Raw genomic sequence first — 288,358 nt, 5'->3', positions numbered from 1 at the left:
TAAAATAGATTTTAAAAGGATAAACTAATGTAAGCATTAGGTGTTATTGATTAATCAAAGCAGCAGCAGCAATAGCAGAACTTTCTGAGCAAAGTTTTGCCTTCTAAAGGAACAAGACATCCTTTTGGAAAATGACTGAAAGTACAGATAAATTAGGAGTTAGAGAAGATGAGGATAAAGAAGGTTGCTTCCCTATGCAAGATCACACACCCACACCCACGCATACGCCCCCCATTTTGGTTACTACACATAGTAACTACTTTTATTGTAGCTTACTGATGAATGAATAACAAATTTAAATGTCTTTTTTTCTAGTAAGAATTTTGTAGCAAAACATGAAGAGATATAGTAATATAAAAAGAAAACCTGCACGATTGTACACAAATATCTTAATTTAGTAACAAGCTTTCTTCAGCTAAACATTTGTGGAGAGGTGTTTGAGCCTCATACTTGAATTAAAGTGTTGAAGTAAACGTACCCGTAACTAAATAGGAGTCAGAGTGAATATTTATTTCCTGCATAGTATGTGACTAAATGAAGGAGGCTGTTTTGTTTTTTTCTTTTAGCAACCCTTATTTTGAAAGCCAGAGACCTAGTTCGCCATGTGCCATGACTCAAAATGATTTTGGAACTTCTTGTTTGGAAGTATCTTCAGAGCTCTTTTTACAAATAAAGTGACTAACCATCTCAGTTTGCCCAGGAGTGAAGGGTTTCCCAGGATGTGGGACTTTCAGTTTTAAACCTGAGACAGCCTTGGGTAGACTTGCCTGGTTTACCTGATACTCAGGGAGAATTTCAGTCCTAAAAGTGGGAGAGTTTCAGGCAAAATGGGTTGAGTTTGGTCACCCTATTTATAAACTACACATGAACGATGAAAAGCTCATTGCTTTACAGTCATAACCATATTATTCAATTTGATCCCCTCCTAATTTTTAATACGTGGCCCTAAATATCTTTTGGCTATTTCAAAAGACCAAATTTATCCTCTCCAAACAAATATGTGATGGCACTCAGAATAGTCTGAGTTCAGAAGGCAACTTTACAAACCTTTCCTTCCTTCATCCCTCCCTCCCTCCCTCCCTCCCTCCCTCCTTCCTTCCTTCCTTCCCTCCCATTCTTACCTTTTCATACCTGGGTCACTGTATGTAAAAGTACGTAGTACTAGTGGTAGACTAAGTTACAGACCGTCTTCTTGACCAAACTTTAGTCGGGCTTATTTGAGCCCTCTTTTTGACTAGGCCTCGACCTTGGCCCTCATCCTGTCTTTGGCCTGCCTAGCCCAGTTTTAGCAAGAATCCCCCCACCCTTGATATCTTTTTTTTTTTATGATTTTATTTATTTATTTATTTTTTCCCCCAAAGCCCCAGTAGATAGTTGTATGTCATAGCTGCACATCCTTCTAGTTGCTGTATGTGGGACGCGGCCTCAGCATGGCCAGAGAAGCGGTGAGTCGGTGCGCGCCTGGGATCCAAACCCGGGCCGCCAGCAGCGGAGCACACGCACTTAACCACTAAGCCACGGGGCCAGCCAAACCACCCTTGATATCTGATCACCCTCAATATGTGACTAAATTCCTCATCCTCCACTCTTGATATCTGAACACGCTGGCTGACCTACAGCAAGAATCCTATTAAGTTGGTTTAGTAAGAATCCCCCTACCCTTGATGTCTCTTCTTAGTAATTTTCCATCCACTGACCGCCTCGCTCTGCCCATTGGCTATAAATCCCCAGCTGTCTTTGCTGTAATCTCTCCCCTGCTGCAATGGTCTTACTGCAGTAGTCCTGAATAAAGTCTTCTTCACTGTTTTAATAAGTGTCTGAATAATTTTTTCTTTAACAGTTATGGTGCCATCACTCGGACAGAGTCAAATTCATCATTGGATCCCTGGACCTCTCATCCAGGACCCCAGGTGTGCACTTTTGAAAACTTTGTCTCACTCCTGACTGATTGATCAGGGATCCATTGGTGATTCTGACTGCTGAGCCAGTGTTCTGAATGACAGTCTGTTGAAGCAGGGTAAGGACAGATTTGATTCTTAAGATTCTGAGTATACCCTCTAAGGCTGAGTTAGAGTCGCAGGATTCTTTTGTTGAATGGTTCCTGTTTGAGCAAGAGTCTTCCTGAATGGAAGTCTTCTTGGCTCTTTTTGAGTGGGGATTTACTCCCTGACTCTTGCATGACAAATTCCTGGCTCTTTTGTGAGGCCTCTACCCTGTTTAGAATCTGAGGCTTCTCTGTTTGTGAGAAGCTGGGTCAGAATCCCAGGCAAACAGAGGTTGAGTTAGAGTCCCAGGTTTCTTTATTTGTAAGGAACAGAGACTAGGTTAGAGTCCCAGGCTTCCTTGTTTGAGAGGTACCATGAGTTAAGAACATGGGAGCTTCTCAGTGGAATGAAACCCCCTTCTCAAACCCCTGCTGACCATATACTCCGCCACCATAGCACTAACTCGGTCCGCTTCCTTTCTTGTTGGAATGATTTGACTAAGAATAATTTAGAACTCAATGATTTCTTCAAACTGGTGTTTCTAAGACCTTTCCCTTACCATTGCTTCTCTTCCTCATTCCTTTTATATATACACAGTGTGTGTGTGAACATTTAAGTTCTACTCTCTTAGCAAACTTCAATAATACAATACAGTGTTATCAACTATAGTCAACACGTTATACACTAGATCTTCAGACCTTATTCATCTCATAGCCGAAAGTTTGTACCCTTTTATCAACCCTATTTCCCTCATCCCCAGCTGCTAGCAGCTGCTTTTCTACTCTCTGTTTCTATGAGTTTGACTTTTTGTTTTTTAGATTACACATATAAGTGATGCCATGCAGTATTTGTCTTTCTCTATCTGGCTTATTTTACTTAGGATATTGTCCTTAAGGCCCATCCAAGTTGTTGCAAATGGTGGGATTTCCTTCTTTCTCATGGATGAATAATACTCCTATCTATCTATCATCTCTCTCTCTCTCTCTATCTCACTCTCACTCACATCGTCTTTATCCATTCATCCATTGACTGATACTTTGGTCATTTCCATATCTTGGCTATGTGAACAATGCAATGAACACGGGAGTGCAGATACCTCCTCAATATCTTGTTTTCATTTTCTTTGGTTATCTACCTAGTGGTGGATCATATGGTAGTTCTATTTTTAATTTTTTGAGGAACCTCCATACTGTTTTCCATAGTGACTGAACCAATTCACGTTCCCACCAAGAGTGCACAAGTGTTCCCTTTTCTCCACATCTTTGCCAACACTTGTTGTTGCTTGTCTTTTTGATGATAGTCATTCTAACAGTTGTGAGGTAATATCTCACTATGGTTTTGATTTGCATTTCCCTGATGATTAGTGATATCGAGCACCTTTTCATGTATCTATTGGCCATTTGGATGTCTTCTTTGGAAAAATGTCTGTTCAGATCCTCTGCCCATTTTTTTATTTGGATTGTTTGTTTTTTTCCTATTGAATTATGTGAGTTTTTAAATATATGTTGGATATTAAATCCTTACCAGATATATGATTTGCAAATATTTTCTCCCATTCTGTAGGTTGCCTGTCCATTTTGTTGGTCATTTCTTTTGCTGTGCTGAAGCTTTTAAGTTTGACGTAGTAGTCCCACATGTTTATTTTTGCTTTTGTTGCTTGTGCTTTAGGTGTCATATCCAAAAAATTATTGCTAAGATCTATGTCAAAGAACTTCTTCCTTATGTTTTCTTTTAGGAGTTTTATGGTTTCAGGTGTTACATTTAAGTTTTTAATTTTTTTTGAGTTAATTTTTTGAATGGTGTAAGATAAGGATCTAGTTTTATTCTTTTGTATGTGAATATCCAATTTTCTCAGCACCATTTATTGAAGAGTATCTTTTCTTCATTGAGTATTCTTGGCTCCCTTGTCAAATATTAGTTGACTGTATATGCATGGGTTTATTTCTGGGCTCTTGATTCTGTCCCATTGGTCTATATGTTTTTATGCCAGTACCATACTGTTTAGATTACTGTACTGTACTATAGATTACTTACCTTGCAGTATAGATTAAAATCAGGAAGTGTGATGCCTCTGGCTTCATTCTCCTTTCTTAGGATTTCTTTGTCTATTCAGGGTCTTTTGGGGTTTCATGCAAATTTTAGGATTTTTTTTCTGTTTCTGTGAAAAATGCCAGTAGAGTTTTAATAGGGAGTGCATTGAAACTGTAGATTGCTTTGGATAGTATGGACATTTTAAGAGTGTTAATTCTTCCAGTCCATGAGCATGGAATACCTTTTCATTTGTTTGTGTCTGCTTCAATTTCTTTCATCAATGTTTTGTAGTCTTCAGTGTACAGATCTTTTATCTCCTTGGTTAAATTTATTCCTAAGTTTTTTATTCTTTTTGATGCACTTGTAAATGGGATTGTGTTCTTCATTTCCCTTTCTGATAGTTGGTTGCTAGTGTATAGAAACACTTCTGATTTTTGTCTACTGATTTTGTATCCTGCAACTTTACTGAATTTGTTTATTAGTTCGAGCAGTTTTTTTTTTGTAGCATCTTTAGTGTTTTCTACATACAATATCGTGTCATCTGCAAATAGAGACAGTTTTACTTTTTCTTTTCCAAATCTGATGCCTTTTATTTCTTTTTCTTGCCTAACTGCTCTGGCTAGGACTTCCAATACTACACTGAATAAAAGTGGTGAGAGTGGGCACCTTTGTCTTATTCTTAGTCTTAAAGATTTCAGCTTTTCACTGTTGAGTATGATTTTAGGTATGGGCTTGTCATATATGGCCTTTATTATGTTGAGGTGCATTCCCTCTATATCCAGTTTATTGAGAGTTTTTATCATGAATGGATGTTGAATTTTGTCAAATGCTTTTTCTGCATCTATTGAGATGATCATATGCTTTTGGTCCTTCATTTTGTTAATGTGGTGTATCACATTAATTGATTTGCAGATGTTGAACCATTCTTGTCTCCTTCCTCCATTTATCATCTTCAATCTTCCCTTCAGCTCCCTTGAATCCTTTGATATGACCCTCTTCAAGCTCTTTGCTCTTCTTCTGTCTCTCTTCACTCTTGCCAGACTTTTCCATTCCCCTTCCAGCTCCTCAACTCCCTATAGTCACTTGAACTTTAGGCCCCTTGTCCTTCATTGGGGTTGCTGAAGAGACTCGGGAACTCCCAAAAGAAACTATATGTCAGAAGAAAAGAAAATCTTAAAGTCTTCTTCACAAATATTAGTAAAAAGCATTAGCCCTCACATAGAGCCGGTAACCTTAACTTGTTCCATCTGTCAGAAACACAGTTCGGATAAAAACATAAACTGGAGCAAAGACAAGAGCCAGCTATCTTATATAAACCAGTGAGTTTTGTATTATTATGTTTATCTGACTCATGGCTAAAATTTTAGAATGAAAACTATAAAGTCTCTACTTGCATGTGTCTGTATGTTTATGTATGTATGTTTGTATACGTATGTTATGTCTATGTGATATTTTCTACCTCTAGATGGTATTACCAAATTAATTTATAAACTCTCATAAAGGAGCTCCATTCTGATTGGCTTATATATTAATAAGTGCGTAAATAAGTTGTAAAAGGTTTATGGGAAAGGAATCTCGGAAAAGGAATCTTATCTCATGTGGTCAAAGTTGGCTAAGGTTGGATAGATTTGTTCACAAGGTTTGAAAAAAGAAATTTAATATCATACATACACTTATGCAAAACTAGAATTTGATTTTCTTTCTGTTAAAATAACAAAGATTTCTTGGATTATTGGCCTGCTCTTAATAAGAGATTGTAAAAGATTTTTCTTTACCTTTTAAGTAATCCTCCTAGGAAAAAAAGATTCTGTGTCTTATCAGAATAATTTCCTGTGCTTTGTGTTAATCTTTCTCATGTTCTTGATTATTTAAGAGAACTGAGTCATCTCACTTTTAAAAGAGCTACAGGATTCTTACAGTCATGTTATCTCCTATATTTACTTTTGAATTCTTTTATTGTCACTTTGGTTGAATAGGTAAAGTATTGTTTCACAGTGACCTGGGATCCTATTTAGTCAAATATTCAAACCTTTAACATTTTTTACAATTTTCTCTTCCCAGAATCAAATACTAAATGAAATCTTGATGTTGAATTGACCTTGAGATTTCTCAGAGGTCTCCTGGAAAATCTCAAAGGATTTTTTCTTTCATTTTTTAGAAAGAGAAAAGTAAAAAAATAATTAGGTTTATTCAATATATTCAATTGCTTGAAAAACATTGTTAAATAAGAGATGCTAAACTTTCCCTCAGTTATATTTGTATGGATAAAAAGTTATTGACATAAATATTGCAAAAATTGTATGAAATTTGTCAATACTCTTGCTGTCTATGATATGTCCTGGTATAATATTATCAGTCTTAATTCCAGTCATTGTTTTAAACATTGTTTGCCACAGAAATAACCAAATTCCCTTGTCAATTGCATCATTTTTATAATGAACCCTCATTAGAACTTTAACCGTGGTCATTTTAGGTCTTTTGTCATCAACAGATCGTTTTTGTTTTACTCTGATTCTTCTCTGAAAGGCCTTGCAATCAGCTATAAGCCAGAGTGTTTCATCTTCAGTGAAAAGGGACTATCTCAGAGACTCATGAAAAGGGTTATGATGAGTCTCTGGGTTACAGGCTTCTGATGGCTTTGCTTAAATAACATTGAAACCATACCATTCAACTGAATAAAGATTTCCCATACTCTAGTAGAGAAGCTGATGGGTTTATAAAACTGCAAACCCAAGAGCAAGAAGAACAAGAATTAATTACACAAGACTGAATGAACTGATGAAGGATGATTATGGCTTTTGTTTGGAATATTGATGCTGGATTTAAGGAATCTCTTTCCCTTTTCTCCTAAGTTATAACTCACAGCAAGTTAGTAGATTATATATATATATATATTTTTTGTGAGGAAGACCAGCCCTGAGCTAACATCTGATGCCCATCTTCCTGTTTTTGCTGAGGAAGACTGGCCCTGGGCTAACATCCGTGCCCATCTTCCTCCACTTTACATGAGACGCCACCACAGCATGGCTTAACAAGCAAACCGGCAAACCCCGGGCCGCTGCAGCGGAGCGCGTGCACTTAACCGCTTGCGCCACTGGGCCGGCCCCAGTAGATTATACTTCTGTAAACAAAAATGAAACATTTATCTTTTCTCCCTGCCTGATCCTTCAAGAATTCAGAAACTTTTATTGAGTGTTCCCATTTTCATGGCAACATAATTATTTGCATAAGTTCAATGAGAATCTGTTCTCCTTGAACAGGACATAATTGGAAACATTGGTTATATAACCAAGGCTTTGACTGGAATGTCATATTTGAGAATGATGTACATAGAATCAGATATGACTAGATAGTTTTAAGGAACTAAGGTTGACTTTATGGAACCAATGCTTATAGAGCCCTTTTGGGAAAACTGGGGCTGGTACCTGGCTTACAGGGTTCCCAGCCTTATAGGTGAGCAAGAAAAGTCACTTCCTGGCAGGCCCAGGAACCTTAGATATTTTGGAGAACTAGAGAAGAGAGAAATTCAACCAAATCTACAGGTTCTGCAAGTGAAATCTGGTGGCAAGTTCTTGGCTTGTCTTCCTAGCCTTGAGAGGCCTCTAAAAGTCTAACTTGAGAATCCCTATGAAAAGCTCCAGCAAAGAAAACTTTCAAAAATCTATGTGGTCAATTAGTATTCTTGCTGCACTTATATAAATAATAGGACATATCTAATGAGACCAGACTTATTTTGTAAACAAGAGTAATCTTACTTTGGTTAACTTTGATAAAAAAGCATGAGTATAGAGAGAAATTTTTTGTTTCCATGAAAAACTATAGCACAACCTTGTGGGTTATCAGACTCTAGTCCTGTTCATTGTCTTTGAGATTTTATTGTCTACTTGTAAATTGGACTGAATCCTGCCATCTTGCACATTTTGTCAGTCCTTACCAAATGCTCAATTCTTCTAGTTTCCTCCAATATCTAGCTACAACTCTCCAAATTAACGGTTCCAATTTTTCTCCCAATTACCTAACTTGGCGTCACTGAGAACTATAATCTGACTTCCCAAATCCCTATGGGGATCCTGGGTTGTCTCGCAAGCTAAAGCTGGATGATGGGTAACCTTCATGCCTGGAGCTGCTGCTGTGTAGGCCACTCAGGAAGTTTACCGAAAATTCCACATCTTCCATGCTCTGCTCTGGGAAATAACCATGACTGTGACACTGATGTCTATGCCATCACCAGACATCCAAACTGCAAACCAAGAAATCTGTTGGATTGCCACTACTGTCCTCACTCTACTGTCTAAAGATGTTTCAAGCCCAACATCTATAAATCTTCTCAACTGGCTGCCTTCTGGACTCAGAAACTGGATTTATAGTCTGTTCCAACCGTTAGTCTTTGTTTTTCTTTTTATTTTCATAGAAATTCTCCTCATTAAATGCCTGATTATTTGCACTATCCAGCAAATATCCTCTACTACCAAGTCCCAACAGATGCTTCAGCTGGTCCTTAGTGAACAAAAGGAAATTGAATGAGAAATGGATTTATATTGTTCAGAGGAAAGAAGAGTGTCTCTTCTTTCCCTTGAACAAGAAGAAGGACTGACAAATACCCTCAGGCCTTCATCTTGGCCTCGTCCTGTCTTTGGCATGCCTACCCCAGTTTTAACAAGAATCCTGCTAAGTAAGTTTAGCGAGAGTCCCTCCACTATTGATATCTTACCACCCTCGATATCTGATCAAGTCCCTCATCCTCCACCTTTGATGTATAAGTCCTTGACTTTCCTTTAGTAAGAATCCTGTTAAAAAAGACTCCCTCTACTCTTGATGTCTCCTCTTAGTAATTTTCCATCCACTGACCCCCTCACTTTGCTTGTTGGCTATAAATCCCTACTTCTCCTATTATATTGGGAGTTGAGCCTGATCTTTCTCTCCTATTGCAATAGAGTCAGCTTCTATTGCAATAGTCTTGAGTAAAGTCTTCTTTACCACTCTAACAAATGTCAGAATAATTTTTTCTTCAACATCAGATAAAAGGGGTTCCTTAATCAGTAAATAAGCCATGGGAAACATTAGAATCAGCATCTCCTCCTTAGAGGTCATTTTGTCCTATCTCCCACCCAATTTTGGAATCCCTCAAACCTCAACTTGTAGTTCAGTACATCATTCCTTTCCCTTACTTTTGGCTGCTTAACAAATTTTATGGTAATCACTAATTCATCACATGGAACTGAATAAGAACCATTTAATATGATTATTTTCTCCATTAAAGCTGTCATCATAATTAGAGCTGCAGTGAACTGTTTGCCAGGAATTACAACTTCTGCCAAGAAAAACTTGGGTGTCATTTTAGAAAAATTCTTAGGTGGGGGAGGAGGAGATCAGGACCATCTGTGTTGGGATCCAAAGCTGAATAATGAGGAATAAAGGCCCTTGCCTCTGCTATCTGCCAAACTCTGGCCAGCCCTCCAACTAGAATTTACCAAAGACTTTAGAATGAACCAGGTTTCAAGGTAGTCCAAGGAGCACACCCTCTCAGGGAATGATAGCCTTGGAAAAGTCACCCTTTAAGAAGAGAAAAAGGCAGCAGCAAATAAAAATTAGGCCTTGATGTATAAGGCTTCCTAAAAGTTCTTCCAAACGATTTTGTTTGCTACCCCACTGTTTCCAGGGCAACCACCTAAGCCAGGACAGAAGTAGGAGACATGAGGCTAGAATGAGACCACCCACTGCAATTCTCATTTTATCCTGATGGCAAGAACCTTTATAGGGACACAAAGTTTTTGTCAGGCCTCTCGCTGTGAATCACTGGAATAACAGTTTGCCCTGATGGAAGTGTGTCACAGGCTCTGCTCCCACATCCCCCATACTGAGGTGTTTTTAAATGGAACCAAACAACCCAGGGGACTTTCTCTGCACTACTAGCATTGCTTTGTTGCATATTTTTAGATTACATGCTGTAAATTATAGATAAAATACATTATGCTAATTTTCTCCTACAGATCTTTTAGCTATTTTTAGGAAAAGTGTCTTTGAAATTCAGCTCCTCAGGTAAATGTTTAAAGTGAAGAGAAAAATAAAACCAAGACAGAGGGATGCTTAAGACTGAGACATATTACAGTCAGGCACTTTGTAATGAGCACACCTTCTGTCCAGCATGGATTTTAGCTGCAGATAGTGGAAGAAGCCCTGTACTGGGCATCATTAGACTTGGGTGTGCAGTCTGGTTCTGCGACTTTTTGGATATGTGACTTTGGAGTAATTTATTTCACTTCCCTAAGTCTTAGTTTCCTCATCTATGAAATAAGAAATGTTCAGTGAGGTGCCTTCTACTTTTCACACTGTATGACACTCTGTACAACACTGAGTAAGATGCCCTCAATCACATTGAGCAGGTTATATTGACTATCTTTAAAATGAATGAATAGGGGCCAGCCCTGTGGCTTAGTGGTTAAGTTTGGCGTGCTTTGCTTCAGTAGCCAGAGTTCAGTTACCAGGCGTGGACCTTCCCCACTTGTCAGCGGCCATGCTGTGGCAGAGACCCACGTACAAAACAGAGGAAGATTGCCACAGATGTTAGCTCAGGGTGAATCTTCCTCAGCAAAAAAGAAAAAAAAAAAAAGAATGAATAAACTTAAACTGTGAGCATTAAAAAATTCAGCAGCACTAAAACACTTCAACCTGCATTCTTTATGATCTCTTACTGTACTGGAGTTGTTGATTTTTTTCACTAGCTGTCCTGGATATCTTCCATTTGCTCCTCAGATCTACTCTCCATTGTTCTTCACCCTGGGAGGTTGTCCAGTAAGGAATACAACACAGGATCTTGTCCTCTGACTTCCATGTGGGTACAGCAAATTGGCAGGAGATTGAAAGGAGGGCATAGTGTGAAGTGCTCCCTCCCTGTAAGGTTGCTATGAGCTAGCGATTTCCCTCAGCCAAAGGTCACAGCTCCTGGAAGGCTCCCTCTCTACATAGCTGTCTTCAGGTTTCCATAATGGCTCTGTCTTAGTCAGTTCAGGCTGCTATTAAGTACCATAGACTAGATGGCTTATAACAACAGAAATTTATTTCTCACAGTTCTGGAGGCTAGAAGTCTGAGATGAAGGGGCCAGCAGATTCAGTGTCTGATGAGAGACTGCTTCCTGGTTGCAGACTGCCAACTTCTTGCCATGTCCTCACATGGTGGAGAAAAGGCTGGAGAGCTCTCTGATGTCTGTTTTGTAAGGGCGCTAATCTCATTCATGAGGGCTGCACCCTCAGGACCTAATTATCTCCCAAAGGCCCCACCTCCTAATACCATCACTTTGGGAGTTTGAATTTCAACATATGAAATTTGGGGGGACACAAACATTCAGTCAATAACAACCTCCCTCCTCTTGCTGCTTCAGGTCTAGGGGCACTGCATAACCCCTGTGGTTCTCTACGCCCTGTGAATATCTTTGAAAATTAGGCTTTATGCAAGTATCCCCAAATTATCCAGTTTGACTGAGCCGTGTATTGCTTGCCTGTACCCTGACTGATGCACTCAGCTTCTTGAGATACAAGTGTGGCAAGATTGGAAAGGCCATGGTGCTTATTACTGAAATATATCAATTTACTTTAAATATATACTTTTTTTTTTTTCTTAATTATGACTCTGGGAAAAGATGAGAATATCTTTGTAGTGCTGCTAGGTCACACAGTGCTTGAACTGTACACGTGCTTTAATAGACAGATTTCAGGAACAGATAATAGAATCCAGTCTAGTAGTGTAAGCAGAAAAGGACCGGATGCAGGGAATTGGATGCTCGCAGTTAGAAGGGCTGGAGAAATGGGCTCTAGTCTGGGCCTCCAGAACATACCACAGAGCTGACTTGTCCAGAGAACTGTCACTGCAACAATCAGGAAGCTGGGAATCAAGAAGCCACTGTGCCACCTGCCAGCTCCAGGATCACACTACCTTGTGTCTTGACATGAGTACAGCCATGTTTGGCCATTCCACTGACCTACAGCCACCAGCAAACAAAGAAATATAAAGCTGCTTTCTCTATGGTGGGAACTGGCCCTTCTCCCACGGAGAGAGTTGCAAGTTGTAACATTTCTTTTCTTGTTTTTTTTTTTTGAGGAAGATCAGCCCTGAGCTAACATCCATGCCAATCCTCCTCTTTTTGCTGAGGAAGACCAGCTCTGAGCTAACATCTAGTGCCAGTCCTCCTCCTTTTTCTCCCCAAAGCCCCAGTAGATAGCTGTATGTCATAGTTGCACATCCTTCTGCTGTATGTGGGACGTGGCCTCAGCATGGCTGGACAAGCGGTGCGTCGGTGCATGCCCAGGATCTGAACCCGGGCCGTCAGTAGCAGAGCGCGCGCACTTAACCGCTAAGCCACTGGGCCGGCCCAGTTGTAGCATTTCAAGGCCCTTGGGGCATCATAGCTCTGGATGGACTGGCCATCTGTGCCATGCTGGGATGATAACCAGAGAGGACAACGCACGTACACAACCGCTGGGCTGGGACGATAGCCAGGGGGCTCAATGCACGTACGCCACTGATAACTATTTGTGCATGGGAACACTAAATGCTTGCTCTGAAAAACTCTGTAACTGCTTATATAAACTGCCGGCAACCGAGGCCTGGTGAGAGTCTCACCTGTGGAGGGGATGCCCGGCCCAGGACCTCTGATGATCGGATTCCCGCCCAGCCATGTCAGTTGAAGGGACCCTCCCTGGCAGTGGGGCGTGGAGGTTGTGAGTAACTGATCTGAGATGTTCTCTTTTTGCTCAACCTGGTGTTTCTCTTTCCAGTTGATTTGTATCATTTCCCTTTAGTCGATGTGGATGTTTTCCCTTTCCAGTCAATCTGATGTTTTTCCCTCTCATTATATGATCTATTCGAATCTGCTGCTATCTCAGTCGATGTGGGTGTTTTCCCTTTCCAGTCGAGGTGATGTTTTTCCCTCTTAATATTTGACCTATTTGGATCTGTTTGTGGACTATCGCCTTTACTATCCTCTATATAATAAAATATACCTTCAGTCCATTTGTTTGGAGTGGAAAGTTTCCTTTACATCTCCAATCGAATCCCCAAACCTCTCATAATACCTTGCCACAATTCAGATATCAGAAAGTTGTAGCCTCACTTGTGGTACCTGATTTGGACCATCAAATTGAAGGCTGTTATGCTGCCTTCCTCCCTGCTTGACTTGGTTCTAAATGCAATTTTCACACAAGTGTGTCTAATTGGTGGAGCCAAAATCATATTCCTAGTTGCAAATGAGCCTGGGAAATGTCAATTTTAGCTTTCCAGCCTCTGTAGTAGGGGAAGGCACACTAGAAGGAGATCGGGATGAATTCTGAGCAAGCCAATCTACTCTATCTGTCACAAGATTATTTCTGAAAGCATGTTTCAGATGTCATGCTAAAAAACATGAATTTTGGAGATTAAAAAAAGAGAGAGACCAGAATTCAAATCTCTGCTCCAGGAGTTACTAGCTGCATGACCTTGGGCAGGATGCACTTAATATTACTGAGCCTATTTTTCATCTGCACAATGGGAATAATAATGCCTACCTCACAGAATTGTCATTCTTTTATCCATCTATGTAACAGATTTTTACAGATTGTTACATTAGTACCAGAAGTTTTATTTGAAAGTGACAGAAATCTGATTGGTTAAGCCAAAAAGAAATTTGTTAAAGGATATTTCGTAGGTCACAGAATTGCCAGGAGGGCTAGAGAGCCAGGCTCAATGCTGAACTTCCAGGACACCAGCTGGAACAGGCATCAGAACTAGCCTGAGGACACTGCTACTGCCTCCACCACTCCCTCCCAGCTCTCATTGCTACATTTTCCCTTGCCAGCTTTACTGATGCAAGTGCTACTGCCAGCTCTGTAACCAGAAACTCAACAGTGCCACCTCTGAAGGCCAAGTGGCAGCAGTGTCACTCTCACTGGCAAAAATGGATTTCACTTGGCATTTATTCCTCACTTTGGTCTCTTCTCAAAGGAAGTCTCACAAGGGTGTCTGGTGGGGCCTGGGTCACGTGCTTGTGCCCAGCTGCAAGGGGGGCCAGGGAAGCGCGATTTCTGACTTTTAACTTGGGGAGGAAAGAAACTCCCTAACCAACGGGAGAGAGGTCATAGAGTGCTGGGCTCCAGACAAATGTCCACCACACCACCTCCAAATGGCTAAGCCAAAGGGACATGTATTGTCTCTTGTTCTCAGTATGCTTTCCTCTGCCCAAACACCATTCTCCTCCAAATGGTGGCATGTGTCCCTGAGAGCTGCAAATTTACATTCTATTAGCCAAGCAGTCCCCGTATAAAGAGTGTGTCTCTTTCCCAACGGTTCCGTCAAAAATCTGTGGCTGAGTTTGTTGATCTGACTTCGATTGTGTAAGCTATCCTAAATCCTTCACTGAGCCAGGGAGATGAATAAATTAATGCACCAGGTCTGGGTTACATGCCAACTGAGCTAGAGAACTATAGGTTCAGCCTTTCTAAAACTGTTTGGTTCAAACATGGGAGAAGAAAGGTTTTATAAAGGAAAATTGGGATGCTGGGCAGGCATAAACAATAGTTTTCCACTATAATCTTCCTGACAGTTGAATATCTACACACACTCTTCCTCTCTTGCATACCATGTCATAAGTGATCCCACCCACAATGGTGCTGCTCTTCTGTGTATACCCCAGAACTCCCTCCCTCCCCAGGCTCTAAGCCAATTATTGAATCCAGCTCTAGGGTCTCTCACCAACATGCTGTTGGTTAATTTTATGTGTCAACCTCACTGGGCTGAGGTGTGCCCAGAGAGCTGGTCAATCATTATTTCTGGGTGTGTCTATGAGAGTGTTTCTGGAAGACATTAATATTTGAATCAGTAGACTGAACAAAGAAGATCTCCCTTACCAGTGCAGGTGGGCACCAGCCAGCCCATTGAGGGCCTGAATAGAACAAAAAGGCAGAGGAAGGGCAAATTTGCTCTTTCTGCTTGAGCTGAGACATCCATCTTCTGTCCTTGGACATCAGCGCTCTTGGTTCTCTGGCCTTTTTTTCAGACTAGAACTACACCACTGGCTTTCCTGGGCCTCCAGCTTGCAGACAGCAGATCATGGGACTTCTCGGCCTCCATAGTCGTGTGAGCCAATCCCTCATAATAAATCTCCTTCTACATATCTATGTATACCCTAGTGGTTCTGTTTCTCTGGAGAGTCCTGACTAATACAGTGTATTACTCTCAGGCTGATTGAGACTATTTCTTTGTGTATTGTCAACCTATGGCTAAATGATAAATTTAACCTAATCTACAATGGTGCAAGGAGATCAGGATACCTTAATTAAAAAAAAAAAAAATCCCAGGTGGAAAAGAGAAGAGGAAGAAACAGCTTAGAATGGTCGCTGTTCAACAGCATTTATCACATCCTGCTTCCCAGAAATAAAAAGTACTGCCTGCTCCAGTGATGGAGTAAATTCCTTGGTCAGCCAAAGTTACTGACTCTGGCTTTCTCCTCTGGGAGTAGAGCCAATGTTTGGTATCCTCTGTGGTCACATCTGAGAAGGACAATGGAGAGGACTCACTTGTGGGGACTAAACTAATTTTGGAGCCTAATTTCTATTGAGAAGAGATCAGGGCCTGGAGATTGCTTTGGATTGGTCAATGTTTCTTTGGATTACAATTTACTTGGAAACCTGATGGGCTTTCCATCTATATCCAACAGTAGGATGTCCTCTCTCATAACAACAGGCCTTAGAGCTCTACCTTTTTCTCTAGCCCTCAGCCATAGGCTTCCATTTTGTCCATTTCCCGGGCGCAATGACAAGCAATAGCTTGAGTTGGGACAGACAAAACCAATCTGGCTCCCTCATTCCATGTATTTCAGTGCTTGGGCTCTAAAGTGGGGCTAAGTGAAGCCTTTATCAGACAAGGAAGACCCAGAAAGCGGTGCTTAGGAAGGCTTTCCCCGGGTCCCTTCTTATCTCCTCTTAATTTTCCAGCATCCTGGACTTTGCTTCCATTAACTTTATCTTAAGGGAGAGAATTCTGCTTTGCCAAATGAGCAAAACTCAAGATTATCTGGCTACTAAGTCTCTTTGATGACAGGCCACAGGCAGAAAGGGCTTCCCTTAGCTGTGTCTATTCTCTCTCTGCTTTCTGGTGAGCCAGTTGTCTCTTACTTATAGTAACTAATCTGAGGCTGAAAAAAATATCCAACCTGATCTAACCAGATGACATTTTTCTACCAACTTTCCCAAATCTCCAGCCTGGGTAGACACATTCCCTGAGTCTCCAGATACAACATGTTTGTGAAGGTAGCCATCTTCCCACCAGAGAAGGGGAAATCCACACTGTCTCCTGCCTCACCATGACCCTTCCAGCTTCACCTTGTCATTCCAAGTGTCAGTTGTAACAGGTACTTCCAGCAAACAATTTCTATTTATGTCCATAAACAAAAGAAACTGGCTATCTTAAGCAAAAACAAAGAACGTGCTCAAGGATGTGGAGTAGCACAAAGAATTAAAAGAAAATGTAGGCACCAGGCTGTAAAAAGGACAGGAATCAAAACAACTCTAAGTATCCAGGTAGCAGGAACTAATGGTTAGTCTCTTTTATGGTACTATTGTCAGGATAAGTGATCACAGACATTTTTTATCTCTTTGTTACTTGAGATATAATTTTTGGGATACAGAGTCTGAATAGCATCCTTGGATCATCCATCTACTCACCTCTTGTTCAGGGAGGGCAGGGCATTTTGAATGAACACCTCACCAAGACTGGCAAGAGAATTGTTTCAAGGCGTTCTTACCAGAAAAAGATGAAGTGAATGCCAGGCAGGCAAAGCCCAGAGATATTCACTATTTGCTCACCATGTGCTAAGCACTGTGCTACTCCCTTTGGATCTGAAGGTAAATAACGATGCTGGCCAACATTTATTAATCATTCACTAGGAGTCTGGAACTTCCTATGCATTATTTCAGATATTCTTTACAATAAGTTCTGTAAAGTATGTACTTTTATGTCTTAGGTCAGTATTATGGGTTTAACTGCATCTCCTTCAAATTCATATGTTGAAGCCCTAATCCCCAGAACTCAGAATATGACCTTAGACATTCTGGTTAGAAAAAACAATTATAGACTGGCATAAAGATAAGATATAGAATAGAATTGGGAGCCCAGAAATAAACTCCTACATTCATGGGCAATTGATTTTTGACAAAGGTGCCAAAACAATTTAATAGGGGTAAGAATAGTCTCTTCAAGAAATGGTGCTGGCCATACCACTCATATGGGATGCAGCAAAAGCAGTCCTGAGAGGGAAACTCATAGCAATACAGGACCACCTTAACAAATAAGAAAAAACCCAAATAAGCAACCTCAAACTACGCCTAACAGAGTTAGAAAAAGAAGAACAAAAAAAGCCTAAAGTCATCAGCAGGAGGGAAATAATAAAAATCAGAGCAGAAATAAATTAAATTGAAATTAAAAAAAAACAGTGGAAAGGATCAATGAAACAAAGAGCTGGGTCTTTGAGAAGATAAACAAAATTGACAAACCCTTAGCCAGACTCACCAAGAAAAAAAGAAAGAAGGCTCAAATAAATAAAATTAGAAATGAAAAAGGAGAAATTATAACATATACCACAGAAATATGAAAGATTATGAGAGAATACTATGAGAAACTATATGCCAACAAATTGGACAATCTAGAAGAAATAGATAAATTCCTAGACTCATACAACCTCCCAAAACTGAATCAAGAAGAAATAGAGAACCTGAATAGACCAATCACAAGTAAAGAGGTTGAAACAGAAATCAAAAATCTCCCCAAAAATAAAAGTTCAGGACCAGATGGCTTCTCTGGAGAATTTTACCAAACATTCAAAGAAGACTTAATACCTATCCTTCTCAAACTATTCCAAAAAATAGGGGAAGATGGAACACTTTCCAACACATTCTATGAGGCCAACATCACCCTGATACCAAAGCCAGGCAAAGACAATACTAAGAAGGAAAACTACAGACGGATATCCCTGATGAACATAGATGCAAAAATTCTCAACAAAATATTGGCAAACCAAATACAGCAATACATTAAAAAGATCATACGCCATGATCAAGCGGGATTTATAGCAGGGACACAGGGATGGTTTGACATCTGCAAATCAATCAATGTGATACACATTAACAAAACGAGGAATAAAAACCATGTGATCATCTCGATAGATGCAGAGAAGGCTTTTGACAAGATTCAACATCCATTTATGATAAAAACTCTCAACAAAATGGGTATAGAAGGAAAGTACCTTAACATAATAAAGGCCATATATGACAAACCCACAGCCAACATCATACTCAATGGGGAAAAACTGAAAGCCATCCCTCTGAAAACAGGGACGAGACAAGGGTGCCCACTCTCACCACTCTTATTCAACACAGTACTGGAGGTTCTGGCCAGAGCAATTAGGTAAGAAAAAGGAATAAAAGGAATCCAAATAGGCAATGAAGAAGTGAAACTCTCACTGTTCGCAGATGACATGATCTTATATACAGAAAACCCTAAAGAATCCATTGGAAAACTATTAGAAATAATCAACAACTACAGCCCAGTGGCAGGGTACAAAATCAACTTACAGAAATCAGTTGCATTTCTATATACCAACAACGAACTAACAGAAAGAGAACTCAAGAAGACAATCCCATTTACAATTGTGACAAAATGAATAAAATATCTAGGAGTAAATTTAACCAAGGAAGTGAAAGACCTATACAATGAAAACTATAAGACATTATTGAGTGAAATCAATGATGACATAAACAAATGGAAAAATATTCCATGCACTTGGATTGGAAGAATAAACATAGTTAAAATGTCCATACTACCTAAAGCAATCTATAGATTCAATGCAATCTGAATCAGAATCCCAAGGACATTCTTCACAGAAATAGAACAAAGAATACTAACATTCATATGGGGCAACAAAAGACCCCATATAGCTAAAGCAATCCTGAAAAAGAAGAACAAGGCTGGAGGCATCACAATCCCTGACTTCAAAACATACTACAAGGTGATAGTAATTAAAACAGCATGGTACTGGTACAAAAACAGACACACAGATCAATGGAACAGAATTGAAAGTCCAGAAATAAAACCTCATATCTGTGGGCAGCTAAACTTTGACAAAGGAGCTAAGGACATACAGTGGAGAAAGGAAAGTCTCTTCAATAAATGGTGCCGGGAAAACTGGACAGCCACTTGCAAAAGAATGAAAGTAGACCATCTTCTTTCACCATACACAAAAATTAACTCAAAATGGATCAGAGACCCGAAGGTGAGACCTGAAAATATAAAACTTCTGGAGGAAAGTATAGGTAGTACACTACTCACCATCAGCCATAAAGGCATCTTTTTGAATTCCATGTCTACTCAGACAAGCGAAACAAAAGAAAAAATAAACAAGTGAGACTTCATCAGATTAAAGAGCTTCTACAAGGCAAATGAAACCAGGATCAAAATGAATAGGGAACCCACCAGCTGGGAAAAAATATTTGCTAACCATATATCTGACAAGAGATTAATCTCCATAATCTATAAAGAACACACACAACTGAATAACAATAAAACAAACAACCCAATCAAAAAATGGGCAGAGGAAATGAACAGACACTTCTCCGAAGAAGATATACAGATGGCCAATAGGCACATGAAAAGATGCTCGACATCACTAATCATCAGGGAAATGCAAATCAAAACCACACTATGATGTCACCTTACACCCGTTAGAATGGCTATAATCACCAAGACAAAAAGCAACAAATGCTGGAGAGTTTGTGGAGAAACGGGAACCCTAATCCACTGCTGGTGGGAATGCAAACTGGTGCAGCCTCTATAGAAAACAGTATGGAGATTCCTCAAAAAATTAAAAATAGAAATACCTTATGATCCAGCTATCCCACTACTGGGTATCTACCCAACGAACCTGAAATCAACAATCCAAAGAGGCTTATGCACCCCCATGTTCATCACAGCATTATTCACTATAGCGAAGACATGGAAGAAACCCAAATGTCCCTCGACTGATGACTGGATAAAGAAGATGTGGTATATATATACCATAGAATACTACTCAACCATACAAAAAGACAAAATTGTCCCATTTGCAACAACATGGATGGACCTGGAGGATATTATGTTAAGTGAAATAAGCCAGAAAGAGAAAGACAAACAGTGCGTGATTTCACTCATATGTGGAAGATAAACTAACAGATGGACAGATAGAACTGTTTGGTGGTTACCAGTGGCCAGGGGGGTGAGGGGTGGGCACAAGGGGTGGAGGGGTGCACATATATGGTGGCTGATAAACAATAATGTACAATAAAGATTTCACAATAAGAAAAAAAAAAGAAAAGAAATGGTGCTGCGAGAACTGGATCTCCATAGGCAAAGGAATGAAGTTGTACCCCTACCTCATACTGTATACAAAAATTAACTCAAAATGGATCAAAGACCTAAATGTAAGAGTTAAAACTATAAAACTCTTAGAAGACAACATCAGTACAGATCTTTGTGACCTTGGATCAGATAACAGTTTCTTAGATATGATACTAAAAGCAGAAGCAACCAAGGAAAAATAGAAAAATTAGACTTCATTAAAATTAAAAATTTTTATGCCTCATAGGACACTATCAAGATAGTGAAAAGACAACTCAAAGAATGAGAGAAAATATTTGCCACAGCTGGCTGTCCTCCACAACACCTCCTCTACTATCCATTCTAAATTCCCCTTATGCTTATCTATTTCCTCTACTTGTTTCGGTGGCTAACCTGATGGTATGAACAAAACTCACATTCTTGAGGGATCTGAGTCACATCTTTGGCTTTGATTACTAGCCCATGAAGGTGACAAAATGTAAAATATGTGAGTAATATACTAAGGCCTTTTAAGGGCTTACATCATGAGATAAGGCAAGGGTTGGCAATTTATGGCCCACAGGACAAACAGCCTACCACATGTTTTTGCAAGTGAAGTTTTATTGGAAACAGCCACAGTCATTCATTTACATATTTTCTATGGATATTTTCATGCAATCACAGCAGAGTTGAGTGGTTGACAGAGAGACCCTATCGCCTGCAAAGCCTAAAATATTTACTATCTGGATCTTTCTGAAAAAGTTTGCTGACCCCTGCTCTAAGGCAATCCTTGTTAATAGGAAGCGGGATATTAAAGGGGTGAAACCCTCAGAGGGATATCATCCCAAATGCTTCCTTTACCTTGCTCCTTAGCCTCTTCTTATTAATTCCATGCTTTGAGAGACCTCTCAGCCTTCAAATGATTTAAAATATGCTGGGAAAATAATTGTGGCAGAGTCTGATAGTTCTCCTCCAGTATCCATTCTTTTTCAGTAAGAGAACCATTGAATTTTAGCTAGGCACATGTCTGCCAAGAATAAAGATTGCATTTCCCAGCTTCCCTTGCAGCTATGCATGACCATATGACTAAGTTATTGTCAGTGAGATGTCACTTCTAGAGAATATCCCTAAAGTAAAGGTTGTCCTATGGGTTGTATTTTCTCCTTCTTACTGGTGGGAATACGGATGCAATGACCAGCCATCCAGCAGCCACCTTTGACCATGCCTATATGGTCGTACCCTAGTGTTGATAAAGGAGAAAGCTAGAAGGAACATGGATCCCTGCAAAATAGATATTTCATATGAGAAAATAACATCTTGAGTGTTCAAGCCTCTGGGAAATTGGGCTTTCTGTCTCATGCTACACCACCTAATTCTTACATAGACAGTAGAATTATGGTTCTCTGAGAGCAGGGACCTTGTCTGCCTGAGTCATGGCTATTTCTCCAGCATCTAGAATGATGCCTGATGCATGGCAGAAAAAGGAATGTATAAATAAAATGTTATGATAATGAAGAATGAAGAACCAAAACAAATGACTGAGACCAGCATTTCCCACATCTGGAGAATTTTTTAAATTGTGGTTAAATGTACTTAGCATAAAGTTAACCATATTAACTATTTTTAAGTGTACGGGTCAGTGGCATTAAGTACATTCACATTGTTGTATAAATATCACCACCATCTGTCTCCAAAATTTTTATCTTCCAAAACTAAAACTTTATACCCATTAAACAATAACTCCCTGTTCCCCCACTCCCCAGGCCCTGGGAACCACCATTCTACTTTCTCTGTGTATGGATATAACTACTCTACATACCTCATATACTAGGTGGAATTATACAATATTTGTCTTTTTGTGACTGACATTTGCTTATGATGTCCTCAATGTTCATCCACGTTGTAGCATGTGTCAGAATTTCATTCCTTTTTGAGATTAAATAATATTCCATTGTATGTATGTACCACATTTGGTTTAGCCATTCATTGTCGATGGACGCTTGGGTGGATTCCACCTTTCAGCTATTGTAAGTAATGCCGCTATGAATGTGGATGTGCAGAGAATATTTTTAAAATTTTCAGATTCCTTAGATTTTCTAATTTACTGAGTCAAAATCTTAGAAGTGGGAGAAGAGGAGTGGGGAGAAGATTGGAAGATGTATTTTAAAATGTTGTTCAGGTGATTTCAGATATAGACGATGTAGTCCTGAGATTGACAATTGGGAGCCACTGATCCCACAAGCCACTGATCCCACACAATAAGTGTGCTAACTAGAAGTACAAAAAATCCAGAATAATAAGATTGCGAGGCGTGAATTCAGTGTGTTTTTAAAAACCAAGGAGAACTTGCATTAGGCAGAAATGAGAAGGGAAGGCATTTTAGGTTGAAGAAAAAATAAATTTAGAGACATAAGCATTGTGATTTTACTTTTCGAGGTGCCCTTAATCATGGAATCATACCTCATTCAAAGTCCAAATTGACTCAGTGTATTTTCAATCAACTATTATTAAAAACAACAACAACAAAATATTTTTCCACTAAATATATAATAAATTTTGTTGTATTTATGAAACTCTCATTAGAGCAACAATATTGTCAGTTTAACCTTCCCAAACACATCTGTTGTTTCTCTGGTGTGAGGATGGAACACTAGGAAAGGAAAATTGATGCAGAAATATGACCTCTTAAAACTGAAATTCATCTAAAATTGTCTTTTGACCATGATGAAGTACTGTGTAACTTGTAGTATAATAAAATCGCTCCAAACTCTTTTTCCAATAGCTGATAGTCTGTGTGTTGAGATTTGATCCAACATTGAAATGGAATTGCAAACATTTATCAGTTTCTTTGTTGCAGCTCTAAACTAGAGGAGGAACTTTGCCAGAAATTCTGCTTTTCCCCAAGTCATTCCATCTACTTCTAAATCAATGGTCGTATTCTGCCCCCTTTGGTTAGTTATATTAAAAACAAATTTAATCCTTCAACCTTTTACCCTACAAGGACGTTAACTATTTAATTTATTCTCTAGATAAAATAGTATGTGTTTCTGATATATCTATTTTTAAAATTTCTCATTTTTATAAATTGCTTGGATTTGACCAGGAAAATTCCTCCCACCATGGCTTTAAAATAAATTTTACTAACCTATTTTCATTTTGTAAGTGAACCAAAGATATTCACTGTGACTTTCTGCTTCTTTTCAAATGCAGTTCAAGTTGTTAATTGATAAAGTGTGATGTTAACTGAAACTTATTATGCTAAGAGAATGTCTTCCTCTTACTGACTTCTTTAGTTCATTAATTCTTTAAACAACAAAAAAATAATAAAGCACTTAATGTGCATCAGGAACTGTAATTAGTGAGCAAAAAGACAGTTTCTCACGTGTAGCTTATAGTTAAGTGAGAGAGACAGACTTTTATGAAAGAATCTCACAAATAAATGTAAAATTCCTGTACTTACAAGGAGCAAAACTGAATTGTGCTTTGAGAGTGAATAACAAGGATCTGGTCTATTTGAGGGCTCATGGAAGGCATTTGAGCTGAGAGCTAAAGGATAAGTAGGATAAGAAGCATAACACTGGGTGAGTGGGAGGCTAAGAGGGTTTCAAGGAGAGGGAATGGCATGAACAGAGGTTAAAGCTAGGCCTCTGTGGCTTGAACCCAGAGACCAAATGCAAATGTGTTTCAAGTTGTATTAAGGACTTTTGCCTTTATTCCATGTGCAATGGTACATTAGCTTGAATGGATATTAGCTAAGAATCTTTCAGTTGCAAGTGATGGAAAACCCAATACAACCTGCTTTAAGCCAAAAAAAAAAAGAATCATTGGCTTATGTAAAGGTGAAGTTCAGAGTTAAGACCCCACCCAAGCACGGTTTTATCCATAGGAGGATAATGTCTTCATGCCCTAGCTCTGGCTCTCTGGGATCCCTTGATTCTGTTCTCATCTTTGTGCTAGCTTAATCTTCAGGCTGGTTCCCATGATGGTCGCAAGAGCTAGTCAATGTCTCTGATTGGACTTGCTTAAATCACATGCCGACCTTGAACCAATTCCTTTGGCTTGGGGAATGCAGTACTTCAAGTGGTTTAGGTATGGGTTAAGTGCCCTTCTCTAAAACAATCTCTGTGGCTGGGGGAGATGATGCACGTTAGGGCAGCCATAACTCTGGAGCTGGAGGTGGGGTAATCTCAAACTACTGGGGGGAGGGGTGGTTTCCTAAAAGAAATTTAGGATGTTATTACCCTAAGGAGGGTGGAAATTTTCTGGACAGAAATCATCAGATGTCCACTATACCTTTGACGAGTTTTAAGCAGGATGAAAATAGAGGAAGTAACATAAACAGATCTGCATTCACACACACACACACACAAAGATGTCCTTCAGAGTAGAAAATGGATTGAAATGGATTGGAGGGGAGCAAGAGTACACACAGGGAAGACCAATTAGTAGGTTAGAAGAGTAGTCCAGTATGATGACAGCTTGGACAGAGGAAGTGGCAGCAGAGTTGGGACTAAGTAGAGAGATTCAAGAGACATTTAGAAGATAAAACGAATACAATTTGGTGATTAATTAGATATGGAAGAAGTGAAGGCAAAGAAGTTTTAAAGATAACTCCAAGGTTTCTGGCTTACAGATAAATTGGATAAATGGTTATGTGTTATATCGATAAGAAGTATGAAAAGAAGACCAGCTTTGGGAGATACAGTCTCAGTTTCAGATTAATTTTAGTTCCTTTTGAGACATCCAAGTGGAACTGTGCAGAAGACACTTAGATTGTTTTGATTTACTCAGATACATTTATTAAAGGCTTTGGGACAAATCACCTTTCACGCTTGGCTAAATTTCCCTAAACTCCTTCCTATTAGGAAAAAAATATCTTTCCACTCTATCTAACCCCTGCAAAAAATATTAACATTCCTCCCATAATCTTCCCTTTATGTATTACATAAGAATCTTCTCTTTTCTTTTGAAATCCCCTTCCACTCTTTTGAAATCCACTTCCTAATCTCTATTAAAGAATCCTCTGGTGCACAATGGCCCCTGCTGCAGGCTCCCAGATCAAGCACACAAGGCAATGGGAGACACAGAATCACGGCCTTCTGCTCATGCTGTATCACGTTCTAAGGACTGAGGCTTAGAGTGTTTGTAGGGGTTGTGTTAAAATGTATTCCTGTCAGAGTTTTAGAGTAAGTTTTCCAACTTTTGTATATATATAGTATTTTATTTGGTTGCAATAATAAAAACCCATCTCAAAATAACTAAAAAGGTAAAAGGAAATTTATTGGCTCTTATAAAAGAGAAATACAAGGTGAAGCTGGCTTGTAGGACTCTGGAGACTCAGAAAACATTGCTGGATCTTCCTCTCCCTCCTCATCTCTCTCTCTCACTGGGCTGCATTTCCTTATGTGTTTCTTTCAGCCACTTCTACTGAGATGGACTTTCCTTCTTGTGGATTGGTGGCAATGGGATGTGAGGGGTAGGCACAAACAAATTCAAGCTTACATTACCACAGCTTGGAAAACTCAGGAGATGAAAAGAGTTTCTCTCCCCATAGTCCATTTGTAAAATCCAAGTGTAGAAGTTTGATCTGGCTTTAGGTCATATGCAAACCCCCTAGAATACAGGGGATAACGATTGACCAGTTGTGAAGTATATACCTTCTTGGAGGCAGGGACAGAACCTCATGATTTGAGGAACAGCTAATTGTCTAAAGGAAGTGTGTATGTATGTGGAGAAGGGGACTGTGGAGGAGGGGGGACAGTTACCAGAAGAGAGCAGAAAAAGATGCTGAGCATACAAAAACAATAATTGGTCCTTCCAGTTACAATGTATTTGTTCAAGTGTTTGCTCCACAGGGCAAAAAATAGAGAAATTATTTTTGTTGCTTTTCATAGCTAAGACTTAGAGAGTAGTTTTGAACCTAGGTAAATTCGCATATACCTTTTAAATAATTCAGTGTCAAGAGAGTGACACTAAACTGAGATTCTCAATGTAAACTCAGGTAAGTAGGGGTGGGAGTGCTGATGTTCATTATTCTTAGGGCACATATAAAGCTATAGAGTGAAAGAATCTCATGGAAATCCAAGAGGAGCTGTAATAGGGCACAGGCTAATCCAGATTAGAAGTGGAGGGTGGTTTTGGATCCAAAGGGTGATGCCTCGAGGCAGGGATTTTTATATCCTCTCTATACTCTACCATTTATGTGGTTCAAATATTGTTTATATATCTCTTTCTCTCTATCCAACTAAAAACAGTTTTTAAAAAAATATATATACTTCCAATTTAAATACCTGAGAAAAAAACCATCTGTTTGGCTCTATTAATAACTACTATGACATTTGAGTAGTTTCTTAGGTTGGGTTCCCACAGAAGCTGACTTGGAGGCAGGGATTTGAGAGCTGGTAGTTAACTTGGGAGGTGCTTCCTGGAAGCACTTTTAGGGGAGCAGGGAACTGAGACCAGGAAGGGAAGGAAGCCAATAAAGGATTCATTATTAAGAGGATTCCTGCTATGGGCAACTGGATTTCAGTCCCCAGGGGAAAGTCTGCGAGACAGTGTAGGCTATTCCTCAGAGTTACCCCAGTTGAGAGGCAGAGAAGTTGGGTATTTGTCCTCCAAATACCTATCTGTTGTTGGCTGAGGGTTGATTCCAGGAGTGTTAACTTCCATGTACATCCAGCCTGCCCCGTTACCCTTAGGTAGAAACTGGCAGGTGCTTACAGCAGGCTGCTGTCAGCATAAAGCGATCAGGGAGTGTGGAGGGGATATAGGCAGGGAACTGACAGCATCTGTCATAGGCAGAAACTTATTCTGGTCAAATCATAGGTCGATGGCCTTTGGGTCAGCGTCTAATCAGCTTTGGCTCCTATAAGGATTGTAGTTATGTGATATTAAACAGAGTTTAATAGGCTGCTTTTTCAGGAGGGCTGTGGGCATGGTGAGAACTGTTGATTAACATGTCTAGTACAAGGAAATTAGAAATATGAAGATACTTACAGTGGCAGATCATTTATCTAGAAGTCCAAACACCATAGCATCCAAACAACAGAACTATTAAAAAGAATGATGTAGATTAACCAGTTGTAACAATAATGTAACAACTTTGTTGTTGTTAGCCCCATCGAGTACATTCTGACTCCTAGTGACCCTGTGTACAGCAGAGCAGAACCCTGCCCAGTCTTTTTTGTGCCATCCTTTCACCTTCCGGTGCTGTATCAGACAGTGCTCTGCTGCTATTCATAGGGTTTTCATGGCCAGTTTTTCGGAAGTGGTGGCCACGTCCTTCTTTCTATTCTGTCTAGTCTGGAAGCTCCACTGAAACCTGTCCACCATGGGTGACCCTGCTGGTATCTGAAATGCCAGGGGCATAGCTTTCAGCATCACAGCAACATACAGCCACCACAATATGACAACCGATAGACAAGTGGTGTGGTTCCCTGATGGGGAAATGAACCCGGCCATGGGAGTAAGAGCAGTGAATCTTCACCACTAGACCACCATGGCTGGCTAATGTGACAACTATGTCACTGGTAATGCATGTGCTGTGATAATACTTAGTTATTTGTAGGTTTAGGCACACAAAAACTGTTTCTGAAGCTTTGTATTGCAGTTATGCAGATACATCTTAGATGGGGCCTAATCCACATAGTAGAGAGAAAAAATTGAAGAAACTGCACTCATTATTTCCTTCCTTCATGATTTAGCCCAAAAGTCTGTGTGGGCAGCCAAGGGCAGGGGGGTGAGCAATGGTTGTGGTGGGCTGGCACACAGCGTTGGAACCTGAGCAGCATGAGGAGGGCATCCATGTGGAGAGGTGGCAGTGGCAGCTTGGATGAGGTGTTGGAGCGTGAGTGGAATGAGGAGAGTGTTCACATGGAGGGGCGGCAGCAACAATGGGAAAGTAGTTACATACAGGGTTATTGAACAAATATGTAAATATATTGAGGATAATGGTTGCCCAGAGTCCCATTGTTGGAGGAGGTAAGTACAAATGAGAAAACTAGAATGAACCCTGTGTTTTTGGATTGGCAATATTGGTGAACTCATGGATTTTTTTTTTCTTTTTGTGAGGAAGATCTGCCCTGAGCTAACATCCGATGCCAATCCTCCTCTTTTTGCTGAGGAAGATTGGTGCTGAGCTAACATCTGTGCCCATCTTCTTCTACTTTATATGGGATGTCGCCACAGCATGGCTTGACAAGCAGTGTGTTGGTGCACACCTGGGATCCGAAACTGGGATCCGAACCTGCGATCCCTCGGACCACCGAAGTAGAGCACGCACACTTAAACACTACGCCACCGGGCCTGCCCTGAACTCATGGATTTTAATAGGTGGATAGATAGATAGGTAGAATAGTAAATGTATGTATAAATATATGTATATACATACATTTCTAGCTCTGTTCACATGGGAGCCTGGAAACAGCAATCTCCCAATAGCAATGAGTACATTAGGCATCCAGATCTTAGTTTCTAAATTCCATTCTTCATTAAAAGGAGCAGGGCAGAGTGGAGGCAGGGAATGTACAAGAAGAGCCTGGAACATCTTGTTGTGTCAGAAAGTAAGGATGTAGTCAAAGAATGATGAGGATGTTAAAAGAACAGAAGAGCCAGCTTCCAGAGGCTCCCACTGGCCAAATCTGGGACAATTTGGTTGTCAAAATAAGTAACAATAATATGAATTATAAAATTGAATAAAATAGGAATTCCTGAATCCATATTGATATAAACAAATAAAAAAAATAAATGTAGAGAGGAGAAAACTTTTCCTTATAAGTGCCTATAAATGTAGAAGGAATGATGGAATTTTAGAAAATTACTATTTGACAACCATAGTCATAATAATAATTAATTGAGGAAAAAAACAGTGAATGCTAAAACTAGTGGGTAAAATTTGATGAAGAATGGGATGAAGAACCTCTCAAAAAATACTTATTAGTTAGAAAGTTAACAAGTATAATTTTACAGAGGAGAAGCTTGGCCTTACCTTATTCAAATGTAACTAAAGGCCCATTGAGGGGAGTTTCCTAAAACAAAGGAGTCACTCCAAAAGCAATGATCTCTTCACCTCCAAGGATCAAAATTCTAGCCAGCCTTGTTCACTACCTTCCACATTCTCCCTCACTATCTCCTCCTCAAATGACCCTCTTGACCAAGTACCCTATTAAAAATAAAAATGAGGTGTTCCACTCTGAGTCTTTGAAAGGTATCTTTTACTTTCATAGCTGCTTTCCTTTCACAAAAATTTCGGAATAGTTTGAATGAAAATTTTGATTAATTCTTATTTCTTGTTTAAGTTGTGGCTATGTGATTTATAGTGAGAATTGTGACCACAATTCATGAGGTTTTGACAGGGTTTTCAAAGTAAGAAAGTTGGTAAAAGTCTGACAGGAATTAATACACTGTTTTGATAGAGTTTACTCCCTATAGTGCGTTTAAATTGGCCATTAATTAGTTGCAGTTCTTCCCGTCAAGCGATAGAGTCTATTTTCCCACACCTTGAATCTGGGCCAGCCTTGTGACTTTGACCAATAGAATATGGTGAAGTGACATTGTGTGACTTCCTAGCTGAGGCCTCATGTGAGAAATCCTGAGCTAGCCTACTACAGAGGCCATGTGGAGGCAAACCAAGATACCCAGCCAACAGCCCAGTCAGCTGCCAGACATGTGAGTGAGAATCATTCTGCCCCCAGCCAACTTGCCAACGGACAACAAACACATGAGTCAACCCATCCAACCATGGACAGGTCATCCCTATGGAGATCCCTGCCCAAAATGCCAACTCATAGAATTATGGCCTGTGGGCCAAATCTGGCTCACTGCCTCTCTTTGTAAATAAAGTTTAATTGGAACATAGCCACATCCATTTGTTTACATATTGTCTATGGCTGCTTTTGAGGTAAAACATCAGAGTTGAGCAGTTGTGACAGAGATTGTATGGCCTACAAAGTCTAAAAAATATCTACAATTTGGCCCTTTACAGAAAAAGTTTGCCACGCTTTGTTTTTTTTGTTTTTGTTTTCTTTCCGAGGAGGACTAGCCCTGAGCTAACATCCGATGCCAATCCTCCCCTTTGTTCTTGAGGAAGACTGGCCCTGGGCTAACATCCATGCCCATCTTCCTCTACTTTATATGGGACGCTGCCACAGCATGGCTTGACAAGCGGTACGTTGGTACATGCTGAGGATCCGAACCTGCGAACCCCCAGGCCACCGCAGCGGAGCTCGCGCACTTAACCGCTGCACCACTGGGCCGGCCCTGCAAGCTTTGTTTTAAGCCATTAAATTTTGGAGTGGTTTGTCATGCAGTAGCAGATAACTCAAATACTCCCCATATAGCAGAAGAGCAAGTCAAGTCTTTGCTTGAACTAAAATCCAATATGGCTCTTTTCCACCCTCAGACAATGTTTCATTTAAAAACTATCAATTGGAAACTAGACTTTTAGTGGTGAATGCAATGTAGTGTATACAGAAGTTAAATTATAATGATGTACACCTGAAATCTATATAACATTATAAACCAATAATACTTCAATAAAAAAATAAATAAAAAATAAAAATTATTCATGCTAAAGTGATTTTAACTTGATGTTGGAAACGAGCCTCAGTAGTATATGAAAGTCTTTCCAAGTGTAATAATTCACTGCAGAAAGCAACCTCTAAGTATTGTTACTACATTTTCACAACTTTTGCCTGATAGTTAGCCCTTATCTTTTCTTAAAGAAAAGTAAAATATTAGCCTGTCTTCAACCTTCAAGGAGATGAGCTGTATTTTCTGACTTGAACAAGGTATGTTAAAAAACTAATTTTAGGGATTGGCAGATCTGCTGTGTAATAGGCTTGTTGAAAAGTATGTGAATAGATTTCCACACGAGCTTGGGAAATATGAATAAATATAATGTGTAAAACACTGTCAAACTCAGATATTTATCTGTGTACTGCAGAAGTTTACTGTTCTTTTATGCCTAAATACATGGACAATCAGTTAACGCTGATTAAATGTTACTATTTCTGCAACAAGCTATAAAACAAAATAAAATATAAGCAAAGGAAGTGGGAAATAAAATGTATTTTTCCATGTAGCTGTGAAGAGATATGAAATGTACAGAAGGGCATGAGTGTACATGGTCGGTTATCCTGGGTCAGTTTTGAAGCATATACATACAACTATGAAAGAAAATGCTGGTTGTAAAAACAATATGAAACTGGGAGCCTGAATTGCCCTCAGTAGGAATTATGATGATCCTGAACACCTAACTCTAGGTTAGCAATCAGACCTAAAGGACTTTACTCCAAGATATTTTAGGTTGTCCATTCAAATTTAAAAAAAAACTTACACAATTCCTACCTTGGTCTCTGCCTTTCTTGCATGCCCACTATTTATAACACATATCCAATATTTTAGACTTATATTTAACAACATATTATAGTTTTATTGTCATTGGACCAGAATTGTAGGATTTTAGGAGTGAAAGAGACCTTACAGGTTATCTGGCCCACTTGTTTTATTCTGCAGAAAAGGAAATTGTTTCTTGTCATGTGTCATGTATATAACATATATGTATATGTCATCTCCAAATGACCAACATATATAATACCATTTTGCACATATCTAACAGACTACCAGATTCTAAACATTTTTGAGTGGAATAGAAATAATATGCCTCAATATCAGCCAGGTTAATTTACTACCTTTAACAATAATTTAATGAAGATGTTGAGACTATTCTGGTTGTTTATAAATTACAAGAACTTGGGTAAGAGTCCTGAAAGACCAGCAATAAAATCTGAAGGGACTTAAAAGTGAGAATAAAGATTGAATTTGTCAGTGGCCTTGTGTTATGGTCTGAATTGTATACCCTCATTGAAGTCCTAACCCTCAATACCTCAAAATGTGACAGTATTGGGAGACATGGTCTTTAACACGGGAATTAAATTAAAATGAGGTCATTATAGTGGGCCTTAATCCAATGTGACTAGTGTCCTTATAAAAAGAGGAGACACCACACACACACACACACACACACAGCGGAAGGACCATGTGAAGACATTGGGAGAAGACAGCCAACTACAAACCAAGGAGAGATGCCTCAGAGGAAAACAAGCTGGGCAACACCTTAATTTCGGACTTCTAGCCTTCAGAACTGTGAGAAAACAGCTTTCTGTTGTTTAAGCCATCCAGTCTGTGGTACTTAGTTATGGCAGCCTTAGCAAACTAATACACCTTGTAAAAATGTGTTACCCGGGGCTGAAGATAATAATACAGATGTTGTTTGACCAAATGACATAATTGTCATCTTTATTATGGTGAGCTGTTGATAGTTTTGTTGATGCAACAGAAGATTATATAACCTGCATGCAATTCAGATATTTTGTGGCAGCTTCTCAGCCCAAAGTTCCATCCAAAGACATATATTTCAGACATCCAAAAATAATTGGAAAAAATGTTTAAATTTTACTTGTCTCTTAGAACACACACAAAGTGACACGATATTAATAACACATGACAACACTTCCTTTAAAACCTCTTTCCTCATCTAAAAAGACTCTCTTGCCACAACACAGCAGCTAATCCAATTTCTTTCTCTTTTCTCTCTTTTACGAACTTCCCAAACTCTCTCTCTTAGCCAGTGCATATTGGGTTTTGCCTTTCTTAGTGTCTCCTCTCATCTTCAGCATCTGCCTTTTTTCTTCTGCAACTCTCCAACTTTCCTAACAGATCAATCAAATCTTTTTCCTCTTACCCAATTCACCAACCTCTTAAAAAGGCCAAAGAACTGACCTTGCCAAGAAAGAACTTTCCTTAGCTGAAGGAGGGAGGGGAGAGGCTATGAACAGTCAGACATCAACTTTTTTCCTTAAATATGCATTAAATGTGTTGGCAGCTGTTTCATATTGTTGCTGATATTAAATTTACAGTAAACTAAAATGTTTCAGTGTTTGTTAAGTGAAATCATCCCTATCCTGTACTCAGGTAGTTTTTTTTTTTTTTTTTTTACATTAAATGCAAAACTTTTCATTTCTTCCTGATGAATTTCATCTTCTAGCCCAGTGTTCCAAAATTCCAGGATCTTTTTGAATCTTCTTTTCTTTCATCTAACACATTAGACATTATTTCTAGTTTTATGGATTTGATCGCCTGGGACCACCAGCTGAGAATGAGTCAGCTGTATAGTGTGGCTGTTTTTATAAAGCTAACTGTGATAGTGAAATATATTAATAGGTCTGTGACATCCAAGAGCTAGGAAAGTATCCATCTGCTAAACTTAGAATTGGTCACACCCTTAAAGGATCACGCCAAGTTTGGGCACTAGCATTTTAATGCACATGTGAAATGGCAGGGAAGATTTGAGAGTAGAGTAACAAAAATGAACCAAAAATGAAATGAAATGAAATGTTGTTAAAGTAGTTGGGGTTATTGAAACCAAAGAAGAAAAATGTTTACATATTTATGAAGAGGCTCTATAGACAAGACATTCACCCATTGTTCTTTAGCTTCTCGGGGAGTTCAGGACAAAGGATGTGGCCTTTGGAAAACAGGAAACAATGTAAAAGTCTAATAATAGACGACTGCCTCAATAAATTATGGTGCCTCTATACAATAAAAACCATCATGAAAGACTGATAAAACATAGTGAATATTTTTTTGTTGTCTTGGAGTAAGGAAGGCTTTTCTACGAATCATATAAAACCCAAGCTATAAAGTAAAAAATATATGTAAATTAAAATTTTCCATTAGGAAAAAGTAAAACCAGAAAGAGAGTAAAAAAAAAAAGTCAGACAGAGTAAATAATGAGCAAAGGCCTAATTTCTTTAATGTACAGAAAAATTGAACAATTCAATAAGAAAAAGAGTAATCACTCAATAGAAAAATGTACAATGAATTCAAAGAAAAAGTTTAAAATAAATGAAAACAGTTAATAAAAATAGTCAAAGTTGTTCAACCTCACTAACAATTAAAGAAATGTTTCATATTTGGAACTAGATATATATTTTAAAATCCTGTCAAAATGACAAAGTTGAAAAAGTTTGACAATACCCAGAATTTTCAAGAATGTTAGTAAGCGGGCACTCTTACACACTATTCGTGGTAGTATGAATTGGTACAACCATCTTGAGGAATAATTTAGCAACACTGATAAAAAGTTAAAGTATGAACATCCTTTGATCCAACCATTCCACTTCTACAAATTATTGTACAGATATTTTTGCACAAGAACAGAAAGATATAAGACAATTGCAATGTTGTTTTAGGGGAAGAAAAATACCCAAATGCCCATCAATTAGAAACTATTTAAGTAAATTATGGCTCACATATGATGTGAAATTCTAGGCATCCATTTTGTATTCCTGTACACACAGACATAGGAAGATGTCTTAGATATATTGTTAGATGAAAAACAAATTTTAGAAAACATTATGTATAGTATGATCTCATTTGTGAAAAGAACATTGTGTGCATATATATGTGTGTGTGTGTTTAAGGCTATGTAGTTGGCTGGTAGTTAGGCCTATATCCCCTAAATTAGAGAATGGAGGATTCTCCTCTAGCAAAATTGGTCAGTCTAAGAGAAAGTTCTTGAAGTTAGATTTTGGGGTCTTTCTTCTACAACAGAGAACTCATCAGTCAGCAAGCTTCACTCAGGCACACAGAGCTTCTAATCAAATCAGTTTTTTAGTGATTTCTTTAAATATGAACAGACAAAATTGCCAGACATTTGAGGAATGCTTCCAACAAAGAGATCAAAACAACAAACAACAAAGGAACTAGAAAAAAATGGAAATAATACCTGGAGAAGAGAAAAAATTTTTTAAATCATTAATAGCTTCAGCTTCCACAACACGCAAAAGAATTCTCTTTTATAAAAAAGAAATTAAAAAAAAAGAAGAAGAAAGAAAGAAAAGAAGAGAAACTTTAATGGATAATAAACAGACATGGAAAAATGCAATGGAAGAGTTGGAAGATAAAATTGAGGAAATCCCCCAGGAAACAATACAAAAAGACAAGAGACAGACAAGAGGAAAGACAAGACAAGAAGATAAGATTATCAATCCAAGAGACCCACTATCTGAGTAATAGAAGTTCCAAAAAGAAAAAACAAAAACAAAAGCAAAATGGAGGATGGAAATGATCACAGAAAAACAAAATTTCCCCAGAGCAAAAGGATAAAAGTTTCCAAACCGAAAGACCATAAAGAGCATAAGTGACCAGGACTCTGAATGAAAAAAGACCATAAGAAGGCATACCATTGTGGAATTTCAAATCCCCAGGCATAGAGAATCTTAAAGAGAAAAAAAACCACACAAACAAACCAAATTACATGCAAAGTTTTAAGAATCAGAATGACAGGTGTGTCAACAGCGATCCTGGAAGCTAAAAAACAACAGAGCAGGGCCTTCAAATTTCTGAGAGAATTATTTGCAACATAGAATTCTATACCTAGCCAAACTACCAATCAAGTGAGGGTAATTTACAACAAAGACATTTTCAGTCATTCGTGAGCACAAAACATTTACCTTCTATACAGAGTTTTTCAGGAAGTTACACAAGTATGTGCTTCATCAACAAGGCAGTAAAGCAAGAAAAAAATATTAGGGTTCAGGAAACAAAAGATCCAAGACAGGAAAGAAGTGGAAGTATTTTCCAGGATGGAAACAATCTACGTTCAAGGTGAAATCTTCCAGTTCAGATAGGAGCAGGGTCATGGAGGACTCTGAAAGGGATGTTGTCAAAAAAAAAAAAAGAGAGAGAGAAAAAAAGGGAACTGATGTATTTGGCTGTACTGATTTAGGTTTTATAGTTCTTTGGAAGGTGTGGGGTCAGTTCTGTAAAAACTAAGCAAACAGGAAAAAAAAACAAAAAAAACAAAAGGCAATTACTGATTCTAAGAAAAATAAAAGTTGTACTAGAAATGAAATGTAGTATAGTGTATTAAATGATAACTGTGAACAATGTTGATAGTTGATATTCATCTTTTGCAGCTTTCATTTTTTTTAAAAAACTTGTGGTAAAATATACATAAGATAAAAATTACCATTTCAACCATTTTTAAGTGTACAGTTCAGTGGCATTAAGGAGATTCATATTATTGATATCATTTTAATGTAAACACTAAATGATGATTTAGTAAAAATTTTTATGTATCTCCAAGAGGAGGGGAAATACGTGTGCATTGACGGAAGAGCTCATGAGTTCTAAGTCCTTGTCTTTCATTGTAGGGGACATTTTCAATGTCTAAAATTTAAAACCCAGAAATAATCAGGAAGGTATATTATTTAGAAATACATAGATATATTCTAGAAGAAACAATTAAGACAATTGCAAGTGTCTGAACCCCAAGGGATGAAAATTAAGTCGGGGAGGGGTGGGGCAGGGGTCTGCTTCTATTTTTCATTAAACATCTTATAATACTATTTGATTTTAAAACTATTTTTATATATAGATACATCATCAAATAAGATTAAAATTAAATTTTAAAAATGACTGGAAAAGAAAGCTATTATAGTGCATTTTTAACTAAAAACAGGTTACAAAGCAATATATACAGAATGATACCGTCAAAAAACGTACACAATTATATGCATAACAGAAAAACGAAAGAGCATACACCAAAACATTAATAGTGGGTATTTTGGGATGGTGGGATTATGGATGAATCCCATTTCTTGTTTGATTGATCTGTATTTTTCAACTGTTTTACAATAAACAGGTATTACTTTTGAGAAGAGAAGTAGAATCATCAAAATGTTATTATTTATGTCAACAATATGGCATACAGGTTTAACTTGGTAATAGGAGGGGTTTAGTGAGATACTAGACAGCACTTAAGTCTAAAGGTAACTGAACATTTCCCTAACTTTCCTTATGCAAGAGAGGATGAGAGTGCCCAGGAAAGGAAGGAGCAAGAGGGAGGAGGGGAGAAGCCTAAAAGAGGTTCTTACAAGCCACTGTTGAAAGCACCAGGGTGAGAGCGAGAGGAGTCACAGTGACGTGACAGAATGATGGAAACTTGAAAAGTGTAAAAACAAAATTAAGTCTCAGAAACCTTGGAGCTTAGAAATGCCTGTGCCTGGCTTTCAGTCAAGGGTGTGGAATCTTGTTGAAAACTCATTGTGAGGGAGAAGAAATGGAGTCACTGGGCCACACCCTGGTGTAAACTCAAGGCAAAAAGAAGTAAGGAATAGAAATGTTACTGGCGAGTTGGGTTCTTGTTGTCTCCCAGGATAGAAATCAAGGGAGACAACAAACCGGAGTAGAAAAGTAAAAGTTTATTAGCGTGTGCACAAGGGAGGCACAAGGGAGCTGGTGCAGAAAGGAAAGGGGCAGGTGACCGGTTGGTTAGTGAGGGGGATTGCGGGGCTTTTATTAGGCAAAGGCTGGGGGGGAGTGCCTTGTCATGGCATGCAGAGGCGGGGCTTTTCTTGCACTTACCCTGTTGTTCAGCATGCCACCACATGTGAGGCATGTATTATTAGCATGCTTGCTCTCCACCCTTGGGCGTGATTTTTACTATGGTAATTGAGCTAAGGTCACCTTCAGCCAACTCCTGGGTGCTAGGGGCTCATGTGTAAGCCGGGGAAAGTCCCAAAGCAGCAGAATGTGAATCTTGGTGGTCTCTATCTGATTCTCTTAGCTTGCAGATTGGTGAGGGGCTTATCTTGTTAGGCCAGGGGCCTTGCAGATGACCCTATCTTATTAGGCTGGTTCCTGTCTCAGAGGGACAAAAGAAACATTGCTGGTGGTGACTTTTATCATTAACAAGGCATGGGATAAAAATGGTTCTTAGGCAGCCTATGCAGAACAACCAGTATTTCCTGCTGCAACCCTGCCCTTGGCTACGTTTCTAGGACTTGAGAGGTTTCTGTTCAATTGACTGGTCAAAATGGGATGGGAATAAGGAGCTTTCCTTTCCTACTGCTGCGGCCATAACCAGGCAAATGTTCCTGATAGCCCATTGTGGAACCCTGAATATATTTTCCCATGAAAAAATTGCACAAGTAAACTTTTAGACCTTCCCTTGGCTCGGTTCTGCTTGCATCTACAGCGTCTTTTATCAATCCATCTCTGAAATTCCAATAGCTACATTGACTATTTGCAACCCCATAAAAATGCTAGAGCAGAGCCTGTTAGTTGTCTACACCAAATATATTCTCCTCTTTCTTCCTTTTTAATAGAATTTTGATTTTGTTGGGGTAATTTTGTGTCCAGCTTTAAAATGATAAATAAAAGAAATAATAGAAAGAAATAGAAAATAAAAGAAAACCTCTACGTATTTCCCAGATTCCTTTAAAATATCCAAAAGAATCTCCAAGACCTAGGACCTGACATCCTTGAGTCACTAAATTAATGCCAGCAACTGCCTGCCCCTAGATTTCCTAGTATGTGGGAAAAATAAATCCCACTGCTATTTTTATTTTCAGTTAAATGCAGCCAAATGCAGTCCTTCCCTTCTTTATATTTTTACACACTATTTCCCCTGCCTGGCATGTTCTTCACCTGTGTAGCAGATGAATTACAACACTCCAAGACTCATCTAAAGGGATTACTTCCTTGTGACGCTTTCTAATACCTCTGCAAACTCAACTCGTTACACATTCCTTTGTGCTCCCACAACACTGTATACATTTCTCCTAGCACTTATCGTAAACCTTTTTAATTATTGATATACCTCTGATGCTTGACTTTGAGCTTCTCCAAAGCAGGACTGAGTTGTCTCTACATTTGCTTCTCCTTGCACAGTCACAGACCCATGCAGGGGCTCAATACATATCGGTTAAATGAGTGTTAAATAAATTCAGACTGTCTTGAGAACCCAAAGTACCTGTTAATTTCCTGATTGTAAATTTATTCTCCCTAATGCAAATGTGATGTAATTTTGTCTTCTGTGTCATAGACTTTAGCATCATCTAAAATGCTGAAATGAATTATGAGGTGTTCACTAACTCAAGCTGTATTAACAGATAGTCATAGAAATAAACACCTTTAAATGGGGCTGGCCCGGTGGCGCAAGTGGGTTAAGTGCGCATGCTCTGCAGTGGTGGCCCGGGGTTTGCCGATTCAGATCCTGGGTGCCATTGACACACGCAAGCCATGCTGTGGTGGCGTCCCATGTAAAGTGGAGGAAGATGGGCATGGATGTTAGCCCAGGGCCAGTCTTCCTCAGCAGAAAAAAAAAAAAGAGGAGGATTGGCAGATGTTAGCACATCTGCCAATGTGATCTCCTCACAAAAAAAAAAAAAAAAGAAAGAAACACCTTTAAAATCTGAATTAGAAAAGGAAGGAAACAAACATTTGTTGAGCACTTATTACCTGCAAGGCATTGTGTTCTGAGGCTTATCTCATTTACCAAAGTAATTCTAAAAGATAGGTATTAACTCCACTTAATAGGAAAAGAAACTGAGGATACAGACGTTAAGTAATATCCCCAAGGTCACAGCTAGTAAGGGAGGCAGCCAGAGAATGCTTTCAGATTTCAAGTCCAGTGATTTTTCCACTTTATCAAGCTGCCGCTCATGTAAGAGTGAGGATGTAAATTTTAAAAGGCAATCTAGTGTTGCATTATCCCTGCCTATAATCTTCCCCATTTCAGTTCAACCAACATGTTGAGGTCAAATTCGTCTACCTGCAACAACTCTAATTATGACACTCATCCAGATGGAAACGTTAATGGTTCCCCATAGTCTAGTAAGAAAAGTCCCTAATCTGCGCTTCTTTCTCTAGCTGTTTCACCCAGGAAACTGTGTCACAGCCAGACTCTATCCTTTTGTTAACACTATTCCAGAACCCTAGACAGACCTTCCTATGTGGACATAATTTAAATCTTATCTGCCATCAGAGACATTGCTCAAATTTTGTTTCTACCATCAAGTCTTTTTTGATTTTACAGAGTTGGAGTGGACCTTCCTTTTTATCTCTATTCCCATTATACCTCACTCATATCACTCTTTTTTGCATTTAATTTTACTTTGTCAACTGCTTGTCTCTCTAATACTAGATTGTAAGCTCCTAGAAGGTAAGGCCATGAATTTTCTTTTCTTCTTTTTTTTTTTGTGAGGAAGATCAGCCCTGAGCTAACATCCATGCTAATCCTCCTCTTTTGCTGAGGAAGACCAGCTCTGAGCTAACATCTATTGCCAATCCTCCTCCTTTTTTTTCCCCCAAAGCCCCAGTAGATAGTTGTATGTCATAGTTGCACATCCTTCTAGTTGCTGTATGTGGGACGCGGCCTCAGCATGGCGGGAGAAGCGGTGCGTCGGTGCACGCCCAAGATCCGAACCGGGCCGCCAGTATCGGAGCGCGCGCACTTAACCGCTAAGCCGTGGGGTCGGCCCCAGGCCATGAATTTTCATTTTTGAATCCTTCTCTGTATCTAATATGGACATGGTAGCAGGTGTTCAATAGGTAAGTGAATGATAAAAAGTGTAAATAATTGCACCTTGCTCCTCACTCCTCTTTGTTCTTTGCTTTTCCTTCACATTGCCTCAAACATGAGTCAAAGTAGGCTTACAACTTCAGCATTATACTTTCAAAATTTTAAGTAAGTCAATTTCACCCCTCTATATTACTCGTCATCTTCATCAAGTTATATATTATGATAAAAGAGCATTGAATAAAATTGTGCATCCAGATATTTTAACAGCTAAAAAAATTTAGAATCAGTTTATTATCCTGAAATAGAAAGCTTAAGATTTGCTCATCACTTTTCCCACTATCAGAAATGTAGTGCCTTCTAAAATGCTCAGCCCCATACACATTCTTTAAGTTCATAGTGGCCACTTGACACCTTGTGTTTTGGCACAGGGTGTCAAGTGGCCATGAATGATGTAGAATGACTACTAAAAAGCAAGAGCTTCATCCACCTCTTCAGGCAGGAATATACTGGAGAGGGTGGCTGTGAAGATGCAAATCCAAGTCATTCCAGAAATTTTTTTGAAAAAAGCAAAGCTGAACAGGTTGGGGACCAAACCTTGAGAAATAGGGCAAGATCCAGACAGTGAGCTGGAAAACAGAGCTTGAGTCCCTTACTGCTGTGAACTCCAAGAATGAGAGATAGATGTGGGTAACAACAGAAACTTGAGCAAAAAGGAGCCAAGTACACAGTCAACTGCCCCACTTACAAATTTAGGAAAACTTGCTACCAAAATACCACAGAATGCCACCACCTTGGGCACAGCACAGTCAACAACAATTTCTGAGCCTCAGTGGTACATGGGGCTAGATGTGAGAATGGGTGTATGGACATATAAATCAGAGTTTCTCAACCATAATGCATGTTTTATAATCATGAGATGAAATTTTAAAAGATAACGATGGCTAGGGGGGAGGGGGATGGAGAGTTATTGCTTAATGGGTACAGAGTTTCAGTTTGAGATGATGAAAAATTGTAGAGATGGATGATGGTGGTGGTTGCACAACAATGTGAATGTACTTAGTGCCACTAAACTGTACACTTAAAAATGCTAAATTTTATTTATGTACATTTTACCACAATAGAAAAAAAATGGATGGTTAAAAAAAAGGAAGTGAGAGTAGTCAAATTCACAGAAATAGAAAGTAGAATGGTGGTTGCCTGGGGCTGCAGGGAAGGGGAATGGAGAGTTATTTAATGGGTATAGAATTTCAATTTTACAAGATGAAATAGTTCTGGAGATTGGTTGCACAACAATGTAAATGTATTTAACACTATTGAACTGTACACTTAAAAATGGCTAAGATGGTAAATTTTATGTTATGCATATCATACCACAATTAAAAATTTTTTTTTCTGGGGGCGTGAGGAAGATTTGGCCCTGAGCCAATATCTGTTGCCAAACTTCCTCTTTTTTTTTTTTTTTTTTTGCTTGAGGAAGATTGTCCTTGAGCTAACATCTGTGCCACTCTTCCTCTGGGATGCTGCCACAGCATGGCTTGATGAGCAGTGTGTAGGTCCACACCTAGGATCCAAACCCGCAAACCCTGGGCCACTGAAGCAGAGCACATGAACACAACCACTATGCCACCAGCCCTCCCCCATAATTAAAATTTTTAAAAATTAAAAAAGGAAAAGTGAGACCCAAAAAGATAAAACTCTTTTGAAGTAGCTTAACTACATCCCAGAACAAAGCTCAAGAATGTTTAAAAAAAAAATTTATAGGGAGCATATCTCCCCACTCCTTCAGTGTGGGTTGTCCATACTGACTTCCTTTCAAAGAGGACAGGTAAGGAAAGGAGGGAGGGAGGGGTGATAACTCTACAGTGGAGAAACCTGACAAACACTGCTTCAGCCAGTGATCAAGATCAACATCAACAGGGATAAGTCATGCTGATAGTATGCATCTCAGATATGATGTCATAAAAATGTCACTTTATCTTTGTGGTCTTCCTCCCCAAAAAACATAACCTCAGTCTAATCATGAGAAAAAACATCAGCCAAATCCTAGTTGAGGAACATTCTACAAAACACCTGACAAGTTCTTCTCAAAACTGCCAAAGTCATCAAAAACAAGGAAAGTCTGAGAAACTGTCAGAGCCAAGAGAAGCCTGAGGATACATGACAACTAAATGTAGTGAAAATTAAGCATTCTAGAGCTTAAACAAGTCAGGAGAGATGTATTATTCACCATTGTGATCAAGGAATTCAGGAAAAAATAAAAGACCTGTTCTTTTCTGATCCTTTGTAAGCCTCCTCTTTTCCATCCTTCCCTTTTCTATAACTTATAGAAATGACACCAGTTCTTACCTCTTCATTAGACCAATCAAATATGTCCTCTTAGATCCAGAGGGGAATCTTCCCCCAACCCAAACATCATCATATATCAAGAGGAATCAGTCATCTGCCTCTATCACAATCTCCCACCCCACCCTGCTCCTCTCTTAGTATTCTTATTTAAGTGTATTCGTATGGTCTCCCATGACAGTAACCTTCAAGATATCTTTGAATTCTAACACGCTGACATCGCTGCTAACTTAGAATCCTTAATGATTCCCTTCCAAACTACAGCCTAATTGTGGCATCCTATAAAAATGCCTACAGCAGTGCTCTAGGGGCTCCGGAATTGTCCTGACATTCCCTCCTACTGTTGCCTTTGAGCCTTGTTGTTTTGTCTGATGTATCCCAGCATCTGTCTTGTTGCCATGCGCTTGGATTTTATATTGGTCGGCTAGTATCTTAAGAATGATCTATCAGTCAGATGGACTGCCTGGCATTCTATTTCATTTTTACCTATGGTTGTGTCTATTGAATAGCCCTGGGCTCCTGTATATGAGCTCCAATTCTCCCCTACACTGACTCTCAACCCTGGTGTGATCATCCTCTGCCCACTCTATTCTTTATACCCTCTATCCAATCTCTTGTGTTTTCTTAGAGGCAGCAGGGTATAGTAATAAAATGAACATTGGATTTGGAATCAGAAGACAAAATTTTAACTCTCAGTTCTACTCTAGGGAAACCTTAGAAATTCACTTAAGCTCTTTGAACTTTAGTTTTCTCACCTGTTATGCATATGACACTAATGCCTGCCAATTCGTGGATGGTTGTGAGGATCAAATAAGAAAATGTGTGTTAAATAGCACTGTAAACTACTTTTGCCTTGGTAGGTGTTTTTCTGTCTTTGAAAAGCTAGATGGACCATGGGGGAGGTACAGAGGAGAAGATGTGGGAGCCAGCTGATCTTTCTCTTTGTGCACTGGATCCCATCCCCCTTTGTCTACTCAAGCACTTTGTTTCTAGAATTATCCTCTGTGTCTCCTACTTCATTAGTTTCTCCTTTTCTATTGGATAATTCTGATCAACATACAAACATGCTGTAGTAGCTCCTATCTACATGACGTCACAATAACAACAACAAACCTAGACCTCATGTTCCCTCCCAGGTGTAATTTTTCTGCTCCTCTTTATAATATTTGTCTCCTCCTGCTCTTTATTTAACCTACTCTGTATTAGTTTGAGTACTCTGAGAACCAGATACCCGGACGGGATTAGATAGCCAGATGGGCAAGAGATTTATTGGGGAAATGCCTGTGAAGGAGAAAGGGAGGGAGCAGGAGTAGTTGGGGAGAGCCTTTAGACTATTTTGTCAGTCTGATGCTGTGAAAGGAGAGGGAGAGGGAAGTAGGATTGGAGAAGAAGAATCTCAGACTGCAGCACAATTCTAAGTTTTGGTGAGGCTGATGGGGTGTCCTTAAACCAAAATTTCCTCTCACAGGAATGGGCCTGCACTAATACCTCATCAGGTTCAATTGCTGGCTGGGAGCAGCCTGGAAAAGGCTGTATCTCAGCACAAATCCACTGGTGGATGTCTAGGGGCTGCAGTTGGGGCTGTCAGTCAACAATGCTCCCTACAGCAGGAGATCTGAGTAACAAATTTCCATAGCTGCCCCACACTCCAATCAGGCTTTTGTACCTACTCCTCCTCTAAAACTGCTTTTGTTGAGATCACTACTTCCATCTTGCCAAATCCATTGGCAGTCCTCATATTAAGTTTTCATATTGTCTAACTTTTCAGCAGCCCTTGACACAGCTGATTACTTTATCCTTCCTAAAATACTTTCTTCACTTGCAGAAAGGCACAAGCTCCTAGTTTTCCTGCTATTTTCACTGATAGATTAGTCTTTATTGATTCCTTCTGTGTTGAAATGCCCTAGGACTCAGTTCTCAGCCTCTTGTCTAGCTACACTCACTCCTTTGGTTATCTCTTCCAGCCTTGTGGTTTTAAATGCCATCTACATGGTCATGTCTCCTAAATTTATATCTCCAGTTAAAACCTCTCCCTGAGCTCCAGAAGTGAAGATTCATCTATATCCTAGACAACTACTAGAAACCCTCTTGATTATCTAACAAGTATATAAAACTTAAAATGTGCAAAACAACTTTTGGTTTTTGCTGTGACTATAATTATCATGGGCAAGAGTAGAATGATTGGGGCCGGCTCGGTGGCGCAAGCAGTTTAAGTGCGCACGCCCAGCTGAGGTGGCCCGGGGTTCGCTGGTTCGGATCCCAGGCGCGCACCAACGCACCGCTTGGCAAGCCATGCTGTGGAGGCATCCCATATAAAGTGGAGGAAGATGGGCACGTTAGCCCAGGGCCAGTCTTCCTCAGCAAAAAAAAGAGGATGATTGGCAGATGTTAACACAGGGCTGATCTTCCTCACACACACACAAAAAAGAGTAGAATGATTAAGACCAGATAGAAGGCTACTGCAATAATCCAGGTGAGATACAGGTAAGAGATGATGCTGGCTTGAATGAGTAGTGTAGGGACTTTGCAGATATGATTAGGCCACAGACCTTGAGATGGGGAATTAGTCTGGATGATCAAGGTGGGCTCAAACTAATCACGAGTCCTTAAAATTGGAGAACCTTTCCCAGCTGTGGTCAGAGACAGAGATGTGATATTACTGGCTTTGAAGATGCCAAGGAATGAAGGCACTCTCTAGAAGCTGGAAAAGGCAAGAAAACAGATTCTTTCTTCCCTAGGGTCTCCAGAAAGGAACACAGCCCTGCCAACACCTTGATTTTAGCCCCTTGAGACCCATGTCAGACTTCTGAATCACAGAACTGTAAGATTATAAATTTGTGTTGTTTTAAGCCACTGACTTGTGGTAAATTGTTACAGCAGCAACAGAAAACTAATACAGCACGTGTACGTGTACTTGTCCTTGTATTAAAAGCAGCTATAGATATTTAATGAAGTTAAGAATCGCGATTATTTCTGAATATGGATATACATAGTTGCCTCATTCTTCTCAGCTTGCCACCTCAGTATGGGGCTCCTCTTCCCCTTGAGGCTCGCCTTTGCTGCTTTTTTTTTTTCTTTTAATTTTAAGAGTTTATTTGAGCAAAAATCAATTGAGATCAGAAAGCACCAAACTGGAAGTAGTTTGGAGCACTCCACTGTCAGGAGCTCAGGGAGAGACGTTTATAGAGAAAAGGTGGAAGCAAAGTAAGAAAATTATTGATTGGCTATAGAGGAAAGTCTGCTTGGCTGTTTGTAATTGGTTGTCCTTAGCATTTTGATTTTGTAACCTTGAGGCATTTGGTAACCTTGTTTTGCTTACATAGGCCGCCATGTCATTAAAGCCACCTCAGTCTGGCCTCCTTGTTTAATTAATTTAACAATTCCCCCTTTTGGTCATCCTCTCATACAAGAGAGATTGACCAAAAATTTGGTATTGGCACCACTCTCAGTCACCATCAGAGTTAAGTTGTTCTTGTCTCGTAGGTTATGATGTCAGATCTGTGGAAGAGTTGTTTTTACTGTTCATCTCATTGTTCATCTTGTTACTGTTTCTCCAAGCACAGTGACGCCATCTAATGTCCTGCTGATGGCTGTGAACATGCGTTTAAGACCTTTGAGAGAACATAGCACACCAGAGAGACTACAATGATAACTATTAGGAGGATAATACCAAGAGACTGAAATATACTCCTTAGCGAGGGCCCCCATGAACCAAACTAGTTGGTATCAAATCAAAAAATGTACCTGAAAGAGTACCAATCTGTTTTAGCCAAGTGGCTTGTTTGTTAATTTCTTGTATTTGCTACAATACCAGAGGTGCTGATCCAGGTACAGCAGGGAGTATTTGCTATGGCACAGACTCCTCCGTGTTCAGCCAATTAGTAATCTAAAGCAACTATATTATCTAAAAACTACTTTAGCAAGAAAATACAGGGACTTTTGTCATGCAGCTATGGCCTTAGCAGTAGATTTGGTGATAGTTGCTGGAGTGAAGGAGCATTGTCTTACCGTGCATTAACAGAGAGAAAAGGCAAGTAGCGAAAAGGCAAAAGGAATAATGCTTTCACATTGGAGATGAAGATCTTGATCCGTGATCTTGGGAGAGCTGTCCACTGCAAGATGCCATCCTATTCTGAGGAAAAGCACGTATGCAATTATCTAAGTTGTAAGCTGAATTGGCAGCTGTCTTCGTGGCACACCATTTTTACTTGAAAGAACAACTGAAAATCAGACAAACTGTGATTAGTCAGACTTGCATTTTTGGTGGACATTCCTTCAAAAATGAATGAAGTGAGCCTGTCATTTCAAGGAAAACAACTGAAAGTATTTCTTGCCGGTATAAAATTTGAGCTTTCAATCAACAAGTAGAAGTTTGGAAAACTTTTATCTACCCATCTTGACAGCTTCCTAATATTTAAAGATTTTTTTATGATGAGATTTGTGATGGTAACTCGTGATTTTTTTATATTGTATAATGAAATATGTCAAAATTTGGAAAATCTACATAACTCAGTGAACTAATATTCTCTAAAGGATCAATGCATGATGTTTAAAATCATGCATGAGTTAAAGATCCATTCAGAGTTCAAGATGAATGAACTGTAATGTAATAGTATGAATGTTCATTTATATGATTTCAGATTCCATATTGTAAATAACATTTAAGAAACTATTAATTGTTGAGTTTTGGCATAGTATCAAAAAAGAATATCCAGAATTATCTGAAAAGGCTATTAAAATACTTCTTTTACCAGCTTTAAAAAAAAAGCAGGTATAGATATTACATGAAGTTAAGAACTGTGATTGTTTCTGAATATGGATATTCTAATTTCTGAACCTAGACCACATTTATGTTTAAAATGACACAGATCTTTCTAGTACCTTAGAGTGGTCAGAAAAGTGATGAGGCCTTCCCAAATGTTCATCCAGGGATGAGAGGAACACTCCCCACTCTATCACACTCCCACTGAGTAGGTTTTTAAGGTCAATAATGGACAATTATGTTATATTTTTTAATAAACAGAATGCAGACATGGGCATGGAGGGACAAAGTATTAAATCAAGACAGAAAACAATATGACTCCAAGAACAGACAACCACATTGTGGAACAGGAGCACACTTAAAACAGTTTAATCACAAAACCCTGGATGGCTATAGCCAAGTGGAATAGAGGGTGCTTAATAGTGTTACGCAGGGTACAACATAGATTCTATTGCCTCTTTATGTGTTTAATCCTTTATCAAAGTAACTTTGACCTGGAAGTTACTCTTTTAGTCAGAAGCTAAAATGAGAGGGAAAAGTGCCAAACAGAGAAGCAGACATGGATTGTGCAGTGCAGACACTTGCCACACAGAGGCAAAGAAACATTTCCGTTTACAAAGTTCCAAGTAGCATTTTAATGAAAAGTTACTGGAGAGTGTTCAGAGGGCGTTACTGTGAAAATCCCCAAGGGATCCCGAAATTCCTCTGGCAGCAGCCAAGGAAAGGGGGGATACTAGTGTTATAACCATTATTAAGCATGGTAGGCCAAAGTTCACTGTGCAATATCTTCATGTTTGCATGGAGTAAAAGTGAATAATATATGCAAATTCCATGCTTAGAGTTCCCTTGTTTAAAAATCTGGCTTGCTTTTGTCTCCCTAATCTACTTAGGCAGAGACCTTTCCTTTTGATTTAATATCAAATAGGCTTTAGCAAGGACAGGTCTATTGGGACTTTGCCAATGGTGGAGGCTTAACAGGGCATCAGGAGATTGTAAGTAAATTTCATTAGAAGGCTACAATCTCTACTTCATGAAAGATTATATTTTTTAAAATGTAGGGGGTCAGGATATCCTTCCAGTTTGCTAGAGCCATAACCTAGAAATATCCTGCAGGGATTACCTGTAGGTTTCTGATACCCCTCTATGGTCCACGTCCAGTCATGAGCAAGCCACATAAACTCAGAATCCAAGATGGCTTGGACGATTGAAGCTTTCCACCTTCAACCAAACAGTTGAAAGAGTGTTGCTAAATATAATTATTGTTTGGACGTTGGATTTTATAGAAAATACAAAGGCATATTAATCATTTTTTATCAGTTTTTTTTTTTAGAGTCCTGAATTTCTGTCTCATTGTCGTAGAATTAAAATATGCCTTATCCCAAAGAAGAGAAGTATTCCTAATTTGGCAGATGCTAAAACAAATAGAAAGAAGCCTCCTTAAGTTCAATGCAATTAAAAAACATATAGTTAGAGCTTAATGAAGATTTCTGTTTAAAGCATGAAGTTGTGAGTGTTTCCATGTGAACAAGCATGAGAATTATTTGAAATCTTAAAAGCCTTGCTATAAGGAAGCACTATTCTGACTCAGGCTATCATGGAAATATAAATAGGGTAAGACTCAGAAGAAGGTGGTAAATAACCCAAAATTGGGTTGGCAAAAGAAGAGGCATCCCAGGACACTTCCCTTAGCTACTCCTGGCTAAGAAGATTCACAAATTCTCTAGAAAAGATATTAGACGTAAACAACAGAATCATACATTGCTTCCTTCCTCCCTTCCTTCCTTCCTTCCTTTCTTTTTCCTTCCTTCCTTTCTTTCTTTTTCCTTCCTTCCATCCTTCCTTCCTTCTTTCCTTCCTTCCTTCCTTCCTTCCTAGCTAGTGAATTCACATTTCAAAATTCCAAAAGTACAAGAGTATATAATAATGTTTTCTTTAACTTCTATCCAACCACCTAGTTCCCCTCCTCAGAGGCAACTAATATTACCAATATCTTATATAACCTTCAATGCATCTATGAGCAAATGTACATACAATGTTTACACAAATGATAACATTCTATATACTCTGAAACTTGCTTTTTTCACTAAATTGTATCTTGGAACTAACTCAATATCAATTATAAATTTGCCCATCTTTCTTCAGCAGCATAGTATTTGATTGAACAGATGCATCATAATTTATTTGACCAGTTTCACATTGATGGACATTTGTTTCCAGTCTTTTGCCAAATAATATTGTAATGCCTTGTACATATGTCATTTTGTACATATATAAGTAATCTGTAGGATAATTTCCTAGAAGTAGAATTATTGATTCTAAGCATATATATTGTTTGTAAGTTTGATAAATGTTGCTAAATTACCCTACATAGAGGTTGTACTAATTTATGTTCCTATCAGCAATATATGAAAATGACCCTTTAACACTGTTAACTTGAAAAATCACAAAACAAGTTTATTCAGGAATAGCCAAAAAAAAATTGCTATCCAGGATGTTCATGCTATGGCAAACTATAGGCAAATCCAACAAAGAAGGGGAGCTGCCTTTATAGAGGAAAAGGGGGAGTATGGAGGGGCTGTTCTAAGTGAAAGTCCATTGGGGGAAAGTAACAGTTTGGAGTGGTAACAACTCCTCATTGGCTGAGATATGGTGTTTCTCATTGGCTGGGCTGTTGCCCAGTGAGGAGAGAAATCTTCCTTCAGTAGTAAAGTAGTTTTACTTCCTGTCTAAGATGACAGCTTCTGTGTCTTCCTGTTTGGTGTAATTTATGGTATGTGTTAGGGCATGACAGCTCCCCCTACAGGCATACCCACTCCAATTTAGTTAATGTTTCTTTTATTAATTTCCACAACACGCTCTCACTAATGCAGAGTGTTTACCAAGCTTTGTGATCTTTTCCAATTTGATGGGTTGACTAAGATATTTCAGTTTAATTTTAATTTGCCTTTCTCATTATTAATGGGATTGAACGTCCTTTCATATATGTTTTAGAACCATTTATATTTCTTTTTATGTAAACTGTTCATATTCTTTGCCCATTTATATTCAGGGTTATTGGTTTATAGTGGGTTTTTTTTTTTATCACCGTTGTTTTCTTTAAATATATGTTTTCTTTTTATTCAACTCTCTTTACTTTAGGCCAAAATGAATCTGGAGTTGCTGTCCATAATGGGAGAATATATTTTGTTGGTGGATATTCAATATGGACAGATGAACCGCTGGCTTGCATCCAGGAGAGTGGTTTAAGTTCCATTTAAAGTTTGTTCAAATGGCTCAGTGAGGTTACTCTTTGCAATGCTGCTACTGAAGGAAAGGTATTTACATGTGGAAAGAGGCTTGAGTTCCCTTTGTGCAGCTAGTTCAACCACTAAACTTCATTCTGAATCCTAAAAATGATGCCTAGTAAATGATTGAGGCCTACTGAAAATAAAGATGGGGATGAGCTTTGGAAATCTATGTAATACATACTGGAAATGGGGAAAGTGGGATACTTTCTCTTTCTCATAAACCAAAAAATCTAGAAATCTTTGGTAATAGTACTTTCACAGCCCCAAAACTTGACAAATGTCTTCTTTCCACTCCATTTACCTATTTTCTATATTACACTTCATTCATTTCCATAAATACCACCTACAAAGGTATTATTCCTTCCTGGCGGAAGTGATAAAGTGGCTTATGGTTGGTCTTACGGAGGCAGCCTCTGTCCCAAGGAATAGCCCTGGCATATCAGCATGTGAACAGCCCAGGCTGGGCAAATTGCCAGTTGGGTCTTTCAGAACAGCAATCGTTTTTGTTGATATACATATTCAAAGTATTATTATTTATTTTATATTATTTTATTTTTTTACGATTCTTACCATAGTTTTTCTATTTTACATATTCTCTGATAACATATTGACATGTATTAGCCCTGATCTTTCTCCTGGTCTCCAGAGAAATATATCCTTATACCTACTCATATTATCTAATCTCATCTTTGTAGGAAGATTTTTAACAACTGCTTCAATATCTTTAATAGTTGAAAGACTATCAAAGCTTTTAATCTCTCCTTCAATCACATCTCATAAGGAATATATATTTTTTTCAAGAAACTTTTCCATGTCGTCTAAGTTTTCAAAATTGTTAGCATATAATTGCTGTGTTTACAATTAAAAAAAAAATAAGATTCTTTTCTTTCTTTTTTTTTTTTTGAGGAAGATTAGCCCTGAGCTAACATCCGATGCCAATACTCTTTTTCCTGAAGCAGATTGGCCCTGGGCTAACATCCGTGCCCATCTTCCTCTATTTTATATGGGATGCCGCCACAGCATGGCTTGACAAGCAGTGCTTCGTTGTGCGCCTGGGATCCGAACCTGCGAACCCTGGGCCGCTGCAGCCGAGCACGCGCACTTAACCACTACGCCACCAGGCAGGCCCCATAAGTTTCTTTATAGATTAAAAAATTGACACTTTGTGATATGAATTGCAAATATTTTCCCACTATTTCCACAGAGTTCATGAATATTAAAAATTATTTGTTGCTGTTATATTTGAATAACAATTTGGGGGATTGTTATCAGAGGTTCGGGGATTCGATCGGAGACGTAAAAGACACTTTCCACTCCAAACAGATGGACTGAAGGTATATTTTATTATATAGAGGATAGTAAAGGCGACAGTCTGCAAACAGATCCAAATAGGTCAAATATTAAGAGGGAAAAAACATCAGCCCGACTGGAAAGGGAAAGCACCCACATCGGCTGAAGAGAAATGACACAAATCAACCAGAAAGAGAAACACCAGGTTGACCAAAAAAAGAACACATCAAATCACTTACTACACATCAAATCAATTACTTCACATTAAATCAGTTACTCACAACATCCACGTCCCACTGCCAGGAGAGCCCTGTCAATTGACGCGGCTGGGCAAGGATCACACGTCCTGGGCGAGGTGTCCCTTCCACAGGTGGAACTCTCTCTGGGTCTCAGTTTCCAGCAGTTTTTATACCATCAGTAATTTTCAGAGTAAGCAATTACAGAGTTTGCAGAGCAAGCATTTAGTGTTCCCATGCACAAAATGGTTATCAGTGGCGTACGTGCACTGAGCCCCCTGGCTAACGTCCCAGCCCAGTAGTTGTGTACGTGCATTGTTCTCTTTGGTTATCGTCCCAGCCCGGCATAGATGGCCAGTCCATCCCGTGCTACGACGCTCCAAGAGCCTTGAAATGTTACAACCTGCAACTCCCTCCGTGAGAGAAGGGCCAGTTCCCACCACGCAGAAAGCAGCTTTTATATTTCTTTTTGTGCTGGTGGCTGTAGGTCAACGGAGCGGCCAAACATGGCTGCACTCATGTCAAGACATATTCGGCCGTGGCCGTCTCCATTAACCATAAGACACCATACGCACAGACAATGAACTTCGTACACAAGTACATAAGGCACATCCAATAATCCAAAATCCAATGACTACAATAATTATAAAACTATCTCGCAATAAAGGACCCAAACCCCAAGGTAACCAATCAAATAACCCCTTAGAATATGAAATGTTATTAACTTGATCTTGCAAATCATGTACAGCATTAAAGATAACATTAGTTTGATCTGATACATTGAAACAACACATACCCGGTATTTTAGTACAAGGTGTTTGATGGAGAAGAAACAAATAGTCTAAAGCAGCTCGTTGTATAAGAGTCTCTCTACGCAGTTCTTGTAATTCTTGAGATATAGCCAAGAAGGCTCTAACAGTATCATTCATTACATGTGTCAACAAGCAGGAAAGGTGTTCAATTTGACGATGGTTGTCTACAATTAGACCAGGATCAGGTAGTAGAAGGGCGGCCAGCGTTGCCACAGTAGAGATGGGAAGAAGGTTAACATGAGGGTCACAATCTGCAGTGAGTGCTCGTTTCACTCGAGAATTCTTGGTAGGGAAAGCGGCTATAAGGGGAACTATTGGACCAATACCACATGCAACAGATGTGTCAGTTGGAATGTGTGAATACGCAGCATTATCACATAACCAGAAATATCCAGCAGGTAATCGTGAGGGGGTAGGAATACTAACAGGGATAGTCTTATTACAATAGAATGGAATATATGTACAATTAATACAGTAACATGTAGTGGAAGTCACTCCTGATATGGGCATCGTTACTAAAGAAGGAGGAATAGTAACTTTAGCATGTAACACATTAGGTAAAGTAACACCTAGACCCAACAGATTAGCTTGCAGAAGTCCAGAAGGATTATTACTGTTTCTGAGACAAAAAGCAGTTTCATTAAGAACTGTATGAGCTAAATGTAACCACAGATTAGTGTTTTTAAGAGGAGTAGTGGCATTAGGAAGGATGCTAATAAATCGAGTTTCTTTAAGAAACGGGGAATCTGGATTTCCCTTCTTCCATTTAATACAAGAATACCAGCCCCCATCACGGAGGGTAACAGAAGACAGAGCAATGGAGAAATTATAACTAGTTCTGTGTGACTGGTCAGATATAGGCTTGTACCGAGAGATTGCTTGATGTTTCTGAGACCAAATTTCCCGGCCATTCATAGTCCAGGTTATAGGTCCCACTGGTGTAGAACAGTTGGTCCAGCAGTGCAGGGTCAAAGGTTGTCCTACGGAGACATTAGTTGGCGTGTAGGTCTGCAGCAGACATGGAAGTGCAGCACAGCATAGTAAACACAGCAGGAATATCTATTCACGCAAAGAAACAGAATTTTTAGGAACATGATATAATTGTTCATTTCCTGGATACATTACTATGAGTGTTGCAGTGGGCCCTTGGGCCACTACTTCTGCGGCACGGGGAGCCGCATTGGGTGGATGTGTCACCCACACTTTTGCTCCAGGTTTCCATCCATCTGTAGATCCAAATCCTTGTATTCCTCTTTTAGTTAATTCACTTGGAGGTTGTCCTTGTGACACATTTGGAGTCAAGAGGGGAAGTACCAATAATTGTCCCACTCGTTCCCCAGACTCTACAGTTAGTACTGTGTCACTACCATTATATAATATAAATTTTATTTCTCCCTGGTAATCTGGATCAATAACTCCTCCCAGTACATCAATACCTTTTGCTGCCAGTCCAGAGAGTCCTTTTAACAAACCAAAGGTATTTTTGGGAAATTGTACCCCTATCCCAGTAGGGACTATAGACTGCTTCCTAGGGAGCAATTGAATAGAATGAACAGTAGATAAATCCAATCCAGCCGCTTCGGCCGTGGCACGAAAAGGCGGTTTAGCAGACTGAGTCAGGGGCCAATAGGTTAAGGTCATAAACTCATGGGTGGCGGTTGCCACTTCTGTAATCTTTGCTGGTAACAACCTTGACAGAGGAGTCTCATTAGGGCCTAGTGGCCTGTTATTTAACACATTTAGAGCAGTACTTAGATGGTTGTGCCACCCCTTTAATGAGCCATGACCAAGTTTCCTCAATTGTTGTTTAAGCAATCCGTTCATTCGTTCTATGAGGCCTGCAGCTTGGGGGTAATAAGGTATATGATAAATCCATTCTATATAATTTTCCTTGGTATAGGTTTGAATCAACTTACCTGTAAAGTGGGAACCGTTGTCACTCTGAATTTGCCTTGGTGTTCCATAATATAACTTGATTGTATCTAATAATTTTATGGCACTCTGTTGGGTGGCCGCTTTAGCTGGTATAGCCAATAAATAACCAGAATATGTATCAACAGCAGTGCAGGCATAAGTATATCCACAAGAATTTGGCAATGGTCCAATAAAATCTATTTGCCATGTATGGGCGGGAAATAATCCCTTTTGGATATGACCTTGGTAGGGGTGTGGAACTCCCCGTTTATTTAACTGTTGGCATAACTGACATTGTTGTACTGCAGTGGCAATATCATCATGGGTGACAAGGATTCCCCTTTGTTGTGCCCACCTGTATGAAGCTTGTTCTCCCAAGTGTCCACTCTTTTCGTGGACCCATTGTGCTAAGCCTGGGTTGTGCGTTGCACGAATCTGCACCAGCTGATTAGCATGAGAATTATGCTTTCGTTCTGCAGAAATTAAAGAACTGTGAGCATCAACATGAAATACAGTAACAATTGTGTTTTGACACCATAACCATATGTCTTCCCATAATTTCTTTCCCCATATTTCTTTATCATTAATTTTCCAATCATGTTTTTTCCATTGTGGCATCCACGTTGCCAAACCTTGTGCCACTGCCCATGAATCAGTATATATATGACATTGTTGCCCCTGTTCTTGTTGAAGTGCCTGATACACCGCATAAAGTTCAGCATATTGGCTACTCATATTATCTCCAGTGGTGACAATTGTTTGTTGGGTGGATGGGTTGTAGGCAACTGCTTTCCATTTCCGTGAGCTCGATATCGTTTTGGCAGAACCATCCGTAAACCAGGTATGTTTTTGTTGTTCTTCAGTCAATTGATCATATGAGACACCCCATTTAACAGGAGATTCTGTTATATCAGTCTTGGGTGACACAGTTGGCTCACTGCTATATTGAGACACTTGTTCATGCAATAGGGACAACCCCTTTGGGCCAGGTTTGGCCCGGTCTTGAATATACCATTTCCATTTGATGATATTAAATTCTTGTGCATGTCCAATTTTATGAGTGACAGGCGTGCTATGAATCCATTGCATGATGGGTATCTGAGGTCGCATAATTACCTCATGTCCCAGGGTAAGGCTTTCTGAGTCTATTAGAGCCCAATAGCAGGCTAACAACTGTTTTTCAAAAGGACTATATCTTTCACTGGAACAGGGAAGCTTGCGACTCCAAAATCCCAGAGGATAACGTCGGGCACCTTGTTTTTGCCATAAACTCCAGCTGGCATACTGATCAATGACATCTACCTGTAACTCAATGGGTCCCGGTTTAATTGGCCATAGATCTAAAGCAGTCTGAATAGCATGCTTTGCTGCTTCAAAAGCTTCTTTTTGTTGTATTCCCCATTCAAATTCATATTTTTTCCTGGTAACTTTATATAAAGGTGCAAGGAGCCGACTTAAATGTGGAATATGTGCCCTCCAAAATCCGAATAATCCAATAAATTTTTGTGCTTCCTTTTTGTTACGGGGTGCTGCAAAATCTAATATCTTTTGTCTAGCTTTAGGCAAAATTTCTTGTTTTCCATTATTCCAAAGTACTCCCAAAAATTTAACATTTGAACTCGGGCCCTGAATTTTAGCTGGATTAGTTTTCCATCCATCCTCCTCAAGTATGTCCATTACTTTTTCTAACTGTTGTTGTACTTTTTCTTCTTCATTTCCTTGGATCATAATATCATCTATATAATGTACTATTTGGACATCATCAGAAGCAGGTACCTTTGCCAAGGTTTCAGCAACCTGTCGATGGCAGATAGTGGGACTATGCACATATCCCTGAGGAAGTCTAGTAAAGGTATATTGTTGTCCCAGCCACGTGAAAGCAAACTGTTCTTGGACACTTTTAGGTATAGGTATGGTGAAAAAGGCATTAGCCAAGTCTATGACTGCATACCAAGTGCCTGGATAACATTGCACTTTTTCTATAAGAGTAATCAAATCAGGGACGGCCGCTTGAATAGCCGGAGTCACTTTGTTTAGCTCTCTGTAATCTACAGTCATTCTCCATGTCCCATCACCTTTTTTAACAGGCCAGATAGGATTATTCCAGGCTGTAGTTACTCTGCGAAGGACTTTTACAGCCAAATAATCTTCTATGGTCTCAGATATTTCTTGTTGTCCTCCAGGGATGCGATACTGTCTTTGATTGATCACTTGCGTGGCAGGTGGAATTTCTACTTCATGATGCAAACATCCCACAATTACAGCATTAATATGGAAAGACAAAGCTCTAATAGCAAACTGGTATTGTCCATCAGCCAAATTTAATGTCAATCCTTTTAGAATATCAATCCCAATTATATATTCTGGTATTGGTACAATCATAACTAGATATGTGCGCCGGGGTAGTTGTCCAATTTGCATAGAAAGATTAGTGGTAACTGCCTGGATTTCTTTTCCTCCCAATCCAGTTATCAGAATTGATGTACCTTGAAACTTAGTTGGATTCCCATAGATAAGGGTGGCCTCCGCCCCTGTATCTACAAGTGCCTTCACACTAGTTGTAGATCCATTCTTCCAAAATATTTTAATTGGTACATGTGGTCTAATGTCTTTTCTTATAGTGGCACTAATCGATACAGAGGTTTGGCCTTCCCCTCAATCACATAAGTCAGCAAGAAGAGGATCCAAGGGAGGAGGTGGTGCACTAGGTGCAGCAGGCACTGGGTTGGAAGCATTCTCTATACTGTCCCTTCTGTTCACTTGTTTTACATTCAGCCCTTTTTCTTTATATAATTTCCATAATTCTCTAGTGTCAACTCCATCAATCTGGTCTTTAGGTACTCCTGCCTGGAGTAGAGCCAAAAACATATCACCTCGAGTCATTTTATCTCTTTTAAAGAATGTTTCTCTTTTTTTCTCTTCTTGGAGAATTTTCAGTTGTCTGCCAGTCTCCCAAGTCTGCTAGCTGCATAATCTTATCTGCAAGTGTTGATATAGGGCTTTCAGTTTCATTCATCAGAAGGGTTGTAATTATTTGTTTGTATGCTGGAGGTGCAGTTTTTATCAACTTGTTTCGCACCTGGACACTTAAAGTCATTTCATTTAAAGCTTCACCACACCCCAGAAACACAGCCCGTTTCATGGTTTCTTCTCTCATCTTTTGGACACAATCTTTTAAAGTATACCATGGTCTATTAGTGTCTGGCCACATATCATCCGTGGGGTATTTATCTTGAGCTCCTTTTACTGCAAGAGCCAATAAAGTTGTACCATCAGTGTCTTGTCCACGATCATTTGGGGGGTGAGCATTCATGCTCCAGTCTCTGAAAGCTCCCCGTATTACTGGATCATTGGACAAAACTACAAATTTAAAAGCATCTCCTGCATCCAGATTAATTCCTGTAGCGCCCATATCATATAGGCGAAGAAGCCAGGTTATAATGGCTTCTCCAGGCTTTTGTGTAGCCCGGGCTAAAATATCAGAAATTTCTTGTTGGTTAAAATCCTCAATCACATCTTTCCTTACAGGATGATTACCATCCATTTCCATCCGCCGACGGCGAAGAGGACGTGCCTCTGTGTGTTTGGGCGGTTTTTCCTCTTCCTCATAATCAGTTTCAGAATCATCATCCCAGATATCACCATCCCATGTGTCCGGGTCCCACTTAGGACCGGCCGATGCTATGGCCATATGAACTTTTCGTTCGTTTACCTTTCCTCTCCTCTTTCTGTATTTATATTTGGCAACTCTTACAGCAGCCTTTTCTGCTATAGTTTGGTAGTTACGAGCCTGATCTCCCAGTGCAAGATATTGACATTGAATCATAGCCAAGCGAGACTGCAAATCTAAATTTTCTTTTTCCGAGAGTGCCTTCTCTGTCTGTATCTTATCCCTATCTTCTATAGCCCGGCGATAAGCAGTCAACAAACACCAACCTCGCCGTGCCAAAAAAGAAACATCATCTTTCGCTTTTCTTTCCACCGTCTGCAAAGCTTTGGTCACATCCAACGGTTCAAATCGTCGCAGACGAGCATCCCAACCTTCACATAACCCTGATCTACGAGCCCACTCCCCAGCCAGAGTGCAAAAGGGAGGGTCCTCCCATCCTGGAATTTCTTCTACCTTGACTTCAGTTACCTTTCGTTTGAATAGGAAAGGCATCTCCTTAATCGAATCCTGCTCACAGCGCCAATTATGTTATGAGAGGTTCGGGGATTCGATCGGAGACGTAAAAGACACTTTCCACTCCAAACAGATGGACTGAAGGTATATTTTATTATATAGAGGATAGTAAAGGCGACAGTCTGCAAACAGATCCAAATAGGTCAAATATTAAGAGGGAAAAAACATCAGCCCGACTGGAAAGGGAAAGCACCCACATCGGCTGAAGAGAAATGACACAAATCAACCAGAAAGAGAAACACCAGGTTGACCAAAAAAAGAACACATCAAATCACTTACTACACATCAAATCAATTACTTCACATTAAATCAGTTACTCACAACATCCACGTCCCACTGCCAGGAGAGCCCTGTCAATTGACGCGGCTGGGCAAGGATCACACGTCCTGGGCGAGGTGTCCCTTCCACAGGTGGAACTCTCTCTGGGTCTCAGTTTCCAGCAGTTTTTATACCATCAGTAATTTTCAGAGTAAGCAATTACAGAGTTTGCAGAGCAAGCATTTAGTGTTCCCATGCACAAAATGGTTATCAGTGGCGTACGTGCACTGAGCCCCCTGGCTAACGTCCCAGCCCAGTAGTTGTGTACGTGCATTGTTCTCTTTGGTTATCGTCCCAGCCCGGCATAGATGGCCAGTCCATCCCGTGCTACGACGCTCCAAGAGCCTTGAAATGTTACAACCTGCAACTCCCTCCGTGAGAGAAGGGCCAGTTCCCACCACGCAGAAAGCAGCTTTTATATTTCTTTTTGTGCTGGTGGCTGTAGGTCAACGGAGCGGCCAAACATGGCTGCACTCATGTCAAGACAGGGATATAAATTTCTTGGGTCACAATTTCCTTCCTTAAGGATTTTAGAGGCATTTCTCCAGTTTTCTAGAATTGTGTATTGTTGTGGAGAAGTCTGATGTCAGCTTGTTTTGTTTTTACCCTTCATAGATGACTCATTATTTTTGCCTGATTGTCCAAAGGATTCTTTATCTTCCAAGTTGAGCAATTGTATTAGGATATGTCTGTGTTGACCATTATGTGTCAATTTTTCCTGAGACTTGAAATGCTCTTTCGAAATGAACATTTTTTTCAATCATATTTCAAGTATTTGTTCTGATCCATTATATAAGAATTTTGGATAAGTGTATGTTAGATCTCCTTTGCCTGTCTTCCCTAGATGTCATTTTATCTCTAATCATTTTAAATTCTATTTATTTTCATGCATTTTGCTTGCTTTTCTCCTGTCTAACCTCTATGTTCCTTTTTGCATTCTCATCAGTATCTGGACTCTTCCAATTTTTACTCCATTTCTGTTATTTTTTAAGCCGCTATTCCCCCTCGAAATCTGCCAGCTCTTGTTTCATTTCTTTTGTTGTCTCTCTATCTTCCCCAGTCTTGTATCTCTGCCTTTTGCTCTTTGTTAATTTTTAGAAAAATTATTGTGGTAAAATATATATAACATAAAATTTACCACTTTAACCAGTTTTAAGTGTACATTTCTGTGGCATTATATACATTCATATTGTCATGCAACCATAACCACCCTCCAACTCCAGAACTTTTTTGTCTTCTCCAACTGAAACTCTGTACCCGTAGTTAGTACTCCTCATTCCTAACTCTCACTCCCAGCCCCTGGCAACCACCCTTCTACTTTCTGTCTCTGTGAACTTGATTACTCTAGGTACCCCATGTAAGTGGAATTATACAAATTTATCCTTTGTGACTGGCTTGTTTTCCTTAGCTTAATGTCTTCAAAGTTCATCCATGTTGCAGCACGTGTCAGAATCTCTTCCTTTTTTCTTTTTAAAGACTTTTTCTTTTTTAGAGCAGCTGTAGGCTCACAGCAAAGTTAAGAAGAAGGTGCAGAGGTTTCCCATATACCCCTTGCTCCCACATATGCATAGCTTCCTCCATCATCAACATCCCCCACCAGTGGTACATTTGTTACAATTAATGAACCTACATTGATACATCATAGTCACTCATTTACATTTGGATTCACTCTTGGTGTTGTACAATCTATGGGTTTGGACAAATGTATAATGACATATATCCATCATTATGGTATCATACAGAGTATTTTCACTGCCCTAAAAATCCTCTGTGCTCTGCTTATTCATCGTCTCCCTGCTCCAACCCCTGGCAACCACAGATATTTTTACTATCTCTGTAATTTTGCCTTTTCCAGAATGCCATATTCTTGGAATCATTCAGTACACAGCCTTTTCAGATTGGCTTCTTTCACTTAGTAATATGCATTTAAGTTTCCTCCATGTCTTTTCATGGCTTGATGGCTCATTTCTTTTTAGTGCTGAATAATATCCCATTGTCTGGATGTACTACAGTTTATTTATCCATTCACCTACTGAAAAACATCTTGGTTGCTTCCAAGTTTTGGTAATTATGCATAAAGCTGCTATAAACATCCACGTGCAGGTTTTTGTGTGGACATAAGTTTTCAACTCATTTGGGTAAATATCAAGGAATGTGGTTGCTGGGTCATTTGGTAAGAGTATGTTTAGTTTTATAAGAAACTACCAAACTGTCTTCCAAAGTGGCTGTACCATTTTGCATTTCCACTAGCAATGAATGAGAGTTCCTGTTGCTCCACATCCTCACCAGCATTTGGTGTTGTCGGTGTTCTGGATTTTGGCCATTCTAATAGGTGTGTAGTGACATCTCATTGTTTTAATTTTCATTTCCTTGATGACATATGATGTGATGCATCTTTTCACATACTTATTTGTCATCAGTATATCTTCTTTGGTGATGTCTGTTAAGGTCTGTGGCACGTTTTTTAATCAGGTTGTTTGTTTTCTTATTATTTACTTTTAAGAGTCCTTTGTATATTTTGGACAATAGTCTTTTTTCAGATATATCTTTTGCAAATATTTTCTCCCAGGTGTGGTTTGTCTTCTCATTTTCTTGACTGTTTTTCTCAGAGCAGTTTTTAATCTTAATGAAGTCCAGCTTATCAATTATTTATTTCATAGATTGTGCCCATGGGGTTGTATATAAAAAATCGTCATCCTACCCAAGGCCATCTAGGTTTTCTCCTATGTTATCTTCTAGTTTTATGTACATTTCATAGTTTTGCATTTTACATCTAGGTGTATGATCCATTTTGAGTTCATTTTTGTTTATTTCTGTGTCTATATTCATGTTTTTGCATGTGGATGTCCAGCACGATTTGTTAAAAAGACTACCTGTGCTCCATTGTATTGCCTTTGCTTTTTTGTGAAAGGTCAGTTGACTGTATTTATGTGGGTCTATTTCCGGGCTCTCTATTCTGTTCCATTGATCTATTTGTCTGTTCTTTCATCAATACCACACTGTCTAGATTACAAAAGCTTTATAGTAAGTCTTGAAGTCTGGTAGTGTCAGTCCTACAACTTTGTTTTTCTCCTTCAATATTGTGTTGGCTGTTCTGGGTCTTTTGTTTCTTCTTATAAACTTTAGGATAAGTTTGTTGATATCCAAAAAATAACTCGCTGGGATTTTGATTGGGATTGCTTTGAATCTATAGATCAAGTTGGAAAGAGCTGACATCTTCACAATATTGGGACTTCCTCAATGTTGAACGTCGACTATTCTTCCATTTATTTAGGTTTTCTTTGATTTTGTTCATCAGAGTTTTGTAGTTTTCCTCATAGATCTTGTGCATATTTTGTTAGATTTATACCTAGTATTTCATTTTTTTGGGTTCTAACGTAAAAGGTATTGTGTTTTCAACTTCAAATTCCACATATTCATTGCTGGTATATAGGAAAACAATTGACTTTTGTATATTAATCTTGTATCCTGCCACATTGCTATAATCATTTGTTAGTTCCAGGAGTTTTTTGTCAATTCTTTTGGATTTTCTACATAGACAATCATGTCAGCTGCAAACAGAGACAGTTTTATTTCTTCCTTCCTAATCTGTATCCCTTTTATTTCCTTTTTCTTGTCTTATTGCATTAACTAGGACTTACAGTATGATGTTGAAAAGGGGTGATGAGAGGGGACATCCTTGCTTTGTTCCTGATCTTAGTGGGAAAGCTTCTAGTTTCTCATCATTTAATATGATGTTAGCTGTAGGTTTTTGGTAGATGTTCTTTACCAGGTTGAGGAATTTTCCTTCTATTCCTATTTTAATGAGAATTTTTAACATGAATGGGTGTTGGATTTTGTCAAATGCTTTTTCTGCATCTATTGATATGATCATGTGATTTTTCTTTTTTAGCTTGTTGTTGTGATGGATTACATTAATTGACTTTCAAAACTTGAACCAGCCTTGCATACCTGGGATAAATCCCACTTGGTTATGGTGTATAATTCTTTTTATACATTGTTGGATTTGATTTGCTAATATTTTGTTGAGGATTTTTGGACCTATGTTCATAAGATATATTGGCCTGTAGTTTACTTTTCTTAGAATTTCTGTGTCTGATTTTCATATTAGGGTAATGCTGGCCTCACAGAATGAGTTTAGAAGTATTCTCTCTGCTTCTATCCTCTGAAAGAGATTGTAGAGAATTAGTATAATTTCTTCCTTAAATATTTGGTAGAATTCACCATTGAACACACCTGGGCCTGGTGCTTTGTGTTTTGGAAGGTTATTAATTATTGATTTATTTTCTTTAATAGATCTAGGCCTATTCAGATCATCTATTTCTTCTTGTGTGAATTTTTACACGTTGTGTCTTTCAAGGAATTGGTTTATTTCTTTTGGGTTATCAAATTTGTGAGCATTGAGTTGTTCATAGTATTCCTTTATTATTCTTTTAATGTCCATGGGATCTGTAGTGATGTTCCCTCTTTCATTTCTAATATTAATTTGTGTCTTCTCTCTTTTTTTTCTTAGTTAGCCTGACTAGGGTCTTATCAATCTTATTGATTTTTTTCAATGAACCAGCTTTTGGTTTCATTGATTTTCTCTCCCTTCCTTTTTTTTTGTGTGAGGAGATCAGCCCTATGCTAACATCTGCCAATCCTCCTCTTTTTTTGCTGAGGAAGACTGGCCCTGGGCTAACATCCGTGCCCATCTTCCTCCACTTTATATGGGATGCCACCACAGCATGGCTTGCCAAGTGGTGCGTTGGTGCACACCCGGGATCCGAACCGGTGAACCCCGGGCCACTGCAGCAGAGCACACACACTTAACTGCTTGCGCCACCAGGCCTGCCCCCCTTCCTTTTTAAGTCTTTTGAATACATTGTATGTATATATGGGCTCTTGTTTTATTAATGAATTGCTTCGTTAACTGTTTAAATCCATGGAAAAATATTTGGTCAAAATTTTCATCTGTTTCTTGGAAATGCTGCTTTGATCAGTGTTCATGTGCATTTATTTTCTTTTTCTTTTCTCTTCTTTTCTTGTAATATTTTTATACAGATCCTGGATGGTTTATTTTTGATTTCTCATGTTGGATGAGTGGGATTTTCCTTGACTAGCCATTTGGGAATGGTTTATATGTTGGAGATACTAAAGCTGTGTCCAAGGCTATTAGGCCTCTCTCTAGAGCCCTCAGTTAAGTGTGAGAGTCCATTTAACTGTTACCTTTCCCCAGCCAACAGAGATAGGCAGCTGTAAGACTCACACCATTCAGACTCATTTTCCAACCCTCTGCTTCACCAACAGACTGTTTCTTAGAGTATGGCTTGTCATATGAGTCCTTGTTCAGTCCTGTCATTCCTGCTTCTAAGAATGAAACTTGTGCAAAGATACTTCTATCACTACCCCACAGACCCTGCCCCCGCTAGGACGCACAAGTACTTTAGCTTTGTGTTTTGGGCATGCTCCTCATCTTAGGGTAGTGCCAGCTTTCCCAGGGATTTGCATTCACAAGCATTCCCTTCTGCTTCCTCCCACATCCTGTTTGATCTTCACTGCTTTTGGCAGCCCTTCTATCTTTTTGTGGCTTAGGGTTTCATATGTATCCTAGCTTGCGCTTCTGTTTCTCATTCTTCTTTTGGGTGATTTCCTAGAGGAGAAGGGGGAAATGTCAATTTTACTCCACCATTTTCAAACTGGAAACCTGTATCTAATTCTTCTTCCATAGTTTTGCATAAGTCATTCTCGAATAAATGTTTTATTGTTTTTATAAACCTCCAAGTTAGAGAACTCTTTCAGATAATATTATGGATATTTGAACCAAGGCGACCCAGCTGACAACTGTAGTCAAGAGCACTACGATGAGAAGGCAGAACAGGAAGCAGCACTGCTCACAAAAAGAGGCCTAAACTGGTTCATTCCTAGTTGTGTATGTTGCCTGGAACATCTTCGCATCCTCTGATTCTAAGATCAGAACCATCAATGTCTTTTCTATCACCCAATCTTTCCCACAAGTTTCAGATTTGAAGTAACACAGCTGTTCTTGGCTAATATTAGGTTTGTAGTGTAAGAACTCCCTTTCCCTCAGCTAAACATACTCATTATGCAGTTCTGCGAGTCAATTTTTTACATCTATGCGTCTACAACAGGGCCTGCTTTATTGTGGAAAAAATAGTGTAGATTCAGGAAGGTCCTGAAATATACCTCTGTTCTAGATGTATATGTGAAATTTCATCAGTAACAATTTATTCCTTTTTGTTACTAGGGCCTCTTTTGAAAGGCCTATGTTTCTTTGAAAATAAGTAAGTTGTCACTAACATCTTTGTGTAAATCATTTTTTAAAAAAAATATTGTTTCTAGAGGAAGGAACACTGAGAAAGGAAACAGAGGAAATGGAAATTAAGGAACACCCAAGATAAACACTGAACACCAAGATAAACATTGCCCACTTAACAATTTGATCTAGCTGGACTTGTGTAAAAAGAATGCAAGTTGAGTTGTTACTCACATTTTATTAATAGTTAAAATTATATAAACATACCTGTAAGCAAACCAAACCAAAAATTTAGTAGATGAGCACTTCCTGGTGAGAAGGCAAAAGTTTTTTTAAATGCCTATAAGTACATTCCTGCTTTCCTTCTTTATTTTATGGAATTTTTAAGCCTTGCATTCCACACTAAATCCAGTTGATTTTATTGTTCTTTCTAGAGCACACCTCTGCTCTATGTAAGCTTAGCTACTGTTCTTTTTATATCCTGTGAATCAATACTGGCCATAACAGCTAGTTTAAGGGTAATTAAAAAGAGCAGCACCTTGGGATTTTGCAGCATCAACAGCACTTATGTTATACAAAGAGTGATGTTAGGATTAGATTTTAGCTTTCCTGTACCAGGCTGGCATGAATAGTTGTTGCTCAAAGTCAGAATTATCTAGTCATTTCACTTTCAGAAATTGATTTTTAAAAATAAGTTGACAGGGAAATGTGGACATTCAATATGATCTAAGCCCAGCAAGGATTCTAATGTAAAAATTACGTTTTGTGAATTGGAAACTATCTCCTGACAGAAATGCTGTATTGAATGACACTCTCTTATACATCCATACATTATGTATAAATTTACCATCATTTCCAAAGCCATGAAGATCACATTGTTATTCCTTCTTAAAGTACTCTTAATCCCTTGGCTTATACAACTGGGGTTATACTGCCAAAACAGTCATTTCAATTTCTTGTCCCATAAACAGAAGCACTTAGGCACAAATACTTGCTAAAAGAAGATATTTTGAAAGGCATTTCATTAATAGTTATGGCTTTGGAAATGATTGGTTAGTAGGAACCATGCCCATCCTGAATATTGTGTTCTGAGAACTCATTTGTTCAGTGGTCATTCACATAATCAAGAACTTTTCCAGGATTCAATACTTTTTTCCTTCTTGCTTGTATTGCTCGTTTGTCTTTTTTCTTCTTGCTTGTCTTTTAGTCATTTCACATTTTAGTACTAAGATGAAGAGAAAGAGAAATGATAATAGCCAAAAAGTGGAAACAACCCAAATGTCCATCAACTGATGGAATGGATAAACAAAATGTGGTATAGCCACACAATGGACTATCATTGGCAGTAACAAGAAATGAAGTATGGATACATGCTACAACTTGGATGAACCTTGAAAGCATTATGCTAAGTGAAAGAAGCCAGTCACAGTGAGCGCATATTGTATGCTTCCATTTATATAGAATGTCAGAATAGGCAAATCCATAAAGACAGAAGGTAGATTGACGTTTACATACAGCCAAACAGTGGGGAGCATGATGGGAGTCACTGCTACAGGATACGAGGTTTCTTTTGGGGGTAATAAAAATGTTCTAATTCATCGTAGTGTTGGCTGCAGAACTCTGTGAAAACACTAAAAATATTGAATTGTATACATTAAATGGGTGACTTCTATGGTATTAAATCTCAATCAAGCCATTAAAAAATGAAAAAGATAAATTTTTATTTCAAAACACCAAAATGTGGTGGCATTTTGATATAGAATATCAATGGAAAATTAATGATAAAATAGGAATTGTTACAAGTTCTAAGAACGTTTTACCCAGCAAAATGTTTTCGCTACTTTGATGCTTGGTTTAGTCAGTGTTTTCTAGAGAGACAGAACATATATACATGCCCACCCACATTATGAAGGGTCATCTGTTTTACTCAGTCTACTGATTTAAGTGTTACTGTCATCTAAAAAATACCTTCAAAGGGACATCTAGACTGGTGTTTGACCGAATATCTGGGTACTATGGCCTAGCCAAGTTGACACATAAAATTAACCATTACACCTACTTATGCAGGAAAGTAACTAATTTTAATTTTTTCATTTCATTTTGGCTATAAACAAAAAGAGCAAGCCAACTCCCAAGCAGAGAGAATTTGGAACTTAATTTCTTTGCAGAAGAAAAATTACTGCATGCTTATTACTATAAATTTGAAAAAATGTCAGAAAATAGAATAAATAAAACAAAACCACCCCGTCCTCCTCATTTTGCGTTATCTTTTTCGATTAGACTTCGTCTAGAATAGCTTCATAAATTGGAGAATTAAGGTTTTAATATAAGAAATACTTTAAAATCAAATTTACAAGGTGTTTTAAGTAAACTTATTATAACTCAAGTGAATATGAATTGTCTACAGTACACACTGCCACTTTTTAATACAATCGGGTAAGTTAATAGAAACAAAACAATGATGTTCATGAAGGAGGAGCTTCTTATGAGATCATGGTCCTTACATTTGCAACTGCTACTCTTGCACTTAATGTAGATACTAACGATGTGTTGCTTTTTTTCAACTAACTTTTGCACCCTACTCCATTATCCATGAGTACTTTCTCCACAGACTTATATGCGTTGGCAGTGAATTTCTGCAATGAAAACGTTTTACCTTAATTATGAATCAAACTACATTTGATCTGGGGACCACATGTGTGGAAGATCAACAGTTATTAACTGAGAGTATATAAAGTTACAGATAGTTATAGTTAATCTACTCTACAATGTTACCCTCATGGGAGCAGTGGAAGAGAAGAGAAGAAAAATGAATATGAATGCATGCTATGTGTCATGTTCTAAGGCCAATCACATGATTTAATACAACAGTCCTCCAAGGTAGGTGATGCTTTCCCTATTTTTGATAGATTAACAAACTGAAAGCTCAGAGAGGTTAATAACATTGTCCTAGGTCACATAGCTAATAAATAGAGAAGTCTTTCCCCTTCCCAGAGATTGTCTTTATCCTCAGTAGTCTCAAATCAAAGGAAAATCGAAGTTTTCTGAACCTCAGCCCTGTAACTGGTGATCACTTTCCACTTTCCTAGGGTCTCCCAAGCATGCTTTAACTCCCATGATTCAGCCTACCTAAAAATGGTCTTGCTTCCCAACAGATATAGCAAAACCAGAGTTGTTGTACTTCCCTACACCCCTGAAGCTGTCTTTGCCATGGTCCAGGGGCCAGGTCTGGTTTCTTTCTCAACACACAGTCTTTGTGAAGTTCACCAGAATTTTTCAAATTGGCAGTAATGTCTGAATTTGGCTCTATTTCTAGTCTAAGTTTTTTGATCAGGTATGATGAGGTGTACATGATTCTTATAATTCCAGACAAGTCCCCATATGTCACAAAAGCTGGAATAAAACTTCATGATGGACTGGAAGACTCTGATGAATAAAGGCCTAGATCTTTGTTCTGAGACTGGGTAAATGATGATGTAACTCTCTGAGACTGGGAAGACTGAGAAGCAGTTTAGTGGGGAAATTGCAGGGCAATGTTCTGTTTTGAACTTTAAACTCTTCCCTCATATCCTATATCCAACTGCTCATCAATCCTGTCATTTCTACCTCGAAATATGCCCTAATTCCACATTTCTCAACAATCCACCACCTCTCCCTTATCAATCCAGGCACACCCAGGAAAAGAGAAATTGTTTAAAAGAGAAGGGATTTAATGCAGGGAATTGGTTACAGAGGTGACACAAGATCTGAGAAGCCAAACGGGACGGTGAGGAAAGCCAGAGATTAACAACCGAGGAAGCTGCTGCCAAACCCAGGCTGGGACGACAAAAAGAGGAGGGGTCATGATACCTCAGGAGAAGCTGGATCCATGGTGACACCATATGGCAGGAGCTGGAGCCATTCCATTCCTGCCAGAGATGCTGCCTGAGGCGGAGACTGAGAGAGAGAAAGAGACAGAGAGAGACAGGGAGGGAGGGAAAGAAAGAAATGACCTGGCTCTCCCTATTCCTGTCCTCCCATTTCCAGGCAGTGCCTAAAGCCAACCAGAAGCCGGCCTGCAGGGAGCCCGGAAAACGCAGAATGCAGGGACCAGCACGCAGAGGGAGGGAGGGCAGGGGAACGGGTCCGGCACATACTCTGATTTAAGCGACCATCACGTCTTGACCCGGGCATTACAATAATTTCCTGTCTTCCCCCTGCTTCACTCTAACCTCTCCTGTTATTAGGGTAAGACTAGGATACTGTAACAAAGAGACCCAACAATACCATGACTTGTTGCTTAAAGAAAAGCATGTCCTTCTGTCACAGGTTGACAGGGAGCTCTGCTCTTGCAGTGATTCAGAAACCAGGGTTGCTTCTAAGCCATTGCTTCTCCATCTCCTTGGGTATTGTCATGAAATTTGCGTATCAACACTGGGTCACTGCTACGTCTGGGTTGTGGCTTTCAGGAAGGTAAGAGAGTGGACATTCAGGGCAAGGACTTCTTCTTTATCCAGTGATTCAGAAATTTCACATATCATTTTACTCACATTCCATTGGCATATACTTAAGCACATATGCACACGCAACTGAGAAATGTAGCCTTTAGCTGAGCAGCTAATTGCACTCAAGAAGAAGGAAAGATTGAATTTGGAGGGTACAACCATACCCCCATAATCTATAGTCCAGTCAGCAGCCAGGATGTTCCATTTAAACGCAAGTCAGATCACGTCTCTCCTTTGCTTACAATTCTTCAAAGATTTCCCCATTGCCCGCATACTTAAATCCAATCTCTTTGTCACGGAATACAAGAATCTTCAAGTTCTGACACCTGCCTACCTTTTTGACTTCATCTCTACCACCATTAGTGGGATCCTTGATTTGTTGCATTTGCCAATTTCCAAGGTATAAATACTCCCACTGTGGCTGATATCAATCTATCAATGGAACATCACTGAATACAAGGTTGGGAAGAGATGCACAATTTCCACTCTTGTGAGCTAGTATAAGCTGGTTTCAGCACACAATTGCCTACCATTCTCTCAATTACTCAAATTTCTCCAGCCACACTTGTTTCTTTTCTGTTCCTCTAACACAGTGGTTCTCAAAGTGTAGTCCCCAGACCAGCAGCATCAGCGTCACTTGGGAACGTGCTAGAAATGCAAATTTCTAGGCCCCATCCCAGGCTTAGTGAATCAGACACTTTGTGTGTGGACCCAGCAATCTATTTTAAAAAGCTCTCCTGTTGATTCTAATGCATGCTCACATTGGAGGACCACTGCTCTGATACACTAAGCTTCGTTCCAACTCAGGGCCTTTATTTCTGCATCCTCTTCCGCATATTCTCTTCCTCCAGATTTTTATGTTATCTAGGTCTCTGTTCAGATATCACTTCTTTGAAGAGAACTTCCCTCCTGCCGATCCCACTCTATTCCCCTTACTAGAATGTAAGCTAATAGCAGGGAATTTGTCCTGTTCCCTTCCGCATCTCCAGCACCAAAAACAGTGCCTGGCACATGCTAGGCAAAAGGAAATATATGTCAGATGAATTCACATATTATACAATTAATGTTAGATTAGTTTTATATTCTAACCAGTGCACTGAGAAACACAAAAAAATACAAAAAAGAGAAAAGACAATTATGGTGGGACCTTTAGAGACCATCTATCCTCTTTCTTTCACCCCTTTAACCTGAAATTCAACACACACATATGGCAGTTCAGCTGTAAGTTATCTAAAAATATTTTGAGAGTAAGACTCACCCAACATTTCTATTTATCAGTTGTTTCGGTCCTTTTTGGGGAGGAAGGGGGACATCCTTATTGAGATATAATTCACATACCACACAATTCACTCATTTGAAGTGCACAATTCAGTAGTCTTTAGTGTATTTACAGAGTTGTGCGTCCATCAATACCAGCAATTTTAGAATATTTTCACCACCTCCAAAAGAAACCCTATATCCTTTAGCATTCACCTCTCCCTCGTTTTTTCTCAACCCTCCCAGCTCTAGGCAACTACTCTACTTTCTGTTTCTATGAGTTTGCCTATTCTAGACATTTCACATAAATGGAATCATAAAATATGTGGTCTTTTGTGACTGGCTTCTTTCACTTAGCATAAGATTTCAAAGTTCATCTATGTTGTAGCATGTATCTGTACTTCATTTCCTTTTATTGCCAAATAACGTTCCATTGTATGGATATACCACATTTATTTATCCATTCCGTCAGTTGATGGACATTTAGGTTGTTTCTACTTTTTTTTTCTGCTGAGGAAGATTCTCCCTGAGCTAACGTCTGTTGCCAATCTTCCTCTATTTTGTATGTGAGCTGCCACCACAGCATGGCCACTGAAAAGTGGTGTAGGTCCACGCCCGGGAACCAAACCCAGGCCGCTGAAGCAGAGTGCACCAAACTTAACCACTAGGCCACCGGGCTGGCCATATGTTGTTTCCACTTTTTAGCTATAATGAATAATGCTGCTATGAAAAATCATGTACAAGTGTTTGTGTGGACATGTGTGTTTCTTTTTGGTGGAGTATATATTCAGTAGTGGAATCAATGGGCCATATGGCCATATGTTAACTCTATGTTTAAACTTTTGAAGAATGACCAGATCGTTTTCCAAAGAAACTATGCCATTTTGCATTCCCACCAGCAGTGTGTAAGGGTAGTAATGTTCCACCTCCTTGCCAACACTTGTTATTATCTGTATTTTTTATTATAGCCATTCTCGTAGTTATGAAGTGGTATCTCATTGTGGTTTGAATTTGCATATCTCTGATAACTAATGATACTGAGCACCTTTTCATGTGCTTATTGGCCATTTGTATACCTTCTTTGGAGAAATGTCTATTCATATCCTTTGCTAATTTTTAAGTTGGGTATTTGTCTTTTTATTATTGAGTGTAATAGTTCTATATATATTTTAGATAGAAGTCCCTTATTAGAATTATGATTTGCAAATTTTTCTCTCATTTTGTGGGTTGTCTTTTCACTTTCTTGATGGTATCCTTTGAAGCACAGAAGTTTTTAATATTGATGAAGTCCACTTTATTTTTTCTCTTTTGTTGTTTATGCTTTTGCTGTCATATCTAAGAAACCATTGCTAAATCTAAGGTTATGCAGATTTATGCCTATATTTTCCACCAAGAGTTTTATAGTTTAGCTTTGATTCGTTTGAGTTGTTCTTTGATCCACTTAGGTCTTTGATATACTTTGAGTTAAATTTTGTCTATGGTATAAGGTAGAGGTCCAACTTCATTCTTTTGCATGTAGATATCCAGTTGTCTCAGCATAATTTTTTGAAAAGACTATTCCTTCCCCATTGCATTGTCTTGGCATATTTGCTGAAAATCAGTTGACTGTAAATGTGAGAGTTTATCTCTGAACTCTCAATTCTATTCCATTGATCTATATGTTTATCCTTCTGCCAGTGCTTCTGTTCCTTTTAATCAATATCTATTTGGTCATATATTAGGGTCTGTTTCACTGCACAAACATATAGTTTATTCCAAAGCAATTTTATCTGCATGGTTTTCTTTCCACAAGTATCAAAATTCAGTCAGTTTCACCATCTTAGGGGAGAGGAGGACTACAAATTATAAAAGGCAATGTCCATTACTTCAAATGAGTGGAAACTCTTCTGAAAACCAAAAGAAGGAATTGGATGGTTCCAACCAGAAGAACAGTAATATTAAAATTATGATTGTCTCACCTGGATCTCACATGTGGTAGCTATCTCCTTCTTAGAAAACAGAGAGAGATAGGAGCTTATAGGCACGATGTAACTAAAATATTTGGAGACACTTGTATTATTTGGCATTGTTAGTAAAAGGTTTTAATATCTTGATGAAAATTTAGTTGATTAGTTCTCCTGCCTTTCTGAGAAAATAAATTATTCTTCTTGGGAAATTGTGTTACCACATTTCACCAATACTCCTCCACTCACTCCTACCCCACTATTCTCATGTGAGGTCCTGGAGTTGCTCCAATATGAACAATTTATGTTGATGAAAACAATTACTTTCTCTTTTGTCCAAAAAGAAAGTGGTTAATTCTACCCATTGTGGAAATGGAAATACTCAAGAAGTCTCATTAGATGTAGGCTTGGACACCATCCTAAAGTAATTTCATCTCAACAAAATCAAACATATAAGCTATGGTGTGGTCCATATTTTCTTTCTGGACAGAGACAACGTCAACTGATAGTACTCTAGAGTCTAAATGGAGCTTGCCTCCTTTGGGGGGACGTTATTTTTCAAGAGTTTTAATTCAATAGTACACAGGAGACATTTTTTTCCAAGTACATTTTCAGTTTTCAAAGCCATGTGTTATTTACAGAAAATAGAATTCATGTGTTTTTAATTCATTTACACTTAACTCATTAACAAATTCCTGTTAAACCACTTGGTATTCAAGGACTTTTCAGCTTTCTAAATAAATTTTCAAAAGCTTTTTTAAAGATATGAAATGGTGTTAAATAAATATGTACACGAGTTTCCAAACCATGTTCATAATTTTTATTTAGAATTTTGAAACTTTACTTAGTGAAATGTGATTTTCTACTAGCCAGAAAGAGATTAATGTGTGAAAAATTATCATTTGTCAATGCAAGAAAACCTAAATTTACATTTAAGGAGTTTTAAGTATCTGGACAATCAACAAATAATTTAATGATTCATATACATGCTACAAATAAATATCAGGTAAACAACAGAAATTAAGGAGGAAGAAAGTGAATGAACAATTATTGAGCAATTCTTGGGCGCTTCTTGCACTTCTTGGGCTTATCGCTTTATAAACGTGGAGTTTAATCCTTAGGAGATGGATATTTTTATCACATTTTCACAGATGAGAAAACTGAGGCTCAGACAAGCTAAATAATCTTCCTAAAGCCACATAGCTCGTAAGACAGAGCCAGGATTCAAACAAAGGTCTGTGTGATTCCTAAGTCCATGTTATTTCTGCTCTCCGTGAATCCCACAGGATCTGAAGTTAGGAGATCTGGTTTCAAATTACTATATTTTTACCATACTCTAATACTATAAACATGAATAAACCTTAGCTTTCTTGACTATAGAATGAGAACAATAACACCAACTTTATAAAGCTGCTGTTGGAGGAAATGAGATAATGTGCATATGAACACACCTAGACTGAGTTAAGTTGGTTCTCTTGCTTCTAGCCTTGCCCCATTTTAATAAGTTTCTCGTACAGCACAGCTTAACACTTTGAAGTTGCAGATTTTATGTCTATTCCATCTTCTAAAATTTTCAATGGTTCCCCAAAACCTTGTACTATAATTAAAAGTTCATGCAGATTTTGTTCTAAATTAACATATTCAATTTCATCGCTTTTTATTCCCCCAATAAAACTTGAACTTCAGTCAGATTAATTTACCCCCACATCTATGAACCAACATGCATACTATACTTTTTTTAAATTGTAGTAAAATACACATAACATAAAATTTACCATTTTATCTATTTTTAAGTTTACAATTCAGTGGCCTTAAGCAATTCACATTGTAGAGGAACCATCACCACTATCCCACACTGTACTTTTCCAAGTAGCATTTCACCGTACCCCACATTGAATAGTTCTTCCCACGTCTATTTATCCAATTCTTAATCCTCTTCTAAGATCAGACTCAAACTCCATCATCCATGAAATTTTCCCTTACTGTGTTTACCTGACTTGTACCACACATTGAAAGGCAGTTTAGCATAGTGGTTAAGGGTATAGACTCTGGATCTGATTGTTTGAGTTAAAATTGTAGCTGTGTTACTCCCTAACCATATGACCTTGGACAAGTGAATCAAACTCTTAATGTCCTAGGTATTTATCCAAATGATTTAAAATCTTCTCCAAACAAAAGCCTAAACATGAATGTTTATAGCAGCTTTAATTATAGTTGCCAAAAACTAGATGCAACCAAATGTCCTTGATAGGAGAATGAACAAACAAACTGCGGTACATCCAGAGAATAGAATATTATTCAGTGATAAAAAGAAATTAGCTCTCAAACCATGAACAGACACGGAGGAACCTCAAATGCGTATTGCTAAGCAAAACAAGCCACTCTGAAAAGTTTACATACTCTAATTATATGATTGATTCCAACTACATGACATTCCAGAAAAGGGAAAACTATAGAGACAATAAAAAGATCAGTGGTTGTCAAGGGTTTGGGGGGAGGGAGGAATGAATAGGTGGAGCACAGAGGATTTTTAGGGCAGTGAAACTATTCGGTATGATACTGCGATGGTGGATACATAACATTATGCATTTGTCAAAACTCATAAAGCTGTACAACACAGAATGAACCCTAATGTAAACTGCAGACAATTGCAAGAAAATGTACCACCTTAGTGCAAGATGTTAATAATAGGGGAAACTGGGGCGGGGTGGGGGGTGTGGGGAGAAGGAGTATATGAGAACTCTGTAATTCCTGCCCAATTTTTCTGAAAACCTAAAACTGTTCTAAAAAAATAAAGTCCATTAATTTAAAAAACAAACCAAAATATTAGAAATCAATAGCAAAGAGATATCTGGGAAACCGTCCAATATTTGGAAACTAAATGTCACACGTTTAAATAACCTATGTGTCAAAAAAGAAATCAAGAGGGATTTGAACTGAAGGAAAGTATTTTGAACTGAATGAAAATGAAAACACAACAAATCAAATTTGTTAGATAGAGCTAAATCTATACTTAGAAATTGATAGCACTACATGTCTATTTCAGAAAATAAAAAAGGTCTCAATTCAAGGACCTCAACTTTCACCATAAGAAACTGGAAAAAGAAGAGAAAGTCAAGTAAGCAGCAGAAAGGAAATAATACAGACCAGAGCAGAAACCACTGAAATAGAAAACAGAAAAACAAGAGAAGAAATCTATGAAAAGTTGTTTTTCTGGGAAAATTCAAGAAGAATTAATAAAGCTTTAGCCAGACTGATTAGAAAAAGAAAAAAACAGAGGAGACACAAATTAACAAAATCTGGATTGAGAGAGGAGACATCAATACAAATTCTTCAGATGTTAAAAGGATAAAAAGAATATTATGAACAACTTTATGCCAATAAATCTGACAACTTAGATGAAGTGGACAGATTCTTTGAAAGACAGAGACTGCCAAAGGTCTTCCAAGAAGAAATAGATAACTTAAATATATGTATATCTATTAAATAAACTGAATTTATAATTAAAAAGTTTCCCACAAAGAAAAATCCAATCTCAGATGGCTTCCCTGATAAATTCTACCAAACATTTAAGGAAGAAAATAATACCAATTCTACACAAACTCTGTCAAAAAGCTGAAGAGGAGGGAATATTTCCCAACTTTGTGAGGCCAGCATTACTCTGATACCAAAACCGACACAGGCACTAGAAGAAAAGAAAATCTCTCTTCCTTTTAAAGTTAAATATTCTATTTCTGTTCTCAATCTTCCTGCCAAAGAAATCTAAAAATATTGGGAATATTATTAATATTTTTTCTTAAAAGCATTGTAGAGCCGTCAAGGTAGTAAGGAAACTATAGGCCAAAGTCCGAAAAAAAAAAAACACTCCAATCTGGAGAGATAAGCAGAGCACTGATGCATTGAGAATGCTTTTACTCTGAAGGAACTTGTTGATCTGGGCAGATTTAGGGTTTGGTTTTAGCAGTCCCACACATGGAGGAATCAGAAGTCAACACCCAGGGCCTGCCCAGGGTGGGAAGCCTAACAGATGACCCCTTCCCCACTGAAGCTCTGTCACCCTCAGAGTAAAAGAAAACCTGAAATATGCCTCTCATACACCCTCTCATACACCCGGGGAACCAAAGGGAATGTTGCCTTGGCACAGAGAAGAACAGATGTAAAAAGAAAAGAAGAAAAACTCATTTCTGAGAAGTTGTGGCTGTGGGCTCACCCTCTTCAAGAATTACAGACCTGGCTGGCCCCATGGCTTAGTGGTTAACTGCGCGCGCTCCGCTACTGGCGGCCCGGGTTCAGATTCCTGGCGCGCACCAACGCACCGCTTCTCCGGCCATGCTGAGGCCGTGTCCACATACAGCAACTAGAAGGATGTGCAACTATGACATACAACTATCTACTGGGGCTTTGGGGGAAAAAAGGAGGAGGATTGGCAATAGACGTTAGCTCAGGGCTGGTCTTCCTCAGCAAAAAGAAGAGGATTAGCACGGATATTAGCTCAGGGCTGATCTTCCTCACACACACACAAAAAAAACCACCACAACAACAAAAATAAATAAAAGAATTACAGACCTGGATTTGGATGGTCTAGGGAACATGAAGCCATGAACTTGGATAATTTTGTCTTGAACTGGTAGAAGAAAATCCTGTCTGAAACAAGGAACATTCATCCTAGACCTCAAAGAATTCTTTCACACAATATTTTAGGGACAATAAGTAGCGCACAGTAAAACACACACATGCATGCACACACACACAAGGAAAAGATCCCAGGAGAAAAAAAAAGAAACAAAATATAGCAGATATTGGAATTATCAGACAGAGATTATTTTTAAAACCTGGCTTACTATATTTAAAGAAAGAAAAAACAAAATAAAAATATCAGAATACTCTAAAAAGTGACTGATCATATTTGAAAAACAACCAACAATATTGTATAGAAATGAATACAATATATGAAATTTAAAAATGAGTGGATAAATATAACAGCAAATTAGAAGATATTTTAGAAGAAATTATGCAGAAATGCAGCACAGATAGACAAAAATGATGGGAAATATTGAAGAAAAGTTAGAAGACATGGAAGGAGACAAGGAGATCTAATAATCATTTAATCAGATTTCCAAAAGGAAAGGAAGAAGAGAATGCAACAGGGGCAGTACATGAAATAATGACCAAGGATGTTCCAGAACTGATGAAGAATCTCACTTCGAATGACTTGGCCATCTCACTATAGCTCTCAAATATTTGCAACATGGGCTATTCCATTTTTAAAATACTGCTTCCTTTGTGCTATGAAAATTAGAAGTTTCACTTATGTGTTTCTTATCAGATATGTCATTTAAAATGTCACTTTCATACTTGATAAATTGCAACTCTGGCCATCTTGGACCAATATTATATTCAAAAAGCAGGCAAGTTTCAGGTGGGCTATTCCATAAGAAATTTACAGTACTTACTTCTTGATACTCTATGAATATTCTAGTAGAAAAAACTTTTAATGGTAAGGTGTGATGGTGGTATTTAACATTTTCCAAACCAAAATTATTGCTGCCATGCTTTATGGTGTGAAACTCTAGAACATCCGTTACCCATTTGTCTGTAATTTAGAGGGGACACAAATTGCTTTCTGAAGACAATCTCATCCTTATTCCTAGTACTTTATTTCTTTGGCGAAACTCCAAGTACCAGGTGGAGTGACTTTCTATCCAGGAAGTTTTTTGCATGATTTAATATTCACCAGAAAAGGTCAATGCTACCCCCAGCTCTGCTGATTATTAAAACATAAGGCTCTGTACTTAATTAGTGACAATGAATAGCTGTATTCTAGGTATTTCCCAGGGGGATTAATCTCCAATTCAGAACTGTTCACTATTTTTTTAAAGCTCAGATGAAAGAAACCCTAAGGAGGAATACCTAAAGGATTTGTAATTCATCCACTTCCCTGGATACACTGAAATCTACTCCCGGATTAAGGCATACCATACGTAGAATCTTGCCTATGATGACCCAATAGAGAAATTATTTTGTGGTTTGAATTCAAGCATAGTTTTGCTTTCCCAAGAAATTGGTTTGCTTTTTGCATTAGAACAATATGAAACTTTCCTAACCTTCCTTCCCTTTTGATTCATTTTCTTATTTTTAACTTATTCAATTTTGCCATATTGCTTGTATCTTTATATACTTTCTTTTTTGAAACAAAGCATTGCATAGATACATTTTAAAACACTAATTATCTAAATTATCTAAATCTGCTCAACATCAGAGCACCTAAGTATATAAAGGAAATATTAACAGAACTAAAAAGAGAAATAAGCAGTAATACAATAATAGTTGAGGACTTTAATACCCCACTCTCAACAATGGATAGATCAGACAGAGAACCAATAAGGAAACAGTGGATTTAAACAATGTTATAGACCAAATGGACTTAACAGACATATACAGAACATTCCATCCAACAGCAGCAGAATACACATTCTTCTCAAGAGCACACAGATCATTTTCCAGGATATATCAGACGTTAGGCCACAAAACAAGGCTTAGCAAATTTGGGAAGATTGAAATCATACCAAGTATCTTTTCTGACCACAATAGTATGAAATCAATAACAGGAAGAAAGCTGGAAAATTTACAAATATATGGAAGTTAAACAACACACTCCTGAACAACCAATGGATCAAAGAAGCAATCAAAAAGGAACTAAAATAATATCTTGAGACAAATGAAAATGGAAATGCAACATACCAAAACTTGTGGGATGCAGCAAAAGCAGTTCTAAGAGGGAAGATGTTTATAGTGAAAAATGCATACATCAAGAAAAAAGAAAGATCTAGGGCTGGCCCCATGGCTTAGTGGTTAAGTGCGCACGCTCCGCTACTGGCGGCCCGGGTTGGAATCCGGCCGCGTGCTGACGCACAACTTCTCTGGCCATGCTGAGGCCGCGTCCCACATACAGCAACTAGAAGGATGTGCAACTATGACGTACAACTATCTACTGGGGCTTTGGGGAAAAAAAAGGAGGGGGAATTGGCAATGGATGTTAGCTCAGAGCTGGTCTTCCTCAGCAAAAAGAGGAGGATTAGCATGAATGTTAGCTCAGGGTTGATCTTCTTCACAACAAAAAAGAAAAAAGAAAGATCTCAAATAAACATCCTAACTTTACACCTCAAGAAACTAGAAAAAGAAGAACAAACTAAGCCCAAAGTTAGCAGAAGGAAGGAAATAATAAAGATTAGAGCAGAAATAAATAAAATAGACAACAGAAAAACAGTAGAAAAGATTAGCAAAACTAAAAGCTGGTTCTTTGAAAAGACAAACAAAATTGACAAAACTTTAGCTAGACTAACCAAGAAAAAGAAAAGAGAGAAGACTCCAAAATAATGTTATAAATGAAAGGGGAGACATTACACCTGATACCACAACACAAAGGATCATAAGAGACAACTATATGCCAACAAACTGGACAACCTAGAAGAAATGGATAACATAGAAATATTTTATGTCTAGAAACATAACAACCTACTAACACTAAATCATAAAGAAATAGAAAATTTGAGCAGACCAATAAAGAGTAAGGAGACTGAATTGGTAATCAAAAACTCACGAAAGAAAAGCCCAGGACTAGATGCTTTCACTGGTGAATTTTACCAAACATTTAAAGAAGAATTAAGATCAATTCTCAAATTCTCCCCAAAAAGTAAAGAGGTAGGACCACTCTCAGACTCATTTCATGAGACCAGCATTACCCTGATACCAAAGCCAGATAAGAACACTACAAGAAAATAAAACTACAGGACATTATCCCTGATGAATACAGATGCAAAAGTTCTCAGCAAAATACTAGCAAACCAAATTCAACAGTACATTAAAAGGATCAGAGGTGGAGAAGTCAAGATGGCGGCGTAGGCAGACTCTGAACTCACCTCCTCCCGCAGACACAGCCAATTTACAACTACTCGTGGAAAAATTACCCCTGAGACAGAACTGAAAACTGGATAAGAGGAACTCCTGCAACAAAGGACAATCCTAATTGAGGTAGAAGAGGCAGAAACTCCCTTCTGGAGAGGAAAAACGCCACCTTCACAAGCCACAGCGCCTCATGGCCGCCCGGGAGCAGCCCAAAGGTACGCAGCCCTCCCTGGAGGCGCGGGGCCATGAGCCAGGGAGCGCCCCCGCTGTGGGCATTTTGTGGACCCAGCACAATCGAGACATGTGGCATAATATCTGACTTTGCCTGCTACTAAAACATTGGGGAGTACCCCCAGAAAAGCTGGTTCACAAAGACATTAAAACCGGCTCTTAAAGAGCCCACGAGCAAACTCACCTGTTTCAGAAAGCATCCTAAAATCACCAGAAAGAAAGGTGCACAGTGCTTTGGTGAAAAGAGACTCACCTAATAGGCCCTGAGTGCATCTCGGTGAGAGGTGAGACCTCTCCAGGGACTGGGACAGTGGCGGTGGCCATTGCTGTGGCCTGGTGTAGGCATGCTGACACAGAAGCCATTGGAGTTCTCTCTGGGGCCTGCTAGCCCAGGGTCTGCCCCACCCGCTAGAGCACCGATTTAATCCAGCTCAGCCAGGGCAGGCAGCCCACCCTAGAGACTGGCCCCACCCAACAACAAGCCCTCAGGCAACTTGTGGGCCTGCATAGATTGGTGACTGGGTTCTCTGCAGCCTGGCAACTGAGCTGACTTCAGTGGGGCAGGGCGTGCACAAGGAGCGGGTGGAGAGTGTGGGGCAGTGGTGGAGTGTGTGGGGCTCCCGCCGTGGAGAGACTGGGTCCACTTTGGGAGGTCGGGGCGTGCACACGGGGCAGGACTGTGTTGACTGTGTATGTGGACCTGTGGGCGGCAGGGCTTGTCAGCTGCAGAAGACTTGTGCTTCTCAAAGACCCACATAGGGGGTTTGCCCCACCTTCCAAAGCCTAAAACAATTGGGTGCTCCTGTGCCTGAGGCCAGCCCCACACAGCTGCAGTCCTCAGAAAGCTGACAAGAGACTTAAAGGCTGGAGGCTTATAGCAATTGTAAGGCCCTGAGCCTAACAACCTGCCACGCTGGGGGCCTACTCACTTAAAAGAAATACTGCAACACAAATGTGATATTAGAACTTGCAGCCAACTGTGCTGGGGCTCCCCACACCTGATAAAGAGACTGAAGGGCCCACAACAACTACAAGCAGCTGAGCATTACAACAGCTGGCCAGGAGCATAACTTGGCCTCCCTGGGCACCTACAGGGAGAGCAAACAAGCCACAACAGAAGGACACACATAGCCCACATAGGGGTCAGCCCTGGAACATTGAGAACTGAGGAAAGCACACGGCAGGCCTCCTAAGCCATCACTTACATAAGGTCACCTATCCAAGAGCAGGAGACGTAGCTGACCTACCTAATACATAGTCACAAGCACAGGGAAAGAGGCAAAATGAGGAGGCAAAGGAATACATTCCAAGTAAGGGAACAGGACAAAACTCCAGAAAAGGAAATTAGTGAAACAGAAATGAGCAACCTACCTGACAGAGAGTTCAAACAAAGAGTGTTAAGGATGCTCACTGATCTGGGGAGAAGAATAGATGAACTCAGTGAGAATGTCAATAAAGAAATGGAAGATATGAAAAAGAACCAATCAGAAATGAAGAATACAATACTAGAAATGAAAAATTCACTAGAGGGACTCAAAAGCAGAGTAGAGGATACAGAAGAACGGATCTGTGAGCTGGATGAAAGACTAGAAGAAATTACCCAAGCTGAAGAGGTAAAAGAGAAAAGAATTAAAAAGAGTGAGGACAGTCTAAGGGACCTCTGGGACAACATCAAGCACACTAACATCCATGTTATAGGTGTCCCAGAAGGAGAAGAGCGAGACAAAGGGGCAGAGAATCTATTTCAAGAAACAATAGAAGAAAACTTCCCTAACCTAAGGAAGGAAACAGACATCCAGGTATGGGAAGCACAGAGAGCACCAAACAAGATAAACCCAAAGAGGCCCACACCAAGACACATCATAATCAAAATGTCCAGAATTAAAGATAAAGAGAGAATCCTAAAAGCCGCAAGAGAAAGTCAAGTTACATACAAAGGAAACCCCATAAGGCTATGAGCTGACTTCTCAGCAGAAACCTTACAGGCTAGAATAGAATGGCATGATATATTTAAAGTGCTAAAAGGAAAAAACTTACAGCCAAGAATACTCTACCCAGCAAGGTTATCATTCAAAATGGAAGGAGAGATCAAAAATTTCCCAGACAAGCAAAAATTAAAGGAGTTTGTCACCAAGAAACCAGTGCTACAAGAAATGTTAAAGGGACTGATTTAAGGGGAAAAGAGAAGACCACAAATAGGAAAAATTATCTATTTCCATGATAAGAGGGTAATGGATACAAATGCACAAAAAAGAGGTTAGATATGATATCAAAAACATAAAAGGAAGGAGGAGGGGAGTTAAAGAGTAGAGCTTTCAGACAGAGGCCAAACTAAAGAGACCATCAATTCTGTATAGAAGAAGGAAGGAACCGAGAAGGACTACTAAAACACTGAGAAAAAAAAAGTTAAAAAATGGCAGTAAGTACATACTTATCAATAGCTACTTTAAACGTCAATGGACTAAATGCTCCAATTAAAAGGCATAGGGTGGCTGACTGGATAAAAAAACAAGACCCATATATATGCTGCATACAAGAGACACACTTCAGACCTAAAGACACTCACAAACTGAAAGTGAAGGGATGGAAAATGGCAATGAAAAGAAAGCTGGGGTAGCAGTACTCATATCAGACAAAATAGACTTTAAAACAAAAACTGTAAAAAGAGACAAAGAAGGTCATTACATAATGATCAAGGGAACAATCCAACAAGAGGATATAACACTTGTAAATATCTACACACCCAATGTGGGTGCACCTAAATATATAAAGCAATTATTAACAGACATAAAAACAGAAATAGACAGTAACACAATAATAGTAGGGGACTTTAACACTCCAATTACACCAACGGATAGATCATCCAAACAGAAGATCAATAAGGAAACATTGGCCTTAAATGATACACTAGAACAGATGGACCTAGTAGATATATACAGAGCATTCCATCCAAAAACTGAAGAATACACGTTCTTTTCAAATGCACATGGAACATTCTCCAGGATTGATCACATATTAGGCCACAAAACAAGTCTCCATAAATTTAGGAAGATTGAAATAATACCAAGCATCTTTTCTGACCACAACGGTATGAAACGAGAAATCAACTATAGGAAGAAAATCAGAAAAGCCACAAATACGTGGAGATTAAACAAAATGCTACAGAACAACGACTGGGTCAACAAAGAAATCAAAGAAGAAATTAAAAAATACCTGGAGACAAATGAAAATGAAAATATGACATGCCAGAATTTATGGGATACAGCAAAAGCGGTTCTAAGAGGGAAGTTTATAGCAATACAGGCCTGTCTCAACAAACAAGAAAAATCTCAAATAAACAATCTAACAATGTACCTAAAGGAATTGGAAAAAGAAGAACAAACCAAGCCCAAAATCAGTAGAAGAAGGGAAATAGTAAAAATCAGAGCAGAAATAAAAGAAATAGAGACCAAAAAAAAAAAAAATAGAAAAAATTAATAAAACCAAGAGCTGGTTCTTTGAAAAGATAAACAAAATTGACAAACCTTTAGCTAGACTCACCAAGAAAAAAGAGAGAAGGCACAAATAAGTAAAATCAGAAATGAAAGAGGAGAGATTACAACAGACACCTCAGAAATACAAAAGATTATAAGAGAATACTATGAAAAGCTATATGCCAACCAATTCGACAATCTGGAAGAAATGGATAAATTCTTAGAATCATACAACCTTCCAAAACTGGATCAAGAAGAAGTAGAGAATTTGAATAGACCAATCACTAGTAAGGAGATTGAAACAGTAATCAAAAACCTCCCCAAAAATAAAAGTCCAGGACCAGACGGCTTCCCTGGTGAATTCTACCAAACATTCAAAGAAGACTTAATACTATCCTTCTCAAACTCTTCCAAAAAATTGAGGAGGAGGGGGAAGCTCCTTAACTCATTCTATGAAGCCGACATTACTCTGATACCAAAACCAGAGAAGGACAACACAAAAAAGAAAACTACAGGTTAATATCACTGATGAACATTGATGCAAAAATCCTCAAGAAAATACTAGCAAATTGCATACAACAATACGTTAAAAAGATTATACACCACGATCAAGTGGGATTTATTCCAGGTATGCAGGGATGGTTTAACATTCGCAAATCAATCAACGTGATACACCACATTAATAAAATGAAGAATAAAAATCACATGATCATCTCGATAGATGCAGAGAAAGCATTTGACAAGATACAGCATCCATTTATGATAAAAACTCTGAAAAAAATGGGGATAGAAGGAAAGTACCTCAACATAATAAAGACCATATATGAGAAACCCACAGCTAATATCATCCTCAATGGTGAAAAACTGAAAGCTATCCCTCTAAGAACAGGAACCAGACAAGGATGCCCACTGTCACCACTCCTATTTAACATAGTACTGGAAGTCCTAGCCAGAGCAATCAGGTGAGAGAAAGAAATAAAAGGAATCCAAATTGGAAAGGAAGAAGTGAAACTGTCACTATTTGCAGATGACATGATTTTATATATAGAAAACCCTAAAGAATCCACCAGAAAACTTTTAGAAATAATAAACGAATATGGTAAAGTTGCAGGATACAAAATCAACATACAAAAATCAGTTGCATTTCTATACACTAACAACAAAGTAGCAGAAAGAGAAATTAAGAATACCATCCCATTTACAATTGCAACAAAAAGAATAAAATACCTAGGAATAAACTTAACCAAAGAGGTGAAAGAGCTGTACACGGAAAACTATAAAACATTGCTGAAAGAAATTGAAGAAGACACAACGAAATGGAAAGATATTCCGTGCTCTTGGATTGGAAGAATTAACATAGTTAAGATGTCCATACTTCCTAAACCAATCTACAGATTCGATGCAATCCCTATCAAAGTTCCAACAACATTTTTCACAGAAATAGAACAAAGAATCCTAAAATTTATTTGGAACAACAAAAGACCCCGAATAATAAAGGAATCCTGAGAAAAAAGAACAAAGCTGGAGGTATCACACTCCCTGATTTCAAAATATACTACAAAGCTATAGTAACCAAAACAGCATGGTAGTGGCACAAAAACAGACACACAGATCAATGGAATAGAATTGAAAGCCCAGAAATAAACCCACACATGTATGGACAGCTAATCTTTGACAAAGGAGCCAAGAACATACAATGGAGAAAAGAAAGTCTCTTCAACAAATGGTGTTGGGAAAACTGGACAGCCACATGCAAAAAAATGAAAGTAGACCCTTACCTTACACCATACACAAAAATTAACTCCAAATGGATTAAAGACTTGAATGTGAGACCTGAAACTATGAAACTTCTAGAAGAAAACATAGGCAGTATGCTCTTCAACATCAGTCTTAGCAACATATTTTCAAGTACCATCTCTGACTGGGCAAGAGAAACAATAGAAAAAATAAACAAATGGGACTACATCAAACTCAAAAGCTTCTGCACAGCAAAGGAAACCATCAACAAAACGAAAAGACATCCTAACAATTGGGAGAAGATATTTGCAAACCATACATCTGATAAGGGCTTAATCTCCAAAATATACAAAGAACTGATGCATCTCAAAAACAAAAAAACTAACAACCCAATTAAAAAACGGGCAAAAGACCTGAACAGACATTTCTCCAAAGAAGATATACAGATGGCCAACAGACACATGAAAAGATGTTCAAAATCATTAACTATCAGGGAAATGCAAGTCAAAACTACAATGAGATATCACCTCACGCCCGTCAGAATGGCTATAATTAACAAGACAGGAAACAACATATGTTGGAGAGGATGTGGAGAGAAGGGAACTCTCATACACTGCTGGTGGGAGTGCAAACTGGTGCAGCCACTATGGAAAACAGTATGGAGATTCCTCAAAAAATCAAGGATAGAACTACAATATGATCCAGCTATTCCACTGCTGGATATTTATCCAAAGAACTTGAAAACACCAATGCATAAAGATATGTGCACCCCTGTGTTCATTGCAGCGTTATCACAATAGCCAAGACTTGGAAGCAACCTAAGTGCCCATCAAGGGACAAATGGATAAAGAAGATGTGGCATATATACACAATGGAATACTACTTAACCATAAGAAATGATGAAATCCAGCCATTTGCGACAACATGGATGGACATTGAGGGTATTATGCAAAGTGAAATAAGTCAGGGGGAGAAGGTCAAATACCATATGATTTCCTTCATTAAGTAGTAGATAACAACAACAATAAACAAACAAACACATAGAGACAGAGATTGGATTGGTGGTTACCAGAGGGGAAGGGGGGAGGGAGGAGGGCAAAAGGGATAATTCGGCACATGTGTGTGGTGATGGGTTGTAATTAGTATTTGGGTGGTGAACATGATGTAATCTATGCAGAAATAGAAGTATAATGATGTACACCTGAAATTTATACAATGTTATAAACCAATGTTACTGCAATAAACAAAAAATTTAAAAAAAAAAAAGAGAAAGGCTAACATCACATTATAGAATGAGACGAGTCCATGAAAAAAAAAAACCCTAAAACACTTAAAAAAAAAATAATAAAAGGATCATACACCATGATCAAGTGGGATTTATCCCTGGATGCCAGGATGGTTCAACATATGCAAATCAATAAATGTGATATACCATATTAATAAAATGAAGAATAAAAATCATATGATCATCTTGATAGATGCAGAAAAAGCATTTGACAAAATTAAACATCTGTTTATGATAAAAATTATCAACAAATTGAGTATAGAAGGATTATACCTCAGTATAATAAATGCCATATACGACAAGCCCACAGCTCACATCATATTCAATGGTGAAAGATTGAAAGCTTTTCCTCTAAGATCAGGCATGAGACAAGGGTGCCCACCCTCATCACACCTATTCAACCCTAGTACTAGTAGTCCTAGCCAAAGCAATCAGGCAAGAAAAAGAAATAAAATTGGAAAGAAAGCAGTAAAATCATCTCTGTTTGCACATGACTTGATTTGTATATATAGAGAAAATCCTAACGACTCCATGAAAAAACTGTTAGATCTAATCAATGAATTCAGTAAAGTTGCAGGATACAAAGTCAACATACAAAAATCAGTAGTAGGCTGGCCCCGTGGCCTAGTGATTAAGTTCGGCATGCTCTGCTTCAGTGGCCAAGGTTCAGTTCCCAGTTGAGGACCTACACCACTTGTTGGTGGCCATGATGTGGTGGTGACCCCCATACAAAAAAATAGAGGAAGATTGGCATAGATGTTAGCTTAGGGTGAATCTTCCTTAAGCAAAAAGAGGAATATTGGCAACAGATGTTAGCTCAGGGCAAATCTTTCTCAGAAAAAAAAAAAAATCAGTAGCATTTCTATACACTAACAATGAATTATCTGAAAAAAAGAAATGAAGAAAACAATCACATTTACAATGGCATCAAAAACAATAAAATACTTAGGAATAAACTTAACAATGGGTGAAAGATCTGTACACTGAAAACTAAAAGACATTGATGAAAGAAATCGAAGACACAAATAAATGGAAAGATATCTCGTGTTCTTGAATTGGAAGAAGTAATATCGTTAACTTATCCATACTACCCAATTTCTAACAAGATTTCAGTTTCATTTTTCACAGAAGTAGAAAAAACTCCTAAAATTCTTTTGGAACCACAAAAGACCCTGAATAGCAAAAGCAATCCTGATAAAGAAGAACAAAGCTGGAAGCATCATGCTTCCTGATTTCAAACAATATTACAAAGCTATAGTAATCTGAACAATATGCTACTGGCATAAGGACAGACAGGTAGACCAATGGAACAGAATTGCGAGCCTGGAAATAAACCCACGCATATATCGTCAACTAATATTTGACAAGGGAGCCAAGAATACTCAATGGAGCAAAGTATCTTCAATAAATGGTGCTGGAAAAATTGCATGTTCACATTGAAAAGAATGAAACTAGACCCCCTATCTTCACAAAAAATAACTCAAAATGGATTAAAGGCTTAAATGCAAGACCTGAAACCATGAAACTCCTGGAAGAAAACATAGGAAAAAAGCTCTTGGACATTGGTCTTGGCAATGATTTTTTAGATATGACACCTAAAACATAAGAACAAAAGCAAATATAAACAAGTGGAACTACATCAAACTAAAAAGCTTCTGCACAGCAAAATAAATGATCAGCAAAACAAAAAGGCAACCTATGGAATGGGGGAAAATATTTGCAAATCGTATGTCTGATAAGGGGTTAATATCAAAAATACATAAGGAACTCATACAACCCAATAGTAAAAACAAAACAAAACAAATAATCCAATAAGAAAATGGGCAAAAGACCTGAATAGACATTTTTCTGCAGAAGCTATTCAAATGGCCAACAGGTACATGAAAAAGTACTCAATATTACTAATCATCAAGGAAATGCAAATCAAAGCCACAATGAGATATCACCTCACACCTGTTAGAATGCCTATTATAAAAAACGACAAGATTCTTCACAGAAATAGAAAAAAGAATACTAAAATTTATATGGGGCAAAAAAAGACCCCGAATAGCTAAAGAAATCCTAAAGAAAAAGAACAAAGCAGGAGGCATCACAATTCCTGACTTCAAAACATACTACAAAGCAATAGTAATCAAAACAGCATGGTACTGGTACAAAAACAGACACACAGATCAATGGAACAGAATTGAAAGCCCAGAAATAAAACCACACATATACGGACAGCTAATTTTCGACAAAGGTGCTAAGGACATGCAATGGAGAAACGAAAGTCTCTTCAATAAATGGTGTTGGGAAAACTGGACAGCCACATGCAAAAGAATGAAAGTGGACCATGTGCTATCGCCATTCACAAAAATTAACTCAAAATGGATCAAAGACCTGAAGGTGAGACCTGAAACTATAAAACTCATAGAAGAAAATATAGGCAACACACTATTTGACATTGGGTTTAAAGGAATCTTTTCGGATGACATGCCTACCCAGACTAGGGAAACTAAAGAAAAAATAAACAAGTGGGACTTTATCAGATTAAAGAGCTTCTACAAGACAAACGAAACCAGAATCAAGATGAACAAACAACCAACCAGCTGGGAGAGAATATTTGCAAAACATACATCTGACAAGGAGTTGATCTCCATAATATATAAAGAACTCACACAATTGAACAACAAAAAAACAAACAACCCGATCAAAAAATGGGCAGAGGAAATGAACAGACACTTCTCCAAGGAAGATATACAGATGGCCAATAGGCACATGAAAAGATGCTCAACATCACTAATCATCAGGGAAATGCAAATCAAAACATCACTAAGATACCACCTCACGCCCGTTAGAATGGCTATAATCACCAAGACAAAAAACAACAAATGTTGGAGAGGATGTGGAGAAACAGGAACCCTCATACACAGCTGGTGGGAATGCAAATTGGTGCAGCCTCTATGGAAAACGGTATGGAGATTCCTCAAAGAATTAAAAATAGAGATGCCCTATGATCCAGCCATCCCACTACTGGGAATCTATCCAACGCACCTGAAATCAACAATCCAAAGAGGCTTATGCACCCCTATGTTCATTGCAGCATTATTCACCATAGCCAAGAAGTGGAAGCAACCTAAGTGTCCCTCAACTGACGATTGGATTAAGAAAATGTGGTATATATATACAATGGAATACTACTCAGCCATAAAAAAAGACAAAATCGTCCCATTTGCAACAACATGGATGGGCCTGGATCATATTATGTTAAGTGAAATAAGCCAGAAAGAGAAAGACAAACACTGTATGATCTCACTCATATGTGGAATATAAACCAACACATGGACAGAGAAAACTGGACTGTGGTTACCTGGGAAGTGGGGGTGGGGGGTGGGCACAAGGGGTGAAGGGAGTCATATATGGGGTGATGGACAAACAAAAATGTACAACCCAAAATTTCACAATGTTAGAAACAATTAAAATATCAATAAAAAAAAAAAAACGACAAGAAATAGCAAGTATTGGTGAGGATGTGGAGAAAAAAGAACCAATTGTGCACTGTCAGTGGGAATGTAAATTGTTGCAGAGACTACGGAAAACAGTATGGAGGCTCCTCAAAAAATTAAGAATAGAACTACAATATGGCCCAGCAATTCCACTTCTGGGTATGTATCTGAAGAAAATGAAAACACTAACTCAAAAAGATATCTGCACTCCCATGTTCATTGCAGCATTATTTATAATAGCCAAGATGTGGAAACAATCTAAGTGTTCATCAATGGATGAATGGATAAAGAAGATGTGGTGTATATATATATATGTATATATACACAATGGAATATTATTCAGCCATAAAAAACAAGGAAATCTTGCCATTTGTGACAACATGGATGGACCTTGAGGGCATTATGCTAAGTGAAATATGTCAGACAGAAAAAGAAAAATATTGTATGATCTTACTTATATGTGGAATCTAAAAACAAACAAGCAAACAAAAAAACCAAGCTCATAGATACAGAGAACAGATTGGTGGTTACCAGAGGTAGGGGGTGGGCAAATGGGTGAAGGGGGTCAAAAGTACAAACTTCCAGTTATAAAATAAATAAGTCATGGGGATATCATGTAAAGCATGGTGACTATAGTTAATAATACTGCATTGCATATTTGAAAGTTGCTAAGAGGAGAGTGATGTCAGCATCATGGTGGAGTGAGCTTCCCCCATTGAACTCTCCCCCTCTAAGACACAACAAAAAGGACATTCATATTCCAACAGAAGCTATTCACAGAACACAAGGGATGTCTGAGGCACCCAGGCAGCCATACGCCCGAGGACTGAGGTGTTGGAATCCCCAGAGTAAGTGGAAGGAGGTAAGAGGAGTTCCTTTCCTTCCCCAAGGACTGCGACCCAGAGACTGAGACCATGCAGCTCTCAGAGGAGGGGGAGGGGCGGCTCGCCACGTGAAAAACGGCACTCTACAAGATCCCTCACAGCCTGAGGGGATCCCCCTATAGAGGGAGTGGAACTGTTGCGAGGGTAGTTTCAAAAAGCTAGCCCGTCAGGAGAGCAGAGAGTGACAGCGAGGCAAGAAACCTCTGAGATCTGGGAGGAGAAAGTAAGCACCCCTCCCCTACCTGGCCCACCTGACCGGCGCTTCAGCACAGCAGCGCTTCAGCTCAGCCCTGTCCCCAGAAGCAGCGGTCCCCAGGTACACAGGCCCCACCAGCAGGGGCAGCATGACTGTGCCCCAGCCCCACAGGCAGTGGCCCCAGATGCCCAGGCCCAACCAGCAGCAGGGTGAGCCTGTGCCCCCGCACCAGAGGCAACGGCAGCTCAGGACCCACCGTGCCACAGCCCCAGCTTCCCTGGCTCCACTGTGCCCCGGCCCCAGCTCCTTCAGCTTGACCAACCCCCTCCCCCTGGCTCCAGCTGCTTCAGCTTGGCCTGTGCTGAGGCTCCAGCTGACTTGGTTCCAGCAGCTTCGGCCCAGCACACTCCAGTTCCAGCTTCTTTGGCCCAGCAGTGCTCCAGCTCTTCCTTCTTCGGCCCAGCACACTCCAGTTCCAGCTTCTTCAGCCGAGCAGTGCTCCAGCTCCTCCTTCTTCGGCCAAGTGCACTCCAGTTCCAGCTTCTTTGGCCCAGCGCACTCCAGTTCCAGCTTCTTTGGCCCAGCGTACACCAATTGCAGCTTCTTTGGCCCAGCAGCGCTCCAGCTCTTCCTTCTTTGGCCCAGCGCACTCCAGTTCCAGTTTCTTCAGCCTAGTGGCGCTCCAGCTCCTGCTTCTTTGGCCCAGCAGCACTTCAGCTGCAGCTGCTTCAACCCACCTGCACCCAAGCCCCAGCTGCTTTGGCTTAGCTGTGCTCCAATCTCAGCTGTTCTCACACTCCAGCTCCAGCTGTTCCCACGCTTTCCCCCCACCAGCCTGCACTCAGCCATGCCTCAGATCAGCCAGGGGCCAACGAGAGTGCCCATGGATTGAGGTGGGCCAGAATACACAGCCTTGACCCCCACCCAGCAGCAGCAAGAGGAAACTGCGACCATATATTTTCACTCTGAGGAAAAGTAAGCCAACACTGACAGGCACCATGCAAAAATATGTTAAATTGCCAGACCAAAAGGAAAATGACAATCACCCAGAAGTCAACCTGGAAAGCACAGAAATGTATAACCTTAATGACAGAGAGTTCAAAATAGCCATCATAAAAAAGCTTAATGAAATACAAGAAAACACAGACAGACAATTCAATGAAATCAGGAGTTTCTTCACAAAAGAGATTGAAACTATTAAAAAAACACCAATCAGAAATCTTAGAGGGCCGACCTCGTGGCCTAGTGGTTAAGTGCAGGTGCTCTGCTACTGGCGGCCCGGGTTTGGATCCTGGGCGCGCACTGACACACTGTTTCTCTGGCCATGCTGAGGCCGCTTCCCACATACAGCAACTAGAAGGATGTGCAACTATGACATACAACTATCTGCTGGGGCTTTGGAGGAAAAAAAAAAGGAGGAGGATTGGCAATAGATGTTAGCTCAGAGCCAGTCTTCCTCAGCAAAAAGAGGAGGATTAGCACAGATGTTACCTTAGGGCTGATTGTCCTCTCACACACACACACACACACAAAGAAATCTTAGAGAGGAAAAACACAATAGAGGAGATAAAGACAAATCTGGAAGCCTTAAGCATCAGAGCTGACAATATGGAAGAAAGAATTAGCAATATTAAGGACAGCAATGCAGAAATGCTCCAGATGGAGGAGGAAAGAGAACTAAGACTAAGAAGAAATGAAGAAACTCTCGGAGAAATATCCGACTCAATTAGGAAATCCAATATAAGGATTATAGGTATTCTAGAGGGAGAAGAGAGGGAAAAAGGAGCAGAGAACTTGTTCAAAGAAATAATATCTGAGAACTTCCCAAACCTGGGGAAGGAGCTGGAAATACCAGTGAATGAAATAAATAGATCTCCTAAATATATCAACACGAAAGACCCTCTCTAAGGCACATAGTAGTAAAGCTGGCAAAAGTCAACAACAAAGAAAAATATTAAGGGCAGCTAGACAAAAAAAATAAATAAATAAAAATAACATACAAAGGATTTCCTATCAGGCTCTCAGCCGATTTCTCGACAGAAACTTTACAGGCTAGGAGAGAGTAGAATGATATATTCAAAATTCTGAAGGACAAAAACTTTCAGCCAAGAATACTCTATCCAGCAAAAATATCCTTCAGATATGATGGAGAAATAATAACTATCCCAGATAAACAAAAGCTAAGGGAGTTCATTGCCACAAGCCTCCCACTACAAGAAGGGCTCAAGAGGGCCCTCATCCCTGAGGAAAAAAAGAGAAAGGGATTCAAAGTTGTGAACAAGGAGGAAAACAGGTCGACAAAACCAGAAAAACTGCAGTCCTCTATCAAAATAGATTAGCAAACACTTAATTATAAAACCAAAAATCAAGGGAAAGTAAGCACCAAGCATAAATATAACCTCATCATGTTAAACATGGACTCACAACACAAGAAGGAATAAGTTGTGACAACAATAATGTAGAAGGGGAAGAGGAAAGGGATTGAATCAACTTAGTCTAAGGGAATAAAAGGCCATCAAAAAATGGACTATCACATCCACGAGATTTTTTATACAAACCTCATGGTAACCACTAACCAAATAACCAGAACAGAATCACACACGATAAAGAAAGAGAAAACTAAGAGAACCCCCATACAGAACTACCAAACTAAACTGGTAGTCCAAAACACATGGGACAAGAAACAAAAGAACTGGAAAAACAGCAATAAAACAACAACAACAAACCCCCATATATCAGTAATTACCCTAAATGTAAATGGACTGAACTCTCCAGTCAAAAGACACAGAGTGGTGGGATGGATTAAAAAACAAGACCCAACAATATGCTGCCTCCAGGAAACACATCTCAGCTCTAAAGACAAACACAGGCTCAGAGTGAAAGAAGGGAAGACAATACTCCAAGCCAATGGCAAACAAAAGAAAGCAGGTGTTGCCATACTTATATTAGACAAAGTTGACTTCAAGATAAAACAGGCAATGAGAGACAAAGAGGGGCAATATGTAATGATAAAAGGGACACTCCACCAAGAAGACATATCACTTTTAAATATATATGCACCCAATACAGGAGCACCAAGGTACATAAAGCAACTATTAACAAACCTAAAAGGAGATATTAACAATAACACAATAATAGTAGGGGATCTTAACACCTCACTCTCATCAGTGGACAGATCATCCAGCCAGAAAATAAATAAAGAAATAATAGACCTAAACAAAATCTAGATGAGATGGACTTAATAGACATATACAGAGCACTCCATCCAAACACAACAGATTACATATTCTTCTCAAGCGCGAATGGAATATTCTCAAGAATAGACCATATTTTGGGAAAAAAGGCATGCTTATATAAATTTAAGAAGACTGAAATCATAACAATTATCTTTTCAGACGATAATGCCATGAAGTTAGAAATCAACTACAAGGAAAAAACCAGGAAAGTGACAAAGCTGTGGAGACTCAACAACATGCTACTAAACAAACAATGGATCATTGAGGAGATTAAAGGAGAAATCAAACCATATCTGGAGACAAATGAAAATGAAAATACACCATACCAACTCATATGGGATGCAGCAAAAGCAGTCCTGAGAGGGAAACTCATAGCAATACAGGCCCACCTTAACAAACAAGAAAAAGCCCAAATAAGCAACCTCAAACTACACCTAACAGAATTAGAAAAAGAAGAACAAACAAAGCCTAAAGTCAGCAGGAGGAGGGAAATAATAAAAATCAGAGCAGAAATAAATGAAATTGAAATTAAAAAAACAGTAGAAAGGATCAATGAAACAAAGAGCTGGGTCTTTGAGAAGATAAAAAAAATTGACAAACAGCCAGACTCACCAAGAAAAAAAGAGAGAAGGCTCAAATAAATAAAATTAGAAATGAAAAAGGAGAAATTACAACAGATACCACAGAAATACAAAAGATTATAAGAGAATATTATGAGAAACTCTACGCCAACAATTGGACAATCTAGAAGAAATAGATAAATTCCTAGACTCATACAATCTCCCAAAAATGAATCAAGAAGAAATAGAGAACCTGAATAGACAAATCACAAGTAAAGAGATTGAAACAGTAATCAAAGACCTCCCCAAAAATAAAAGTCCAGAACCAGATGGCTTCTCTGGAGAATTTTACCAAACATTTAAAGATGGCATAATACCTATCCTTCTCAAACTATTCCAAAAAATAGAGGAAGATGGAACACTTTCCAACACATTCTATGAGGCCAACATCACCCTGATACCAAAGCCAGGCAAAGACAATACTAAGAAAGAAAACTACAGACTGATATCCCTGATGAACATAGATGCAAAAATCCTCAAAAAAATATTGGCAAACCAAATACAGGAATATATTAAAAAGATCATACACCATGATCAAGTGAGATTTATAGCAGGGACACAGGGATGGTTTGACATCTGCAAATCAATCAATGTGATACACCACATTAACAAAACGAGGAATAAAAACCATGTGATCATCTCGATAGATGCAGAGAAGGCTTTTGACAAGATTCAACATCCATTTATGATAAAAACTCTCAACTAAATGGGTATAGAGGGAAAGTACCTTAACATAATAAAGGCCATATATGACAAACCCACAGCCAACATCATACTCAATGGGGAAAAACTGAAAGCCATCCCTCTGAAAACAGGGACAAGACAAGGGTGCCCACTCTCACCACTCTTATTCAACACAGTACTGGAGGTTCTGGCCAGAGCAATTAGGCAAGAAAAAGGAATAAAAGGAATCCAAATAGGCAATGAAGAAGTGAAACTCTCACTGTTCACAGATGACATGATCTTATATATAGAAAACCCTAAAGAATCCATTGGAAAACTATTAGAAATAATCAACAACTACAGCCCAGTGGCAGGGTACAAAATCAACTTACAGAAATCAGTTGCATTTCTATATACCAACAACGAACTAACAGAAAGAGAACTCAAGAAGACAACTCCATTTACAACTGTGACAAAACGAATAAAATATCTAGGTGTAAATTTAACCAAGGAAGTGAAAGGCCTATACAATGAAAACTATAAGACATTATTGAGTGAAATCAATGATGACATAAACAAATGGAAAAATATTCCATGCACTTGGATTGGAAGAATAAACAAAGTTAAAATGTCCATACTACCTAAAGCAATCTACAGATTCAATGCAATCCCAATCAGAATCCCAAGGATATTCTTCACAGAAATAGAACAAAGAATACTGACATTCATATGGGGCAACAAAAGACCCTGTATAGCTAAAGCAATCATGAAAAAGAAGAACAAGGCTGGAGGCATCACAATCCCGGACTTCAAAATGTACTACAAGGCGATAGTAATTTAAAAAGCCTGGTACTGGTACGAAAACAGACACACAGATCAATGGAACAGAATTGAAAGTCCAGAAATAAAACCTCATATCTGTGGCCAGCTAATCTTTGACAAAGGAGCTAAGGGCATACAGTGGAGAAAGGAAAGTCTCTCCAATAAATGGTGCCGAGAAAACTGGACAGCCACTTGCAAAAGAATGAAAGTAGACCATCTTCTTTCACCATACACAAAAATTAACTCAAAATGGATCAGAGACCCGAAGGTGAGACCTGAAAATATAAAAGTCCTGGAGGAAAATATAGGTAGTACACTACTCACCATCAGCCATAAAGGCATCTTTTTGAATTCCATGTCTACTCAGACAAGGGAAACAAAAGAAAAAATAAACAAGTGGGACTTCATCAGATTAAAGAGCTTCTACAAGGCAAATGAAACCAGGATCAAAATGAATAGGGAACCCACCAGCTGGGAAAATATATTTGCAAACCATATATCTGACAAGGGATTAATCTCCATAATATATAAAGAACACACACAACTGAATAACAAAAAAACAAACAACCCAATCAAAAAATGGGCAGAGGAAATAAACAGACACTTCTCCAAAGAAGATATACAGATGGCCAATAGGCACATGAAAAGATGCTCAACATCACTAATCATCAGGGAAACGCTTCCACAACATTTGAACATCATGAGCTACTCTGAAAGCGTATCTACTATCAGTATAAATATTGGCAGTTTTGCCTTGGCTTAAAGTACAAGCCCATGTAAGAGCATATAATTCAGCCTTTTAAAAAACTTTTTAAAAGCCTTTTGGGCTGATGTGGCCCTTGGGTAAAGGTGCTGCCTCAATGATATCAAAAGGAGTAGCAATAGCACATCCAGCACAGTATTTGCCACTGTCACCTTTAAATAGGAACCATCAGTAAACCGTGAGAAGTCATCATTACCCAAAGGAGTTTCCTGCAGATCATCACGAGGAGTCAGGAGGTGATCCATCAGCATTTAGCATTTAGGGAGCATTTAGGGGAGAAGAGTAGCAGGGTTAAGGTTATGACAACATGAAAGAGTTATGTGAGGAGCAGTTAACAAAAGGATTTTATAGGAGGTGAGGCTGCTGACTGAAAAATTTTGAGTATAATGAGAATTCAGGAAGGCTTACACAGCATGAGGTACAAAAGTGGTTAAAGGGGATCCCACAGTGATTTTCTGAGTGTGGGATTTGGCCTTAACCAAAAGGGCAGTGGCAGTAATGGCTGTAAGGCATGGGAGACAGCCCCGTGCCACAGTTGCTGGATATAAATCCCTATAGGTTGATGGTGGCCCCTGATGGTGAGTACCCCAAGGGCATTCCTTTCCATTACATAGAAAAAGGAAAAAGGGAATCTGATAATTGGGATGTCCAAGGGCAGGTGGGTTCATCAAACTCTCCTTTAAGGCTTTAAAGGCTGTGTGATCCTATTCTTCCCATAAAATTGGGTCAGGGTTGTTGTTCTTTAATAAAACACACCGAGGTTTGGCCATAAGAGAGAAATTTGGAATCCAATTTCAGCAATAACCAATCAGCCCAAAAAACTTCATGGTTAACACTTAGTTTTTGGTTTGGGGAAACTTAGGACACTGTGAAGCCCATCTGGATCTAGGTCTAGCTCTGGTTCTGATAAAAGATGCCCTAAATATCTAACCTGGGTTTGGGCAAACTGCAACTTCTGCTTGGTGACTTTATGTCCTTTTAAGGGTAAAAGCTTTAGCAAGTGGATGCTGTCTTCTTGCGAGGAGGCTTGGGAAGGAGAGCAAAGAAGCAAATAGTCCATATATTGCAACAAAGTAGAACCCTTGGGGAACTCGATAACATCCAGATCAGCCTTCAGGATTTGTGAGAAATAAGAAGGACTCTCCGTAAATCTCTGAGGCATTACTGTCCAGGTGAATTGTTTTCTCTCCCAAGTGAAGGCAAAAACGTACTGGCTAGCTTCATCAACTGGAATGCTAAAGAATGCGCTATGTAAATCAATTACTGTAAAGAATTTGCTCCCAGTGGGAATGGATGTTAGCTGCATATGAGGGTTAGGAGCAACAGGGTTTTGAAGGATAATGATGTTGTTTATTGCTCAGAGGTCCTGGACAAACCACCCTCAGCCCTTGGGCTTTCTCACAGGTAAAATATGAGTATTACAGAAACTAGTATAAGGGATAATGAGGCCTTGAGACTTGTAATCTTCTACTATGGGCTTTATACTTTGAATGTCTTCTTTACTTATAGGATGTAGATTAATTCTGGGGAGAGGTTATGAGGGATCTATTTGAATCTTGATGGGAGGTGTGCTTTGAATTTTAGCAATATCAGTTGAAGATTTTGCCCATAAAGAGGGTGGTAGCTGATTTAATAGGGACAAATGATCACCGTTTCCAGAATCAGCTCTGGTACCAGAGACGGAGCAAATAAAATATGTCAAAAGGTCATGTAATTCACCTGGTTAGCTGTTTTGATGGCTACTGTCAAATTCTAGAATTATTTCCCCCTTTTGGTAGAAAGGAATTCTGGCATGATGCTTTTCTAAGCCTTGGCCTAATAGATGGATAGTGGCTGAGGAATTAAGGATAAAAGGGTGTGTGTCTCCTAAAGGGCCTAAAGAAAAGGGAATAGGTTCAGAGACAGGAACCTTTTGAGGTTTATTAGAAATCCCCACTATTTGAACTGTTTTAGTACTCTGAGGCAGGGGCTGCTTTATAGTAGTGGGTTTGAGCACTGAGAGTATGGTGGCTCCCACATCAATTAGGACAGAAAGAGATTCATCTCCAATTTGGAGAAATGTTTCTCCAAGCCAATTAAGAGGCAGGATTGGGAAGAGCCCCTGTATTTCCTCAGAGCCCCATCACTGGGACTTTGGAGGACATCGGAAAGGGTGGATAGAGGGCTGAAGGCATGTGAAGCGCTTAAATTTGTAACAATCTCTTTTCCAATGTCCTGTTTTTTTTGCAACAATAGCAGAAACTAGGGAGGTTTTGGTTTCATTTAGGGCATTCATTTGCTAGAATTCAAGATTAAGAATTTTAGTGGTCTTTCTTTTAGGTGGCTCATCTAGAGTGTGAGAGAGTTAGTTCACCAGATTAACTAAAGCTGGAGTGTACACAGTCTCCCATTCCACCCTGGTCCTTTTTACAAGAAGGGCAAGGTCCCGGTTTAGCCAATTAATAAACAGAGTTAAAAGCTACCCAGGTGGAATTAACATTTGAAGAAAGACCAGAATTTTTTTTAAAATCAGTCTGAAGTCGATTGTAATAGTCATGAACAGGTTGATCAGGTTTTTGTGCACAAGCCTGAATTTTGTTCCAGTCAACAGGCTTTGAGAAAGCCCTAGGAATTGCCTGATGAAGTTGTTTAGTGATTGCCTGATCCTGATCGTACAGCAGGTCAGTGGGTTGGTCTCCTGGTTGTAATACCAGAGACGTTTCAGGATTTTCCCAATTAGCCGTTTTCATCTGATGCTGGGCCTAGCCTTCACTGACAAGCATATTAAGTAGCTGATATAAGCCAGAGAAACCAGGTTGATACGTTTGAATGACTACATTAAATTCCTCAGCAAATCTGTGAGGATCTTCGTTTACTTTGGGAAACTCTTTGACTATGGCTCGTAGTTCAGCTTTAGTCCAGGAAAGATAAGAAATTAAGGGGTTAGCCTTTGGATCCTCAGAAGGCTTATTTAAAGGGACAGGTTCTGATAGATTCATAGGAAGAGGGACTGGGAAGAGATTCAGGGAAAAGGGGAAGTTTGGTGAGAGAGTTAGTATGGGGTAACTGAGGATATAAAGGAGGTGTAGACTGTATAGAAAGGAAGGAGGAAGATGGCGTCAGAGGGGGGGCCTGAGCACTAGGAGCCAGGGAGGAGGAATATGATGGCTTCAGAAGCCATCTTCTCTTTCTTTAATCATTAGTTTGCCTCAGTTAATCTTAAAATCTTATTTTACAAAGAGGCAATTTTAGACTCCTGGTAACTTTTGGAAGCCTGAAAATACCAATTGAAATAGGTGTTCCATTCCGTTTTGGAAATTTCAGAGCTATGGTTGTCCAATTCAGTTTTGTTTAGTTTTTTTTCTTTTTTTTTTTGTGAGGAAGATCAGCTCTGAGCAAACATCCGATGCTGATCCTCCTCTTTTTTGCTGAGGAAGATTGGCCCTGGGCTAACATCCGTGCCCATCTTCCTCCACTTCATATGGGATGCCGCCACAGCATGGCTTGACAAGCAGTGCATCGGTGCATGCCCGGATCCGAACCTGCGAACCCCCGGCCGACGAAGCAGAGCGCGTGCACTTAACCGTTTGCGCCACTAGGCCAGCCCCCCAATTCAGTTTTAAGAAAAGTAAGTTTGGGGAATTCAAAAGTTCCCCACAATGGCCATTGGTGTTCTAAATTACTTTTGGTTAAACTGGTCCATTTAGTTAGAAATGCACATAAGGAAGTACTGTGGCTTTTAAACATAAAATTGACTGGGATCCCTGTAAGGAGGTCACCCTCAAAATATTTAGATAACTGGGATCCCATTTCTTAGACATTTTTCTCTAGAGCAAAGGAATAATTCTCAAACAGCATGCAGGCCAAATACCAGTCAGTTCCAAAAGGAACAGTCCAATTTCAGTAAGGTGGACCAGAGGTTGAATCAATGCAGTTCCAATGGAACAGCCTGCTCCCAAGGGAGTGAGGCCAAAGGCTGGGTCAGCATGGTTTCAATTGGAAGAGCCTGCTTCCAAAGGAGTCAGGCCAAAGTGCCAGCTAGTTTCCAAGTAGAAACAGTCTGGTTCCAAAGGAATTGGATGGAAGGCCTAGCACAGTTCTAGTGGAAACAACCTGATTTCAAAAGAATTAGGCCGAAGTGCCAATCAAGCACTCATAGACAGACAAGGCTTTAACCAGAAAAGGGCAAAGCGTTAAAATAGATCTTGAATAAAGCCTGGAGGGCCTCAAATGCAAAGAAGGTAGAAGCTTGGATCTAGGAGAAAAGACCATTTAACTCCAGTTCAGTGAGAAAAGCAGTGAGCTAAATGGGCTCTGTTGTGGGTACCACACCTGTTTGCTCACCAGCCTTGGAGTCATCAGGGGTCTTCTCTGGATCCCATATGGGCCACCTAAATGTTGACCTTAAACTAATAGACAGCCAGTTAATTCTCCAGCAAAAATGGGTTTATTCAGGATTGGCAAAGAATTGCAGTTCAAGGCCTGCAACCATGGCGAGCCACATGCAAGTCCTCCAGCAGCAAGGGAGGAGAAACTCTTATAGAGGGGAAGAGGCAATTGGGAGGGCTAGTGTAAACAAAGAGTTCAGGCGTAGCTGTTTTCATTGGCTGAGTTGTGACAGTTACTCCTTGGCTGAGCTTCTTGCCAGGCAGGAGAAAGAGGTTTTTCCTCTTCCTGTTGGGCTTTGTTATCGTGTAGCATGTGAGAGCTCTCCCTTTTGATCTCCTGACTCCATTTTAATGAGGTTTCTGTTTATTAATTTTCACACCAGTCAGCTCAATATGCCATTAACAACACCCAAAGGTCTTTCTGAGACTGTTTTAGATTTAGTTTCCCAGAAGCAGATCCTGGGAAGAGGATTTGTGAACAATGATTTATTAAGAACATTGTATGGGAGTGGGAAGAGGAGGACAAGGAAGAAGAGGAAGCCAAGTATATCACTCAGGATCAAGTTAGGAGACAGAAGCATACTAATTATTTTAACAGAAAGAATTTAAAATAAAGAATTGTTAAAGGCAAAAAGAGAACACTAAATATTATGGAGGTAGCAATTACAGGAAGCAGCTACCACATTTAGGGCTGAGGCAACAAAGAGAAGAGGTTTGAATCAGTAACACTGTCCTAGTCAGTTCGAGCTGCTATAACAAAAATACCATAAACTGGGTGGCTTAACCAACAAACATTTATTTCTCATAGTTCTGGAGGTTGGGCAGTCCAAGATCAAGTTGGGGCAGATCCCTTGTCTTGTGAGGATCTGCTTCCTGGCTTGTAGACAGCTGCTTTCTTATTGTTAGCTGACAGAGAGAGAAAGAGAAAGAAAGAGAAAGAGACCTCATGACTTAATTACTTCCCAAAGGATTTATCTCCAAATACCATCATACTGGGCATTGGGGTTTCAGCATATGAATTTTGGGGGGACACATATCTGCAGCCCATAACAAACACTTAGAAGCTTGGAGGAATGGCCTTGTGGAGCTGAAACTCAGACCTCTGAGAAAGAGGTATTGCTCCACTGGTGCTGGAGTCTCTGAGGTTGGAGGAGAGGTACCAGAGAGCTGGGACCCAGACCTCTGAGGAAGAGGTGATGGTCACTGGTGTTGATGTCTCTGCGGGGGGTACAATGAGACTAGCTCTACAAGGATTGGGAAAACTGTAAACTGGATCCAGCCTCTGCTACTGGAATGAATTGTTGCTGCTAGAACTGATGAAAAGGCTGGATTCATAATGTCAGGAACGTAAAGCAAATAGAAGTAAACAGGAAGGAATAAGGTCCTCTTTCCCCCCTCCAGCCTGGCAGTCTCCCTCTAGTGTCCTCTGTTGCTGGAACGTAACAGGCAGCAGCTGGCAAGGGACAAAATTGGTTTGCGGATTCCCAGCCCCCAGCATCACAAAGCTGAGTTAAGAAGGGTGGCTTTGAAGCTGGGGTAATAGCTTAATGTGCACACAAGCAAGGGTAAACTTTAGAAAAAACCCTGCAGACGGTAGCTTCAGCCTGATCCTCCAGGGGAATTCTGGATTGTAAATTATGCCTCAAAGTTGTTCCTACCCAAGACAGGGGAGTTAGGGCTTTCACACTCCTGCATTTGTCAGTCCTTGCTTAAGAGCTGGCCCTAAGGGCATGTCAATTCCCGGGTACTTCCAGTCTCTGTGAAGGCAGGCAAAATGGCTCCCGTAGCCTAAGTGTAGTCCTTTGAAAAAGAGCTGCAGTTCCTGGCTGTTAGAAGTAAAAGCACAGAGAAACTTGGGGCAAAGGGAGCACCCAGAAGAGGTGGCTAGAGATCCAAGAATAACGGTTGAAGCACCAACAAAATTCTCTCTGGAGATATGCTTCTAAAAGCTGCCTTATTTCTCTGCTTTCTTGACCAAATCTCCCTTTTTTCTCTTAACTTAATAGCTGCTACTTTCGGAAGATGCTGGTCAAAAGGCACAAGCTTTCGCTTATAAGATAAGTAAGCTTTGGGGATCTAGTATACAGCATAATATTGTATTGTATACTTGAAATTTGCTAAGAGAGTAGATTTTAAGCTTTCTCATCACACACACACAAAGTAACTAAGTGAGATGATGGACGTGTGAATTAACCTGATTGTGGTAATCACTTTACAATGGATATCTATATTAAATCATCACACTGTACACTTTAAGTACTATATATATAATTTTATTTGTCAATTATACCTCAGTAAAGCTGGGGGAAAAAATAATAGCTGCTACTTTGAGGCTATCTGAAACAACAGGTGCTATTTGAAACAACATGTGTAACCTGATCTTTTCCTAAGGGCTGAGTCATTTTGTTCGATTCCTACTGGGGCTTCCTTGCTCAAAGCCTTTTAAAATCATATCTGTTTCTCTTTGGAGTCTAGGACTATTGTGTTTTCCAACTCTACAAGGCCCCCAAATGCTTGACTCTCTCTATTCCCTTTCATTTCTGTTTGTAAACTGGTTAATTCTGTTCTACACTAATCTCTTTCTGGTAATACCTTGCTAATCACTTAAAAAGTCACCAATATCCACTATTAATATTGCTTTCTGAACTCTTCCCTTAGAGCTACAAAAGAGTACTTGTAGTGATCTGCTTTCTACGGTATAGTAGGCAACAGTTTAGCCAATGCCTAATATGAATCTTCAGTTATCCAGCCTACGACATGTTTCCTTAATTCCCACATGACTGCAGTGCTAAACTAACGCCACATATTTTAGATTTTTTGTTATAGTAGGCCAGCATTTCTATGATTAATCAAGGTTAGTGATTGTAGCTATTGTAACAAACAACCCTCAAATCTCAGTTTCACAATCCAATAAAGGTTTATGTTTTGCTCTAATCAGTCCAGCGAGGGTCAGTGTGGTGGATATGCTCTGTGCAATTATTAAGAGACCCAGGGTCCTTCCATCTAATGTTGCTGCCATCCCTTAGCTCATCAATTTTCTGTATCTGGCTGACTGATGTGTAAAAAACAACAAAGAACCTATAAGTCACTGGAGATTTTTTTTTTTTGTGAGGAAGATCAGCCCTGAGCTAATATCCATGCCAATCTTCCTCTTTTTTTTTTGCTGAGGAAGACTGGCCCTGGGCTAACATCCGTTCCCATCTTCCTCCACTTTATATGGGACGCTGCCACAGCATGGCCTGACAAGCGGTGCATCGGTGCGTGCCCGGGATCGAAACCCGGGCCACCCAGCAGCAGAGTGCCCACACTTAATCGCTATGCCATGGGGCTGGCCCCCACTGGAGATTTTAATGGTCAGGCTTAGATTGGGCAATCACTGCTTCTCTCTACATTCCACTGGCCAGAAACAGTCACATGGCCTGATGTAGAAGTAGGGGAGCTAGGAAATGTGGGTCTCTTGGGTATGCAAGAGGAAAATAATATGGTGAATATTTATCATTGTCTCCATCATAGTTAGGATGCTTTCAGTTGCAGGTAACAGAAAGTCCTACTCAAATTGGCTTTGTCAGGGAGGAAAAACATTTCCCCTACTCTCTTAGATTTAGCTTTTGGAGGCCTGTGAATTAAACTGACTAAAGACAGGTTAGCAAAAGAAAAGACAGATTTTAATCACATACTATGAAGGGGAATTCACAAAGAAATGTGACTTAAAGTGGTGGTTAGAATTTGGGGCTTCTAATACACCATTTTAATAGGTGAAGGGGAGAGGGGGGGAGGGCACTTATGGGAAAACAAATGACTTTTAAGAAAGAGAAATGGGCCCTTAGGAGAATAGATGGGAGATATGATAGTTTTGTGACAATGTCTGTTTAGGTGTGGTCACAATTCTCATTGTCTCCAGTGATGAGTCAGTCTTCCCTGGTTGCTCCCTGGGAGGAGATTTATGACAATTGAGTTCTCTCGGGAGGCTCTGCTTCTAGGCAGATAAGGGATTTCAGGAACTCAAATGCCTTCAGCTAAAAATAATTTTTATGCCACAGTAGCTTATTCTCGACCCCTTCAGCTTAAACAGAAAATGGAATTTATTGGCTCATATAACAGAGAAGTCTAGAGGTAGTATGGGGTTCAGGTTGGGTTTGATTTGGAGCTTTATGATGGTCCCAGGGACTGATTCGCCCAGCCCCTCCTCCTCCACATGTTATCTTTATTCTCAGTTGGCTCTCCTTAGTAGCAAAAAAAAAAAAAAAAAAAAAGCCATAACATCCAGAGAAAGAAAGAACTTCTCTTTTGCTCACAATCAAACAAAAATTCTGGGCTTCACTCTGGTTTCTGAAGCAAAAACTGTCTCAAAGGGAGGTAAGGGTAATTATGATAGTTTTAGGCTGGTTGGACCATTCTTGGAATTGGAGGGGTGATTATACCACCCAAATTGCATGGGTGAACACAACACAGTTGTGGAATGGAAGCTAGAAATCACCTATATCCACTACAGTCAGGAAGAGTGTGGAGCATGATTTCACTTAAGGAGAATGAGTACTGAGAGGATATGTAGAGAGCGTGTACAGAATGTAAAGGGGCTGAAAATATAACAAGTTAGAGGAAGAGAAGCTCTTAAAAAATGACAGGAAGGTGCGGACAGTAAGTCAAGAGAACCAAGAGAGTCATGTTCTAGAAGCCAAGGGAGGAGTTTTAAGGATGGAGTAGTCAAATAAGTCATCTAAATTACTTTCTGTGTGTTGAGTTCACACTCACCAGGCATCCTTTTGATGGGGTTCAGGGCAGGCTGCCCCAAGATGTGCCACTCTGGTATGTGGATTATTTCGAACTGAAGATAATACAGGCTCAGAAGACTCAGAAAGAAACTTTGACCTCCCCTTCAACTAACTGCCTAAAAGAATTTAAGATAGAAGACCTGTCCTAAGGACAGACCATCACCATAGATAACTCTGGGTATGGATAGACTGGGAGGGTCCTTGCTAAGCCCATTCTTATCAAAGCTCTGAAAACCAAGTAAAAATAGAAGTTACCCTTTGTAAGAAACATTTACATTTGTAAGGGAAATCTCCATTTGTAAAGGTATCTTCCTCTCTGTACCAGGAAGAAGGGGGGATGACCTTATCTCTAGAAACTCTTACCAGTGTGGAAGGCGAGGACTTAAATCTGCATACTCTTGTTTACTGTGCTTTTCTGGTAATCTCCCATAGCTGACTCCCCCCACCCCCAACACCCTCCTTTGTCTTTACCTAAACATGCTATTTAAGATGAGAACCTCCACCATTTGTTGAGTTACCCAGTTTCTGGGTCTCTCCAATGTATACATGTTATAAAGCTTTGTTTGATATTCTCCTGTTATTCTGTCTCATGTCAATTTAATTTGTAGCCCAGCCAGAAAGGACCTAGAGTGCGTAGAGGATAGTCTTCCTCCCCTTCAGTTTAAAATTTGGCTTCTCATGTAAATGTTCCTTTTGAGTGAAAATGTGTCGACCAGAGTCTTCTGGTCTTTGTGGCAATTTTTTCACGAAAAAAGGGAATAGGGCCGGCCCAGTGGTGTAGTAGTTAAGTTCACATGCTCCGCTTCAGCAGCCCAGGGTTCGCAGTTTTGAATCCTGGGTGCAGACTGATGCACTGCTCATCAAGCCATGCTATGGCAGCATCCCGCATACAAAATAGAGGAAGATTGGCCCAGATGTTAGCTCAGGGTCAGTCTTCCTCACCAAAAAAAAAAAAAAGAAAAAAGGGAATAAATTGGAATTTTGATTTATACATCAGTCTCTAGTAAGTTTGGTGGGCATGAATCATCCCCCTGGATTTAAACCAGCTCTGGGGGCTAACAACATTAAGTTTCTATCTCTGCAAACTGAGGCCCAGACTCTAGAACTCAGAGTGAAATCTTAAGTTCACTTTCATACTGTAACATGCTTTGCTAACCATTAGGAACTATATTTGAAATATAATGACTTAAGAATGCTCTAAGATTTTTGAACTTTTAGCTTTTCATGTTTGTTATTTTGATTATTCTGTCTTTTCCTATAAAACGTATTTTCAGGGCCAGCAAGAAAGGAAAAGCTGGGTAGACTATCCCTTGCCCAGTTGGGAGAAGAGTAGGTCATGTTTATCTGTAGCCATGCCAGGTCTCCAGGGGTAATTCAAGTGGCCTTTGGGGAAGATTGATCTGGGAGTAGTAATCAAGAAAGGAAGCAACTGTAATGATAAACACCAGAGAAAAGCTGGATGAGAAAGAAAAAACTAATTCAAATAGGCAGAATTAGTACCATTCAGTGATTGAATGGTGTGTGTGTTAAGGGTCTAACGAGTCAAGATTTCAAATCTAGGTCTCTCTTGACGGCTGGACCACTACTGCCACTGATCTTGTGAGGACAACTGGGAGAGAAAACTTTCCTTACAGATCAGAATACGATGTTTAGCAAGTATTTATGCAAGCAGTATCTTGGCAAGTGTTCTTGTAATGCATTTATTTTTATTTATTTATTTTTTTTTAGTAATGATAGGCATCCATTCAGCAGAGTTAGGAATTAAAGGAAACACAAGCAAAATCGTTTGTCTGAGACAAATTTGGCAAAACTAGCCAATTATTAACGGAACCCGACTTGACTTCTTTTCCTCATCTGGTTTGCGTCTTCGCCCCTCAGGCACAGTGTTTCTTTTTAACGGCGCCTCTCTTCCTAGACCCTCTTACTTTCCAAGCCTGCGGAGAGCTGTTACACACACGGAGGCCCCGGAACTCACGTTCCCACGCCTTCCGATTCGGTGCAGCCCCGATTTCGGGAATGCTGCCCGAGCTGCCCAACGAGCAGGAGGGCACCCACAGCCCCGCGGGGCCCCCAGCCGGGGCTGGCCCTCGCCCGCGGCCTGCGCGTGGCCGGGCGCCGCGGCCTTCGAGGGCCTGCGACGCGGTGCACATGCCCGCACCCGCCTCCCGCGTCGGCGAGAAGAAAGGGAGCCCGGACGCGCCGAGGCTGACCCGGAGCCTACCCATGAGGCAGCGCGCCGGCTTCACGAGAACTCCCCCCTTTCCCCGGCTCGGCTGCCTGCTCCGCAATGGGAGCCGCCGCCGTCGCCGCCGTGTAGTTTTTCGTGCTCCTCCTTTTCCTCCTCCTCTTTCTCCTCCTCCTCAGGGCCCCAGTCAGGCCGATCCGCTCCGCTCACGGTAAGCGCCCCCCGCCCCCGCCCGCCCCGCGCTGCAGCAGGCAGAGGCCCTCCCGCGCGGCCTGCGCCGCCTCACTCCGGGGGCGCTGGGCTGGGGGTGTCGAGGCCGGCGCGGGTCGCCGAGAGCGCCCAGGGCGCGGGGGAGGGGACCGGCTGCGCGGCGGCGGCCGGACCGCCATCTTGCGCCGGCCCTGGCTGGGGAGGGATCCTAGCGCGACGCGGCGGCCGGCTCGGTCCTGCAGGCCGAGGCCGCGCAGGCCGCCGCTGCCGCGTCTGTCTCCTCCTTCGCCGCCTGCAGTTCACCTGCCAGGGCCTGCGCGCCTGCTTGCCCCCTGCCTGGTTTTGGCTTTTCTCTGGAGGCAGCTCCCCTTGGTCTTCCGTACATTTTGTGCTGCCGTTTGGCGGGGACCCACGCTCCTCACAGCAGCCCTCCCGGAGTCCCTTCAGCTGTAGGCGAGGAGACCAAAGGGGGTTCCGAGCTTTCGGGCGTCGAGGACCCTAGGGCCCGGCTCCCCCGCCCGGGTGACCAGTCCACGCTCACACCCGCATTCTTGTCAAAGGGACTGCCCCGCTCTGCCGTGGAAGCCCGTTATTGTCTAGAGCAGAAAGGCCCTGAGGAGAAACGCGGAGCTGGAGACACAATTTTCCGACCGAGCTTTCAGGTTTCCCTTAATGAGGCGGAAAGAATGATCTCACTCGGAGGTTTAATCCTGCTCTAGAGATGGAAGGACTTCCCCCCAACTTACCTCAAGTGTTAACGCTTTTAGGGAGGAGAAACGTCAAAATGAACCCGCTTCTGCAAGCACGGGAGACCTTCGTCCAAGGGGTTCTCTTTGTTTGCAAAGATTTGTTAGTTTTTAAAAAATTCTGTGAACTTAAACTTTATTTATTTATTGCTTTCAGGTTTGGACTGTGGCTTAAGAATTTGACGTCTTTCAGTGCCATTAAACATAAAATTGCAACCTAGGAGGAGAGTTTTAAGTACAAAAGCTGCCTCTTAGCATTTGTGAGGTGTCCTGCGTTGTGCCAACTCAAGCTGTCTCTGAGCAGAAACTTATTGTGCCCGCGAAGGCACTGGTTTGCTTAGAGAATTAAGTTAGGGCTGTGTGCTTTTGATGTTCTAAAACCTCAGTACAAATACCGTTACAATTGTCTCTTGCCTTTGGATCTGTCATTGGTACCGCCTGATTGGTACCTCATAGCCCCTTTTGCAGTGGTCTCTGTCGATAGAACTGTTTTGAAGGGGAGAGAACAGAACCTCAGGGAGAGGTCTTTAATGAGGTCATGGCTAGGAGGTGATAGAGCCGTTTCTAGAACCGTAGGTCTTTTGATTCCTCCTTCAGTGCTCAATTCGCTATATTGTTTAATTTTTTTGTGATAATGAGGTGAGTGAGGAGAAGTGGCAAGGAGGCTCATCTAGGAAATTTAAGAAATACTGTTCAGTTGCTGCTGCTTTTACGTTTTTTTGACTTCATTTCTTTTCAACTTTTTGTTATTTAAATTTTCATGTTTTTTCCCCCAAACATATTGAAAAATTGAAGAAGAGCACGTTTGAACACTCGTCTTTGACACCTGGTGTTAATAGTTACCATTTTGCCACATTCGCTTTATCTTCCTATCTCACATTCTTTATGGTGAGCATTTTCAAAGCTCGTTGTAGGTGATGTGATAGTTCACACCTAAGTACCGCATGTGTGTCAGTGTGTATATTATAAGATTAAGGCCAATTTTCTATATAACTGCAATACCGTAATCACATTTAAGAATAAGCACTACAGTCTAATGTTTGTATTTAGTATGTATTCACATTTTCCCATTGTCCCCAAAATGTCCTTTTTAGTTGTTTATTTTGGAACCAGTATCTAATCGTGCATTACATTTGTTTATATTAGGTTTTTTTAATTTAGTGTAGTTACCTCTTTTTCTTTTTTTTTGATGACATTGACCTTTTGGAGAGACCAGGCCAGTAGTCTTGTAGAATAACCCACGTTCTGTATTTTACTGGTAGTTTCTACCTCATGGGGTTTCAATTCAACCTCTATCCTCTGTATTTTCTGTAAACTTGCAGTTAGATCTAAAGGCTTGAGTAGATCAGGCTTAATGTGTTTGGCAAGAATACTTAATAAGTCACGCAGTGTACTTAATATTATATAACATCAGAAGGCATATAACGTAGGGTTATCCTATTAGTAATCCCAAATTTGATCTCTTGCGTAAGGTGGTGACAGACTATCTTTCCATTGTAGGCATTTCCGTTTGCAATTAGCAAGTAATCCGTGGGGTGATATTTTGGCATTGATATTTAGTATGAATTTACCTGCAGTAATCTGATAACAACATAGTCGGGAGCAATCCTGTAGAAATGGCTGTTTGGGAGTGAAAGGGGGGCAATTTTGGGGGATAGCACTAATTTACCTAGTGCGGGGAACTTGGAATTGCTGCTACCGGTTGGTATCAGAGCCTAGGGTGACTAGGGGACGGGAGGCCAAAAGTAGACTTCGCCTCCTTTGAAAGTTTGCTTAGGGCCCTTGTAGCCTAGTGAGCTGTGATAAATAGAAAAGTTCTGAGGTAGTTTGATGTTGGAAGACTACAAATCTCAGCATCCCCACTTGAACCTGTTCTTTCCAGATAGGCTGTCTAGTCCAGTCCTGCTTCTTCAGTGCATTGTTTTACTACTCAGCATTGGCTTTTTTAGTGGGGGAGAGGAGGGCAAAGGAAAGGGATAATTTTGTACCCTTCTATACTTGTTTTCTTTATTCAAGACAACGTTTAGAACCATACCAAGATTTTTTTTTCCCTATACGAATTAGGCAGGGGATGTACCTAAACAGAATAGCAATTTTTGTAAATAGAAAGTAAACTATAGTTTTAGATGCCAGGAAATTGGAGATTATTGACAGCATATTTTGTTAATTCAAAAGTAACATTTGGGGCCAGCCCCGCTAGTGGTTAAGTGGTTAAGTTCGGTGCACTCTGCTTTGGCGGCCTGGAGTTGGTGCCTGGGCGCGGAACCACACCACTTGTCTGTGAGTGGCCAGGCTGTGGTGGCAGCTCACATACAAAATAGAAGAAGACTGTTAGCTCAGGGCGAATCTTCCTTAGCAAAAAGAGGAAGATTGGCAACGGATGTTAGCTCAGGGCGAATTTTCCTCAGCAAAAAATAAAGGAACTTTTGAAGGATGAGAAATATTTATGACTTATTCACTAATTAAATATATAATCTTGAATAGTTTATCTTTTCCTGCTTCAGAGGACTCAAAAATATTTGATTTTCCAGTCAGGTTGTTTTAAAGAAATAATGACTTGATTTATTTGGTAATTTGTATCAAAAATGTGTTTGGAATTTTTATTCATTTCTGCAAAGCAATTTTTTTTTGTGTGTGTGTGAGGAAGATCGGCCCTGAACTAACATCTGCCAATCCTCCTCTTTTTGCTGAAGAAAACTGGCCCTGGGCTAACATCCATGCCCATCTTCCTCCACTTTATATGGGACCCCACCACAGCATAACCTGACAAGCATTGCGTCAGTGTGTGCTGGGATCCGAACTGGTGAACCCCGGGCGTGGCAGCAGAGCGTGCGCACTTAACCGCTTGCGCCACCGGGCTGGCCTGCAATTTTTTTTTTAAGGATTCTTTTAACTCTCAGTATACTGAGAAAAATAATTATCATTATTTACCATCTAGATTAAAAGGAACTATTTCATTTTTTTTATATTTTAAATAATTTTATATCATTATATAATTAATTTTATGTAATTTACAGAAGAGTAAAGGGATAATGTAAAACAACTTAGAGCTTTTAATAAGAATTTAAACATAGCAAATCTTTTTGTATATACTTAGAAAAATGAAAAACAAAAAATATATCTCATGTATCTCATTACATGCCACACCTACAATGAATATGCATCATATTTGAATGCTCTTGGCACACATTCTTATTACAATTGTAGTACTTTTTTTTTTTTTTTTTTTTAGTTTTTGTATCTACACAAAGAACATCTTCCTTTATTCTTCCCACTTTGAGACCGGTACAAAAGAATATTGCGGTTGGAGGGAAGACAAAATTCTCTTCTTAGTTCGTGCAAGTTGTTTTCCTATTTGCATGAGGAATATTCTTCTTGGTAATTTATGGTTTTGTAATTGAAGCTTTCCCCGTACAATGAAAGCGTTTTCTGCACTAATATCAATCGTAGACCATCATCTTCAAGTAATTCTTTTGCAAGTATAGGTACTGACTCTCTTAATGAGTATATCTACCCCTCCTTAGTCTTGTTATAATACAGCTCTCTTCAGGTTGATTTATGCAGGGTTTTTTGAATTCATTGACACTTGAGAATGCACTGAGCTGAGAAGAGTAGTTTTTCTTAGGTCAGTAAGAGTCATTGAATATATTTGAAATCCAGATATGTGCAATTGACTTCTCTTGCTTTCTATTTGTGAAGATTCACAGAAGTTCAACCCTATTCTTCCTGGTATTGCCAACTGAGGAAAATTTCTTGCTGGATAATACTAAGTCAATTCTCAACTTATAAAAAATTTGTCACAAGTTGTATTTCTGACAGTTTTTTAATTCTTGTAATACTCTTGGTTCTGCTCTCACCCCTTTTCTGAATCTCTGTGTATCTGCATCTTGCAAGCTTATCACAAGTTGCCCAGATTTTTATTATATATTTTCCAGGTTTTGAAGGTATGTATGCATGTACCTGAAATGGGCAACATTGTCTGAATGTGACTAACTATCAGGAACCTGGAGCATACAGGAACCTGGAGCATATTCATGTTGTAAAGATTGATTTGAGATTTCATATACTTCCCTAATAAGTTCTAGCTTATCATTCCTTCTGGGTCTTCTTTTTGCATGTGCATCATCAAATGTAATACTTGAAGAATTTTTTGAAACCTTTGATGGCTCATTATTTTGTTGAAGGGAGGTTGGCCGTTTGCTTCATAATTGCAAGATATTTTCAGTTTTAGATTTGTAGACACCAATTAGAGTAATCAATCCAATGAATTTAAAAATTTCTGTGTCAGCTGTTCCCTTCTAGTCACCATTGTATACACCTGCATTCAGCACTTGCCCGTTTATGAACTGTATCTGGTTAAATTTTAGCACACAAACATGAAAGAATACTGTCACATGTCCTTTTAGCAAAAGAGCGTGGTCTACATTCTTGTAAAAATATTGCATGATGAAGTCCTTCCTGCCAAATGAGAATACCATATTTCCTTTTAGTTTTCAAAATATATTGTTCACTCATTCATTGTTGAGTTTGAGAAAATTGATCTAGGATCCCATCTGAAGACTCAATCTGAGATTTCCCAAATTTCACTGTCATCATTAGAGTCTGAAGTGCTTGCTCTCTCTCTTTGCATTCATCTAATAATTGTGAAATGTCTCCAGTGTCAGTTTTCTTCTGTTCCATTATGGGCAGAAAGTAAAAAGTTCTGAGTTCTTAACCATATTCAGTGAAAACTAAAAGCAGATGAAGAGGCTCAGTATATGCCACCCTAAAATATGCCACTTGGACATAGGACTATTTTGAGTGAAAGGCATTTGGGAATCAACATGCAGGAAGAGAGTTCTCTACCCTTCCATTATCTGCCTAAAAATTTCCTTTGTGAAGGTGTCCGTTTCGTGTCCATCCGTCCGTCCATGTCGTTCCCCCACCCCATACCAGGAAGGGAAGAAGGACTCTTATCACCTGAGATGGAGAGTTGACGCGGAGATGAGTTTGCATAAACAGACCTAACTAAAAATAACCCTTATCTTCCATTAGTTCTCCCATATATTTCCTCGTTACTTCCCCATGATACATTGTCTCTCAAAGCCCAAATCCCCTTTCCTTTGTTGAAATGGTTAATAAGCCCCAAGTCTCACCACTTCTTTGAGTTTTACTTCTTTTCTGTGAACTCCTTTGTATGTAGATATTAATAAAAATTACATGCTTTTTCTTCTGTTAATCTGTCTTTTGTGAGTTTAATTCACAGGCCTCCAGCTACTGCAACCTAAAAGGGTAAAACTAAAGTTTTTCCTTCTCGACACAGACTACAAAGATGATGTCTTCAATCTTCTATACCTTTGTGAAAGTTATTGTAATATTTTGTGCAAAACAATAAGAAAACTGAAAAAAAGATAAAAATGAAGGATAATGCATCAATGATGATTTATTTTACTCTTGCAATATCCTTCTAGGCAATTAAATCATGTTATCTTATTTTAGTTTTTAAAATTTTTTACTTTTTTATTTTTTGCTGGGAAAGATTTGACCTGAGCTAACATCTGTTGCCAGTCTTCCTCTTTTTTTTTCCTCCCCAAAACCCCAGTACATAGTTGTATATTATAGTTGTAAGGCCTTCTAGTTCTTCTATGTGAGCCGCTGCCACTGCATGGCTACTGACAGACTATTGGTGGGGTTCTGTACCCAGGAACCGAACCCAGGTTGCTGAGGCAGAGCGTGCTGAACTTTAACCACTAGGCCATTAGGGCTGGCTCTTTTAGTTTTTGTTAAAGCGCACTTGGGAGTAGTTGATGAGTGATGGTGAAATAACACCAAGGATGATGGAATTAGCAAAATATTTCAGGATGTAGGAAAAAGAAATCACTAAGATCCGATAATGTATCTTAGATTTATAAAAGGATTCTATGGACTCACATTGTAATTGTAAGATAGAATGAGTTTTATTCTATTTAAAACTAATAAGTAAATTTTCCTTTGTTATTTAAAGATCTCTAGGAAACAATGAGTCATAAAATGTCAATCTTTACAAGTAGAACTGCTCAAGAAAGAAAATCAAAAACTAAAATTGTTCCTACGGACTCAGATAGTATACTGAAAGTTAGTGGTTGATTTGGTCAGTTAGGTGTAGAGCTCTACACCTCTCCAACACACACATTGAACCTGCCTGCCTCTCCTACTACCGTGATAGGTTTCTCAGCCTTTTGCAGTACATCTCTAGGGAATGCATGTAGTAGTTATTCCTTGAGGTTTCTGTGGTCTAAAATATTTTGTTGTTACCATTTTTTTTTCTCTTCCTTCCAGACTTTACCTTCAGAGATCCTCCATAGTAAAAAATGATTAACTGGAACCCTGTAGGATCAGGGTGTCATATTTAGACTTGTTGGTGAACTGGATTAAATAAAATATATTTTTTATTTCAATCATTTTTGTTGCAAACATTTGTGCTTTTCTGGTTTAGTACACCATGATGAACACAATGTGATTTTTGGAATGATGTACATTTTGCTTCTTTGTGTTTTTAAACACAATGCCTTATACATAATTACTGCTCAATAAATGCTTTTTCGTAGTGTTGTGCTCATCACTTGAATATTTCCTAATGGTTTAAAAATATTACTTAACTCTTTGTATCATATACAAAATTTTTGACCAGCTAAGATAGCCACTATGGTAATTTAGCCCTCTTTTTTAAACAAAGGCTTTGATTTGGTCTATCTAGTGTAGCAGCTCTCTAAGTGTGGTCTGGGGACTTGAGATGCTTTCAAGGGTTCTACAGGGTCCTCTCTTTACCACCTACCTATCTTGTGAGGCTGGATTTTCCTCACTTCACCAGAACAATATAGTGCAGCAGGTTGGAAGAAGAAGCAGATAAGAGAATCCTGCTGTCTTTATTTAGACAGATATCAATGAAATTCGCAAAAATGTAAAACAATGCCACTCCTCTCTATTTTTTTGAAAATATAGTTATTTTTTATAAAAATATTTATATTAATATGTAATGGGTTTATTGTAGTCATTTTTAAACAAATACATATTTCTTAAATTTCTCAGCTTGGGGTTTGTGGACTCACAGGTGAAGATTCCATCCTTAGAAGTTAATCAACCACACACTTTTTTTTTTTTTGCTGGGTTTGGGATTTCTTCAGCGTGACAACTGCATGAATACCTTTCAATTGAGGGCTGTTAACCAAAGCAAAGATCATTAGTCTGTGAAACAATTTGCTCTTTGCTTCTAGGCTCTACCTCTGTGTGTTCCTTATTTTGTCAGTAATTATTACCTTTGGCACATTTGAGAAGGAAAACCTGGAGGGCTTAGGAGGGGTCTGGGAGTTTTAGGTATATCCAAATCCCTATCTCTGCTTGGTTTACTCACTCATTTTGCCTTTCCTATTCAAGGTTTAAAATTATCTGGCTTACAACTATACAGGATTGCTGACTGCTGATAGAAAGACTCTCGTAAACAAAATGCAACATGGAAATAACTTTATTAAATTCCATGGGGAAAAATAAGTAATAGATCTCCCAACTTTATTGACTAGAAAAAGGTAAATAAGAAAATTGCCACTACTTTTTTGTCACTGCATTGTTAGTATTTTTGTTCATTCAAGAAGTTATACCACAAGAGATATCTTTCTAATCTTTCATTTCTTTTATTGTAGTGTTTTAGAAATTATAAAGTGTATTCACAGTTATCATATTTCATTGTGAAAACAAATACAACTTTGAGATGGGTGGTATTATCATCCATCCTTTACAGATGAGGAAATTGAGTCTCAGAAAAAGTTCATCTCTTTCATTGTAATACTTCCTGGGTGCTAGATGCTGCATATTCATTTTGTAAGATGTGATGCCTTGGTCTTCCCTCACTTCAACCTCTTCCTTTCTATCTCAGGATTACTGTTCTCTTCTCTTTGGGCTGGACAGCTCAGGACTAGCCTTGCAGCCTGGCAGCATCAACCACTGGTGGAAGTGCCAGCTCCTAGAGCATTTGGCCTATTCTGCACCTCACCGTACTCTGGAAGCTTCTAGCACTAGGATAACTCAGCTCTTCATGGGTTGGTGGAGAGTTATTGAGGAGTTTGGAATTGATAAGTGACACAATGAAAAGGTTATTTTAGAAAATTGTTCATTTGGTGGTTCTGTATTGAATGGACCAAAGCAGATAGATCTGGATGCTAAGAGATCGAGTATAAAGTGAATCTTATAAAGTAAATCTGTTACTATGGGTGTGAAGTTCTAAGGGCCTGAATAAATACTTAGTGAATGGAAAGGCAAGAGTGGTTGTGGGAAATATTTTGAAGGAAGACTCCATAGGACTGGGGAATTGATTAGATATGATGAGTAAAAGAGGGAGACATTGAAAAAAATTCCAAGGACTCAAGATCAGAAGGATCACAGTTTCATTGACAGAAAAAGAGAAGTGTGAAGGTAGAACTAATTTTTATAAACTGAGGTAAGATTAACGTAACATAAAATTCACCATTTTAAGCATTTTAAAGTGTACAATTCAGTGGCATTTAGTACATGCACAGTGTTGTACAACCATCAACACTATCTAATCCAAGAATATTTTCAGCTTCTCCGGAGGAAACCTGTTACCCGTTAAGCAGTCTCTCTCTTTTTTCCCCTCCCTGCAGCCCTTGGCAAGCACTGGTCTGCTTTCTGTCTCTATGGATTTGCCTATTTTGGGCTTTTCATATAAATGGAATCATACAATATGTGACTGAGTTCTTTCACTTAGCATAATGTTTTCAAGATTTATCCATGTTGTAGCATGTATTAGTACTTCATTTTTTAAATTGTGAATAATATTCCATTGTATGGATATACCACATTTTGTTTATCTATTCATCAATTGATGAACATTTGGCTTATTTCCACTTTTTGGCTATTATGAATAATACTCTAGAACTAATTTTTGAGGGGAAATTATGTTCAGTTTTGGAAATTCTGAATTTGAGGTGAGTTTAAGCATCCAGATAGCAGTTTTCAGCAGTTAAGAGATGAAGGACTAGAAAGTAGTTGAGAAGTCGGGGTTGGAGGTTACTATTTGATGATTTTGTGGATTGCTACTGAGAACTGTTAGCTAAGACGAATTTATTAGATCTTTTAGGGTACAATTTGCATAGGGCTGAGGTTTAAACTTTATGGAAAACCTGATTTTTACATTATTTAAGAGGAAGGAGAATATGGAGAATCTGTAAAGAGTTAAAAAGGAGGAGGTGGGTAGAGAACCAGTCTATTGGTATACAGAAAATTATTGAGGAGGGTGTTTCAAGAAATTGAGTCAAAATAGATGCAAGATAAGGAAAATGAAAGTGAAGGAAAGGTAGGTTGATTTGGCTGTTGGGAGGGTTACTGGGATCTTCAGATGGATACCTTCAAAATATTGTGCAGTAGAAAATGCAGTAGCTGCCCTACTGTGTTCACCTCATCTTTGACTGAGAGAGTAGGTGGTGATAACTAGAGCAAATGGTCTGCAGCCTGGATCAGGACCAGCAGGGAGTTTTACTTTGAAGAGGAGGAGGTGGTGCAAAGAGATTCCCCATACCCTGTTGTGAAGAAGAAGTGTTCCTTTTACATGGAAGCTTTTGATGACTGCTGATTTAGACCTATTTGCAGATTTGAGCAGTCTGCTGAAGCACAGGCTTTCTACTTATTACATTAAAAAAATTTCGTGTTAGAGGCCGGTCTGGTTGCATAGTTGTTAAGTTCTTGCACTCTGCTTTGGTGGCCCAGGGTTTGCAGGTTTGGATCCTGGGTGCAGACCTACATACTGCTTGTTGGGCCATGCTGTGGCAAGCGTCCCACATATAAAAAGGTAGAGGACGATGGGCGTGAATGTGTCCAGGGCAAATCTTCCTCAGCAAAAAGAGGAGGATTGGCAACAGACATCAGCTCAGGGCTAGTCTTCCTCACCAAAAAAAAAAAACAAAAAAAACATTTCACGTTAACAAAAATGTTAAAATGCCAAAAACTTGGTTTATCATGATGATTTGATATTTGAGATGTTTGCTCTGAATCAGTGTCTGTGAAGTAGATCTTGATGTCATTGGGAGTTCTGAGTTAAACCATCAAATAGGTTTATTAATTAAAATGCAATTTATATTGTTTATTTAAAATTATCAACTATTACTTTTTCTTTAGGAATTTACTTGCTTTGAATACACTCAAGATTTTCATCTTTAGTATGGAGCTTCAACCCAACTGCTTCATTTATTATATTATACTTGAAAGTTTCTAGATAATATTTGAATATAGTAGGTTGATTACCAAAATATTTTATTCATAATTCCAAAAGGAAATTTCAAAATTCAACATTTGGAATTAGGACAGTTTTTTTTTAATGAAATAAATGTCTTTCAGTCTGGGCAAAAATTTACATACCTCTGCTAGATGGATATGTTTACAATATTAGGGTTGGAAGGATCCTTGGGGATCTTGAAAGTGGCCATTTAAATTACGTAATGCTTGAATTTTTTCAGAATTTTCATTAGTGATCTTTCACATCTCGAGTTCATCTCATTTCCTGATATTTTAACTGCTAATTGTTTTCTTCTTATATTTAGATGAAATTTGCCACCCTGCAATTTTGGTCTTGTTCCTGATGGAGGCAAATAGTGTGTGACTGAAATCTCTGGCCTTTGAAGTGCCTGGGTTTGAATTCTTGCTTTACTGCTTAGTTTTATTGCCTTGGGCAAGGTTCTTAACCTCTAGAATTCAACTTCCACAGCTGTAAAGTGGGGATAATAATAGTGTCTATCTCAGAGTTTTTGAGGATTACATGAAATAATGTATGCATTTAATTAATGTTGGCTAATGGTAATGATAATTGTTATTATAAATAATAGTTTATAATTATAATAACTTGTAGTATGTAATGAATTAAGTAGTTGTGTTGAAGCTCAAGATTAGGAATTAAATTCTCTAGTTTACTCAAAACAAGTAAATATTACTAGTATTGTTATTGTTATTATCACTCGACCCACAAAGAACAAGTCACCCTCTTTCCTTCTTTCTCATGATAAACTTTATTTATTTATTTATTTTTTTTGTGAGGAAGATCAGCCCTGAGCTAACATCCATGCTAATCCTACTCTTTTTGCTGAGGAAGACCGGCTCTGAGCTAACATCTATTGCCAATCCTCCTCCTTTTTTTTCCCCCAAAGCCCCAGTAGATAGTTGTATGTCATAGTTGCACATCCTTCTAGTTGCTGTATGTGGGACGCGGCCTCAGCATGGCCGGAGAAGTGGTGTGTCGGTCTGCGCCCGGGATCCGAACCCGGGCCGCCAGTGGCAGAGCGCATGCACTTAACCGCTTAGCCACGGGGCTGGCCTTCTCATGATAAACTTTAAAATATGTGTAACAGCTTTCACTTCTACCATCCTGCCCCATAGTCTCATGTTTCCTAGGTTAATTATCTTTTGCCCTTTAACCTAGACGAAGCTCTACTTCTAATTCCGTGTAGTGGACATTTGTTGTTTTTGCTACCCAGCATCTATCCACGCTTACCTTGTCCTTTGGGGAACATCCCCTCCTCTAGTCTTTATCTTGATTTTTTTTGGGTTGAGTCTCTACCTCTGGTTCCAGGGGGAGCATATGATCTAGGACTAAACCTATCACAATCCCTTAACAATAAAGATTGGCTTAGGGAAGGGCATATGACTTCAGCCAAGCCAATCAGCTCCAATCAGAGCTGGTCCTCTTACCATTATCCTGGACTTCAATCTTCGAAGGTGTTAAGTTGGAGCTGCTGCAGTCATTCACAGTGGGAGACCCTTTCTGAGGATAGAATCAACATAGAGGAAGCGAAGCTCACGAATGGAGAGAGAAAAATCACGTTCACATATCATTGTTTAAATTGTGCCTGTAGCTGTTTCTATAAATAAGCCAATAAATTCTCTTTCACATAAGCCAGTTTGAGTTGGGTTTTCTGTAACTTGTAGTTGAGTCATAGCCAATACACAGTATTCCAAGTGGAGATTGATTAGGACGGACTAGAATAAAACCACCATCTCTTTGATTTTAGACTCAAATTCAGAATTTGTTTAAGACTCAAATTCTGATTTTAGACTCAAGTCACTGTATCACAAACCTGATCATATCAATTCCTGCTTAAAATCCCCTCAGTGGCTTTCCATTGCTCTTAGGATAAGGAGAAAATTCCTTAACGTGGTCTCCAAGGTGCTGCGTTTGTTTGACTTCTATCTTACCTCCTACTGTATACGCTCTTGCATCTTTTCCAGTCACACTGGTTTCTTTTCAGTTTCTCATATTTGCTGTGCTGTAGATCTTTTGCGCATGCTATTTCTTCTGCGTGGAATGCTCTCTTCCCTCTCTTGTTTGCCTAGTTAACTCCAACTCATTCTTCAAACAACAACAGAATCATTGCTTTCTCAGGGAAGCCAGTTTTGATTGTTAACTAGACCTAATTTCCTTACTCTGAGTTTTTAAATTCCATACCCATAGCCTTCATAGCACTTATCATTGTCAATTTACATTTCTTTTATGAGTGTTTGTTGCTGGTCTAGACTATAAGCTTAATGAGTGCAAGACCTGTGTCTTAATTTTTGATCATCATTGTATTCTTGCCTGGTACAATGTCTGGCATGTAGTACATGTTTATTATACTTTTTTTTTTTTTTTTGGTGAGGAAGATTAGCCCTGAGCTAACATCTGTTGCCAGTCCTCCTCTTTTTGGTGAGGAAGATTGGCCCTGGGCTAACATCCGTGCCCATCTTCCTTTACTTTATATGTGGGATGCCTGCCACAGCATGGCTTAATAAGCAGTGTGCAGGTCTGCGCCTGGGGTCCTAACCTGGGCTGCCGGAGCAAAGCGCATGAACTTAACCACTATGCCACCAGGCCAGTCCCTAAATATACTTTTTAAATGAATGACCTTCTGACTCACTGTATCTCTGGTTACCAAAACTGATAAGTAGTACATCTTCAATTTGTATTTTTGTAAATTTTGTTTTTTGAGCAAATACAAAACTGTTATTTTATGCTAGATTTTACTGTTCATTCTAGCTTGTTGAGTTATTTTGAAAGCCTCATTTGTTATTTAACGTCCATTATACTATTTACTCTTCTATAAATTTAATCTGCACACAGTATGTCCTTTATCCAAATCATTGCTGTGGATATTGCCCTTTGTTAAGACATATAAAGCATTGGAATGCCCTTCATATCCCTGAATTATAACCCTATCTGTATTTTTAATCACTATTATTATCCATTGCTTCACATACCAAACTGATGAGTGGGATTGGGGGTAGGGCAGGGGAGGGAATAAGGATTCATACCTTTTACTCACACAGTTTTGTATATTTGAATCATGTTCAGTGAACATTTTTACTTAAGGAAAAAAACACTAATGAAAACATCTTTCCTCTAAGGATTAATGTGTATGTTTCTTCCATGGTAGGGCATTTACAAATCCCCCAGCTAGATGTGATTGTTTTTCAACCTCCTAACCTAGAGATTCTTAGCCTTTTTGTTTCATAGAGCTTTGTGAGAATTTGATGTTCCCAGAAAATGTGCAAGTATGCACAACATTTTGCACGTTTCTTATGTCTGTGGTTCCCCCAACACCTTATCAAGAATCTCTGCTATAGCACTTTTAATATTTATTATTATAGCTACCATGCCCTGTTTTGTATGACAGTTATGTATTTATCATAATCCCCCTACTAGACAGCTTCTTGAGGTAGGGACTTTTTTCAAATCCTGTGCAGCATCGAGGATTGTGCCTTGCATTAGATAGAAAATGATTGTGTATTATTTTTTTAAAGTCTTAATTGTTTATATTATGAAGGATTTTAATTGTTTATATTATGAAGGATTTTTATTGTCTTTAGAAAATCCTCATTAAGCTTACTAACTTGGAGAATTGTTTTGGCTTATAGTGGAGGAAAAAAACCTTTTTCTTTGTCCTCGTAGGCTAAGTGCCTGGGACCTGCAAATTAAACTGATAAAAGACAGGTTAACAGAATAGGTATACAAATTTTATTTGATGTTAATATTTTAATTTTTATCTTTATGGAGGTCTTCATAGAGAAAAAAAGAAATCGAAAGAGGTGGTTAGACATGGGGGCTTATGTATCGTTTTAACAAAGGGTGATAAATTTGTGAAGTGGCAGGACAAAGGAAAAGGGGTTTGGTCTTCTAGGAGTGGTAAATTGAGGGGAGGTAAATATATGGGGGAAACTAATGGAGGAAAAAGGGTTATTTTAGTAAGGTTTGTTTGTGCAGACCCATCTCTGTGCCGACTTGCTGCCTCCACTGCTAATGGTAGTTTCTCCTACTCCTGGTATGGGAGAGGGAAGTTTATGTCCTGCTTTTAGACAGATGGGGGAAGGCAGAGAGCTCTTTCTGTGTTTTCTGCTTCTTAGTTCCCTTTAGCTCAAGTGGCATATTTTGGGGTGGCATATTCTGATCCCTTTTAGGCTTTTAGGTAATCCATCTGGATTTCTCCTAATTTCTGTGAATGAAAGTGGGAATTCTTTGATTCTTTACCTTCAGAGAAGGAAGTTTTTTCTGTAAGTTAGGAGGGGGATGGCAGAAGCTGGTCTAATTGTGCTTTGGGCCTTATTGGAAATAGCTAGGGCAACTTCTTTCAGGACTTGGATTTTCCCTGTCCTAGATCTGATCTCATTTTTCCGCTACTTCTTTCAAGGCTAAGTCCCGACCCTTCCCCTTCTCTGTTTGCTTGTTTACTGTTGAGATTCCTGAATGTATAATCTTTTAAAAATGACGTCTGAAATTTTAGGTTTATTTAAAAAATTAAACTGTGTATATCCATATTCTCCCCTTTTTAGGTCCTTTTCTCGTTTTCTTGGAGTGACCATTTTCAGAAGGCAGTATTCTACTTAAAATAAGAATTAGAATCTTTCAGAAACTGGGTGAGATTTGATGAGATGTCTTCTAAAGTTTCTATGGTCTACCAGTATTTTGTTTGCAGTATTTTGGCTGCTAGTGATGAGATGTTTCTAATAGTGTATTTTATGTGGTTGGAATGTGCCCTTTTCAAGAATAAGTCTGTGGTTTTTAACAGTAACAACTGGACTGATTCTAAAAAAGATAGATACTTAGTTTTCTAACCATAAAGCATTAAAAAAAAAAGAGGCATAAAAGGAAGAAATACTGGTTTGAAATTTCATCTGCTTAATGTTTGTAAATAAAAATTTTTAATAAGTTAATTTCTTTATAAAATTTCATATTTAAATACCTGAATTTTATGAAATCAAATTTTAGTTGTGGTCTCTCTTTTAATTATATATGGGTTTATTGCTTACAATTTAAGGTTTCTATTTGTGATGCCAAAGTAGACATCATTGTTCTCTGCTTTTCTAATCCTGTTACAATTAATTTCCATGATGGAATCAATAGGTGATGGATATAAAAGAGTTTTTAAAATGATTCTTCTTCCTCAAAAGGTTGTGTATGTTTTTAAGATAATGAACATTAAATTAAAATTAATTTTCTAGTACCTCCTTGAGATAGTTGGAAATTCTTGAGAGGTCACAAAATCAGGGTTGGAAATATTAGGTTAACCACTTTGAATCCTTTAAGCTCTATTCATTTGGGATTAGAATTCTAAAATTATAGACCTCCATGTTATTATGCCATTAGTGACAGAAACTAAAGAATTGTTTATAAAATGGAATGGAACATAAACCAAAGCATTAAAGTCAGTGGAATGATTTGAATGATTTCTTGGGAAATTTGTGAGAGGAATAAGTGACAGATCTGACTTTTATGAACAGTGTTCCAATGACCCTGTGTCATGCAAATCATTCCACTGGAAAACTCTTCTAAGTATATAAGCAAAATTCTTAAAGGTTTAATGTTTCTCACAGCTAGCATGTTAATCTTAGACTAAATTGATGAATTAGTTGAACTTTATTTTTATTTTGAATATAAATTTTCATTATTTGAAATGATTATATTAATTTTTGTTTTGTATTTTCCCTTTTATATTAATCATATCTGGTGTTGGTGCTGCCAGCTTCTTAGTTAGGATTGCAATCCCCAATTAAAACCTTATTTTTATGATGAGTCAAAAAATGAAGATTAACTTCTAATGTGGTTTCTTGGATTATTTCGTTAACTAACTAACTTTTGGGGTCAGGGGAGATGGAAAACTTAACCATTCACAATATTCCTCACATTCACCTTTGTATTCTACTTACCGCTTGCTCCTTTTTAAAAACGATTTTTTTAGAAGTTAAAATACAGGGATGCATGTAGAATGAAATAGTGTTGTTTTTTTTTAATGGAAATGGTATGACACTTTATCCGAATGTTAATTTTTGTTTTTTTGCAGGCACAGAGTTGCCTTTTGCCAGCAGCTGTTGCTAATCTTCTTCCTTTTTTTCTCCCCTGCAAAGCCGCAGCACATAGCCATGTATAGGTGTAAGTTCTTCCAGCTCTTCTGCCACAACAGCATGGCTACTGGCAGATGAGTGGTGTGGTTCTGCCCCCTGGGAACTGAACCCGGGCTGCGGAAGTGGACTGTGGAGAACTTTAACCACTAGGCCATCAGGGCTGGCTCCAAATGCTAATTTTTACATGTTGGTATTTTTGAATTAGATACTTATTTTATTCTATGATATTAGTAGTATATAATTTAACAGTGTTGGTAAATTGTAGGTATATGTATTATGTTTAATGAGAGTTTAAAATTTTTTATGTTATTTGTGTTTTAACTAGTTTATAAATGCTTCTATAAAATGATGAAAATATGGCAGAATAGATTTGATAACCACATTCCAGAAGGTATATTTATAAAGCTAAAATTTTATCATGAGAAATATTACTGTAATGAAGATCTTGTATAACAAAATGATTTTTAAATGCTCAGCTGATAGCCTGTAAATTGCAGTATAATTAGAAAATTGTGATCAGTTCTTAGAGTTCTTTAAAATGAGATTTAGCCCAGAGTTAAAAATGGTTAAGATTTATTGAGTGATTTCTGTGTGCTAGGCTCTGAGCTATGTGCTTTGTGTATATTATCTCATTTAATCTTCATTATACCTCTATGAAATAAGTTTTGCATATATATATATATTTACTGTATATATACATAGTAAAGCAAGGTACAGAAATTAACTAACTTGTCCAAGGTCATATAGCTAATAAGTGGTTGAGTCAGAATTTGAACCTGGCATTCATTCTTCAAGTTTTACTATTTATAGTTAATAAATGTTTAGAGTATACAGTTCAGTATAAAGTATAGAGCTGAATTAAACCTTAGCAATCGTTCAGTTGAAGAGCACAAGACCCAGAACTGTAAGATGACTTGACTGAAAGTTGTGGGAGTGCTGGGACTATGACTTGGTTCGTCTGGCTTCTAGTCTAGTGCTCTTTTTTATGTGCAGACTCTACAGTTGTGGTTTATGGAATTGCTTAATCTGTTCCCTTATCAGGGAGTAAATAGGACTAGATCTAGTACATAGCACATCTGTGCCATAGTGTGTGCTACGTACTAGATCAAATGCATTACCTTTATTATATAACACAGTGACATTGCATCAGGTGATATCTATCAATGGATAAAAGTGAATTTTTCACACAATTAAAAATTTAAACCCACGTTTTCATTGATTTAAAATTTTTTTGTAGACAAAATCCTTTAAGGTATAGTTGAATTTCAAATATATAAAAGCTGAAACAAAAAAATAATAAAATAGGGAATTTTAGGAATTTATAATTATCTGTGTGGTGTGCAGTCTCCAAAAATGAATGAATTATATTATATTCTAAAAAGTCTTTGATAAGTCAGTTACTTGGAATTCATTTTTTTCCTCCATAGAAATAAGTGTATTAAACATGGAGATGAAATTTCTGTCTGAGTTAGTAGCTGAAGTAGAGTGTTCTCTTTTTCTGGCTATTTTGGGGCCAACTCTGAGCTGCAGAAGCTAGAGACCTTTTGGAGCTTTGGGATCCCTACTGCATATCGTTGCTGGATATTCCACTTCAATGGCAGCTGATTTAATCCTTCATAGAATTCCATGCCTTACTACCAAAATTCTGAAGTGGTGGTTTGAGAAGTTCTTATGGTGATAGTTTTGGCATGCTCCAGTGGTTGAGATGCCAAAGGAATCCATGAAAGTGTTTATTTGTTTATTAACCAGAATGAAATATGGCAATGATTCTTTAGACCAGCATTGTCCAGTAGAAATGTTCTGTGGCTGCACTGTCCAGTATGGTATAGCCACCAGCCACATGTGGCTTTGAGCGTTTGAAATGTGGCTAGTGAAATTGAGGAACTGAATTTTAAGTCATCTCTATAGTCATAGGCTGTGGATATCTTGTTCATATGGACAGGTCATTCATTAATTGAATATTTGTAAATTGAATACTAGTTTTAGAGTTTTGCTAAGAGATATTTATAGGATCACTTAAAAATATTATATACGAGTCTCATAGGCTGTATAATTATGCCACTTAAAAATATTCTGTATTCTTTTTTTTCAGTTATTTTATTGAGGTCATAATGGTTTATAAAAAAATATTCTGTATTCTTAGTAGTGGTAGATTCTTAGTGCCGAGCAAGAATTGTCATATATTTATCTGCTGATATTCACGTAATGCTGATTTTAGTGTAGAGACTAGCTCTATTCAAATAACTGAGTTAAAGAAATTTAAATAGACCGTAGAACTTGGTGAATTTAGTTAAGCACAAGATGCACTAGTGGCTCTTGTGATAGTAGTTCAGACGTTTATAGCAGTAACTTCTAAAATTAAACTAATAATTTTTTTTCCCCATGGACTAATTCAGTCCAAATAATTTGGAAATTAAAATAAAGCAGGAGAACTTGCTTTTGTCAGCCTGAGGATAAAGAGGAATGTGAAGATTGAATTAGCCGTGTATCTCAATATTTTAGGTTTCTGATGTCTGATTTTTAACCTTTTTTGCTTTATAGCTAGAACAGTTTTTAAAAAATTTGTATATGTTATAAAACTTCTGCTGTTGTGTGTGTGTGTCGGAATGCAGCAAACAAATTCTTGTTTTAAATAAAGCAATTCAAGTGGTTTTTTTTTTGATAATGTTTATTTTAATAGCATTTGTTTTCCAAACCTAAAGAATTATAGACATACTAGATTGTAAATTTCTGAAGACAAGGACTATAACATTTTTGTTTTTTCCCTAGAACTTAACACATTGTCTTGTATACAGATGCAATGGGTAGTTATTTTTGAATGAATTAATCTATGATGAAATATATCCAACTAATTTTCTTTTCCTTCTAAGTTTGTTGATAAAAAAACCAGAAAAATATAAAGTTTATTTAAAATCGTTTTCTTATGGAAATAATTACATTTATATCTGAAATGTGAAGAATAGGTAACAGTTAAAGATTAATGTCACTTAGCATTTGATAATTCAGACTTACTAAAACAATATATTATGAGGTGATTACTCATTTTTACATAAGGATGCTTTTAAAAAATTATTTGTAGTTTAATAACTCAGACTTCTTCAAGTACTAAGTACTTAATAGAATCACCATTTTACCTATTACCAAATGTAAAGTGAAGTATATGTATATGTCAAACATATCAAACTTAAAAATTGAGCTTTTTATAGGAAAAAACATTAAATATGTATACATTTAATTTAATGAAATCCACTCTAATACTAAGTATCTTTACTTTATAGGAAGGAAAACTGAGATATAACTTTCTGCCTTGTTTGGAGTCACATGGTGAGTTTGGTGATCAAAATTCGATCCAAGAATTTCTGAATCCCGAGTTTCATATTTCAATGTTTGGCATTCCTTAAAGTGACTCATAAAATTGACTGATATCATGTGTCAGTACTTAGGTGACAATTTACAGAAAGTCAACTCTGCAACTTGATGGGCGACAACCTTTTTCAGCTGAAAAGTAAGTGTTGCTGCCACGACTGGTACTAGTATACGTGGCTTTTGTACTGATAACTTTGCTTTAGGAGAAAGGATGAGAGGTAGGCACATTTTCTTAAAGACAAAAACACTTAAAATTGTTAAAGTAACAAATGCTCACATAAAAACAAATAATGTAAATTACAAAGTGAGTAAAGTAGAAATGAAGTGTTTTCTCCTTATGCCCAGTGATAACTATTATTATCAATTTGGTGTATGTAATCACATATATTTCTTCTATGCGTAGACAAAAAAGAAATTATTTCTAAAAAAAATCATAAAGCTATTATGTGTCTTTTAAAAATTTTTTCTTAACAGTATATCCTGGATATATTGACAATGGCAGTGCCCTGTTAAGAATGAGGACGACCTTTGTCTTCTGTATTAGTTTGCTAGGGCTGCCATAACAAAGTACCATAGACTGAATGGCTTAAACAACAGAAATTTATTTTCTCACAGTTCTGGTGGCTAGAAGTCCAAGTTCAAGGTGTTGGCAGGATTGGTTCCTTTTGAGGGCCATGAGGGAAGGATCTGTGTGAGGACTCTCTCTTTGGCTTATAGATGGCCGTCTGCTTCCTGTGTCTTCAGATGGTGTTACCTCCATGCATTGATCTGTGTCCTAATCTCTTCTTTTAAGGACTCCAGTCATATTGGATTAGAGCGCCCCCAGTAACCTCGTTTTAACTTAGTTACCTCTTTAAAGACCCTGTCTCCAAATAGAGTCACATTGTGAGGTATTGGCGGTAAGGACTTCAACATATGAATTTTGAAGAAACAAAATTCAGCCCATAACATACACCAACTGGAAATAAATGATCCTTTTATTATCAGTATACAAGTTTCCCTAATTTTTAAAAATTAGACATTGCCTGACTTTGCCTAGTTTCCTAGTCCATAGATAATTATATACCATGTGCCTACTGCGTATCTAATGTGTAGAGGGAAATACACTCTCAAGGAGCTCAGTTTGGCCTTGGACATATAATATTTTTAATCATTTGACTTGAAGAACTCTACATAATTAGTAAAACAGTATAGTTTAGAAAAGAAAAGGTTCAGTTCATTTTATTTATGACATTTAGGAAAATGGGAAGGCCCTTTTTTTTTGGTAGGTGGATTACTAAAGATTTAAATAATGTTAGGACAGGAAATTATTTGTAACATACTTTTATAGAAGGGAGAAATTTTTAAAATTTTTAAAAAGATGACTCATAATTTGTTAAGATATTTGCCTTATATGCCATCCCCAAAGCATTGTTTTAATTAGTATCTTTTAAGACCATGATAGAACATTGTCTTAATTTTGAGTGAAAGGTAGAAGTAGCATTAAAAAAATTACCCTTAAAAATGACTACATTTAAATGATAAATTAAAGATATTATTGGGCCGGCCTGGTGGCGTAGAGGTTGAGTTTGCGCATTCTGCTTCGGCGGCCCAGGGTTTGCTGGTTCGGATCTTGGGCGTGGACCTACTCACTGCTCATCAAGCCGTGCTGAGGTGGTGTCCCATATAGAAGAGCTACAACTCTACAACTATGATATATAACTATGTACTGGGGCTTTGGGGAGAAAAAAGAAAAAAGAGGAAGATTGGCAAGAGATGTTATCACAGGGTCAATCTTCCTAAAAAAAAAAAAAAAGATACTATTGTCTAAGCCAGAACTCTGGAGGTTTTTTTTTTTCTTTTGTAGTGTTCCCCATCACATTCCAAATATCTAGTAATGGACCCCTTGTGTCCATCTCCATTGTTATTGCTTTAGTTTAGGCCCTCACTACTGTTTCTCTTCCTGCCCCTCCTCCCCTCCTCTTCCTTTTCCTTCTTCTCCTCCATCTCAGCTTAAAGCAATATATGCACAAAGTTTAAAAAGTCAGACACTCTGAAAAGGCTTTAAATGGCATAACCACAGTTTCTTGAAGGGTGCTTATGTGCATATGCATGTGTGCTGTATCCCTCTGTTGCATAATCAGTTTTAACCATTTTCTAATAATGTTGTATCATGCGGAGTTTTGCTTTCTTACAGCTACTGCTTCCTTCCCTCCAAGTGTCTTTCAATATAATTATTATCTCAATTTTTGGATAAATCCATATTTAGTGTTTTCATTATGATGACCATAATAAATACTGCTCACTGATGAGCATAGTAATATGCTGTTAATATGCTGTTTTACATAGAATAGCATATGAGGGAATACATTTCCTTTTACTTTTTTCCTTTCTTTCTTTTGATTTATCCAGCAATTAATACTTTTCATGTTTTTTCATTTGTGAAGTTTTATTAAAATCTATAGCCAAGTCTTCCCACACTCTTCAGTAGCCTCTCACTTCAGTTTTCTACACAGTAAAACTTGTCAGGTAATTGAAAAGTTTACGTTTTAATCATCTTTTCTGAGGCCGGCCTGGTGGCGTAGCGGTTAAGTTCATATGCTCCGCTTTAGCAGCCCGAGTTTGCTGGTTCGCATCCTGGGCGTGGACCTGCACACCGCTCAACTAACCACGCTGAGGCGGCATCCCACACAGAAGCAACTAGAAGGATGCACAGCTATGACATACAACTATCTACTGGGGCTTTGGGGGGAAAAAGAAAGAAGATTGGCAACAGATGTTAGCTCAGTGCCACTCTTCCTCAAAATAAATAAATAAATAAAAAGTAATAGAATAAATAAAATGTTAAAAAAAAAAAAAGTATTAATCATCTTTTCTTTGGCCTCCCAGAGACATTCCTCCTGAAGTACTGTTCTCCTGATCCAGTCTGGACTGGTTGTTCAACCTCCAGGCCTGTTGAACTTCTGTTGTCCTGGACTTTGTATGGTGTTGAAGGCCATGTTTTCTGCATCCTGTGTGTTCCTCTTTCTTAAGTCTCATGTTTTGGTGGATTCTGTAGTAGCTTCCTGAGAAAGGGTGTATGGGAGATAAATCTTGTGTGATGTTGCTGGTCTTTACTCTCACACTTGATGAAAAGTTTGACTGGGTATAGAATTCTAGATTGAAAAATAATTTTAGTAAGAATTTTTAAAGCATTATTCTACTGTCTTCTAGCTGCTGTTCTTGTTCTTATTATTCTTGACCTTTTGTATATGACCTGTTTCTCCCCACCAACCCCTACAGATCTGAGGATATTCTCTTTATCTCTGTTGTTCTGAAATTTCATGATATGTCTTGGAATAACTTTTTTCTTGATCATTGTGCTGGGTGCTAGAGGAGCCTTTCAACTCAGAGATTTATACCTTCTGATCTAGGAAATGTTCTTGCGTTATTTCTTTGTTAACTTACCTCCTGCTTTTTCTCTATTCTTGTTCTGTAAATTTTATTAGGTGAATCTTGTACCTTTGAAATTGATTTTCTAATAGCCTGTGTCATCTTCTCTGTTTATTTTATATGTGCTTTTCTCTGCACACACATGTGTGTGTGTATATATATATATTTTTTTGCTTAGTTGCATCTCTGGGGACAGTTCGACTTTTTTAAAAAGTGAATTAAAAAATTTTGCCTATATTTTTAATCCTATTTTTTGTTTTCTGAATATAACTTTTTATAACATTCTTTCTTGTCTTATATCTCTAAAGATGCTAATTATATTTTCTCTTAATATTTTTCTTGCCATCTATAATAGCTCTTTTCCTTAGGGTTCTATGTCTGTTTTATTGATTTTGGTCTGAAAGACAGGAGGTTTTCCTAAAATTTCTGGCATTTATTGGTTGTCCATCCATATTTAAGAGTAAGACACTAAAATACTTCCTAAACTCTGTGCTTGGTCAGAACTTCTAGGATGGTGATATTTACTGTATGTTCTTTGGTCTGTTTCTTTAGGTGAGAAATGTCTAATTTGCCCTGAATGGAATAAGTCTCACTTTGTTCCCTTATTTTAGTCTAGCACCTCATCCTTGCTTTGCTCCAGGCATTCCAGAATTTGGTTCAGTTTTTCGAATATATTTCCCACCTGTCGCCTCTTATTCTTAGTTTATCTCCCTTTTGTTAATACTTTTTTTTTTTTTTTCAGATAATGGTTAGGTGCAGTCCTTTTTGTAGATATAATCATATTCCAAACATGTAACTGAAACTCACTTTGACTGTTTTCAAGTTTTCCGTCCACTGTAAATAACTACTGTCAACCATTATCTATCTGTTGTCTTTCTATCTAAATTTTACTAGTTTATATCCTAGAGACCAAGCTCTGAGTTTCTCACTTTTGCTACCATATGCTAACTACAAATACCAATTCAGAAATTGCTATTAGGATTATTAAAGGATATCTTAAATATCATACTGTGTATTACAAAAAATGTATTTATTTTTATTTTTGAAAATTATCTAATTTTCCTTTTGAAAATTAGATAATTCAAAAATGGCAGAACTCTTCATGGAATGTGAAGAAGAAGAGTTGGAACCATGGCAGAAGAAAGTAAAAGAGGTTGAGGATGATGATGATGATGAGCCGATCTTTGTTGGAGAGATATCAAGTTCAAAACCAGCAATTTCAAGTAAGTATTTACTTTTAGTAAGCCAAGTTTTATAGAATAATGTTTCTAAGGGAAAAACTTGTGAATTATCTAATAGGTACTCGATGTCCTTGTTTCTCTGTAAGGAGTTGGGGATGAGAGATTAGGTGGGAGGTCAGTTAAGAATTTGAGAATCTAAGTGGGAATGTGATTGGGGACTTGAGGAAGGAGGTAAGAAGTTAAAATATCAGATGTGAGAAGAAGAAATAGACTAAGATTAGCTGTTGGCATTGGAGGTCTTTTGAGTTTAGAAATAATTTTTAGTGGAGCCGAGTAACCTGTTTATCTGTTTGTTCATTTTTCTTTTTTTTCACTTAAACCAAGAAGTAGAGAAACGGAAGGGTTTAGAATGCTTTGCTTAAAATGTCAGAATATACTAAATATGTTTGTATTAATCTCAGAGGTTCTAACATCCAGGCAACTGCCTCATTGCAGTGTTATCTATACATAGCTACAAAATGTATACGCAGTGAACAATTATACAATCTCTGGCCTGTGTTCTAACAGGGCTTGCAGCTTCCGACCATACCCATCTTCCAGCAACTCGAGTTTATATTCATGAAAGAGTAGGGTATTGCCTGCAGCCACTGTACTTGGATGTTGTAGCAGTTAGTTAACACTTAAATCCTTATGGCTTACTAGCAGAACACCTCCGCACCTTTGTGGATTATTTGATTTCAGTTAGAGTAATTGGATTTGACATTGTTACAATGTTAAAGCAGAGACCAATGACACTTGTTAAAAAGTCCACTCAAAAATGTATGGAAGTGCAGAGAAACACTATACAAATTTCAGGGGAGAAAGAGAAAATAGATCCTTTCCGTTGCATTTACACGTTTGTTTAAGCCAGGAGAATTTCCCAAAGAATGTATCCAGCATACTAATGTTTTTTTACCAAGGTAGTGCTTAAAAGTGTGACTAAGAGAGTACTTTTAAATTTTTTGAAAGCCTGGTTCTTTCTTCTGTTGCTTCTAAACTTGGAGTGGCACTTTTACTCAGTTTTATCAGGGGGAGAATGACTTAAACAATTGAATTCTCAATACCATTTCCTGTGGCAGATTGATAATCTGTCATGGAGGTTCTAAGTAGAGTGCTACTTCGATTATAAATTGAACTAGACATGAAGGCATGCTTGTTGATGATAGTGGAACGTAATTATATATTCTCTTAATTACTGTTTCTAGTCACTGTGATTACTTTATACTGGAATATTACCATATTGTAAAATTATTATTCAAATTCTCTTATTGAAAACATGACAGTTAAGATTCATGTTGAATTTATACTCATTGTAGATGACTGTTTAACAATATTCAACTAGAACAGTGTATATTAGTTTTAAAATAATTCTGTCAAAAAGGAGAGTCACCCCAGTAGAATTTCTTTTCTGAAATGCTAAGAGGAAGAATTTAAATGATTTTATTGTTGTTTATGTGTAAGCCCTGGAATATTTTATATATGGAATCTGAGTTAAATGTTTATATAGAAGTGCCAAAAAGGAGGATAAAAACTTGTGTTTTGTAGAATACAACCACCAAGAAGTACTTTAGCAATAGTTTTTTGATGGTTTGAGTAAATACGCAATCTTAATGAATTTCTTAATGAAAACAGTGTCAAGTTGTTTGAGCAGGTTTTTTTTCAATAAGACATCTGTAGTGCTTAGGTATAGAGCACTGCATTGCCATTATCAGGAAACAACCGTACTTTTGTGTGGCCCTTTATAGAATTATTTTATGGGATTTGGTTCTTTTCTACTATAAGGGGAAAAAAGGAAATTTTTGTGAGGTTTCATGTTTGTGCTTTTACCTTTTTCTAACAATTTTAGGTAAATCCCCAGTCTTCCAAATTTTAGTTTGATTACTGAATAACCCAGAAGTTACAGAGTTCACACGCATGCAAGAATTGGAAACTTTAAATAAACTGATCCTGAAAGTCATATTAGGCTCAGCTGACTTCTGGTGTAGTGGTAGATTTGAAACCCCTTAGGTTATAACATGCTCTGATAAACTGTAGGTTCATTTTAGTCTGCAATCTCTGATAGTTTCCCTTTCAGAACTTCAGAATAATGGTCAGATAATCCAGTGAGACCTCTCATAATGACACACTTCAAGACTTTTAGGGATGTGAATGGGGCTATGGAGGTTGGACAAAGGTTTGATTTTCAGTAATAGGAACTTGAGTGTATGTACAGCCCTGTCATCACTCAAAGAAAGATATATACTTCAATTATAGGTTGTATATGAATATATTTTTGAAAAATTTTCGCTAATTACGTGGCGTATTTCTTTGCCATACAGAAGAAGGTTTGACTTGTATGTAGTCAGATTTATCAATCTTTTACTTCTGGCTTTTGAATTTTGAGTTACTGTTAGAAAGGTTGTTCTTATTCTAGGAAACAAGGTTGGTAATCTTGTTTCTTTAGTAGATAAAGGTATGTATGTTTAAAATTAACTGTATTCTTAAATCAGTGATAACTTAATATACTCCTTCCAGGAATCGGTTTAATTGTTTTCAATTTGTGATTTCTATTATGTTAATATATATTTCATTCAAACAATGAATTTTAAAATAAATATAATTTTTTACAGATATTTTGAATAGAGTAAACCCCAGCTCATATTCAAGGGGAATAAAGAATGGTGCACTCAGTCGAGGTACAGTATTATTTTACTATTTTAATTTTAAAGTGAAGTATTTTGACATCATTGATTATATAGAAATATATTCAATATATTGTGTAATTTTAAAATACAGGTATTACTGCTGCATTCAAGCCTACAAGTCAACACTACACGAACCCAACATCAAATCCAGTGGCTGCCTCGCCAGTAAATTTTCATCCTGAATCTAGATCTTCAGATAGTTCTGTTATTGTTCAGCCTTTGTCTAAACCTGTAAGTGTTTCTGAAACTACACAGTCAGTTCAGGGATACATTGGATATTATTTATCAGTATCAACAATATCCAGTTAAAATTCTGGACTATCATGGGTAGTTATCCAATAGAAGCATAATCAGCATCAGAAAATGTCACCATCCTTATGATAGCACAACCGGTTCCCAAAATAATAACTGTAGGAACTAAATACCCCACCTGTTCATAAATCAGGTAATATTCTTAAATTAAATAGGTACTGTATTGAAAACTGTGCTATCAAAACATGAATAAAATTATAATCAGTAAAGAATATTGCATAATGGCAAACTAAGATTGTAAACTAGGCCAAGTGTTCTTAGTTCGTAATTGGGAAAATTGTTACGAGGCTATCATAGCTTTCTATTCTGAAAACATATGTTTGTAGTTTAGTTAAAGAAAACTCTTAACAAAATGTAATAGTTAATGGTAATAGTTAATATTTATTGAGCTATTAATATGTGTGAGGCTTTGTGCTAAGTGCTATACATAAATTAATCTTATTTAATTCTTAAACATTCCTATGAAGTAGGCACTATTATTATCCCTGTTTTATAGTTAAGGAGACTGAGAGGGGCCGGCCCCGTGGTTAAGTGCGTGCACTCTGCTTCGGCAGCCCAAGGGTTTGTGGGTTCAGATCCAAGCCGTGTACCGATGCACAGCTTGTCAAGCCATGCTGTGGCGGCGTCTCATATAAAGTAGAGGAAGATGGGCACGATGTTAGCCCAGGGCCAGCCTTCCTCAGCCAAAAGAGGAGGATTGGCATCAGATATTAGCTCAGGGCTGATCTTCCTCACAACAAAAAAAGGAGACTGAGACTCAAAGAGGTTATATAATTCACTCAAGGTCACACAGCTGGCAAGTGATAGATCTGGGATTTCAATCCAGCCTAACCCATAGTTTATATGTTTATGCATACATACATACATACATATGTGTTGTGTATAAATGTATACTTTAAAAAAAATGGAAGCATTGCCTTAGTGCAATAGTTTTCAAAGTGTAGTCTTCAGTCTTCTGGGGTTCCTCTAAGACTCAAGGATTTGGGAGTCAAAAATATTGTTATAATAATACAAAGACCATATTTTCCTTTTTCACCATCTTGACACTTGCAATGATGATGCAAAAGCAATGGTGGGTAAACTGCTGGTGCCTTAATATGAATCAAGACAGTGGTACCAAGCTATGCTAGTAGTTTTTGTATGAGCCACTACCATGCACTCACAATAAAAAATATTCCAGTCATACTCAATTTCCTTGATGACATATTCAAAATGTTATTAATTTTGTTAACTCTCTACCCTTGAATATGTGTCTTTTAAAAATATATTGTGTGATGAAATGGGTAGTATACATAAAGCACTTCTATATCTGAAGTATGATGGTTATCTTGAGAAAAAGCACTTGTGTGATTGAATTGTGAACTAAACAACCACTTTTTTAAATTAGAAGACCATTTTTACTTGAGAGAATGACTGACAAACCATGGTGTGTTATTTGTTTCTGTATATCAATATTACCACAAACTTAGTGGTTTAAAACAACACATATTTATTATCTCATAGTTTCTGTGGGTCAGGTCATGGCTTCGCTGGGTCCTCTGCTTCAGGGTCTCACAAAGCTATTCAAGGTGTGGGCTCTGAGGTTGCAGTCTCATCTGAAGCTCAATTGGGGAAGTATCTCCTTCCAAGTTCTCATGGTTATAGGCAGCATTTGGTTCCTTAAGCATTGTCAGACTGAGTGTCTTACTGGCTTTTGGCTAGCTGCTTGCCAGGTGGGTCTTCACAACATGGCTGCCTGCTTCCTCAAAGCCAGCAAGAGAGAGAGAGTCCATAGCAGGATGGTATTACAGTCTTATGTGATATAATCATGTACACAAAATCATCTGTATCCTGTCACCTTTGTTGTATTCTTTTGGTTGGAAGCAAGTCACATGTCTTGTCCACACTCACAGGAAGAGAATCATACACACATGAGTAGACATTTCCTCGAAATTGAACAAAGGGCACCTGTCACTTAAAGGAAAACCACTGATAGAATGCTTCTTGCCAATGATAAAATTTGAGTTTTCAAACAAAAATTAGAATTTTGGAAAACTTGTGTCTGCCACCATGATCTTGACAGTTTCCCAATACTTAAAGACTTTTCTGATAGATATGGTATTAATAAATATGATTTTTTTGATATTGTGTAATGAACTTTGTCAATGTTTGGAATATCTGCGTAATTCAAAGAAATGAATATTTTCCAAATAACCAGTGCATGATGTTACAATAAAATCATGCATGGATAAAAGATCTATTCAAAGTGTAAGGTGGACCAATAGATTTTAATGTAACCAAGTACAAAAATTTCCATGATATGGAGTCAGATTCCACATTGCAACAAACCATTAAGAAAATACCAACTGTTGAGTTTCGGTGTAGTATCAAAGAGGTGTGTCCACAGTTATCATAAATTGTATTAAAATACTCCCTTTTTCAATTACTATATATCTTTATGAAGCCAGATTTTCTTTATAGTTTTCAACCAAAGCAACATGGCCTAACAGATTGAAAGGAGAAGCAGATGTCAGACTACAGAAGTTTTTGATTAAGCTAGACATTAAAGAGATTTGCAGAAATGTAAAACAATGCTACTCTTTTCACTGATTTTTTTTGTGTGTTTGCAAGATAGTCATTTTTCATAAAAATGTTATGTTAATCTGTAATGGGCTTATTGTTATTTAAAATAAAATTAATAAATATTTAAAAAAATTTCTCTGTTTTAATTTCTAATATGGTAAATATCAGTAGATGTAACCCACCTGAATAAAAATTCTTTTGGGTCCTGAATAATTTTTAAATGTATAAAGGGGTCCTGAAACCAAGGAGTTAGAGTACTAAAACAAAAAGTTACCCAAAATGTAAAGATTCTTTGCAATTAGTTGGAATCCAGTTAGCTAAGTGGTTTTCCCATGCTTATCATAAGCTATTTGACGTTGGCCTTAGGGAAATAGTAGTAAATTTTCTTTGAACTGTTTGTTCTTTTGACAGTAAGGGAAACAATTACCAAATTAGCTATAAATTTTCTTGCTAATATTCAAGTTCAAAACCAGAATTGAATCCAAATATTTTTAGTATGAATAATCATTTTCCCTGTATTTCATATCATATTACTATAGGGTAATCTACATATCTGTTAGCACTAAAAATTGATATTTTGAGGTGATATCTTTTATAGAAGAGTTATTAAATTTAATTTTAATTTGCATAAAAATGGAAAGGAAGGCTACAGCCTTTTAAATCTATGGCTAAATAAACTCAACTCCCACTTCCATTTTGAAGATGTTGTACATCATAACAAAAAAGAATATCTTTGGGCAAACACCACCGCCCCCAATCCTTTTCTGTGGTTTCAGCGTTCTGAAATAATAATTAATAGTGATATGAGCCCTGGACTAGTAGTTTAAAAAACTTAGATTGAAGCAAGAGACTTGCATGCTGATTCTACCTTGTTCTTAACTTAAGCATTGTCAAAACCTCTCTGAGCCCCATTTTCTTTATTTCTAAAATGAGAGATTTTACCCAGACCACTAACTCTCAATGTTGGATCCTAAGGTTCCCACAAGCTATTTCTAGTATTTCAAAAGATGAAAAACTACCAAAAATGTAAAGATTCTTTGCTGTTACTTGGAATCAGATTAACTCAGTGGTTTTTTCATGCTTATCATAAGCTATTTGGCATTTGGGGGAAGAAAACTGGAAAAAGAAACTTCATTATTGAATTCAGTTTGATAGATAAAAAATCTTTCCAATGTTGGACCTAGGGAGAGAAAAATAACAAAGTGAGGGGTGGTATCTTTGGTGTTATAAAAGTTAGAAACTAGAGCTTTTTCTAACTCAGAATGTTTTATTTCTCTGGGCCTAGTTTTTAAAGATTTTATTTATTTATTTTTCCCCCCAAAGCCCCAGTAGATAGTTGTATGTCATAGCTGCACATCCTTCTAGTTGCTGTATGTGGCACATGGCCTCAGCATGGCCAGAGAAGCGGTGCGTCGGTGTGCGCCCGGGATCCGAACCCGGGCCGCCAGCAGCGGAGCGCGCGCACTTAACTGCTAAGCCCCGGGCCGGCCCTGGGCATAGTTTTTAAATCAAATCACCTCAATTGGTGGTTCTCAGTCTTGGGGAGTTTTTAAAAGGAGAGATTTTTGCCAGTTGGTCTAGGTGGGTCCTGGAAATGATATGATTTTAAAACTCACCAAATGATTCTATTGTGCAAAGTTTAGAATGACAGAGATGTATTCTGGAATGAATTGAGAATCCTATTTAAGGGAATTTACTGTCGGATTTTGGAAGTTACTTTTTAAATAAATTATGATTATAGTTTTTTATTTTATGTCATGTTTCGTGTGTGTGTGTGTACTTTTTCATGGAGTATCTCTATACCTCAACATCTCTTTCAGATCTCTTTCAGCTAGGCAGGGATATATTATAATCACTTGTAAAGTCAGTGTGATATAGCTTAAGGACATAGGCTTTGTAACCAGACAGACCCAGGTTCTAATTACAGTTCCATCAATAACAAGTGGGGCTATATTGGGAACCTTACGTAATCACACCTAACCTATTTTATTACTTATTTATAAAATGGAGCATAATATTAGGTAATTATTAGTACTGTTGTGGCAACTACTTGATTAAATACATACACGTACCATGAAGTGCAAGTAAATTTAAAACACATTTGTGGCTTTTATTTCAGTTTGCAAGGTTCATAGTTAAATGTGCACGTGTTCTGAATCCCAGTATAGCACCTATTCTGCCCTTATAATTGTATTTGATATCTTTCTGAACTGTTTTATAAGACATTAAAAATTCCCTGTTGGAGGGGCCGGCCTGGTGGTGCAAGCAGTTAAGTGTGTGCGCTCCGCTGTGGTGGCCTGGGGTTGGCTGGTTCAGATCCCGGGCGCACACTGACACACTGCTTGGCAAGCCATGCTGTGGCGGCGTCCCATATAAAGTGGAGGAAGATGGGCGTGGATGTTAGCCCAGGCATTGGCAGATGTTAGCACAGGGCTAATCTTCCTCATGCACACAAAAAAAATTCTCTGTTGGAGATTTTAACCAGTTATTCTTGAATAACGTGTGCCTGCTCTCTGAAATTGTGGTCCTTAATTAACCAGAGTTGTTTCCTAGGAAAGTGTTTAACAGTAATAACTTTATGTTTCTGTTAAAGAACTGTTTTGGAAAATGCAAGTGAGTATTTTCCATTTTTTTAAGTGCAAATATTTGGAGAAAATATTTACCTTGAAGTAAGATTGTGCTTGGTTACAATTAAGTCATATGGCCTTAGTGACTTTTTTATACTACACATAAGGGCTCAAATGCAGTTATCTGCCTGGTAGACCTCAAATTCTAGAGTGGTTTGGGTTGCTTCAATACCTGTTTCCATGACTTCTTAACAAACCCATATCGATAGAAAAGTTAGTCACAAACCAAAATTCTTAAAACTTAATTATCCCTCAACTTAAAAGCACAAAACAAACAAAACCTTTTTGTTTCCATTTTTAAATCTTATGTATTTTGGGGGGAAAGGTTAGAAAAAGACAGAAAATTACATACTGTATTTTGATTTTTTTTTCCCCCTGCTGCAGGCAGAGTATAGAGTATATCATTCAGGACCATACTGTACACACAGATGCACACTCCTCTTTTTTAACTGAACATTCTACCAGGAATATGTCATTGGATATTTCTCAAAAACGTGATATTAGTGGTTGCGTGATAGTCTATCATTTAAGAAATTTTTTTGCTATTAAAAATAATTCTCCATTAAACGTTTTCATTTCTTTACCATAAATTTTTAAAGTGGAATAGTTGGATCAAAGAATGCGAATTTATATAAAGCCTTTGACAGCTACTGCCAAAATTTTCATACAGAAAAGTTGTACCAAAATATAACCTCTACTTTGCCAATACTGATTGTTATCATAACTTTTTAATATTTAAATTTTAACTTTATTTCAAACTAATTTTAGGCTTATAGGAAAAAATACAAGGAGTTCCCATATACTCTTAACCCAGTTTCTGCTAATGCCAACATCTTATCATAATGAGGCAATTAACATTAACTAAACTGCAGACTTATTTGAATTTTACCAGTTTTTTCATTAATATCATTTTTCATTCCCAGGATCCTGTTCAGGATCACACCTTGCAGTTAGTTATTTCTTTTTAGTCTCCTCATATTTTCATATTATTCGTTCTTTGTCTTTCATGACCTTGATAACTTTTAAGAGGAGTGGTCAGTTATTTTGTATTAGATATTATCGTCTTTAAAACAATGCCAATTCAGTAGTTAAAAATTAGCATTGTCTTTATTTGCATTTCTTTGACTAGTAACTTGCAAAAAAGTTTGTTGTAGGTGTTGGGCATTTGTATTTTGCTTTTGAAGTGTCTCAGTTTATGTCGTTTGCCCATTTTTCTCTTAAAGTGACTTTTTCCCTTTTGATTTTTAAGCATTGTTAATCTTAAATCTTTTGCTTGTTATATATTATGACACATAGAATGGTCTAGGAGTCACTCTGAGAGCTTATTCTCCACAATGATGTCTTCTATGAAAATAGCATCGGAATATATTTTATGTGTGTGTATCAGTATATTTAATATATAATAGTATTGAAGTATATATATCCCTAAATTATATTGACCACACTTTTCATAATTAATTATACTAAATATATATATGTGCTAACATATAAATTTATACTACCTTATACTTGACTACATGATTCATCACATACTTTTCGCTCCTCTCTTGAGATCTTCCTGCTAGCTGGGACCACCCTTTCTCCTGATGGAAGGGCTGAAACTTCCCTTGAGCCCTAAGGCTTCCAGGAGTGGAGCAGCTGGCCCAGACCATTCCAATAAACAGCCTCCATTCTAAACTCTGTCTGCCTGGCTTTCTTATTTGTTCACCCTGCTGATCAGGCAGTTGTCACATTTGCCCTATAAGGTGGGAGATTGCCTGGTCCGGCATGGCTTTCTGTGGGATGGTGGGAGGAGTAGGGGGACCCAATTCTTTCTCTTCCTGACCCTTGGCTTATAAATTTTTCCAGTAAAGATTATTCTAAAACTCATACCACGTGATGTATGCATCCCTAACCCCAATGTACAATACTGCAGATTGATTCCCAGTTTGTTTGTCTTGATATTTTGTTTATAAGGTTTATAGAGGTATAGAAGCTTTTAAATTTGTAGTTGTATTAGTATGTTTATCTTTTTTTTCCTTGCTTTTACCCAAAGATTTTGCTAAGTTCTATTTGCTCTTTGATGAGAATATTGCATTTTTAGTTTAAAGTGTATCAATCTTAAATTGATTTAAAATGGGTTTACATGTTTCTTTTACCTTGAAAAAATCAGACTAGAATTTGCCCCTCATTTTAATTGGCTAGTCAGGAATAAGCCAGCTCTAAGTAATAACTTGCTTTCAGTTTTAGTAGACGATAATTTTGGCAGATAGTAATAATTACCTTTATGTTTTATAACCTATTAGTAATTGAGTCATCAAAGATTATCCTTGTGATATTGGCATACAGTTGAATTTACTTTTATGAAAGTTTATGAAACAAAATAATTATAACTATGTGGAATAAATGTAATATTCTTCCTTTGAAATATTTTAACAGGGTTATATAACGAACTCATCACGAGCTGTATCTAATAATTCTTCAGAGTTACTGTTTGACTTGACCCAGGATACAGGATTATCACATTTCCAAGGGGGACCAACACTTTCTATAGCAGGTTGGTTTTAGCACTTTTTCAAAAAATTATAAAAAAGAAACTTGATGAATATGCGTATCTATTTTGAAGTCCATGCCTTCCTGTCAAGTTTTTCATATTTGTAAGGTGGAATGGTGCTAATAGTTCTTGAATGCCTTTCTTGGGTGATTTTAAATAAAATCTTATTTAATAATAGAATATTTTATTTTTTCCTGTTAGTTAAGTAGGCTAACCAACTTTGAGCTTATTCTCATTTGGCACCAAACATGGGCTTGAAAAATCTTAATTTTTTTTTTTTTTGTGAGGAAGATTAGCCATGAGCTACCATCTGTTGCCAGTCCTCTTCTTTTTGCTGAGGAAGATTGGCCCTGGGCTAACATCCATGCCCATCTTCCTCTACTTTATATATGGGACGCCTGCCACAGCATGGCTTGATAAGCGATGTGGAGGTCTGTGCCCGGATCTGAACCTGCGAACCCTGGGCTGCTGAAATGGAGCACATGAACTTAACCACTATGCCACCGGGCTGACCCCTTAAAATAGTTTTTATAAGTTAGAGAAGTCCTCTGATACCCTAGGTACTCTGTTAAAAAAATGTATTAATTAGTTTCTATGGCTACTAATGTGAAAAAGTGTATGGTTATAGTTGATTTCTTAATTGGGTTGGTATCTTTCTACTCTAAATAATTTATATATGATAGTTAAATATGATGATAGAGTGCTATTATCAAGGGGCTGCAATAAACTTGTATATAGTTAGTACACAGTAAATACCCATTGAAGGAATAATGAAATTTCCTTGTTGAAGAAGAGTTCAAGTTCTTTGATTATGTAACAAAATTCTCCATTAACCTAGAATAAATTAATGTGCTATGAAGGGATTTTATCTAATTGAAAATTCCCTGTAATCAAGGCAATTATGCTTTATATATTAGCAATTTTGATATATTTCAAATATTTGACTAAATAGAGATACACAAAATTTGGAAATTTTTAGATTATTTACTAACAAATCAGTGTGGAGAATTTACCCAACCCTCACCCAATTTTTTTATAGTAATATTGGTGCCTAAAATGTTTTTCCATTTAAAAATATTTAGTTGATATTCACTTCTTTGGGTATTACTTATAAACTTGTAAAAATCTAATTAGTAAAATAGATAAGAACCAAAAGAAACAAAGAGAATAAATAGTTATCTTAAGTCTGGTTTTACAAAACACATGGACTTTATTCATAGAAAAAGTCTGAATTCTTGAAACTTCTTGGGAGTAAGGACAATGACTCCTACTTTCCCTCTAAGTTTTCTACTGCAGAGAGAGAGACTTTAGCCTGAACAGTAAGTAGGAAGATTTGGAAGACATAGATTTGACCTGCTATTTTTAAGATTTTTGTGGTTTTTGTCAAGTCTTTACACTTTAGTTTTCTCATATTATTAAAAAGACTTTATTTTTCATATATAATACATTCGTTCTCCAGACCTAGAATCACCCATTTGGAGATATAATTTTAATTCTTGCTCTAATTTAGTCAGAGCTTTTTGAGGCCCAAATAAGATAAATAAAATGTGAAAATGCATTTTGAGCTTTAAAGGACTTGACAACAAACAGTTGTTATGAATGGTAATACGTGTGCTATATGTCCAGTAGCATGATTAACTGACTACTGTCAAGTGATCATGAATGTTTGGAGAAATTTAGATTTGAGCTTGATCTTGAATTTTTACTAGCAGAGATAGAACTATTGAGGGTAGAAAAGAACACAAGCTCAAGACCAAGAGAGATAAATAAAGGGTCAGAATTTAAAACTCTTAAATGCAGAGTGATTTTATTTTTTTATGTTAAAAAAATTCTTATAGTAAAACAATCTATTTCTACTCTCCAGCCTGTTATATAATCAGATGCTTAATCCAAAATGCCAGCATTCATTGGCTTTGCTACTGCGGTTGCCCAAACTCTTTCCCAAGTATCCCTAGTATAGCTATCAGTAATCATGTGCTTTGAAGATGGAAAAAAAAATCATTTTTATGTTATCTCAAAGGATGAAACAGAGGAGCCAACTAGTGTTATTTTTCTGGCGTATTTCCCCTTATTTAAAGCTGACAGAGGAATCTATAGAATAATTTTTTTTCTTCTAAAATAAGATGTAAAATATTTCATTAAAGTAATGATGATAGCTGTCATTTATTATTGAATACTTTCTATGTGCCAGATGTTGTGTTGGGTGCTTTAAATATATTATCTCATTTGATATTAAAACAGCTCTGTAAAATAAGATATTATAACTTATTTTACAAAAGAGGAAACTGAGGCTTAGAGAAGTTAATTAAATAAGTCAGGAATACGTAGCTAGTCAGTGACAGAGCCTGGATTTTGAATTTATTCTGTCTGATTTAAAAGCTTGGAATATTTCTAATATATTTACCTCTTCTACTTTTAGTGTACAGTTGGGAGCATTAAAATATGATGTGCAGTTTTAGAATCCTTATTACAAGTACAGTTGTGTGTTATTTTCAAAAGAACTTTTTCTTGGCCTAGTGATAGCCTAAATATCCACATTTCTCTTGCTAATGCTCTGAATAAGCCCAAAAATCCTTCAGCTTTAAGTTTTTCAAACCAAAAACTACTTTTAGGAGTGGAATCCCTGTACAAACAAAGTTTTATGCAAACATCTATTAAATAAAGTATAAAAGGAGAGTTTCTCTGTCACACAAGTCCAATATATTCCCTAAGATGAGCCCATTTGGCTCTGGGGAACATAGTTTGAAAACCATTGTACTATATCCTTCTGTTATGAGCCCTTTCATATGAATGAATGAGGTATTATCATTCAAGATTAGTTGTTTCCACTTTGTCCATTGGAATAAATGGATAATATAACCTAAAGTCATTAGTAGACCACCTCTTTGTTAGGTGGAAAAAGAACTAACTTTCTATTAGACATTTTAAGTTGTTAAATAAAAATCTTCTAAAGGGTCTCTAAATTTTTTGGAATAAATATATAATATTTTTTTTACAAACTCTAATTCACATAAGCATCTAAAGGTAATTCTTTTGTAGGACCTTAGGTCAGAGTATTCTGTGTGCTTTAATTTTTTTTTTTTTTGCTTGGGATATTTTGGTCTGGCTTCTTTCATAATATCTGTTTATATATTTCTTTATTTGAAGCCATATTTAGTATTTTCTTGCATAGAAAGATTATTTTATGAATTATTTGAATATATATAGTCCATAATAGATTTCGTACAATTCCTTTACATCCTCTGACTTTGATCACATCAATTTTTATCATTATTTATTGTCATTTGTATGATATAATAATTCAATTATATTACCTTTAATTTAGCTTTAAAGTATTTTTACTTAGTTGTAAGCAGTATTCTAAAGTGTTTTAAAATATTTTTCCCACTATTTAAATCATTGTAGGTGTGAATGAAAGTTCGTTTTTATCAAAACGTCCTTCTACTTCTGAAGTAAACAGTGTTAATCCAAAAAAGCCTAAGCCCAATGAAGGTGTTTCTGGAACAAATTCCTCAGCTGTATTTCCTTCAGTTAAATCTCCTTCAGTGACATCTCCCCAGGCTATGCCATTAAAAGGTAAATATGAAATGTGGCATATAAAAAAGAAATTATGGTACTTATACATGAATTTTAGAAATTGTAGTAAATTTACAAACTATTATTAGTGGTTCTTTAAGGTTAAAAGCTGATGAATTTTGAATCATATATGTTTTGAATTTATTTTAGGTACAAATACCTCATCTAATCAATCTAAAAATGGAACACCTTTTCCAAGAGCTTGTCCAAAGTGCAATATTCATTTCAATCTTTTGGATCCTTTGAAAAATCACATGAAGGTAAAATTTTTTTTCCAAATTTAATTTTAAAAAGGTTTGCAAATCCCTGAAAATATCAATGGTTAGTTTACAGTAAATAATGGTTTGTCCAGATTAGATTAGAAATCTTCTCATATTGGTATTTCCATTTAACTTAGGTAAAATTTATATTCATATGATTATCTTCATATAAGATTTAAAAATTCCTTCTGAATCAAATTTTAAAAATTAAGTTCACATATAAGATATGCTTATTGTGTTCTAATTTTAAATGAAAATAATGTATTAATCAAAATGTTTTATTTACTAGATTATGCCATTCTTCAAACTTCTTAAAAATAGCCATTTTATTATATGTTTAATATTTCATATAAGTTAATAGTTCCTTCAGTTATCTTATTTTTGTGTCTATGCTAACATTGCATACCACATCACACAGGGATGAAATCTGAGTTTTACATTTAACTTTCAACACTCAGACATTAACTCCCAGTGGTGGAGTATTTCATATGAAATAATTTTAACTCAGTCCAGAATATAGTTTGTGTAATTATTATAAATTAATTTGAGCTTTTCATTGGTACAGGAGGCTCTTGAAATTAGATTTTAAGAAATTTTCAAAGTATGAATGAAATATGAGGTTTAGATAACACTTCACTTAAAATATTTTAGTAGATATTACAGTATTCTGCTGTGTCTATGTAAAGATAGCTTGTATTCTCTCTGCATGCCCAGTATAAATGGCATGAAGGGGGAAAGACAATAAAAAAGCAGTATAGATTATATGAAGAAAAGAAGGAAGGAGAAGAGTGCAATGGCAAAGAAATAACTAAGGAAAAGTTCTTGCTCACTATTTCAGAAATTGATGGTTTTTTATTGAAATTTAACATTTTACAAAAAAAGTAGAAAAACTAAGGTGACCTGTTTAGAATTTCAAATACAATCTCTTTATTCATGTACAAAAACTGTATTTGGTTTTATCACTACTTCCATCTCCCACAGTGTAGTCCCTTATAACTGCATTTTGTGCTTTGTTCTTAAATGAGAATTAACAAGCACTTGCAGTTTTCCTATCTTTGTCATGTTTTGATGAGACACCTGATGTTTTTTATGTTTTGCATAATAGATGGAGAGAAAAAAGAAAGGGCTAAATTCTTTAGTTATCTTTATTTAATTATTTGAGAAGGTAATACAGTCATATGATTCAAAGTAAAAAAGTTTACAAAGGCATACAAGTGAAAAATTTTACCCCTGTCTCTTATTTACCTGGTTCCCAGTATGACTCAAAGAAAATAATTTTTATTATTTTGTTTTGTATTCTTCCTGATTTTCTTTCTGCATATACAGGTAAACACAGATGTTCTTATTTCCTTTCTATTTTGTATACAAGTTATAGCATATTACATATTCTTTTCTACCTCGTGAAATTGGCAACCAAAGTAGCTTTACTTCCAAAATGTATTTGAGCATTGTTTGTGATTACTCATCTTAGAAATAACCAAAACTTCATACAGTATTCATATAATAGAACACCATGCAGCATTTTAAAAAAGGGTGAAATCTCTGATAGATAATGATATGGGAAGATCTCTAAGACACATTATTGAACTAAGTTGAATATAATATGAATAATTTATTATATGTGTTTATATCATAAAGAAATCTGACAGAATAGTCCTCAACTCTAAGACACAGAAGTTTAAAACTATGTAGACTTTTTATGTTCTAGCTTATGTGTTTTAGTATTACAATAGTAATTTCGAGTTTGAAAAAAATGTAATTTTTGGACTATTTGTAGATGATTTTTTGCTGTTATAGATAAGTAGATGACTGGACCACAGAAATGTTTTCTTTCAATGAAGAGTATCTAAAACATAAGTCAAATATCCTACAATAAAAGAACAGTTTATTTATCTGAAACCATGTGCCAGACTACTAAACTTCAAGTACATTATTTCATTTAATCCTTAGAAAATTCTTTGAGCTAGACATTTTTTCATTATTTTATAGCCAGTTAATTGGCATAAGTGGCATTCAAACCTTTAAGGGGAAAAAGCCCAAGTTGTCACAAACACTTTTTTTTTTCCTTTTTGAAAAGTGTATGGGCTATTTAATGTTACATGAAAACTTGAAAATAGGTATATTACTTCTTTTTTAGGGTATGGAATTTGATATTTATCAACCAGATGTAGCTTATTAATTACATTGTTTAGATTTCTATATCTTCGCTTATTTTTTGTCTACTTGATCTGTCATGGATTGAAAAACACCACATCTCAGTCCACATCTTCCATTACTAGTATTTTCTTTGATTTATTCCAATTCTGTTTTAAGATTGTTGTTATTGTTTGAGATATAGATAAATCTAACTCTTTTAACTGTATTGTGAATGCATCTTTTAGCATTTTTGTAAAATGTCCTTTTTTGTCTTAATGTTTAAGATCTTTCGGCTCACAACCCTTGTTTTCCTATGGTTTCCCTTTGCCTAGTATATTCTGTTTATCCTTTTGTTTTCAACCTTTTCAATCACTTTGTTTTAAGTATGCCTCTTGCTTTCAGCAGACTTGTTTTTTCTTTTGTGATCCTATATGAAAATCTCTTTTGTTTCAGTAGTTGAGTTAAACTCTTTTATATTCGTCAGTAAGCTAGATTTATTTGGTCTTGGTTCTGTTACAATTTCTTGTTTTCTTTTTTTAAGTCTTTCACTGTGTGGTTGCTTTGTATGTATGTAGTTTGGCATATCTGTCATTTTCTTTCTAATCATTTTTTAAAAAAATTTTATTTGCTTTTCTCATTACTAGCATCCGTGTCTCTTATTTTATTTTATTTTCCAATATCTGTTCACATTTCTAATCTGTCTTTATCTCTCTGATATTATTATTTTCCTCTACTTTTCCCCCTCGATTTTGCCACTCTTTTTTATGTCTTCTTGTTGTCTTGCCATCTCTTCTGGCTTTGTGGTCTTCCAGATAGAGACAGTTGCTTCATTAGTTTTTAAAATTTGTGGCAAGAATTTTGGCTATTTTCATCTGCATCTGCTCCTTAGTGCCTTTGTCAGAATTTCACCTTTTCCTCCTTTTATCTTAAAGTATTTTTGTTTAGGATGTAAGTTCATATCATATTGAACAAGTTGGAATTTTTTGGGCTAGCTGTTTTGTACAAGGCTCCTTTTGGGAAACATGGTTTGCCAGAATACCCTCACAGCCTACTAGCTAGCTGGTTTACACAACTCTTTACTGGGCAGAAGGCTTCCTGTGCTTGTGATTTGTGTGTCTGATTTCGACGTAGCATTGCTTTTTCTGCTTCTCTGTACCAAACCAGATCTGGGGGACTTTTGCCATCCTTCTCATCCCAGCTTCTGCACCTGTTTTTGCAAACAAAGGATATAGCTTTGCATTTCAGAATGTGTCTTTCACCTTTAGCATGTATGTGTTTGCTGACACTTCCTAAGATCTTTTACCATTGGGTCTCTTTGACTTCTCTGATCTGCTTCCAACTGCATGTCTTCTGCCTGATCTTGGCTGCTTTGGGTAGTGCTTTCATATGTTGTGCAGTCGGTGGATTTCATCTGGCTCTTAGTTTCAGTGAAAATCAAATCGTTAGATTTTGGTTGTTGTGGCTTTTGGATGAATCCCAGGAGGAGAAGGGGAAGGTGTTGACTTTTGTAGGATGATCATTTGGGAAGTTCTGTTTTACTATTTAAAAATAGCATCCCACCTTCTTTGCTCTGAAAATCCTACCTAAATTTTTAGGTTACTAATAAAGCAACAGAACATGGTCTGTCTACAGGGAGGAGTGAACATGAGAATCGTGTTTAGGTAATGTCTGCTGTTTGTCAAATTACACTATATGGCATTAAAGTATTTAATATTTGCAGATGGCTAACCCAAGAAAATAAGGGATAATCAGAGGGTTTCAGTGAAGGGCTGGAACCAAAAGGGTACTAGGGCTAAATAAAAGATGACCAGTTGATCTTGGCCCGTAGCTCAGCCATGCCATCCATAGCTTACTCTGTCCTCCTATAAAACGTTAAATCTAAGCCTAGTCCTCATTTCTTAAATTGCTTTCTTGCCTTTTGGATATTTTCTGTAGAATACTTTGCTTTCCTCTCAGTTATTAAATCCCCCAACCTAGTTCAGTGCACCTTGTTGTTCATTCTTTGTTGTCAGTAGTTTATCATTCAGCTATTTTATAGGAATCTGAAATATTGTTTAAAAGATACTGTGAACGAGATTTGTATGTTTATTTTTAAAATCTGATCCTTTTCTGTAAAGAAAAAAAAAAAAGAAGAAAATGGAAGAACAGCAAGCAATTGATCATCTGTTATGTGTATCATAGTTTATGAGTATTTAGGGTAACTTAAAACTTTCATAGATGTACCAAATTAGACATTTCTGAAGACTATAAACCTTGCAGCACGTACTACTGTAGATTAGATTATTTTGTAGATTTCAGAACAGAATCAAGTCTCAAACGTGACTCAGAATAACTTCTACAGTCTGAAAGCCCAGCTTTAATGTTCAAATATATAAGATTATCCACATTTCTAATTAGGGAGACTATTCTATATTGTATTATTTTTGTGCATTATAATTTTTTCCCATTGTTGCTTGAGATCATCCCTATAGGAAACTGCAGATAAGGTGAGGAGTTTTGTCTACAAAATGATGCTACTGATACGCATCATTTGCAGTGAGACATATTTTGAATCATTTTTCTAATAGTGCTGGTGGATTTACTTTGAATCATCCTTTCTCCTTTTATCCTTCAAGGTAAAAAACAGCATTTTTAAGAAGGAACGTAGCCTTGTAAAAGTCCTTAAGAATAGTCTGACTTTCCTAAATTTGAACTCTTTGAAATATTATATGTGTCTCAAGAAGAATCTAGAAACATATATAGCAAAACCTTTCTCATTTCCCACTTTTTGTTTGTGGTTTCATTTCAACTGTATTTATTCTGAGTGGTAGACTACAGAGGATCATATTGTATTAGAGAACTAATATATTTATCCTAATTTAGCTTATGGGTGCAATCTTAACTCCTAAACACAAATTATGTCACTTTTTGTGGGTCCATTTTGTTCAGTATTTTTTTCCCCTCTCTTTTGGATCTATTTTAGACTTTTTTTTTTTTTTTTTTTGGTGTTTATTCCTTTATAGCTTTCAGAATTGACCAGTGAACAAAAATAGGTGCAATTGAAGGAAATGTTGTAGATCTGTCTTGGATCAAAGGCCTAGCTTCCCACGTGACACAGAAAGTTTCACCAATGATTGAACATTTCAAATTGGCAGGAGAGAAAGTAGATGTTGTTATCTTAGAAATGGGATAGAGTTGTGCTTAGATTTTCAAACTTTCTTATGTTGCTAGTAATGTACTGAATAACACGTTTAGGAAGAGTTTGTCAGCTGGTTTATGTTGTAGAAGAATTTCCTGGATGGCTTGTTAAAAAATATACATTTCTAGGCCTACCTCTAGACATCGTGGTTTATTGGTCTCAAGTGGAATAAACCAGGAATTAGCATTTTGACAAGCACTTCTAGTTTTTCTAATGCGGGTCTTCCTTGGATTGCCCTTTAAGGAAAACTGCCTTAGGTGCATCCTACAACTGAAGATTACTATATACAATAAATGAATTAGTTATATCTTGTTGAAAAAAAACCTTATGTATGTAAGTATTACACATTAGAACCAGTTGATGTGACATCTTGATTTTACTTATGAGGAGCTAAATTTCCTCTTCAAATATTTAGGCATTCTAGATTTCAAGATGTAACTGTTGAAGTTTTCAAGATATAACTGATGCTTCTGTCCTTTTTTTTTCCCCCGTACGTCTTCTAGCACCTTGAGTCTGGGGAATGGGAGGTTAGCTGTGTTCAATGTCCAATTCTAACCAGAGATTATGAAATTTAGTATATCACTTGATAATTAAACGTATACGTTGCGGTGTGTAAAACTATGTTTCCTTTCTATACTCTATCTTGATATGGATATAAAATGAATGATTTTTAGTTTAGTTAATTTCAATATTTAAATTATTATTAAATATTTATATCTGAAAAGGTAAATTGCAAAGAAAAAGTATTATTAGATCAATAGCCAAGTCCTGGTTTTAAGGTTTTTCTTTTTAAAAAAAAATTTTTTTGTTTATTAAGATAATAGATATTTAGTTTTTGAATTTTTTAGAGTATGTGTGTGTACCACAAACGTTTGGTGAATATTTTTCCAGCTATATTACCAAGCACAGTTGTAACATGGTCTGGCCTTAGTTGTAAACAAAGAATCATTTTTTTGGTAACTATTTTTTTTTAAGAGATAAATAAGGCTTCTATTTTTTCTCTTTCAGTATTGTTGTCCAGACATGATAAATAACTTTTTGGGACTGGCTAAAACAGAATTTTCAAGTACAGCAAATAAAAATAAGACTGTTGATTCAGAGAAAGGAAAATTGATCATGTTAGTTAATGACTTTTATTATGGAAAACATGAAGGAGATGTCCAGGAAGAACAGAAGACTCACACAACCTTTAAATGCTTCAGTTGCTTGAAAATTCTTAAAAATAACATTAGGTATGTAAATACTTTTTTATTTCTCTTTGAAAATTGGAATGCTACAGATATAAATGTTGTATTTTTATCTTGCATTTTTCTATGCCATTCTAGACAAGCAATTTTAATACTTCCTACCAAGAACAAAGGCAGATTTTCTTGTTGAAAACCTCTTGTCCTTTCTTGATTTTAGAGTTGACACCTGGATCCACTTAGTTGTGTTGAGAGGACAAAGTTTATTTCCAATAAGGCAAAATTAACTTTTTTTCCTTATATTATTAGCAATCAAGGAATTTTCATGAGATAATTTTCACTTTTAGCTGCCTTTGAATTTTATTTTTCTTTGTATCGTAAGATGTCCAGTTTGACTTCCTCTATACTAATCTTATTTAATGCTCAAATCTTTCAATTCATGTTTATCATTTTTAGAACATTTACCTTGCAGGAAAAGTGATCCTCTTTAGAGAAGTACCAGTTCTAGGAAACATGTCTGCTTTGATTTTAAGATTTAACCCCTTTAAAAATTAGAAATTTAATTTCTAGTGGACATTCAAAGATTTTATACATGTATGCTTTAAATTTTAGGAATTTATACTGTGTAATCGTTGAGGTACACGGCATATTAGTAGCTGCCATCCTAAATGACTTAGTAATAAGAACAAAGCAACAAGACATATTGATTGATATTTTTCATTGGTTATATATCTTGACGTTTATATTATGTAAGGTTGTTTTTCCACTGTTTTGTTATAAAAATTTTCAAATATTCAGCAAAGTTTTAAAAATTTTACAGTGAATACGTATACTAATCACCTTGATTCTATCATTAACATTTTACCGTACTTCCTTTATCATATATCTATTCATTCTTCCTTCAAACTGTTTTTTTTGATGCATTTCAAAGTAAATTGCAGATGTCAGTGTACTTTTCTTAGGTGAGGTATGTGTGTGTATAAAAACATATATGTGTGCCCTTTTTTGTTTACCCCTGGTAACTGTTGTCATTAGCATTCTTAAGCACCTATAAGTTACTTCTGGACCCAACACTTATTTTATTTTCCTGTGAGTTCTTGAGTCCAAAAAGAAGCATATAGAAAAACCCTGAAATATACTGTGATATACTTCCACAATAATTAGTAATGCTTTACTTATTGTAGTGCTTTATAGTTGTCAAAATTCTTTCACATATGTTATTTCATGTAACTTTTCACATTTCTTTATTTCCTCTTATCAAACTTTGACTGCCATCAGTAGCTAATGGTCCCAGTAGTTTAACAGAAGGGATATTGTACTTTGTGATATAACACTGAAATAATATTACAATAGAACTCTGTCACCTATTACCATATTCTTACCATTTTAATAGTAAAATACACCAAAAAAATCATGCTAGTAAATATGGTAAAATGCATAGAAATGTGATTCACTGACTTAGTTCCTTGTTATGCCTGAATATTATATATATGATATTAGAAGTTATTTCAGCAACAGTTTTTTGGTCTTTCCTTTAAGATTAGCTCATTTAATATTAAACATATGAAAATAAAAAATTCCTTTTAGTGTTAATGTTTCAGAAGACTAGTTACATATTTCTTGAATAGAGAATATCTAGAAATTTTAAGCAAACAGCATTTGATAACATCCAGGAATTGAGCATTTTTTGAAATATTGGTTATTTAGTAAATGTAACCCTAATGTTAAACACTTCTTAATCAAAGAAGTTATATATGTTAAATAATATTTTACCTTAACAGTAAAAACTGGGAAGGCAAATTGATGTTTGAGGAGGATGGTAAGAAACTGATAGCTATAGATTTCTGCTCTCTGCCCTGTCAACATATTGTGGTATGGTGTTTTTTTTTTTCCTACATTGAGTGTCACCAAAAACAGGTTTATTTTATTCTGTGAACATCCTTGCAAGAAGTTTTCTTTTTTTTGTTTCCCTCATTTCCGTCTGTTGGTTTATGTAGTATGAGCTCCTGATGGGGGCTTATATAATAATTGACAGAAAGCTTGCTAGTTAAGAGATTATTTTATATAGATATACTTTAATTGCTTAAAGTTGTGAGCTGAAAGTTTAATGGCTCATGGCCTTTTCTCTGTATGTAAATATTTAGCCAAGACTAGGATTTTCTATAGGTGTTTGTAGAGCTGATGTTAAAACCAAAGGAGGACAAAAAAATATTTCGAGGTGTACCGTAACTCATTCTAACGAGTCGTGTTGTGGAAGTGTGAAAAAGAGATAAATGTTATAAACTTCGTGATGATTGCTGATGACATTATCGCTTAGTTTCAAGATTATTTCCTGTAGACTCAAAGTGAATTGTTAATAGTTGACTTAGTCTAAAAATTGTTATTTTGATTGAATAACTTTACTTTCAAATTTAGCAAAAAGCTTCAGTAAGCTTTTTAAAATAGGTATTCTCATTTATATTGCACTCTGTGGTGTTGAAGGTCATAGTTCCTGCTCATAAGCAGCCTTTTAGGGAAGCTGAAATAGCAGAATGTAAAACTGAAAAATGGACGTTGCCTGCAAAGGGCACAGTCTGCAACTTAAAATGAACGGTCTGTGCTAACAGTAGACCAGTATCATTAAATAAAACAAAAGGTTTTTGTAATTCTAGGCATTAAAATTGCTATTACATGCATTTAGAAACCAAGACACAAGTAAGAATACCAGTAATTTGTCTTTTAAGCAGCTGGAATCTATTGTATATCTTCACGGCCTTAAAAGATTTCTCTCATGACTCTGTAGCTGCCTTTGGTGGTAAGGTTTCCTTACTTTCAGTATTTTATTTAAAAATGTGAATAGTATTTCATGTATGGAAAAGAAGACCTGTTTTATCTTTCAAAAGATACTTTAATAATCTGAAATGATTAACAGAGCAAATTAGTGATATTTCAGATTAATTACATTAATGAATTATTTTAAAACAAAGATAAGAAGAAAAGATGTTTACTTAGCCACTTAATGAAAGTGATTATTATCAAGTGCACACTTTTCTGGAGGACTTTAAGGCTTTTGCAATTTTATTTTGGGTAATATGTTTTTAAGATTTAGAGTCAGATACTTATTTGTGAGATTTTTGTTTTTAAATCTGAATTTTTGCACCTGTTGACAATCATTTATAGGTTTATGAACCACATGAAACATCATTTGGAACTTGAGAAGCAGAGCAGCGAGAGCTGGGAAAACCACACCACCTGCCAGCATTGCTACCGTCAGTTTCCCACACCATTTCAACTGCAGTGTCACATTGAAAGTACACACACACCCCATGAATTTTCTAGTAAGTTACAATTTCATTTAAATGTTGAGTATTGATTTTGACAATATAAACTCTGAAAAAACCTTAAGAAGCCTGTTAGACAAATAAGAATAAGAAAAAGAATTTGGAATTTGAGGGCAAATTTGAAAAAGTTGTTTTAATTAATATAAACTTTTAAATAAAATTAGTTACTAATGTTAAAGTCCCTCTTGTAAATGATTCATTAAGATAAATAACCTGTGCTTTATAAGTGGGGGACTAAATTAGAAGCCTCAGATCATAGTTTTCAAATATGAAATCAGTGCCCTTCCTTTAAACTTTAATAAGAAAAGTTACTACAATGATAGTTAAAATGATAGATTTTGGAGCTAGGCAGCTTTGGTCTAAATTCCTGCTCTGCCTCTTAATACAGCTTATGTGATCTCAGGCAAGTTACTTAATATTTGAATAATTGGGATAATAGAAATACTTGCTTCGTAATGTTGTTATTGGAATTAAGTGAGTTAATGTAAGTAAAAGTACTGGGAACTGTGCTTGGCATACAGTTAACAACTTTATAACTGTTCACCACCACCACCAATACTACTACTATTATTGTTGTTGTTGTTGATATAGATGTATAAAGTGAATTTTTTTTATCTATATCTTTGCCTCAAGAGAATACGTTTTTTAAAAATTGAGGAATAATCAACATATAACATTATCTTAGTTTCAGGTATACAACATAATGATTTGATATGTGTGTGTGTATATATATATATATATATATATATGTATCTTAAAATGGTATGTCTTTTTTCACCCCACTTTTAGCCATTTGTAAAATCTGTGAATTATCGTTTGAAACAGAGCATATTCTTTTACAACATATGAAGGACAATCATAAACCCGGTGAAATGCCATATATTTGTCAGGTATACACATATTTTATTTTGTTCTTAGTGTTTGTTTGGTTTGTTTTCTGTTGTTTTGGTTACAAGATTTAAATCTATTAGGCCATGGGTCAGCAAATTTTTTACTGTAAAGGGCCAGATAGTAAATATTTGGGCTTTGAGGGTCATATGGTCTCTGTTGCAACTAATCAACTCTGCCATTGTAGCACAAAGGCAGCCATAGACAATAAGTAAATGAATGAATGTGGCTGTGTTTCAATAAAACTTTATTTATGGACACTTTAATTTGAATTTCATATAATTTTCATGTGTCATGAAATATATTATTTTTCTAACCATTTAGATAAAATTGGTTACTAAAATTAAAATCCTTCTCATAAATAATTTATTAGTAGAAATTCTCTTGACATAACTCATGCATTGTATGTAGGGTCAGCAAAGAGTTGGAATTGGGCCACAGGCTGTTGTTTGCCCACCCGTACACTGGACAAAGAAAAGCCCTGTGGGAGAAAGACAAACATATGGACTTACCTTACCATGTAGGGAAGAATGTAGGCATACAACGGAAATGTGAAATACTTTTAGTATAGAAAACCCTACCAAATGCTTTGGGACTAGTATTTTTCCAGAATTTGCAGGAGTAGGAAAACAAGATAAAAATAAATTGCCACTGCATGGCTTGGAGGCCATTTATAATCTAAAGGAGAATGCTGTTTTATGTAGCAGAAAAAACATTATAGGGCAAGAGGTGTCAGAGTTTGAAAATTCAAGTCAAGGTAGAGGATGATAGATAAAAAGATCTGGTAAAAAGAAGAGGATCTAGTTATCTTTTGGGAAGCATCCCTAAACTTTGAAAGATAACTTTTCTGTCTCAAAGATTATTGGTGCTTGCATTAATGGGATTCTTGGTTGTGTAGACATCAGAGCTGGATTAGTAGTACATGGTGTTTTTCCAAACAAATGACATCATTACTTTGTAATTGCGTATCATCATAAATTTTTAAGTTAAACTAAACTTTCTTTTTATTTGTAGGTTTGCAATTATCGATCATCATCATTTTCTGATGTAGAAACTCATTTTAGAACATCTCATGAAAACACTAAGAACTTGCTATGTCCATTTTGCCTCAAAGTTATTAAAATTGCAACACCCTATATGCATCATTATATGAAGCATCAGGTGAGATTTACCAGTTATTTGTTCATGTTGTTTTAGCAAAAAGATAGATTATGACTTAGAACATTGGTTAGATTTGCTCTAAAAGAGAAGCAACATTGTTCCAAATGACATGATTAATTTTCAGTTTCTGCTGAATTACTTGTGAAACTTCTACGTGTTTTTCCATGCTTCCTTTCTGGTGATGTTGTGGCTCGTAAATGAAAATTCTGAAAGATATCTAGAAATAGGAAACCTAGGATTGAAGGAAATAAGGGAAGGTGAGTGGAATATCCAAAAGATCGGATATTTCAGGGTCTAAGAGTGGATATGGGAATGATTTTGAAGGTAGTTATCAAGAACAGGGGAAAAGATGAGTTTGAACTGAGAAAGAAAAGACTTAGGACTCAGAATCTTGTTTTCTTTTTTCTCTTCAAACTTTGTTTCTACTTTCTAGCCCCCTTATTATGAGAAGACATGTTGTCATCATTGACCAGGAGTGGTTTTTTATAGCTACGAGTAATAAAGGAAACAGTAATAGCACTTATTGCTCTGTATATGAACTCTGCCAAAGAACTATATTTAGGTCATAACTTGTTTTTTGGATGACTTCTGCCAGTTCTGCTATGTAATTTTTAGGACCCAATATTAGTACTTATCCCCTTCTCTTGAATTCTGTTGTTATGCTTACTGGTTCCTTTACTGAAGCAATTATACTTGGTTTGCACTGAAAACTTTTATGTAACACTAATCCTGTTCTTGAGTGCTTGAAAGAGCAACAGTGCCTTTGCCAAAATCAGAAGTCATTGGGTTTATTGACTCTGACATATAAACAAGTTTTGCCACCTCACTAATCAGCTCATTACACTTTCTTATTGTTGATTAAATTGGCGTGCCCATTTATTCAGCATTGGTTGCTCACTTTGCTTTCAGTTATAGTCATTAGATAATCATGAAATTGATTGTGTTTTTTAATTGGGAAAGATCACAGAAGTAGAATTTCCAAATGAATTTGGGATCACCCATGATGTGACTGGGATGCTACCCATCCTTGAGAAGTTCTGGCAAGATCTTTCTATTCTAGGTTTCCCCAACAGTGTTCCATCAGGTGTTAATAGATGTTTCCCCCCAAATTGTTACTGGTAAATAAATTTGGTAAATGTCTTTGTTGTTAGTGCCGTCAAGTCAATTCTGACTCCTAGTGACCTTGTACACAGCAGAGCAGAACCCTGGCCAGTCTTTTTGCGCCCTTCTTTCACCTTCTAGTGTTATATCAGACAGTGCTCTGCTGCTATTCATAGGGTTTTCATGGCCAATTTTTTTGGAAGTGGTTGGCCAGGTCCTTCTTCCCAGTCTTAGTCTGGAAGCTCCACTGAAACCTGTCCACCATGGGTGTCCCTACTGGTCTTTGAAATACTGCTGGTGTAGCTTTCAGCATCACAGCAACACACAGCCGCCACAGTATGATAACCGACAGAGGGGTGGTATGGTTCTCTGATTGGGAAACAAACCCCAGCTGCTGCGGTGAGAGCTCCGAATCTTAACCGCTAGACCACTAGGGCTGGCTGGTAAAGGCGTAGTTTTACAAAATTAAGCAGTTTTGTTTGTCTGTTTTTTAAAATAAGACTCCTCAGAGCTTTTAATATGCTAATACATTGTAAATCTCCGAGCAAAGGATATAGTATGTATTATACCCCAAATTTATTTGGCCATTAAACCCTTTATTTGCACTATACTTATTAACATTTCTTGAGGAGCAGAGTTTGGGAAACACTATTCTTGGTAGTCTATATGTCATCTTTGGCCTCTAATTTTGAAAGGGAGAATGAGATATAAAACAGTAGTTCTATTTCATTATGGGGCTTTTCACATAATTTTTCCCATATGCTTTACTAAGCTTCAGAGTGAGATGTAGTTGTAAGAAGAGTGATAATTATGAAAGAGATGTGTGAGTCTACTATATGGGCTATGTGATTTATAATCAGTTTTTATACCCTGAGTTTTATGTCTTAACTTGCCATGGGTGCCCAATTTTCTTTTTTGTTTATTTGGAGTACCTAGGAGGTAGACAGCCAGTAGTAAAGGGGGGGAAATTTATTAATAAGAAAGATCAATAAGCATCCTTCAAGGTGTTTACAATTTGTGTAATTATTTACAAAATACTGGAAAACTATAGCTGAGCAAGATTATAAACCTGTAATTGAGATGACATTATTAGTGTGATATTAGACAATAAAAATTGTTGACTCTATGGCTCATTTTATTGTCTTTGAAGACTTTGGTTGTAACTTTTCTTTAAGAGGTTATATTATTAAGTCTTGGGTGATTTTAGAGCTAACAACCCAGTTTGTATGACTTTTAAGAAATAATGAAAATGATTTCCGATGTGTTAAATATGCTCACTAGATCGTTAATAAAAATAATAAGCAGTTAACATATGTAGTCACTTACCTTATGGCAGCAGTAGGAGCTTTGCATGGATTATTTTGTTTAAGCCTCACAATCAGCCTGTGTATATTATTATTTCTAATTTATAGATGAGGAAACAAAGTTTTAGAGAAAGTTAACTTGTCCAATGTCACATAGCCTAATAAAAAGCAGAGTTAATATCTAACTTCAGAACCCAAGCTTTTACTGCTCTACCACAGAGTCAGATTTCACATTGGTATTTAGGTCTGACTAATTACATGTAGTCAGAATTACCCTTAAATCCATCTAAGTCTCCCAAACAATGTAGTATGCTTGTCAAAAAGTTCAGCACAGTTATTTCTCTACCCTTGGAATAGATCACTATTTCTTTAGTTGAACATCATGTTATTAAAAAATGTACTGTATCTTTATCACTCTTAGTGCATCAAAATGCGTGCATACGTAAGCGAGATGTGCAAGACTTGTCTCTAACTAAGGGAATAGTAGATTTATGTATTCTATCTCAGGGCTCTGGACAAATGTTCATTGAATAGAATGGCAGACATTTTGAACTAGTTAAATTGTACCTGTTGCTCATATGCACTTTCTCTGTCAGTCTTTTGCTATCTCACTATCCATTCAGTTAACAAATATTTATTGAGTGCCTTACTGTGTTCCAGAGGCTCTTTTAGGTATTATATAGCAGTAAACAAAACAAAGTTTGTATTATAATAGAGAAGGGTGAAAAATAAGTGTGTTTATGTTTGAATGTGTATGCATGGTAGCTGGTGATAAGTACTGTGGAAGGAAAATGTGGAGGATGGGGAGTGCCGAGGATTGGGGAGATGTTGAGAATGGAGGAGTGGTTATTGTTTTATATACAGAGTGGTCAAAAAAAGGCCTCTCTGAAGGAAATAAAGGAGTAAGCCATGTGGAAATCTGGGAGAGGTAACATTATGTAGGCAGTGAAGTGAATGTATACCTGGGGGATTCAAAGAACAGCCAAGAGGCCAGTGTGGCTGGAGCAGAGTAAACTAATAAAAGGAAAAGTAGTTGGAGATAAGGTTGTAGCAATAGAATACAGGCCAGTTCATGTAAAGCCTTGTAAACCAGAATCAGGACGTTCATTGGAAAGCCATTGGAGCATTTTAAGCATGTGAAAGATCTGCCATGTTTTAAGATCATTGGTATCTATGGGGAAAATAGACCGTAGAGAGGAAAGAACATGACAGGGAGAAGATAGGAGATACTTACAGTACCCAGGTGAGTGGCTTGGACCAGTATGGTAACAGTGGTTGGAGGTAATGAGAAGTGAAAGATTATGAAAGTTTCTGAAATAGAGCTGACAGGTTTTTATTAATGGGTTGGATATGGAGTGTGAGATAGAGTGACCGAGTGTTTTGTCCTAAGCAGCTGAAAGAATGGAGTTTTCATATACTGTCATGTGGGGAAGACTGAGGAAAGAACAGATTTTTTTTTTTTTAAGGCAGGGAGGTAGGGAGAAAAGCCAGAAGTCAATTTTGTCCGTTTTGATTTGAGATGCATATTAGACATCAAGTAGTGATGTCAAGTAGGCAGTTGGATAGATAGTATTTAAAGCCATGAAACTGGGTGAGGTAACCTAGGGAGTGATTATAGCTAGAGAAAAGATTTCTGGGAACTGGATTCTAGAGAACTTTCTTTGTGTTCTGTTTTCTTAGTATTTGTTTCTTGGCCAAGTTTTCTCTTTTTCCTCTTCTTCCGTGAGGACATACAAGTGAATCTGTTTAATTTGCCTGTACGTATGATATAATCTATTGCACCACACTTCTAAGATAGTCTTAAGATACAGCTAGAATAGGATTACAAATATATTATATTCATATATTGCTTTGAACTTTGTAAAGAACTTAGGAAATTCCTGCTGTGTGCCAGTGTGCTAGGTGCTTCCCAGTCTATTACCGTATTTGAATTCTATGAATGTTGAGTGTATTTAAATGGAAATAGTGATATATCTGGCAGATTGCAGCTTTAAAGAAAACATAAGAATGTATTTATATGTCTTTTAAGTTTATATATGTATGTACTTAACATGTATATAATTTTTAAATTAATGCATATAGGTAAAGATTGTAGTTGATATTCTATAGCAGAAAGAACATTGGGTCAGGATTCTGGCAATGTCACTAACTAGCTACGGGGAAATGATGTAGGTTTTTCTTGGGTCCTGTTTCCCATCTGTAGAATAATAGCAGGATTGGGTTTGAGGAGGGACTCAGTCAAGAGGTCTCAACCAGTAAGTAGATTGGGAATAATTGTCCTGATTTATACCTCCATATCCACACTGTCCAATGTAGTAGGCACTAGCCACCTGTGGCTATTTAAATTTAAATTAATTAAAATTAAATAAAATTAAAAATTCAGTTCCTCAGTTCACTTGGCACATTTCAGGTGCTCAATAACCACATGTGACTAGTGGCTACCATATTGGACGGTGCAGTTCAAGAACACATTCATCATTGCAGAAAGTTTTATTAGACAACACTGCTTTATGCAGCCATTTCTATAATAACTGTCTTTGAAATGTCTGGTTAGATATTTGTTTCTTATACCAACTTGTCAACCAATTGGAAATAGCAAAAATTAAAAAGAATTTACTTTTTTCTAGGATAAAAACATAGTATAACTCGTTTTTACAGTATCGTATATTTAAATGCTTTAAAATTACAATTAAAAGAGCTTTCACACCACTATGGAGAGAACTTTCATTAGAACCTATTGATACAACTTTCATGTTCAATTTTTGTATAGTAACAGACATTTTTGAAACTCAAATACTAATGCAAAGAGTTTTAAGAAATGAAATAATATTTTGCTATTTATGATGGGAGATATAAAATACTAGTTTTAAAATTATTTAGATGTCATTAAAATTAAATCAGAGCAATTTCAGGACACAGGATTTGTGGTTGCAGAAATTATTTTTCTCCTCTTTTCTGTTTTCTAAACAGAAAAAAGGAATACATCGTTGTACAAAATGCAGACTGCAATTTTTGACGTGCAAAGAGAAGATGGATCACAAGACTCAGCATCATCGAACATTTATAAAACCTAAACAACTAGAAGGATTGCCTCCTGGAACAAAAGTGAGTTCAAATATGTTATTTTTTAACATTTTATATGATAATAGAAATTAACTCCTGCCTGGTTTTATCTACTGAATACAATACTTTAAAAAATGATTTCTGATTTTTATTAAGACTTTAATTTTGGGTTTTATCATTCTTATGTTAAGGAAAAAACTTAACCATTGTTTTTTGGTCAGTAGTGTGTGCTATGCTAGAGTGGTATTTCTTTGTAAAAAGTGCAACTAGATTAACTGTTCTCTGGGTCAATGGCTTGTGTCAATATTATATAGCCTATTTTTTTAGCCTTTTATATAGCCTATTCCAGTTGGCTGTGTGTATGTTGGTTTTATCTGCTAAACTATAAGATGCTTGAGATCAAGAATCATGTTTTATTTATCTTTGTGTTCTCAGCATCTGGTATAGTGCCTTGGAATGCCATAGGTTCTCAGATGTTTATTGAAGTTGTTATTACTGAGTCTGCTCTCAAGAAGAAAATTCTGCTGCTGGATAGCATTATATTTTAAGTGAGCAAACACATGTCTGACTGCATACTGATGATTGTAATTTACTTTTCCCTTTTTACCTTATATACCTCTGTTTTCTCTGACTTCTTTATATACAGTCAGCTCTTGAATATTTGCTCCAGTGGAGGGAAACAGAGGCATGGATAATCCAAAGTGAAATAATCCCCAAAACATTTATATTTGGCTTTGGGTACTTACCTTTGAATGTGGGTATGTCTGTTATTTGAATTAACTAAAACAATATAAAGCCATGCTCTGAAGACCTAGAGCAAGAGAAGCTATCCAGCATCCTTCCCTGCAATCCATTCATTCAATGCTGGGACTAGACATGCAGAGCACTAATGTAAGCAGTGCAGTCCTCTCTCATATTTTCCCTTAATAATAGTAGTAATAATAACATTAATAATAACTAAATACTAAATGTTTTTATAGCACCTTAGAATTAGGCTTTTGATATGCTTTTTCATGCATTCTATTATTTAATCTATACAGCATTCCAGTGAGGTAGACAAGGCAGATATTGTCCCATATTATAGATAAAGAAGCATAGACAGGATAAATTACTTATTCAAGGTCACATGGCTAGGAAGAAGTAGTATGAGATTTAACCTCAGGTCTTTTGATTCCTAGTCCAGTGCTTTTGTATGATACCAAAGCACATGTGATTTCATAGGACTTCCTCGTAGGCTAGTCCTCAAATACATGGGGGGAGTATAGTCAAATGATTAATGAGAATGTTGGTAGGCATTTGTGTTTTCCATTGTCAACCAAGAAATATAATTTCTGAATACTAAGTGATAAGTTCTATATTAGTTCCCTTTAAGGAAATCCTAGATATTATTAAACTCTCCATGCAGTATAATGAATCGATGTAACCCTTCCCATAACCTTTGCAAACATAAATCCTGCCCAATGAGCAAGAGGAGGTCACACTTGCTGTAGACCTGTTTGTTTTATGGTTGTTGAAGTGTTAATGCAGGCCTTTCTAGAGTTAATTTTTAGGCTTTGAGATTTAAATGTTGACCTCTATGTTGGTGAATTTTTTTAGTTATATCAGAGCATAAAAATAGCTATGGAATATGCTCTTTTAATATTCATTTAATTTGCATTAACTCCTAATTATCCGTTAATAACTGTTAACATGTAACTGATATCAATACAAAATGTAATATTACAAGTGAATAAATATTAAGTTTAATTTCATTTCATTGGTATGAACATTTAGAATAAATGGAAGACTTATCCAATTATAGTTTATACTTGCTGTTTTCAAAATTCTTGATGTTTAACTTTTTGTTATACAGTGATATTTTAATACTAATGCAAGGATTAATTTTCTAAAGCAAATATTATCTTCATTTTTGTAGGTTACTATTCGAGCTTCAGTTGGACCTCTTCAATCAGGATCTTCAACTACACCTTCCATTAGTGCAAGCACTTCTACCCTTCAGCTCTCACCTCCAAGGACTAAAAATATACCTGCTAAAAATCCCGCAAAATCGATCACAAGTAAACCTAATACAACTAAATCCAGTGCAAGTAAACCTAATGCAAGTAAGCCTAATGGAAGTAAATCTAAATACAAATCAAAAATCTCTAATATGCAAAAAAAACAAAGCACATTGGCTAGTAGCAATAAAAAAAGTAAAGTCAATACAGCATTGAGGAACTTAAGGTAATCTTTTATTCTTGATATACAATACTAATTTAAGTATAAAAACTTTAATATAAATTTACCCTATTACACAACTCTCTTGTGCATTAATATGCTATCACTTACGGCATAAAGGCCAAGCAAAGAATAAAAAGTTATTTTTTTACCACTGTTGAATAGTACTATGTTTTTTCTATAATCATTGTCTGTTACACTGGTATTGTATGTTGTGCTTATATCTTGTGACATTTGAATTGGTTAATTTAATCCCCTTTATTCCAAAACATTACACTTATTCTAGCTGTTGTTCCATAGCAGATTTTCAAATTATAAGTCTCTGTTTAAAGATGTTAGTTTAAACACCTTTGCTTTAGTTACTAGAGCATTAACAAGGCTCTCCCTTATTATTTTTGTTTTAAAATATATTTTTATTATTTTCTTTATATCTCCATAAGGTATCGTCGGGGAGTACACAAGTGCATTGAGTGTTGTTCCGAAATAAAAGATTTTGCAAACCACTTTCCTACATATGTCCACTGTAGTTTTTGCAGATACAACACTAGCTGTAGCAAAGCCTATGTAAATCATATGATGAGGTAAGAAGAGTTGAACATCTATAATTACCAATTAAAATTATAGTTCAGCAAGTTTATTTTTTGAAAACAGTTATCCTATTAGAAGCCAATTTTTTTCTTCAAGGATCTAAAATCAGTAGGGAACTTCTAGGATAATGCTTGGTACTATTTTCCAGCTTGTAATTGTAACTCATAAAATTACTGGAACTAAAATTGTAAGAACAGTTGGACTAATGAAATTAGGGATTTCATTTCCCTGTTAGGGAAATAGTTTTTCTATAGGAATTTTTTTTTCTATGGAACTTTCAAAAATGGTTATTTTCAAAGATAAAAATTTAAATGTTTTAAATATGTTTACCAAACAAATACATGTAATCTCAATGTTATTCTCTTCAAAGCAATTACTTTGAGAGACTCTTCCAGGATTTTCAGTGATGTTAGGAACTTTATTGGGTCCGTTTCTCTCTTACTTTGTTGCATCCATCAAGCCTTCTATCCTTGCATTCATTCAGTGAAATGAGAGACTATTCCAGTCATGATGCCACTGTTGGAATTCTTTTTCATTAATTCATTCAGCTTAGATTATTTGAGTACCCAGTATTTATTCTATGCAGAGAAAGCCTTCATAGCCTGTATTACTTTCGTTTGTAGCTCATTAGTAGGGGCATCCTTCAGGATGGATTTTTATTTTTTAAAAAGTAGTTAGAAATTGTTCAGCTATAAACCAGTTAGGTTTATTATTGAAGTTGTTCCATTTTTTTAAAAGTTATAATTAAAGTATAACTAATAAAAGTGATTTTTCTTACAGATAATAACATGACCTCTGTGTTACTTTCCAGTCATTATCAGCTACTCCTTTCAAGGATTCTCCCACCTTTCTTGATGGCTTTAGCACTTTTCTCATGGTTTTTTCCTCCCCTTGATGATTAGTCTGACCTCATGGTACCTTGACTTCTTTAGTGCCAGCACTTCACATCAACTTTTAAGTTATTGTACCTCCGTCCTTACCACAGTACCGTTTTAATCTCATCATATACATCGTTCATTTCTTTTGAATTCCCATTACCCAGTGATTTTCAGGCCTTTGACTCCTTTCTCCAGTCCACCAGCACCTATCTAACTCTATAGTCAACCTTACCCTCGGGATCATCTGTTTTGATTGCTGCTTTGCTTTTGTTCTAGAATCCTTCACACCTTCAGTCATGCTCACCTGGCATAAAGGCCAAGGTGAGACTTGAATGTCTTCATCTTCTGAACTTTATGCTCAGTTCTAGACTACCAGATGGTGCTTGATTCAATCTGCTCTGACTTCATGATCTGTAACTTTGATTGGGTCCTATCTTTTTATTTTTAAATACTTCTTTATTTTTACCCTACAAGAATGTCTCTTTAAACCTTTTTCAGTATGCTAAAGGTTTTATTTCAATCTTTTAGTTGTTAACCTGGCCTGCTAAATTACTCAGTTGGAGGTCATCCTTTTTTTTTTTTTTTTTTTTGTGATGAGAAAAAGGCATTTTATTTGTATAGTATTTAATAATTTGTCAAGCACTTTTCTTGAAATTTCTATTATGGTCTTCACAAAAAGCTCGTAACACAGGGCTTATACTGCCCATCTTTAGTTGGATAAATTAAGACTCAGTGAAGGTAAGTGAGTTTCACAAGGCTGCACAACTAGTAGGCAACAGAACCAGCACTCAAATTGAGATCTTTTGACACAAAATTCAATTTCTTTGCACAATAGTATTTTACTTCTGTCCTCCCTTGCAGTTCTGTAAGTCCTAATTCATGACTGCTTTAGCCACAGAATATCTTTGGGTGGGAGATACCCATTTGTGAATCATACACAGGTTACACAGCCTTCTAGTCTATGAATTGACCAATCGCAATGACTGTCTTTTATTCTCTAATAGTCAAGTGTCATAGCCTATTCTAAAGTAATAACAATGGCTAACACTTAGTGTGTGCCAAGTGTTGTACTAAGCACTTCACATGTGTTAACTCACTTAAACCTTGCTTTACAATGACTCTATGATGTAGGTTTTGTTTGTTTTGCCAACTCTTCCCTTAACTGTATTTTTTTCCAACCTTATTGAGATATAATTGACATATAACAGTGTGTAACTTTAAAGTGTAGAACGTATTGATTTGATACACTTATATATAGCAATATGATTACCACCACAGTGTTAGCTAACACCTCCGTCACATCACATAATTAGGAGGTCATCCTTTTAATTAATCTTTTCAACCTCAAATTTTTTTCCTGTTTTTATTTCTTCATCCAGACATTAATCTCAGAAATCAAACATGTTCTACTTCTCCAAAATTAACCCTGTCCCTTATCTCCTCTAGTTCTTCCACAACCTTATTCAGTTAATTTGCAGCTTCGTCTTTTCTCTCAACCAGGTTCCTTCTGTTTACAAACATTGTTTTAAGATGAGGGAGATTTATTTCTACTGCTTACTTTCCTTATTTCTTTTTTTTTTTTGGTGAGGGAGATTGGCCCTGAGCTAACATCTATTATCAATCTTCCTCTTTTTGCTTGAGGAGCATTGGCCCTGAGCTAACATCTGTGCCAGTCTTTCCTCTATTTTCTATGTGGGTAGCCACCACAGCATGGCTCGAAGAGTGGTGTAGGTCCGCGCCCAGGATCCGAACCCGCAAATCCAGGCCACCAAAGCGGAGAGCGCTGGACTTAACCACTATGCCACTGGGACAGCCCCTTACTTTCCTTATTTCTTGTCTTCCCCTTACCATCAACATTTGTAAAAAGTGTTTGTTACTAGCTTATTTGTGATTCATTTCTTTACCCTTTAATTTGAGTATCATCCCCAGCTACCAACTAACACTGCCCTTTAAAGATTATCTGTCATGTACTTATCAGCACATTTGTTCACTTTTTTTCATTCTTACCTACTCCCTGACTTCTTAGAGTATTTGACATTGTTGTCACTCATTTTTGAAACTGTCCTCCTCAGCTTCTGTTAGACGGTTACCACTATTTTTCTTCTTCCTTTTTGGCTACTTCTCTGTGTCATTGCCTTTTCTTCAACTCTTCTTATCTCTTTACCTTTCCTTTCTTGATAACCTAACCACTGACACTTTTCCCTTTCAACTTTATATCTTTAAATTTCAATCCTTAGTTTTCCTGAGATCCAGCTATGCATTTCTAATTATTTTATGGGTATTTTTATCTTTGACTCACTGGCATGTAAAACACAAATAAGCCAAACATCATCATCTGTCCAGAATTCACACAACTACCACCCAAATACTCTTTCAGGGCATCATTTGTTATTTCTACCAGCTGGAAATAAACTGCCCCAAGTTTCTTGAGCTAATAAAATTCTCTTGCTCTGCCACTGTGCATCGTGGCTTCCTGACACTCCACCTTCTGTATTCTGCCGCTCTGCCTCCCAACTACTACAGTAGTCTACACCTATATTCTGTTTCCTCTAACCTAGGCCCCAGGCATCCTTTCCCTCAGTATACTTCTGTGTGGAAAGTCTCTTGTTCTGTGACAAATACATGGCTGCCCAAATGGGGCTTTAATTTTGCACTTAATTTATAGGAGATCAAATTGGAAAAATATTTTGTGGTTTCTTAAACCAAGCGTCATTCTACTTTTCCCTCTCCCGTTTATCATGTTTCCCACCTGGCCTATAGAACCTCCAAATCCCTTCTATTCCAAAACATTTCCAATTAGCCCGACTCCCTTCATACCCTTTTCACAGTTCCCAGGGAGCCCCAACCCTGCACTTCATCGTCATCACACATACTGAGCTCCTACACATAGTTAGCCTCATATGGAACTGAAAGCTTCCATTGCCACCCTTAGGGTTTGGTAGATTCCCTTCCCTTTTTCTCTACTTCACTGGTACCCTGGCCTCTCTCGTTGCCTTAGATATCTCCCGTTGAATGGCCTGTCATTCCCTCTGGCAAGTGCTTTTCCTTATTCTTTATTAGTCTCTGAAATGCCTGTTTTCCCTCTCAGTTTACCTTCTTCTTTGAAGTGTCTGATCACACAATCACTCATAGGGATCCTTCCTGATTTTGAGTTGTGTACCAGTCATCTATTCTGCCTTTTATTATATTTGTTTGTGTCTGTATTATCTCTTTGAGGAGAGGCTCTTCGTATTCACCATGTCACCTAGCACATTACAAACAGCAAGTGATACTCAGTATTTGTTATAATTATAAAAGGCTCTAAATAAAATCTCGAAAGAGAATATTCAAAATCTTGATGCAGTAAGACTCTTTCGAAGAAGAACATCATTAAACATGAATTTTTAAGTGATTTTTTAAAAACAAAAGTAGCATTATATGGATTTGATTGTTTAAATTATTGCACCTTGTTTGCTTATGGTTTTTAGGTAGCAATCGAAAAAAATGCAAATGAATTGCTGTCTAATATTGCTGTTATTCCTTGACATGATGTGTAAGAAGGCTTTTTCTCTACATATGATAGACTTAAGTTAATAGACATAAGTATTTAATATCTCTTTTTCTAGCAGAATTTACTATCTGCTAAGAAGTATGGCAAGCTGGTGGTGAAGAATAAGACAAATCTGGATTTGAATCCAAGCTTCACCATTTATTTATTACCTGTGTGACTTTGGGCAGGTTACTTAACCTGCCTCCCAATTTCCTTTTCTTTAAAAGAAAGTTATTGTGATTATTAGAGAAAATGTGCTTAAAGTGCTTAATAGAATGATTTGCACTTAGGAGGTATTCAGGTAATTATAGCTATTATTATTTCTAAGTTGTCATTGTTAGGTATTGTGGATAAAGTCCTTGCCTTTAATTTTCATAATTTAGTAGGAGAGATAGATTTGCCTAGCTTAATGTGATAAACAAATGACCATGAGAATACAGGGGAGGTAAGGATGAATTCTTTAAACAAGAAGTAAGGGAAAGTATTCTATAAATGACATTTCACTTCGGCTTTGAAAGATGATTTAAAATGTTTCCAAGAAAAAAAAGCTGGTATAACAGTTTGTTCCTATACAATGGATAAGACAGAGTACTGAATTAATTTTTATAAAATATGCTTTAGTTCATTATATATTTTACATAGATTTATTGGCACTAAATAATAGTCATTTAAGAACAGTTGGATTATTGTGATAGGATCATAACTGGTCTCCTGTCTACAGTGTCCCCCCGCTTTTTCCAGTTCTTCCTTTCTCCTGTTGCTAGAATAGGCACATCTGGTCAGGTCATTTTTTGGCCTAAAATCCTTTGCCTTCCTGACATTAATAGGATGAAGTTCAAATTTTCTCGAAAATGACAGACCTTTCAGTATCTAATTCCTAACTACTTTTTCACCTCCTTCAACTCTTATTTTCTTGAAAATTCCTTTATCTCTTAAGAGCTCTCTGCTTTGCCTGGAGCAAGACAGCTTATGGACCTTCTTAACTGAAATGAACTCCTCATTGTTAGCTGGCTTCTACTCCATTTACCTACAGCTTTCCTTCATGCAGCCATAAAACTTTATATGTATCACTATTGATGTTTATCTTATGGTAATTATTTTGGGTATGTATTCACTTATTTAACAAATATTTATTAGGCATTTATTCTGTGCCGGCTGCTGTGTGATTCCCTGCCCCACCCTCTACCCCTGGACGGTGAACCCTAGGACAGACAACTTGCCTTCTCTCTTATTCTATCATCAACCTCTAGTCAAGAGTCTTAAATCGTACGCATACCATCAATATTGTTGCATGTTTAGAAAATGGTTCCTTTTGTGTTTCTTCAGAAGTAAAGTTATTACTTATACTGAATCAAGATTATTAAGAAAATATAGTCAAAGGGAGTTTTTTCTTTCCAGTCTTACTGAGGTATAATTTATACACAATAAAATTCACCTATTTTTAGAGAATAGCTTAATGAGTTTTGATAATTATATACAGTCATATAATCAGGTGGTGAATATTTAAAACCTGGATTTTAACATTATGTGTTTATTATACTGTAGTAAAAATCTTAACCTTTTTTATCTTTTCTTAGATTTATTTCTATATTATTATTAACTTTATGCAGATCTAATAGAAGAAGAGGGGTAATTTTTTTTCCTTTTCATTTGTGAGTTGCAGATCCACTTTTTCATTCCTATAATACACGAAACTATAACTATGGAATTGGCGTAATAAATGTAAAGTGGCAGTATAAGTCTTTTTTTTATAGCTAGGGAAATCTAAATTAAAACCGGAATCAGACAACTAAAATTTTAAAATAACCAACGTTTTAATAAGGTACACATTGTAGACAGAAATGGAAGCCATCAGAAAGACCCTAGAATGTAATTTTTTTCTCTCCTCTTGCCAAGTAAATAAATAGACCAAAAACAGTCTTTTTGAAGAGAAAGAAGAAATAGCTTTTAAAAGTTACTTTTAAATCTCATTAAAAAAAATTATTTTGGTTCACATTCTTTGGGAATCAGACAAAATCTTAGACTCAGTCCTTTGAGGAGACACAGATGTGTGCACAAATTTTTGCATATGATTTCAGTGTTTCACAACTCCCTGATGTTCTCTTCTGAAAAAACTCATTTAGTTATTTTTGTGATGTTGTCTTGAATTTGTAAACTTTTTCATAGGAGTTATCCTCAGATTGAAGAAATGACTATTAGAAATCTTCTGAGGATATTTTCTGGGCACTAGAGGTAGTCAGAGTATTTCGTTTCCCATACATACAAGCTGTGCTGGTGATGGTTACCTTATATCTGAGAGTGACCAGTGACCTGGTGTGTTGGCTACTCTCAAACTTTAGTCTGCTTAAGAATCGCTGAGAAAGCTTGTTAAAACAGATTCATGGGCCCCTCTGCCAGAGAAGTCAGTAGGTTACTGGGGACACAAGACTTTGCTTTTTTAAATAAGCTCCCAAGCAATGCTGATGTTATTAGTCTATGACTCCACTTTTAGTAATACTATGCTAAGCTAATCCTGGCTTTGTAATAGCTTTCCTTATCAGATTTGAAAGGATATATAAAAGCTGTCATCACTGGCTGCAAAATTTGGTTAGTGGTTTTCTGTTCTGTGCTTTAGAGAAGCATTATTTTAGCTTATGAATTCTGCTTTAATTTGTTTTTAAATCTTTACTAGTAATTGTAAAGAACTGTCTGAATGTTTGATTTTACAAATGGTAAACAGTGGCATTTAGCTCAAGTAGTGTTTACGTCCAAGATCATTTGGATTCTACTTCCCTCCCTTGACACAGCATGTTAAGATTGGAAAATCATTAAGAAAAAGGATTATTATTGATAGCCATTCGTATTATAGCAAAAATGTTAGCAAAAGTTTAAAATTGTTTTCAACTCTTAACAGATGAAAAAAATTAATTTGATGTGCTTTACTCTTTTTTAAAACTCTTGAGTATTTCCTTTTTTTAATGTAATGGTGAGGTACTGATCATATAGGAATATGCTTAGGGAAATACATGTCATTAGAAAATAAATAGCTAAAATGGAATGTAAGATAAAGTGTTGAATTAAACAGGGCTGACAAACATTATTTTATTATTTATATTGTATTCTTTTACTCAAAACTAAAAATAATAGCTATAAATTAATATGACTTAACGGTATAATAAAATTAATAAACTCTGTTTTGTCTCTCCAGCTTTCATAGTAACCGACCAAGTAAAAGGTTTTGTATTTTTAAGAAGCATTCAGAAGATCTCAGGTAACTAGTTGATCTTTTTTTATTCTTTGTATTGAAAAGTTGTATGACAAATTTTTTTATATATAACATCTCCATTGAGATATAGTTCATATGCCATGCAATTCATGTGTTTAAATTGTACAATTAATAGTTTTTAGTATGTTCACAGAGTTGTGCAGCCATTACCACAGTAAATTTTAGTACATTTTCATCACTCCAGAAAGAAACTCTGTATCCATTAGTGGTCATCCCCATTTCCTTCCAACTCTCCCCATCTCTAAGCAACCACTAATCTACTTTCTGTCTGTATAGATTTGTCTATTTTGAACATTTCGTATAAATGGAATGATGCACTATGTGATTCTTTGTGACTGGCTTCTTCCATTTAGTGTAATGTTTTCATGAATCATCTGTGTTGTAGCATATATCAGCACATCATTTTTTTTTATTGCTGAATAATATTCCATTGTATGGATATACCATAGTTTGTTTATCCATTTAGGTTATTTCAACTTTGTGAAGCCATTATGAATATTGCTGCTATGAACATTTGTGTACAGTGGTCTCCTTTATTTGCAGGGAATACATTCCAAGACCCCTGGTGGATGCCTGAAACCTCAGATAGTACCAAACCCTATATATACTGTTTTTTCCTATATGTGCATACCTATAATAAAATTTAGTTTATAAATTAGGCACAATAAGAGACTAACAACAATAACTAATAATAAAGTAGAACAATTATAACATTATACTGTAATAAAAGTTACCATAGATCTTAGCAACCTCAGCATATGATGTTTTTTCTTTTCTTAAGTCAGGAACTTTTACCTTTTCACTTAAATGAAGCACTTTACAGCTTCTCTTTGGCATATTTGAATTGCCAGCATCACTACTCTTGTGCTTTGGAGTCATTATTAAATACAGGCATATCTCAGAGATTTTGCAGGTTTGATTCCAGAGCACTACAATAAAGTGAATATTGCAATAATGTGAGTCACCCAAATTTTTTGGTTTCCCAGTGCGTGTAAAAGTTATATTTACACTATACTGTAGTCTGTTAAGTGTGCAGTAGCATTGTGTCTAAAAAAATGTACATATCTTAATTTAAAAATACTTTATTGCTAAAGAAATACTAGTCATCATCTGAGCCTTCAGCAAGTCATAATCTTTTGCTTCGATGTCGATGGCTGCTGACTGGTCAGGGGGGTGGTTGCTGAAGGTTGGGGTGGCTGTGGCAATTTCTTAAAATAAGACAACAGTGAAGTTTGCTGCATTGATTGACTCTTCGTTTCATGAACAATTTCTCTGTAGCATGTGATGCTGTTTGATAGCATTTTACCCACAGTAGACCTTCTTGCAAAATTGGAGTTACTTCTCTCAAACCCTGCTGCTGCTATATCGACTAAGTTTATGTAATATAATATTCTAAATCCTTTGTTGTCATTTCAACAGTTTTTGCAGTGTCTTCACCAGGAGTAGATTCCATTTCAAGAAACCACGTTCTTTGCTCATGATAAGAAGCAACTCCGTATTCATTCAAGTTTTATCATGAGATTGCAGCAATACAGTCACATCTTCAGGCTCCACTTCTAATTTTAGTTCTTTTGCTGTTTCTACCACCTCTGCAGTTACTTCTTCCACTGAAATTTTGAACCCCTCAAAGTCATCCATGAGGGTTGGAATCAACTTCTTCCGAACTCCTTTTAATGTTAATATTTTGACCTCTTCCCATGAATCACAAATGTTTTTAATGGCATCTAGAATGGTGAATCTTTTCCAGTAGGTTTTCAATTTACTTTGCTAAGATCCATCAGAGGAATCACTATCTATGGCAGCTATAGCCTTACGAAATGTATTTGTTAAATAATAAGACTTGAAAGTTAAAATTACTCCTTGATCTATGGGCTGAAGAATGGATGTTTTGTTAGTAGGCATGAAAACATTAATTGGTTGTACATCTGAGGTGACCAGGTGCATTCTCAATGAGCAGTTATATTTTGAAAGGAATCTTTTTTTCTGAGCAGTAGGTCTCAACAGATGGCTTAAAATATTCAGTAAACCATGTTGTAAACAGATGTGCTGTCATCCAGGCTTTGTTGTTTCATTTATAGAGCACAGGCAGAGTAGATTTAGCCTAATTCTTAGAGGCCTTAGGATTTTCAGAATGGTAAATGAGCATTGGCTTCAACTTAAAGTCATCAGTTGCATTAGTCCCTAACAAGAGAGTCAGCCTGTCCTTTGAAGCTTTGAAGCCAGGCATTGTCTTCTCTTTAGCTATGAAAGTCCTAGATGGCATCTTCTTCCAATATAAGGCTGTTTGGTCCATATTGAAAATCTATTGTTTAGTGTAGCCGCATTCATTAATTATCTTAGCTAGATCTTCTGGATAACTTGCTACAGCTTCTGCATCAGCACTTGCTGCTTCACCTTGCACTCTTATGTTATGGAGATGACTTCTTTCCTTAAACATCATGAACCAACCGCTGCCAGCTTTAAACTTTTCTTCTGCAGCTTCCTCATCTCTCTCAGGCTTCTTAGAATTGAAAAGAGTTACAGCCTTGCTCTGGATTAGGCTTTGGTTTAAGGGAATATTGTAGCTGGTTTGATCTTTCATCCAGACCACCAAAACTCTCTCCATGTCAGCAATAAGGCTGTTTCACTTTCTTATCATTCGTGTGTCCATTGGAGTAGCACTTTTAATTTCTTTCAAGAACTTTTCCTTTGCATTCTTACCTTGGTTAACTGTTGGGTGCTTAACTTTTGGCCTGTCTTGGCTTTTGATATGCCTTCCTCACTAAACTTAATCATTTTTAGCTTTTGATTTAAAGAGAGAGATGTGCAACTCTTTCTTTCACTTGAACACTTAGAGGCCACTGTAGGGTTATTAATTGGCCTACTTTCAATATTGTTGTGTCTCAGGAAATAGAGAGTCTTGAGGTGAGAGAGAGAGATGGGGGAATGGCCGGTCGGTGGAGCAGTCAGAACACACACATTTATCAATTAAGTTCATCATCTTATATGGGCGCTGTTTGTGGTGCCCCAAAACAATTACAGTAGTAATATCAAAGATCACTGATCACAGATCATCATAACAAATATAATAATAATGAAAAAGTTTGAAATATTGCGAGTATTACCAGAGTGTGACACAGAGACACAAAGTGAGCAAATGCTCTTAGAAAAATGGAACTGACAGACTTGCTCGACACAGGGTTGCCGCAAACCTGCAATTTTTAAAAAACACAGTATCTGTGATGTAAAATAAGGTGAAGTGCAGTAAAACAGGTATGCCTGTAAAATAAGAGTAATGTGAACACAAGCACTGCAACACTGTGACAGTCGATCTGATAACTGAGATGACTAACAGGTGGGTAGTGTATATACCATGGATACACTAGACAAAAGGATGATTCCTGGGCAGGACAGAGCAGGATGGCTCGCAATTCTTTTCCTTTTTTTTTTTGCTGAGGAAGATTTGCCCTGAGCTAACATCTGTTGTCATCTTCCTCTATTTGTATGAGCCACTGTCACAGCATGGCCACTGGTAGACGAGTGGTGTAGGTCCATGCCTGGGAACCAAACCTGGGCCGCTGAAGCAGAGTGCGCTGAACTTAGCCACCAGGCCACTGGTGCTGGCCCTCGAGATTTAATCATGCTACTCAGAACGGTGTGCAATTTAAAATTTATGAATTGTTTATTTCTGGAATTTTCCATTTAATATTTTTGGACAGCAGTTGATCATGGGTAACAAACTGTGGGAGGTGAAACTGCAGATAAGGGAGTACTACTGTACAAGTTTTTGTCTGGACATGTCTTTTCATTTCTTTTTAGAATATCTAGGATTGGAATTGCTGGGTTATATGGTAACTGTATTGAGCCTTTGAGGAACTGCTAAATGTTTTACAAAGTTCCTCCAGTATTTTACCTTCCCACAAGCAGTGTATGAGGGTTTCAATTTCTCCATGTCTTTGCCAACACTTGTTAATATCTCTTTTTGATTATAGCCATCCTAGTGGGTGTGAAGCGGTATCTCATTGTGGTGTGTTATAACTTTTTTTTCTAACCTGATGCTGGGATGCCCAATTTGGTAATCTAAGTGATTGCTACTGGACATTGCAGAATTCTCTTCATTATATCCTTAGATTAGAGGTGTGATTAGCCTATATTCTCTTGCTAAATTTGTTTCAGCAATGACAAGTGGTGTTAAGGTGAAATCTTCATGCATTTGCATTGTAAAATGAGAACAAAAATAAGGCTCTCCAACAATATTTCAGTATGAAAAAGATGCCTAGTAAAGTGCCTAACACTTTTTCAGTTTTGAAGTAAATTTTTTAAACCATTGGAATTCTTGAAATTAGTATGCAGTCTTTGTAATTCTTATTTTTTGTTTTTCAAATTAAGAGGTGTACAACTTGCTTACTGTGCAGAAAGAACTGTTGACGAAGATTTCTAAAGACACTGATAATTAACTTTGGTTGTACCATATATGCTTAACTTAGAATCCACTGAGCACCATTGTTTCATATTCTTCTGAATTCTTTGGACTTCATAGTTCTTTCTTTGTTTTGCTCATGTAGCCATTGCTACTTGAAATATTAGTGTCTTTGCTGCACGAACCTAAAATATAGAGTTAAGGTTAGCCAATGCTTGTTTTGATTTTGGGTTAGTGGAAAAGGTGGAAGAGGGGATGATAGTAAGTCTCAGAACCTTTGTACTTATTATTCCTTATGACTAGTTTGCTCTTCCCCAGATTTCTGTATGATTAGCTCCTTTATCTCCCTCGGATCTCTGATGAGTGGGCCTTTTCTTGACCACTCAATTTAAAATTGTATTCTCTCCCATGTGCTTCACCTCAGCACTCCCTATCTCCTTTTGATGCTTCATTTTTCTCTAGATCATCTTTCATCACCTCCTATACTGTATTCTTTGCATTTTTTATTTATTGTCTGTGCCCTCCCACTAGAATGTGTGTGGTTTGGATGTTTGTTTATGCCAGGCATTGATTAGTGCCTGCATGCAGTAGGCACTCAGTAAATATTTGTTGAATAAATTAATGTATGTATTGGAAATGACTTACGTGAACAATAGGTGAATAGCCTTCAGCGAATGTATAGTTTTTTGGGCGAGAGATGAGGGCAAAATGTAAATAACTACAGTAAAGCAAGGAGTATTTTAATAAGTGCAATGAAGGTTATTTATTTCTGAAAGAGGGGGAGAGAGATTACTTTACTTGGAATGATCTGCATAAGTGTTAGGTATACTTGGGTTTAAAAGGTGAGTATTGTTCATACTGATAGAAGAGGCACAGGGGCGTTTGAGTTGGAAGAAATAGTGTGAATAAAGGTGCAGAAATAGCTAGTAGTAAATGGATGGAGCATGAAGTTCATGTAATAGTAATGAGAGTGAAGTTTGGGGCAATAGTTTTGAGCTTAGAGCCAGATTGTGAAAGTGTAGAAAATAAGGCTAAGGAGTTTGGACTTAATCTGAACGCCACTGGAGACCCTTTGATATTTTATATAGAATCAAGTGGTACTGAAGAATGGTTGAGTTGAAGATACCCTCTTCTCACCTTCAGTAATAGGGTGAGTTATAGATGCACGAATTTTATAATTTAGGACTATTGTGGTAATTAGGAATGATTCAGTAAGGATTTGAGTTAAAATGGTGAAGATAGAGTTACATCATCTTTAAGAATATGGGCCCTGGAATCAGAGTGCTCAGTTTCAAACCTGATCTTGACCTTTACCAGCTCTCTGTCCTTGGTAGATTACTAAGATAACTCTGTCCTCTATAAAAAGGGGCTAAATTATAGTACGTACCCTTTTGGGTTGTTGTAAGATTTAGATGAGATGATATGTCTGAAATCATTAGCCTGGCACAGAATAAGTACCCAATAAATTGTTAATATTATAAAATGCTTGACATATTGACTGTTTTAAGGAAGAAGAGATAGACGTAACTATAGTTGGAGCTTTATTGTTAGAGGAAATGGCATCAGAAGAAAGACCAGTCAGGAGGAATTGATTTGTGGAGGAAGTACATGATTTTAGTTTTATGAAGGTCAGTTTTGATGTGCCAATATGACATCTAGGTGTACATACACAGCAGACAGTTAGACTAGAGCTTCAGGGGAGAAGTCAGTCTAAGGTATGTTATTTGTTTGTATTTGTATGTTGCTAAAACATTTAAATTTTTAAAGTATGCGATGAACTTCAAAAGTATATTTATGCTTTGTTAATAAATTGACAATAACAATGATCACATTACATGATCTATTTTTTTTCACCTAAGCAAAAATAATTTATCAGCAGGATTCCAAAGAATCTCATGGACCCCTAAGAAGAGGAGATACAGCCAGAACAAATAAGGGAAACAGAAAACCATCAGTTACTAACATGGCTTCTCTCTAGTTTGACCTGCTAAGGCAGGATGATCTTGTCTTTATTATTTTCTCTGGACTTGGGTTCCATTCTCCTTTCTCGGTGTAGATCAGCTTTCTTTATTGGTGACCCAAACATAGTATTCCTGGCCTCCCACGTTTTCCCAGATCAGGAAATTTGATTATAAATTCCAGTTACAAATCCCTGTTTACAGAAGGCTTGCGTTAGGCATTTCATCCCTAGCCCAATTAACTATGTCCAGTGGAATAGGCATTTAGCTACTAGTCACCATTGAGACTACTTTTAGTGTCTGTGAGGGCAGTTTGATAATAGAAACGACTATAATTAGTTATTAAAGTTAAGGATTTAAATCTTAACTTACCTTAAACTTTTAAGTTTAACTTAAAAATGTTCCATTTAGAAATCTAGTACATTTTAATAATCACTTTCAAGAGGGCCTTTAGTTAATGTTTGATAAAGTTCATTTAAATTGAACAGACTAAATTTTTTAAACAGTCCCACCTGTGATTCAAGTTCCTTTAAACAACTTAACATCATTTATACACTTAATATATTTGATTTTCTTTTAAGCAGCACTTCACATGCTTAACCCACAAGCTCCCAAGTGCTTAACTCAAATAAATATAATGAAGTACATGTATAGTGGCTTTCTAAGTTCTCTCAGACATTTCCGTATTTTTACAGGCTTACTAATATTTTTAAATACCTTTCAACTAAAGAGGGTATAATGCAAAGTGAAATAAGTCAGAAGGAGAAGGTCAAATACCGTATGATTTCCTTCATTAAGTAGTAGATAATAACAACAATAAACAAACACATAGAGACAGAGATTGGATTGGTGGTTACCAGAGGGGAAGCGGGGAGGGAGGAGGGTGAAAGGGATAATTCGGTACATGTGTGTGGTGATGGGTTGTAATTAGTATTTTGGTGGTGAACATGATGTAATCTATGCAGAAATAGAAGTATAATGATGTACACCTGAAATTTTTACAATGTTATAAACCAATGTTACTGCAATAAACAAAAATTTAAAAAAAAATACCTTTCAACTAAAAATCAAAAGTTTAAACACATTTTAAATTAGAATCTTAAGGCCAATGTCACATACTATAATATGCCAATTATGTTTAAATGCTTAAATAGCAAATGCAACGTAGTTTGATCCAGTGAGTATAAAAACTGTTCTTGAATTCAGCAAAAAGTATTGATGACTATGGGAATTGTTTTATAGCCTTTTTGAAAATTTATAATCTTTACATAATTCATTTGAGAACTACAACATTCAGTGAAGTTTGGTAAGGGAACAAATAGTTCAGGCCTCAGCAAGTGGGCCAGTTCACAGTGCTGGGATGTGGCGGAACTCAAGCTTTGGACTTTAGAAGTGAATTAACTACTTTGGTTAATTCAGTGTTAAATGAGAATAATACCAGCCTTGGATGGTTGTGGTGAGAATCAAACTAAATAGTATATGGGAAAACCTTTAACACATAGTACACAGTTGATGGTAGCTACGACATGATCTATTTATAAAGCCTTCACATTTCTCTTCTAATTTTTTCCTTGCCTGAATAAAACACTAGATTGTAAGCTCCATTAGAGCACAGACTGTATTTTTTTGTCATCATTATCTTCACACTATAGTACAATAGTAGTGCAGTGTGTGTAAAGACAGCCTCAATAAATATATATTGAGTGAATGAATACTATACCCTCGGCTTTGCAGTTGGGCAGAGGCACAGATAGATTGTGACTTGTTGAAGTGACACAGGTTATTAGTGGGGCTCGGCTGTAGGTCTCTTGACTCCTAGCTTTTAGCAACTGGTATGCGAGGTAAAAGTTTATAAAGCAAAAATATTTTCTGTAAATAAATGGCAGCATATTTTGAATATGGCTATGCCATTTTCTAGAGAATCATTTCAGTTATGTCAAGTTTATATAACAAAAATGGGAGTGACAATTACAAAACAAAAAGCAAATCTTGGAAGAATAATCATTGAACTTGTGTATGGATTTTTATAAAAGATAAAAACCTTTTCTTTTGTACTATTTGCTTTTTTTTTATAGGGGCATTACTCTAGTGTGCCTTAATTGTGATTTCCTAACTGATGTTTCTGGCTTAGATAATATGGCTACACACTTAAGTCAACATGAAACTCATACTTGCCAAGTTGTAATAGAGAAAGGTACGTATATATAACTGTATTACTTTGGATTTTTGATATTTATTCCAGTATTTTTGGTCAGCCACATGAGGGCTCTTTACTAAATCGTTATTCTCACTCATCATATTTCATATGCTGTTTTACATATAAAACTTTTCTTCTAATTTCAGTTTCTGTTTGTATCCCAACTTCTGAGCATCTTTCTGAGTAAGTTTAATTTTTATTCAGTGCATTTTACTTTGATGGATTTTAGCACTATTACATTTTAAAATGTATCATTAATAGAAATGAAAAATATTAAAGTATTTTGTTTGTTTTTTTTAAAGCTGCTTGTTGAAATAGGTTCCTGCTCTATGGAGCTCGTGACCTGGTGCAAGACAAGTTGGAATTTCCTAAGTTCAAAGTTCTGAGATATTTTCTTACACCAAGGCAGTTAAGCAGCCAAGTTCATGACACTAGCTCTCATTATTCAGCTCTTTTCAGCTTCAAATGGGACTAGACTCTTATTCCACCTTATCTTTGTGTCAGGTTGAGATATCTTAACATGTTTTTTTCTCCAGTTGGCTCTCTCCAAAAATAACTTTTGTTGCTATGGTCATTTCTTACTTTGCTTAAAATAATTTGTTTTTCTCTGCTGTACTTGCCTTCAGAATAATACATTCCAAATGATGTGGCTGTTTGTCTTTTTGTCTGTTTTGTCTGCTTTCTCAATTTCTTATAAGTCTTAAGTTTTTAGGCCAGATAATTGTCTTTTTCCTCATTCGTTGTCTGTCATTGTGCTATTTTTCTTATTTTTCAGATGCAGAAGCAGCCCAGAGATTTCAAAAAATGTCCAGGGTACACCTGGACAGTGTCCGCCTTCGATGGACACAACTGATGCCTGTTCTCTCTTTCCAAAGAATGTGAATAATTTGACTGTGGGACCTGCTCTAGGTTGTAGTCTCAAGAAATCAGATCTTGGGGAGACTCCCTTACTTCATGGCTGGCCTCCCGTAAGGCTGATGCTGATTTAGCCAGAGATGGTCTTGAGGCCCACCAAATTGAGCACAACTTCCCACTAGGGGCTTTGGCTCTTGATCTTAAGCTTGTGGGTTACTTCTGGTCAAGAAAAAGCCCATCAAATCAGTGCTTCAACATCCAAGTTGAAGTTTAGTGATTTTGGCTGCTGCCCTTTAATCTTCCTCTAGCATGATTGCAGTCCAGGGAATACAAAAACTCTGGTTATTAGGAAACCATGGTTACTGTCATGTCCTTGGAGCAAAGGTCTCTATAATTATGCTCCAAAATTGCAGTTATTTTTACGGTCATTTAAAATATATTACCCTCTATAGTTTCTCAACAATACCAATTCTCAGATTTTTGATTTTTAAAAAATTTAATTTAATTTTGATAACTTGTTTTTATGTTCTCCAAATTTATTGATGTCTATTTTATGATGTTTATTTTTATATTCTTTAAAACTGTTGTTTAGTGTTTGCTTTGTTTTGTTAAGAATTCCAAGAGATTCCCTAGAATTCTCTACAGATTCCCTATAGCTGTCTATTTATAGCTTTTTAATTTGGCTGTTGTTCAGACCATTAGACATTATTATATCCTCTGTCTTATTTTGGGATTATTATTAATATTATTTTGATAATTGTGAGTTCTAAGGTGTAAAGAATTGGCAAAACCTCTTCTTGCAGACCTTAAAACAAGTTTTAAAGTTATGTGTTTGTATGTCTAATACATAGTATCTACTTAGCTATTAATGTAGTTCCTTTGGGTAAAAGTAACACTAAAAAAATATGGGGCCAAAAATGCACTTGTTTCTTTCATATATATTTATTTCCACATATATATGTATATTTTAAAAATTTGACATTTGTTTATTTTAGTTACATTGAATACAGATCTACTAAACAGTTTTGATGCTATTATTTTCTTTTAATAAAAAATTGTATTGTTTAAGTGCCTCAGGAATTATTTACTAATAAATAATCTCATATGAAAGCTGTAGATTTTATCATATAAGTAGGTGCATTGCTTTAATTGTTTTATGGAACTCATTATTTGGCTTGCAGACTGAAAGCTATATCTACTTAGTGTATCTTGCATTTTTTCTTCCAACACAGTTGAAAGCACTATTTATACTATACCAATTTCTTGAATTTTAAAGACAAGTTAAAATGCCTTTTGTGATCTTAGTTGCCATAAGTATAAGGCAGGCTCTGAAAGTATGACTCAATCGTGTTTTTTTACTCTAAAATCAGAACTACTTCAGCTTTACTTTGAAACAGATTTAAAACCAATTTAGATGACCACTTATTATGTAATGTGCTCCTCATAATTAATAATCAAAAAAAGTTGAACCCATTAGTTTTAAATTTCCAGACTAATTTCTATTGTAAATGAGTGATTTTCCAAAAGCTCCAAAAGTGAATTGTTTCTTAGTAAGTGGACTTGGTGATATATTAGTCTTTATTTCCTTATCTGTCTCTAGGAAGTTTTGTCATTCACCCTCTTTCTACCCAATTTTTAAAAATACTTTAAAATTTTGCCCAGAAACAACAACTTCTTTCCATTTTTAGCGTAAGTTCCTTTTTCCTTTACAGATATTTGCTCTACTTTATAGTTCAAAAATATGATAAACTACAGTCTTGATAAAACAATGTAGGAGTACCACTTAGTGTTCTTCCATAGGACTCTATTTTATAGTGTTATCAAGTTCATTTTCTTAGTTTAAATTCTTAAAGTTCTATCACCTATAACTTCCTTTTTAAAAAATTGGTTTAAGTAAAACACTTAAGGAGTTAGTATAAAACTTGCTTGTTATAGGCAGTTGGTTGAATTTTAATTTGGTGCTAATAAGTTTTAGCTTGAGTCTGATCCCTCCTTACCATCAGGTTATTCTAAATAGTTTATTGACTTGGCCAGAAATTGCTATTTCATGCATGTGTGCTTTGGTTACTACTGAATAAAAAGTGAGATTGTTTCAGTTTAAGTCCATCACCATTCTTAGAAAAAAATGACTCCTACACTACAGAGACTTGGATTCTAGCCCTGTTTTTGTCACATTTTGGCAAAACATCTTGCCTCTTTGGGCTTCATTTACTTACTTAGCAAATATTTTTTGTGTGTCTACTTTGTGCTTGGCATCATTCTAGGTGCTAAAAAAATGGACTGAAATCTTTGCCCTCGTGGAGCTTACATTTTAGTGGTGAAAGACAGACAAAAAAAAAGTAAATGAAATATATAGTATGTTAGATGGTGGTCAATACTATGGAGTAAAAATTGTGGGGAGGGGGGATAAGGAGTACAGATGAGAGTTCAGAGGCTGCCATTTAAAATTTGGTGGTCAAGGAAGGCCTTACTGAGAATTGACATTTGAGTAAAGACCTGAAGGAGGAACTGCAAGAAGATTGGTTTGGCTGCAATTTGAGTGAGCAAGACGGAGAATAGTCAGAGATGGGGCCTGTGAGGTAGTGTGGGCCGTGTTGTATAGGCCCTTGTAGACCATTGTAAGGAATTTGACTTTTACTCTGAGATAAGAAGCCATTAGAAGATTTTGAATAGAGGAGTGTTTTATATCTCAATAAAAACCACAGTCAACAAAAAACCTTAAATACAGAAGAGTGTTTTTATTACTCTAGCTGCTGCCTTGAGAATAAACTATAGAAGACCAAGGGCAGAATCAGGGAGATTAGTTAGGGAGCTATAGTAATAATCCAGGTAGGAGATGGTGGGAGCTTAGGCTAAGCTGTTAGGAGTATAGGTCATACAAGGTTTGATTCTGGATGTATTTTGAATTTGTTGATGGTTTGGATGTGAAGTGTGAGAGAAAGAACTTGTTGAGGATGATTCCACAGTTATTAGTCTGAGCAACTGGAAAGATGGCGTTGATATTAACTGAGATGGGGAAGACTAGGAGGAATAGATTTGGGACGGAAGATGAGGACTTTGATTTGAGACATGTTTTAGTTTGAGATACCTATCAGATATCCAAGTGGAGATGTCGTAGTCTTTCAGCTGTATGTGTTTAGGGGAGTGTTCTAGGCTGTAAATCTCACTTAACATTTTAAAATGTCATGGGAATCAATACAAGTAAAAAGGGGGGAAATCTGAATAAGATCGGTATATTGTATCACTGTCAATATCCTGGTTATGATATTGTACTGTAATTTTTGTAAGATGTTATCTTGGGGGAAACTGGATAAAGGATACATGAGATCTCTCTATATTATTTTTTACAATGGCATCTGAATATACAATTGTCCCAAAATAAAAATTAAAAAAGCAAATGTCATGGGACTATATGAGATCTCCAAGGGATACAGTAGAGATAGAGAAAGAGCAAGGTCCACAGACTGAGCTCTGGGGACTCTGACAATAAAAGGTTAGGGAAATGAGAAAGAACTGGCAAAGGAGATTGGGAAGGAATGGCAGTGATGTGGGAGGATAACTAAGGGAGCGGCAGTGTCCTTGGAGCCTCAGTTACCCTGTTCAGTTACCCATTTGTAAACGTGAGTGCTTGACTTGTTCTAGAGTTCCGAGATTTTGTTATTCAATGTTGGTTATACCTACGTGTCATAATTTGTTCTTTTGGGAAGATGAATTCAGAATACTACATATCATTATTCCCAGTAGCAGAAGCAGGGACTCTTGACCTTGAGAAAATTAAATGTTCACATTACTCCTCAGCATGTTTAACTCTGCACATACTCTTGTAAAAATACTTCTCTTACGGTTTTATAAAAGAGGGTAACTAGGTCAGTGTTTCCCAAACTCTGTACTGTAGAACTAATGTCCATAATTTATAAATTGTCTGGGGGAAAAAGTTTCCATGGTCAAATAAGTTTAGGAAATGCAAGTTAAACAGATTATTTAATATGGGGTTTTTCATGCTATATTGGCCTGTGACTGTCTACAAGAATATTTATTTGACCTTGGAATTTTTTTTCCTTCAATACTTATTAACTTCTTGACATTGATCTCCGTAGAATAGTGTTTAGAATGCTGATCTAGAATAATCATTCTTCAGATTTTCTGAATTGGGAAATGAAAAGTAGTTGTGTAGGGTGTTTACTAAGATGGACTCCTAGACATTTCGTTTATATGTTTATGAATCATATGTAAGGTGGAGTTTTTAATGTACGTTTCCATAATTTTAGAAATTATATCAAGAAGAAATATCTTCATTATTATGTTTGTAAAGTCTAAGAAATACCTAACAGAGACAGACCAGTTATTAGCTTATTCTGCCTCTGATTGTAGCAGCAAGGGATATTTTTGTTGGAGGGTATGGTTACTTAACATTATTTCACAGTAAGAAGCTTAAGAATTTCATATAAGTATTTCTAGCTTCTCTCTGTGACTCCTTATGCTTAGTTTATCAATCTATCCACTTAGTTACTTTTCTTGAGACTATTACTATTTCTAGCCTTTTATTATCTGTTAAGGAGTTTCTTATTTTGTAAAGTTTTGCTTCCTGCTTAAACAGCATCAGGAGGTCTTCCTTGACACTAAGATTAGGATTTGATACCCAGCTCCACATTAAACCTTCTCAGACCCTTAAAGGGACAATATAGTATAGTGGTTAAAGAGCTCAGGCTCTGCGGTTGATTGCCTCGTTTGGAGTTCCTACCCTGTTGTTTACTAGACACATGTGACTTTGGATAGGTTACCAGGTCTCTGTGTCCCATTCCTCATTTGTAAAACTCAGATAACAACAGTACCTCCTCAAAGGTGTTGAAGGAATTAAATGAGTTAGTATAGGTACATAGTACTTAGAAAGTAATTGGAGGAAGCACTATGCAAGTGTAAAGTTATCGTTGTTACTATTGTTATGTTGCTACTCTTCATGATTCTGTTTCTGCCTGCATTTTATTCACATACAAGTACCCTGATCTTCAGCCTGTTTTTCATTCTAACCTTCCCATACCATTTCACACATCAGTTCTGTTAACTTTTGTTTGCTAACCCAGTATATCTTTCTTTAGAGTTATTGGTCAAGCACATATTACTCATACTATTAGATTTTTGGCATATAACGCTCACTAAACCTGTATTTTTAGGGAATGTCCATCCATGCTCCTAGGTTCATTTTAGCCAAAACTGTGTTTATAAATAGTGTTTTTCTCTACATTATATTGCCTTATACTGACCACACTGTGGTTCGTCTCATACTTTCAGCCCTCCTCTCTGATTTTGAGGTCCTTCTGCAGCCTCACTCTAGTCACTTTGGTATTTAGCCACCTGGAAAAGCTTACTGTCATCTGCAAACTTGGAGAGGCTACTGTGCATCTCCTTTTCTATAACCACTGAAATATAGGAACCTACTATTTTTAATCCTCCACACTGAAAAATGTCTTTATCCATACCACTGTGAAGTATGAAAGGAGTGCAGCTTTGAAACAGGCAGTCCTGGGTTTAAATTCTAGTTGTATATCTAACCAGGTCTGTAGCCTTGAGAAAATTGCTTAACCTTGCTGAGCGTCATCTTTCTCCTCAGTGAAAGGTATGTAATAATTCCTTGCAGAGTGGCTGTAAGAAATATAGATAACATATGGAAATTAAATTAGTTGAATTATTAATTTAAATAATTAAAATTAGTTAAATAATTAAAGTTATTTAGTTAAATAATTAATTAAAATTATTTAGTTAATTAAAATTATTTAGCACTGGCCTGACAAAAAGCAGTCACTCAATAAATGCATGCTGTTGTTGCCATTGCTGCTCCCCCTGCTGCTGCTGCTGCTAATACTACTACTGTTCCTGCTGTTCCTGCTTTTATTGCTGTTACCTCTGTTATTACAGCTACTACTGATAACAGGAGACCTGGGAACTACGTGTGAGCGGAATCTTCTAATCATTGAGAGTTTTAGTGGCAATCCACTGTGGTTATTTGTAAGTTTGGCTTATAGTTCACAGGTCTTGCCGTATGTTCCTCCAAACTGCTGGGTGGATGGCATTTTATTGCAGTGCTTCAGTTGCATCCCATGTAATTCTCTAATGTCAGAACTGAGTGTAGTTCTGACTTTTTCTGTCTAAAGACTGTGAAACAGCACCCTTGTTGAAAATTAGTACATAATCCTCTCTGTTTAGGAGGAAAATATTCCTTTTTGAGCTTACAGAATTCCTTTAAAGAAAACTTTTTATTAATTATTACCAGGCAGTCATTTCCAGAATCTTAGCTACTTAACCACTACTACTAAGTTTATGAAAATGTCTAATTGTGCTAGTTAGCAATAGTAAAGTGGCTGTTTCTTTTGTAGACCTTTGAAATGATTTTTTAAAAATCTGCTTTTCTCAGGTGTTAGAAAGATTTTAAGTCAATCGTGGAATTCCTCTTTTCTCTCTGTTTCTCCCTTATCTCTATTTTCCCCTTCCTTTATCTTCTTCAGTATATCTAGCTGGATAAATTAACTATCACATAGAATAGAAGTAATGTTTTAAGTTTTGCCATGTTTGTTTTCTTGACAAAAAGTTGAGAATAGAAAGATATTTCCCTTTAGCACGTCTTCAGAGCATAAGAATCCATAGTAAACCCATAATAACTCAAGCGTGGAAAATTAGGCCACTTAACCAGTTGTCTATTTTATTGATTGAATCAAATGTCCTAAAAGCCACAATTTGAAGAGCTTTTCAAAGTTGATTTTGTTCTCTCGGTGACTTCCAAGTTTGTTTTAAGCAAAGTACAGTGGAAGGACATTGACTGGAGTCTATCAGAGTTCAAGACCCAGCTCTCCCACTTATTAAATTTTTGGTCAGGTTACTTCAGTTTCTTCATCTGTGAAATGAGATTGAAAATAATCTTTGCACAATTGTTTTGAAGATTTAAAAGAGATGTAAAGTGTAGTTTACAAATAAAATTATGTATGGAAACATGAGTAAGACGTGGTTCATGCCACCAGGGTAATTACAGAATAAGACAGACAGAAATGTATACACTGAATCCACATCTTCACAGGGCCAGACAGTAAACTGGTTTCATAATCAGTTAAACCACTAACACCACGTATATATTATGTGATTGTTGCAAAATGCTATACCAGAAGAGAATCTGGACTTGTTCCCAAAGAGAAATATTGCTTTAGTATACCACTCTCAACTAAACCAATAAGTAATTCATTATCTTTCATAAATATGAGCAGTTAAGTGTGCTCTTTTAGGAACAGAATGGCAACCTTTTTATAAGTTTTATTTAAGAATATGTGAGGAATAATTTCATTATTTTCTTGTGAAATTCTGAACTTATTTGGAGGAATTATTGCCTCTGGTCATAATCCAAGTTATAGTCTTAAGTTTTCAAAATTGTCAGTGTCTTCATTTCATATATTTGATGTAGCAGGAAAAAAAAGCAAACTGATCTCATCTGTGAGATACATTTAATTCATTTTGGGCTTGTTTCCTTCTCTAAACTTTTGAAGTGTCACTGGGATGGGAGATAGTGGGGGATCCTTCCCTTACATTCTCTCATCCTACTACAGACATTATATCTCAAACCAAATCTTTAGCAACTGTAAAATGGTTTTTCCTTTGCAAAGTGGATGCAATATATTTGCCTCTGGTATGTAATTGCAACTCAGTAGGTAGGAGCTATGTGTCGAAATATGGTGGTTTCTGGCAGTTTGGATTTCTGCCTTTGATATCTGGTAAGCAGGGAACAATGGAGACTCAGTGAAATGCAAAGATAAGTGAAACTTTAGTCCTTCATTTAGGGAAAATTGTACCAGCTTCTACCAGTGATTCTGAGAATACTACCATTGTTTCAGTCTCCTGGTCCTGAGGGTACTTGCTGGTAGATTATAAATTAAATATCCAGGGCTTAATTCCATAATGCCAACAAAATAAAAAACCAAAATAACAAAATAGAGCCCTAGTCTGCCATTAAAATCTTCTTCCTCCATTGATTGTCTTATTTTTTGCTTCGTATTTTTACACACAAGTATTTTCTTTCTCTTGATTTCTTGTCTCTGTCTTTACCTAGTTCTTTCTTCCATCTACCTAGATTTTTTTGCTCTATCTTCTCTAACTTTAGATGACCAAATCATACCCAGATGTTCAGAAATGGTAGCTCATTTCATACTAGAGCAAATAGGGCTGGTCCTAACAGGAATAGACCAGCAATCAAAATTAATGTCTAATGTATTGTGTTGTGTGAGGGTGAGGGGAAGTACAGAAGAAAAATCTCAAAACATTGAAGATATTTAAGTGGTAAAAGGCACTGTGTGGCACACTCTCAAGTAAATTATAGACAATAAGATTAATTCCTAACTCTACCCATGGCAATAATAATAGCTAACATTTATTGAGCACATACAATGTGCCAGACACTCTTCTAAGTGTTTCACATTTATTAACTCATATAATTCTAACAAACTAATGAGATATGCACTGTTATTGTCCCGATTTTATAGATGAGACAACTGAGGTACAGATAAGTAATTTGCCCAAGGTCACATAGCTGTTAAACAGGGGAGAGCCTCAATTTAAATTATGGCAGTCTGTCTTCAGAGACTAAACTAATAAGTACTAAACTCAATTGGTTCTCTGATGGTACTTATAGTTCCACATGTACTTCCTGCGTTGTTGATGGTTGGCTAAGGAACTGAGTGGGACTGAGCTTCACTGTGAAGGCTGTTTCTGCAGGAAGGTAGGCAGCAACTGACAGTTGTAGCATTGGGACCAGAATCTGGCCTCCTAATCTTATAGCAGTATTTCTATGATATACAGTCAATAGAAGATTTTAGCAAACAGTGGCATAAACTGGTCTATTAGTAAGATTAATTTGCCAGTGATACTCAGCATGTTTTAGATGGGAAAACATCTAGAGACAGATCAGTTAAGCTTTTTCACTTCCTGGCATGATTATAAGGGAGCCTGATTCACAGGAGAGGAATTGACTGTGAGGCAGTGCAGTGGAAATTTGAAGTAGATCCATCACTTTTAATCCTGGTTCTGTTGCTTAATGGATTTATTACTTTTTTTTTATTACTTTATTTATTACTCTCATCTACAAGATGGGGCAATTGGATAACATAATCTCTTAGAACTTGTCTAATTCTAATATACTATGATATTTCTGAATTGAATTGTTGATTGAAAAATAATATAGTAATCAAAATGGAGAGGTCATTCTCTGGATGATGATTTTAGAGTTATCTGTATAGAAGTGATGGTGGGAATTGTGCCTAACGTTGAGATATGCAAGACTGAGCAGATCTCAGTAGTTCTGCAGGCACCACAAATTCAGTATGTCCAAAACTGAATGCATTTTTCCTGCAAAATATGCTTTTTCCTCCCTCTGAATTCCCTATCTTGGTTAATGGCATTACTGTTCTTTTGCCACCTAAGGCAGATATTTGGGGGATCATATTTGCTCTCCTCATTTACCTTTATCTAGTTGGTACTTATATTCTATTGGTTTTATCCTGTTTATCATCTCCCTAAACTTCTTCTTCTCCATTGACACTGCTACTGCTTAACTTGAGATAGTCATTAACTCTCTCTTATCTGGACTCCCTGACTGGAGCCTAGCTTCTTCTAATACTGCCCTTTCTCTTCCTGATGCAGAAATCTGATCATACTTTCCTATCAGCCTTAGAATCAAGTTCTTAGCATAAATACTTTAGCATAGCAATCAAAACTTTCCCTGAAGTGGCCCTTGCTATCTCTTCAGTTGCATCTTGAACTACTTTCCCTTGTTCCCTATATTCCAGGCGTATGAGACCACTCAAGGTCTTATATCATTGCCATCTTGTTTTGTACTACTTTGCTTTTGCTCTGCCTTGAATCCTCTTCCCCTGCTTCGCTAACTCCTGTTTTTGCTGCAAACCAAGTTCACTGTAGTATCTTTACTGCTTTCTCGCCTCTTTCCCCTTCATAGTGGCTCAGTCCTTTGTACAGCCATTGTGTCGTATAGATGTATCTTTTCTAACACTTCTCACAATTCTGCAATAAACATTTGCTTCAATATGTTTCCTTGACATTGAATTCCTTGAAAGGAGGGACTGTGTTGTAACTCTGGACTGGAACTGGTAGCACAGTACCTGATGTATGTGCAATCTGGTAAATGTTTAGCTCAGTCACCCTTTCTACACGTAATATCTATTAATATCTGTCAGAACAAATTATCAGAAATGGTGCACTAGATGTTTTACTGTTATTTAATAGTCTGATGATTACTATCTTAAATTTAATTCTGGGTGTCTAAGTGGAAGATCTTGAAAACTGATTGACTTTACTACTGGCTTGTTGTACACGCTTTTCAGCTTTTTTAGTATGCTTACAAATATTCTTAAATTGAAGATTACATTTTGAAAATCAGCATTGAAATTTTTGGCTAATTTTAAATGTTATTGGAAAGAAAGAATGTGGCCTGGCTGAAATGAATCTGAACAATTTTCCCCATGTAGCTCCTTCTTCTACCCCATAGAATGTTTACAGTATGAATGAAACTTCAAAAGAACTTGATAATGTACATGACACAAAATACTCATTTTACATATAGCTTTGGATTGGTCATGTGACCTGCAGAAAAATGCAAGTGGGGACACTTATTTCATTTTAAATTTTAGAGGGAAAATATTGTCCTTAAAAATATAGCAGAAAGATCTGTTTCAGCAGGTTCACATACAGAAGAAAAATTACTTATTTGCCATCTTGATCTCTAATGATTTGTTGTTGAAATTGATCACCAATTCTTCTGTTGTCTTTACACTGAAATCTTAAATAGTGTCTATTTTAAATGCTATACTACATTTTTCTATAAAAAATTGCAACATTCACAGGTGAAAAGTAATTACCTAATGGCAGGTTATTAGCTCAGAACTTTGAGCTTAGAAAATTTCACTGTCTTCTGCCAAGCAATTGAATTCATCTCAAATGATGACTATTTCAGCAGGTATCTTTAATGAATAAGAATTACAGGTAAGAACTTTTTTTCTTTTCCAAGTGTTAGTGATGTATTAGTAGTTGTATTAAAATTTGTTAATCTTAGAGTATGCTTTGTAGTTACAAAAATGTAGTGTACATTTTAGTGATGAATTTATAACTCAATGAAATTTTATATAGTATGCTTTTCTTGGTTTTTTTTAGATTTGTTTTTCCAAATGTTTTCGTTGGTTGTTACAATTCTGTCCCTTAAACAGAATACCAGTATGGTTAAAGCCACAAAACAAGATTGGGATCATAAACCTCTTAATGCTAGTTATTTCAATAACCTACTTTGTTTTCATCTACCAGTTTCTTAGCCAGCAAAATGAAGAATAATAAAAACCTCTTCACCAACTGCCTTGTGGAGATATTAAGAGGACTCAGTTTCCTTAATTGAAATGCCAGCAGTAATAGTAACACATGCTTAATTGATAGCTTTCATTGTAATTGCTGCATAAAATCAATTTATTAGAATAGCTATATGTGAAAATTATTAGAATGGTAATACTTCTTTTGTAAGAATGTAAAGTCTTACTTTGATAACATTTTCAACAGTAAGCTGAAAAGGAAAATCCTTTTATAAGATATTTTTAAGCTACTTTGTGACCAATTTGTTTCACAGTTTTTCAGACTGAGTTTAAAATTATTAAATGCTTAGAAACAAAAATCAATGTAATATACAAATTTATTTCAAAACTTCATTAATCCAATATCTACTTTTTATTTCTTCAGATTAATTTTTCATGTTTTCTTATTACTTTATACATGTTATTCTTAAAACTATTATTTGCCCATATAAATCATTAAAGCAGTGAAGTTGTACTGTACCCTTGATTTGTTTCATGTTTATGAATATTGTTTACAGTGAAATACTTGAGAGAATTATAAAATCTTTAACCCAGAAAATGATTGACATTTGTGTATTTTGTCAATTTTTTGTGCGTTTTATTCGTTTAAATTTGTTTAGTGAATTAGTTTTAAATTACTGTAAGACACTACCAAATTAGTGCTTCTACAAAAAAGGACATGGCTGTATTTTATTTGTTTTTTGTTTTTTTGTGTGTGAGGAAGATCAGCCCTGAGCTAACATCCATGCCAATCCTCCTCTTTTTGCTGAGGAAGATTGGCCCTGAGCTAACATCCATGCCTATCTTCCTCTACTTTATATGGGACGCCACCACAGCATGGCTTGACAAGCAGTGCGTTGGTGCACGCCCGGGATCCGAACCCGTGAACCCCGGGCTGCACTTAACCGCTTGTGCCACCGGGCTGGCCCCAACATGCTGTATTTTAAATTGCTTGCAATTTCAAATAATAATTAAAATATAGATAAGTAATTTTACACTGTTAAATTATTATTAATATCTGGTAAAGCATTAGCATTTATAGTTCTAATTTTTTAAATGTGACCTCAGAGAATGGATATAAAGAAGAAGGGTGTTTGTCAGCTGCATATTTCATTGACTAACCATTGAGTAGCTTTTAGGATGGTTGTCATTTCTGTCCTACTAGATGTCTTCATTTGTGTCCATGAAATTTAAGTTAGTATAGTTGTTGCTTATGTTAAATGTATTAATAATTAAGTATAGCTATTAAATCTTCATAAAGTTATGAATCACTTAACTCTTTATTAATACTATTTCAGATTAGGTAGGCACAGTATGCAGATTAAAATTGAGTTTAATATATAATACCATCAAGTAATATTTAGTCATCAGCAGTTTATAAAAGAAAGATCCCTTGGAAAAGCTAGCTTTTATATTGATTATTTTAAAAGATTTTATAGATGGCATATGCCTTTGTTAATGTTGAATGTTATAATGAGTATATTTTTAGAAATCAAGAAGTTTAAAAAATTTATTGTTAATATTTGAGCTATGCTTATGAAGGTTTTTAAGAGAATATATCCTTCAAAATTCTAAATTATTTCCGTGATTTTACCACCTCTAGAGTAAGTTAATCGTAATATATATTGAAATGGCATTATATTAAATTTTACAATAGATAAAATATTTATCTTCTCTCACTTTTTAAGTCTTATAGTAGTAAATACTGATGCATATTATATATATATATTATGCATATAACCTGTTTTTTTAAAAAAGTAATTCTTTTTTTGAAACTGTTTTACTAATGTGTTATATCTTTTATTTTAAATTGTACTTAGCCTAGAGAACATTTCTTAAGTGCTCTTGTTTTTGGAGAAGAAGGAAATACATGTCTGTATTTATTTATTTAGCACATTTGTTGAATCTATTGTTTATTCTCATGCGTTTTATTTTTCCCTTAAAATATTTGCAGAGGTCATTTACAATTATAGTATAAAGTATACATTAGTTTAGATTTACATTTTAGTTGTTTTAAGCATGCAAAAGAACTGTTTCATATTTTTCCATTGTAATTATAAAATGAATATTCAATACTTATTTTGTTTTCAAGATTGAAAAATGAAACTCCCACTAAGGAACAAGTACCTGTGTCTGAGGTAAATTTTGTTTTATTTTACACGTTGAAGGTTTATACTTTTGAAAGTATTGTTGGTGTGATTTTTAAAGCGTTTCAATTCAATGTGCATACATCAATACAATTATTGGCATGTTGTCAGGAAGAAAAAATTGAGATTTTGTTTTTTGTTTTCATTAGACATAAAAATATCCCACCCTACGTAATATTGTCAGGTGTTTTGTTTTGACAAAGACATCATATATTTCACTTGCCTATTATGTAGTTCAGATAGTTAGTAATAGAGATAAATTTATGATTTAAAAATCCTGAAATCAGTAAAACCTCAAACATTTGGTACATTGGAAAATTAATCTTTCCAGATGATTCAATTTTCTGGGGCATTTAGAATGTGAAAAGATTTAACTAATTTTTAAAATAGAAATATTTTGAATATATATTAAATATGTTTCAGCTATCCTAAACAGGTATTCTGAATATAACACTCAGGGTTATCATAAGAATCTTATTTACTGGACCGTCTTATGGATGAGTATAGAAATAATTTTGCTAAAGTACTTACTTCCTTGATTCCAGTTTTTTTAATATTACATGTTTCTTTCTGAGTATAGTGAAGTGAAACAGGTTCATCGTTTATCTATCAAAGAGCATTTCTGTCTTGTACAGTGAATAAGTAAAACAGGCAGAAATAGCAGCCTTCTCCCAAGCAGTTTTCTTTTATACCACAGAAAGTTGTCTTTTGTTTGAAAGGTTTTTAACTACAAATAAATTTATTTAATTGACATAGGATATTTTGGTCATCTCTTTATTCTTGAGTGAGTTTTGGTAATTTGTGGTTTTCTAGGAATTGGTACATTTTATCTAAGAGGTTGAATTTATGTCTACAGAGTTGTTTGTAGTATTCCCCTGTTTTAATGTCTGTGGGGTCTACAGTGATAATCCTCTTTCAATTCCTAACATTGACAATTTTGTGTGTTCTTTTTTTTATTGTTGTTATGTACTTTACTTTTATATAGGTTGTTAAGGCAGAATACAGTGTTACTGTTTTTGCTCATTATTTTTGAGAACAATTAAAAACTTAAAAAAAAATTTATATTCACCTTCATTTTTACCATTTCCAGTGCTCTTCATTTCTTTATGTAACTCTCTGTTTCTGTCTGTTATCACATTCCTTTTGCCTAAAGAACTTTCTTTGATGTATCTCATGTTGCAGATCTACTGGTAATTAATTTTTCCTTTTTTTTTTTATCGAAAAAAATCTTTGTTTTTCATTTTTGAAAGATATTTTTTGGTGCGTATAGAACTCTAGGTTGTCAGTTTTGTTTCCTTGTTTTCTTTCAGCAGTTTAAACAAGTGATTTTGTTGTCTCTTGGCTTACTGTAATTTTTTTCTTTGTTTCTATATATGTATGTAATGTGTCATTTTTCTTTGGTTGCCCTCAGGATTTTGTCTTTATTTTTGTCTTTAATTCTCATCAGTTTTAACATGATATGTCTAAGTCTGGTTTGTTCATTTGTTTATTTATATGTTTATCTACTTGTGTATTTATTTATTTTTGGTGTTTATCCTGATTGATGTTCTCTGAGGTGTCCTATATCTTCTACATCTGGGGTTCCAATTTCACATATGTTATACCATTTGGTATTAGTCCCTGTTCTTAGATGCCCTTTTCTGGTTTCCACCCTTTGTACACACACTCTTTTTTTTTTTTCTTTTGTGTTTCAGTTTAGGTAATTTCTGTCTATTGTATCTAATTTCTATCTATTCTATCTTACTTCAGTTTTACTGATTTATTTTTCAGTTGTGTCAGGCCTACTGATGAGCCCATCAAAGGCATTTTTCATCTCTGTTGTGATTTTTTTCCCCCTAGAATTTGCATTGATTCCTCTAGTTCCTGACGCTCTGCTAAAATTCCCATTCTGGTCATGCATGTTGTCCTCCTTTTTCTACCAAACATTTAACATATTAATCATAATAATTTAAAATTTTCTGTATGATAGTTCCAACAGCTGGATCATATCTGAGTCTGCTGATTGCTTTGTCTCCTGATAGTGCATTTTTTTCCCCTTGCTTTTCTGTGTGTTGTATAATGTTTGGTCAAAAGCAAGACGTTATATATTTCGGACTGAGGTAAATAGTATTTGTATCTGAAAATGAGCGTAACTTTTCTTATGTTAGGCTGTTAGTGTGGGGTTTGGGTCCACCTAGTAGTGAGTTGACCTGGGTTTTGGTTTTCTTATTGCTATGGTTACCCTCAATGTACCACCAGGTTCAATTCCTCAAGTGTTTCTTTGTGCTTATGGTGCAAGTTATATTGCTGGAGGTTTTTTTCTCAGTGTCGTTGCTCCACACTCAGCTTTAGTCTTTTCCTGTGAGACTGAGCCTCAAAGGGTGTCTCTCTCTCTGCACTCTTGCCTTTCTTCCAGCAGTACTGCTACTGCTGTTTGATGTTTGCTAGCCCAGTGGTGGGTGGTGGGGCATGGGGTGATGTTTTCTGTCGTTCTGGTTTAACCTCATTCTTAAGATGGCTCTGTGTCCCTGTGTCTTGAGAATAGGATTTTTTCTTCCATCCCCCAGCCACAGTCATTCTCTGTGCCCTGGGGGTGACAGGGTTTGCCTCTCTTCTTTCCAAATATGTAAAAGCATGAACATGAAGAAAATTTATGAACCCATAATTTTATAACATCATCCATTGATTCTTTCCTGAAGCATTCATCCTTGACTAGATTAAATCATCACCTCTTTCCTTTGATTACCCTGTTTCATCTGTGTCAAATGAAGCCAGCCTTTTCATACATTAACTAAATTTATTAAGTTTATTTTTTATTAAAAGAAAAACAGCTCATGCTAAAAATTTAGCAGACCATAAGCGGAGTTAAAGGAAGCCATATTGAATGGAAGGTCACACAGAACAATCTTGGTCCAGGTATTTCATTCAAGTTTATATATGATATGGATAGTTCCTTGAACAGATCCAAGTGTTTATTTGAAGTACACATATGATATGGTGGATAGCTTGAGTTAATCTGCAAGATTTTGATGAGATGCATTGTAGTGGAATTAATGTTGTCATGCCCCAGTAATATTTTCCTGTTATCAATTTTTCATTTGTATAGTTTTTCATTTCCTCTTTGAAAGTTATTTCCTTTCATACACTAGGTTGTGTTTGGAATTCATATTATACAGTGGCTTCTGAAATAGCCTCTGTTCTGCTACTATGTATATTCTATACACTGTTAACATTGTACTGCTTTTGTTTGCTAACTGTATATATACCATGACTCTTTCCCTCCAGTCTTATGGTTAGTGTAGTTTTATTATACCTAAGTAGAGGGGAAGAGAGAAGAGGTAGATACAGATGCCTTTCTCTTTCCTTGCTTTCTTCCTTAGCTCTTAGGGAACACTTGATAGCATGTTTCAGGAATCTTTGTTTTGGGAACAAAGGTTAATAAAGTTATTTTCTTTTCCTCAAGGTAGTCAAAATCTAGTAGGACAGTTAGAAATAAAAGAATCAAATGTAATCCAGTGAGGGTAACTACCATATTCCAGATATATCAGGGACAGTAGGTACACACAGGAGTTCCTTCAGAGTGCTTTTATGACATTTTTCTCTTTTCTTCTTACTATTCTTCTCTCAATTCAAGCATACACATAAATATGTATAATACAGGTTTCCTGTTGTTTCATCAATGAAATGGCAAATCAGCTCTAGTCTCTATTCCTATAAGAGTACATGGGACTATCCATAAAAAATTTCTAAGGTTTTTGTTTTTGTTTTTTGTTATTTATTTATTTTTTGCTTTGTAACTTTTTCAGACACTTGAGAATTTCAGACTTGTAAAATTACTTTTTATTTTTATCAAATTAAAAGTAAGAAGTTGTGCTAGAATGTTCATCATAAAAATAATTGCTCATCTGCCCCACCCTTTTCCATCCAACTCTTTACAGGCAGCCATTTTCAATGCTTTTAGCTGTTTGATCTAATATTTGTCTCCATATATCTAAATAATATAACCATCTTTTATTTTCTTGGTTTGTCATTTTTTGGCCCTATGACTGACTCTTATGGTAATTAAGAATTTATTTCTGTAGACTACCATCCCTTCTTTCCTCTGTTCCCCACCCCAGCATCCTATCCAGGGCTGGAATTAGAGTGAGACCAGTGAGGCCCTCACCTCTGGTACAGAATTTAAGGGGTTTCCAAAAATTCAGTAATCAAATAAATTTTTCATTCAATATTTTACAAAGTCAAAATTAATGCAGAATAATCCATGATGAACACAATATCAAAATTTAATTAAAGACAAGCTCCAGCCCTGCACTTGAATGTTCCTGAGAGTCATGCACGTGGGGGATGCAGACACAAGGTACATCTCTGACTTCCCATTTTTTTCTGATGGTCCTTGTTCAGTCACGAGGGAAACTGACAAGTTGTTTGCATTGTTTGTAGCTGCAATCCGTAGTACTGCTAAGTAAAAGGAAAAATTCTATTTAATTACATACGCATATTTGTGTGATTTTTATAATATTATTAAAAGTACTAAGGTAAGTAATACAAAATTTAGTTATTAATATATTTGACCTTTCACAAATGAAATTTGATTGAATGTCAAAATTTTCTGAAAAAGTATTTTGTTACTAGGAAATTTTATACTTTCTTCACTTAAAACAGTGATAGTTTACTATTTTTCACTTCTTTATGTGAAAAAATATTTTTCACCATTTTTTTTTTTTTTACCAAATTTGTCTGGAAACCTGGTATGTAATTTTCTGTTGTTTGTAATTATTGATTTTTGTATTTTTCATACAAATGTTTATGTACACCTATTTGGTTGTTAAATATTATAATTTTTATGAATTAAGGCAATTAAATGATCATTATATCTAACTGTATTAATTAAAAATAAATATATTTAAAATTTATACTAAAAATTTTTAGAGACAAATATGTCATCTAAGAAGCCAAGTGGTGCATTGTTCAGAAGAAGAAGAAAAATGCATGCAGAAATTGATCAGAATTATAGGGGGCAGTAACAAGTTTGGCTAGAAAAACACAGTATTCCAGCTGCTTAATATGAAGTCTCCAATTGACATTATTAAAATAGAATTATCGTAAAATTCAGTTACATAAAGAATTTTCTTGAAATTGTGAGAAAAAGATGTTAGAAATTTCAGAAGCTAGTGAACATAAGCATGAGCAAGAAAATAATAAGATGCCATTTAAAATAAATTTTAATAATTCTTTATTGTGGCCACCTATTTCTGATAAAATAAAAATTATTTTAATAGAGCATGGGCCCATCCGAGGACAAGGTGCAGTTTTTAAAGTATTTGTTTCACATTATGGGTAAAGATTTTCACAAGATGGGTCTTTTAAAAAAGATGGTCTAATGGTGAGTTGACTAATTGTGACTGGCTCATTTATTCCAAAGAACCCTTGTTTTTATTTTGTTTCACATGCACACTTTTTAGCAATAATACAACAGAATCAAATATTTGCAACTCAAAAAATGGTTTCAAAGATAGGAAAAATTTGAACAGAATTTGTGATCACAAAAATTCCATATTTCATCATGATGCTTTTTAAAAATTGAAGTATTTTTAAAATCAAAATTAGTAAAATCTGTTGCATTTTTATACACTAATAACAAACCGTCAGAAAAATTAAGAAAACAATTCCATATACAATTGCATCAAAAAGAACAGAATACCTAGGAATAAATTTAACCAAGGAGGTGAAAGACCTGTACACTGAAAGTTATAAGACATTAATGAAAGAAATCGAAGAAGACACAAATAAATGGGAAGATATTTCATGCTCATGGATTGCAAGAATTAAAATTGTTAAAAAGCAATCTATATATTCAATGCAGTCCCTATCAAAATTCCAGTGGCATTTTTCACAGAAAGAGAACAAACAATCCTAAAATTTGTGTGGAAACCACAAAAGATCTCAAATAGCCAAAGCCATCTTGAGAGAGAAGAACAAAGGTGGAGGCATCACACACTCTGATTTCAAACTATATTACAAAGCTACAGTAATCAAAGCACTATGGTGTTGGCATAAAAACAGACATATAGATCAATGGAACAGAATAGAGAGCCCAGAAATAAACCCACACATACGTGGTCGATTAATTTATGACAAAGGAGCCAAGAATATACAATGGGGAAAGGATGATCTCTTCAATAAATAGTGCTCAGAATACTGGACAGCCACATGCAAAAGAATGAAACTGGACTACTGTCTTACACTATACACAAAAATGGACTCAAAATGGATTAAGACTTGAATGTAAGACCTGAAACTGTAAAACTCCTTGAAGAAAACATAGGCGGTAAGCTCTTTGACATCAATCTTGGCAATGACGTTTTTGAATTTGACCAAAAGCAAAAGCAACAAAAGCAAAAGTAAACAAGTGGGTCTACATCAAACTAAAAGCTTCTGTACAGCAAAGGAAACCATCAACAAAATGAAAAGGCAATCAACTGAATGGGAGAAAATATTTGCAACTCATATCTGATAAGGGGTTAATATCCAAAATATATAAAGAACTCATACAACCTCAAAAGCAAAAATAAATCCAATTAAAAAATGGGAAGAGGATCTGAATAGACATTTTTCCAATGAAAACATACAGATGGCCAATAGATACATGAAAAGATGCTCAACATCACTAATCATTAGGGACATGCAAATCAAAACTACGGTGAGATATCACCTCATCATTAGGCTGGCTATTTTCAAAAGACAAGAAGTAACAAGTGTTGGCGAGGATGTGGAGAAAAGGGAATCTTCGTACACTGTTGGTGGGAATGTAAATTGGTGCAGTTAGTATGGAAAACAGTATGGAGGTTCCTCAAGAAATTAAAAATAGAACTACCATATGATCCAGCAATTCCACTGCTGGGTAGTATCTGAAGAAAATGAAAACACTAACTCAAAAAGGTAAATGCACCCCCATGTTCATTGCAGCATTTTTTACAATAGCCAGGATATGGCAACAACCTAAGTGTCCATCAATGGATGAATAGCTAAAGAAACTGTGGTGTATAAATATATATATATACACATACACATATATACACAATGGAATATTATTCAGCCATATAAAAGAATGAAATTTTGCATTTGCCACAACATGGATGGAATTATGCTAAGTGAAATAAGTCAGATAGAGAAAGATGAATACTGTATGATCTCACTTATATGTGGAATCTAAAAAAAACAACAACAACCCCCACCAAGCTCATAGATACAGAGAACAGATTGGTGGTTGCCAGAGGCGGGAGATTAAGAGTTGGTGAAGTGGGTGAAGGTAGTCAAAAGGTACAAACTTCTACTTACAAAATAAACAAGTCATGGGGATATAATGTACAGTGTGGTGGTTATGGTTGATAATACTGAATTGTGTATTTGAAAGTTGCTAAGAGAGTAGATCTTAAAAGTCCTCATCACAAGAAAAAAAATTTTATAACTGTGTATGGTTATGGGTGTTAACTAGACTTATTGTGGTGATCATTTTGCAATATATAGAAATATCAAATCGCTATGTTGTACATCTGAAACTAGTAAAATGTTATGTGTCAATTATACCTCAATAAAAAAATATTTTTTAAATGGAAGTATTTTTAAACATATATTCAAACTGATAATTTAATAGATGATGCTTTAAAGAATGTGATAAAATGTGTGAGTGATTTTAGATGCTGGTATGTTTTGTGCAGAAATAATTTCTCTCTCAAAGGATCACAAAAAAATTATTAGAAATCCAAATGCTGTAATGATTCTAAATTCAATTGAACTTACAGGACATTATAGTCATAAAGCTAATCATTAAAAGGAATCTGTGTTTTATTTGTCTAGAAAAATTCAAAACAAATTTGTAATGCTATTAGCAAATCATATTAAATCTGAAATACTATTGAGAATAACAGAAACAAAATATTTTTCCTTGCTTTTTGATTGTAAACCAGATATAGTGATCATGAATGAATGTGTCTGATTATTAGGTATGTTTGCGTTAAGAATAATGTCATCACAAGAGAAGAAAGTTTTATTGATTTGATTGAAACAAAAAAAACTGGATGATTATATCTCAATAAATCTGTTATTTTTTTAAAAAAGATTGAACTAGATATGGTCTAGCTTATGAAATTATTAATAAGTTAGGAAGATGATATTTACATAAAAAATTGTCCTGGCCAGGGATATGTTAATGGAGCAAATATGGCAGATGTATATAAGGGTGTACAAGCCAATATTTCTCCCCAAAAATAATTATGCCAAATTGGTGTCTTGCTCAGCTTATAATTTAATATAAAAAACGCATCTGTGAATTCACATATGACAATCTTTTTTAGTATTGTATGAAGGATATATATTTTGAGGGCAGAATAATTCATCAAGCAGATAGAATATTCTTATCTAAGTTTTATTTATTTATTTATTTATTTATGAGGAAGATCAGCCCTGAGCTAACATCCATGCTAATCCTCCTCTTTTTTTGCTGAGGAAGACGGGCTCTGAGCTAACATCTATTGCCAATCCTCCTCCTTTCCCCCACCCCCTAAAGCCCCAGTAGATAGTTGTATATCATAGTTGCACATCCTTCTAGTTGCTGTATGTGGGACGCGCGGCCTCAGCATGGCCGGAGAAGCAGTGCGTCCGTGCGCGCCCGGGATCTGAACCCGGGCCGCCAGTAGCGGAGCACACGCACTTAACCGCTACGCCACGGGGCCGGCCCCCAGATAGAATATTCTTGTCTATTCTAAAAACAACATTAAAATCACGTAGAGATACCTGATGTGCATCAAGATTAAATTAAGTCAAGACACTTTGCACACAAATTAAAGATGTTTATCAAATATGAAAAGATATTATATCAAATGTCAAAATATGTTGAAGTAGAAAGCATTTTAGTACAAATACATTACAAATTTTTATGCAAATTATCTGTATGGGATGATATTTTGGACTAGTGGCAAAAGTTAGTAAAGATCTACAATCAGAAAATGTGAACATATATAAAGCTGCATGCTTAATAAAAGGCCTATCCCTTTGCTTACAACAAATGAGAGAAGGTAATTTTGAAAGTATGTTCAGTGAATGTAAAACTCGAGCAAGAGATGTGAATATTCTTCCTGTAAAGAAGTTGGCAATATGTGAATCACTGGATGAGAGTATTGATAATTAGGGGAAAAGTGCTTATCAAATAGACATTAAGGTTATAAATGCCCTAATTTCATATTTGAAATAGTTATATGAAAAATTAAATGAAGTGTCTTCAGATTTTGAATTTTTAAACTGGAGGTAAGTTATTTTCTATAAATACATCTGATTTTCAAAAAGCAGCCACTGACTCAGCTCTTAAATATTCTGACAAAGTTCTGTAGAAATTCATGTTGAATAGTTTAAAGCAACGTACATCAATAAATTGTGATATAAAATAAGCATTATGTTTGAGTCTTCTAAAACTGATTAACAAAATGGTATTCAGAATTTTAAAGCAATACCAATCACAGTAGTATCCTGCAAAAGAAGTTTTAGTAAGCTGAAGTTCATTTAAAATTGTTTAAAATTGTTACTTAGTCAAGAGAAATTGTCAAACATAGAAATTTACTTATTTAAAAACAAGATAAGAATTAGACTTTGAAAATATTATTGATATATTGCCCTCCATAAAGCCAGGAAAGTAAAATGATAATAAATTCTGGTTTTAGTAGAAATGTTTAAACTTAAAACTACTTTTGTAAGTTCAATACACCTACTTTTCAATTTTTCAACTAGTTTCTGGGTGGTATCCTTTCCCTAAGATTCTGGAAAGATGGCAGAGCATCTGTCTCTCCACCTAGACAACAATTACAGAGGCAGAATCTGTCCGATGTAGCTAATTTGGATCTCTAGAGTCTGTTGAAGGAGTGCGACTTCCAGGGGAAGGCTTGGACAGTAAATTGCAGTTAATTTTAGCACTTAGCAGGGTAGCAGCTGCCCATTCCCCACCCCTAACCACATGGCAGGCAGCTTTGCACATGTTCCTGGAGCAGGTTGCACTCAGCTTATGGAGGAGCAAGGTGGGCAAAAAGGACTCTGTCTTCCAAATATTGGGGACTTGTGCTCTTATCGCTGATTGCTACCTCTTATTACAGAGTTGCAGACAAAAGAGGAGGGCAGCCATTGTTGTTACACCTCCCCCCATTGTTGCAAGCCCCTCCCCGCCAGCTTAAGTGACTTCCAGGGGATTTCAAGAGACAGCACCCTCTTTTTCCCCCTTCATTTATCACTTTTTCACCTTTCAGAAGCCAGACATTAAAGACTAGGACACTCAAAAACAGCTGCATGTATGGGTAAAATTAGAAAGTGATTGCATATGCTCAGGGGAAGGCTCAGAAGGACCTGAGAAGACCTTCAGTTTACACCTCAGGCTGATCCTGGGACCAGAGACAGCTTATAACAATCAAGAAAAAAAAACAAAAACAGCGAATGCTGGGGAAGGGGGAGAATCTGATTCCCAGAGTTATCACATTATTACATTCAAATGTCCTATGTTCAACTAAAAATCACAAGGAATACATAGGCAAGTATGTCCTAGTCTAAGGGAAAAAAATCAACAGAAACTGTTCCTGAAAAAGGCCTAGTGGCAGATATACTAAGACAGAGACATTAAAACAACTGTCTTAGGGACCGGCCCAGTGGTGTAGCAGTTAAGTTTGCATGCTCCGCTTCGGCAGCCTGGGGTGTGCAGGTTTGGATCCTGGGTGCAGACCGACGCACTGCTTGTAAAGCCATGCTGTGGTGGTGTCCCATATAAAGTAGAGGAAGGTGGGTACAGATGTTAGCCCAGCGCCAGTCTTCCTCTCTCTCTCACACACACACACACACACACACACACACAAAACTGTCTTAAAGATGTCCAAAGAAATAAAGGGATTTGTGGAGAAAGTCAAAACAATGTATGAGCAAAATGGAAATATCAATAAAGAGATAGAAAACCTAAAAAGAAACCAAAAAGAAATTCTGGAGCTGCAAAGTACAATAACTGAAAAGGAAAAATTCACTAGAGGGATTCAAAGGCAGATTTGAGCAGACAGAAGAAAGAATCAGCAAACTTGAAGGTAGGACAATGGAAATTATTGAGTTTGAGGAAAAGGAAGAAAACAGATTGAAGAAAAGCAAAGAGAGCCTAAGGGAGTTGTGGGACACCATCAAGCAAACCAATGTACACATCACAGGAGTCCCAGAGGAAGAGAGAGGGGCCAGAGAGGATGTTTGAAGAAATGACTGAAAACTTCCCAAAAGGAGTTCGTGATCACTAGATCTGCCCTGCAAGAAATGCACAAGGGAGTCCTGCAAGTTGAAATGAAAGGACACTACACAGTAACTTGAAGCTGTATGGAGAAATACAGATCTTGATAAAGGTAAGTACATGGGCAATATAGAAGCTAGTATTATTGTAACAATAGTTTGTAACTGATTGTTTTCTACATGAGTTGAGACAGATAACATTTAAAGAAAAACATTATTAGAGTAAAAGCTAGAGTACTATAACTTTGGTTTGTAACTCAAAATTTTGTTTTCTACATAATTTGGAAGACTAATGCATTTAAAAAGAATTATTAGTTTACGTTTTGGGACACACAATGTATAAAGACGTAATTTTGTGACATCAACAACAGAAAGGGGTGGGGATGGAGCTGTAAAGGAGCAGAGTTTTTGTATGTTACTGAAGTTAAGCTGGTATAAATTCCAATTACAGTGTTACAGCTTTAAGATGTTAAATGTAATTCCCATGGTAACCACAAAGAAAATAGCTATAGAATAAACACAAAGGGAAATGAGAAAGGAATTTAAACATTTAACTACAAAAAATCAACTAAACACGAAGTCAGTAATACAGGAAATGAAGGCCAAAAAGGCATATAAAAAACAAATATCACAATCACAGAAGTAAGTTCTTCCTTATCAGTAATTAATTTAAATGTAAATAGGTTAAACTTTTCAATCAAAAGACGGAGGTTGGCAAAACGGATAAAAATACATGATCCAATGATATGCTGTCTACAGGAGACTCATTTGAGATCCAAAGACACAAATTGAAAATGAAAGGATAAAAAAGATATTCCTTGCAAATAGTAACAAAAAGAGAGCAGGAGTGGCTTTACTAATATCAGACAAAATTGACTTGAAATCAAAAAAGGTTACAAGAGGAAAAAAAAGGACATTGTATATTAATAGAAGTTTCAGTACAGCAAGAAGATATAACAATTATAAACGTTCATGCACCTAATGACAGATACCAAAATATATGAAGCAAAAACTGACAGAATTAAAGGGAAAAATATACCATTCTACAATAATAGTTGAAGACTTCAGTACCCCATTCACAATAATGGATAGAACAGTCAAACATAAGTAAGGAAATAGAGGACTTAATAAACCAACTAGATATAACAGACATAAACAGAACACTATCCAGCAACAACAGAATACACATTCTTCTCAAGTGCACATGGACATTTCCCAGGATAGACCATATATTAAGCCACAAATTAAGTTTCAATAGTTTAAAAAATATAGATATCATACAAAGTATCTTTTCTGACCACATTGGGATGAAATTAGAAATCAATAACATAGGGAAAACTGGAAAATTCACAAGACTGTGGAAATTAAACAACATACTTTAAAATAACCAATGGATCAAAGAAGAAATCACAAGGGAAATTAGAAAATATTTAGATAAGAATGAAAACAAAAACACAACATACCAAAATTTGTGGGACGCAGTGAAAGTGAGACTAAAGGGGAAATATAAAGCTATAAATGCTTACATTAAAAAATAAGAGAGATCTCAACAACGTAAGTATACAACTTAAGGAATTAGAAAAAGAAGGGCAAACTAAACCCGAAGCCAGCAGAAGGGAAAAAGTAAGATTAGAGCAGAGAGAAATGAAATAGAGACTAGAAAAGCAATAGAGAAAACTAATGATAGCAAAAGTTGGTTCATTGCAAAGATCAACAAAATTGGGAAACCTTTAGCTAGATGGAATTTTTAAAAAAAGAGAAGACTCAAATTACTAAAATCAGAAAAGAAAGTGAGGACATTACTACCAATTCTACAGAAATAAAAAGGATTATAAGAGAGCATTATGAACAATTGTACAACAAAAAATTGGATAACCTACATGAAATGGACAAATTTCTAGAAACACAAAACTTACCAAGACTAAATCACAAAGAAATAGAAAATCTGAATAGACCAGTAATTAGTAGGGAGATTGAATCAGTAATCAAAAATCTTCCAACAAAGAAAAATCCAGGACCTGATAGCTTCACTGTTGAATTCTACCAAGCATTTAAAGAACTAATACCAATCCTTGTCACACTTTTCCAAAAAATTGAAGAGGAAGGAACACTTTATAACTCATTCTGTAAGGCCAGCATTACCCTGATACCAAAGCCAGACAAAGACAATACAAGAAAAGAGAACTACAGACCAATATCCCTTATGAACATTGATGCAAAAATCCTCAACAATTTAGGAATAGAAGGAAACTACTTCAGCATAATAAAAGCCATATATGAAAAACCCACCGCAAACATCACTCACTGGTGAAAGACTGAAAGCTTTTTCTCTAAGATTAGGAACAAGGATGCCTGCTTCCACTACTTATTTTCAACATAGTACTGGAAGTTCTAGCCAGAGCAATTATTCAAGAAAAAGAAATAAAAGGCATCCAGATTGGAAAAGAAGAAGTAAAATTATCTCTGCATGTGGTATCATCTTATATATAGAAATCCTTAAAGATATCACACAAAAAAATTGTTAGAACTAATAAATGGATTCAGCAAAGTAGTAGGGTACAAAGTCAACACACAAAAATCAGTTGCATTTTGGGGCTGGCCCGGTGGCACAAGTGGTTACATGCGCGCACTCCGCTGCGGTGGCCTGGGGTTCGCCGGTTTGGATCCCGGACGCGCACCGACGCACCACTTGTCAGGCCATGCTGTGGCAGGCGTCCCATGTAAAGTGGAGGAAGATGGGCATGGATGTTAGCCCAGGGCCAGTCTTCTTCAGCAAAAAGAGGAGGATTGGCAGATGTTAGCTCAGGGCCGATGTTCCTCACACACACACACAAAAATCAGTTGCATTTCTATACACAAACAATGAACAATCTGAAAAGGAAATTCCAAAAACAGTTCCACTTACAATAGCATCAAGAAAAATAAAATGCTTAGGAATTAACCAAGGAGGTGAAAAATTCGTGCAATGAAAACTACAAAACGTTGCTGAAAGAAATTAAAGAAGACATAGGTAAATGGAAACATAACACATGCACGTGGATTGGAAGACTTAATATTGTTATGTTGTCAATACTACCCAAAGCAATCTACAGATTCATTGCACTCTCTACAAAAATCCCAAAGACTTTTGCAGAAATAGAAAAGCTCATCCTAAAGTTTATATGGAATCTCAGGGACCTCAAATAACCAAAACAGTTTTGAAAAGGAGGAACAAAACTGGAAGACTCACACTTATTGATTTCAAAACGTAGTACAAAACTATAGTAATCAAAACAGTGCGGTATTGGCATAAAGACAGAGCAATAAACTAATGGAATAGAATAAAGAGCTCAGAAATAAACCATTACGTATATGGTCAAATGATTTTTGACAAGGGGACCAAGACCAATGGGAAAAGGACAGTCTTTTCAACAAATGGTGCTGGGAAAACTGAATATCCACATGCAAAAGAATGAAATTGGACCCTTACCTAACACCATATGCCAACATTAAGTCAAAATGGATCAAGGACCTAAATGTAAGACCTAAACCAATAAAACTCTTGGAAGAAAACTTAGGACAAAAGCTTCACAACATGAGATTTGGTGGTGATTTCTTGATTATCACACCGAAGGCACAGGTAACAGAAGAAAAAATAGACAAATTGGACTTAATGAAAATTCAAATCTTTTGTACATCAAAACACACTATCCACAGAATAAAAAAAAACCCCCACAAAATGGGAGAAAATATTTGCAAATCATATACTTGCAAATCATATACCTGATAAGGGATTAATATCTAGAATATATACAGAACCCCTAAACTCAACAACAAAAAAAACGATTGAAAAATGGGTGAAGGACTTGAACAGACATGTCTCCAAAGAAGATATACGAATGGCCAATAAGCACATGAAAAGATGGGCAACATCACTAATCATTAGGGAAATGCAAATCAAAACTACAATGAGATACCACCTCACACCCATTAGGATGGCTACTATCAAAAACACAGAAAACAACCAGTGTTGACAAGGATGTGCAGAAATTGGAACCCTTGTATACTGTTGGTGGGCATGTAAAATGATACAGCCACTGTAGAAAACAGTATGGCAGTTCCTAAAAAAATTATATGATTCAGGAATTCCACTTCTGGGTGTATACCCAAAAGAATTGAAAACAGAGACTTGAAGAGATATTTGTACACTCATTTTCATAGAGCAGCATTCACAATAGCTAAAACATAGAAGTAACCCAAGTGTCCATCAATGGATGAATGGATAAGCAAAATGTGGTATATACATACAGTGGAATGTTATTCAGCCATAAAAAGGAAGGAAATTCTGCAATATGCTACAACATGGATTAACCTTGAAGACATTATGCTAAGTGAAATAAGCTAGTCACAAAAAGACAAATACTGTATGATTCCACTTTTATGAGGTACTTAGAGTAGTCATAATCATAAAGACAGAGTATAGTGGTGGTTGCCAGGGACTGGAGGGAGGGGAGAATGGGGAGTTATTACGGAGTATAGAGTTTCACTTTTACAGGTGAAAAAATTATGGGGATGGATGGTGGTGGTGGTTGCACAACAATGTGAATATTTAATACCACTGAACTGTACACTTAAAAATGGTTAAGATGGTAACTTTTATGTTATATGTATTCAACCACAATGGAAAGAAGAAAAAATACAAAAGCTTGTGTATAGGGGTACACATTTTTCCTCTTACCTCAGGTTGCAATATGGCTTGGCATAGCACTAATCCCAGCATAGCACTAATCCCATACATCACAATTTTTGAGACTATTGTGTATGCCGAGCCAGGAAGTGTACTATGATTTCTTTTTCTTTCCTATACCTCCTTTTATTTTTCTGCAGTAAAAAATATATATCTTTTTTACTTGTTTGTCTAGTTTTCTGTGCACCTAATGCTACTTTTTTGTAAATGTGATTTATCTGTCTAATGTTTGGAAGTATTTCTTCCAAATATTCACATACGTCAGAAAAAAAATTGTTAGAGGGTCTGAAGATCTCCTCTCAGAGCTGCTTTAATTTAAACCAGTGGCTGTCTGAGTCTGGTGTACAATTTGTTGTATCAGAATTTTTCCTTTGCCACTTTCTTGTGTTGGATGTCCTGTTTCCTGAACATGAGTTCCTCTTTCCTTGGTTTAATCCTTATTTTGGTGAAAGGTACACCTCAGAAGGGATGCATCTTTTTTCACTCTTTGAAGATCTAAAACTATGTTTACTTGAATTGATAGTTTGGCTTAAGTACATAGAAAACAATTTTCCCATGCAGTCTTGAAAGTATTGCTTTTGTTAAGTCTGATGCCATTCTTGCTTCAGTTTCTTTTTTTTTTTTTTTGGTGAGGAAGATTGGCTGTGAGTTAACACCTGTTGCCAATCTTCCTCTTTTTGCTTGAGGAAGAGTGGCCCTGAGCTAATATCCGTGCCCATCTTCCTCTATTTTGTATGTGGGTTGCCTCCACAGCGTGGCTTGATGAGTGGTCTAGCTCCATGCCCAGGATCTGAACCCACAAACCTGGGCCACTGAAGCAGAGTGCGCCGAACTTAACCACTACGCCACCGGGAAGGCCCCTCCAGTTTCTTTGTATTTAGGTTATTTCATTCTTTCTGGCAACTTTAGTGGTTATGTCTATCTCTGTTGTTTTGAAATTTCACAGTGATATGTTCACGCATCATCCTTTTTTCATTCATTATGGTAGGCATTAGACAAAGCCTTTGTAATTTAGATATTTCTGTTTGGGGGAAGTTTTCTTGTATTATTTATGTGGTAAATTTTCACTCTTATTTTCTTTGTTCTCTTTTTTTTGGAAACTCCTGTTGATCTAACATTTTACTTCCAGCATCAGCTCCTCTAATTGTCTGATACTTTCTTTTTTGCCTTCCATCTTTTTGTCTGTTTAGTTCAATTTTTTTTTTTTGAGGAAGATTAGCCCTGAGCTAACATCTGTTGCCAATCTTCCTCATTTTTGCTGAGGAAGATTGGCCCTGGACTAACATCTGTGCCCATCTTCCTCTACTTTATATGGGGATGTCTGCCACAGCGTGGCTTGATAAGCAGTGTGTCGCTCTGTACCTGGGATCTGAACCTGCGAACCCTGGACTGCCTAAGTGGAGCATGTGAATTTAACTGCTATGCTACTGGGCTGGCCCCTAGTTCAATCTTTTTAAAAAGACTTTCTAAACTTAATTACTTATTTTAGTTGCCATATATTTAATTTTGAAGAGCTCTTTAATTTTTTTTTTTCTCAATTGTTCTGTTTTCATAGTTTTTGTTCTTGTTTAATGGATGCAATAACATCTCATACCTCTCTGGGGATATTAAATATGTGTTAATTATACATGTATTTTTTTCTTTTGTTCCTAGCAATATCTCTGATAGCTCCAGGCCCCTTTCTTTATTCGTTTTTGTTCATTTTGATCTTTCTGATGTTAAAGGATGTCTTAAAGGACAGCCAAGGATCACGACACATCCTTGGCTGTCCATTCGTATTAAAGAATGAAGCGCTAAAAAGTTCACTGAAACACCATAGTTTTGGATGGGGACAGGGCTGTCTAGTATAGCCATTCAGGTTGTGCACTGCAGAACTCCAGACGGCACTATTAACATATACTCCTTGGTACTCTCAAAAATTACTGATAGTTACCATATTAAAAATTGAAATTCTGAAATTTAAAAAATATTGTTACTTTAAAATAACAATAATAACTCCCATGTGTTAACATAAGTAACATATTTTCTCTGAAAAATAACTATTTTCCAAAACAAAAGAAATTTAATGAGAAGAATTGCATTGTTTTATGCTTTTACATATCTCTTTAATGTCTAGATAAATAGAAGAAAACTGAATTCTCTTGTTTCTGCATTTAGTTTGTTGTGACATGTTATTTTGGTTGAAATATGTGAAGACTATTCAGCCTCACCCAGTACTTTAATAATCTTTTCAGATAACTGTGATTATTCCTCTTTGATACTACATCTAAAGTAGATAAGTAGAAGTTTTCTTAAAGGTTTGTTGCAATGTGGAAACTAACTCTATATCACTGAACTTTTTCTTCTGAACAATTAAAATCTATTGTTCTGTTTTACTCTTTGATTGGATCTTTTATCCACGGATGATTTATAATGTCATGCACTGGTCATTTGGAAAATATTGCTTCACTGAGTACTTAGATCTTCAAGTGTTGACATGTTTCATTATGTAATATCAAGTAATCACATCATTAAGATTAGCATTAACCTCATAAATAGTGGATAGAGGTTTTCCAAAATTTAGTTTTTGCTTGAATTCTATTACTGGCAACAAATATTGTCAGTTGTTTTCTTTGATGTGACAGGCTCACTTTTTCAATTTTCAAGAAAATGTCTACCAAATACCTAAGTCTAAATTTCTATAGTTTGGCAGTCATTCTTTAAAATAAAAATGATGTTCCATGAAAAAAATGTGGCTAAGTTCAGCTTACAACTCAGTCACAGACGCAAGTGTTTTCAGTACGTAATAGCAGTGCTTTATGCATACTTCATATTTCATCACACACAATATTAAAAAGACATGAACTCAAGGATTAATTTTTACTAAAATTAATTTTACTGCTGGTGTGTGCTGGTGAGGAATACACTGATTACTAGTACAATTTTGATTTGGTGCCACTGCCTTGATTCGTTTTAAGATGCCAGCAGTTTTATTCACCACTGCTTTTGTACCAAGAGTTTTAACCTCATATGCTTCCTGAAAGTGTCTTGGAGGCCCCAGGTGTCTGAACCACACTTGGAGAACCGCTGACATGGATAATAATGTAAACGTTGCCTCCTGGATTAGCACACTGTACAACCTGCACAGTTCATGGGAATTGTTTAAACTTCAACACAGGAAAATCAGGTGCTGAGCTGACTGATTCTTGGATGGGGAGGATGCTCTCAGTCTTTATTGGAAATCTTTCCTTTGGGACTAATAATTTTCTTCAAAAAGGAATCTTTTAGATTCCACCTGGGGGTGGGAATTAAGAATGGGATGAAGAGTGATTCCTCTGGCTGCTGGCATTCGGGGAGCAAGGGAGGGGGAGAAGCCCATGGGTCCTTTTATTCTGTTTATGAACCTTTACATAATTTTTCTGTTTTCTCTGGGTACCTCATGCCTGCCCTTTGCTGTTCCTGGTGTTCACAAGTTTAGACTGTCTCCAGTTCAGCAAGTTAACAACCTTTATCCTCTGTGGTAGGGGAAAGGTTAAGTACTTGTTGTGAGAGTTGTAGAAAGAGCACTTAGATTTCTCAGCAGTCCTTGTGCCTCATTTTTACCTTTTATGTACTGGATATTGTACTGAATTCCTCCAAATACCAGATCTTTTAGGTTCTCTGGGCAAATTGATTCTCTTCTTCCACTCCCCACTGAGACATTTACTTGTAACTTCTTCCACACTGTGAAGTCAATTTTCACTCTTCCAGCCACTTTCCATCTAAAAATTTGAGATCTCTTTGACAATTAGTATGCTTTGGTATTTTATTGGTCTTTATGAGTGAAAGTGTTTTATTTCTTTGCCCTCATTTTAGCAGGGTTTTGGCAGAGTGAGGAAATAAATATATGTGATTACTACACCATTATCAATTTCACAGACTTGAGTCAATCAGTATAGTGGGTAAGAGCTAGACCTAGATGTGAATCTTCACTGCTTATTGTGATATTGCCTTGGGTTCTCTACTTAACCCACACAGTCTTATTTCTCGTTTGTAAAAATGGAGTTTATAATATCCATTATGAGGATTAAATGAGATAGTGTAGGTAAAGTTCTTAATATACCTCTCACATCATATGTGCTCAATAATTGGTAACTGTTATAAACTATTCGGCTGGCCGCTGGCTTACTGAGGTTTTATTGTATTCTTTCCCTCTCATAAAACATTTGAAATAAGCAAAATATTCAAGTTGTCTCTCATTTAATATTACTCGGTTTGACAGTTTGGAAGGATTACTGTGACTCCAAATATGAAATGATAATTTCAGAAATGTTTTATCTGTGTCTGTAGTTAGAGAAAATATTTGTATAAAATACTGTGAATGGAACTTGTTGTTCAAATTCAAGTTATGTTTTACTAGTTTTCTATTCAAGCAATTGTAATTATGGCCTATATTTGAAAGAGAGTCTAAAGAAAGCAGATATTGTTATAACTGGATAACTATTTCATGACCTTGATTCAGAAACTTTTGATACACTGAAATTCTTACAGATTTGTTTGAAAAGAATTTTTAAAATTCTGCTTTTAAATCTGAGAATTATTCTAGTACATACTTTAGATTAAGAAATTGTTTTTCTATTTCTTTGGTATATTGAATTGCACACTTAAGTTCCTTTTATCCAGAAAGTTTAGTATAATAAAAATAGTTTACTTTAAGCATAGCCATGAATATAAAAGAAAAATATTATTAATCATTTCAGGAAATTGCAAAACCTAATATGGCTGAAGGAGAAACAGAAACATCAAATTCTGAAAGGTAAATATAAGGAAAAACTGAATCTCTTGAAATTCAGATATATAAGATGATTCTTGAGCTGTGTTATTTCAGTTAATTGGCAAAGGGCTATTTAAATTTTTGTATACGGTGTTGCTTGCATTAATGACTTTTAATTATAATAAAATTTTGCAATTTTAATACAACAAAAATGTACTATAGATCCTTAGTTTTGAAATCTTTTAAACACGTAGAGTACATTTTATAAATTGTTAAATTTTTAAATGTAGTTACTAGTAAGTAAAATGTTAACAGATTTTAATTGCTCCTATTAAATGAAAATGATTACAAGATGCTACAGGTTACAAGATGGGGACAATTATTGCAAATAAGTAATCTTAAAATCTTTTTATTTTAAGTATTTTCAAAAAACTATAAAGATACTTCTGTGGTGGAATCTCAACTTAAAAGTTTCAAAATTTAGGGATTGGTTTTTAAAAATTTAACGCTCAGGTAGAACACTAAACACAAGACATATCACAATCTTTTTAGTAAAAGAGAATCCAACATTCTAATTAGAACTTTATTTCAGATAAAGATAATTTTATTTTGTCTTTTAAATTAAGTATTTTCCTTGTTTCTATCTTTATGCTATATACTTTACAGTAGCTTGCTTGTTAATCTGGTGAGATTAATCTGTTCCCCCTAAAAAGCAAATTATGGAATAAGGCCTTACGAAAGTGTTTCTTAGACTTTACTAGAAAAGTTATCTAGCCCGTTCTTTACCTAGCATTTTTCCTAGAATTCTGGGAGGAAAAAGTTAACAAAAACTCAACTAAGGAATTAGAAAAAGCAGACTAGTCACCTCTATATTATTTAACATTTTCTGTAAATTATAGTTAGTCAAATAAAATCTGAGCAAAAATAAGAATTGTGCAAATTTAATTGAGGAAAATATTATAATTTGTTTGCAGATGGTGTAATTGACCTATTAGATCCAAGAAAAAGAGCTAAGAATGATTGAAATTCATAATGAGAGTATTAGTTAAGGTAGCTTTGTGTAAAAATCAGAATCTTTACTATATACCAGTAACGTGATTATAAAACATAATGGACAAAAGAGTTAATTAATAATAATAACAAAATGAGAAATGTGCAGGATCTAAATGAAGAAAAGCAAAAATTTACTGAGATAGAAAATAATATATTAATAACTTGCATGAGAGGCCATTTTCCAAATTAATTTGTGAGCTTTATGAACGTTTAGTTGAAAATCCCAATGGGATTTGGTTTAGAAACTGACAAAGTTTAAAGTAAGATTCATATTTTTCTGTTTATTAATACTATAATTGATTTAATCATTGCTTTCTTGTTAGGTATTAGGTTTTTTTCTGTATTCACTATTTAAACATTGTTTTAATGAGCATCATTGTACCAATATCTTTTACATTTTTTTTTTTTTTTTTTTTTTGTGAGGAGATCAGCCCTGAGCTAACATCCGCCAATCCTCCTCTTTTTTTGCTGAGGAAGACGGCCCTGGGCTAACATCTGTGCCCATCTTCCTCCACTTTATATGGGAGGCCGCCACAGCATGGCTTACCAAGCAGTGTGTCGGTGCGCGCCCGGGATCCGAACCAGCGAACCCCGGGCCGCCGCAGTGGAGCGCGCGCACTTAACCGCTTGCGCCACCGGGCCGCCCCCTCTTTTACATTTTTAAACTAGTAAATTCAAGGAGAAGAGTAGTAGAATGTAGGTGATTTGCTCTATTAGATAATAAAGTACATTGTTAATCTATAATGGTTAAGACTGTGTGGTATTGGCCCAAAAATAGTCTAAAGAAAGACCAGAACAAAATAATAGCAGAGAAACAGCCTTATAAATATAATTTAGTAAATAGTAAACAACCAGTTGATAACCTTGCTTTGATATTTGGGCAATTTGAAGTCCAGGTGAATTAGTGTAAGAAATAAGATGCATGTTATCATTAAATTTATTTTTGGTAAAATAAGCCTCACTACATCTAGATAAGGGGCTGGAGATACTCATAGAAGTCTTTTGTTTCTAATGTTTTATTATTCACTAAATAGTTTCTGTTAACAGACCAGGGTAAGAGTAAACACACGGACACACACACTCATAAACATCTATGAATATAAACACACACAGATATATCTATGTATGTAAGCATATTGTATATTTACATATATTTTTTCAGGCAAGTATTTATGTTTTTTTAAATTAAGCTATTAAAAATTAGGTAAATGTTTGTGAATGCTTATCTGATTTTGCATAGGGAAAGAAACTCTAAGCCTAAGAGGATATATAAATCAGAAAAGCAAAATAAGTTTTCTCCAAATATATTCATTCCTTATGTAAAGTACTTTTACAAATTAATAATAATGCTTAAACTTTAACTAAAAACAGGAAAGGGTGTGAACAGATGAAAATTATAACCAGATCCAAAACCAGTCAACAGACTCCCCAGGTCTCCCTTTAATATGTGACTGGAGTTTTTCACTCTCTTGCCTAAGAAGACGGCCGCGTCCTAAACTGTAACATCATGGCAAGGACTAAGGATGTAGATTTTTTTTCTTTTTTATAGGCAAATGTGCCTATAAAAGGCACATGTGCCTATTTATTTTTTAGAGCATGTCTTTATTTTGATAGTGTTCAAATACATTGTATTATGAGGGAATAGATAATAAATGGCTTTATTTTTTTCAGTAAACAAGATAAAGCTTATTCAGAGGAAGAAAAACACGGATGTGATACAAATTCATTTGAAGCCTCATCAGCAACAAAAAGGGAAGAAAGCATAACAGTTTCAGATAAGGAAAATGATACCTGTCTTGAAGACCAAGAAACTGGCTCAAAGAATATCCTCAGTTACGATTCAAGTATTGGTGTAGATAAAGTGGAAAACGAAAAACAAATAGAGCACATTTGTCAGGAAACAGAGTTGAAGATGTGCCAGAGTTCAGGAAACATAATTTCATGTGATCAGATTGAAGATCACAACTCTAGTGAAGCTAGGTTTTCTTCGAAGAATATTAAGGATTTGCGCTTAACATCTGGTGATGTTAGCATTGATCAGTTTTTGAGGAAAAGAGATGAACCTGAATCTGTTAGTTCTGATGTTAGTGAGCAAGGCAGTGTTCATTTGGAACCTTTGACTCCATCAGAGGTACTTGAGTATGAAGCCACAGAGATTCTTCAGAAAGGTAGTGGTGATCCTTCAGCCAAGACTGATGAAGTAGTGTCTGATCAAACAGATGACGCTCCTGGAGAAAATAGCCCTAGCACAACAGACACAACAGTAGACCTGGCAGATGAAAAAGAAAGAAGTTGAATTAATTAGTCATTCTAAGTTTTAGTGTACCAACGGTAAGAGCATTTGGAACAGTGCTATCAGGTGAGCTCAGCGGTGCCGTTGTAGAGTTCAGAAATAGAAAAACGTGAGGGAGGTCATTCATACACTTTACCAGTATGTTCAACCTAGGTTATTAAAGAAATCAATTCACCAATAATAGCATGATTAGTATGGATTTCCAAGAGGTTTTTAAAACATGAATAGGATTTTAATGAAAGTTAAGTTTGTAATGGAAAAGTCTCGTTTAACAGTTTTCAAGGAAATGGAACTTGGTTGCCAATATGAATTGATTATTAGAATATTAGTTATATTAATAAAGCTTTTGAAACTTCCATCAGTCCTAAGCTAGAAATCCTTATTACTGATACATCCTTTTCAATTAACTTAAAGAGAGTAGGAAACCACATACCTTTTGAGAATAATTGATTTAAAATAATGGCTGAATGGCATTGTTAATGAAGCCTTTATTTTGAGTATGATGCTGGTAAATGGAGCATGCTTAGAGTGCTAAATTAATTGATCTAATGAGAATTTGGATGAACATAAACTTAATTTTGGATTTAATATAACATTCCAGACTGTCAGAAGCATGTAAACCGAATATTTGAATCTGTGTACCTCCATACAACTGTTAGCCTGCCAAGCTGTAAGCTTACCTTAATTAAACTTTCAGTGAAAGTGAAATTATTAAAATATAAATTTATATTTGTGCTTTTTGTCAGTGTGTAAGCTGTGCAGAACTCCCTTGATGTACTAGTTGTATAAAGTAGAAACCCGTTGTTGAAACTCCTGTAGCTATTATGCTTTTAATATTGTTTTAATGATCTTCTTTAGAAATAGCCCCATAAAAATGGTCTGGAAACCAAACCAAAGTATGGTATAATGTAGATATTGTAAAGCAGTAAACTGAAAACATGTCCCGGCATGAATTCAGCCATGTTTAAGTGACTTTTTCTTTAACTGTAAAATAGAAACTTCAGATGGGACCTAAAGCAGTGATGTAAAAAATTGGTTTGGGATATTTAGCCTAATTTATCCATAGGATGGCTGCTAAATTGATTTTTCAGTTGTTTTCTATCATTTAGAAAATAATAGATATAGAAATGAATAATATGAATAACAGTAGTTTGCTTTGAAGTACTAATAATCTTTTATTTAAAATGCTGCATTTTTACTCTTAAAATGTGCTTTGAATTCTTAAGTTTTGTTTCACTGAATGTTAAATGTTTTAAATGGCTATTAAAATTATGCTGTATATAGTAGTTTTTGAGTAAATATTTGCAATAAAAATCTGTCTCTGAATAATTTTATTTTCAGAAAACTGCTTGAGTCAAATTATCTTTGGCACCTTTAGAAACAATATACTTGTTCAAGGAAATTTCGTGTTAAAGTTAGTGGTAGCATTTCATTCTGTATCCTTTAATTGATGCATGATGTCTTTTAAATTAGGACTTAAAAGTACGGGGGAAAATACTGCTAACATTTACAGAGAATAAATTTGCTTTATAAATTCTTTTACTTCAAGAGAAATATAATGTATAGTTTTCTATCTGCTCAGTAAATTAAAGAGGCTAAATAGGCAAAATATATTATTGACTTATTTACTTGAAATTTTTTGGGGGGAGGGAGAGGCAAATATTTTCATCTTTCTTGCTCTCAAGAAAAGACAGAGAGAGGGGCCAGCCCAGTAGCATAGTGGTTAAGTTTGCACGCTCTGCTTTGGCAGCCGGGGTTCGCAGGTTCGGATCCCAGCCGCGGACTTATGCACCGCTTATCAAGCCAAGCTGTGGTGGCGTCCCATATAAAGTAGAGGAAGATGGGCACGGATGTTAGCTCAGGGCCAATCTCCTTCAGTGAAAAAAGAGGAGGATTGGCAACAGATGTTAGCTAAGCGCTAATCTTCCTCACAACAAAAAAAAAAAGAGAGAGAGAGAGGGGCTTATTAGCTGTCACCCTTCACCTTGTTGAAACATAAATCCATAACAGAGATTTTCTGGAGTAATTTAAACCTTAGAAAAGCAGGGACTAGAAAAAAAGTCTATGTAAGGACCACTTTCTGAGTCTCATTCAATTAGTTGCCAAGCCTATCACCTAGTGCTACAAAATGCTACAGCACTGTGCCAAAATGAGTCTCTAAGTGACACTATAACCCCTTTTGAGATTTGGGTTGTTCCTATGTGTCTTAGAGTAGTGTATTCAAAGTAGTTGATCAATGAACTGTTCATACCTATCCACTGTGAGAAGAGGAATCTGTACCAGACTGTAAGTCCTTCAATGAGCAAGTCTGGCAGTGAAAACAAAAATGTAGTGGAAATAAACATTGTACTTGGTAACAGAATTGGTTTACATTCTTACACGATCTGTCTCATTTCGGATCAGGAACAAACATTTCAGGTATGCAAACCAAACTTTTGAGTAGCAGTGCTTTAGAAAAGGGGTGGGCATTTTGTGTGTAGGGCCGGATAGGAAATAATTGTGGGCCATGTGGTCACAGTTATTCAGCTCTTGTAGCATGAAACCAGCTGTAGATAACATGTAAATGATAGCTTGTTTGTGTTTCAGTAAAACTTTATTTACAAAAACAAATGTTGGCTGGATTTGGCCCATGAACTGTAGTTTGCCTGTGCCTGCGTTAGAATGCTTAGACTCCCTAGATGTGACTATGAAAGCCAGTGATGCCCTCGAGTGACTGTTTGCCTAAGAACCAACTGCCAGGGTGCCTTATAGTTCTCTTGTTAGAGAACTATAATTCTCTAACATAGAGAATTCTCTTGTTAACAAGAGAATTATGATTGATTATAAGTGTAGTTCAGTGACATTAAGAAGCATTATATTGATTTTGTGGGATGTGCTTTTAATTTACATTGAAAATCTAAAAGCCATATTTGTGTTATTTCTTTCCCTTTGCATCTCTCCAATGTTTCAGGGAGGAAATTGGAATTGTTTTCACTCCATAAATTTTTTAAGAACTAAACATTTTTTAAAAGGAACTGACAAGATATGAGTTACCTTGTTTTGGCTATAAGTAAAAAGATGAGGAAATCAAGTATCTGGGCAATTATTTGCCTAAGGTTACAAAACAAAGACTTGAACTCAATTTAAGCTGATTCTAAAGTTAGTGTTTTCTACCATATTATAGTTCCCAGCATTTATATTGAATGTTACTTTTTATTTATTTTTATTTTTTATTTTTTTGTGAGGAAGATTAGCCCTGAGCTAACATCCGTTGCCAATCCTTCTCTTTTTGCTGAGGAAGATTGGCCCTGGACTAACATCTGTGCCCATCTTCCTCTGCTTTATATGGGATGCCGCCACAGCATGGCTTGACAAGTGGTGCGTCGATCTGCGCCTGGGATCCAAACCGGTGAACCCTGGGCTGCCAAACTGGAGCGCAGAACTTAACCGTCACACTGCTGGGCCAGCCCCTGAATGTTCCTTTTTAAAATAAATTATTTTTAGCAAATAACCCTCCTATTGATGGTACTAATTATTGTTTTATTTATTATTCCTACAGTGGTTATATGTAAATGGAACGGAGGACTTCTTAACCTTAAGAAAAGGACCTAGTGATCTTTTATGTTAACAGGAATTAAGGATTTTTACCTCGAGGAGGGTTTAGTGATTTATTTTATTAATAGGAAAGATAGCAGGTAATTTAAAGATATACCTTATATAATAATTATAGAAGTTTTAACATCGTTACATTTTTGTAGGCTTCTGTAATGTTATTTTTTGACGTCCTAGTTGACATGATCATTTTTTTTCCATCAAAATTGTTACTCTAAGATCATTCACTTGTACTGACTTCAATGAAATGAGATTTTTGTATGTATGTAAGCACTAAAAAAGGATTGCAAGTGTTTCATTTTTACTAGATTACTATAACACTAAGACTTGTTTTTTTAGCTAAGAAATGAAACAATTTACCTATTTCTAAGCATTAAAAGAGAGAAACAATTATTTTTTAAGTATGTTGTGTATGTGTGTGTGTATGAGGACGACTGGCTCTGAGCTAACATCCATTTCCAATCCTCCTGTTTTTGCTAAGGGACTAATATTAGCCCTGAGCTAATATCTGTGCCAAGCTTCCTCTATTTTGTATGTGGGATGCCACCACAGCATGGCTTGATGAGTGGTGCATAGGTCTGCAACAGGGATCTGAACCTGCGAACCCTGGGCCGCTGAAGTTAACCACTACGGCACTGGGCTGCCCCCAAGTATTTTTTTAATGAGGCACATCTGCAGATCCATGTAGACAAAATGAATAGTCAAATGGATTTTTAAAGTCATAGCAATGTTTAATTTTCAACTTCAAAGCTATAAATTAAAAGATACTTCACTCAGATTGTCTTGAAAGGAATTAAATACATCTGTAGCAACAACTGTAACGTCATCGAGGGATGAGGTATCCTGGGTGAAATTACTTTTACAGTTAGCTAAAGGTAAGTTTTAATTGTTTGTTAAAAGTGTTACATAATGACCTTCATTATTAAAAGAATATAATAAACATAACTTAGTCTTCTTTGATGACAGTGTGTCATCATTATGAAGATTATTAGACCAAGCTATAAATGAAGCCATAGCTGCAGGTGTTAATGGCCTGAAAAACTGCTGATCAAAGAAGTTACCTTGGATTTTGGTTTCCAGGTACATCTGGGGTCATATGACTTTTCCAAAAACAGAACAGAAAAATCGACTGCATTACGTGTCCACTCCAACTTCTTTTTTTTATAAATTGAGGTATAACTAACATAACATTATATTAGTTTCAGGTGTACAATGTAATGATTTGATATCTGTATATTTTGCAAAATGATCACCGCAATAAGTCCCGTTAAGATTCACCACCATACAGTTACAAAAATTTCTTGTGATGAGAATTTTCAAGATCCTCTCTCCTAGCTACTTTCAAATATGCAATATAGCATTATTAACTATAGTCACCATGGTGTACATTACATCTCTATGACTTATTCATTTTATAACTGGAAATTTCCAGCTTTTGATGCCAACCACCCATTTTGCTCATCCCCCAACCCCAGCCTCACCAACTTGTTCTCTATATCCAAGAGCTCAGAGTTTTTTGGTTTGGGTTTTGGTTTTTCTTTTAGATTCCACATAAAAGTCAGATCATATGGTATTTATCTTTTTCTGTCTGACTTATTCCACTTAGCATAATGCACTCAATGTCCATCCATGTTGTTGCAAATGGCAAGATTTCATTCTTTTTTATGGCTGAATAATATTTGTGTGTATGTGTGTGTGTGTGTGTATACACCACATTTTCTTTAGCTATTAAGCTATGGATGGACACTTAGGTTATTTCCGTATCTTGGCTGTTGTAAATAATGCTGCAATGAACATAGGGGTGCATATATCTTTTTGATTTAGTGTTTTTGTTTTCTTCAGATAAATAACCAGAAGTGGAATTACTGGGTCGTATGGTAGTTCTATTTTTGAGGAACCTCCATACTGTTTTCCATAGTGGCTACACCAATTTACATTCCCACCAACAGTGCACAAGGGTTCCCTTTTCTCCATATCCTTGCCAACACTTATTTCTTGTCTTTTTGATAATAGCCATTTGAACAGGTGTGAGGTGATATCGCATTGTGGTTTTGGTTTGCCTTTTCCTGATTATTGATATTGAGTACCTTTTCACGTACCTGTTGTCCATCTGTATGTCTTCTTTGGAAAAATGTCTATTCAGATCCTCTGCCCATTTTTTATTTGGAGTTTTTTTGCTATTGGGTTGTATGAGTTCTTTATATATTTTGGATATTAACCCCATATTAGATATATGAGTTGCAAATATTTTCTTCCATTCAGTAGGTGGCCTTTTCATTTTTTTGATGCTTTCCTTTGCTGTGCAGAAGCTTTTTAGTTTGATGTAGACCCATGTGTTTATTTTTGCTTTTGTTGCCTTTGCTTTTTGTGTCAAGGCCAAAAAATCATTGCCTAGACCAATGTCAAGGACCTTACTGCCTATGTTTTCTCCTAGAAGTTTTATGGTTTCAGGTCTTATATTCAAATCTTTAATCCATTTTGAGTTGATTTTGTGGATGGCGTTAGTGGTCCAGTTTCATTCTTTTTTGCATGTGGCTGTCTAGTTTTCCCAGCACCGTTTATTGAAGAGATTGTCCTTTCCCCATTGTATATTCTTGGCTCCTTTGTTGTAAATTAATTCACCATATATGTGTAGGTTTATCTGTAGGCTCTCTATTCTGTTCCATTCATCTGTGTGCCTGTTTTTATGCCAATACCATACTGTTTGATTGCTATAGCTTTGTAATGTAGTTTGAAATCAGGGATTGTGATGCCTCCAGCTTTGTTCTTCTTTCTCAAGATTGCTTTGGCTATTTGGAGTCTTTTTTTTTTTTCCAGCTATTTGGATTCACCAACCTCTTTTGTAAATGGCTTTTCCCTCCTAAATATTAGAGTAAAACATGCCATTTGTGGAGAATTTGGGAAGTTTTTTAAACTATAGTTTTAAATTTTTTAAATATTTAAAATCTTTACCCACTACCTTAAAAACATGATTTTAATTGCTCTATATCAGGGGCTAGCACACTATGACCCACAATGGACTTTTAAAATGAGTCAGAAATAAACCTTTGTTGCTTTTAGTCATTGAGATTTGGGGGTGGTTACTATAATGTGATTCTAACCTATCCTGATTGATAATAACATTGTGAAAATCTTTTCATGCCAGTGTCTGAAGACCTATCTCAGAACTTTTCTAACCCTTTTTAGATCTATCTCAGCATTGCCTATCTTTGACTATGCAATTTATCCTCTTGCATAGTAATGTTATATTAGTCCCTCTAAGGATTTTTAAGAATTGTTTTATTGCATAATTTTTTTTTTGATGAGGAAGATTGGCCCTGAGCTAACATCTGTTGCCAATCTTTCTCTTTTTGCTTGAGGAAGATGGTCCCTGAGCTAACATCTGTGCTCATCTTCCTCTATTTTGTATGTGGGACGCTGCCACAACATGGCTTGATGAGCAGTGTGTAGATCCGCGCCCAGGATCCAAACCCACGAACCCCAGGCCACCAAAGCAGAGTCTGCAAACTTAACCACTATGCCACTGGGCCAGCCCCCTTTTGCATAATTTTAAAAATAGTTTCAGGACTTTCACTTCTGGCCAGTTTGGAGTAAGAAGGACTGGATACACTCTCCCCCTGAAACAAAACAATGAACAAAAAAAGCAACATGAAACAAAGATTTTTCAAGACAGTGACGTCAGGAATGAAAGACCGTGAAGCATGAGAGACAGAAAACAAATGAGGTGAGCCCTACGATTGCCTCAGTTTACTGCCTTGAGAGTTCCCAAGCCGTAGTATAGGGAATGTGAACTGAGACCAAAACTGGGAGGGTCCCTGAGTTGAGGAAATAGAGCTGAGAGTCCAGAGAGATCCAGGGAGTTAGAGTTCTGGGACCAAGTCCCAGCAAGGAAGAGCTGCACAGAGAGATTTGCAGTATTCAGCAGAGTGCTATGTTTTGTGTGAAACTACCCAAGGTTAGGGAAAGAGCAATGTGAAAAGTTAGGGGGAATAGTGCCTGGCATTTTAAACAGGGCCAGACACTGCATATTTCTACCAGCCAGAATGAAAAAACTTATAATTCATGGAGCACTGAGTAGAGAACTCAGGAAGTTCTTGCCTCAGTAGTATGAGAATAATTAGCCCTAGACTGAGCACTGCTCTGTACCCAACTAACAAATCATAAAAGCAATACCTAAAAGGGTCAAGTAATTTCCACATAAGTGTGTTGTATCGCAGAACAAAACTCAAGACAATATGTAGGAATACAAAAATATCAAGTCCTCACAAAGGTAAAATTCACAATATCTGGCATCCAGTAAAAGATTACCAAAGTACAAAGAGGCAGGAAAACATGACCATAATGAGGAACATAGCCAATCAAAACTGACCCAGAACTGACATAGATGTCAGAATTAGGACAGGACATTGAAACAGTTAATGTAACTCTTGAAAAAGTTAAGAAGGTATTAAAAAGACCCAAATTGAAGTTGAGAGATGAAAACTATAACATCTGGGATAAAAATTATGTTGATGAGATTAATGGCAGATCAGACATAGCAGAAGAAAAGACCAATGAAGTTGAAGATATAGCATTAGAAACTATCCAGTGAGTTTTGGGACAATGTCAAGAGGCCTAATATTTTCCAAACTTGAAAACTATAAATCAACAGATGCAAGAAGCTCAGCAAAGTCCAAGGACATGATACATGAAGAAAACTCAGAAAGACAGTCAAATTGCTCAAAACTAGTAATAAGGAGAAAAGTTTAATAAGCCAGATAAAATTTCAATTTTAAGCAGCCACATAAAGAAGACATCTTACATACAAAGGAACAAAGAAGGATGACATCAGATTTCCTTGAAGGTACTGAAAGAAAAAAAAACTGTCAACCTAGAATTGTATTCCCAAAAATGCTTTTCAGAAACAAAGGCAAAGACTTTTTCAGAATTTGTCACCAGGAGACCTGTACGACAAGAAATGCTTTTCTCCTTGATCTATCACTTACTGACAGAAATGTTTTAAAATCTCTGACTCGGATGATGGATTTGTCTATTTTTTAGCTATAATTGTATCAACTTTTGCTTTAATTTGAGACTATATTATGCACATACAAATTTAGTTTATTTTCCTGGTGAATTAAGCCGTATGTAATGACCCTCTTTATCTCTAGTAACACATCAAGTTTGTTTGATACAGCTATGCAGACTTTCTTTTGATTAGTATTTGCATGATATATATTTTTCTGCTATTATACTTTCAACTTTTCTTTGGTGTATAGATACATTCTCAAAATCCAGTCAGACAATCTTTGTCTTTTAATTATAGCATTTAGTCTACTATATTTATAGTAATGATCAATTTTGTATGTTCTATTTCTCTTGCTTTTTAAAAATTTTTATCTTCTTTCTTGTCTTCTTTTAAAGTGTGCTTTTTCTCATCTATTTTTTTATTGTACTTGGAAGTTGGAAGTTATATACTCTATATTATTTTAAAAAAATCTTTTTAGTGGGTACCCCCAGGAATTACACCATGTATCCTTAATTTATTAAAGTCTAAAGTTACTTGGAAGCAACCTAAGTGCCCATCAAGGGACGAATGGATAAAGAAGATGTGGTATATATACACAATGGAATACTACTCAGCCATAAGAAACGATGAAATCCAGGCATTTGTGACAACATGGATGGACATTGAGGGTATAATGCAAAGTGAAATAAGTCAGAGGGAGAAGGTCAAATACCGTATGATTTCCTTCATTAAGTAGTAGATAATAACAACAATAAACAAACACATAGGGACAGAGATTGGATTGGTGGTTACCAGAGGGGAAGGGGGGAGGGAGGAGGGTGAAAGGGATAATTCGGTACATGTGTGTGGTGATGGGTTGTAATTAGTATTTTGGTGGTGAACATGATGTAATCTATGGAGAAATAGAAGTATAATGATGTACACCTGAAATTTTTACAATGTCGTAAACCAATGTTACTGCAATAAACAAAAAATTTAAAAAATAAATAAATAAATAAATAAATAAAAATAAAGTTAATTATATTTACCTTTTTCCCAAACAAGGGCTAAAAACACACTTAAAGTCCACTTGAGACAACATGACCCTTCCTAAAGGTGTTCTCTGCTACTCAGCTCTATTCTATCACTGCCGATCAGAAATGCGAGCTCAGAATGGGATATGGAATTTCTTGATTTTTAAGTGTTGGCCAAAAATGTGTGAACAAAACAAAAGCATGTTGACAGTTTAGCGCTTATAAGTCTCTGTTAGGGCCTAAGAAAGAGGAAATTTCATCATGGATTTATTCAAAAGTGGTTGCAACTGTTTTCATACCAAGAGCCTAACTGTAGACCCCTGCCACATGTGCCATGCTTTTTTCTCTGTTATGCAAGAGAAGTAAAAACTTGTAGCCTCTGATGCCACTCCAGAAATTATGCCATATACCCTTAATTTATTAATGTAGTTAATTATTTTTAACCTAATCCCAAACAAGGATGTAAAAACACTTCAATTGTAATTGCCTGTGGAAGAGTATATGCCCCCTCTAAGGTGGCAGCTGCGAATTAGTTGCAGTCCACAACTGAAACCAGGAACGTAGGCCTAGTCCTTGCTATTTAATCTCCTGGGGTTTTGTTTTTTTGTTTTTGTCTTGGCCAATATTTTGTTGACCAAATAAACTATTTGCAAACCAGAAATGGCTGACAAGCAGCCAGTTTTTAGCCTCTGCTAGAAACTAATAAAAATCTAATTATAATATTCATTCATTCATTCAGTAAATGTTTATTGGGCCCTGTGATGGTTAATTTTATGTGTCAACTTGACTGAGTTAAGGGATGCCCAGATAGTTAGTAAAACATTATTTCTGGGTGAGTCACTGAGGGTGTTTCTGGTAGAGATTAGTACTTGAAATGGTGAACTGAGTAAAGCAGATGGCCCTCCTCAATGTAGGTGGGCATCATCCAATCCCTTGAGAGCCCGAATAAAACAAAAAGGAAGAGAAGGGCGAAATTGTTCTCTCTGCTTGTGCTAAGACATCCATCTTCTGACCTTAGACATTGGCACTTCTGGTTCTCAGGATTTCCAACTCAGAACAGGACTTACATCACCAGCCCCCCAGTTCTCAGACCTTGGAACTTGGACTGAATTATATCAATACCATCTTTCCTGGTTCACCAGCTTGCATACAGTAGATCATGGGACTTCTTGGCCTCCATAACCATGTGAGCCAATTCCTATAATAAATCTCCTCTTATATCTCTCTCTCCCTCTCTCTATATATATCCTCTTGGTTCTGTTTCTCTTCAGAACCCTGACCAATATAGGTCCCTACAATTGTAATGTTCATTAATCCTTTGTTTTAACTGCTTGATGAGTAGAGCCTCCAAATGCTTGACAGAACTAATTCTCTTTAGAGAACCCCATCTTTACTCTAGGCCTCTAAGAATTTCTCATGAAAGAAATTAACATATTAGTCAAATTCACTCAGATTTACCATCATATTTACCAGTTTATTGTTCTTCATTCTTTCTTATATTTCAAACTTCTGAGTTCACTGTCCTTCTGTCTAAAGTACATCCTTTGTAATGCTCTTCAAGGGGCGTTTTCTGATTGCAGATTCTCAGCTTTTGCTTGATCAAAATGTCTTTATTTTAGCCCTTGTTATGGAAAGTAATTTTCTGAGTATAGAATTATAGATTGAACAGTAAGTTTCTTTCAGCATATTAAAAAACCATTTACTTTCTTTTGACTTCTATGTTTGTTCCTAAGAAGTCAGCTGTCCATCTAATTGTTGTTCCTTTCTCTCAGGCTACTTTTAAGATCTTTTAGTCTTTTGTGCTCTGTAGATTCATAATGATATGTTTAGGTATGGATTTATGTTTGTATTCTGATTTATTAACATTTCTGAATCTATGGATTGGTGACTTTCTGGAACATTCTCAGCCACTATCTGTTCAAATATTGCTTCTGCTCCACTCTCTTTTTAAAACTCTAGTTAAGTTCATGTTAGACTTTTTTACTCTATCCTCCGTGACTCTTAACCTTTTTTTTTTTTCGTGTTCGCTCTGGGCTACATTCTGCATAACTTAGTTCTTGCAATATATTATATTTAGCTCTATCTAATCTTCTGTTAACTACATCCATTAAATTTTTAAAATTTCAATTCTTACATTTTTTGTTGTGGATATTCTCTTTGATTCCTTCTTCAACTCTGCTTGTGATTTACTCATTATTTTCAAGCTTCTCTTTTATGTATTGAAGCACATTAAGCAAAATTCTTTTGACTTGTGTCTGCATATTTCAATGTCTGAAATCTCTTCAGGTCTGATTCTGCTCTCTGTTGTTTCTGCTTGTTCTCACTTATGAGGTCTTATTTCCTTGATGTTTATTGATTTTCTTATTGTGATCTGATGTGTTAATTTTCCTCACATGGTAATTTTTAGAGGCCTGGAATGAAGGAAGTTTCCTCCAAAGAGTATTCGATTGTGTCAAGCATCTGGAGGCACTACGAGTCCATTACCACATTTAATTCAGGATTTGAGGTTTTGTGGACTACTGAAATAAATTCAGCCTGCAAACCTGCTTAAAAGCCAGCTTGTGAATACAAATTCTCAGGGAAAATCCTCCCTACTCCCCAACATGCCACTGTTTGAAACAGATAATTTTTCTTGCAGGCCCAGTGATTGAAACAGTGCGTTGGTATTTCTAATTCACCCTTAATGCTAAGGAGTAGACCTTTGTGATCTCGGCTTTTTAGGACAGTCTCTTATTAGACATAAGCTTTATTTGCCTTTTTTAGGGATGAGGCTGTAAGAACTGATGCTCAGGTTCATCCAATTCAGCAAATGCACTCAAAGAAGAAGTTGACTTCAGTGTTCAGACTCTGGGTTCCTGCCATCAGCAAGTTTTTCTCCTGAGTTTTCCTTCCTTCTTTCTAGATTATGGATCCATTTGAGAATGTTTTAAAAATATTTGTCCAGACTTTTTGGTTATTTTCAGTGAATTCTGTTCTTGGCTCTCTTTCTTAATGTTAATTTTCATGAGATGGTTTGGAATTTTCATCTGCAGATTCATTTTCAGTGGAAGTTTTTCCCCCTTGCCTCTTTTTGTGCTCATCTCTCCCCATTTAGCAGTTTTGTGGTTTCCTACCTCTGGTTATCCAGAATCCTAGCCCAAAGATAGGCCACTGTGGCTATAAACTCCTGCCCCAAAGTGGTTTGGGGCTGCAGCTGGCCCAGCGTGTGAGGCACTGTGCAGCTTTGCTCAGGTTTCTGTGCAGTTTTCTCGGTTTATCCCACTAAGAATGCAGTTATACAGGTTTACATAAGCAGTAACATCAGGCAGTGATCACAACTGTTTTCACATGGAGAGCTCAGCTCTACCATGGTTCCATGCCATATATGAAATGCTTTTGTTATAACAGAGAGGCAAAAACTCCCAGTGGCTTCTAGCTGCTTCCTAGACCTAGAAATCTGCAGGGCTGTAGCTTTAGCCACATACTACTTTGTTGCCTTCTGTTTCTGACCCAGAGAAATGCTTATATATATATATATATATATTTTTGTGTGTGTAAGGAAGATCAGCCCTGAGCTAACATCCGTGCTAATCCTCCTCTTTTTTTTTTTTGCTGAGGAAGACTGGCTCTGAACTAACATCTATTGCCAATCCTCCTCCTTTTTTTCCCCAAAGCCCCAGTAGATAGTTGTATGTCATAGTTGCACATCCTTCTAGTTGCTGTATGTGGGACGCGGCCTCAGCATGGCTGGAGAAGCGGTGCGTTGGTGCACGTCCAGATCCGAACCCGGGCCGCCAGTAGCGGAGCCGCGCACTTAACTGCTAAGCCACGGGGCCGGCCCTTATTTTGTATTTGAATGTGAATCTTTTTATCGTTTTAATCGAACCTGTAATTCACATATGTAGAGTAGGAAGAGAGCTTAAAGTGTGAATTTATAACACTCTTGACCTGAAGTGTCCTTTTTCACATTTCTCTAAGTTTATTTTCTTTTCCACTTTCTAGCTTATGTGGATGCTTAGTCTCTTTTGAATCATTCTTGTTTCCTAAAAGTGAATTTAAGGCAGTTATTTATTATAGCTAACATTTACTGACGATTTACAATAGGACAGGCACTAGGCTAAAAGTACTTTATGTTGATTATTTGCTGTAATCTTCCCCCCAATCTTATGAGAGAGAGACTATCAGTACTTCCATTGTAAGTGAGGAAATTGAGGCACAGAATGAATAAGAAACTTGCCAAAGATAATGAAATAGGTAGTCTGTCTCAAAAGCCTGAGCTCTTGACTAGAATTAAACCAACCAGTTAAATAATGCAAATATGTATAGAGAAAGAGTTAATAGGTTTTCTTCATTTCTCAGTTTCTTTCCCGTTACCCAACACACCCAAAGTAACTAATGGTAATAACCTGGTGTGTACCATTCCATTCTTGGTACTCATACAAACATATAAATGCACATGTGTGCACATATGCACACATACAGATTTATTTTTATATACACAAAACAGCTCTTTAAGAGTTCTTTAAACAAGGATTGGGGTAGGAAGGGGAGATAGATGCCTGGGGGTCTGGGGTGTGATGAAGACTTTTCACTTTATACCCTATAAACCTTTGGCATTTTGAACTATATTAGTGAATTGCCTATTCAAAAATAAATTTAAATAAAATACCTATTTTAAGGCACTAAATTTGTAGTAATTTGTTATGCAGCACAGAAAACTAGTACAGATTGTTTCCAGCTTTTAGCTATTATAAGCTGCTGTGAACATCATATACAAATCTTTGTATGGACACATGTTTTCATTTACCTTTGGTAAATAGCTAGGAGTAGAATGACTAGGTCATTTGGTGAGTGTATGTTTAATTCTTTAGGAAACTGTTGAACTGTTTTCTAAAGGGGCTGCATTGTTTTGTATTTTCATCAGCATTATATGAGAGTTCCATTGTTTGAAATTGTCACCAACACTTAGTATGGTCAGTCTCTTTAATTTTATCGATTCTAGTGGGCGTGTAGTGGTATCTTTACTGTAGTGGTATACAGAGAATGTACTCCGCATTATTTCAACCTTTGAAATGTGTTGAGATCGTCTTTATGGCTGAGTAAATGTCAATTTTGGTTAATGTTTTATGAGCACTTGAAAAATGTATATATTCTGTAGTTGTTGGGTACAGTGTTCTATTTACGTCTTTTAGGTCAATTTTCTTAATTTTATAATTCAAATCTTAATGTCCTAACTGATTTTGCTTGTCTACTTGTTCTATCACTCACTGGGTAATAGGAGTTAAAATCTCACACTGATTCAACTGTTATTCCTTTCAGTTCTTCAGTTTTTGCTATATTGCAACCACTCGTATGGTCTCTCTTATTATAGTTTTGTCTTTTTGAGAATGTCATATAAATAGAATAATACCTTATGTAACCTTTTGAGACTGGCTTCTTTCACTCAACATAATGCCTATAAGATTCATACAAGCTGTTATGTGTATTAAGGGTTAGTTCCTTTTTATTGCTGAGTAGTAATCCATTATATGGATAAACCAAATTTGTTTATCCATTCTCCCATTAATGCACATATGAGTTGTTTCTTCTTTGGTGATTATAAATAGAGTTGGTATAAACAATCATGCACATATTTTTGTATGACCGTAAGTTTTAGTTTCTCTTAGGTAAATACCTAGGAAACGGATTGCTCGGTCACATTGTAAGTGTATGTTTAACTTCATAAGAAGCTAACAAACTGTTTTCCAGAGTAACTGCACAATTTGCGTATCTAACTTTTCACACTTTACTTAGAATAAATATTTTACCTCTTTAAGTGGAATGTAGAAACCTTATCATTATATGTCCCTTAGTATCCTCCTTGTTTTCTGTTGTAATTGTCCTGTATATTACATCTACATTAATTTAAAACTCCATTTGATAATGTTATAATTTTTGCTCTCATCCATCAAATGTATTTTAAAAAACTCGAGAGAAGAGTCTATTATATTTACTCAGAAATTTACTATTTCTTTTGCTCATCCTTTATTAATGATGTGCCAGGTTTCTTTCAGGTATCATTTCCTTTTTGTCTGAAGAACTTCCTTTAGTAATTTTTTTAAAGCAGGTCTGATGACAACAAATTCTCTTAGTTTTCCTCCTTCTGTGAATGTGTTTATTTCACCTTGATTCTTAAATAATATTTTAACTGGATATAGAATTTTAGATAGACAGATTTTTTTTTTCCTTTCCACACTTTAAAAAATGTTGTGCTACTTCATTTGGGTCTCCATGGTTTCTGGTGAGAAATCAGCAGCCATTTGAATCGCTTTTCCTCTGTAATAAGGTGTTGTTTTTCTTTGACTGCTTTCAAATTATTTTGTTTGTCTTTAGTTTTCAGCATTTCGATTATGGTGTGTTTGGGTGTGAATTTCTTTGGGATTATTCTATTTGGGATTCACTGAACTTCTTGAATCTGTAAGTTACAGTCTTTGGTATGTTGTTTATGATGAGAACCACACGTGCATTCCTCAGAAGTGATACCAGGAGTTCATAAACAGTTTTATCAGGTATTTGTCAAAAGCTTCTCCCTCTAAATACTCTCTTCAGCACTTACCAATTCCCTGGGGCTCCCTTTTGATCTTCCATATATAATGCTGGGGCTTTATTTATTTCATTCTGCCACACAGTTACCAGAACTGCCCCCATGTCCAGGGCTAATGGAGGGAGGTCAGCGAGAGTTAAAAAAGCAGTGGGGATCACCTTACCCTCTTGAGACTATAACTCTCTGATTGGAAAGTTTCCTGCCTTCAGTTTTTGGTTCTTCTGGGGGACCTCTATCTTGCTCTTTGAGGCTGAGCTAGAGGCTTCTCTGGAACTTCTCTCTGGCCACACCAATGCCCATGTCCTCATTTCAGGCTACCTAAATCCAGGCTGTGGGATACTAGAGGAGGAAAAAATAGTTTACTCACCACTGATTAGGTGATACTTTGAATTCTGTCCTTCTTCAGTCCACCTAATACTATTTACTTTTCAGAGTCCTCAAAAGCTGCTACATGCATTCTGTCCAGGTCTTATAGCTGCATTCAGTGGGAGAGTCAGAGTGGAGTGTGCTTACTCCATCTTACCCAGAACTGGAATCCTTATAATAATTTTGTAACTAAAAACAGCAATAGTAAGGGAGACTGTTTATTCATAAAAAATAAATCAAATTAAACAAATTTGACATGTAAGCATTTGGAATACTAGGCCAAAGTTTTCTTGAAACTTTCCATAGAAATTTAATCTAGGGAAAACTTCAGGTAGAAACCAACTTTAAAATTTCACCAAACCAAGAGCAAGTCAGGGATGCCTGCTGTGTTAGTCAGGCTTCTTAGTTACAGATCACAGAAAAGCTACTCTAGCTGATTTAAGATGAAAAATAGCTTACAAAACAAGTATTATAAGAAGACAAAAATAACCAAATCAGAAATGAAAGTGAGGACATTACTAATGACTTTATAGAAATCAAAAGGATTATAAGAGAATACTATGAACAATTACATGCCAAAAAATTAGATAACCTAGATAACACTGACAAATTCCTCGAAACATCACAAATTACCAAAACTGAATCAAAAAGAAATAGAAAATCTGAACAGAGCTATAACAAGTAAAGAGATTGAGTCAGTAATAAAAAAAAATCTCTCAACAAAGAAAAGTCCAGGGCCAGATGGCTTCCTTGGTGAATGCCACTGAACATTTAAAGAAGAATTAAGACCAATCCTTCTCAAACTCTTCCAAAAAGTAGAACAGGAAGGAACACTTCCTGACTCATTCTGTGAGGCCAGCACTATCCTGAAAGCAAAGTCATATGAAGACATCACAAGAAAACTACAGATCAACATCTTTTGTGAATATAGACACAAAAATCCTCAACAAAATATTAGCAAGCCAGACAGAATATTAATAGATTAAACACTTTGACCAAATGGAATTTATCGTAGAAATGCAAGGGTGGTTCAACATAAGAAAATATATCGATGTAGTATATCACACTGATAGAATGAAGGAAAAATACCACATGATCAGCTCAACTGATGCAGAAAAAACATTTGATAAAATCCAACACCCTTTTATGATAAAATCTCAGAAAACTAAGAATAGAAGGGAGTTTCCTCAGCATGATAAAGGATAGTTATGAAAAACACACAGCAAAAATCATACTCAGTGGTGAAAGACTGAAAGCTTCTCCCCAAATATCTTTCTCCTAATAGCTTTCACAACTGCTATTAAATGTTGTACTGAAAGTTCTAGCCAGAGCAATTAGGCAAGAAAAATAAATAAAAGGCATCTGAATTGGAAAGGAAGAAGTAAAACTATGTCTATTTACAGATGACATGATCCTATATATAAAAAAATCCCAAAGAGTCCACAAGAAAGCTATTAGAGCTAATAAACAAATTCAGCAACATTGCAGGGTACAAGATCAACATGCAAAAATCAGTTGTGTTACTATACACTACCAATGAGCAAAAGGAAATTAAGAAAACAATTTCATTTATAATAGCATCCAAACGAATAAAATGCCTAGAAATAAATTAAACCAAGAAGGTGAAAGATTTGTACACTGAAAATTACAAAACATTGTTGAAAGAAATTAAAGAGGACCTAAGTAAATGGAAAGACATCCTATGCATATGGATTAGAAGACAACATTGTTAAGATGGCAATACTACCCAAAGTGATCTACAGATTCAGTGCAATTCCTAGCAACATTCCAATGGGCTTTTCTGCAGAATTGGAGAAGCCAATCCTCAAATTCATATGGAATTTCAGGGGGCCCAAGTAGCCAAAACAGTCTTGAAAAAGAAGAACAAAGTTGGAGGACTCGCACTTCCTGATTTCAAAACTTACTACAAAACTAGATAATCACAACAATGTGGTACTGGCATAAAGACAGACACATAGATCAATGGAATAGAAATGAGAGTCCAGAAATAAACCATATATCTATGACCAATGAATTTGTTTCGATTTTTTTATTGTGGTAAAATACATGTATTGTAAAATTTACTGTATTAACCATCTTTAAGTGTACAATTCAGTGGTATTAAGTACATTCATATTGTTCTGTAACCATCGCCACATCCATCTCCATAACTCTTTTCATCTTGCAAAACTGAAATTCTGTACCCATTAAACAATAACTCTTTATTTTCCCTTTCCTCCAGCCCCTGACAACCAGCATTCTACCTTCTGTCTCTTGATTTTGACTACTCGCAGTACCTCATATAAGTGGCATCATAAAATATATGTCTTTTTTCTAACTGGCTTATTTCACTTAGCATAATGTCCTGAAGGTTCATCCATGTTGTAGCATGTGTCAGAATTTCATTCCTTTTTAAGGCTGAATAATATTCCATTGTATGTATAGATGACATTTTGTTTATCCATTCATCCATAGATGGACACTTGAGTTGCTTCCATGTTTTAACTATTATGAATAATGCTGCTATGAGAATAGGTGTACAAATATCTCTTCAAGACCATGCTTTCAATTCTTACAGGTAAGAACCAGTCACCCTTTATAAAAAACTCAGTGCTCAGGCTACACTCTAGACAGAGAAATTGCTGTGAGTAGGACCCAGGCATCACGATTTTAAATCTTTATAGTTAATCTATATGTGGTCAAAGTTGAGAACTACTGACCTAGAGCATCACAGCACGTGATAGATATTCAATAAAGAGCTGAATGATTAACTTCTAACTTGAGAAAGGCAATAAGGACAGGCTGAACGTTACAGTTTGGTGACGAATGTTCTGGCTTTCAGAAGCATAGTTACTGATGCAAAGTTATCACTGATAGATTGGGACAGGTTTAAAACTTGATTCTGGAGGTTACTTGATGCTCTGGACAGAGAACAATCAGTCCTTTTCTAAGACAGAGGATGAGAACCTTTTTATTCTCAGCAGTTAAGCAACCCACCAAAATTTTATTGCCAGAACAACAGCTAGGCTTCTAAAGCTACTTTCAGATTTAAGGAGCCAATAGAGAAAAGATAAATACCTATGAATCTCTGGATTAGACCCAGAGATTAAATTTCTGTAGCCAAACATGCTGTCTCTGGAATGTGTTTTTACCTTAAATGCCAAAAACACCTTCAGGATGAGGAAGATGTGATCTCTCCTCAAAATACCTGTATTACTGCACATCCATCAAGCTTGGAGAGTAGGCAGTTTACTCTCAGCTAGCTTTCCTTAGGTTTCCCACAAGCTTTTCACCTGGAAGTTTAGTAGAACACACTAGATTCTAATGGAAAATTAGTTGTTTCAAACTAATGAATTCATTTACACAGTCACCTTTTCTCATGAATCTTCTCTTAATGTTTGTTTCATTATATGTAAGCTTGAAGATTTGAAATAAATGCTTAGGGATTGGTTAACCTTTAGCTGCTTACATATAATTACTTAAATGAAACTATTTTTGATTGGCTGACTTTCAGAAGCATGTGTGAGGTGAACTGTGGAATGTGATGTGGAGTGAGACTGTTGATGACTGGCTGACTTTCAGAGGAGGCTATCATTGATTGGCTGATTGCTGATGAGAAGTTATTATTGATAGATTAGGATTGGTTTAAAATTGGTTCTGGTTGCTACTGTTGTGAGGGCCAATAAATGGTCAGCCCTTTTCTGAAGAATAAGAACTTTTTTATTCTCAGCACTTTATTTAATTTCACTCATTTGTAAAATAAGTAGACCAGACCATATCAATATTTCTCAAAGTATATAGCACACCTTGGTGCTAAGGCATGTAAATAGGAGTGTTGTGTAAATAAGAGTTCTCTGGCAAATAAAGAGTTCATTACAGCTGGATTAGGCACAGATAGACAAGTTTCTTCATTACATAAGTTTTCAGAGTGTTTAATATGCACAGCATGAATCTATAACTGGGAAATATAGTAAAGTTATTTGACTATTTTTGAGAAAGATTTCCTAGGAGTAGACTTCCTCAAAACACATTTTGATAAATACTATTCTAGATGACCATCTAGGTTAGGAGTTGACAAACTATGGTCCAATGGCCAAATTGGTCTTGCTCCTTGTTTTTATGCAGCCTGTGAGCTAGGAATGGTTTTTACATTTTTTAATGGTTGGAAAAATATCAAACAGATAATGTTTTGTGATACCTGAAAATTACATGAAATTTAAATTTCAATTACCTTGAATAAAGTTTTATTGGAACACAACCACATTCATTTGCTTACATATTGTCAACGGCTGCTTTTACATTATAACAGCAGAGTTGAGGAGTTGCAACAGAGATCATATGTAGCGCTCTAATCAGTTCACATTGCTGGGTGGTGCCACCATAAATTGCAGTGATGCAGTTATAACTGAAAAGTATTTCAAGTGTCATGTGTGCTGCAATAGTGCAACATTTTATTTTTTATTACCAGTGCATCCCCATTGTGTCAAAACAAGTAGAGCGGGTAAAAGTAGACTCCAAGTGTTGTGTTTTTAAGGCACAGTGGAATGTAGAATATTTTGTTGTCAAATTACATGGCAAATCATTGTGTTTATCGTGCAATGACATTATAGCTGTGCTATAATGGACCCATGATTTATGACAAAGATGGTATTGCAGATCAGAGGGAAAAGAGAGCCCCATCCAGATGAAAAAATGTGAACTTGACCTTACCTCACATCATATATGAAAACAATTCAAGGTGGATTATAAATCTAAGTGTGAAAGACCAAATAATAAGACTTTGAAAGATAATATAGAAGATGATTTCATAACTTTGGAGTATGGAAAGTTTTCTTAAACTGAATACATAAAGCACTAACCATAAATGAAGATTGATAAATTTGACTTATAATTAAGATCTTTTCATCAAAAGATACCACAAAGAGAATAAGACAAGCCACAATTCTTTAGAATTTAAATGGCCAATTCCATGAGAACCAAGAGTTCAATTAAGTGACACTTGTATTAAGTCCATCTCAAAAGGATAGCAATCACAGAGCTCAAATTTGTGGAAAAGAAAGCTAACAATCTTAAGTTTCCTGGTCACAAAAGTGTATAATAAATGTATAATACTCATTCTCAAAAATAAAAGTTAATTTATCAAATGAGTCATAAATGACTTGTTGATATTTATTAATACTATTAAGCAGTACTTTGAGAAGAATACAGTAGGTGGTATTAGAACTAATATGTTCAAACATTTTACAAAAAAATTATTTGTTTTTCATTCATATTACACCAACCACAACATTTGTAAACCTGACTAATTCTGTTAGATACAGAATTAAACCTGACTAAATTGAAAAGAAAACACATTACAATGCAATTATCCACGTGGTTGTCATTTAGAGCCCTGGCTTTACTGAAATAATCATTAGACTAGTAAATAAACCTCAACAAAACCAGTGCACTATTTTATGTCAATAGATGCATTAGCTTTATTGTAGCTGGTGGGCAAAAACAATTGGATGAAACTTCTGGGGATGACACATTTCACAGTGAAATGTTTTTCTACCCTTTCCTTCATCTGGTAAATATAGAAACCATTAGCAGTTTAAATGTGGCCAGTTTAGGTCAATAAAAACTATGAAAGCAAAATTTTAAAGTTATTATTTCAAACTCAGTAATAGAATCCAACAGACACATATTATGTGGCTCAATCAAATGATTCCATGGCTTTCATATTTAACTACTAAAAAGAATCATCTCAGCAGTAGAGATTTTAGTCATCAAAATTTCCTCTATGTAACCTAGTTCTTCATGCTAAAAAAAAAGCTTTATAAAAAGTTCTTCAGCAGGAAGTATACGGGAAATCCTTATATCTTCCCCCTCAATTTTGCTGTGAACTGAAACGGCTCTAAAAAAGTAAATTCTTAAAAAAAAAAAAATGGCTGAAGAAGGACACTCCTTTTTTAGGGAAATTCACATCTTACAGCCCATTGCTTGCAACTTGGTCATGTGGCCATACATACCTGCATCAGGGGCCAAGAAATGTAACTTTTTTTGGTGAGGAAGATTGTCACTGAGCTAACATCTGTGCCCATTGTCCTCTATTTTTGTATGTGGGATGCCGCCACAGCATAGCTTGATGAGAAGTTTGTAGGTCCACGCCCAGGATCCAAACCCGCAAACCGTGGCCACCCGGCCGCGCGAAGCAGAGTGTGCAAACTTAACCACTACACCACCAGGCTGGCCCCATAGGAAATGTAATTTTTAATCTCAGCTGCCACGTGCCTACCAGAAAGAGAGAGAAGAGGTATTGCTGGGGATAATTACGAGTCTCTACTATGCCAACTAACAACTTTGGTCAAGCAACTTTATCTCTATATCCCCCATACATAAGAAAGTGCCTGGATATAGCAGAGATGCTAAGAAGCATCTTAGGGAAATGAATGGGAAAGTGAAAAAAAAAAGTTCTTCTTGCAATGCAATGTTGGAACGTATCCTATCATTTTTACCTCATACTATATATTACTATTTTGTACCTAACACTTAATTCATTTTGTCATTCTAATAAATAGATTTTTGTTTGGGAGTATTCCAGAGAAAAATATTTTTTTGTCAGGTGTTGGAAAACAGAAGACCCTTATGATATTCACAACCTATTTACTATGTGCCAAGCACTATTCTAAGTATTGCACATCCATTATCTCTCACAATTTCATTTGGAAGTACAACTCTTATAATCATTTGGAGAGGAGGAAAGTAAGACTTAGATAGGTTAAATAACTCAGAACAGCTGAAGTTGAGGTCCAAAATGAATGTTTTTTCATAGGCAGTTGAAACAAAATTCTAAACTGAGAAACACTTGGTGACCTATTATGGAAGCCATGTCATGTACATTAAGACTTCATTGACAGAGAACAAACAGTGGCTAAAAATATAATACACTGATTGTGCCAAGGAATCTAAAATCTATTGATTGTCTGAAGTTAGTTAAAATTGTTGAATACTGAAAAGAATGAGGGTAAAATTATATACTGGTCCAAGGGAAAGGCTATAATTGGAGACAACTGATGAGACCCCAGAATTGCTAAAGTCCTTGTAAAGGAGCAACGTTCAGAATGTAGATATTAAAAAAATAAATTAGGCCCACCATGACACATTTCAACAGACACCAGCGGAAGTAATTCAATGCTTGTTGCTCTATATGCTATCGATTCTATCAGATTATGCCTTCACCCTCTTTGTAAACCAACCAACCAACCAAAACAACCTAAATTTTTGTGTGTGTGTGAGGAAGATCAGCCCTGAGCTAACATCCATGCTAATCCTCTTTTTGCTGAGGAAGACCGGCTCTGAGCTAACATCTATTGCCAATCCCCCTCCTTTTTTTTCCCCCCCAAAACCCCAGTAGATAGTTGTATGTCATAGTTGCACATCCTTCTAGTTGCTGTATGTGGGATGCGGCCTCAGCACGGCCGGAGAAGTGGTGCGTCGGTGTGCACCCGGGATCCGAACCCTGGGCCGCCGGTAGTGGAGCGCGCACACTTAACCGCTAAGCCACAGGGCCGGCCCCAAAACAACCTAAATTAATAATACAGAAGTATGTAAAATAAAAAACGAAAGCCCCTTTTCTCCATACTCTCTTTCCAAATCCTAATTCCTAAAATTAATCACTGTTAAAATTTGACGTGTTTGCTCCCAGGCTCTATGTGTGTGTGTGTGTGTGTAGATAGATAGACATATACATATACACATACACTTATGTTTTAGTCAAACAGAGTCACACTATATTCATTGTTCCATAGTCAACTATAAAAAAATACAACTTATTAAATAAACCACCATTTCATAACTAAATCGAAAAGTCACCTTTATAATGAGGGTTAGTTTCTGCCTCTGTATTTTTTCTACTAGTGTAATTGTCTACTCCAATACTTATACTAGACTGTTTTGATTACGGTAGCTTTATGGTAAGGTTTAATACCTGAAGGCAGTTGTTTTTCACAATATTTTGGCTACTCTATTCTTTTTCATAATATTTTGGATATCCTTGGAGATTTTTTCACTTCTATATGAACTTTTCCCTAGGAACTTTTGTATATAAACAATTTTATCTAGTTCCATAAATAACCCTTCTGATTTTGATTATGTTCATTTTATGTATTAATTTGGGGAGGACTGAATTTTTTATAATATTAACTCTTCCCATTCATGATGCATGTGGTATGTCTATTTTTTCAAGTTTTGTTTTATGTCTTTTAGTAAGATTACAAAATTCTTTATCACATGTTTTTTTAAGTATTTACTATGTTTTGATGCTATGATAATGGGAAAATTTCCAATCTAATAGGTTAGAAAAGCTATTGGTATTTGTATATTCATCTTGTATCCAACCATTTTAACAAATTTTCTTAGTAGTTCTTTGAGTTTTTCACTAGCATTTCCAGTTTTTCACTGGAATGTCATATGCGAATAGAGATATTTTTCTCCTTTACCAATATTTTCTTATTGCATGACCTAGAATTTCCAAAACAAGGTTAAATATTCAGTAGACATTTACCATTTGGAGAGAAAGGGCTACTCAACATCTGAACCATTTCTTTGTTGAGGAATTTCTTGCCCAGTGAATCAGGTAAGGCCTGCCTCTTACATGTGAGCAGAAAAAGCCAAATACTTGCCTTCCCAACCCCCTTGAGATTAGGATATTGGCACTTGAATTAGACTCAGCTAATCAGATGTGCCCCATTAGGACCCTGAGATAATGAAGCAAAGATGCAGGACCAATGAAGAGTTCATTTTTTCACAATGGCACAGCACTCTATTTCCAGGGGTAGCAGTGCCCATGGCACCATCCATAACTGAATAAAGGAAGCTTCTATGCAAGCTGTGGAATATAGCCTCAATCTCAGAGCAGCACTGGCCTTCCAGACTGATTCTATGGCATGAATTTCGTGTAATTCTCACTACCTGGCCTCCTTTTTTTTCTGGTCAATTTTCTAAGCCTCGTTCTCTAGCTTTACTGCCAATTCTGTGAGCCATATATAATATTCTTTTAAAAAAATTTTATTGGGGTAAAATCACATAACATAAAAACAACCATTTTGAAGTGAACAATTCAGTGGCATATAGTATATTCACAATGTGTGCAACCACTACCTCTAGTTCCAAAACATTTCCATCACTCCAAAGTAAAACCCCTGTAACCACTAGGTAGTTTCTCCCCATTATCCCCTCACCACCAGCCCCTGGCAACCGCCAATTTGTATTCTATCTCTATGGATTTATCTATTCTGGATATTTTGTATCTATGGAATTATACCATATGTGACCTGTTGTGTCTGGCTTCTTTAACTTAGCATAACATTTTTGAGGTTCATCTATGTCGTAGCATGTATCAGTACTTCATTCCATTTTGTTGCTGAATAATATTCCATTGAATGTACATACCATAATTTGTTTATCCATTCATCCATTGATGGATATTTGGATTGCTTCTACCTTTTGGCTATTATGAATAGTGCTATTATGAACATGCATGTACATGTACTGTTGAAGTATATGTTTTCAATTCTGTTGGTATATACCTAGAAGTGGAGTTGTGGAGTCATATGGTAATTCTATTTTTAGCTTTTTGAGGAACCACCAAACTGTTTTCCACAGTGACTGGACTATTTTACTTCACTACCAGCAATGTGCAAGGTTTCCAATTTCTCTACCTCCTCCCCAGCACTTGTTATATTTCGTTGTTGTTGTTGTTATTATTATTATTGCCATCCTAGTGGGTATGAAGTGGTACCTCATTGTAGTTTCGATTTGCATTTCCTTAATGACTAAGAATATTGAGCATCTTTTCAAGTGCTTTTTGGCAATTTGTATATCTTCTTTGGAGAACTGTCTATACAAGTCCTTTGCCATTTTTAAAATTGGATTGTCTTTTTTGTTCTTAAGTTGTAAAATTTTTTTATATATTCCAGACACTAGTCCCTTGTCAAATATATTATTTGCAAACATTCTTTCCCATTCTGTACATTGTCTTTTCAATTTTTGATTATGTCCTTTGGTGCACAAAATTTTAAATTTTTATGAAGTCCATTTTATCTGTTTTTTCTTTTGTTGCTTGTTCTTTTGATGTAATATTTAAGAATTCATTGCCAAATCCAGGGTTAAGATTTACTACAATGTTATCTTCTAATAGTTTCTAGTTTTAGCTCCTATATTTAGGTCACTGATCCATTTTGAGTTAATTTTTGTATGTGGTGTGAGGTAGAGGTACAACTTCATTCTTTTGCATGTGGTATCAAGTTGTCCCAGTGTCATTTGTTGAAGAGACTTTTCTTTTCCCATTAAATGATCTTGGCAACCTTGTCAAAAATCAGTCAGTCAATGACATCAAAGGCACAGGCAACAAAAGAAAAAATAGACAAATAGGACTAATCAAAATTTTAATACTTTGTTCATCAAAAGACACTATCAACACAGTAAAAAGGCAACCCACAGAATGGAAGAAAATATTTGCAAATCATATATCTGATAAAGAGTATCAAGAATATATAAAGAACTCCTAAAACTCAACAACAAAAACCAAACAACCCAATTCAAAAATGGGCAAAGGACTTGAATAGACATTTCTCTAAAGAAGATAAAAAATGGCCAAGAAGAAGTTGGGGCTGGCCCAGTGGCGTAGGGGTTAAATTTGTGCTCCACTTCAGCAGCCCAGGGTCCGCAGGTTTGGATCCCAGGCATGGACCTATGCATCACTTGTCAAGGCATTCTGTGGCAGCATCCCATATAAAGTAGAGGAAGATGGGCACAGATGTTAGCCCAGGGTTAATCTTCCTCAGCAAAAAGGGGATTGGCAACAGATGTTAGTTCAGGGCTAATGTTCCTCACACACACACACACACAAAAGTGGCCAAGAAGCACATGAGATGATGCTCAACATCACTAATCATTAGGGAAATGAAACTCAAAACCACAATGTGATACCACCAGATATCCATTAGGATACCTACTGTCAAAAAAACAGAAAATAGCAAGTGTTGGCAAGGATAGAGAGAAATTAGAAACTTGTGCACTGTTGGTGGGAGTGTAAAATGGTACAGCCACTGTGGAAAATAGTAGGTGCTTCCTTAAAAAATTAAAAGTAGAATTACCATATTACCTAGCAATTCCATGTCTGGACATATAAGCAAAATAATTGAAAGCAGAGTCTTGAAGAGATATCTGTACACCCAAGTTCACAGCAGCATTATTCACAATAGCCAAAAAGTAGAAGCAACTCAAGTGTCCATCAATTGATGAAGAATGGAGAAGTAAAATATGGTATATACGTATAATGGAATATTATTCACCCTTAAAAAGGAAAACTCAAAAAAAAAAAAAAAACTCTGACACATAGTACAACATGGATGAACCTTGAGGAAATTATGCTAAATGAGATAAGCCAGGTACAAAAAAACAAATACTATATGATTCCACTTAAATGAAGTACTTAGAGTAGTCAAAACCATAGAGACAGAAAGTAGAATGGTTGTTGCCAAGGGCTAGAGAGAGGGAATAATGAGGAGTTATTGTTTAATGAGTATAGAGTTTCAATTTTGCGAGATGAAAGAGTTTTTGAGATTGGCTACTCAACAGTGTGAATGTACGTAACACTATTGAACTGTACACTTAAAATGGTAAAATGGTAAAGATGGTAAACGTGTATTTTACCACAATTTTTTTAAGTTAGTACAGTAGTTACCTTTGGAGAGGTAGGAAGGAGTTTTGATGAGGAAGGGGCATACTCATTTACTATCATTTTTTTCCTTTACTATAATTTTAATGGAATTTTGGGAGTTAGGCAAAATCATAAATTTAAACTGTTGTGTAGATTTTTGATTTTTTTAAGAGATAATACTAAAGTGCCAATTTGTGAAGGATAGGCTGAAATCAGAAAAACCCAATGGCAATAGAGACCTATAGGGAGCAGTTATAATAGTCAAATTTGAACAGACTCGTGTAGGGGGACTCCAGCTACTGGGAGTGGGCTGTTAGGATAGATTGGAATTAGCTGATTGGGTCATACAGACTCTAAGAGTATTTGCAAATTTTTTATCAAGGAAATCTCTTCCTCTCTCTTCCAGTACCTCTAGGACTGATACAATACACCAACAACCCAATTCAAACAAACAAACAGCTGTCTTGGCATGCTCACATTACTGTGATTCTCAAGAGCTTCCAATTTATCCGGACTCACTGTACCCCTCAGCTTCATTTCCATTAAATATTGGAATTTGGCATGGATTATTTTATTCCTCCCATTTTAGGTCAACCTCAGCCTCAGACTATTACGTGGCATTATCCAAAATATACGATTAGACAGACAACAAATGAAGTCTAGGTACATTCTACCTGGGGAAGAGGAAAGATACTAAAAGGCTGGAAGAGATGGAGGGAACCAGCACTTCTCTAAAGCTGTGCTATTGATTTTAAACAGGTCATGTCATTTAATTAGACATATTATGTCATATTATGATAACCCTATGAGGTATATATTGTTATTGTCTGTTGTATAAGTTAATAAAAAGAGGCTTGGAGAGCTTTGATAACGTTCCCAAAGTTAGCTAAATCATACAGAATAAGAAAATAGAGTTCAAAACTCAGGTGGTCTAAGTCCATTCTGAGATTGTTTTCTGTCCTGCCAGGGATGGTTAGCTCTGAGCTTAGCTTGATTATAACCAGAAAGAAGTCAGAAATCAGCCTTTGATTGAGATAAGAATGCATCACTGGCTTTTTTCATTTCTCCATGCACCTTTTCCCGGTGGCTGTGGCAAAGACGCTTCACTAAATGGAGAACGGGTCCACACTTTGCCAATATGAAACAGAATTCCCACTCAATAGTTTGTGTTTGGTGCCTAAATATACTCCAAGAGGATAAACAGGTTCAAATTCTGTATTTTGAAATTTGGAGCTGTAGAATAAAACATCACAAATTCAATGTTGATTATGTTTAGATGTTAAGTCTATTCTTGCTGCCAAATGACAAAACAAAATAGTGATGATCATTGAGTTTGCATCAGTGCAGTCTTTGTGCTTACTTATTCATGAAGCCTACACTGATTTTTTCCCCAACTCATAAAATGTTTATAAGAATACAAGAGGGAACACACTGAAAAGTTTTTAAATATTTAGTAATTGGATGGCAAGTTTTCAAATTATGCTGGAAAATTAAAGTCATCTTTCTTGTTTAATGCAACAAACCTGTATTAGATTTTTGAAGTAGTTTGTTGCTTAAAAGAGATCAAAATCTCTCTTTTTATGTTTAGAACCTGCTTTACTTGTATGGGACATAGAAAAAAATGAATATATTTCTAGATCTACATAAAGCAAACATTTGTTAGAAATCATTTCCTCCAATTTCTCCATCCCAAGCTGACCTATTTTGCCATTTTCTAATCTTGTATTTCTACTTATTGTGAGAAGCACTTGACCACTGAGATGACTGTTAACTCCTTGAAGACAGTTCCAGGCTTTAAATTTCATTCTTTCCAGCACCCAGAGCAGTGGTTCTCAACCTTGGCTGCAGGTAAGAACCAATTGTGATGGTTAAATTTATGTGTCATCTTGACTGGGCCATGGTGCCCAGATATTTGGTTAAACATTATTTCTGGGTGTGTCTGTGAGGATGTTTATAGATGACATTAACATTTGATTAGTAGATTGAGTAAAGCAGATTTCCCTCCCCAATGTGGGTGGGCCTCATCCAATCTGTTGAAGGCCTGAATAGAATAACAGGCTGAGCAAGAAAGAAACCTTCCTCTCTGCCTGATTGTCTCAGAACTGGTATTCTGGTCTTCTTCCTTCAGACATGGACTCAGAGTGGAATTTACTTTATTGACTCTCCTTCTTCTCAGGCCTTAAGACTCAAATTGGAACAATACATTTGGCTCTCCTGGGTCTCCAGCTTGCCAACTGCAGATCTTGGAATTCTCAGCCTCCATGATGTCATGAGTCAATTCCTTATAGTGAGTCTCTCTCCCTCTCTCTCTCTCTTTCTCTCTGTCTCTCTCTCCCCCTCTTGGTTCTATCCTATTGGTTATGTTTATCTGGAGAACACATACTAATACAGAGGTCCTATATAAATAGAATGACATCCTGTGTTTATGGATTGGAAGTCATAATATTGTTAAGATAGAAATAATTCCCAAATGATCTATAGATTCAATGGAATCCCTAGCAGAACTTCAGTGGCCTTTTTTGCAGAATTGGAAAAGCTAATTCTCAAATTCATATGGAATTGCAAAAGGCCCCAAATAGCCAAAACAATCTTGAAAAAGAATAACAAAGTTGGAGGACTCACACTTTCTGATTCCAAAACTTACCACAAGAGAGCAAGAGAAGAAGAAAGGAACAGAGAGGAACTACAAAACAGCCAGAAAACAATTAACAGAATGGCAATAAGTACATACCTATCAATAATTACTTTAAATATAAATAGACTAAATTCTCCAATCAAAAGACATACATTGGCTGAATGGATTAAAAAAGAAGATCCATCTATATGCTGCCTATAAGAGACTCACTTCAGATGTAAGGACCCACACAGACTAAAAGTGAATAGATGGAAAAAGATGCTTCATAGAAATGGAAATCAAAAGAAATCTAGTATAGCTATACCTATATCAGAAAAAATAGGTTTTAAAAGAAAGACTGTAATAAAAAACAAAGATGGGCATTACATAATGATAAAGGGGTCAATCCAACAAGAAGATATAACATTTGCAAATATTTATGGACCCAACATAGGAGCACCTAACTATATAAAGCAAATATTAACAGATCTAAAGGGAGAAATTGACAGCAATAGAATAATAGTAGGGGACTTTAACACCCCGCTTATATCAATGGATCCAGATAGAAAATCAATAAGGAAACATTGGCTTTAAATGACACATTAGACCAGATGGACTTAATAGATATTTGTAGAACATTCCATCCAAAAGCAGAATACACATTCTTCTCAAGTACACATGGAATATTCTCTGGGATAGATCATATGTTAGGCCACAAAACAAGTCTCACTAATTTAAGAAGATTAGAATAATATCAGGTATCTTTTCTGACCACACTGGTATGAAACTAGAAATCAATTACAAGAACAAAACTAGAAAAATCACAAATGTGTGGAGATTAAATAACATGCTACTAAACAACCAATGGGTCAACAAAGAAATCAAAGGAGAAATAAAAAAATACCTCAAGACAAATGAAAATGGAAATGCAACATATCAAAATCTATGGGATGCAGCAAAAGCAGTTCTGAGGGAAATTCATAGCAATACAGGCCTACCTCAAGAAACAAGAAAAATCTCAATATACAATCTAACTTTACACCTAAAGGAACTAGAAAAAGAAGAAAAATGAAACCCAAAGTTAATAGAAGATAGGAAATAACAAAAATCAGAGTGGAAATAAATAAAATAGAGACTGAGAAGACAGTAGAAAAGATCGATGAAACTAAGCAGTGGTTCTTTGAAAAGATAAAAAAATTGACAAACCTTTAGCTAGACTCACTAAGAAAAAAGAAACAAGGCTCAAATAAATAAAATCAGAAATGAAAGAAGAGAAGTTACAACTGACACCTCAGAAATACAAAGAAAGGATCATAAGAGACTACTATGAACAATTATACACCAACAAATTGGACAACCTAGAAGAAAAGGATAAATTCCTAGAACATACAATCTTCCAAGAACGAATCATGAAGAAATAGAAAATCTGAATAGACTGATTACTACTAAGGAGATTGAATCAGTAATCAAAAACCTCCAACAAACAAAAGTCCAGATGGCTTTACTGATGAATTGTATCAAACATTCAAAGAAGATCTAATACCAATCCTTCTCAAACTCGTCCAAAAAATGAAGAGAAGGGAACACTTCTAAACTCATTTTACAAGGCCAGTATTACCCTGATACCAAAACCACACAAGGACAACACAAAAAAAGAAAATTACAGGCCAGTATCCCTGATGAACATAGATGCAAAAATCCTTACCAAAATATTAGCAAACTGAATTCAATAATACATTAAAAGTATCATACAGCATGATCAAGTGGGATTTATTCCAGGGATTCAAGAGTGGTTCAACGTATCAATCATCATGATATACCACATTAACAAAATGAAGGATCAGAATCATACGATCATCTCAATAGATGCAGAAAAAGCATTTGACAAAATTCTTCATCTATTTATGATAAAAACTCTCAAAAAAGCAGGTATAGAGTGAATGTACCTCAACATAATAAAGGCCATATATGACAAACCCACAGCTAACATGATACTCAATAGTGAAAAGCTGAAAGCTTTTCCTCTAAGATCAGGAAGAAGAAAAGGATGCCCACTCTTGCCACTTTTATTCAACATACTATTGGAAGTCCTAGCTAGACCATTTAGGCAAGAAAGAGAAATAAAAGGCATCCAAATCATAAAGGAAGAAGTAGAACTGTTACTATTTGCGAATAACATGATTTTTTATATAGAAAACCCTAACGACTCCACCAAAAAGCTGTTGGAACTAACACTAATAAACAAATTCACTAAATTTGCAGGGTGAAAAATCAACACACAAAAATCAGTTGCATTTCAATATGCTAACAATGAACTATCAGAAAGGAAAATTAAGAAAACAATCCCATTTACAATTGCATCAAAAAGAATAAAAACATAAAAATAAATTTAACTAAGGAGGTGAAAGACCTGTGTGCTGAAAACTATAAGACATTGATGAAAGAAATTGAAGAAGACACAAATAAATGGGAAGATATCTTGTACTCATGGATTGGAAGAAATAATATTGTTAAAATGTCCATATTACTCAAAGCAATATATTGATTCAATGCCATTCCATTAAAAAATCCAATGGCATTTTTCACAGAAATGGAACAACCAATCCTAAAATTTGTATGGAACCACAGAAGACCCCAAACAGTCAAAGCAATCTTGAGAAACAAGAACTAAGCTTGAGGTATCACACTCCCTGATTTCAAACTATGTTACAAAGCTATAGTAATCCAAACAGTATAGTATTGGCATAAAGACAGACACATAGATCAAGGGAACAGAATAGAGAGCCCAGAAATAAACCCACAGATACATGGTCAATTAATTTACAACAAAGGAGCTAAGAATATACAATGGGGAAAGGACAATCTCTGTAATAAATGGTGTTGGGAAAACCAGGCAGCCACGTGCAAAAGAATGAAACTGGACTACTATCAACTCAAAATAAATTAAAGACTTGAATGTAAGACTTGAAACCATAAAACTCCTAGAAGAAAACATAGGCTCAAGTTCCTTGACATTGGTCTTGGCAATGATATTTTGGTTCTGACACAAAAAGCAAAGGCAACAAAAGCAAAAATAAACAAGTAGAACTACATCAAACTAAAAAGCTTCTGCACAGCAAAGGAAATCATCAACAAAATGAAAAGGCAACTTACTGAGGGGGAGAAAATATTTGCATATCATATATACAATAAGGAGTTAGTGTCCAAAATATATAAAGAACTCATACAACTCAATATCAAAAAAACAAACAATCCAATTAAAAAATGAGCAGAGGGTCTGAATAGACATTTTGCCAAAGAAGACATATGGATGGCCAATAGGTACAAGAAAAGATGCTCAATATCAATAATCAGGGAAATGCAAATCAAAACCACAATGAGATATCACCTCACACCCTTTAGAATGGCTATTATCAAAAAGACAAAAAAATAGAAAGTGTCGGTGAGGATGTGGGAAAAAAGGAATTCTCGTGCACTGTTGATGGGAATGTAATTTGGTGTAGCCACTGTGGAAAACAGTATGGAGGTTCCTTAAAAAATTAAAAATAGAACTACCATATGACCCAGAAATTCCACTGCTGGGTATTTATCCGAAGTAAATAAAAACTTGAAAAGATATATGCACCCCCATGTTCATTGCAGCATTATTTACAATAGTGAAACTATGGAAACAACCTAAGGGTTAATTGATGGATGAGTGGATAACAAAAATGTAGTATATCTATATATATCTATATAGAGATATATACACACACACAATGAAAAACTACTCAGCCATGAAAATGAATGAAATCTTGCCATTTGTGACAACATGCATGGACCTTGAGGGTATTATGCTAAGTGAAATAAGTCAGACAGAGAAAGACAAATACCATGTGATTTCACTCACATGTGGAATCTAAAGAAACAAAACAAATGAATACACAAAACAAAACTCATAGATACAGAGAACAGATTGGTGGTTGTCGGAGCGGAGGGGGTTACGGGGGTGGGCAAAATGGGTGAAGGGGGTCAAGAAGTACAAATTTCCAGTTATAAAATAAATAGTCATAGGGATGCAATGTACAGCTTGGTGAATATAGTCAATAATATTGTATTGCATATCTGAAAGTTGCAAAGAGAGTAAATCTTAAGTGTTCTTATCACGAGAAAGAAATTTAGTAACTTTATGTGGTGATGGCTGGTAACCAGACTTATTGTGGTGATTATTTCACAGTGAATACAAATATCAAATCATTATGTTGTACACTTGAAATTAACAGAATGTTATATTTCGATGATACCTCAATAAAAAACAAAACACTACAAAGCTACATTATCACAACAATGTGGTAATGGCATAAGGACAGACAGATAGATCAATTGAATAGAATGGAGAACCCAGAAATAAACCATATATCTATGACCAATGAATTTTTTTTCAATTTTTTTATTGTGGTAAAATACACGTAAAATTTACCATTTTAATTATCTTTAAGTGTATAGTTCAGTGGTATTAAGTACATTCATATTGTTGTGTAACCATCACCACCATCCATCTCCAGAACTCTTTCATCTTGCAAAATTGAGACTTTATATCCATTAAACAATAACTCCTCATTATCCCCTCACCCTAGCTCCTGGCAACCATCATTCTACTTTCTGTCTTTATGGTTTTGACTACTCTAAGTACCTCATTTAAGTGACATCATACAGTATTTGTCTTTTTGTAACTGGGTTATTTCACTTAGCATAATGTCCTCAAGGTTCATCCATGTTGTAGCATGTGTCAGAGTTTCATTCCTTTTTAAGGGTGAATATATTCCATTGTATATATATATATATACTATATTTTGCTTCTCCATTCATCCATTGATGGACACTTGGGTTGCTTCTACCTTTTGGCTATTGTGAATAATGCTGCTATGAACTTGGATGTACAGATATCTCTTCAAGACCCTGCTTTCAATTATTTTGCTTATATGCCCAGAAGGGGAATTGCTGGATCATATGGTGACTCTATTTTTAATTTTTTAAGGAAGCACCTACTATTTTCCACAGTGGCTGTATCATTTTACATTCCTACCAACAGTGCACAAGTGTTCCAATTTCTCCATACCCTTGCCAACACTTGCTATTTTCTGTTTGTTTTTTTTTTAACAGTAGGTATCTTAATGGATATCTGGAGGTATCTCATTGTGGTTTTGAGTTGCATTTCCCTAATGATTAGTGATGTTGAACATCTTTTTCTGTGCTTCTTGGCCATTTTTATGTTCTTTGGAGAAATGTCTATTCAAGACCTTTGCCCATTTTTGAATTGGGTTATTTGTTTTTTGTTGTTGAGTTTTAGGAGTTTTTTACATATTCTTGATACTTACTCTTTATCAGATATATGACTTGCAAATATTTTCTTCCATTCTGTGGGTTACCTTTTTACTGTGTTGATAGTATCTTTCAATATTTTGTTTATTGAACAAAAATTTTGTTGTAGTCCTATTGTCTGTTTTTTCTTTTGTTGCCTTGGTTTTTGGTGTCATAGCCAAGAAATCATTGTCAAATATAACAACAGAAGATTTCCCCTATGTTTTCTTCTAAGAGTTTTAGAATTTTTTCTCTTACATTTAGGTTTTATGATCCATTTTGAGTTAATTTTTGTATATGGTGTTAGGTAAGTATTCAATTTCATTCTTTTGCATGTGAATATCCAGTTGTCCCAACACCATTTGTTGAAAAGGCTGTTCTTCCCCATTTAATGGTTTTGGCACCCTTGTTAAAAATCATTTGACCATATATGCAAAGTTTTATTTCTGGGCTCCCTCTTCTAGCCCACTGGCCCACATGTCTCTCTCTATGCCAGTACCACACTGTTTTGATAACTGTAGCTTTGTAATAAGTTTGAAATCAGGAAGTGTGAAACTTCCAACTTTGTTCTTCTTTTCAAAATTGTTTTGGCTGTTTGAGATCCCTTGAGATTCCATATGAATTTTCTATTTCTGCAAAAATGCCATTAAGATTTTTGTAGGGATTGCATTGAATCTGTAGATCATTTAAGGTATAGTATTGACAACATAACCATATTAAGTCTTCTAACCCATGAACATGAGATTTCTTTTCATTTATTTGTGGCTTTTTAAATTTCTTTCAACAATGAAATTTTTTGTAGTTTCCAGTGCACAAGTCTTTTGCCTCCTTGGTTAAGTTTATTCCTAAGTATTTTATTCTTTTTGATGTAAATTGAATTGTTTTCTTAATTCCATTTTCAATTGTTCACTTTTAGTATATAGAAATGTAACTGATTTTTGTGTGTTGATTTTGTATCCTGCAACTTTGCTGAATTCATTCATTAGTTCTAACAATTTTGTGTGTGTGTGTGTGTGGAATCTTTAGGGTTTCCTGTACTACCATGTCCTTGTTTTTCTTTATACTCAACCACATAAAACATATATCTCTAAACACTATAGTTTAGTCTTGCCTGGTTCTGTATGCATTGAATCATATAAAATGTATTATTTTGTGTCTGGCTTCTTTTATTTAACATTATGTTAGCTTATCTATGTTCTTGCGTCTGAATTGTATTCGTAGTTCGCTTCTTTTCATTACCGTTATTATTTCATTATGTAATAAATGCGTTTTACATTCTATAGCTAAGGGACACAATTTCTACGTTTTTTGGTGATGGATATTTGGATATTTTCCAGGTTTTTTAATGCTACTATAAATAATAATGCTATGAATAGCAATTCATTGACTGCCATGAACATCCCTATATATGTCTCTTGATTCATAAGCACATGCAATTCTTTAGGGTATGAACATACAAAGCAATGCAATTGCTGGATCATGAGGTATGCATATCTTAAAATTTAGTGGATAATACCAAACTATTTTCTGAAGTGGTCGTACCAATTATACTCCCCTTAGAATTGCATGACAGTTTCTGTTCCTCCACATCTTTGCCAAATCTTGGTATTGTTAGTCTTAAATTTTAGCCATTCTGCTGAGTAACCAGTGGTATCTATTAGTTTAGTTTGCATTTTCCCGAAGACTACTGAATTGAGCACCTATCCAAGTCTTTGTCCATTTTTCTACTTGATTATTGTTCTTTTTCCTTACTTATTTGTAGGAGTTCTCCAAGCTGGATTGTGTTGCTGTTGTCAAGCGCTTGAATGAATGCACCAGCCATCTCAAATTACTATACTCCAATCTCAGAACTTGAGATTTTCTGGGTCACAGATAACCTTTAGTTAAGTCCTGGACTCTAAGTTTTCCACACTAACTCTTCAAAACTATGAAAAGTTCTGCTTCACAGAAAACCCAATCTGCAACAGAAATGCTTTTGATAATACTGCAGACCTAGATAGAGTTTACTGTTTAGTTTAGATGTTCATTTGTGAGTGCCACTGAGATGAACAATTGTGAAAGGGAGAGGAAGGAAGCAAGAACTGGGTGGAAGGAAAAGTCAAGCTGCGATGCAGGCTCAATATCAGCTGAGTTGAAATGGCCCATTAGTATTGTCCTAAGTAGGACCAAAATGACTATTTATACTCCTATCTCAATCAGTTATTGGATGTGGGCCATCTGAGGAATGGTGTGATCTTGGCCAGGTGACTCCCTATAGCTGAGACCATCCCTGAAAAGGATAATAACTGAAGGCTCTCTGCTGACAGCTCTCTCAGCAGCTGGGGCATCAAGTACTTCCTTGATGGGGGATCTGGGTGATATACATCTCTGTGTCCTCTCAGCTACCTTTTCTGAGTCAGCAAATGCCCCCTGGGTGAAAGCAAATCTTTAAATTGTTATCCTCTACTCTTCATGTAGCTCCAGTATTTCCTCAATATCATCTACATTTTTTTGATGCTTTTAAGAATATGATCGTTGTTCTCTAACACTTTTTTAGTTGTCCTCAACAGGAGGATTGGTCCAAATTGCCTAGTCCACCATCACCAGGAGAAGTCCTAATCAGGAGTAATAACTAGGAATTGAGGTTTTAATGTCTTTAGAGAGACTTGGCTAACATTGGGATATAGCCTTGAGCCCAAATAAGGAACTGGAGCTGAGCCCCTTGAATAAACCTAGGATCCACCAAAGTTTTGCTATTTCTACAAAAAGGAGACTAGAAAAATTCACCCATGAAGTTTTGGGAAGATGCAGAGTAATTGATCATCTGCCTGATTTTGTGACGATCGGGGAAAGAGTATCCTCTAAGAAATTAAAACCTTGAGACTACTCCGTCAGTGCTGTGGGTAGTATAGGAGATCTGAATTTATTCTATTCCACAGAGTAAGACCTTAATTTAAAGATTATCCATGACTACTGAAATAATTTGTGGCATCCAGCATGGAAAAAGGAAACCACAAATTGCTCCATGGAGACTTTTCACACCCCAGAATGCATTTATTTACACATATAAAGCAAACCCCCAGTAAATTTAAGCTAGCAATAAAAATTTACAAACAACAGGCAATGATCTAGTGTGAGGAAAAGTTACCAGACATAACAAACTAAAGAATTAGCAGGCTAAGAACTTGAAGTAACAGAAAAATCTCAAAAAGTCTACAAAATAAATTTGTTTAAAGTATCAAAGAGATGAAATAAGTAGTAGCAATCACAATGATGAATGAGCCATTGTGGAAAAAAAGAGGCAAAATTTAAAAAGAGCCAAGTATATTTTTATAAATGAATGTAGTCATTATAGTCATTGGAATTCAAAACTCAGTAAATGTTTAAATAGTCAAAAAGAGAATTAGTTACCTGGAAGATAGACCTCTGGATGTTACACAGAATGCAGAAAGATATGGAAAACACAAAAGAGAGGTTATAGGATATGAAAGGTGCAATTAGCAGGTCACACATACATCTCCTAAACAGTTCTACAAGGAAAGAATAGAGGAGCACCAATATTTGAAGAGAAAATGAATGCAAATTTTCTAGAATTAAAGAAAAGGCATGAATCTTCAGACTGAAGGTACATTAAGTCCCCTGCTGGAGAAATCAAATGAAATGCAGAAGTAGACACATTGTCGCCAAAGTACAGAATACCAAAGATAGAAAGAAAATTTTAGAAGACACCAAAGAGGAAAAGACAGTGTATTTATAATGGAAAAAAATTCAACTGAATGACTGTAGACTTGTATGTTGACAGTCATAAGATGATAGAATAATAATTTCAAAATGTTGAAGGAAAATAACTCTCAGTCTATAAATCTATACCCAGATAAATTGTCTTCAAAAGTAAGGAAAAATAAAATCCCTCTAAACAAGCAAAGAATAAGTTTATTGCACTCAGATCCCTGAAGAAAGATTTATAAAAGCATATACTTCAGGAAATTTAAACCAGCGTAAGGTGTGGGCTGTAAGAATAATATGAGCAAAACAATGTGGACAAATCAAATTAATAGTTAATTATATAAAAAAGAAAATGAGGAATTACTGTTATGGAACTTGAAAAAATAAGGTGAAGCTAAGAAACAATCCAAACTAACATGGAAGATGGCAGGTGGTATGAGATTGTTGTAATCAGAGTCCTTACATTTTAAGAAAGAAGAGATATTGACTAATTTTAGATTTTCAGTCAAGTATACTCAAATCAGTAAACGGGGGAAAAGTGAGTAAAGAAAACTCAATAAATCCAGATAAATAAATAAATAAGCAAAGTCAGAGGAGGAACAAATAAAAAGCAAAGAAGGTAGAAAACACAATACAATATGGTAGGAATGAATCCAAATATACGAGTGATCATAATAAATGAAAATGGATTAAACTGGTCTTTTGAAACACGAAGATTGTTAAATAGGATTTCAAAATACAATCTAGCTATATATTCTATACCTAGAACCCATCTAAAATATTGTGACACAAAATAGGAGGATGACTTGAGGTTGTTGCTGTGACCGTGACCCCATTTGTACCCAGGCTTGGGAGGCCATGGAAAACTCAGTCTACTCTTACAATCTGCTGGATCTGTAGACAAATGATGATTCATGTTTACTGACCCTGTTATTAAAAAAATATTTGTTCTCCAGTCTTCCAATTTTAACATATTTATTTAGAACAGAAGCATTATTAATTCCTCGGTATTTGAAGAAATGACTATGGACAAAGTGTGCCTTTTGGGTTTCCACACGCCAATCTGGAAATGGTGCCAAGGTTCATTTACTATTTGCGCCCTTCTGCAGTCTAATTCAAAACGTGCAAGCTCATTCTAGCTCAGACCTAATGAATCGGAGCTGCAGTGCAATCAGAAAATCACTGTTTGCTGCACTAAACATAATTACCAATCCATCCTTGGAGGAGACCATAAAACTACAAAAAGATTTTGTTATGTTAGAGGTCTTAAATAGAGTAACTAATAATAGGGTACTATGAGGTCATTCACTGATGCTGAAAGATTAAAATTTTCCTAGTATCCTATGTTATTACCTCTTTACTTTTAGAGTTGTTATTATTTTGATCTAATATAAATATAATACTCAGTAATAGGTACTAAGTAGTGTATTTGATAGACTGACACTTTGCATTAGTTTATTAAAATACTAAGCTGAGCAATTACTTACTATCTTTCTCATGATAAGGTGTGGATAGATGGTAGATGCACACTCATTTCTCAGGGCAAGATTGTGAATATTATCAACACTTAAAAATATATCGTATATGACTAGAAAGATTAGTGGAACAGAAGACAATCCATAAATAAAGTCCAATAGATATGGGAATTTCGTATATGATGACGGTGTCATTAGTGGAGAAAAGCCAGATTCTTCAAATAAGTCATGTTCAGACAACATATACCAAAATGAATTCTGCATGAAGCAAAATCTGATAATAAAAATGAATCCATAAATTACTAGAAGAAAAAATAGGTTACTATATATAATCTTGGAGTAGGGATGGCCTTTCTTAGTATAATGTAAAGCCAGGATTATATAAAGGAAATGAATAGGCAAATTGGACTACATAAAAATTAGTAACATTTCCATGAAAACTGTATATTGTAAAGTTAAAAACAACATATTGGCAAAAACATTTGACTATGTATTACAAAGTGCCATTTAAAAAATCTAAATTGAGTTTTTACAACTCAGTAAGAAAAGATGAACACCACCAGCAGAAATATGGGAAATGATATGAAAAGTCATTTCATATATAAAAAACACTAAGATTAAAAATAAATGCTCATCCAGCACATACTTTAAAAGTTGAAAGTAAAAAGAGCAATGGTATATTATTATTTACTATAAACTTAACAAAGATTAAAAATTTGTTTACTATTAGCCCTGCTGGCAGAATGTAGAAGTATAGGTGCTCTCATAACCTGGGGATGCGAATTTAAATTAGTTGTAAGTGATATAACAAAATTTGGCTACATAAATAACTTTTTTCAGATTTATTGAGGTATAATTTACATACAATAAAATATATTCTTTTAAAGTGTATGATTTGATGAGTTTTGAAGAACACGCAACGGTCATATAACCATCACTACAATCAAAATTTCCATTTTCATCATTCCCAAAAGTTCCTTCTTGCCTCCTTCAAGTAAATCCTTTTCCTTCATCCCCAGCCCTTGGCAACCATTCTTATGGCCCTATATAGTTTTGCTTTTTGTAAAACATAATTGCCTTTTATATCTGGCTTCTTTTATTTATCATACTGCTCTTGACTGTTGTTATATGTATCAGTAGTTCCTTCCTTTTTATTGCTGAATAGTATTCCATTGTGTGGATGTGCCACAGTTTGTTAATCCATTCATGACTTGGGCATTTGAATCTAGTTTTGGGCTACTATGCATAAAATTTCTATGAATATACATGTGCAATTATTAGTGTGAACATATGCTTTCATTTTTCATTGGTAAATATCCAGGAGTAGATTATAGAGTTTTATGGTAGGTGTATGTTTCATGCTTTAAGGTACTACCATACTGTTTCCCCAAGTGGCTTTACTATTTCGTATTCCCACCAGAAATTTATGAGCATTCCAGTTACTCCATATCCTCACTAACACTTGATATTGTCAGTCTTTTTAATTTAGCCATTCTAGTAGGTCTGTAGTAGTACTTTATTGTGGTTTTAATTTGCATTTGCATAGTGATCAGTGATATTGAGAATCTTTTAATGTGCTTATTTGCCATCCATATCTCTTCCTTGGTAAATTATCTGTTTGCATCTTTTGCTCATAGTTTTATTGGACTGTTTGCCTTCTTCTTATTGAATTATAAGAGTTCTTTATATAGTCTAGGTTTAAGTTATTTGCCAAATATGCATTGTGCAAATATTTCCCCCCAGTCTGAAGGAACAATTCCCAATTCATTTTCTGAAGCCATTATTACCTGACATTAAAACCAGAGACAATACCAAAAAAATCAATATCCCTCATGAATATAGATGCACAAATCATTAATATTAATAAATAAAATTCAGCCATATATAAAAAGAATTATATAAAATGATCAAGTGAGGTTTATTCCAAGGTTGCATGGTGGGTTCAATATGAAAAATCAATCAATATAATCCAGAATATTAACAGGCTAAAGAGGTATTTGACAAAATTTAACAACCATTCATAATAAAAACTCTTAGAAAAATAGGAAGTGAGGGGAACTTCTTCAACTTGATAAACAGCATCTACAAAAAACCTACAGCTAACATTACACTTAATGGTGAAAGAGTGAATGCTTTCCCCCTAAAACTGGGAACAAGGCAAGGATATCTACTCTCTCCACTCTTATTCAACATAGTGCTGGAAGTTCTAGTCAGTGCAATAAGGAAAGAAAATGAAATAAAAGGCATACAGATTGGAAAGGAAGAAATAAAACTGTCCCGACTTGCTGAAAAAAATCCCAAAGAATCTACCAAAAAACCTTCAAGTGATAATGAATGAATTCAGCAAAGTCACAGAATACAAGATTAATATTTAAGAGTTTATTGTATTTCTACACCCTAAAAATGAACACATGGACACGAAAATTTAAAATAAAGTTCTATTAACAATCACTCAAAAAAAGAGAGAGAAATATTTAGGTGGAAACCTAACAAAACACATACAAGACTTGAGTGCTGAAAATTACAAAATGCTGATGAAAGAAATCAAAGATCTAAATGAGTGGAGAGTCATACCATGTTCATGGATTGGAAGAAATAACATAGTCAATTCTCCTCTATTTGATATTCAGGTTTAACACAATTCCTATCAAAACCTCAGGAAGAATTTTTGTAGATATAGACAAGATTCTTCAAAAATTTTTATGGAAAGGCAAAGAATTAGAATAGCTAAAACAATCAAGATAGATTAGTATGACTGAGGGATAGATTAATGGAACAGAAAAGAAAACCCAGAAATAGACCCACACAAATATGCCCAACTGAATTTTGACAAATTTGCAAAAGTAATTCAATGTAGGAAAGATAGCCTTTTAAACAAATGGTAATGGAGCAGTGGACTTCCATAGGTTAAAAAAAACAAAAGAGAACTTTGACCTATGTTTTACACCTTATATAAAAGTTAACTCAGAATGGATCACATACATAAATGTAAAACATAAAACTATAAGGTTTTCAGCCAAAAAAAGAAGGAAAAAATCTTCAGGATCTAGGACTAGGCAAAGAGTTCTTAGAATTATCATCAAAATCACAGTCCACAAAGGAAAATTGATAAATTGAACTTCATCAAAATTAAAACTCTAAGAATGTGTTAAGAAGATGAAATAACAACCTAAGACTGGGAAAATTATTTGCAAACCACATATCTGATGAAGTACTAATACCTAAAATACATAAAGAACTCTCAAATGTCAACAATAAAAAAGAATCCAATTAGAAAATGGGAAAAACACATAAGGAGACATTTCACTGAAGAGGATATACAGGTGGCAAAAAAGCACACAAAAAAATATTCAACATCATTAGTCATTAGGGAAATGCAAATTAAAACTACAATAAGATATAACTACACACCTATCAGAATGGCTAAATAAAACATTGTGATAAAGCCAAATGCTGGCAACATGAAGAAACTGGATCACTCATACATTGCTGGTAGGAATGTAACATGGTACAGCCACTCTGGAAAACAGATTGGCAGTGTCTTAATAAACTGAACATGCAACTACCATAAAACCAAGCAATTGCATTCCTGGGCATTTATCTCAGAAAAATGAAGAATTATATTCATATCAACACCCAGACATGAATGTTTATAGCAGCCTTTTTGTGATAGCCAAAAATTGGAAAGAACGTAAATGTCCTTCAGTGGTTAAACAAACTGTGGTAAACCCATATCACAGAATACTACTCAGCAATAAAAAGAAATGAACTACTAATACATGCAGGAGCTTGGATAAATCTCAAGAGAATTAGTCTGAGTGAAGAAAGCTAATCTCCAAAGGCTATATACTGTATGATTCCATTTATATTAGATTCTTGAAATGAATTCTAGAAATGGAGAACTAAGTAGTGTTTGGTTAAAGGGGAATGGGTTTCAGGAGGGAAATGGATGTAGCTATAAAAGGGCACCATGAGGAATCCTTGTGATGATAAAAATATTCTGTGTTTTCACTTTATTAATGTCAGTATCCTGATTTTGATATTATAACATAATTTTGCAAGATGTTACTGTTGGGGGAAAACTGGATAAGGGTACACAGGATCTCTGTATTACTTTTTGCAACTGCCTTTTAATCTTCAATTATCTCAAAATTAAAAGTTTAACTTTAAAAGAAAGTTAAATATACACCTCCCATATGATCCAGCCTTTCCACTACTGGTATTTATCCAAGAGGAATGAAAGCATTGGCCATATAGAGACTTTTACATGACTGTTCATAGCAGCCTTATTTGTAATAGCCTAAAACTGAAAACAACTCAAATGTCCTTCAACAGGTGAATGGATAACATATGGTGGTATATCCAAACAATGGAACACTACTCAGCAACAAAAAGAACTTTTGATATATGAAACAATATGGATGAATCTCAATATAATTAGGCTGAGTCAAAGAAGTCAAACAAATGTAAAATTCTAGAAATGCACATTAATCTATAGTCAGAGAAAAGAGATCAGATGGCTTCACAGGTGCATTTCAATGATTATCCGTATACTTTAAATGTGTGCAGCTTATTGCGTGTCAAATTTTAACTCAATAATGCTGTAAAAAATAATCATTCTCTCTGTGTTCCTACAGCTTTGTTTTAAACCTCTATTGTGGTGTGAGTTTTGGAGTTAGAAGGCCTTGGATGGAGTCCCATTTCCATCATTTATCAGCTGTGTAACTTTAGGGAAGTTAAAATCAGTTTAATCCATAAAATGGATATAACAAAAGTGCCTATGTCAAAATTTGAATTTGTAATAATGTAGCACTTGACACACTGCCTATCAACTGGTAAGTGCTCAAAAATGCCCATTACTATTATCAGTAACACCACAAGGTGACCACCTAGGGGCAGGGAGGGACCATGTCTTATCCATCCTTGCATTCCCACTATCTAACTGTTGAACAAAGTACACTGTCAATCTTTAATAAATTGCATTGGATAAGATGGCTTGTTACTACAAAGCACCAAAGTACCTTTACCATTTCTCAGTTTTGGAGCATTTGGGCCATTTCCAGGTTGAGTTTTGTTTTGATTTTAAGTTAAAATGTACACAACTATGATATGTTGGCTCCCATCCCCTACCCTCATTTCAACTTACTTCTTGAGACACATTCTCAGGAATAATATTATCACAGCAAAGGGCACGATTAGAATGTTGGATTTTAATGACTTTTATTTTGTCTAGGACATTTTCCCATCCTCCGTTATCTGGTACCATCATCCCCCTTTCCTTTGGAGAATGCATGAGGAGGAGAGTAGTCTGAAGATCGTGATCATTCATGGTGTCCACCTTCACTGGCGAGTCTCTCATTGTCCTGTATTCCTCTGCGCCCTTGCAGGACATTTGATCCTGTCTAAAATGTCCATAAGACATTTGGTCCATGCCAAAAGGTCCTTGATATTTGGTCCTAAAATGTGCATAAGACATTTGGTCCATAATACATATGTGGGCCCTTGCAGGACACTTGATCCTGTCCAAAACATCCATAAGGCATTTGGTCCACACCAAAAAGTCCTTGATATTTGGTCCTATCCAAAACCAAATGTCTTATGGATATTTCGGACAGGACCAAATGTCTGCTAATCTTCTGGTTGGTGACTGGTTTGTTGGAGGGAGGGCATGTGACCCAAGTCTGTACAATCAGTGCCCAAGTTGAAGAGGGAAGGATAGTTTTCCTTTTCTTTTGGATCTTGAGATGTAGGATGTAGGCCTTGAATGGTCAACAGCTCAATCTTTAATAATATTAGCAACTTAATTTTTAAAAATTACCTTCGCAAATTTAATAGGTACAAGAGTTGTTTAGGATTCTGACCTGCAGCCCATCTTGTCATAGATTGCTTTTCTCAGACTCCTTAAGAAATGCAACACAGAAGACTGCAGCCCAGTGCGTGGTCTACACATCTAGCTAAAGCTTCAGACTCTGTCTTTGTCTGCTTTACGACCCTGGTGCACTGGCCTCGACAGTAAACTCAATGATCTGCTTCACCCTTTTCACTGAAATCTTGGAACCAACACTGAGGTAAGCCTGGAATCTGGCTGCAGATCTCCTCAGCATTCCAGAGCCTCCTCTACCCCTTGCTACCACTTATTACAGCAGAGAATACAAAGAGGACAGGGGGAAAGCAAGAAATAGAGCAGAAGAAGGTTTTCATTATTTCTTTATTCTTCCCGTCAAAGGTTTTATCTCCTGGTCCAGAGATAGTGATGGGCAAAACATCGTTACTACATAGCTACCATTTTAGTGCATATTGGGAGCCAGGTCTTATGTTTCTATACAGCCATTTAAATCCTCATAACAATCCCATGAGGTTGCTCTTGTTATCCCCATGAAACTAATGAAACTAAGTTCAGGGGAAATTAAATAAACTGTCCAACTTCACGTGTTAATAAGGGACAGAATCAAGATTTGACCCCCAGACCCAGACACCTGACCTCCCTGAGATGGAACATGCTGCCTTTCAAAAGTGGCACCCCTGTGAATGTATAATTCTTGGCAGTGTCCCTTTCTCCCATGACAGGTACAGAAAAACAACGGATACTTTAAAAAATGCTTACTAATAAGAAAAACACCACTGTCATAAAAAATTTTGAACACAGCTTTAGAGTCAAGGGAACCATCTTGTATACCTTTTCTTGCAGTAGGGCAATGGATCAATAGAAAAGGAAGGCATAGGTGCACATGATCTTAACAGATATTAAATGATCCCACGGCCATCAAATGCTAACAAAATGCTTCCGAATTAAAAAATGACTGGTAATATTATTTTTTGCAATCAATTTAAAATATGTAGTTATATTTATATTCTTTGTGTGCTACATTTCTAATTTATAATATGTTGTGATTCTCTGTATGACCACTATGTTTATATAAGTATCTTTGAGTCTTGGAGCGTTAGTTTTTGTTTTAAGACACAATGGAGGGCTATAGTTTTATATATGGTCAGGCATACAAATCCCCAATCATAGAGCTGTTTCTAAGTGAAAAGACTCATGCTGTGTGAAAATTTCTAGTATCTCATTGTATAGCGATGACTCAATTTCTCCTTTTCAGCTGCTCCCTGATACCCTCCTGATATCATAACAACAAGAAAGCAGCCTTCACTTTATACTCATAACAAGTAGCTATTTTGTTCTGTTCTTATCCTAGTGAAGATGCTTAATGCCTACAATATGTAAATATAGTTAAGTAAATGACAAAAATGCAATGGTTTGTAACTACTGTATAACAACTTTGATTAGTTTTTCTGCCAAGGTTAAGTGGCAGACTTCTCCAAATGTTTTGAAATACGTATTCATTATTCTCTTTTCTTGTTTCCATCATTGAAATTTTCAGAGAATTCTTGCTGTCAGAGTCCCATGTCATTTTTAAATAAGACCTTAACTTAAATAAGACCTGTATCTAGTGTCAAATAGTCTCTGGGTGTAACTCCTACTTCTATTAATAATTGAGAGTCTCAGTGGCTTTCTTTCTCCGCTTGTTAGTATTCAGCTCTCACTAACTTCTCTCTGTCAAAAAGAGTTAATAACAAGTTGGCTATTATACACTTTAAGTGAGCTATGCATACGAAAAGGATTATTAAAATGTTACACGAGATATAAATTTAAAAGTAGAAACAATTATAAACGAAAAGCAAGAATATTGCTAAAATACCACTCTACCCTCTGTGAATAAACAAGAACAACATGGCAGAGATTCCCTGGCTTTGCTGACACTACCATCAGTGAAGTCAGGAGAAGGGCTGGTACTTCAGGAATGATATCCCTGGGGGCCTTCCGTATGCAAGTTTGCAGATAGTTAACACACGGGTTACAGAGCCGCTTGGCCTAGCCTGCACAATATCAGTCCATGTGATGTTTCATAACAGTGTCATTATGCAGCCTTTTAACCTTTTCAAATGCAGCTTCAATTCGAGATAAGAAAAACAAGTCTACATATTTTTCTTCTACAAAATTTGCATAAAGCTGAAGAGTTGTATCTGCCACGAATTACCATTTATAATGAGGGAATAAAATATTTCATTAGGAATAAAACTGGCTGCAATTTTACTAATTCACTTACTTCTTTTGTATATCCATGTCATACTTTATTTTGCCTTTGTAATTTTTCCCTTCATTTTAAACTACACATCAAATTCACTTAGTGATTCTGAGATCAGTTTCCTCATCTGCAAAATGAAAGGGGAATAAAATAGATTATTTGTTCAAATGTTTTTTATTTTTTGTTTGTGTGTGTGTGAGGAACTTTAGCCCTGAGCTAACACCTGCCAATCCTCCTCTTTTTGCTGAGGAAGACTGGCCCTGGGCTAACATCTGTGCCCATCTTCCTCCATTCTATATGGGACGCCGCCACAGCATGGCTTGACAAGCAGTGCGTCGGTTCACACCCAGGATCCAAACCTGTGAACCCTGGGCCACCGAAGCACAGCACGCACTCTTAACTGCTACACCACCAGGCCAGCCCCTCAAATGTTTTTTAAACTGAAAAAAGATGGAAATAGAGCTATTATGGCTGACATGGGGAGAGGGAGGGACTTTTTTCCCAGGGAGAAGCCTGAGTCTCCTTCCCTTCCACCCTGAGAGAACCCTAGGGAATCTAGTAAAAACAAAACCGAACCAAATACTTACTAGAACTAAAAGTGAGGCCACATCATACAAGCAATCCAATAATGAAATTAAGAAAACATTACCGTTCACAATAGCATATAAAAGAAAAAAATTCTTAGGCAGAAAGTTAATAAAATGGCAAGACCTGTACACTAAGAATGATAAAACATTGTTGGAAGAAATTAAGAGGTCTAAATAAATGTGGATATATACTATGTTCATAAATTGGAAGAGTTAACATTGTTAAGATGGCAATACTCCTCAAATTAAACAACAGAGTAAACAAAATTCCTATCAAAATCTCAGTAGGTTTTTGAAAAAATTGACAAATTGATCCTAAAATTTATATGAAAATGAAAAGCACCTAGAATAGTCAAAAAAATGTTGAAAAGCAGAACAAAACTGGAGGACTTACACTACTTGATCTCAAAACTTCCTACAAAATTTCAGCAATTAATATAGTGCAGTGTTGGCATAAAGATAGACATTCAAATCAATGTAAAAGAATAGCAGATACAAAAATAACTGTACACATTTACGGTCAGTCAATTTTTGACGAAGATTCTAAAACAATCAACGGGGGAAAGAATAGCCTTTTTAACAAAAATGCAGCTGCAATAACTGTATATCCATTAAAAAAAAAAACATAGAACCTTATCTCACATCATATACAAAAATTAGCTCAAAATGGATCATAGACATATGTGTAAAACCTAAAACTATAAAATTTCTAGAAGAAAATATAGGCAAAAGTTTTTATGACTTTGGGTTAGGCAAAGATTTATTAGATATGACACCAAAAGCACAATCCATTTAAAAAATGGTATATTGGCCTTTGCAAAATTAAAAACTTTTCCTCTTCAAAAGATACCATTTAAAAATGAAAACACAGGGGCCAGCCCCAGTGGCCTCGTTGTTAAATTCAGCAGTCTTGATTTCTGCAGCCCAGCTTCAGTTCCCAGGCACAGACCTACACCATTCGTATGTTAGTGGCCATGCTGTGGTGGTGACTCACCTACCAAAAAAGAGGAAGATTGGCAGCGGATGTTAGCTCAGGGCGAATCTTCCTCAGCAAAAAATGAAAAAGAAAAGACAAACCACAGACTGGGAAAAATATTTTCAACTCATATGTCTAAAAATGGACATACGTATACCATACAAAAAATCAACTCAAAATGGATTAAAGACTTAAACATATGACCTGAAGCCATAAAACTCCTAGAAGAAAACATAGGGGGTAAGCTCCTTGACATTGGTCTTGGTGATAACTTTTTGGATCTGACACCAAAAGCAAAATAAACAAGTGGGACTACATCAAACTAAAAAGCTTCTGCACAGCAAAGGAAACCATCAACAAAATGAAAACGCAACCTACAGAATGGGAGAAAATATTTGCAAATCATATATCTGATAAGGGGTTAATATCTAAAATATGTAAAGAACTTATACCACTCAATAGAAAAAGAACAAACAATCTGATTGAAAATAGCCAAACCTCTGTCCTAACTAATAGTAGTGTGGAAGAATCCAGAGTGTCCAGGGCTAAGGGGGCATTAGGGCATAAGGGCATGAAGGCAGCTCATGTGGACAATCCTCATTGGTATTTGCCAGTAAAAAGAGGACCGTGAGAGAGGGACAAGCGGTTGAAGAGACAATAAAGGACGTGGGACAGAAACTTCTTTGGGGGAGGTGTTCTTTCATACTTTTAAAAAGAGTGAATATAGGGCCCGCCCGTGGCTTAGCGGTTAAGTGCGCGCGCTCTGCTACTAGCGGCCTGGGTTTGGATCCCGGTGCACACCTACGCACTGCTTCTCCGGCCATGCTGGGGCCGCGTCCCACATACAGCAACTAGAAGGACGTGCAACTATGACATACAACTATCTACTGGGGCTTTGGGGAAAAAAAAGGAGGAGGATTGGCAATAGATGTTAGCTCAGAGCCAGTCTTCCTCAGCAAAAAGAGGAGGATTAGCACGGATGTTAGCTCAGGGCTGACCTTCCTCACACACACAAAAAAATGGGTGAGTATAGGGGCCTGCCCGGTGGTGCAAGCGGCTAAGTGCGCGTGCTCAGCTGCAGAGGCCGGGGTTCGCCAGTTCAGATCCCAGGCGGGCACCAACGCACCGCTTATCAACCCATGCTGTGGCGACATCCCATATAAAGTAGAGGAATATGGGCACAGATGTTAGCCCAGGGCCAAAAAGAGGAGGATTGGCAGATGTTAGCTCAGGGCTGATCTTCCTCACCAAAAAAAAAAAAAAAAAGATGAGTATATTCATAAGCTAAGGTTTGAAATAGTTAAACTAACACAATTTGCTGCTACATTAATCACTGTTGAGTATGAATCAGTTTAGGGATAAAAGCTATGAAAATAAACACAATGATGGCAAGAATGGAAACTTTTGGTAAGTGCTTCTTTTTTTTTTTTTGGTGAGGAGATCAGCCCTGTGCTAACATCTGCCAATCCTCCTCCTTTTTTGCTGAGGAAGACTGGCCCTGGGCTAACATCCATGTCCATCTTCCTCCACTTTATATGGGACGCCGCCACAGCATGGCTTGCCAAGCAGCGCATCAGTGTGCGCCTGGGATCTGCACCAGCGAACCCTGGGCCGCCGCAGCGGAGCAAGCACACTTAACCACTTGCACCACTGGACCAGCCCCTGTTAAGTGCTTCTATAGTAGAATTTACATTTCTACAAACATACTGCATTGATGTTGTACCTTTAACACAATTAAAGCCATTTTATTAAGTCATATAATCCTAATCTAGTTTGATTATGAATAAGAGATTATAGTAAAGCAACAGCTACATGTACATTATCACATTATTTAAAGAAGTCTCTTGAAATCATTGTGACAAGAGGTGATCATGGGATAAACTTAGTTGAACATAAGGCAGGACATTATCGGTATCTTAAAGATTTTTAAAAACAAATTTGCGTGGAGATTTTGTAGCATATATATAGATACATATGAAAGATGTACAAAGCAAAACAGTTGGCAGTGGTTAGGTCTGGTTTTTGGGATTATGTAGTATCTTCTATTTTCTTTCTGTTTATTTGTACTTTTTTCACTTTTGACAATAAAAAATTTTTAAAGAAGAGAAAAACCGTCTACATTTAAAAATCTTCTTTTCTCCCAAACTGTTAGTTGAAAGGAAATTAGTTAGTTGAAGGTGGAAGTAGTAGATGTAACAAAACGTACACTCTGAACTGGTTTTGCTTTTGTAAAGGAAGATGAGAAACAGCTTCCAGAGGCAAGAGTGTTCTTCAGCTGTAAATGTGCCTTTGATTGTGGTTGTCTCTATTACCCCTGTGAAGGACAGGGATTTTCCACTTGAGTCTAAGAACGTTAAAATGGTGAACAAGAGTGACTGTGACAAGCTAAGATGTGCTTTTAGGATAACTGAGGGTCCAGAGAAGAATTAAACAAAATGACCCAGAGAAGCTGGAGGAATACCCAGCCTTAAAGAAGAGCCTTAAAATCTGAGGACAGAAGTGTTTGCTCGTGCAGAGCTGACAGGAATGGCACTCAGGGTGTGGTCCTGGGGGAGCAGATCAGAGAAGTGGAGTCTGGACTAGGAAAGCTGGAGAATTTTCCTGTGAGGAGAACCCAGGGGAGACTCTGGCTGAGCTGGTAACAAAGGTAACTTCCAGCATGGCTAGTGGAGGAGCAAAGACGCTGCTCCTGAGATTTGGAGGGTTAGGAGAAAAGGAATGTGGGTGAAGTGGGAAGATCAGTCATCCCAAAAGCTTAGGCCTAGAAAAGAAATCTCTGGATTGAAAAAAAGGCACCGTCACCAGGGAAGAGCCAAAAGGTCCCAGAGTGCTTTAATCAAAACATTGTGAAATTGTTCTTACCATTTGCGTCAACTGGATGACTGTACAAAGCACACACCTCCAGATTCCCCTCTGCTGCAGGAAGTTATGTCTGTGTATTGGCGCCACAGTGCACCCTGTTGGGAAAAGAAGCGCTGGTGGAGACTAGGTAGTCAGAAAAGGAAGGGAACTAACATCAATAGAGGAAAAGCTCCTTCACAGAATTTGGCTAAGAATATTATGCATGCAATGTTTTCTTTTAATTTTCACAAGAACCATGTGCAGTCAATATTATTATCCCTGTTTTATAGACATGAAGAGAAAAGAGTTTGATAATTTGTGGCCAAGTTGACCAGTCAGCTTCAGTCTGCTCTGAGCCCAGGCCCTCATTTCCCACTTTACCACGCTCATAAGTGCTCTCTGACTTGGAAATAGAGATTAAATTTAGGTAAGTCAAGATAGATAATTCAAGTGGGAAGAATCATCTGTTTGGCATTGTTAGTACTAGGAGGTATGATAAAGTTTCAGTATATTGTTTAATTTCCCAAAGATTCCAAAGAGACCTGTCTCTCAAAACCCAAAAATCAGAAACGTTCTATTCTTCAAATGAAAAAATTACAAGGAGTATTTTTAAAATGCAGCGTCATTGTATCTGTGGCACTAATGGAATTAGATACACTCAGCTACATAAGCAGGGCACACATGTCCAACCTGACTGAGAGGTTGAGGAAATCAAATATTATTAAATGTGATTCAGAGATGTACAAAGATAGCTCTCAGAGAGGAAGCCATTAGCAGGTTTATATCATGTCTAGATTTTTCCATTTTTGTATTACAGAATAACTGTTGATAATCAAGAAAGATTACTTGTTTCCAGGGTGAGGAAAAAAGCAACCAATTACACTAAATCCGAAGTGTCATTTTGTGGGGGGGGGGGAGTAATAATGGATGGGAATGATGAGTGATTTAATTAAAGTGCCAACAAAGAATTTTAGTGAGAACATTTTCATTCATTCATTCATTCATTCGTTATTCATTATTCATTCTTTCCTTCCAATGCCAGGCTCTGGAAATTGGGAGAGAAACAGCAATGAGTGGGACATGGTCCTTCTCTTGCAGAAATTGCAGTCTAGGAAGGCTGATAGATACACATAAGCTGATTACATTGAAGTGATGGGCTTTACAAGGGCAGGATGAGCAGAGGGCTGTGGGAGCCAGAAGAGGGAGGGAGGCATTTATTGCACCAAGATCCTGTGTAACTGTTAAAGCACCCCAGGGGCCAGAGGCCAGCCTCCGTCCTGGAATGGCTGCCAACATAACAGCTGCAGAGCCGCAGTTACACCGTTTTATCAACAATCAGAGAGCAAGATGAAGCCGGGACCGGCAGCCTCAGTGTTGTGGTTAACAGGTGTTGAAGCAAGTAGGAGGAAAATGTAAGATCAAGCCACAGCCGGGTTTTGAGAGGTAAGCACTCTATTAAATGCATAACAAAATAACACGAGCAGGCAATGTTGGTACTTCACTGAAGTTTAAATCCATCCTCAAATTATCAGAATCTCAAGACTTTTCCCATGGTTTTTCTAAGCCTGGATACTGTCTGGGTTACACCTCTAATTTGGAAAGGATGGAAGTATTGAGAATCAAATGTTTGGAAGTAAGAGATGAACCTCTGTAAGAAAGTGGCTGGAGTTTTGTGTAGCACCTCATTTGGAACTTTCTCACCTGCTAATTCCTCATGCTCTTTTCTTCTTCCCTTAAAAATTGAGATGCTCCATTCATTCAGTCATCCATTCATTCGCTAAATGTGTTTTGAGTGCCTACTGTGGGCTAAACATTGAGGATGCATAGATGATCAAATGCCATCACTGCTTTCTGGGAGTTCAATGTTGATGAGGGGGCAACTTTCAAACAATCCCAATACAAGGCAATAGTAAATGTATAAGATGTACACTGGAAACACAGTAGAGGAACTGACTATCTGCCCAAGAAAGATGTCACAGTAGATGACACCTCTGAGCTTGGTTCTAAAAGATGGGCAGGAGTTTTCAAAAGGAGAAGGATAGCACAGAGCTTTTGAAAGACAGCAAATAGCTTGAGCCAACATACAAAGGCAAAGAATTGCATGAAATGTTCATGAAAAGTGACCAGCTCTAGCTAAAGATTAGAGTGGCAGGAGATGAACTGGAAAGGTAGGTTGTGACTGCTATATAGAAAAGAGGAAACAAATAATTGCATTAAAAGCTTTAGCCCCTCTGAACTTATGGGTTCAGAGACAATGGGGTAGCCTCTAGTTGACCCTAGCTTGGCTTCCACCTATTGTCTACTAGCCCAGTCATCTTTAAGACAAAGTTTTGAAGCAGGCAAAGTGCCTATGGAATGTCCCTGTGTTTTTTGTTTTTCTCTTTTTTTTTGCAGGTTTATTGAGAAATAATTGACATACATCACTGTATATGTTTAAGGTATAAAGCATGATGGTTTGATTTACATATATTGTGAAATTATTACAACAGGTTCAGTTAACGTCCATCATCTCATATAGATACAATAAAAAGAAAAGAAAAAAGTTTCCCCTTGTGATGAGAACTCTTAGGATCTACTCTTGTAACAACTTTCCTATATATCACACAGCAGTGTTAACTGTAGTCATCATGTTGTACATTACATCCCCAGTACTTATTCATCTTGTGACTGGAAGTTTGTACCTTTTGATTACTTTCCTCCAATTCCCCCTCCCTCACCTCACCCCCTGCTTCTGGTAACCATAAATCTGATCTCTTTTTCTATGAGTTTGGTGTTTTGTTTTGTTTATTCCACATATAAGTGAAATCATACAGTGTTTGTCTTTCTCCATCTGACTTATTTCGCTTAGCATAATTCCTTCAAGGTCCATCCATGTTGTTGCAAATGGTAGGATTTCCTCATTTTTTAATGGCTGAATAATATTCCATTGTATATATATACCACAACTTCTTTATCCATTCATCCATCAATGGACACTGAGGTTGTTTCCATGTCTTGGCTATTGTAAATAATGCTGCTCTGAACATGTGGGCGCAGATATCTTTTCTGAGCTAGTATTTTTGTTTCCTTTATATATATTCCCAGATGTGGAATTGCTGGATCATATGGTAGTTCTAGTTTTAACTTTTTTTTTTTTTTTTTGGTGAGGAAGAGTGGCCCTGAGCTAATATCTGTTGCTAATATCCCTCTTTTTCACTTGAGAAAGATTGTCGCTGAGCTAATATCTGTGCCCATCTTCCTCTATTTTGTATGTGGGATGCCACCATGGTATAGCTTGAGGAGTGGTATAAGTTTGTGCCCGGGATCTGAACCCACAGACTCTGGGCCACCGAAGCAGAGCATGCAAACTTAACCACTACACCTCTGGGCCGGCCCCTAGTTTTAATTATTGAGGAACCACCATACTATTTTCCGTAGTGGTTGTACCAATTTACATTCTCACCAACAGTGCACAAGGGTTCCCTTATCTCCACATCTATGCCAGCATTTGTTATCTCTTGTGTTTTTGATGATGGCCATTTTAACCTCTGTACCCCTTCTGCTTTCCCTCCATCCTTCTCAAGAATACCCTCTCTCTCCAGCCTCCTTTCCAGCTTCTTTTGTTCTGGTAATCTAACAGACTCTGCCAGCTAGAGATTCCCTTCCTCGTGGCTTTGTTCCAGCTCAGACAAATCTGATAAACACATTAAAAAACACAGTAGCTTCACTGTTCTACTTCTTAACACAATACGCCTGACTCTTAGCAGGAGCATTCAGTGTTTTACACAAATTAATTTTTGGATCTGGGAAGTACGTGTATGTGTGTTTGTCTATGTGTTCGTGAAGATTTTTGGGGAGAAGAGAGCAGATGCTTTTTGGGCTGCTGAAGTCATCACCTGTATTCACACTTCACTGAGAGTGAGGAGCTAGCCACATCCAACCACTACCATCTTATCGGCTGGTGTAGTTGTGGTCCTGTCACCTATAGTCTGGTGATGGGCTTGACTGGAGCTTTAATGCACGAGGTTCATATGTTTAAAATATTTATAATCGTTACCTGTTAAAGATGTAGTAAATTATTTACACTAACAAAACCACCACAATAGATTTCATTCACAAAGTCCCACTATATCTTGATGAATCCATAGGCTTCCTGTCTTAAGAATAATTGGTGTTTAATGGAATGCTCTGAACAAATTAAAGACAGAAAACACAAGCAGACAAGGCTATAAATTATACGATGGTTTTGTTGCCAGAACCGATCAATGACCTACAAGCAGAAGCCTCACTGTCATAGTCTCTGAAACTGAAGATGCTTCCTGGATCCTACCGTTCTGTCTTTCACACGCAGACCATTATGGGAAACAGATTTCTAATATATCCTCCATGTTCTAAGTCGGGGTTCTAGAAGATATTGGGATGAAGGGTGTTTAATATTATGGCCAGGGGAATATAAGTCTTTCAGTGCAAGCAAAACCTGCATTGTGGTAGTTAAGGAACAGCCATTTGCCTTGTGGTATTGTCTAAGCCTTTTATTGTCTCTGGTGGCCGCGTTGGGAGGCCGAAGTAAGAGATGATACTAATAAGCTCTGATCTTGCAGATGCAGAATGCTGGGCCAGGAACTGACTATAAAAGGCTTTGCCAGCAGGGATCCAAGACTGGCACTCAAATTAAAGTGTGAGAGCTTCTCTTTTTCTCTTTTTTGCAAGACCTCTTTCCTCCCTACAAAGAACAGAGGCCTACAGCACTCTTTTCCTAAGTCTACTGAGGGTTTTTAGCTTCATGTGTAAAGTGAGATGGAGGTTTTCTTTAAACCAACATCTTAAGCAGGTCAGCTGGGACCTCTTCTACATCTCCCTGGAAAGGTAAAAACAGCAACGTGCTCCCTGTGCCCTCAAGGGACCAATGTCACAAAGTGTGTGTGTGGGGGGGTTACATTGTACAGGCCTTCAAGACAAGCATCACGATCTAAGCTTTGGCTGCGTGGGAATATTAAAAACCGCTAGTTGCCAAAGGTGATGCACTACCTCCGTGCTGTCATGGGAAACAATTGTTGGAGGCTGGTGCAGTGGAGTCTGGAGAATTTTGAGCATTATCTCTTCTCCTGAGCTGAACTCCTCTCCCCATTTGACAGTTGCTATGTACAGGGCAGGTTAACCCATCGCCTTGGGTACAGGCCAATCCAAACTGAGGGGCCACAGAAGCATTATCCATCTGTGACTCGGGCAGGGCTTTTGCATATTAGTACAGAGCTCAATGAGCAGCAAGAGGGCTGTTTGTGTTTGGCTTATGTTTGCTGTGTTCCAAAACTGAGGTGAAATCTGGCCTCAGATCCCTAAGGTCTAACTAATCCAGTAATGAACTGAGACAGCTTGATAGGGGATGTTTCCACCCAATTCCCAGACTGTTCTGTTCTGGGAAGATATTTTTCTAAGTTGAAAATGGGGTAAATGTAACAGTCACCACTCAAAAATGATAAATCTCATTGTAAAATCATCTATGAATGAATTGAGCTGGTGATGCCCTAAAATATTCCTCCGATCCTAAAGTTATATTCAAGAGTCTTATTGTGAAGAAAATACAATAGGTTTATTAAATACCCTATAGAATAATGTTCTTGAAGTGCCTGCCTTATCCTATGCAATTTTTCTATTTAATCTGAGTTGTACGTATGCTACTGCAGCTTTGAAACATCTGGGCACAGCAATTTTTTCTTTCCTGCACCTGCAAGGGTAAGTATACACATAAACAAAAAAGAAATTAAATCTTCCACAGAGCTGGGGAAAAAAAGAACCCAACCAGCCATGAAGCTCAAGGGAGCAGTATGACAAGTGCTGAGCTGTAAACAAGCTTGAGAGGGATTTAATTCTTATGACAAGTGCCAGTGGTGGCACCTCACATGGACTCAGCATATGCACGCATTTCAGGAGGAGCCACACAGGATTTAATGCAAATAGAAAAGAAGAAAAAAAGAGAAACCTCTCAGTGCATCAGCTTCTCTTCATCTATAAATAGCCAAGCAAATCAGGATGAGCTAGTGTTGTAATTATCTTGATTTTCAGAATTTTTGCCACTCAGAAGAGATTTTTCAAGTCTCCTCCCTGCTCTTTATAATTATAGCTGCTGTTCCAACCTCTGCCAAGGGTTGGTGGTTGCAATGTGGTATTCGCCAGGTGGCTTCTCTGCAGCAGAGAAAATTACCAAGTTTCCTTGGTTGGTCCGGTTTTGTCACTTAGAATCCAAATCAAAACTTCAGAGGGCAGCCATTCATCATCTTGTGACAGCTGCTTCTTCACTTTTGCTTGTAACTTCTAGACTCTGGCGCTGTGGGGCCCTCCTGCACTTGAGTAAATGACATGACTAAGATCCCAGGGTAGCTGTGTTCCACTTTGCATAGAATCACAGACACCTATGTCAGGAGAGGATTAGAAACCAAGTCCTATATGACAGCCCAGAAGCTGGACCACTTGCAAGTGTGAAATGCCATGTTTGCTTATCTAGGGATCGAATAAGTATTCTCAGTGTGTTCATGAACTAGAATGCAGGATGGGAAAGGGGGAGGGGGGAGAATGATTCTTAAAAACAGACAGGTGAGACTCTAACAATTGGTGCACTGGTTTAGATACCTTTGCCATGCCGTAGTAAACTGGGCTGCCTATGTCATGTGCTATCTATACCACAGTGTTGAAATACAGTTGCTTCACTTGGATTTTTCTTTAATACCAAGTATCACTTGGGTTGTCTTAACGAGACATTTTCATTTTCTATACACCAGGGTTTTGACACTTTCACATCATTCCTTTTCGTACTAGTTAAAGCCATTTTGACGATGATTTTTGTTGATGCTAAGATCAGTGGAGAATAATAACCTGGCTTTTTGTTTGTTTGGATTTGTTTTGAATGTCTGGCACTATTAGCTCTTGGGACCTGGTTGGAAGTATTAGTGCCACAGGCCTAAACACAGTTCTTGTGTGGCAGTGGTGATATGGCATCAAAATGGCCATGTTTCTCCTTTCGTGGAACTTTAATCATGCTGATAATAGTATCTTATGTTTACGCAAATCTTTAATATCTCTGCACACAGGTAGTATTATAATGAAAGGATGAAGAATCTGAACTAGAAGGTAGGTTTAAGCCATTACCAGGCCCCTTGCAAATGGCCTCAATGGTGTTCCCATTGAATTAACACTTGCCACAAGTATATGAGCTATATTAATTCTGTGTTTTGCATAAAATCACCAAAACACAGTTATGTGTATATAGTGGTATAAGACCTTGAAAAAAATCTATATATTGTGCTTTTTATCTGTGAATGGGAAAGGCATTTTTGGTGGGTGGCTGCCATTTGAAGACTCAGTTGGATATGTACCTACATGTTGCATTGTATTATACAGTATGCATATTATTGTTTGTGGTTGTATATAGCAATGAAGTGTTTGTTTTACATTAAAAAAAGAGATCTGTTACGTACAGTTGAAATAAATTTTGTATTTGCTAAAAAAAAAAATAGACAGATGGGACAGGAGATCCTGCTAGCTGCTACCTAATATCTTTCTCCTACATCAAGAGTGGGCAAACTATGGTCCATAGCTAAATCCAACCTGCTGCCTCTTTGTATAAAAGTGTTACTGGAACAGAGCCTCACCATGTATTGCCTATGGCAGCTGTCCTGCTCCAAGGGCAGAACTGGGCAGTAGAAACAGACACCTTCTGGCCCACAAAGCCTAAAATATTTACCCTATGGCCCTTTACAGAAAAAGTTTGCTGATCCCTGTCTTATATTAATAGAACCCCATTTTGACTGTGGCAGCCATGTGCCAGTGTTTTAAAAAAATCAGTTTCTTGGGCCAGCCCTGATGGCCTACTGATTCAAGTTCAGTGCGCTCCACTTTGGCTGCCCGGAGTTCAGTTCTCGGGCGTGGAACCACACCACTCATCTGTCAGTAGCCATGCTGTGGCGGCAGCTCACATAAAAAAAAGAGGAAGACTGGCAACAGATGTTAGCTCAGGGTGAATCTTTCCCAGCCAAAAAAAAAAAAAAAAATCAGTTTCTTGCAGGTAGGGGTAGCCATGTGATCCAGTTCTGCCTAACGAGATGCAAGAGAAAGTGAACAGGGTGGGGCCTCCAGGAAGACTATTGTTTGTCTAGATCGTAAGAGGAAAGCTCCCTGAATCTCTTTCCTAAAAGTCATCTACCTTTGTGGTATATATACCTCCCTAAATATATTAGCTAACACTAGTGGTCTGGAGTAGCATTATGTGATGGTAACTCTCTGGCTTAGCAGGTGAAACATGATAGAATTTAGGATGTGAGAAGAGGTAGAACCAAGTAGAATACTCTCCAGTTCTGTATTTGAAGACTTTCTTTTTATTCCATTTATGAGGAGCTAAAAACCATTTCCAAATTATTTCCACAGCTCTTCTCACAGATTCTCTTCTCCCGTTTCCCTGTTGTCTTCTTTCTTCTCTCTGCTGCAGTTCCCATGCTTGATACTACAGGGAATGGGGGTAGTGAGGGATTTGGAAAATGGCAGGTGTGGGGAGTTCATAAAATAGTCAGAGCAATTTCTTCCCTCACCTCATCATACCCTAATCAGACTGCATCCATTAATGGACTTTTCCCAAAATGTGATCATCGCAGTAACAAGACTGGTCCATGCCCAAATGGTAGATTCAGTGGGGACACTACCAAAAGCATCCCACATCCCCCTCTGCTTCCTTCCCTGAGCCTCAGTAGGACAGCAAAGATTCCAAAAGAAAATCTTAAGTGGACATCGAAATTCCTAATCTCTTCTCATAAAATCCAAACAATGTGCAGTCAAAGTTTTTATGGAAGATAATATGTCTGATACATTCCTCCTTACAGTCCTAAAAAGTCTACAATCAAATATGATCTCACCTTGTGCAAGACCCATGTTGATTTTTAAGATACAAAGAGGGTAAAGTTCTGGAGTTGAATTCCTGTAAGTATTTACTAGTTGGACTTTTTCTTCATTTTTAAATGAAAAAAATCTTTCTTTAAAAAAGCCTAATGTGGCCGTTTGCATGAATGCTTTTATCTCACAGACATCATTCAGGAAAGCATAAAAAATACTTTTATTTTTGGTTTAAGTTTAAACATTTTTCAGTCTATTAATGCTATCTTGATTTGGTTGTAAATGGTCTGCAGTTGGCTTAACTCTTCATAGTTTTGTCTACAAATGATTGTAGACTCTGGCTACGATGCTTGTGAAGTTTTGAAGCCAAGCAAACGTGGCTAAGCATGTAAAGAAATCTGATCAGAACCTGTAAGGTGCTCCGAATAATCATATTTGCACAATT

General features: G+C 36.6%; 2 protein-coding genes across 8 annotated transcripts; one reads left to right on the top strand and one right to left on the bottom strand.

Annotated features, from left to right (window-relative positions):
- Positions 1-54,453: 54,453 nt before the first annotated feature.
- On the bottom strand, positions 54,454-56,140 carry LOC131405414 (ribonuclease H-like). Its single transcript, XM_058540461.1, has 2 exons — positions 55,759-56,140; positions 54,454-54,548 (listed from the first exon to the last, which is right to left on the bottom strand). The coding sequence occupies exons 1-2, from the start codon at positions 56,136-56,138 to the stop codon at positions 54,470-54,472; spliced, it is 459 nt and encodes a 152-aa protein (XP_058396444.1). The 5' UTR covers positions 56,139-56,140; the 3' UTR covers positions 54,454-54,469.
- A 54,398-nt stretch (positions 56,141-110,538) lies between these two features.
- ZNF280D (zinc finger protein 280D) lies at positions 110,539-226,481 on the top strand. Of its 7 annotated transcripts, none has more exons than XM_058541650.1 (22): positions 110,650-110,679; positions 131,089-131,134; positions 131,247-131,315; positions 135,664-135,810; positions 138,417-138,482; positions 138,583-138,722; positions 146,411-146,528; positions 149,931-150,101; positions 150,252-150,361; positions 156,684-156,907; positions 160,019-160,176; positions 160,969-161,069; positions 162,082-162,228; positions 167,604-167,738; positions 169,612-169,919; positions 170,354-170,494; positions 178,096-178,158; positions 186,606-186,724; positions 186,874-186,910; positions 201,056-201,101; positions 221,829-221,884; positions 224,567-226,480. In XM_058541650.1, exons 3-22 carry the CDS (start codon positions 131,288-131,290, stop codon positions 225,189-225,191), a joined length of 2,940 nt encoding a protein of 979 aa, XP_058397633.1. In that variant the 5' UTR covers positions 110,650-110,679; positions 131,089-131,134; positions 131,247-131,287; the 3' UTR covers positions 225,192-226,480. The 7 variants fall into 7 exon arrangements, with proteins under 7 accessions (XP_058397637.1, XP_058397633.1, XP_058397636.1 ...); XM_058541652.1 differs by lacking the exon at positions 110,650-110,679 and adding an exon at positions 125,777-126,325 and having other exon boundaries at positions 131,254-131,315; XM_058541651.1 differs by lacking the exon at positions 110,650-110,679 and adding an exon at positions 125,777-126,325.
- The last annotated feature ends 61,877 nt before the right edge of the window (positions 226,482-288,358 follow it).

Source organism: Diceros bicornis, chromosome 5, assembly GCF_020826845.1.
Source record: "Diceros bicornis minor isolate mBicDic1 chromosome 5, mDicBic1.mat.cur, whole genome shotgun sequence".
In the NCBI taxonomy this organism is placed as follows: domain Eukaryota; kingdom Metazoa; phylum Chordata; class Mammalia; order Perissodactyla; family Rhinocerotidae; genus Diceros; species Diceros bicornis.
Note: the sequence above shows the minus strand (reverse complement) of the source record. Positions and strands in the feature narration are given on the sequence as shown.

Bases quoted from the DNA above. Each gene is read 5' to 3' on its own strand.
- LOC131405414 (XM_058540461.1), bottom strand. From the start codon at position 56,138: ATGAGTAGCCAATATGCTGAACTTTATGCGGTGTATCAGGCACTTCAA. The intron at 54,549-55,758 runs GTGGGCACAACA...TTGCGTGAATAG, and splicing joins GGAGAACAAGCTTCATACAG to ATATTCCTGCTGTGTTTACT.
- ZNF280D (XM_058541650.1), top strand. From the start codon at position 131,288: ATGGGCGACAACCTTTTTCAGCTGAAAA. The intron at 161,070-162,081 runs GTATACACATAT...TTTTATTTGTAG, and splicing joins AAATGCCATATATTTGTCAG to GTTTGCAATTATCGATCATC. The intron at 167,739-169,611 runs GTGAGTTCAAAT...TCATTTTTGTAG, and splicing joins GATTGCCTCCTGGAACAAAA to GTTACTATTCGAGCTTCAGT.